Source organism: Muntiacus reevesi, chromosome 2 (genome assembly GCF_963930625.1).
Source record: "Muntiacus reevesi chromosome 2, mMunRee1.1, whole genome shotgun sequence".
Lineage (NCBI taxonomy): Eukaryota > Metazoa > Chordata > Mammalia > Artiodactyla > Cervidae > Muntiacus > Muntiacus reevesi.
The window spans coordinates 121,349,826-121,569,424 of NC_089250.1; the positions used below are offsets into that span (position 1 = coordinate 121,349,826).

General features: G+C 42.0%; 2 protein-coding genes across 2 annotated transcripts; both read right to left on the minus strand.

Annotated features, from left to right (window-relative positions):
- Nucleotides 1-27,071: 27,071 nt before the first annotated feature.
- Nucleotides 27,072-88,080, minus strand: PTPN20 (protein tyrosine phosphatase non-receptor type 20). Its single transcript, XM_065919210.1, has 12 exons — nucleotides 88,042-88,080; nucleotides 72,040-72,140; nucleotides 68,694-68,806; nucleotides 64,741-64,889; nucleotides 62,004-62,094; nucleotides 56,604-56,938; nucleotides 52,094-52,309; nucleotides 44,028-44,090; nucleotides 43,109-43,170; nucleotides 42,497-42,563; nucleotides 34,014-34,169; nucleotides 27,072-27,377 (listed from the first exon to the last, which is right to left on the minus strand). The coding sequence occupies exons 1-12, from the start codon at nucleotides 88,078-88,080 to the stop codon at nucleotides 27,072-27,074; spliced, it is 1,698 nt and encodes a 565-aa protein (XP_065775282.1).
- A 22,711-nt stretch (nucleotides 88,081-110,791) lies between these two features.
- FRMPD2 (FERM and PDZ domain containing 2) lies at nucleotides 110,792-175,150 on the minus strand. Its single transcript, XM_065919939.1, has 28 exons — nucleotides 175,009-175,150; nucleotides 173,269-173,426; nucleotides 169,640-169,831; nucleotides 167,836-167,968; nucleotides 167,021-167,108; nucleotides 166,453-166,579; nucleotides 164,297-164,368; nucleotides 162,053-162,227; nucleotides 161,184-161,334; nucleotides 160,373-160,511; nucleotides 154,516-154,668; nucleotides 149,560-149,745; nucleotides 142,079-142,223; nucleotides 141,489-141,500; nucleotides 137,850-138,060; nucleotides 134,046-134,146; nucleotides 132,416-132,508; nucleotides 131,639-131,746; nucleotides 131,430-131,546; nucleotides 128,393-128,598; nucleotides 126,059-126,163; nucleotides 124,872-124,965; nucleotides 123,952-124,037; nucleotides 121,975-122,122; nucleotides 120,143-120,357; nucleotides 117,479-117,577; nucleotides 113,840-114,183; nucleotides 110,792-110,840 (listed from the first exon to the last, which is right to left on the minus strand). The coding sequence occupies exons 1-28, from the start codon at nucleotides 175,148-175,150 to the stop codon at nucleotides 110,792-110,794; spliced, it is 3,849 nt and encodes a 1,282-aa protein (XP_065776011.1).
- Nucleotides 175,151-219,599: the final 44,449 nt, after the last annotated feature.

Below are 219,599 nucleotides of genomic sequence, written 5' to 3' on the forward strand. Positions count from 1 at the left end.
GGCCATCCCAGTGGGTCCTTGGGCTCCCTGAGTCCATGATTACATGAAGGCCTGGCTGCTGTGGTCCCCGGAGGCTCAGGATCCAGGTGCCGAGAGCTCAGGGCCACCTGCTGAAGTTCCCTCTGAAACGGTTCCTCCCATCAGGTCTGCCACATGGGTGGCTATTCACAAAAGCATAGCCAGGCTATTCCTGCCTGGCTGGTCCCAGGACCTCTGAGCCCACCCCACCTAGCCAGAATCCGGAGGCCCTGGGAGAAGCTAGAAAACTGTGCTTCTCCAGAGTCACCTGTCACCGTGGGAAGTGCCACCTATGAGTGCTTGACACACAGTGATGCTCATTAAATGATGGGAAGTGTCCACTGACTTGAGGTCAAGTGGAGGAGTGCAACCTCCCTTGCTGGCTCGAGTCCCATCTGTGCCACGCCCATACATGCGCCTGTCTCATCTAAGCCGAGGAGGGAATTGTGTCCGGACAACTGGAAAGTTTCTCCCCTGTCCACGGCCAAGTGGACCAATGCCAGAGCTGCGATCCAGGGCATACTTGCCAAGTTTCCAGGCTCTTGTCATGTTCCCCTCCTACCCAGGAGGAAAACCCCTGCACTTTCTCAGTTCTTTTGTGACAGATCAATTTAAAGAGAGTTGGCTCGCATCTAAGATAAGGCCTATTTTCTCCACACGCAGTAGAGAAACAAAGAAAGAAGGAACAAATTATTTTACTTATTTTTTATGGGTTGCTTAGGATGGGCTCTGGGGCACACATTCCAAGGCACCTGGCACTAAATCCCAGGGCTGGGAGGAATTAGTGCAAACTGCCAACTGCCGTGGGCTTTGGGATTAAAGAGAGAAGGAACCACTCAGGTTCTCTGAAGTCCAGCAGCAGCATCTTTCAGGAGATATGGCAAGGTTAATGGTGCCCTGAAGGTGCATGTGGCAATGATGAGGCTGAAGGGCAGGTCTCTACTCAGCCAGGAGATCCTCTCTAGGGCCCATTAGAAATGTGCCATAGGTCAAACCCACAGTGGGTAGAAGCAGAAGTGGGATTTGAACCTAAGATTGTCTGATTTCAAAAATGCACTTATGAGCCACTTTGGTGCACAACCATACCATGCTCCCCCTGGGCATCCGTCTGGCAGGCATGGGTGCGGAGCCTGCTCTGGGCCGGCATGTTCTCATCCTTCCCACCTACCATGGACTGTTGATGTTCATGTCACAGCTTTAAAATATTATCACTCGCGGCCATGAGATTTCAGAAAGAACTTCCTTTCCAGAGCCACGTTGCTGTCTATAATTAGTGCAAGTTTCCATAAGCATCAAGAAGAGGCGGGAACAGCTGCCCCACAAGCTAGGTTTGTTAATGCAAGGCATTCCTGGGGCTTCTGTGCAGCCCAGTCTATGCTCTTCCATCCCTCCCTGCTTCCCTGGCCCCTGCCCTCGGCAGCCACTAGGTCCTCATTAAGGGATTAGCAACATCGACTGTGCAATGCCTTGGCCGTGGACGCGAGAAATGCTGGGCTTTCTGCTCTGGCCCCTCTGCCCCTTATCAGTAGTCTCTGAACCATGTTTGTGCTGGAGAAATCATAGCAGGGCTTGGGCGGAAATTATGGACAATTGGTGTTACACACTAATTAAGGACTCCAGGGTCAAGCATCACAGAGGGGATCAGACTTCAACTTCAGTCCCTCTGCTAATGGGATGTTGAAAAGCACAGCAGGGCTGCAGACTAAGAAAGCCCACTTTGCCAAGTGAGAGACAGAAGAAGGTGATGCAGTCTGCTGTACCTCAGGAAAGATGACAGGTCTTCCTTAACCAAGTACAAAAGAGGGGTTCCCCTACCTGGGCCCCGTGCCTGGGTCACAAAGGGTGCCACTTCCAGAGCCTAGCCATGTGATGTGAACACCACCACCATCAGTGGCCCTCTGCTTTCAGTGTAAGGAGGCTGGAGGGGCCCTGAGAGATATTCTCATGTTGATCACAACACATTAGGTTATCACAATAACCTAATAGGATACTTGGGATAATTCTGAGGGTCTATATCGTAGTCATTAAAAACAAAACAGATTAAAAATCAAGGACAATTCTGAATAATGGGAACTAGCCAAATGTACAGGGGGAAAATAAAAATGTAATCCTAAATGGCTTCTCTTGTTGTTTATTTCCCAGACTCTCAGCCCCCTAGACCTTGAGCAACTCCATCAATATGATCTTTCTCTGTTCCTATACCCAAGAAGGGCAGGTGAATGGTGAAAGCCTGGGGCCAAGTCAGTTGCTGAGCACATATCCTTGCATGAGGGGTGAACAATATACCCAGGTATCAGTCATATCTCCCTGTGCCTCCGAAATTCACTCAGTCCTTCTTGTGACCGGGGGCCCTTGCTCGAGTCTCCTCCCAGCTCCCAGCCCTTGCTCTCATCTTGCTCTTATCTTGCTCCAGATGCCAGCCAAGGACAAATGGACAGAAGACTCCTTTGCTGATTCCAAAACCAAGGCTATAAATATGAGACTACTAAAGTTAAGACCTGGCAATATCAGCCTAGATGAGCGAGTTGGCATGAGCTCCTGCACGGAAAGTAATCATATGTTCAGGAACTAGCTCTAAAGCATCCCATGGACCCGGAAAATGTCCACATGAGCATAACCCCACCTGAGCAAGGATGCTCACTTCCAGGACAAGGTAGTACTGTGAGGGTCCAGCTCAGAGCCCCTGCCCCACTCACTGTTCTCTGGTCAGGACTCCCAGTGGTGGCACTTCCATTTTGGAGTGACGGTCAGCCCTGGCCCAAGACCATCGCTGCTCAATGCAGCCATGTGGCCAGCCCGCAGCTACTGGCCCAGGATATTCTCCAGCCTTTCTAGACCCCTGTAGGAGAGAGGGTGTTCAAGTTAGGCCTGCCTGTGGCTGATGTTGCTTGTGTGTCAGGGCAGATGCTCTATGGTACAATCCAATCTTTCTTGAGGAAACCTTCTGAGCCCCTTTCTCTTCCTCCTGCTTGTTCTCAAGCCCCACTTTTGTTGAACATGTTATTCGAGTTCTTTATCATCCAATTCAACTTCCTCCGATAGAAGGGACCTCACTTTTATTGAACACCTACTATTTTCAGCCAACTAAGGCCTGCAGGTTGAATTCAGCCCACTGTCTGTTTGTCAGTAAAGTTGTATTGGAATGCAACCAGGTCCATGTTTTGTCTTTGGGTGCTTTCAGCCTACAACGTCAGAATTAAGTATTTGCAACAAAGACCGTATGGCCCACAAAGCCTAAAATATTTACTATCTGACTCTGTGCAGAGAAATTTTGCCAACTTTAGTTCCAGGAAGTTTACATCAATGTTTTGTTGTATCTTCATAGTCACCCTGAACACTAGATCCTGATTTCTATTTGAAGAGAAGCCTCTAAAGCCTGGCAAAGTCAAGTAAAACCCACAGTTAGTAAGGAGGGGACACAGACCTCAATCCACCACACTCTCGGCACTTGGCTTTTATTTTGTGACTGGTAGAACAAGCTGAGGGTGAACAGTTGCCTTGGTCTTGTTTGGGCAGCTAGAACTATGGCTCTCAAACCAGCAAGATGCCTGGTAGCAGACTCCAGCTTTTCTCTGTGGAAATCCTATTTAAAAGAAGAAGATAAATGACCTAGTTATCTCCCAAGATGCCCAAACTAATCACCCAGATGACTAAGCCCCTCCTCTTACCCTTGGGTTTGTGACATAAAAGTCAAAGAATCAATTAGCCCCTTTCCTTTTCCCTCTGATCCAGGTATTAGGCATTTGGACCCCAAACCAATTGGCTAAGGCTAGGCCGCATGCCCCTCAAAATCTTCTCTGGGAAAATCAGAGGATTCACCATGGGCCATGAGACTCAGCCTGAGGAAGTTGATGGAGAAAGGGCTTTAAGGGCTTCCAGAACCTTTCAGACCTTATCTTTAATCACTAGGGTTCCCCAAAAAACACGTGAATTGGCACTAGGCTGCTTCTCATTCGCTCTGCTGGCTGCCAAGACTCTGAATGTCCTTTCATGCTTGGAGAGCTGGCCTTGGCCTGAGTCTCAGGGGACACAGGGCACAACCACTGCTACAGAAAGTGAGCAGTGTATGCAAAGTTCTTCAGTCTTTCTTCTCCCTGTGCCCGCCAGGCCATGTCGCCACACTCCTCCAGCCAGCAGTGAGAAGGGTGGAGGTGGCAACTTAGGGCAGTGGGGTCAGCATGGCAGCAGCAGTGGCCTGGGCCCACACCCTCCCAACCGACCTTGGCTTTGGCAGCTGCACCTGCCTTGATTCCTGCCTGTTCTCCGAGCCCATGCACCAGGCTTCTCTGTCCCTGGCCTGATCTTTTCCAATAAATTCAACTTCTGATGAAGTTGACTCAGGTCTGCAAAGAAATAGCTTGAAGAGATAAGATGTCCCTCCAAAGTGACACTCATAGTAACAGGTGGATCTGGGACTCAATCCCCCAGCTTCTCTGGACTGAATAGACCCTGCCTCTCCTCTAGTCCACACTGCCTCACAAGGAGTGACACCACTTATTATAGAACCTTAGGGACCGGCCACCACCCAGATAAGGCTGAAACTGTCTTATGTCCCTCCTCACTCAGCTCCCAGCCAAGGTCTCCCCAACAACTATTTTCAGGTCCAAGGCAGCCTCTTGACCTAAACTCCTGACTGCTTAGGAAACACGATCAAATTTCTGGACTACCAGGTAGGTTCCAGAAATGAAAATGGAATGTTCAATCATGCTTGGAATGATGAAAGGAGGGATGGGCTTGGAAAGTACCAGTTAGCTTCAAAATGGGCAGCCTCACCCACGGGCAACAGCCACGGGAGGAGATGAGTTGGGGGTTGGATTCCTGGAGGCCTGAGATCAAGACAAAGAATGGAGAAAACGAGCCCGTGGTGGCTTGTTGTTGACCTAGAGCAGCAGGGACAGGGCTTGGCCTTTGGGTGGGGTTGTGCAGGCTGGGAGCTGAGAGTGACCTGGGCAGAGGTCACAGTGGCTACATGAGACAACGCCTCTTGCTTGCACCCCAGCAGGGCCCCTGTACCCCAGGAATCTCAGGACTTCAGACATTGTTTTTTAACCCTCTGAGCCTAAGTTGTGTGGACAGGACAGGTCTGGACCTTATATCATTCCTCTTGCTCTTGTCCAGACATTGTGGTGGGGGGGAAGGGTGGCATTCTGGCTTCTAAGTTTGGGAACCCATGGGCACAGATTTTGCTGTCCAAGGCCAGGCATCTGGGTCTATCGGCTTTTGACTATGTTCACTTGGGGTGCTCCCTCAAAAGGAAGCATGACAGCCCCATGCTGAGTACTTCACATAGTTTACGTGATGGATTAGACAAATATATTTGCTGATCTTCTAACCATCTCATTTTTATATCACAAAAGTGAAAATAAATAGGCTTTTAAAAAAAGAATTCCTTTACCTTATCTTTGCAGAGAAACTTAAGACATGGTCACACTTCCTCAGCCCTTCAAATTTCTGTTGAAAACTTGAAAGGGGACTTGTAACATCCTTGTCAGACTGACCTGATTAACTCAACATTTTATTTAAATTGCAGTTAGCACCTGCCTCCAATTACTTGGCTCTGGGCAGACAGCAGAGTTCTGAATAAATGCTCGGCCCCATTTTTGCACACCATTACCCCAGGCGAAGGCCCGGCAGAGGAGGTGTCATCTGTCTTCATCAAGCCTGTGCTCCCCGCCCTGACAGCAGCTGCTCAGGAGGTAATGAGGACGATTAGCGCTGGGAGGCCGAGATGCTAACGACAGCCTCCGAGGTGGCCGGGGAGCAATTTGTATTCATTACTGTTCCCCCCAATCACTGTCCCCAGGTTTACATAGAGAACAGACTGCAAAGGCAAGGAGGTGGGGAGGTTAATGACAGCAGTGATGCTGATGACAGTGATGATGAGAGAAGGGGGCGGCCACCAATGCCAATGCCAGTGAGCCCTGTCGCTTCGGGGCACCTGCCATGACCAGCTACCATGGCCATTGTGTGGTCCAGTTCTTCCCAGGTCACACCCACACCAACTCTGTGGGATTAGGTTCTTGGGTTCTCCTTCCATTTTATAGCCAAGGAAATGAAGATGGGTGCATGATCACTTACCCGGACAAATTCAGCCATGTGCCTTGGCTTGGCTTGGAAGCCCAACTGAAACTGCTTCAAAGCCTTGAGCGCTTGACCCTGCCCCTCATCTTTTCCGGCCAGAAAGTGATCCCTGGGCCAGTGGGGCTGGCTTTCTGTGGTCACAGAGAAGCAGGTGTGCTTGAGGGGACATCTGAGGGGACCAGATGTCCCCTCAACCAACCTTTTATTTCTTGATTCAAACAAAGCTAATTGTTTAGTGTATTCAGTGTAGTTAGTGTGTGTCAGGGGTGGAGGATGCATTTAGAGCTTGAACACTGGGCAGACTGTGGAATGAGTGAAAAATGTCATGATTCATGGGAACAGCACAGGTTGGAGGCAGAGCTTTCAACACTGTGATCTTGGGCAACTCACCCACTAACTAACACCTGCCTCAGAGCCATGCCCAGGAATGAAGCCCCAGGGCTCAACTCTACCACCAAGGGAGTGAAGATCTTTCTCTAATCTTCCAGGCCAGATTATTCAAGTGAGGAGCTAAGCTTCCCTTCAGCTTCAGAGTACTGCTGGCCCCACTTCCTAACCCTGTCCATCCTCTCCTCTCCTAACCCATTTCCTCTGACCTAATTGTATCTTCGTTACACATTATCCAGACCACTGCTACTGAAGCAGTCTTGCTAAAATGCACATGGTGCCACTTCCCTGAAGAAAGTCATTTAAGAGCTCTTGTCTCCAACCAAGTAGAGCGAAGCCCCTCAGGGCATGGGCAAGTCACCCTACCTCTGCCCTTACTTAGCCCCTGGCCTCCCCTTTGCCACTTCAGTCACAATGAACCAGTGGAAACTCCACAGACCTGCCTGAGGGCTCCACCAACTGCCCATCTCAACACCAACTACTCCCTGGATTGGAACGACCTTACTGCTTTTATTTATCCATCAATTATCGGACGATATCTAGGAGCTCTGTGCCCACCTCAACCCACCCACCACACCAACCCTAATACCATGCTTTCTGCCTGCTGCTTCCCATGTCCATGTGTCTCTCATCACCACCAGTCTGGAGGGGCCAAATATAGGAACTGTGACACATGCGCGTCTGCATGTCTGCTCAGCACGTGCCTTCTCAGGGCTCCCGGCTCCTGACTTACCCTGGGCCATCCTTGTATCATATGCTGCCACTTGTTAGCACGTTCACTTCACAGCTTATAGAATGGCTTTGGAATTACCTGTGCCCCCTTCTTCATCCTCAAAATAGTCATGGGATGCTTACTTTCCCAGCTTCTGATTTCCTTTTGATAAAAAGACCCCCCTCCCTCTGGAAAACCAGAACCATAACAAAGAAGCAAAGGAATGAAAAGAAAATAGAATCAAGTCTGAAACCCTTACCACCCTTCATTCCGGGAAAGATGTCCCAAGGTGTCCTCTCAGCCAAGTGACACCCAGTAACCTGGCCATGACCACCACGACCAAGGCCATAAGCTTGGTCACCTTGCCAACTAATACTTGGTACACAGTTGCCTGGAGAATGAGTCACAGAACCACCCACTCCTCAGTGCTGCGGTAATTTCCAAGATCCATCAGAACCAGTTCCTGTAAGAAGGGCCACTTCTGTATTATTCCCTAAATGGAGTCCAGCTTCTCAAGACATCCCTGGGGGGCAGGGTCCTGGGAGGGACTACAACTCCAAAGTCAGAAAGCTCCTTCAGAGTCTTGGCAGCCCCCTCCTCTGGCTGCCTCACTCCAGGAGGTACAGAGCCACCCAGATGAAGTGCCACCAGGAAACAGATGCATCGGCTCCCTCCCTTTACCCCTCATGTGTGAGCAGAACCATCCACTCAACCACCACCACGGGATGGGTTCCGGGCCCTTCTGTTTTTCTCTCAGGCTCTTCTACAGACACCACCTCTGTGGGGCCTGAGCAGCCCCGAAGAGGCCCCATGCCCTCATTTGAGCGGTTCCACCTCTATGGATACAGCGAGCATGGGGAGTGGGCTTCTGGCAGCCTGATTCACACTGAACCTCGTCTTCATGCCCCAGCCCCACCTGATCGGAGTAGCAGAGCCTTTCTCCCCAGCCTCCACACGTGATGTCCCTGACCCTCTCACATCCTTGAACTCAAGCCAGAGTAGATTTGGTGACACGCAATGGTCTCAGGGGCTGTGCTTACAGAAGGCCTAACCCAGGCCCCCCTCAGCTCATCCCTGACACTCCCCAGGGGGCCTTCCCACCTCCCTCTACATCTCCAGCCCCATCTCCTCTGGCGCCAGACCTGCATTTCAATCCAAAAGTTCCAAGGGCAGTTCACACTCACCATGTCCCAAACTGAACTCATTACTGGTTCTTCCAAACTCACTTCTGTTCCTTGCTCCAAAGAATGACATCACCACCACCCAGTCCCCTCGCCAGAAACCTGGGACTCATTTGAGATGTCTACCCCAGCAGTGAGTTCACATTTACCTAATTTTTCTCAGATCCAGCCACCCGCTGCCCTTCCCACTGCGCTTCCCCTAACTCAGACTCTCATCATCTTTGGTCTGGATTATTCATGCACCAGCCTTCTAAGTGGTTGAATTCTAATCTGGATCCCTTCCAATTCACCCTCAATGCAGTACTCAAGAAGCTGTTCCTAAATGTCCAACATGGACATCAGTGGTTTCCCATACATTTCAAGGAAAGGAAACTTGCTAACCTGGCTTTATGCCTGCTTCCCTAACTTGATGCTTTTCTTTGCTTTCCTGCGCTCTCAACTCTCTTTTTATTTCCCAATGACCCACTTTGTCCTCCACCCCCAGCACTGAGCATGCTGTAGGGAAGTAACTGTCAAACTTAAGGGTGCATCGAAAGCAACTGTAAAGACCCGTTAAAACACAATGCTGGGGTCGCTCCCGTTCACGGTTTTTGATGAGTGAATCTGGATAGTGTCTGAAAATTTGCAATCCCAACTTCAAATCTTCTTAGTGATGATGCTGGTGGCCACATGTATAGAAGCGCTGCCCCAGAGCTTCAGTGAACACTCAGAAAGGACTCAGTAAATGTCAATTGAGTGAATGAGTTGCATACATGCTGACAAACTAAAGTTTTTCAGCTTGTCATGAGGACTCTGTTGATCAGACCTTACATGTATAAGTACTCTCAGGTGGAATTTCTGAATAAGTTAAAAGACACAAACTACAACATACCCTGTCCACACTCTGGAGGACCCATCTGAGTTTCTATGATTGGAGCCTTGATGTGTGCCTGGAGGAGTCAATATATTTCCCAGGCACAGGAATGGGAACTAGAGGGTCTAGGGCTGGGATCTGTGAGTGCACTCCCCTTACACCATTTGGAATTCTTTATAGACTGGAGAGTTTACAACAGCATCATCAAAACACATTTTTGTGATTTTCCAATAGCCCTGATTCCTGCTACCATGTCCTGTCCCCATTTCCAGTCCACTGCCAAGCTTGGAGGACAAAAGCCAGCCAGCCTCAGAGCTCTCAAATGCTCACAGCAGTCCCTTCTCATGGAGGGAGTTTGGAGAATGGAAAACAGGATGTGAAAGACCCAGAAAATGCTAGAGAAGTTTCTTTAGTGAGCCAACCTGTAACTAGTCAAGCAGTAATTGTGGAGACACCATGCCTGCCAGCGTCATGATCAGTTTAAAGAAGACCTCAGTGTCCAGAACAGCCATGCCAGCCACCAAGGTTGCCCTGCTTCACTCATCATATGCCCCGAGCCCCAAGCTGGTCCATTTGGAAACAGTAAACCTAACTGGAGGAACATCTGTTATCTCATTCCTCAGTTTACCTTAACTCCAGGTGCTGCCAACCACCCTGGGACTTCACAGAGGACGTGCCGGGGGTGGTCACTGTATCTGCAGCTGCATGTCCCCTGGGTGCTAACACATCAGTCACTGTGGGAACCCTTTCCCTGGCCTGAGATTTAGTGTTGAACCTTGGGCAGAGGGTGCTTCCCAGGTGGTGCAGTGGTAAAAAAATCTGCCTGCCAATGCAGAAGAAACAAGAGACGCAAGTTCAGTCCTTGTGTCGGGAAGATCCCCTGGAGCAGGAAAGGGCAATCCCCTCCAGTATTCTTGCTTGGAGCACCCCCAGGGACAGAGGAGCCTGGGGGGCTAAAAGAGGGGGTTGCAAAGAGTCAGACATGACTGAGTGTGTAAGGTACAGTTTCGGCGAGGCAGAAAAGGAAAGACGACCTCAACAGAAGTAGGTTACCTTTATTCAGGCAAGGAGGGGCGACAGTCGGCCTAATGACCTGGCTGAGCGCCGAAAGGGATCAGGGAGGCTTCATATTTATAGGGAGGTTTGTGGAAGCGATAAGGGAAACGTCAATCAAGTGGGATATTTTGAGTATTCTTTTGTTTAGATGACACTCTATAGTTGGGCAGGGGGTGATAAGTCTTCTGGGCGGGTGTAGGGGATGGTAGGTTTCCGGACAGAGGGTAATAAGTCCCAAATAGATGTAACTGGCCTGGAGCATCAGGATGGAACTAAAGTTATGCTTTGTTTTCTCCGAAGTTAGATGATTCAGCAAGAGGCCTTTGAGACTGTAGTTCTCTTTTCTAGGCCCAAAAGACTCCTTCAGAGTGACCGAGAACATGCAACTGAACACGCGGGCAATGGAAGCTCTCCCCAGGGGACTGTCTCAGTTCACTCTCCCTCCTCCAGGTAACTCCAGATGACTCTACCACAGAACGATGTACTGCCCTTGTACTCCCGGCTTCTTCTTCCATAATGCCTGGGAGTTCACCTTGCCTCCAGATGGCACCTGGATCACACACCAGTGTGTCTGGAACATCGTCATGGAGGGGACGAATGTAGGAGGTGAGGGTGGTGAAGAAGGCTGCAGGCTTACACCGTTCCCACACCAGTTCTCCACATTGATGGGGTGTCTACAATTCAAGTTATTTCTGATGCTAACTGCCTGATGTCAGAGCAGAACCCACAGGATAAGGACTTAGTCCCACAGGACTTCCTCCACTGCTGATGCTGGCCCCAAGTTGGCAGGTGTCCTCAGGCTATCTGCACTTCTGCTCAGCAGACCACACACTGGGGATTCTCATGAACCACCCCCCAGCTTTGATACTTTGCTAGAACAACACAGAGAACTTGGGAAAATCCTATGCTGACTAATACAGTTTATAGAGGACACAAATGAACAACTAGAAGAAGAGCATAGGACAAGATCGGGGTGGGGGGATGCAGGGGTTCCAGGGGTCCCTCCCAACACATCCACATGTTCACCAGCCCACAAATTCTTCAGGCTGCCTTTGTTCAGGATCTTTTCTTGGGGTTTCATCACATAGGCAGATTGAGCAAATCACTGCTCAAGTGACTGGGCACAATCTCCAGCCCCCCATGCCCACCCTCCAGGGTTCAGAACTGGTAGGACTGAAAGCTCTCAACCTCTAATTTCTTGCTCGGTCTTTCTGATGGCCATTCCATACCCCCACCCACCCCCCCACCCCCCGCCCCCCCGCATCCTGAAACTCTCCTGAGGGCCCACCAGGGTACCCATGTGTCTCTGAGACATAATGTCAGGTACAGTCAAGGTGCTCTTTACGAATAACTAGAGACACTCCTATGCTGAGGAAATTCCAAAGATTTTAGAGCTGTGTGCCAGGAACTGGGGGCAAAGTCCAAATGTATGTCCAAATTTATTTTACCTCAAGGCCCCAAAGACAAAGGTAGGGGGGTTCCTTCCCTTGCAGGGAGACCTCCCAGGTCCTACCCACAGCCTGCACATTCCCACTCCTTGACCCCCTGGCAAGGCCCATCCAAAGCAGAGGCAGGAACCCTACTGTGGCTCACAGCAGCTGGGATGCTGGGGCGGGGCGCAGGCTGCAGAGGCAGGCAGGGGCCAAAGAACTGGGCCTTCGGGGCCTGGAGAGGCGTGCTAAGGCACCCCCACTTTAGATTCTAAGTGACAAGGAGCCCTGGGAGCAGAGGTGGTGCAAGTGGAGAAGGGCCTCTTTTCTGTTGCATGGGAACCATTCCTTGTGGGAACACAAAGCGTGGCTTCAGGGCAGGTTCTCACTAAAGTGTTCTCGAGTGGAACTGGGCAGTTGAAGCCTGAGGCAGGTGATCCTGGAGGTGGGAGACTGACTAGGAAAACGTACCCCCCGTTCAGGCAGAGTGGTGGGGAACAGAGGGAAGTGATCGCAGTGTTTCAGTCAGAAAGCCAGGCATAGCTGGACAAACACTGTCAGGGGTGGGCAGGCAGAGGGCACTCCAGGTATCCAGTTTGGGGCTTTGTGACAGGCCCTGGGGACACAGAAGTGTGAAAGGAAGGGTAACAGCGGCAGCTTCCTTGCAGACAGGCTGAGGATGAGCAAAAGGGATACTGAGCTTGGGTGCACAGGGCCAGGGGAATAGAGACCCTCACACAGAGACCCGAACCAGGCCCTCACCCTTCTCCAGGGCAGTACGTGATCTTCTGTTGGCTGAGTGAGCCTGGGTGGCACCCTCCCCACCTTTCTTATGCTGTCCCCTCTTGGGGTAAGGTGGCTCCATCATCAGGTTTCTCACAGGAGTTAGCCAGGCAACCTGCCCTGCACAGGCAGGCTCAGAGGTGGGTGCAGATCAGGAGTTCCATCCCCTTCCTCCAGCAGTGCTTGCTCAGGCTGGGACTGGGTCCTGGTCACCCCACCCCATCCAGCCACCTTTGCTCATCTCAGGCAACTCAGGGGAAACCTGGATTCCCTGACTGAGGGACTGCAGAGTCTTCAGAAACGCAGAGGGATCAGCCTGACTCTTCCCCTTCTCCAGCCCCCACCCTCAAACTCCCCAAGAGTTTCCTTCCCAGCTCCATTGCCTCTGAGCCCAGTCTGCCCATATGTGTCCCACCGGAAAGGCTCCTGCCTTGCTAGATTTAGGACTTCAGAACTGTGTGTCAGGTGCTCGAAGGGCAGCCTATATGGCAGGAACTAGGCGCTCTGGAAACAAGCTGGGCAACCCTAGGGCATGCCCATGGCTTCGTCCCCTTAAAGAAAGAGGCCATTAACGTCCACTCACACTGCTCTGGGCTCACAAGCCCTAGTCACTCCCATCCCAGCAGACAGAGGAAGAGAAAAGCCCTGACTACAGAAGCCCCTCCCCATCTGGCCTCAGTCTTCTCTTGGTCCACGACTCTTGATGCACCCACAAGTTCCCTGCCCTGCGCCCAGCACAGCCCCCTCCACTGAGCCTGGGGCAGGACCAAGGTGGGGCCATAGGAAGCAACTGAAGGCAGTCCAGGTTTCCTTCGCCTCCAGGCTGTGTGACCCTGGGCAGTCGCTGAACTTCTAAACCTGGGTTTCCTCACTGGACAGGTTATTTGCGAAGATCCAAATCAGTATTGCATGCAAAGTGCTTTCATGGTGCAAATGAAGGCTTCCTTCCTCCCTGAAATTAACAAGTGCTGCACTGGGGAGTGGAATATTAAGCCCATCCTCAAATAGAATTCGGGTGGGTCTGATGGCAGCAATTTCCAGATGAGGCTCATTTGTTGGCCACAGACTTCTGACTCGGAACACAGCTGGGAGCACAGATCTGATAAGCAGCAGTCGGGCCTCAGCCGGCTCTGGCCCTGACCTGCGGCTGCACAGGCAAGCAGCGCCACCTAGTGGATATAGTTGACCCCATGAATCAGAACGCAGTTTTATGGGGTGGGTGTCCTATCGTACCCTCCTATCTCACCTCTCTCACACGTGACAGGCACACATACACCATCGCGAACACTTACCACAGCCCTTACCCACACCTGCACCCACACACAGATGTTTCCCAGCCTCCCCCCTGCTGGGTCTCGCCTTGGGGCTGGCCATCAGCAGCTGTAAAACAATGCTTCCTTTTTCTATCCAAAAACTGATTCTGGGACTTGTGAGGACAGCCAAACTGTCTGAAAAGGAAATGGGGTGAGGTCACATTTGCTAAGGGCCTAGTACTGCCAGGCTTCAAGCCGTGACGTAGGTGTCACCATCACACAGAAAGGACGACTTATCCAAGCCCACCCAGCCAGGGAGGGACTCCAAACACCAAGCTCTGTAGCTGATGCCTCCGCTCCTCTGAGCTCCACAAATTATTGCATTTTCTAAAATGTTGCTATGGATCCTGTAACTTTTTTCTTGAACTAATATTTTTATTAGTACTTGGCCCAGCATTCTATTTTTGGTCCCAAGATGATTTTCTAAGTGACAACAGAACCCCAATTCTCAATGCTCATTGCTATACCTACCTTGTCCTCAGCCTTCTCCTGACAATGGGGTGTGAGTGTGAATGTGTACATGTGCATGTGTGTGGTTTGGTAAGTGTGCGTGTGTGCATGTGTGTGGTTTGTGTGAGTATCTCTGAATGTGTGCATGAATGTGTACATGCAGTATTGTGATAAGTGTGTGGTATGAGTGTGTGGTGGGTGGGGTGGGGTTTGTGGCACAAAGGCTGCAGTCAGAGACAGGTGGGATCAAATATAGTTCTGGCTCTGGGTATCCTGGGTATCCCATCTCCTTTGTGTAATTCCTCTCCTTGAACAGAGGGTGCCCCTAGTGACTTGCTTCTAATGAAGGGAATATGGGAAACTGATGTGATGTCACTTCCAAAACTGTTACAAGAAAGACCCTGGGTTCCATCCTGAGTGCCCACTCTTGCTTTCTCACTTACTTGTTCTGAAGGAAGCCAGCTGCCAGGCCCTGAGCTACCCTATGGAGAGGCCCACGTTACAAAGAACCTCACAAGAGGGGCTTTGGTCAAACAAACAGCATGTAAATGAATGGTGCCGGCATCACTGGGCAAGCTTGGAGGCAGGCCTGCCCCAGTCGAGCCTTGAGATGATACCACAGCCCCCGGCAACACCTGAACGAAGCCTGTGAGAGACCTCAGCCAGAGGCCAGCCAAGCCACACCTGGATCCCTGCCCCACACTACTGTGAAGTGATAAATGTTGTTTAAGTCACCAAATTTGGAGTAATTTGCTGTGCAGCCATAGATAACTAACACCTGGACCTTTCCTTTGCCTTTCTGAGTCCCAGTTTCCCTGCTATAAAATAGGCATTGGATCAGAGGATGTGTTTAGCACAGTGCCTGGCACAGAACAGAGACTCAACAAATTTGGTTTTTCCTTTCCACACCGAAGCCTGGCTTGGTGTATCGCTCTCCCAAACAGCTTGAAGTGACGGAAAACCCTAAGTCAGACCCTGTTTGGAGGCTGGAGGCTGACAGAGAGCCCACCCCTTCCCAGCTGGTGACCGGAGTGCAGATTGCCGTCTCTGGAGAATCCGGACCTGGCAGCCCAGCCATCTGGAGAGCAGGTCTGATGGTGTGAGCATGGGCCTCCCTCTGCTGAGTGGGGGCTGTGGTATCACCTCCAGCCACAGACACTCTTGACCTCTGCCCTTACTGGAGGGAGCAGGACCCTCTCCAGGATGAGGACAGGGCCAGGGTTCCAGCACTCTGATGGCCTGCTGGGAGTCCTCTGGACCAGGTGCTAACAGCCCCAATAGCAGGCTGACTCTGCCTTTCTCCCAGGGAGCCCAGGGATGCACTCGGTCACCACCCACAGCTGTGGGAGGTGCACCTGTCCCACTTCTGCTGCCCCAGGGGCACTCAGGCACCTTAAGTCCCTCTGTCTGTCCTCCTGGCTAAAGAGTGGGAGAGTGGGAGGAAGCCTCCCAGCTTCCTCTGCTGCTTCTTTCTGCTGCTGCTCTAAAGCAGCCCACTGGCATGCTGACCTGCTGCCTCTCTGCGGGCATCCCAGGACCTGGCTCTCCGAAATAGGCCCTGGGAGCCATGTTCAAGGTGAGCTATTGGGTCTCCCCTTGTGTGAGCCTAGCCAAGCCCCTTTTCTCCTGTGGCTCCTTGGGTCAGGTGCCCTAGCACCACAACTCTGCAAAGGGCAGAGATCTCACCTCTGACTCCCAGGCTCCCAGACTGGGCTTGTATCTGCTTCATCCTTCCTCCTAACAAGAGGAGAAAGTGTTTGTCCTACTTTCTAGATGAGGTTCAGAGTCTTTGGCAAGGTCATACAGCATGGGTGGCCCTGCATAAACACTCTTTGTTCCCCCAATTCTATGACATTCCTAGCACCGAGAGGCTGGGAATCTGCCCTCTCCTTGAATCTGGTCCGGAATGGCTCGACCAGGAGAACAGGGCAGGAGCAATCCTGTGCCAGTTCTTCGGGTGGGCTGCAAGGAGCTGGTAGCCTCCCCTCCTTGGAATGTCACTCTTGGAACTCAGTCACCATGCTGTGAGGAAGCCTGAGTGGAAGGGCTGCACAAGGAGGAACCAAGACCCCGGCCCTCAGCTGCAGCCCAGCCCCTGCCGCCAGCCAGCGCCTGCTCATCCGCCACCAAGTGGGACCCTTAGTCCCGAGTCAGGCTGCCCCTGCTGACACCTCCATGCGGAGTCCTGTTCCAGCCCGCCTTGCAGTGTCCGAGCTAAATAAACACTGGTCTTCAAGCCAGTAGGTTCAGGGTGACAGACACAGCAAGAAGTGGTGAGCACATCTCAGCTGACAGCAAGGTCCAGGCTTCCGTAGATTCCCAGAGTGACAGGACTATCCCCAAAATCAAACTTGCCAGCTCACCGGGGGCCAGGAAATTCCTTTCTGGCCCAACCTGACTGCATTTCACCTCCAAGCCCTGTGGGAAGGGTAGTAGGCCGAGGTGAGCCTGAAGCCCTTTGCCCTGTACTGCCGGGAGCTGGCACACGAGATCCCACCCATGACAAGGTCATGAGGGAGAAAACCTGATGGGCAAGGCGGATCAGGTTTTCAGGGGTTTCGAAAAGGCCAGCTCGCGACATCCCACCCATGACAAGGTCATGAGGAGAAAACCTGACAGGCAAGGCAGATCAGGTTTTCAGGGATTCCGAAAAGCTGCCCCTGGTGCTCACCTTAAAGATATCTGTCTTTCTGATGCTTGCTTCAATAGACTACTCCCTAATTTCTGTGACACAGACAGAAGGCCTTCCCCGATCTCTTTCCAAATAAGAATCAATTTAGAACTTTAATCAATAAGTTTTCCAGGTGGTGGTATTTTATGAGATTATCCAGGGTGAAAGGAGTATTTTAATTTAAACTCCTTTGCTGGTATTTTAGTTTGTTTGGCAAATGCATTTATGCCCTTAGTACTAATATGCATGATTGCTTACAATACCCTAATCATAAAATAACATAAAGAACCTGATCATATAAAGGCCCTAATAGACATAGAACTTTTTTGAGGGGTGAAGGAGTCCTAGTAGAAAACATAAGAAAAATAATTCTAAAGGTGATTATTGGGTTGATGTTTGCTTGCTGTGTTTTTGCTCTTAATATTCTAAGGTTGTGTTATGGAAACCATTGTTAATATAGTTAAAGATCTAGAGAAATAAGAGCTTAGCCCTAGTGTGGTAACAATGAAATGGTTGTTAATTGTCAGCCAGGAGTGCTAGGCAGAGGCTGCCTCACCAAAGTCGCAGAGTCAGTCTGGGGTAAACTTCTTAGATAAACGCAACTGACAACTTCTGCAGAAGGATTAATTTTTGTGTTAACAAGATTGTATTTCTACTCTGTACTGTTGCCCTATGAGACTGCCACCTTTCAGTTAAGGTCACCATAGAAACAGAAAATAGGTTTACATTCACCTGACTTGCATAAAATGTTAATAGGCCCCAAGGCCAGAAGATAATGTACAAGACCCTCATAAACAAAGAAGTACGCAGAAAACACCCTGGTTTCATGAAGGACAAGCTGACGTAACGTTAAACTATCTTCCCCTTAGAAATGTACTAACCTGGGGTATAAAAGCCATGGTAAAAAATAAAGGATTGCCAGACTATGCCAGACTCTGCTGCACCCCCCGTCTGGTCTCTCTCTCTCTCTCTCTCTCTCTCTCTCTCTCTCTCTTTCTCTCTCTCTCCCTCGCAGACTTGGCCCCATCAAGGCTGGTCTCACATGTTTTCTCTTGCCGACGCCGTTCATCCTGAGGGTACCCCCTGGATCCTGCCGAGGCTGGACCCCGGCACTGTACAACCTCCATCCCTTGAGTGTGGGTAAGACTTGTGACTCTGATGAAATATCCCTCCCTCGATGAAGTTACTTATGTGGCAGAGGGACTTTACAGATGGCATTGAGGCCGCTAATCGGGTGACCTTAAGACAAGGAGACTTGGAGGGATCTCGTCAAACCTAGTATAATCCCCTGGGATCTCTAAATACGGTTTTCTCTGGTTGGTGGGAGACAAGGCATTCGGATAGGTCTGACATGTAAGGAGGCTTAGGCTTGAAGTAGGGGGTCCCTTGCTGAGAGGGAGGAGCAGGGGGCCAGGACCTGAGAATGGTTACTGGGAGCTTAAAGCAGAACCCAGATCACGGCCAGCAAGAACATAGGGACCTCAGATCAAAATTCAAAAAGACCTATATCCTGCCATCAACCTGGCAGCAACCTGCCAGCAGAGTCCACCAAGAGCCTCCAGATAAGATCCTGGCCTCTATGGGATGGTGATTTCAGTCTCATGGGACCCTAGGTAGGTGACCCAGCAGAGCCCACCTACACTTCTGACCTACAAAAACTAAGATATGATAACTGGGTGTTAAGTTGCTAAATTTGTAGCTTGTTACACAGCATAGATAATTAATATGACCCCATTCCTTTAGCTTCCAGACTCTTCCTTCCCTGGAAGTATCCTTTCTTCACTGAAAACGGAGTGTCATGTAGGCCTTCAAGCATTGGCTGGGGTGGGGATCTATAGCCTGAACCAGGGCCCCTGAACTAGCTCTCAGGAGTAAGTGGTTCCACGCATCGGTGGGTTCAGTTTGGGCTCAGGAGGGAACCCCTTAATGTCCCAGGGCCAAGCCTCTGTGGCCTGGCAGAACCCCAGGGGATGGTAGCATCCACTGGCCTCCAGCTATCAGGCTCCCAGACTTCCTGTTAGGGTGACTAAGCCCAGCCTTAATTAGCTGGGCTCTGATGAACTGGACACTCCCAATTCCCTCATTTCCAGGATAATAATAGCTCCCTGTTCAAACCAGACTTTCCTCCCAAAGGACCAATTTCAAACTCTTCGTATGGCTGATTTATTCTGCTCCCTGTCTAACTAATCCAGCCACGATTTGTCTCTTACCGTCTGTGAACCCAGTAGCATTCTGGTCTGAATCCACAAGGACATCTCACAGCATAAGGACGCTGGCATATAGATGGAACTTAATGGGTTCAAAGCCTGTTCCTTTCCTCCCCTCCCCTTGCCACTCTGTCCTCCCAGTTAGCAGACCACACCACGGTTCCCATGCCCATTTTCCAGATTGGAATCCTGAGACTCAGAGCACTAATGCAGAACATGGCAGGGGTTTCTAGTTACTTCATGTCATTGCCATTACTTCGTAGGTTTGGAAGGACAGGGATTTTTGTCTTCTATTACCAAGAAAGCCATCTCCATCAGAAAGAAGTGCCAGCCTAGATGTCCACCAGATTTTTAAGAGAACTGCCCCAACAATGATTCCAAGGTGGTATATTTATTTATCAGATTATGCAGGGGGATAGTGTTTGGATTCTCCATCTACTAACTAATTTTCTCATCTGTTTATATAGAAGTGAATTAAAATCTTCCATTATGGTTATAGCTTTGCAATTTTTTATCATTCTGTTGGGTTTTGCCTTATGCATATTGATACAATATTGGTTTTGATACTTCAGGGCTACCTTATTCAAGAATATACAGCTCATAATTGCATATCATTCTTTTGAGGATAGTGAATTCCCATTACCCCCAAATGCCATTTGCCTTAAATTCTATTGTATCTGTGATTAATATTGCTTCACCATCATTATTTAGGTTTGCACATGCCTGGTGTATGTATTTTTTCTATCCCTTAATTTTCTGGATAATTTTATTTTAGTTCTGTCACTTATAACAGCATATGGATGGATTTAAAAATTTTTTAACCTGATGGTATCTATCCTTTAATAAGTAAGTTAATCTGTTTGCTTTTTTGTGATTACCAATATAACTTGGACTTACTTCAGCTATCTTATTTTATAGCTTCTTTTTTCCATACCTTTCCATTGCTTCTCTTTTTATTTGTATTTTTCCTGCACAGGCAATTTTTGCTTTCTTTATGGTTTTGAAATGATTACATTTTTCTGTTCTTGCAGTTGTTACCCTGATCTTTCCAATTTATATCCCTAACTTACCTTCTCCTTTGAGCTGAGAATAATCTGCATTTTTATTCATCATCTCTATCCTTCCTCTCAAGTATGATAAGGATCTTGCCAGGCACAACCACCCAGCCATGGAGGCCTTGGCCTCAATTTGTTATTTTTGTCCGAAGTCAGTTTTACCTCTTATCCTGAGATATAAAATATGACTTTTAATTTTTATAATCAAAAGTGCACTATAGATTCTGACATGCTTTATAGATTCGATGCTGTATGAGTGATGTGTTGTTTAAATTATTACCAGTTTCCTGGCCCAACAGATATTCTTTGTACTAACTACATGTTCACATTTTCCTAACCATTAACTCTTGAGCCTTTTGAGATTCAGGGGAGGCCTGAAGCAAAGGCTTTTACTTCAAGAGAGGGGGGACGAGGTTGGAGGGAAGAGTTCTTATACCCAAGAGTGTCACAAAGTGTCCTGTTCAATTTCAATGCTAACATATCTGAAAACTAAAACAAGGAAAATCTTGAAAGCAGGGTAACAGACATTCACGCATATGAGACCAATGCAAAATGAGGGCTACATGCACTTTCATAGAGCAAAATTGGCCTGAAAGGGACTCTTGGGGTAGAGGAAACTAAGGTGAGCATGGAATCTTAAATATTAAGAACCACTCCATTGCTAGTCCCTCTGATGTAACCCTCATTGACCACAATCTACCCACACTTCTATCTCTCCCCAGTCCTCGTTCATCTACTCTTTATCTCCCATTTCATCCATTTTCTCATCCTGCAAGTTCCTTTCGAAATCATTTTCAACGCTAAGCTCACATATGGTTCAAAATCCCTGGTTCTCCTGGCATTTTGCCATTCCCACCTTGCCAGGCTCCAATGCCAGAGGAGCCAACACCTGGCTTCCCCTCTGCCCCTTGGTCCGTGCAGCGCAGAGAGGGAGGCTGTGGAACTGCACGCCTCAGCTCCTCAACAAGCCAGTCCTTGCAAACCTCCCCTGGCCCCTTGAGGCTGCTGCATAACCCAGTTTTCCATCCCTTGCTGGCCTCCAGCATGTTCCTCCAGCAGCTGTTCCCAATCTTTCTCCTCTCTCCAAGCCCACACACCCACCCCCACTTCCTGATGAATGAGCTTCATAATTTATTGAAATTTCATCTGATAATGACGTTCTTACTTTCTCTCCCCTTTCCCTCAGAATGTCTCTATCTTCCCCCAGTGGGTCTTTATTGAGAAATAGTCTTCCTCTTTTCAAGACAAACTTTTCCTCCTGGACTCTGGATCCCTCACCTTCCTGATTCCTTCTTGACCTCTTTCCACGTGTCTGTCTTATAACTTCTTTTTTTTTTTTTTTTTTTTTTTTTAGCTTTACTGAGATATAATTCATATACAAAAGCATGCATATATTTAATTTTACATCTTGATGAATTTGGACATATGCATACTCCTATGATACCATCCCACAACCACAACACCAAGGCACTAAAAATATACATCACTTTCAAGAAAATTTCCTTGTCTTCTTTTTTTTTTTTCAGTAAGAATATAGCATGAGATCAATCTTCTTTACATATTTTAAAGAGACAATACTATGGGACTTCCCTGCTGGCTTAGTGGCAAAGAACTTGCTTGCAGTGCAGGTGATGCGGAAGACCCAAGTTAGATCCCTGGGCGGGAAGATCCCTTGGAGGAGAAAATGGCAATCCACTCCAGTATTCTTGCCCGGAGAATCCCATGGACAGAGGAGCTTGGCAGGCTACATTCCATACGGTTGCAAAGACTCAAACACGACTGAATCGACTTAGCACACACGCACACACACACAATACTATATTGTTAACTAACAGGTAAGATGTTGTATAACAGAATCTCTAGAACTTATTCATCTTGTATAATAAATTCCATTCCCATTGAAAACAACTGCTCATTCCCTCCTACACCCCAGCCTCTGACAACAACCATTTTATTCTCTGCTTCTCTGAGGCTGGCTATTCTAGATGGTTCATATAAGTGGGATCATGCGGTCTGTGTCCTGTGACTGGCTTACTTCACTTGACATAATGTTCTCTAGGTTCATCCATGCAGTCACAAATGGCAAAATTTCCTTTTTTAGAGATTAAATATACACATGTGTATATATATATATATATATATGATACATATCATTTCTTTGTCCATTCATCTGTTGATAAACATTTGATTTGTTTCCATATCATGACTATTTTATATAATGCTATAGTGGACGTGGGGATACAGATATCATTTAGACTTCTTGATTTCAACTTTTTTGGATATACACCCAGAAGTGAAATTGCCAGAACATATAGTAGTTCTGTTTTTAATTTTTTTGAGGAACCTCTGTACTGTTTTCCATAGTGGCTGTACCATTCTACATTCCCACCAACATTGTATAAGCATTCCAATTTCTCCACATTCTTGCCAATATTTATCTTTTGCTTTTGCCAATTATCATCCTAACGGACATGAGGTAATATCCCACTATGGTTTTGATCTTCATTTCCTTGATGATTAAGGATATTGAACACCTTTCCATACACCTGGTGGCCATCTGTATGCCTTCTTTGGAGAAATGTATATACAAGCCCTTTGACAATTTTCTAATTGGACTATTTGCGGGGAGGGGTTGCTATTGAGTTGAAGGAGATATTTATGTTTGGGATAGCATCCCCTTATTAGATGGATGGTTTGCATATATTTTCTCTCATTCCATAGGATGCCTTTTCACTGTTGTTTGCTATTTCCTTTCCATTTTAGTTTGATATAGTCCCACTTGTCTATTTTGGGTTTTATTTCCTGGACTTTTGGTATCAAATCCAAGAAATCTTTGCCAAGACCAATGTCAAGAAGTTTCCCCCCACCAATGGTTTCTCTGAGGAATTTTATAGTTTTAGGTCTTACGTATTTAATCCATTTTGCTTTGGTTTTTATTTATGATGTCAAATAGAAGCTTAATTTCATTCTTTTGCATGTGGATATGGAGTTTTCCCAGAACCATTTTTTTTAAAGAGATGATCCCTTCTCACTGTATTTTCTGTCTTGTGACTTCTCTTCCTCTACAAAACTCAGGGAAACTGAGTTTATCCCCTTAAAATAAACTATGTCCTTAGGCTTGTTGTCTTTCTGATTCCTGCCCATCTGCATCCCAACTTCCCGTCGTGACTGTAAAGCTGAGTAGTGAGCCAGGCAGTCACCACTTCTCACGTTGCCGTCCACCCACCCTTGGGCCACAGGCGTTGTGCCCCGCCCACAAACACACCCGTGGAAGAGCGGGTGCAGAGGCTCCTTTGTGCTTCTCACTTCCTTTGGCTTCTTCACGATTTGTTACTCCTGTGACTTCCAAGTCTCAGTTTCTCTGATGTGACAAGTTCTCCCGCTTCACATTAACCCTCAATTTCCTTCCCACAAATCTCTAGGATTCTGCCCTTGACCCTCCTCTTTTGCTGCATATCACCTATGATTCTCAACGGGGAGACATGGCCCTTTAAAACTTATCATCCAAACTGGGACACTTTGGAGGATTAAAGAAATTATGTAGAGCAATAGGTGTCAGGCAGGACTGTCCTGGTCAGACTACCCATAGTGCTGTTGTAAAGGTACTGGGATTTGTTTTAATCAAGTATGATAAGACATGCAGACTTGGAAATTATTGTCTTGACTTTGTTACATCCACAGATCCCTAGAAACAGGAGACACATCCTGACATGTAGGGCCACCAGTGTCAATCAAGAGGCAGAGGAAGGGGGAAATTGTGGGCAAATGCCTTTACTGTGGTTTTCGTGGGAATGATTAGACAGGCCAGAATGATGTTGCTTAGGATTGGCTAGTTTGAATGATTTTAGTAGTTCTGGGGCACGTTTCAGGTATGTGGCCCTGGGTGATTAGGGCAGATGGCTACTGGCCCAAAGTGTGAGAACCACTAGAGGAGGTAGTCGGGGTATGGGCCCTGAATTGGTTGGTTTGCAGTTGAAAAGCATACTCTCAGGTGGGTTGTTTACTATCTTTAGGGACTGGCAGCAAGGTTGCAAGGTGTCCAAGCCTCAGAATACAGAAAATAAAAGACAGGATCAATAGCTTGACTCCGGGTTAAACAGTTACAGTTTTGCTGAACTACGGCACTTCTCACGGCTTTAGATATCAAGGAGACTTTAATAAAGACAGTCCTCCCAAGGATAGAAAAAGGGAGTTTGGAGGCTGTTTTTGGTTTTTGTTTGTGTGTAATTTACTTGGCCTTTTTTCTCAGACTCATGGGGTTGATGATTCTGAAAAGCACTCTAGTCTGAGAGCAATGCTCTCAGGAGTCTGTGGGGCCATGCATAAGCAGATGAGTCCTCCTGCATCCTGCAAGTCACATCAGCTGGACCAGTACCTATTTCACTGGCATGCAGTCGTCCCCAGCCTCCAATTAAGGTGACCTTTATCCTGAGAAGCTAATATGACCCATCTGTTCCTTCTCTTTAGTTACCCTCAGGGACATAAACTAAGCCAGCCCTTCCCCTTCGTCCTTGGCTCCAGTCAAGCTGATCAGCTTGCAGTTTCCAGAATGCAACACATTTCTCTCTTCTGCACCTTTTCTCATACTACTTGCTTCAACTAAAAAAATTATACATATATATGAAGAGCATAATCCTAATATATATAAAATCAAATATATATATAATCATATATGTTCATCTGTATAAAGAACCATATATGTGAAGTTTGAGGTGCACATATATATGAAGATGTTCAGAAAAGGAAGAGAAAGTGGACTCTGCTATGGACCCACATTTCAGTATCCCAAAGTCCTGTATATCACACCTACCATGTCTTTCTTGTCAACTTGCTCTCCTGCCCTCCAGAATGACCACTTCTAACCTCTCTCCTGCTAACTCTCCCACTGCGTACAATCCCCCTCACTCCAAGCAGATGACACTGCCCGTACTTCCAGGGGGAACCTTCTGGAAAGGTTCCAGGAGAAACTGTCTGGCACACAGTCCCCAGCTGAGCCCCTGAGCCCCTGAGCCCAGCTCTCACCCTCCACCCTTGCTTGACTAGCCGCACTGGTCTCTCAATTCCCTGAACACAGCCTGCTCCCCCTGCATAGGCCCACTGCAGGCAGCTCTGTCTCTGCCATTTGGTACGTCTGGTAGGCCCTCAGCAAACTAACTCTTATTTGCCCTGCAGATCTCAACTCAGACATCACTGCCCCCTTGTCACTAGCCCTGAACCCTAAGAACGGATTCCCTTCCTCTGTCATATGTTCTCCAGGCACCTGCTTCCTTTCATACCTTGCATCTCCTCAAATAATCATCATAAGATGATGTTTAAATTATAGGCATTGTAATCTTCCTGAAGTGTTTGAAAGCACCATGGGAACGAGGCGCCTATCTGCTTCTGCTGCTTGGGTTGCCCCTGACACTTAAGAAATACTCAGTAATATTTACAACATGAAAGAAAAGGAAAAGAGAGTAAGTCAATGAATTAATGAATGAAAGTTGTCTTTAATGCCCATGTTGAAGAATCTTGATCTGATAGGAAATAGAAGCTGTGGCTTGGCAGAGACTCCCTCCTTAACCAGACTATAGCCAGGTACCTCCAAGCTCTCCTCTGGACTAGGCCTTGTCTTTGGCTGGCAGAACCCAGGGTCATGTGCCAACAGAGTCTGAATGGGATGAGGAGACCTGGGACCAAACTTTGGGACAAATTTATACTCACTTACAGTAAACCCACCTGTCACGAACCCAAGATGGCCCTGGGGAGAGAGCCCTGGCCTCTTTCTGGCCTAGGTCTGGCTGGCCCTGGCCAAGCTGCCAGCCTGCCAGTTCAGAAGGTGCCTGGGGACGCGTGGAAATGACCGTTCTCATGCTCTCTGGTAAGGTTGCCTGGGAGTGGAGATGTATCAGACTCCAAACCTCACCTTTCAAGCTTTCCTAGAACAGAGCCTATGAGGCAAAAACACCTCCTGGTTGTTCTCATTCCCTAAACGGCTGTGTTTTATGATGTGTTAAGTTTGGGGGGAAAAACGAAAATTCCTCCAGCTGTGCAGTTATCCCAGCTGAAGGCCTTGCAGGACGGTGATTTATGATCTGCTGAGTGCCAGCAGCGTGCTCGGCTCCACGAGAGGGCCCGAGAGGGGAGGCCGGGCCAGGGCACCGCGCCGCACCCCACACAGCAGGCACGACCTCCATGGAGACCCTTCAGGTTGAGAGGCCGCTGTGGGCCCAGGGCTCTGCGCACACTGGGACTGTCTCCAAGCCTTGGAAACGATTGGCCTGCTATTCCAGTCACCTTGAGAGCCCAAGCCTGGCCTTGGTTCATGGCGCTTCTTTGGCTTGAGCGACGGCCTCCTGAGCTGAAGGCCCCGTGGGCAGCTGTTCCTGGCCTGGGGCCCTTGCAGCTTTGCCCCCATCTCAGTGCCTGGGCCCAGGGTAAGCAGGGTCTGTTTGTCCTGGCGGCTGACCTGGTGACCTCAGAGCAGACTTGGTTGGCCAGCACCCCACTTCCAGACCTAGATGTGAAGGCTGCTGTCCACGTTTCCTTCTCCAGGAAGCAGAAGGCTGTGCCAGTGGAGAAGACTTCACAGTTGGCCTGCCCAGCAGGTTTGGAGCTTTCTGGTTACATGGAGGGGAGCCAGGCCAGGCTTTGGGCAGAGTAATCTCATTAGAGGTAACAGGCTCTCCTAGAGGGGCACACACTCTGACTGCTGGCATGGGTGAGGGGGTGCCCTGTGGTGGGGGGCTGACAAAGGTGGGACCACTTTAGTGGCAGGAAACCATTTCAAGGTGGTTATAAAGGATCCAGGCAAACACTGATCCAACGGCCTCCCCCCTTCCTTCTTTGATAGAGCACATCCCACCCTCTCCAACCTAACTGTAGAAACTGCCTGTCATTCCAGGTCAGTCTTTACCAGGGAGCGGGCTGAGCAGCCTGGAGGGGTGAGAACTTGGGGCTTCCGGTCACACAGAAGCCTCCTGAGTTCAAACAACAGGTGCCCTGGGCTCTGTGGGCCCTGGGGGCCAGTGCTGCTGGCAAGTGGAAAATCAGCCCACACAGGAAGTGTCAGGGTGGCTGTGTTTCTGTCCACAAAGAGGCTCGTTGTCAGCTCCAAATCCAAGCAGAAAAGCAGGGAGACCCTGAGGCCCACTGAAGAGCTGAGGCAGAGCAGAGGTGTGGAGAATGGGGGCAGCTGGCTCTGGGTACAATTACATGTGACTTAGAGTCCGCCTCACCAACAAGGACCAATTAACCTCTCTTTCGGGGGTTCCTGTGAGCTCCAGATGGGGTAACAGACCCAAGCATCCACTGTGCTGTGATCTTGCTCGGCAAGGAGGCACTGCTCTCACACCCCAGGGTGGCTGGTGCTGCTCTTCCCAACAGGTCACGCAAAGAACAGGCATTCAACTACATTTAAAGCTAGAATAAACTCACCTTGCTGCCTCTTCTTCTGTCATTTATGTAACCACTCATTTAATTAATGCTTCGGGGCACAGAAAATATTTTAAGCATTAACAATACAGAGTGAATACGATGAAGTTGGAAATGTGTTAGACCAAGGTTAATCCAGAGGTGAGCAGTAAAATTATCACTGCAACAATAAACTTTTAATATCATGGTCTGTTTTTTTTTTTTTTTCTTTCCCCCTTTCCTCAGGTGGGATGGATTGTTTTGTAAGAGAAAAATCACATGGAAAACTAGAGCATAATAATTCTGAGAGGAGCTGTGCCTGTTCTAAGCCTGGCCCAGTGCTGACCTACCCTGTCTGAAGGGACCCTGAGTTAGAAAGAAGTTGGGATACAACCAAGAAAGAGACAAATGACAGCTGATCCCAGCAACTAGGGCCTGCCGATTCTGGTACCCACCCTTCCTTTTCAGCAGCCTGGAATATAATGACGGCTTGTTCTCAGTGTGGATCTTTCTTGCCAGGAAAAGTCATTACAAGGAACTGGCCTCAGGGTCTCACTACTGTCTGTGGAAAGATGAACAACCACTTCTACTTAAAAGATGGCCGTGATCCTACTCTCATAGCAGGAGGAACTCACATATAGACCACACCCACTCAAGAGGACGCCATGTACTGGGCCCGTGCAAGGCCAGATACACTCAAGCCGGGCCAATGTGGACAGTGTGCTACAGCCAGCAGCAGGATTCTGAAGGGGCCTGGTGAGCCCCTATTTTGCTTCAAGGACTGTCACTTTCTCTCCTTGTTATCCTTCTGATCATTCTCTGTGAGTGAGTCATGTCTTCTCAGTTTCCAGGGTGAACAGGGCTTTAAATCAGAAAGAAGCTCACCTTCTTACCACTGTCTCTGGAACACACAGGGTTAGGCACTTTCAACATATCCAAGCACTATGCGTGTGGAGAGAAGAATCTGGGGTTGACCAACACTCTGAATTATTTTTAGCCAACAACCTTTGGTTTACCTGTTATCTACAGAAAAAGCTAAGCAAAAGGGAATCCCCAAGTCCAGAAGGATTCATGTACCAGTGATTCCCAAAATGCCTTATACAAACAGCACCAGCAATCAAGATGGTGATTGTATATTCATTGTTACCAGACTGCCTCTCTTGAGAGGTGGTCCGGGAGAGAATGTCAAGTGCTGTCTACTTAACAACTCTAGTCTTTAGCACTGCAGCATGAGAATGCAAAATCTCTTCACTTCATGAAAAGGGAGAACTCCTGAGGGCCCTCTGTGACAACACTAAGCTGCTTATTCACTTAGTTTCTCTAATAGTAAACAAGCGTTCGTGGTGACCGGCTTCACCAAAACACTGAGAAAATGCACCCTGAAAATAAGGTATGGACATTCATTCACTCATTCAAATATATGAACTACTTGAAATTGAGGAGCAGGGACATATGCAGAAGTCTGCGCTGATAAGGACAAGTTCAGAGGCAGCAGAGAGAAGTCCAAGCTTCCAGCCCTGACAATACCAACACCATCCATGAGTGTTCACTGTAGACAGAAGGGTTTCCTGTCAGAGTGGAAAGGAGCAACCATGGGAACTATTCAAACACCAGAAGAGAAGAAACAGACAACCGGCAGCTGAAGAATACTCAATAGATGAGAATTATGGTTCCACAAAACAAGAACTAAAGGAGAGAGAAGCCCTCAAAAAGAAGGAGGAGGAGAAGAAAAAGGTCATGGGAGAACAAAAGAAGTTTAAACATGAGTAGATAGTGCTTGGGGAAAAATTTCTTATTTCCTAAACCCAGTCAGCCTTTTTGTCTTCGCTGGTCTGGCCATTAATAAGTTAAATGGAACAATGACATATATTATCTGCCTGTTTACATGAGAATTATGTTTTCAACACAACAGCTTCCTCCATAACAACATTCAATGCTATGAGGTTAAGTGAATGTCTACAAAATGTCTACAAATATCTACAATACCTACAAAACCCTCCAAATGAGAAAAGAACGACATGTGAATTTTATGCAGAGCCTAACAAACAGAATACTACATGAGAAAGACATTTTCAAACATTCCAGACATGAAATATAGAACTCATGAGCTCTTCTTGGAAAAGCTATTGGAGGATAAATGCTAATAAATGCAATAGAATTCCTATATAACCACTAAAGAGACGAAAGAAAGTTTTCTATTATAATCCAATATCTAATTCATTCATCCTTCTTCCTGTAATCATAATTTCATACCAAAGATCAAGAGAGATGGCATTTTCTGTGTGCAAGTCCTTCTCCTGGTCCATCTGATGCTAGTATACTAGTCTGTACCATGGAACTCCCACAGAATGAAGTTTGTCACTCAATCATGTTTGACTCTTTGTGACCGCATGGACTATAGCCCCCCAGACTTCTCTGCCCATGGAATTCTCCAGGCAAGAATATTGGTGTGGGTAGCCATTCCCTTCTCCAGGGGATCTTGCCAACCCAGGAATCAAATCCAGGTCTCCTGCACTGCACACATTCTTTACCATCTGAGCCACCAGGAAGCCTATGGAATGCAGTACGTCCCAAGAACTCTTCTCTTATTAACTCTCATGGGACTGGTTTCTGTGGAATATGCCTAAGCATTTCTGGATAGTATGCTCATGCCTATGATATGAACATTGCTCCAAAACACTGACATTACCTGATAGGTATGCAATGACAATTTTTCTGTTCATCCATTCTCTATTCATCTTTTACTGAGAACTTATTCTATTTAGGCATCGCACTTGGTAATAATGACTCAAAGCAGAGGAAAGCACAGCTGAACCTATGACAGCTCCTAAGAAAGTCACCCATTAATAATTATGATGTTGTGTTTGCTGTAGTTGTGATATAAACAATCGCTCTAATGGTCTAGGGGTGAGAGTGAAGAAAGTGTATAATGCTTCATAAGTCTGCACCTATTTAAAGGAGAGGGCTTTAAGAGGAATATGACCCTGTCCCTTCCTGCTCTGCTCAGAAGAAAGGTGGGTGGTGGGGAAGGCAGAGAAGTACCAGGAGATCACACCTGCATGACTATCCATGTATCTGGGTGTGGACGACTAGGGAACTTGTGAGTGACAGTAGACAGGGAGGGCACTAGCAGTGTACATTTGTGATTCTCCAGCAAACCAGCCTACTCAGCCCAGGGTGCCCCCTGCCCACAGGTCTATGGAGGCTCTCTCGCAGTCCCCCAGCTTTACCTCTCAGGTTCCTGCACTTCTCCAGCATCCCTTCCAGGTAGGACACCGTCCTGGCCACTGACACAGATCTAGTCCTGGCCTCATTATTACAGTGATGAGCAGAGGCCTCTTTTCTTCTCACTTAATGAATCCCAACAAAAGTGTATTCTCAGATTACTTGTTATTATTGCGCTGCTTTCTATGACTTGCTTTTATAGCTTATCTTTCCATCAACATACCTTCCCTGAAGGTCAAGAGTCAGAGGAGATGTGAGTGACCCTGCTCAACCCCAGGCCTCCCTTACAAATGCCTTACTCAGGCTCTTTGGCTCCGGCAGGAGCCTGGCAGTCTCTCTACCCCCTGGATGACTCTCCCCCACAGAACTTGACCAGAGGAGCTAGGGGGTGGCCATTGAGGCCAAATGCCATCACTCAGCTCTGAGGGTAGCAGTTAGTACCAGTGGGCAGAGACACTGTCACCCCTTAGAAGTCATTAGAACACTCGTAAAAACAAGCTGCTCACATAAGTATGCCAGCTCAGGCACCCTGAGCAGGCCACAACAGACCCCGATCCTCAATGGCAAGCCAGCTTGGACAGTCGCTAAGGGACGCACACACCATTTTGTTTTGTAGGGCCGGAACTGCTCAGACTCTGGAATGCTGTGTCTCTTTGATTTGGCCCTTTGTTGAAAATAGCTTTAATGTTCTGCTTTGTTTTCTGCTTTATACAGGCAGAATTCCCTGTGAACAAGCACTTTAACACCAGAGTACTGAGCTCTTCAGATGTATTTTTTGAGAGAATAAAAATACTAACAGGTATTTCTGGGAAGTAAGTTTTCTACGCTGGGTTTGTGAGAGGATTGGTTCTGGATTGCTGACATCCCAAGTGGCTGAACCTGAGCAGAAAGGATACTGTTTGAGAATATTGAAGGTGTTCTATGGTGTATACTTAACCAAAGCCTTCTATGTCTAGAAAGAACTTAAGAATCATCAGGAGTAAGAAAGGCATGATCTTTTACATGAAGGGGCACTTAGTCATTTCCTTGGAGCTACTATCCAAGCTTGACTGTGTAGTGGACTATTTCCCCAGTTCCACAGCTACCCAACATTTCAGAAGACAAGTCCGAAACAGCACTTGATTTGTCGGAAGGCTGCAATGTCTTACTATTAAATGAACATTTCCTGTAAGTATGCTGCATCTACTTGCTAGCAGATTAAAGCAATTCTCTTCAGTTCCTAGTTTGCTAAGAACTTTCTTTTTAAAAATAAAAAATGGATATAAAATTTCATCAAAACTTTTTTCTGCATTTATTGAGCTGTGTATAGGATTTTCTCTTTTAATCCATTAATGTGATGAATCACATTCACTGATTTTACATTGTCAAACCAATTTGGCATTTCTAGAATAAGCCAAATTTGATCATGATAGCTTATTCTTTTTACATTGCAGGAAAATTTGTGAAAGGCTTTGAAGTGGACCAAACGTGGATTACTTGGTGTTCTCAATGGAGGTTATAATCCATTTATATTAATAGTTATTGTAAAATATTGGCTACATTCCCTGTACTATATTCTTGTAGCTTATATTATACCTGTTTATGAATGCTTTTTAAAAATTTTTCCTGAGAACAAGGTTAGGGGTTCCCTCATTGATTGATAAGTTAAACACAAATTTTGACTTGTGTATATTTTGAGCTATTAAAATAATAATTATGCTGTCTTTAAAAATTGTCTTCTAACAGTTTTTTCCTAGGTTCAGTTTGCTACCACTTTGTTCAGATAAATGCATACATGTTCCTGAGTCAAATTGACCTCGTATGTTCTCATAGTTCCTTTCTGGGTTTTGCTATCAATGTTATGCTAATCTTTTTTTCTATCAAAGAACTGGATAAGATTGGAGAAATTTCTAATTATTTTTTTAGAACTTGCCAGTGAAGCTACCTACCTGAAGTTTTTATTGAGGAATGGTTCTAATTAGGAATCAGTTTCTTTGACATTTTAAACCTACTTATTATGAATTTCTATTTTGAGTATTAGTTTTAGTATTTTTCTAGGAATCTGTCCATTTCAAGTGTATTGGCATACACTTATTGATATGCTCTCATTTTCTTTTTTCAACATTTTTTATTGAGGGATAATTGACATATAACATTATCTAAGTTTCAGGTATACAACATAAGGGTTCTATATTTGTATACACTGCAAAATGATCACCAGAATAAGTCTAGTTAACATCCTATACCATACAAGTTTAAATTTTTTTTTCTTGTGATGAACACTTTTAAAATCTACTTTCTTAGTAGTTTTCAGATATTATATTGGTGACTATATTATTATCAATGGTCACCAAGCTGTATACTATATCCGCATGACTTATTTTATACCTGGAAATTTGTACCTTTGACCCCCTTCACTCATTTCGTCCACCCTCCAGCTATGGCTTCTAATAGATACCAATCTGTTTTCTATATCCATGAGCTTGGTCTTTGTTTTGTTTCATTTTTTAGATTTCACATACAAGTGAGGTCATGTAATATTTGTCTTCCTCTGATTTATTTCACTTAGCATAATGTCCTCAAGGTCCACTCATGTTGCTGCAAATAGCAAGATTTTCTTCTTTTCTGTTGCTGAATAGTGTTCATTGTGTGTCTGCGTATCTATGAGTGTGCGTGTGTGTGTATCTCACAACTATATCCATTCATCCATCTATGGATGGACACTTTGATGGTTGCCATATCTTGGCTATAGTAAATAATGCTGCTGAGAACACGAGGGTACATATATTTTTTCAAATTAGTGTTTTAATTTTCTTTGGATGAATACCCAGAAGTGGAATTGCTGGATCATAGAGTAGTTCTATTTCTAACTCCTTAAGGGCTTCCCTTGTGGTTCAGCTGGTAAAGAATCCACCTGTTATGCAGGAGATCTGGGGTCAATCCCTGGGTTGGGAAGACCCCCCGAGAAGGGAAAGGCTACCCACTCCAGTATTCTGGCCTGGAGAATTCTATGGACTGTATGGTCCGTGCAGCGGCACGCCGGCTGGAGCTGAGGCTGCATGGTGCTTGAGCGGCGGCTGTGCGGCGCTGAAGTGAGTTGAAGGAGACACCGGATGTCCAAGGGCAAAGGAGAAGCCCCAGCAAGATGGTAGGAGGGGCGGGATCACGTTTAGCATCAAACCCTGTACCCACCAGAGACGCTCAGGGGGCTCAAACAAACCTTGTGCAAACCAAGACCAGAGACCCCTCGGAGCCTGGGACAGAACCGTGTTCGGGTGTCTCCTGAGGAGGTTCGGGTCAGCAGTGGCCTGCTGCAGAGGCAGGGGATGGGCGCAGCAGACCTGGGTGTGGCATCAGCCCTCTCGGAGGAGGTCAGCTTAACCCCACAATAGAGCCCCCAGAGCTTACACAGGACTGGGGAAATGGGCTCTGGGAGGACACAGACAGAACTTTGTGTGCCCCAGGACCCAGGAGAAAGGAGCAGTGACCCCACAAGAGACTGACCCAGACCTGCCTGTGAGTGTCCAGGAGTCTCTGGCAGAGGCGTGGGTCAGTGGTGGCCTGCTGCAGGGTTGGGGGCACTGAGTGTAGCAGTGCCTGCAAGGGCCCTTTTGAAGGAGGTCGTCATTATCTTCATTACCTCCACCATAGTTTGGCCTCAGGTCAAATAACAGGGATGGAACACAGCCCTGCCCTTCAACAGAAAATTGTGTTAAAGATTTACTGAGCATGGCCCCGCCCAACAGAACAAGACCCAGTTTCCCCCTCAGTCAGTCTCTCCCATCAGGAAGCTTCCATAAGCCTCTTATCTTCCTTCAGAGGGCAGACAGACTGAAAACCACAATCACAGAAAACTAACCAATCAGATCACATGGACCACAGCCTTGTCTAGCTCAATGAAACTATGAGCCATGCTGTGTAGGGCCACCCAAGACGGACGGGTCATGGTGGAGAGTTCTGACAAAACATGGTCCACTGGAGAGGAGAATAGCAAACCACTTCAGTATTCTTGCCTTGAGAATCCCAAGAACAGTATGAAAAGGCAAAAATATAGGACACTGAAAGATGAACTCCCCAGGTCGGTAGGTGCCCAATATGCTACTAGAGATCAGTAGAGAAATAACTCCAAGAAAGAATGAAGAGATGGAGCCAAAGCAAAAACAACACCCAGTTGTGGATGTGACTGGTGATGGAAGTAAAGTCCGATGCTGTAAAGAGCAATATTGCATAGGAACCTGGAATGTTAGGTCCATGAATCAAGGCAAATTGGAAGTGGTCAAACAGGAGATGGCAAGGGTGAACACTGACATTTTAGGAATCAGAGAACTAATATGGACTGGAGAGGGTGAATTTAACTCAGATGGCCATTATATTCACTACTGTGGGCAGGAATCCCTTAGAAGAAATGGAGCAGCCATCATAGTCAACAAAAGAGTCCAAAATGCAGTACTTGGATGCAATGTCAAAAACAACAGAATGATCTCTGTTCATTTCCAAAGCAAACCATTCAATATCACAGTAATCCAAGTCTATGCCCCGACCAGTAATGCTGAAGTTGTATGGTTCTATGAAGACATACAAGATCTTCTAGAACTAACACCCCCAAAGATGTCCTTTTCACTATAGGGGACTGGAATGCAAAAGTAGGAAGTCAAGAGATACCTGGAGTAACAGGAAAATTTGGCCTTGGAATACAGAATGAAGCAGGGAAAAGGCTAATAGAGTTTTGCCAAGAGAACGCACTGGTCATAGCAAACACCCTCTTCCAACAACACAAGAGAAGACTCTACACATGGACATCACCAGATTGTCAACACTGAAATCAGATTGATTATATTCTTTGCAGCCAAAAATGGAGAAGCTCTATACAGTCAGCAGAAACAAGACCAGAAGCTGACTGTGACTCAGATCATGAACTCCTTAATGCCAAATTCAGACTTAAATTGAAGAAAGTAGGGAAAACCATTAGGCCATTCATGTATGACCTAAATAAAATCCCTTATGACTATACAGTGGAAGTGAGAAATAGATTTAAGGGACTAGATCTGATAGACAGAGTTCCTGAAGAACTATGGACAGAGGTTCGTGACATTGTACAGGAGGCAGTGATCAAGACCATCCCCAAGAAAAAGAAATACAAAAAGGCAAAATGGTTGTCTGAGGAGGGCTTACAAACTGTTGAGAAAAGAAGAGAAGTGAAAAGCAAAGGAGAAAAGGAAACATATACCCATTTGAATGCAGAATTCCAAAGAATAGCAAGGAGAGACAAGAAAGCCTTCTTCAGTGATCAGTGAAAAGAAATAGAGGAAAACAATGGAATGGGAAAGACTAAAGATCTCTTCAAGGAAATTAGAGATACAAAGGGAATATGTCATGCAAAGATGGGCACAATAAAGGACAGAAATGGTATGGACCTAACAGAAGCAGAAGATATTAAGAAGAGGTAGCAAGAATACACAGAAAACTATATAAAAAAGATCTTCATGGCCCAGATAATCACAATGGTGTGATCACTCACCTAGAGCCAGGTGTCCTGGAAGGTGAAGTCAAGTGGGCTGTCGGAAGCATCACCACGAACAAAGCTAGTGGAGGTGATGGAATTCCAGTTGAGCTATTTCAAATCCTAAAAGAGGATGCTGTGAAAGTGCTGCACTTAATATGCCAGCAAATTTGGAAAACTCAGCAGTGGCCACAGGACTGGAAAATGTCAGTTTTCATTCCAATACCAAAGAAAGGCAATGCCAAAGAATGCTCAAACTACCACACAGTTGCACTCATCTCACATGCTAGCAGAGTAATGCTCAAAATTCTCCAAGCCAGGCTTCAACAATATGTGAACCGTGAACTTCCAGATGCTCAAGCTGGTTTTAGAAAAGGCAGAGGAACCAGAGATCAAATTGCCAATATCTGCTGGATCATAGAAAAAGCAATAGAGTTCCAGAAAACCATCTACTTCTGCTTTATTGACTATGCCAAAGCCTTTGACTGTGTGGATCACAATAAACTGTGGAAAATTCTTCAAGAGATGGAATTACCCAACCACCTGACCGGCCTCCTGAGAAATCTGTATGCAGGTCAAGAAGCAACAGTTAGAAGTGGACATGGAACAACAGACTGGTTCCAAATAGGAAAAGGAGTATGTCAAGGCTGTATATTATCACACTGCTTATTTAACTTATATGCAGAGTACATCATGAGAAATGCTGGGTTGGAAGAAGCACAAGCTGGAATCAAGACTGCTGGGAGAAATATCAATAACCTCAGATATGCAGATGACACCACGCTTAAGCAGAAAATGAAGAACTAAAGAGCCCCTTGATGAAAGTGAAAGAGAAGAATGAAAAAGTTGGCTTAAAGCTCAACAATCAGAAAACTAAAATCATGGCACCAGGTCCCATCACTTCATGGCAAATAGATGGAGAAAGAGTAGAAACAGTGTCAGATTTTATTTTCTTGGGCTCCAAAATCACTGCAGATGGTAACTGCAGCCATGAAATTAAAAGACACTTGCTCCTTGGAAGAAAAGTTATAACCAACCTAGACAACTTATAAAAAGCAGAGACATTTGCCAACAAAGGTTCATCTAGTCAAGGCTATGGTTTTTCCAATAGTCATGTATGGATGTGAGAGTTGGACTATAAAGACAAGCACCAAAGAATTGATGCTTTTGAACTGTGGTGCTGGAGAAGACTCTTGAGAATCCCTTACACAGCAAGGAGATCCAACCAGTCCATCCTGAAGGAAATCAGCCCTGAATATTCATAGGAAGGACTCATGCTGAAGCTGAAACTCCAATACATTGGCCACTTGATGCAAAGAAGTGACTCATTTGAAAAGATCTGATGCTGGGAAAGATTGAAGGCAGGAGGAGAAAGGGACGACAGAGGATGAGATGGTTGGATGGCATCACTGACTCAATGGACATGAGTTTGAGTAAACTCCTGGAGTTGGTGATGGACAGGGAGGCCTCGCCTGCTGCAGTCCATGGGGTTGCAAAGAGTCAGACACGACTGAGGCACTGAACTGAACTGAATAGCCCATGGGGTTGCAAAGAGTCAGACATGACTGAGCGACTTTCACTTTCACTTTAAGGAACCTCCATGATCTTTTCTGTGATGGCTGCACCAATTTATAACCTCATCAATATTGTATGCAGTTCCCACTTTGTCTACATGCCAGAACTTACCTTTTTCATAATAGCATTCTATCAGGTATGAGGTGTTACTTCATTGTGGTTTTGATATGCGCTTCCCTGATGATTAGTGATGCTGAGCATCTTTTCTGTACCAGTAGGACATCTTCTTTGGAAAAAATGTCTATTCAGATCATCTGCTCATTTTTAAAAAATCAGTTTCCTTTTGTGTTTGTTGTTACTGTTGTAGTTTGCTATTGAGTTGTAAGAGCTCTTTATAAATTTTGGACATTGACTCATTTCCAGGTATGAGTTGGGATGTGTTCTCATCCTATAAGCTGCTTTTTTCATTTCGTTGAGTTTTCTTTGCTGTGCAGTAGCTTTCTAGTTTGACACATTCTCACTTTTATTTTTTATTTTGTTGCCTTTGCTTTTGGAGCCTGCATTTTCTTTTTATAAAGTCTCCAGATTCTATAATAATTTTTTTTTCTATTCATGCTCTTTATTATTTGTGCCTTCTCTCAGCTTTCTAGATGTCTTATTATTAATAGAATCAATGTTGATCAAGCTATATTGATTCCCCTTATTATATATTTGCTATGTCATTTGTTTCTAGTCTTAACTTCCTCCAAATTTACTTTGGCTAATTTTGCTGTCCTTTAACTTCTTGAGATTAATGCTTGTTTATCTTACTAATTTTGCCCTTTCTTTCCTAACATATGTATTTAAGGTTACAAATTCCCCTCTAAATATTGGTATAGCTCTCTCAAAAAAGTTTTTCAAGTTTCCCCCTAAACTTTGTCACTGCATCTTACAAGCTGATATTGTTTTGTTTTTATTCATTTCAAAATATTTTCTAATTTCTCTTTTTTGTTTGACTCATAAGTTATTTAGAAGTACCTTGTTAAATTTCCAAATACCTTGGAATTTTCAAAACACTTTTATAGCATTGATCTCCATTTAATTCCATAAACATATAGTTCTTTTCCTTTTAATTATACTGAGACTATTTTGAACCCCAAATATAATGTTTGTGAATATTCCAAATGCACTTTTAAAAGTGTATATTCTGCTATAGTTTGGTGCAGTTCTCTACAAATGTCAATTAGATCAAGCAGGTTGATATTGTTCTACAATTCTTTTACATCCTTACTGATTTTCCATCTATTTATTCTATCAACTATTAAGAGGCAAAACTTTTAACTATAGTTGAAGATTTTTCTATCTCTCCAGTTTTGTCAGTTCTATCAGTTTTCGGCTTCATATGTTTTGAAGCTCTGGATTTGAAATGCCATTTTTCACATACAATATGTATTAAATTAAATGGGTTTCTCAGGCGGTGCTAGTGGTAAAGCACCTGCTTACCAATGCTGGAGACTTAAGAGATGGACCTGGGTCAGGAAGATCCTCTGGAGAAGGACATAGCAACCCACTCCAGTATTCTTGCCAGGAGAATCCCATGGACAGAGGAGCCTGGCGGGGACTACAGTCAATAGGGTTGCAAAGAGTCAGACATGACTGAAGCAACTTAGCATGCACACACATGTATTAAATATTCACAAATATATATGAGTCTATGGAGTCTATTTTTTGACTATTTTGTTCCACCAAACCATTTATGTATCCCTATACCAGTATCACATTGCTTTAATTACTGTGACTTTGGACAATACTTTGATTATTGCTAAGGCAAACCCTCTCCCTTCCGCACAACTAATTTTTCATTACAAAATATCATGGCTCGTGCATTTACTATTCATTCAGAATATCAGTATCAGTTGGTCAAGTTCCTGGTAAGTTTAATCTTCAGTATTTTATACATTTTATAAAATATATATGTTACATATCCCTATTGCTCAGAGATGCTTTTCCCATTAGAGATATATATCAGAGGTTGGCCAACTTCTTCTTTAAAAGGTCATGATGATAAATATTTCAGACTTTATGGGCCATATGATCTCTACCACCTTGCCACTGCCACTGCAGCACAAAAGCAGCTAAGGACAACATACAAAGAAACAGTCATAGAACTCTATTTACAAAAATAGGCAATAGGTCAGATTTGGCCTGCAGGCTAGTTTGCTGACCCTTGATATAAAGAAAGATTAATTTTTGGTGCATAGATATATTTTTATCCATACTTCATAATGAGTTTTCTAATACTATACTTGAGTTCACTATTTCTAGGTGGGCAAAATATCCAAACAAAAGATTATATGTTCCAATTTTCTAACATTTATGCCAATTATACCATTTTGTAATCTTATTGCATTGGCTAGATAACTCTAGAGCTGCTGCTGCTGCTAAGTTGCTTCAGTCATGTCCAACTCTGTGCAATCCCAGAAACGGCAGCCCACCAGGCCCCCCCCATCTGGGATTCTCCAGGCAAGAACACTGGACTGGGTTGCCACTTCCTTCTCCAATGCATGAAAGTGAGAAGTGAAAGTGAAGTCGCTCAGTCGTGTCCGACTCTTCGCGATCCCATGGACTTCAGCCTACCAGGCTCCTCTGTCCATGGGATTTTCCAGGCAAGAGTACTGGAGTGGGGTGACATCGCCTTCTCCAAACTCTAGAGGAGTACTCACCTATAGTGCTAACAGGAGGTACTCTTTTGTTAATCACAAGACTCTATTTTTTCATCTCCAATTATGATGATGCTTGCTAGTAGTGTTTAAAAAATGTTGAAGTTTCAGATATGATGGTTGCATCAGATATCTTTTCAGATTCCTTCTAATTCAAATCGTTTCATTATGAGGTCATTAGTTATTAGTTTTTGATTGTGGCAGTGGACACAATGGAGTTCCCCACTGAACGATTCATCATCGCATTGCTGACTTATTTAATGAATACTTTCCAATCTTCTGGTTTAGTTACCTGAACTTCAAGACAACATTGAAGAAAATTAATTTTTCCTGGAGATTGAGAAAAAATAAGTAGAAAATGAAACTCATTTGTTTTAAAGTTATGTAAGGTATTTTCCTTGAAATTTTTCAGTATAAATAAATCACTGAAATGACCTTTGAGTAACAATTGTAAACTTAATTGAAAATTCAATAGTCCTTTAGATAAATTGGGGTGAAAGGTCCAAAAGAAAAATAAATTGGTAAGACTTACATAAGCATAAAATCTACATTTATTTCTGAAAAGTCTGCGTCCAATATATAAATTCACCAAGAACATATGATTTAAACTATGTATTTAAAGTTGAAAGCTAACGTGTACATATGTGCTTATATTTAAATGTTCTAAAATTTCCTCTAAATAAGCATTTACAAACTCATATAGTGTTAGTGGGAGTTTCATATTCATATCCTAGGCAAAAATTGATTTATTATTCATATAAAACTTAGTATTTCAATTAGTCAAAAATTTTCAATTCAGAATTCACTTCCCCAAAATGAAATAAAAACAAATGCAATTAGCATTTTCATATTTACTTATTTCTCTGAAAAACTAAAAATTAGTCCAGCTATAAAAATATGAGGCACACATTAAAGAAGAAACATGTTTACCATCAAGAATTGTGGAAATTTTCTTTATAAGAACATTTCAAGGTCCAAATAATAAAAATACTTCAGGCAATACATAGTAAATCTTTCAATTTAAATAATAGCATAGAATCCTTTTCAGAAATATTATTGTACATTATATTTATTATTTTACTATGAGAGAAAAGAAAATTAGTAATATAAATATTAAAAGTCAATCATCAAAATTAATATTTAGCACAGATTATTTACAAAAACAATGTAAACAGGTAAAATCATCAATTAATTTAATATAAATTACAGTTCCAGCATTTAATTATTTTTAAAATGAGAAGAATCAGTTTTAATTCAATCTCTTCAAGTGTTCACTCAGCTAAGGGAACAAAATAAGCTCTTAAAAATTCAAGACTTATGGATTAATATTAGAAACTTTCTCAGTACAATGCAAAGACTACTCTGATTTTAACTGAAATTACATCATACAAAGACATGTATCACTTGCTTTATAGTTTATAATCAAGTATAACTGGTCACTAAAATTCCTTGACAAAAATATCACTGTAATTGTATGAAGCAAAGTCCTATAATAAGATGAATTTAATAATGGCCACATCTTTTCAAAAACAGAATATGGAAGTTTTCATTTTCACAACTATGAATTTGGTTCTCCAAAATCTGGTTCCCAAAGCCAACTTCTAAATGTTATGGCAGAGGTGGAGCAGTAATGGAAGTAAATGATTTAATGGAATGCTGAAGAATAAAATAATAATCATAGATTTTAGTTTGAAAAATATATCTGGCGTAACAGATACCTAGAAGTACGTAATAAAGCTTATATCAAGTTTATTGCCCTCTAAAGCTAAAGGGCAGAGATCAAGAGGCAAGTAAAATGTAATGTTTGCTTTTAACAAAGCAGACTAATATGTTAAGTGTTAGGGTGGGATAGGAAAGAACTCAAGAACGGGCAAAAATTTCCTCTTGGACTTTCTACATAAACATCTATTTTAGTTTTGGACTGTTCGCCAGTGTGCTCAAGTGATGGAGAGGAGGAACTCTGCCCACCCATGAAAATGCTTCCCAGACCTTGTCCAGCTGCTCTAGAAAGGCAGCTTGTCCTCTGAGGTCCCCGGGGCTCCACAGGAGTAGAGAACTACAGGGAAAGGGAATCCAATTTGCATAGAAAGTTGACCCTTTCTAACTGGGTTCTTCAGTGATCTAAGCTATTCAAATACCACCTAAAAGTACAGACTCTAGCTAAAAAACACGGATATGTATCTGTCTTGAAAATGCTTGTAAGAAATCATGATAAAATCTTCGATCTTGTGATTCTGAAAATTCTCTGCTCCCTCCAGCTGTCTTTCCAAATAAAATCTTAAATAATACAGTTTAAATCCTTTACTGGGTTCTGTAATCTCTTCAACCAAATAGACGGAAGTTGTTTTATATAACTTTCATTTCATGGGGAAATGTGGGAAGGTATTTAATATTACCTAAGTAAGATCAGTGGGTAAATGCCATTTACCCCAAACCAAATGGTACTGTCTTCAGGGAATTGTCAGAAAGTCAAATGATATACCAAGAAAGCACATTTGTATAAGCAAAGCCCTTCAAGCACAGCTCGAACATGTTCTTTAAGAGGAGGCTCCAAGCCACTTGCTAATAGTTTCAAGTGTGAGGAATAGAAGTCTTTCTTACTTTACAGTCCAAAGCTTCTGAAGAACTTCAAGCACAATTTTATAACAAAACATATACTGCTCCTAAACACACACATATATAAAAAACAATGGAATGTTAATTGAATACCAATATCCACTTTCAGAAAAGATATTTGTATTTTTAACCACAAAGCACCTAAAAAGAAGTGCATAAAAAAGGTTAACATTTAACCAAGAACTTCTTTATATAAATACATTTTTTAAAGCATCAGGAAGATAAACAGTAATAATATAGTCTTTGGTCTAGAATTAGTTAACTGAAGAGGGGGGAATCTGACTCAATATCAGTCTCTTTATATCTTTATTGGATGAATCAAATTTAAACTTTTTAAAGATGTAGCCTCAGATCTCTTAGGCAACCCTAGTTCAAAGGAAATACTTCATATCATTGAACATTGCCTTAAAAAACCATAAAAAAGATTTAGGGGTACCTGTTTGTTTTCATTATCCATATTCTCTTGACCCTTCAATGATTAGTATAACTAATATCTGTTATATTTATGCTATCTTTTTTATAACATGCCAATGACTGATACTTTAGTTGCAAATAAATGTCCTAAAATTGCCATTCATAAATTTATGGAAAATAACTTTAGGTACATTACTTAAATAACATAGCATTATGGACTAAGCATATGTTTGGGCATTATGAGACTTCAATTTCAGATTTGGTTCCTACACTTGCTCTCTGACAAAACAAACTTCATTGCTCTGAACTTGAGGTACTTCATCAATAATGTCAGAGCATAACTTATGTTTACCTCAGACAGTGAGAATTCAATGAAATTGTGTAGGTAAAAGAGCTTTACAAATTGTAATGTGCTATACAATGTATGTTACAATGTAATGTTCATTCTTATATCATTATTGCTCTTGAGAGTTTATGTGGTGTGACTTACCTTTGTTTGGATCATTCCACAACGTTGTTCTCTCATTTGGCCCACTATATTCATGATGTTGAACTGTAACAGGATGACAGTAATTTTGTATTATCCAGAGAGGGAAAACACAAAACCCACAGATGCCTAAGGAGTACGCCACACTTCCTTCCAGTAAAAGATATCTCAAGATTTAACTAGCAAGTTCTCATTTTCAGTCATAGGAACATGTACTATGTTTAACCTAGTCTAGTGAATAAGAAAGACTTGTTCAAATGGGTTTCCAGGAAAAAGCAGGAAGCAATCATTTATAATAAGAAATGTTCTCCAAAAGAAATAACAACAAATTTGCCCCTGTGTATACTTTCTGTTCTCCAAAGGGAGAACTTAAAGCAGCATTGTGATTCTGCAAGAGTCTGAAGCATAGAAAACCTTTTCTGGCCACAACAGTAACACAGCTGTTTCTCATATAAAGAGCCCTCTCAACTCAAGTGGAGACCCTGAGCAACAGTTGGCCCAACACCAGATTCTGCACCTGTGCTCGGAGAACAGCACTACCCAGTGTGGTCGCTAAGCTGGTGCAGGTCTGCAAAAGGCTGTTGCTAGACCAAAGTGAGATAACTCCAGAAACTGGTAATAAGTGTTTAGAAAATCTTAATGGCAATCTGACAGTGGTGTAGCACCAAGCAGCCTCATCAGTGGAACAGGATATAGACCAGATCAGGTGTTGTTCAACTTGCTTAAAAAGTCACATGTGGTGCAAGCTGAGGACCAGTCGTGTGCAGTAAGGCCTTGTGAAATTTAAGGTTTGTCAACTGTCAACTATCATCCAAAAGTACATAAAAATCAGAGAAAATTTAAGTATTCATTTATTTTTATAACTTTTCATTACTATAACTTAAAATTTTAATTAATCCTTTAAATATTTTATATTGAAATAACTATAGATACATAGTAAGTTGCAAAAAATGTACAGGGATCATTTTCATCTTTTCACCTAGTATTATACCACCTTATACAACTAGAGTATAATATCAAAACCAGGAAACTGACATTGGTATAGTTTACAGCCTTTTCAGATTTCGCCAGTTTTACATGCAATCATTTGTCAGCATAGGCATACATGTGTTATTGTATACAAAGTTATCACATGTGAAGATTCATGTAACTGCAACCACAACCAAAATGCATAACTATACCACCTTCCTCCTGTTATCTATTAGAACTACCCACCCACTCCAATCCTCAACCCTTGGCGACCAGTAATCTGTTCTGAATCTCTACAGTTTTGTTGTTTCAAGTGGATTACATAATGGAATCATGTAATATACAACTTTTTGAGACTTCTTATCATTGCTAATTGTTTGAGATTCATGCAAATTGAGTATATCAATAGTTCATTCCTTTTTATTACTAAATAGTATTCCAAAGTATGGATGTGTTAAAGGACATTTAGGTTTTTTTCCAGTTTGGGGCAATGATAAATAGATCTGCTATGAACACATACATACAGGTTTTTATGTGAACAGAAGCTTTCATTTCCATGGATTAAACACCCAAGAGTGTTATTGCTAGGATTATATGGTAAGTTTAGTTTAGTTCTGCTTTTGTTTTGTTTTTTTTAAAGAAATTTAAAAACTATTTTCCAGACTGGATATTCCATTTTACATTCATCCCTATAAGCAATGTATGCTGCTGCGGCTCACTTGTGTCTGACTCTTTGAGACCCTATGGACTGTAGCCCACCAGGCTCCTCTGTCCATGGGATTCTCCAGGCAGGAATACTGGAGTGGGTTGCCATTGCTCCTCCAGGGGATCTTCCTGCCCCAAGGATCAAACCCATGTCTCCTGCATTGGAAGGCAGATTCTTTACCACTGAGCCACCTGGGAAGCATAAGCAATGTGTAACTAATCCAGTTTTTTTTCAAATCTTCATCAGCATTTGGTGTTGTCATTATTTTTTATATTAGCCTTTCTAGTCAATATCTCGTGATATTTCATCATGGTTTTAATTTCATTTTGTTGTTGTTGTTCAGTCGCCAAGTTGGGTCTGACTATTCTCAATCCCATGGACTGCAGCATGCCAGGCTTCCCGGTCCCTCAGCATTTCCTGGAGTTTGCTCAAACTCATATCCATTGAGTCAGTGATGCCATCCAACACTTCTCTTTCTGCCTACAATCTTTCCCAGCAACAGGGTCTTTTCTAATGAATCAGCTGTTTGCATCAGGTGGCCAAAGCTTTGAGCTTCAACATCAGTCCTTCCAGAGTATTAGGGGTATTTCCTTTAACATTGACTGGTTTGAAATCTCTTTGATTTCATTTACCTAAAGACTAATGAAGTTGAGCCCCTTATCATGTGATTGTCATTGATACATCCTTATCATTGAAATTTCATGTCTTTTACCTATTTTCTAACTGAATTGCTTGCTTACTTATAATTTTGAAGTCTTTACAAATTCTAGGTGTGAGACCTTTGTTGGAAATGTGGTTGCAAACAGTTTCTCCAAATCTGTAGCTTGTCTTTTCATCTACTTCATAGGGTCTTTCACAGAACAAATGATCTGAATTTGCTTTCTCCCTAATATTAGTGATGGCAAGAATGTCTGCTCTGACTACCTGTTTTCAATACAACACTTGAAGTTCCAGGTAGTGCAATAAGACCAGATAAAGAAATAAGAAACAAATGCATTGGGAAGGAAGAGGTGTGTGTCTCTACTTGCAGCTGGAATGACCATCTATGTAGAAAATCTCAAGGAATCTAAAAACAGAACAAAACAGGGCAAAAAAACCTCTTAGAACCAACAAGTGAGTTCAACAAGATCACAGGATACAAGATCAACATGAAGAAATCAACTGCATTGTACATACACGTACATACAATGAACATGATGGTAAAAACACAATACCATTTACAGCTTGAAAGAAAATGAAATAAGATACATCTAACAAAACACGTACAGAAGCTGTATGATGAAAAAAGCAAAATGCTGATGAACGAAATCAAAGAAGACCTAAATAAGACATACCACATTCATATTGGAAGATCCAACATAGTAAAATTCATCCTATCAAAATTCTTCAAGCTTTTTTTAATAAACATAGAAAAGCTAATTTTAAAATGTATATTGAAAGACACAGACTTATAATAGCTAAAACAACTTTGAAAGAGAAAGAATCACTCTCCCTGTGTTAAGATTTCCTATATAGCTACAGGAATCCAAAGTGTAGTAATGGCAAAAGGATACATACATAGATCAGTGAAACGGAATATGGAACTAGAAATAGGCCCCAAACAAATATTCAAAATCATTTCTGACAAATGTGCAAAAGCAATTCAGTGGAGGAAGAATAGCCTTTTCAACAAAGGAAACTTAATAGCTGGACATCGTTAGGCAAAAAAAAAAAAAAGAACCTTGACTTAAACCTCGCCCCTTATAAAAAATATTAACTCAAAATGGACTACAGACTTAAATATAAAACATAAAACTACAGAACTTTAAGAAATTACATAGCAAAAATTCTTTAGGATCTAGGTAAGGTGAAGAGTTCTTAAACTTGACACCAAAAGGACAATCCTTAAAAGGAAATGATAAAAATCCAACTTCATTGAATTTAGAAACCATTGTTTCTTGAAAGTCTGTTTTATAATTTATAAGTTAAGATTAGGCAAATTATGGAAATAAATTTGTATTATTCATTTTTAACCTTAATTTACTGACAGCAAAAGAAGTGTCACTGGATTGTCTTCTCAAGAAAAGCACAGCTTTTCTGAAGATAGCTTTAGTGGTTAACCAAATAATAATAATGGAAGTAACTTCAAAGATATGAAGACTAAAAGAGTTCATTTTAATTTTACCTAGAATTATGATTTGTCATATATTGAGTTTTAGAGCATTATTGATTGTGAATTGCTAAAACCACACTTGTATTAATTGCAAAGATATACTGGCTAACATAGCAAAGAAACCATTAAAATTTACTTGTCACTTGCAGAACAAAAGAAATAGGCTTCAAGACAAAAGAATTATTTTAAAGAATACTAAATTTAAAATCTCATGTTCAATATTTCACATGAAACATAAATACTTTGCAGACTTACAAAATAGTGCTTTGAACTGCTAAGATTAAAAACACATACACAACAACCAGACAATGGTAATAGAAGTCATACTGAAAGTGTTTTATTCAAAATTTGGAGTGAAGGTGTGGCAGAAAAAGATAAAGTCCCATTTTCTAATGAAATCACAGTGTGACAAATTCAGGGACTGGCTAGTGATGCAGAGTGGTACCAACTCACGAAACAGAAGTAGCAAAGTATTTACCATCGCAACTTATTGAATAAGAGCTACTGCTAGTATAATGACTCAGTATATGCGTGATTTGAACATGAAGTGATAAGAAGGAAGAATTTTTCCTTTTCTGTTTTATTACTGGCAATCACAACTAACTAATTTTAAACAGCACAAAGTTGCTCACAAATACGGTGTTTCCGGTAGTCATGTATGGATGTGAAAGTTGGACCATAAAGAAAGCCAAGCATCGAAGAACTGATGCTTTTGAACTGTCGTGTTGAAGAAGACCCTTGAGAGTCCCTTCGACTACAAGGAGATCAAACCAGTCAATCCTAAAGAAAGTCAGTCCTGAACGTTCATCGGAAGGACTGATGCTAAAGCTGAAATTCCAATACTTTGGCTACCTGATGCAAAGAACAGACTCATTGGAAAAGACCCTGATGCTGGGAAAGATTGAAGGCAGGAGAAGGGGACAGAGAATGAGATGCTTGAATGGCATCACTGATTCAATGGACATGAGTTTGAGCAAGCTCAGGGAGTTGGTGATGGACAGGGAAGCCTGGAGTGCTGCAGTCTATGGGGTTGTAAGGAGTCGGACATGACTGAGCGACTGAACTGAACTGAATTGAACTAATTTTAAACAGCATGAAATTGCAAAGTACTACATTGTCATCAAATGTAATTTGGAGCTTAAGTTTTGTGTAGGATTATATTCTGATAGTAGAACTGTGATGACAAGAAAACAGTCTGAGATAGTCACACAGATTAAAGAATTTACCCCGAATTTGAGTCAGTTCTAGTGAGGTGGATGAACCTAGAGACTGTTACACAGAGTGAAGTAAGTCGGAAAGAGGAAAACAAACATCATATGTTAACGCATATAAGTGGAATCTAGAAAAATGTTACTGATGAACCTATTTGCAAAGCAGGAATAAAGACACAGACATACAGAACAGACTTGTAGACACAGTGAAGGAAGGAGAGGTTGGGACAAACTGAGTCAGTAGCACTGAAACATATATATTACCACATGTAAACCATCTAGCTAAATGGGAAGTTGCTATATAACACAGGGAGCTCAACTTGGTACTCTGTGACAACCTAGAGTGGTAGGATGGGGCGGTGGGTGGGAGAGAGATTCAAGAAGGAGGGTACATATATATACTTACAACTGATTCACGTTGTTGTATGTCAGAAACCAATACAACATTGTAAAGCAATTATCCTCCAATTAAAAACAAATTTTTAAAAATAGTCTTGCTACCAAAAAAAAGCAAAACATAAACCAAAGAACCCCTTCCGGATGAACAAGACAGTGTGTTTAGTGATAAGGTAAGTATTTTTTTTATTTTGTGAAGGTTAATGTGTTAAATTTTGGACTATTCACTTCATTACATAATAATATGGTAACTGATATTTAACAACTGTTACTGTATACTGAAGATGGTTAGAGGGGAAAGTTCTACTGAGAATGTTTCAACTACAGAACAATCTCAGTTTTTTGTCAAGAGAAGAGCCAGCTTATTCCCAGTGCTTTAAGGATTTTTAAGCAAGCTTACTTAAAAATAAAACTGACTCTAAAATAACAGTAAAAAGAAATAAATCATTACATTTTCTCAAATCATCATATCCTTTGAGTTACAATTGATAAACTAATCTTAAACTGTCAGTCACACATGGCTGATAAGCAGCTTGCAGCATTTAAGACTCCCTGTGTGAGTTACACAACACACAAACTGGTCTGCATCCTGTTTACCAAGACCAACCCACTGTCATGCACTTGAATGTTTCTGAAATACATCAAACTGCTTTGAAAGTTTCTAAATGCTTACTCTAAATTTCAGAAAACTTATCTTTCTGCAAATAACAAACATTCACAGATTGGTGCTGGTCCAAGACCATACTTTGAGTACCTCTGGTGAACAAAATTTCTGAAAAGAGTAGAGATGGGCATCAGTAAGGATACCAGACATCTCAAGCCTCTGTGGAAAGCCAATAAGCCAACAATGGATGCATTTCCTATTTCTAAACCACTTTCCATCAAATCTAAGCATCCTTAATTGTAAAATACATCATTATTTCACATACTGCTAAGAAAAACACTGTCATTTAAGCTGACAGATGACTTATTATAAAGCACATTTTGAGTTTAAAAAAGGGGAAAACATGCTCCTTAGAAGCATAAAATACAATATTTATAGTTTTTATAGTTTCTATAAGTTATATAAAATAAAAAAAATATAAACAAATTAATTATGATGAATATATAAAATAAAAATTATGCTAATGTATTTTCTGTTAAAAGGATAAAACAACATTAATTACAGGAACAGGTAACATCAGATTCATAGTACTGAAATTTTCAGCATTTTTTTAGTATTTTTGTCTTTTTTTTTGACCACCCAGTTTATATTCATTGTAATAAAACTCTCAGTTTGCTTTGGGAAACCGTTACTTTTTTATTCTCAACCTCATAGCCTAGAGTAGTCCTGACTGACCTTAATGGACCAGCATCTCCCACAGTGGTTAGTTTAGGGAAAGGGCTATAACTGAATCAGGAATAGGGAAATACTAAGAGATATTGGCTCAAGCTTCTGAGAAGAAGAGACTTCCTCTATCCTTTAAAGAGTCCCTGGTAGAGGACATTTTTCTATCCCTGATATAATGAGATCTTAGGATGGAAACACGTAGAACTTTCACAACCAATTTGTTGTCATAGGGGAGACCTGGTCACTGTTAGGGTATAACTATATATAGCCTGATAGAGCAGTGATTTAACATTTATGCTGATAATAAGATAACCGCAGAATTTGCCTATCAGGGCAAATGCCTCCCAGCCCTTGTTGCCTTATGACTGAGCTGCGGACTTTTCTACTCCTTGGAGACATGGTGAGAGGCACCACCCTCCCCAACCCAAGTGCCTGCTAAGTAAACAAATGTCTTCCCCTCTTCACTTCTGCAGCACAGGAAAGCAGTTCAGTAAAAGCAGGCCTTCTGGGGCACAAATCTAAAGTCATGTTCCCTAATTAATCAATCATAAAGGTAACAGTAAAATCACCACATGTCTAATTCTTGTGTCTATCTCTTAGCTGGTTCCAAATTTAGGAAGAAAGTAAAGAATAGTTAATGGTTGACTCAAACGCAGCAATATTATTATCCTTATTTTATGTATAAGAAAACTAGATTTCAGAGAAAATGAGCAATTTGTACAAAGTCACCAAAATCTAAAGTGTGTGGCAAACTAGCAGTCAGACCCAGGGACCTCTCATTAATTCTGAGGTCTACTTTTTTCCCCAAGGTGCTCACATGCATGTATTTCTATTCATTAAAAACAGACACACTTTGGCCCGTCCGCAGTGACCCACCGGTTAAGAATCCATGTTTTCACTGCAAAGAGCATAGGTTTGACCCCTGGTCAGGGACACCACATGTTGTGCAGTGCAACCAAAAAATAAATAAATAGGCACACATCATTGACATTCTTTAACAAGACTAAAAACTGTTTATGTGGGTGGAAGGAAGAAAAGAAAAATGAATTCATATTTACTGTGCACTTATTGCACTCCAGATATTGTCTGAAGCCATTCATTTGCATTATGTATTTAGTTTAACCCTCAGAACCACCTCCAAGAACCTGCAGCAGTTAAGTGAGAAGCAGGTATCCAAAGCTGACATGCTTTCTATTGACTCAGTTGCTCTTGAAGGCCAAATATTAGTCTCCAGCTATGAGAAGGCTGTTAAAAGCACAGTGTTTACTAACAGCGTCAGTTTATCTGCTGAATTCATACACTTACTGAAAAGTTCTTTTCAATGGCACAGAATACAACATCCACACACAGGAACACCCCTGTCCGGCCCACGCCTGCACTGCAGTGAACAACGATGGGTCCGGTGAGGTGGCTCTTCCTCACGTAACGAACATACTTTATAAAACCTTCTGCTGAAGTAGGAGTGCCATGGTCTGGCCAGTTGGTGAACTGCAAGTGTTTTACAAAGTGACTAGCTCCTGTCTGTGGGGGCGGGGGTGGGGAGGGAGAGAGACAGGGAAGGGGAGAGAGAGAAGAGAGATTTATCAACTTCTCATATTAGAGATCTTCTTTTAATTTATAATATGCCATAAACAGTAATAATAATGGCTATATGGTAATACAATAATAAAAATAAGACTACTAACAGGTAACATGAATTTAGGACTTACTCTGTAGGAATGGTACTAAAAACTTCATATGCATTATTCTCATTTAATTCTCACATCACCCCTGGGGTGGCAGACACTGTGTTATCCTCATTTTACAGAAGAAAAACTAAGAATTTGAGTGATTTATAGATGTATGCTAGGTCAGGAGGCTCATATGTTTAGAGCTGGGACAATAAAGTAGTCTTTCCAAGTCTAACGCTACCAACTTTCTTCTGCACCATGAGAATGCAGAAGAAACCAAACAAACCAGGAATCCAAAACAGTGAAAAATGAGCTAACATGTTAGGAATAATATAGAAAAGCCAAGATATATCTTGGCTTAAATATTATGATGTGCTGTGCTTAGTCACTCAGTCGTGTCCAACTCTTTGTGACTCCATGGACTGTAGCCCGCCAGGTTCCTTGGTTCATGGGGATTCTCCAGACAGGAATACTAGAGTGGACTGCCATGCCCTTATCCAAGGGATCGTCCCAATCCAGGGATATAACCGAGGTCTCCCGCATTACAGGTGGATTCTTTATAGTCTGAGCCACCAGAGAAGCCCAAATATGATACTAAATTTAATTAAAACAGGTAGGTGCTGTCAAGTTGCTTAATCGGGGTTTGATGGGAGGCAGTCTCCGCTGGCAACCAGGACAGGGTGGTTAATGACCATGTGAGTAGACTTTGGTCCTTATTCTTTCGCTGAGCCCCCTGATAGTGGAGTTATGGAACTCTCCCTGGGGTTGACAGATAAAATGCTTTGAGTTTACCCATCATTATTCCAGAGGGTTCACCCCTTCCCCAATTTGGAACCCTCATTTTACTTCACTGGGCACTCTTGTGAAAAAATTCAAGAAGGATTTCTCACTCCTCTACTTCTCCTTAATGCACCACTTTTTTTCCTAAGTTCCAAAGAAAAATACCATTTTCTATGACGTTAGAAAATAGAAAGACTCAAGTTTGAATCATTGGTACATGAAATTGGATGAGGCAAACGATGCTTAAAAATCGTGTGAAGGAACCAAATTGAGGATAGATCTCAGTCCATCACATATTTCAGGAATTAAATCTTTCCTACACTGTTGACGCCTGAGAATCTGCACAAAGGTGGGTATCACTGCTTTCCTGACCCAGTACCATGAGGCAGATTCTTCAAACATCAGCCCCATGGTTTTGAGGTTTGGGAACATCAGCCCGAAGGCCACCATCTTAGATCCCTTTGCCAGCTCCACAGGTGGACCTGAACATTTGAACCTTTTCAGACAGATCATTCCTCTGGGCCTTCCACCTGACCTGTATTCTCCAAGCATGCTGTCCTTCTCCTGCCATAGCACGTTATCACATGTCATTTAGAACTGGTGTCTTCGTTTCCCACTAGACTGTGAGTACTCTAAGAGTTGAGACTGTGTCTGCTTTCTATCTCCAGCATGTGACACAGTACTTGATTTATATCAGGGAATCAAGTGTTAGGACAGTGAGGCATTAGGCAAATCCTTGGGTGTACAGAGCAAACACAGGGCCTAGCACACAGCTAGCAAGCCCGACATCAATGTCCAACATTATTATTATTCTTGGCCTCCCTGGTCACACCAGTGTGTGACCTCACGCTCCTCAATTCTATCTTTCTGTCTCTCTCCCAACTTTATCTCTTCAACATCTCCCTTCTCACTCAGACCCCAGTTCAGTTCAGTTGCTCAGTCGTGTCCGACTATTTGCCACCCCATGGACGGCAGCACGCCAGGCTTCCCTGCCCATCAACTCCGTGAACTTGCTCAAATTCATGTCCATCGAGTCAGTGATGCCATCCAACCATCTCATCCTCTGTCATCCCCTTCTCCTCCTGCCTTCAATCTTCCCCAGCATCAGGGTCTTTTGCAATGAGTCAGTTCTTTGCATCAGGTGGCCAAAGTATTGAAGTTTCAGCTTCAGCATCAGTCCTTCCAATGAATATTCACGACTGATTTCCTTTAGGATGGACTGGTTTGATCTCTTCAGGCCCCCATGCTACAGTAAACTCTTGGAAGGCATCATCACTTCCCTAAATGCTTCTTCTACTTCCTTGCCTAGCCTCCATGGGTACTGCACTCTGCGGTTCTCTCTAATCCAGGCCACCTATTCTCCTGTGTTCCAGGTACTACAAAATCTAGAGATTAGTTGCATACTCCTTGCTGCCCAACACAATTTCCAATTCATTATTTCTTCTTGTACAAAAACTCCACCTCTTTTCAAGTTTCATACCTCTTAACTTCGTCTTCTCATCACTATCACCTTACCACAGATTCTGACAGGACAAATTTGGGATCTCAACAGCCAAACAGACACTCTAGCCTCACATTTTTATTTCTCTCTTAAAGAGGAGACAATTCATGTTTTCTAGTCCTCACAATGTGTTTACTCCTTGGACTCACCATCACCTATAATGGCCAGTATAAAAAATCTTCCAGTTCTTAGATTCCACCATCATTTTCTGAGCAGAAACTCTTATGCTACCACTTTATCTCTCCTTCACCTCCAACAATGTGACTAGATGGAATTCTTCTGCCATTGATGTCCTCTATTTCCTCCTAGCTGCTGATTCCATTCATCTCCCTAAGTTTAGACTTATGACTGACTATCTAAATCATTCTCTTACCAAACTGTCAACTCCATTCATCCTTTGAATCTCGCCACATATCCTGAGCAACATCCCTCCCTGAATCAGTTCCATAATCTCTGCTCAGGAATCCCATGGTTAGAAAAAAAAAAAAATCACATAGTTGCATATTTTATTGTTATCGCAAATTATGGGTTCCAACCTCAGCACCTTCAGCAACCTTTTCCTGATCATTGCCTGTGCTCCAATCAACTTCTTTGGTGATGATTCCAAATCTCATCACTCTTCAAGTTTCCAATTTAACTCCCACCCCCTTCATTCTTATAGAACACATGTATCACCTACTTGCTAATCAAATGCACTTAGAGCAATGTAACATCACTTTCTCCTATAAATCATTCCTTTGCTATTTTCCGAGTCTGTTACAGCAAGAAATGAATTGTTCTATGGATTATTTTAGACCAATACTTCCCAATATTACTTTCTTCAAGGATGGGCTGCCCATATGGTAGTCACTAGTAATATGTGATTAAACACTAGAAGTGTGGCTATTGCAAGTGAGGAACTAAATTTGGTATTTTATGTAAGTTTAAATGATTTAAATCTAAAACAGTCAAATGTGGCTATCACATTGGACAGCATAATTTTTGAACACTCTTTATCAGTCACAAGTCGTAAGTCATATAAAGTCTGCCAATTTTATCAGAAAAGCATCAAAGTCCTTGCTTTCTACCTAATTGCTAGTTGCCCTAAGTTGATCACATACCCTTCTTACTAAATTTCTTCGATATCTTCTAATTATCTTCATAATAAAGTTTGTGCTCCTTAGCTGAAATCCAAAACATTTCATGTTCTGGCTTTCTCTACTTACTTTCTTGCTTCATCTCATCTCTCATTCCTCCCTGGTATTTGAACTTTTACATTCCAGAATCTCTTAACTACTTACATCTCTCTGTACGTATGTCCCATGCTATTTTATACCTTCATCATCTACTTACTGTTTTCATTTTCCTCACTTGGGTAAATTCTCAATACAGATGTCACCTCCTCTAGCAAATCGTCTGCCCAAACCCAAAGGAAACCTCCTTTCTGCACCCCATACAGATCTCAATATTACCATCCATTGAGCACAGTAACTACAAGTACCAGTGAGTGCACCGAACAATTTGCTACTCAGTAAGGAGCACCATGCCTAGCCCAGTGATTATCAGCATATGTTAAGGACTTCATCGTATCTGTCCCTCTCAGCAGAGGTAGCCAAAGTACACCCCAGGATTAGGTAATGTCCAATACTCTTTCTCAACTGCCCCAATTCCTCTTTTCAATTATTTCATCTCTCCAGTCAGAGTTTGGTTAGGCAGAAGAAGAAATGGTGTTGTCTTAGTTTCTGGTACCAGGGAGAAGTAAAAAAAAATTACTTTAAATAAGTGTCCCCAGCTATGGCCCACCTGACTTCTAACTTCCTATCCTGACATGTGTGCGTATATAAGGAAATATATATCTAATGCTGATTTTATTTTTTTAACTTACAGACTTCTTAACAACTTGAAACAATCGAATGATGAAATACTGAAGTATCTGGTAGTTCTCCAGGAAGATATGACAGCTTTTCAATTCCAAAGGTTTCTTCACAGAAATAGGCCAGTAATGGTGGCATTTGGTAACTCCACATTCTTCCTCTTTGGTTATCATGGCAATAACATTAGAGTTATTTTCCAAAATCATTTGCCAAAAGTCATTCGTGGTAGTTGGCAGTGGTCCTTGGGTAGCAATATAGTAATACTCTTCTCCAGAATTGACTATTTTAATATAACTGGCATTGATGTAGTCCTTGTTTTCTCCAAGAGGAACACGTGTTGAATCATCTATTACAAAAACAGAAGAAACATATAGTAGATAAAGGAAAAGCAGGATATGCAATACATGCAGATTTCACAAAACGATTTCACTAAAGTAAACCTATTTATCTCTTTGACCAATAGAAAAGATGGCATAGGAGTTTCTAGAAATATACAATTAGGGTAAGGGTTTTTTAAAAAAATCTGTTTCTCCTAAAAAGAGAAGAATGCCATCAGTATCCAGACACCTTGAGAGATTTCTGTTACATATGGCACAAGTAGGAATAGGCCGAGAGGTATCTCCTAGTGTATAACTAAACACACCAAAGGAGGAGCCCTCTGAAGGAGCAAGTGGATGAATGGCATTCTCCTACAAATTCAGAGAACCTGAAAGCTCAGAACAGCAGTAGCCAGAAAGGAACTAATGTTTTTGAAAAAAAAAAAAAAAAAGATTGCGATAGTTGAGTAGATGTAAATTCTAGGATTATTAGAATTCTATCAACTCCCTGCACACAAAGTAGCCATCTTTTATGTCCATTCTCAGATTTCACCTGGTGAAGTAGCATGCTCATCAAAGCAAAAGTATTGTGGCAAAAGGATGCTACAAAGGGGATTTGCTCAAGGTATGGATTATTATTAACAAATATGAGAGGGGAAAAGTCAATAACGTGGCTAATAAGCCCCACTGGCCCAGGAACCCTCTCTTCACTTTATGTAGACACCTGGAGCTCTGGTTCCATCACTGCTCCCACAGAGAGAATAAAAAGAGGGTCTTTCCCTGCCATGCCGTGGTCTCACCAGCAGTTCCTCCCTAGTACTCAAGTCAGGAGGCCCACTCATCTACCAAAAACACTATGACCAAGATCTCTCAACTGAGCTTACACCAGTTCTGACAGAACCTTTCTCAAATTCAAAAATAGCAAACATAAATCTCTCCTTGTAAATATGAAAAGACAAAACAATCACTAGATATATAAAGATACCTAGTACTCCACAAAAGGATACCATTCTGAGAAATCACAGCAAATGTCTTCCTTTCTATAAGAATACTTTAAAAATTCTTATTTGTATTTTAAATGAAATCTGAGCAAACATTATTTTATTATTTAAAAGGATGATATACATATATATGCATGTTTATTGACATAAATTTGCTACATTTTTAAATTACAAAGGAGGTAAAAGGGCATTAAACTGAGATCTTTCATCATATATATGTATATATGCATATATATCATATATAAGAGTTTCTCTGGTAGCTCAGAAGTAAAGAATCTGCCTGCCAATGCAGGAGATGTGGGCTCGATTCCTGGGTGGGGAAGATCCCCTGCAGAAGGAAATGACAACCCACTCCAGTATTCTTGCCTGAAAAATCCCATGGACACAGAAGACTGGCAGGCTACTGGCAGTTCATGGGGTCACAGAGTCTGACACGACTGACCACAACACAGCACAGTGTTTATCAAAATGCTAGTAGGGGCTGTTTTATTATCTAAATTTTTACAGTAAATATGTACCACTTTGTAGTAGGAAGTAACTTTATTTTCAAAGGGGGAATTTAAGAAGTAAAAATTAAACAATCTAAAACAATAAAAGCTTGCTTTCAAATAAAAACCACATTTTATCAATTAAAAATCCCTAAAGTGAGAAGCAAACAGAAAAACAAATTAGTAATTTGACTACAGCTTAAGGAATTTTCCCAGAATCAAAAAAAATAGATGAAAAAAAGGACAATAATTATTGAAATACTGAAGGATGCAGAACACACAAAGGGAATATATAAAAGGAAAGGATTTCAGAAACAAACTATAGAACACAGGCATACCTCGGAGACCACACAGGTTTGGTTCCGGACCACCACAATAAAGGGACTATCGCAATAAACAAGCCACATGAATTTTTTGTTCCCCAGAGCATATAAAGGTTATGTTTACACTATACTGTAGTCTGGCAAATGTGCAATAATATTATGTTTATATAAAACGAAGTATGTATTTTAATTATGAAATACCCTACTGCTAAAAAAATGCTAACCATCATCTGAGCCTGCAGCAAGTTGTAATCTTTTTGCAATAGTAACGTCACAGATCACTGACAGTAGATCACTGTAACAGATACAATAATTATGAAAAAGTTTGACATATTGCAGAAATTACCAAAACATGACACAGAGACATGAAGTGAGGAAATGCTGTTGGAAAACTGGTGTTCAACACAGAGTTGTCACAAACTTTCAGTCTATAAAACAACATACCATCTGCAAAGCACAATAAGGCGTAGCACCATAAAACCAGGTATGCTTGCATTCAGCAGGAGAGAAATCGCTCTGGTGGCCACAGGGGAAATGTGGGGGTGGTGGTGTAGTCTCAGTTCCCCTCAAACAGAGAATTCAGTGCAAACACGCAAGCCGTGCATCACCTCATCTGAACTTCAAAACAGTCCTTTGAAGAGTCGTATTATTATTCATGCCTTTCAGATAAGGAATCTTTATTCAAAGTACCTACGTCATTTGTTCCATATTATGCAGCAATTCTTCTAGACTCCATAATCTACAAATAATTCCATGATTTGCTGCCCTTCAAGGAATACTCAAGTTTTCAGGTGGAAAGTCCTTACCAAATACCAGCTACCATTAATGAAGAGAGCCACTAGGAGTGAGACCAGCAGAGCATAAGGTTACCGTGACAGGAAGCAAAAATTGTGTTAGTAGATCACTAGCAGTAACAGTGAGGCTTCCCTGGTGGCTCAGACGGTAAAGAATCTGCCTCCAATGCAGGAGACAGGGTTTCGATCCTTGAGATGAGAAGATTCCCTGAAGAAGGGAATGGCTACCCACGCTACAGTCCATGGAATCACAGAGAGTCAGACACAACTAAGCGACTTTCAGCTTTCACTTCAGAGGTGACAGTGCCTGGGGCCACTGTCATTTCCATCCCTTGACTCCTGACTCCTGGCTGTGGCAGAAATAGCATCATGTATTGGGCCCATATTTGGAACAAATATAACCTCTTGGCGAACACTGCTCCAACACTGTGAGGTACTGCCACCTAGCTGGTACCGTTACTGTGTCTACAAAAGGTCATTCCGCTGCTCTATCAAGCCAGCTGCCGCAGAATAATGAGGACTGTGTCAAGACCAGTGAATTACACAATCATGGGCCCACTGCCACAAGTAATTTGCCTCTAAGTGAGTTCCTTGATCAGAAGCAAGGCTGTGTGGACTACCATGATGGTGGTAAGGCATTCTTCAGGTCCATTTGGTAGATTAGGTAGAAGTTTGGATGCAGGGAAGGCAAATCCATATTGTGTCTGTTTTAGTAAGCAAAAAAGCATTGTTTCTTCCATGACAGAAGCAATTCAATGTAATCAACCTGTCATCAGGTAGCTAGGGGGCTGATCACACTTGGAAACGGTGTCATATTAGGGCCTCAGTGTGGGTCTCTGCTACTGGCAGATTGGGCACTCAGAAATGGCCATAGCAAGGTCAGCCTGGTGAGGAGAAGTCCATGTTGATGAGTCCATGCATAGCCTCTATTCCTGCCAGCAAGTCTATTTTATTCATTAATCCATTGGGTAAGGACAGGAGTATTTGGGAAAGAGTCTGACTAGTATCCACAGAATAGGTCATCCTATTCACTTGATTGTTAAAACCTCTTCTTAAATCACCCTTCAATGAACATTCACAAAAGACACAAATATATTCATGGTTTTGCCCTTTCAGAGAGATCTATACACACTTATCTCTCCCAGATTTCCTTGTGATCAACTTCCCAGTTATGTTTCTTCTAAGTCTCTGACCATCCAGCCAAACAGCGGACCACAGCCCATGAATTAATAAAGATTTGTACCTCTGGCCATTTCTGCTTCCAAGCAAAATGAACAACCAAGTACACTGTTAAAGTTCTACCAACTGAGAGAATTTCCCTTCACCACGGTCTTTCAGGCATGTCCCAAAAAAGGCACTGTAGTGCAGCTGCTATCTACTTTTAGGAGGTGCCTGCATATCATGCAGAACCATCTGGTACCTGGGCCCAGTCTTCCCGTCCTTGGTCAACTGATCATAGGGAACTTGTCATGAAGCCACAGGTGCAGGCTGGGAAAGAGAAGGTAATGCAGCAGAAGAGGGGGATTATGGCCACTTCATGGAACTTGTTAGTACCTTCAGAGCTTTTAGGGAAATTATTTCAGTAACCACTGTGAGTAGATGGGAGTAGAGGCAGTGAAGAAGACAGAAACTAGCTGAGAGAGAAAGCAGACTCAATCTAAGTTAGTAGCAGTGGGAATCAAGAGATACGCGAGGACTCTTGAGGTATTAAGAAGGTAGAATTGAAAGGACTTTGTGACCACTTTGGATACTGCAGGTGACTCGGGTTCTCTGGCTTGAACAAATGAGTGGTTAAACTAAATAAGATACAGAATAAAGAAGGTCATTTTGTAGGAAGAAAAATGGTAATTTAATTTGGAAAATTTTTTTGACTTTGAAAGGAATGTGAGGCATAAAAATGAGATTTCCATCCTAAGAGTAAAATTGTGTTGCTTTGTTTCTGCTCTTTGGAAGGCCTGAGACAGATGAATCTGTAACTGGGTGGGGAAGAAACTAGCCCTGGAAAGCAATGAGTAAGTCTTTGGCAACAATCAAAGGGAAGCCTCCTGTTGGAGGGTAGATTGGCAGCTTTATTGTTCAGGACAAAGGATATAAATAGTACCATTGTATTTGTGTGTCTAAACAAAATGATCAGGGAAGGTGGTAAGGGCTTAGGGTAGCAAAAGTGAAAGATGTCTCAGAGTATTAAATTTTCTGTTTTAGATGCAACAATGCATAAGATGTTTCAGAAGTAGTAATGCATAAGAACAGGGTTGAAGGACTTATGAAAAGAATCCTGTGACAGTGAGTAGATTTACCTGTGATAGAAGACTTGACCTTCTTCATGATCTAGGATAACCAAGAATATGCCCAGGTCACCCAGTGCTAGCTTCCAGAGTTCTTCATCATGGTCACAGGTCAAAATGGCTAATACTGAAAGCCATACAACTCACTTCTTACCTTTTATCAAGTGTAAATAGGAAAATAATTAAAACCATTGTTAGCTTACATGGAAGAATATCTTGATATCTATTTTTGTCTCTGTTGTGTAGTTCATTCCCAGAGTGGAAAACAGCAGGCAGCTTCTTAACTTCCAAAGCCTTTAAAAGGTAAGAAATAAAAGTAATATATTTACTATGACAGAAAAAAAAAGGAGGAAAGAAAAAATATCTGTCTTTGTGTAGTGTTCATGATTCTCAAGTCCCTTTATGACATGTCCTGATATTAAATGTGCTCTATGATAAGTAAAGAAGTCAGAGCTCCACTGGAAAAGTCCTAAATAAAATCTCGGATTTGAGATGTGAATCAACAAGTTGCTTGATAAGGAGATGCTCAACTCTCTGGAGATACTTTTTCCCTTGAACTTCAAGATTTTTCCTTTTTCATTAAAAAAAAAAAAAAGCCAATACAGAATATTAACTTCTTAGGACCTACCCCTTAATCTATCATTTTATAAATGAAAATAATAAAATAACAGAAACAAAAATATAAACTCTCACAATTTACTCCTTGCCCCATGAAGAAATTATAGTTAGAACGCTAAAGAATTCTTCTTTTCAAAAACTTGATTACCAACTGTGAATTTGACATTAAATGAGCATTTAGTATGCACTCATCACTGTTCCACATTCTGCAATACAAAGACGAATCTGAAAATGGCTTTATACTTAAGAAGTTAATAATAGCTAGAGAGGTGGCCATGTGATCAATGTAGAGACACACTAGCATAAATGACAGCACTAGATTGTACTTAAAGGTATGGAAAGGAAAGCTCCTGGAAAGAAAGCAGCACTTGAACTGAGCCTTCCTGAGGCTCAGAAGTTAGTAGCTTGGAAACCTGTGTGTGTGAAAGGAAAGAAGAGGTGAATGGGTATTACACCAGGTAGGAGAACAGTAATAAAGGCATGGACGTCTACAGGTCCTCTTTAGAAAACAATTAACAGTTTGGTAACAACAGCACAGAACACATGAACACAGAACACAAAGGAGAACTAAAACTAACTAGGGAGGCCCCGTTTCATACACAAAGGGAGCTGATATGTATCCAGCCCTACCCTATTTGAACAACTGCAGATAAAGCCTGAGAGTCCATACTTTTTAAAAACTCTTCAGTAACTCTTGGGTAGCTAACTTGGCACTACCATAAGTTAATGTTGGCCACTACTGCAATGGAGAATGAAAATCCAGGTATTAAGCCATAAGATAATATCAGGGTCACATATAGATCTTGGTTAAAACCAAAATATTTACCACAAATTCCTGGTGATTTCATATTCTGATATATTTTTTGTAAGTATTTTAAAATAATCCCTGATGGTTGATTGCTACTGAGTATTGAATATTAATGGTCGAACCAGAGCTAACAGCTAGCTTCTTTTCAGAAACAATTTCCACATCTATTTTTACATTTTAATCTTTCTGCAAACCAATTCTAAAAGTAGCCTAGAAAAAAGCAACTGTAAAAAGAAGCAGAACAATTCCATAAAAGAAGAGTAATGAGGGAAGACAAGTCTTAATCTATGGTAAAATATAATACAAAGTTATGTTAATTTTAAAAGTTTGGTACATGAATAAACAAATCAATTTTAAAAACCACAAAAATAAAATATACATGGTGTTTCAGTATATGAAAAAGTAGCATTTCACATTACTGAAGTTGGGACAAGAGGATCATTGAACAACTGATTAGCTATAGAGTGTTGGATCCCTACCAAATATCTTATAACAAATTACATGTTGGCTGGATGAAAGATTTATGCATTGAAAAAAATCATAAAATATTAGAAAAAAAAGCAAGAAATAATTGCTATGTTCCTAGAGTGAAAGGAGAATCCCTAAAGGATGCAGGAAACCCTGAAGGCCCCAAAAGAAAGAATGACATATTCAACCATTAAAAATTAGCTATTTCCTCACAGTCAATGTATATGCACACACGTAACACAAAAAACGAAGTGGGAAATTTTACCATATATACAAAACACATACAAAAAGGATAATTTCTTCATTATATAAAGAGTTAAAAACTGATAAGAAAAGGAATAAACAGAAAATTAGGCAAACAACTGGAATTAGTTCACCGAAAATAAATATGAAAGGCTTAAAAGCATATGGAAAGCTATCTGTTCTCAAATTAAGAAATGCCAATTAGAACATCAACAAGAAATTATCTGTCACTTGAAAGATGAGTAAAGACCCAAAAATCAAACATCTTAAAATACTGGTTGTCTTTCCAGGAATTTGTTCTAAAGACTATGCATAGGAACATGAATGAAGATGGGCAATGTTTTTCATAATAACAACATCTGTAATAATCTAAATGTTCATCATAGAGGACTATTTAAAGAAAAAAAGTCTTCATTCATATAACTACCATGCAATACTTAAAAAGAATGAGATAGGACTACATATGCTCATAATATATTTGGGGATTATTTCTTATTGGAATTCTTTATAAAAGGAGAGAAAGAGCAAAATAATAAAGTACATGCCAACAATTTTTCTGAAAGTTTAATGACAGATTTAATAGTAGTAAAGGGAATCAAGAAAGAAAAAGAGACTTTATCTGTTTTATAACCTTTCATGCTATTTCATTCTTTTATATGTACACCCATTACTTTAGAAACTAATTTAATATTTAAAAATAAAAACAACACATTCAACCTGAAAAAAAAAACCACAGATATTCTCTGATTGAAAAGTAGAAAAACAAATCACATATAGACCTTGGTTAAAACCAAAATATTTACCATAAATTCCTGGGTGATTTCATATTCTGATACTTTTTTTGTAAGTATTTTAAAATAATCCCTGATGGCTAATTGCTCCTGCATATTGAATACTAATGGTCGAACCAGAGCTAACTGAGCTAGCTCCTTTTCAGAAACAATTTCCACACCTAAGAAAGAGAAAAATTCACATCTGTAAGTTACTTATATATGTGTGAAGGGAGATTTTATTTTTATTGTTTTCTCTTAAATAAAGATCCAGCCATTTAAGAATTAATGGAATTTTATTTTTCCAGAGGTGAAAAGTATATTATTACTTTTAAAGGAAGGGTCCTTATTTTGGAAAAATCATGACTATACACCTTGAAATTACACAAAATCCACTATTCTTAGAAAAAACCATTGCATTATAAATATAACAGATATGATAGACTGAGAAGTGATCTGTTTTATAATGTGACTGAGTGTATATATTGACAAATATGCCAAGGCAAGCAAGGCAAAAGAACCAGAGATCAAATTACCAACATCTGTTGGATCATAGAAAAAGCAAGGGAATTCCAGAAAACCATCTATTTCTGTTTCATTGTCTATGCTAAATTCTTTGCGTGGATCACAACAAACTGTGGAAGATTCTTAAAGAGATAGGAATATCAGGCCATCTTACCTGCCTCCTGAGAAACCTGTAAGCAGATCAAGAAGCAACAATTAGAGCCAGACATGGAACAAAGGACTGACTGCAAATTGGAAAAGGAGTACATCAAGGCTGTATATTGTCACCTTGCTTATGTAACTTATATGCAGAGTACATTAGGCAAAATGCTGGACTGGATGAAGCACAAGTTGGAATCAAGATTGCTGGGAGAAATATCAATGACCTCAGATATGCAGATGACACCAACCTAATGGCAGAAAGCAAAGAGGAACTAAAGAACCGCTTGATGAAGGTGAAAGAGGAGAGTGAAAAGCTGGCTTAAAACTCAACATTCAAAAATGAAGATCATGGCATCTGGTCCCATCACTTCATGGCAAATAAATGGAAAATAATGGCAAACAATGGAAACAGTGACTGACTTTATTTTGGAGGGCTCCAAAAGCACTGCAGACAGTGATGGCAGCCATGAAATTAAAAGATGCTTGCTCCTTGAAAGAAAAGCTATGACAAACCTAGACAGCACATTATAAAGTAGAGACATTACTTTACTAACAAAGAGACAAAGTTATGGTTTTTACAGTAAGTCATGTATAGATGTGAGAGGTGGACCATAAAAAAGGCTGAGTGCCAAAGAATTGATGCTTTTGAACTGTGGTGTTGGAGAAGACTTGAGAGTCTCTTGGACAACAAGGAGATCAAATCAGTCAATCCTAAAGGAAATCAGTCCTGAATATTCATTGGAAGGACTTATGCTGAAGCTGAAACTCCAATACTTTGGTCACCTGGTGCGAAGAGCCGACTTATTGGAAAAGACGCTGATGCTGGGAAAGACTGAGGGCAGGAGGTAAAGCAGGCAACAGAGGATGAGATGGTTGGATGGCATCCCTGACTCGATGGACGTGAGTTTTAGCAAACTCTGGGAGATACAGAAGGACAGGGACGCCTGGCATGCTGCAGTCTATGGGCTCACAAAGCATCAGACACAACTGAGTGACTGGACAAAAACAAAATACATACAAGACATGGATGGGAAAAAGAAAGAACTTTTGTCCTCCCTGGGACCAAGTGTTTAGAAGTCCCTGGACCCTGGAATCTGAGATGAGAACATATGCAGAGTCTAATACACCTCTAACTCTAATTCTAAAACAGATCAAGCATGCACATGTGCATACACACATACACATCACAAGGATTAAGAGGATCTATATGATATAATTGATAGCACTAAAATAAATGTATAACATATATCTCTATATGTTATACACAACTGTAAGTAATTTGATGGTATCACCGACTCAATGGACATGAGTTTGAGCAAGCTCAGGGAGATGATGGGGGAGAGGGAAGTCTGGCACGCTGCAGTCTATGGGGTTGCAAAAAGTTGGACATGACTGAACGACTGAACAACAACAAAAACAATAATGATATATTATACTACAGATATGGATCTATATTATATAGCTATATACTTGTAACCAATCACAACAAAAGAGAATATATTCTATTTAATAGTACATATGGAAATTTTCTGAAAAACTAATGGTCTTTTAGGTCAGGTCAATAATCTAGATTCTAAATATTTAAAATTTTAAAGATCATGTACACTGGTCAAAATGCCATAAATCTAGAAAGTCAATATTAAAATAATTTTTTTAAAATATGAATTTTGAGGGATTTTCCTAGTGGTCTGGTGGTTGAGAATCTTATTTCCAATGCAGGGGAGTCAATTCCTGGTTGGGGAACCTGGTTCCCACATGCCTCAGAGTAACTAAATCCACACGCCTCAACTACTGAGCCCACGTGCCTCAAATAGAGAGACTGCATGTCACAAACTACAAAGTCCATGCCCTCTGGAGCCCAAGCATACAACTAGAGAGAAGTCTGATGCCACAACAAAGATTCCACATGCTGCAACTAAGACCGAACGCAGCCAGAAAAACAGAAATCCTGATACATAAAAGGACTCTCATTTTTTAAAAAAAAGAAGAATTCTGAGGTAAAATGCGTAAGTGAAATCTCTTTCCAAAGCCAAATCATATAACAAAAATCAAGTAAATACCAGCAAAAATACACAAGAAGCAATTAAACAAAAGAATGGGCATAAAGAAGAAGAAGAAGTTTCTAAGAATCTGCACTGCCCTGAGAAACTCATCTTGCCTTGGAACCCTATTATATCCAAAAACTCTTTCTAGAGGCAAAAATGAGGAACTGTTGGTAGGGAGAGGCAGTCACAGAAATCCTAAAATTTCCCACAAGTATCTCTACAAAACCTAGAAGTGAACTGAAGTCATTCAGTTGTGTCTGACTCTTTGTGACCCCTTGGACTGTAGCCTACCAGGCTCCTCCATCCATGGGATTTTCCAGGCAAGAGTACTGGAGTGGGTTGCCATTTCCTTCTCCTGGTGATCTTACCGACCCAGGGATCGAACTCAGGTCTCCTGCACTGCAGGCAGATGCTTTACCATCTGAACCACCAGGGAAGCCAAGTTAAATTTAAAGTTAAGTCGCTCAGTTGTGTTCGACTTTTTGCGACCCCGTGGACTGTAGCCCACCAGGCTCCTCTGTCCATGGGATTCTCCAGGCAAGAATACTGAAGTGGGTTGCCATTTCCTTCTCCAGGGGATCTTCCCGACCCAGGGATCAAACCCAGATCTCCTGCACTGCGGGCAGACGCTTTAACCTCTGAGCCACACGGGAAGCCCTTCCCTGGTAGCTCAGCTGGTAAAGAATCCGCCTACAGTGCAGGAAGCCAAAGGAGCAGACAAAATTCCCATTTGAACCCATTCTGATCATCTTCCATCCCAAACAGAAACACCCATTTGGCTTCTCACTGTGTTCTAGCCTTGCTGGGGAAAAAAAATGCTGAGAGAAGGAAGAGACAGTATTATCAGTATTATGGTTTACTTTATTATTCATACCTATATTTTCTTTTTTCCCACATATGACAATGTATAATCAAAAAAAAAAGTTATTATTTTACTTACAAAGTAACTACTGTGCAAAGTCAAATTAAGAAAATGAAGAAGTAGGTCATATTTAATCTATAAAAGTTGTTAAGAAATACACAGCTCATTTTATTAAACTGACATGTTTGCTGTACAAAAATACTTAAAGAAAGAATAGAAATGTACCCTTTATTAATGTGAGGTATGGAACAGTTTCTTCATTTTTAAAGGAAAATCCTAGAAAATCATCTTTTCCCCTTTTGAAAAAGTTTTTCCTAGCTCTTTTCCTGCATCTCTATTAGAAACTTCTCTGCGCATACCTCTGAAATATAGCCTCATCAAGAATCTGCTAATAAAATGGGATGAGGTCATACCCTGAAGTGTAGGAATCTCAGGATGGGAAGGCCCTGCAAGCTCTTCATCCTCACTGCTCAACTTCTGCTTTAGAAAGAAGCTACTGGTTTTCCGCAAGGTGTCGTCATTCTCACTAGAAAAGAAATTTATATTTGCCCGTGGCTTAGAGAATATATGTGTATTTAAGAGAGAATCTCTGATAATCTATATTAACTATTCAATTGACATTCACCTCCATTTCAGTTCAACCACCCGCTTCCGTTGTCAACGCCAGGAACTGGCCCACTTTCAAAGAGATAATTCCAAAGTCCCAACGTCTGATCACAAACTCCAACTTTAGCTTTCACTTCACTTGCAAACCAGCCACCTTAGATCAATCCCCCTATTCATCTTCTTTCGTCCTTTATCCAGGCTTTGGTAGGAAAAAAGTACTGGGGTCACTGGGCTTTCTAGTATCAGCAGAGAACCATTTGGAAAACACTGGTCTGTTTCTATTCCGTTTCCTCTACCATTCCTAATTTCTGAGCTACCATTCTCATGTACTACCTTTCTCAATCCTCTGCTTTAGTAACAATGCAGCCACTACTATGAAATGTAAGCCAGAAAGTAAAAACTTTTTCAACTTACTCTCTTTAATGCATGAGCATTCTTCATTATTCCTTGTTTTCTCCATGTTCAGAATTAATCCTTTCAGGTTTTCAACTCTATGCTGTCTCCTCTGAGACATTTTTCTAAAATTATGTTTTCTTCAGTTCAGTTCACCTTAATTCAGTCGCTCAGTCATGTTCGACTCTTTGCGACCATATGGACTGCAGCACGCCAGGATTCCCTGTCCATCAACAACTCCCCGAGCTTGCTCAAGCTCATGTCCATCGAGTTGGTGATGCTACCCAAACATCTCATCCTCTGTTGTCCCCTTCTCCTCCTCCTTCAATCTTCCCCAACATCAGGGTCTTTTCAGATGAGTCACTTCTTTGCATCAGATGGCCAAAGTATTGGAGTTTCAGCTTCAGCATAAATCCTTCCAATGAATATTCAGGACTCATTTCCTTTAGGATTGATTGGTTGGATCTCCTTGCAGTCCAAGGGACTTTCAAGAGTCTTCTCCAACACCACAGTTCAAAAGCATCAATTCTTCTGCACTCAAGCTTTCTTTATAGTCCAACTCTCACATCCATACATGACTACTGGAAAAACCATAGTTTTGACAAGATGGCCCTTTGTTGGCAAAGTAATGTCTCTGCTTTTTAAAATGCTGTCTAGGTTGGTCATAGCTTTTCTTCCAAGGAGCAAGCATCTTTTAATTTCATGGCTGCAGTCATCATCTGCAGTGCTTTTGGAGCCCTCCAAAATAAAGTCTGTCACTATTTTGTTTCCCCATCTATTTCCCAAGAAGTGATGGGACCAGATGCCATGGTCTTAGTTTCTCGAATGTTGAATATTTTCTTATATATAACTAATTTCTCCCTACCTACAAATTCTTCCAAATCATAAGAATAGATATGAATCAACTGATTCTCTCTTACCTTAAAAATAGGAAACCCTTTAATCTTTCTGTCTCCATCAAAATATTGTTCTATATACTCTAACAGGTTCTCAAATACCAGCCCGCATTTCCTTTCTGTTTCTTTTCCAACTTCTCACTACTCAATTTACTCACTTATGCTATCAGTTTGGCTCTTTTTGCACTTTCATTTGCAACCCCATTTAGCAAAAGTCTCCTAATTTGATTTCTGGGTCTGCTCTCTAATTCCTGAGAAAATTCTTACTAAATGAAAATTTAAGTGTTATACTTATCCACCAACTTCAGGATAAACTCAGGCTCCTCACTGAACTTGTAAATTCAGGAGGCTAATAGTCTCACCCTTGCCTACTTTTCTGTCCTAATCTCTATTAATTTCCTTTATGTACTTTATGCCTCAGCCTTAACAAAGTAAATGTCTTTTCCTTTTGTTTTTGCGGGTAATAACAGGTTTCTAACTCTTTATTCCTCCCCCTTTTCTTGAGTTACTATAAACATCTAATTCTCCATTTCCTACCAGTTATCTCACCATCAAGCCTCCTTCTTGATAGATGACAGATAGATGACTGACAGACAGATAGGAAGATGTAAAAAGACTCCATCTGTGCTTCATTTTCATTCTAACAGACTGAAAAAAATGTGTACTCCTTGGTTTCACATATATTCAGTTCATTCAAACTATGGACCACATTATATTTTCTATTCTACCTCTCATCTTCCCAAGCTTCCTGGCATTCCAATTAACGTATACCCTATAACTCTTGACACATAACATTTCTCACCAATAGTAAGATATTTTCATGGCTCCTTATTTTTGCTCAGACTTCTTCCCACAGCTTGAAATTTTCTTCCCTTGCTTTTCACCTGCTGAATCTCTGTTTATTTAAGATCCCAAATCCAACCAAAGTATCTTTTCCTCAAAGCAGCTGATAGAGAACTCTCCCCTTTGCAAAATTTTCTGTTTTCTGTACCCACAATCCTTGGACTCTGATTCTATAACAATATTTACTTCTGTATTTAATTTTGTCTTTTATGTGTCTGGGCTCCAACTATAAACTACAGAACAAGAACTATTAATATTTTGCATTTGTATACAGTGCTTAGTATGTAATTAGTATCTAACAATTAGTATATATTAGTAACATATATTATCTCAAAACACTTTCGAATTAATGTTATTTATTATTTATTTAATGCACTTCTGAAAGTTGTTTATACAACTGTATACTATACACATTATTATGCAGTGCTCGTCCAGTGACTGTAGCTAATATTACTTACAAACCTCTAAGAAAATATAACTCGATAAAACATTTTCTTATTTAATGTCTTTGTACATAACACTTAAATTTGAATATTTTATAAGCATTAAAGTTGCTGTTTCTTTCATTTCTAATAGAAATTTACTTTTTCTTCAAGTTTTTTAATTTTTTTCATATATAGTATTCACCATGCTAATAGTTCCATTTCTAGTATACATTATTTTCTTTCTGGAAACATGTAATGTCTTATAAAACTTAGTTGTGTACTAAGCTTTACCTTACTTCAAGTACATTGCCCCATCCAAGAACTCCAAACACACTTACAAAGGTTTCGGAACTGGGTAATTGTTGAGATGATAGAGAAACTGAATTCTTTAGGAATACCTTTTTCTTGTGTTAATATCATATTTATGAGGTCATAAATACATCCTATTTCTAGATAAGTCAGATTGTACTTACTACAAAGCGCTATATTTTTAAAATTAATCAAACATTTGAGGGCCATTATTCAGCCTACACTCAAAGGTCTAGCTATGAATATGAATAAGCAGAAAACTTACTAAATAATCATATGAGTTATACCTTTCAGCCTCATCTTTAAACTGATCTTCAAAATCATCACTATGTTGGAAATCTTGAAGAAAGACTTTTAGCTTCCTTGAGTTAACTTCATTTTGAAAAACCTACAGGTGTATGAAAAAAAAATTACAGCTATATTTTAGGAATCAATAGTTTAAAAGAAAATGATTTTTATAGCTTCTCAAGAAGAGCAATAAGGTCTTCAATAATAGAATTAAATCACAATCATGGTGTGATTTCTACTCTTAGAAAATCACTTGAAATGTATATCTCCCTTTAAATATTTTCCAATCCATCAAAACAGCATGTAGAGTATCATGCACATATAAATTATTTCTATTGAATCACCCAAGTTTTAATCTTCCAAGTTATTTTCCAGAAGTTCATAAAAAGAAAGCTTATTTTTCTTTAAAAAAAAAAAGATTATTATTGCAGCTCAGAGGAGATTCTTATAATGAGTGCTTATCTCATTTAGCTTATTGTTAATATAAGGTTACTACCACACTATTTATCTTTATTTCTATGCTTGTGTAATTTAATCCAGTAACTCTAGGTATGTCTCTGCCATGAAATTTTGTACTACTAAATGGACTTTAGTCCACATTGTTGACTTTGCACTGTCCTGTACAGTACCCAGACCACTGGTAAATAAATTGAATATAATTAAAGGAAAAAATAACCTTAAAATAAAGATTCAGTAATCAATATTTTTGCCCGCAATTCTGCTTCAATTAACCCACTCATCTGACAATTCTTTTCTGGGGTCCAAATACATGCAGATACTGTTCTAAGTGCTACAGATAAAACACTGAATAAAAGGCATGATGTGTTCTGCCCTTGTGAAATGTATGCATTCTCATGGGGAAAGAGAAAACACACAAGCAAACATATAAAAGCCACACCTGTGATAAACAATAATGCAGTAACAAACTATGGTGATACTTAATCACCATGTACCTAAAAGATAGAAGGAAAGTTAGACAAAGAGACAGGAAAGCATCCTGAGCAAAAGGAACAGCAGGTCCAAAGTCCAGAAGGCCTGCCACGGTCTGGACTCTGCCTAATTTCCACCCTCAGCTCCCACCTATTTCTTATGCAGCATCTCCAGCCATATACTGTGTTATGTCTTGTCATCTTTTTTGAAGTGTCTTTTGATGATTCTTATTTTGTGAAACATTAATCCTTTCCCCTCTTCTTAGTCCATATTCATGTGTATGTGTTTTGCCTAATTCCATGAAACTTCCTAGACTTGAAATACTTCTTGTGGGTATATATATGCTTGTGGGCATATGTGCAGCTGACATTCTAGAACATGGACCAAGCACAATCAATTTTAAATGCAAGATATTAATGGGATAACTACCTAGAACTCTTATCAAGCACGTTCGTTTTGCAGGATAAGTTAAAACATATAACTTATTATGTTTTAACTTCACATAAATAACCACTAGTGGAAGTGATGGAATCCCCGCTGAGCTATTTTAAATCTTAAAAGAGGATGCTGTTAAAGTGCTGCACTCAATATGTCAGCAAATTTGCAAAACTCAGCACTGGTCACAGGACTGGAAAAGGTCAGAAGGGCAAGGTCAAAGAATATTCAAACTACCCAAAATTGTATTCGGTTCACATACTAGTAAAGTTATACTCAAAACCCTTCAAGCTAGGCTTCAGCAGTTCATGAACTGAGAACTTCCAGAAGTACAAGCCGGGTTTAGAAAAGGCAGAGGAACCAGAGATCAAATTGGCAACATTTGTTGGATCATGGAGAAAATAAGGGAATTCCAGAAAAATACCTACTTTTGCTTCATTGACTACAGAAAGCCTTTCACTGTGAGGATCACAACAATTTGTGGAAAAATCTTAGAGGTGGGAATACCATATCACCTTACCTGTCTCCTAAGAAACCTGTATGCAGATCTAGAAGCAACAGTAAGAACTGGAATGGAAGAACAGACTAGTTCAAAATTGGGAAAGGAGTACAAGTCTGTTTATCATCACCCTGCTTATTTAACTTATATGCAGAGTACATCATGGGAAAATGCCAGACTGGATAAATCACAGGCTGGTCTGGTTGGCGATGGACAGGGAAGTCTGGCGTTCTGCAGTCCATGGGGTCACAGAGAATCAGACATGACTGAGTGACTGAACTGAACTGAACTACATCACTAGCCAGTCCCTGAATTCGTCACGCTGTGATTTCACTAGTAAATGGGATTTTATCTTTTTCTGCCACACCTTCACCCCAAATTTTCCAAAAAAAACCCCTTTCAGTACAACCTATCACCACTGTCTGGCTATTGTGTGTGAGTCTTTAGTCTTAGCAGTTCAAAGCACTATATTTCCTCTTGGAATAACCAATTGCACCCGCACCATAAATTGCACGGACAATTCTATCCACAATACCACCTGTCATAGAAAAAGTTCCCATATATGCATAGGTCATCTTCTGTAATCTCTAAGCAGTTTCATCTGTCTTATTTGCCACTTCCTAAATTACTACCACATTTCTTCAACTCAAGGTTTATAATGAGTCTTGATAATCTGCAGTTATCTCAGTTCTCATTCCACCACATATACACTATGCCTTCCTTTCCTAATACTGCATATTTTTGGCCTTCTGTTTCCCCAAGTAAGTTTGATTCAGCTGATTAAATCTCTCTCTCCCTCAGCTACAAACACATAAAATTTGAAATCTGTATTAAAACTAGGTTAAATTAACCTTGTAATTTAAATTAAGAAAAACTGTTATCTTCATTATATTAAGTGTTATTATCCATTAATATGATATCAGTTCAGTTCAGTTCAGTTGCTCAGTCATGTCTGCCTCTTTGCGACCCCATGGACTGCAGCATGCCAGGATTCCCTGTCCATCAACAACTCCCAGAGTTTTCTCAAACTCATGTCCATCAAGTCGCTGATGCCATCCAACCATCTCATCCTCTGTCATCCCCTTCTCCTCTCGCCTTCAATATTTCTCAGCATCAGGGTCTTTTCAAATGAGTCAGCTCTTCGCATCAGGTGGCCAAAGTATTGGAGTTTCAGCTTCACTGTCAGTCCTTCCAATGAACATTCAGGACTGATTTCCTTCAGGATGGACTGGTTGGATCTCCTTGCAGTCCAAAGGATTCTCAAGAGTCTTCTCCAACACCACAGTTCAAAAGCATCAATTCTTCTGCACTCAGCTTTCTTTATAGTCCAACTCTCACATCCATACATACTACTGGAAAAACCATAGCTTTGACTAGATGGATTTTTGTTGGCAAAGTAATGTCTCTGCTTTTTAATATGCTGTCTATGTTGGTCATAACTTTTCTGCCAAGGGGCAAGCGTCTTTTTATTTCATGGCTGCAGTCACCATCTGCAGTGATTTTGGAGCCCAGAAAAATAAAGTCAGCCACTGTTTCCACTGTTTCCCCATCTATTTGCTATGAAGTGGTGGGACCGGATTCCATGATCTTAGTTTCCTGAATGTTGAGCTTTAAGCCAACTTTTTCACTCTCCTCTTTCACTTAAATTTTTTTAAAAGACCTCTAGTCTTTCCCATTCCATTGTTTTCCGCTATTTCTTTGCAATGATCACTGAGAATGGCTTTCTTATCTCTCCTTGCTATTCTTTGTGCTAACAGCATTTTGCTGAGAGAACTCACTGGTCATAGCAAACACCCTCTTCCTACAACACAAGAGAAGACCCTACACGTGGACATCACCAGATGGTCAATACCGAAATCAGATTGATTATATTCTTTGCAGCCAAAGATGGAAAAGCTCTATACAGTCAGCAAAAACAAGACTGGGAGCTGACTGTGGCTCAGATCATGAACTCCCTATTGCCAAATTCAGACGTAAATTGAAGAAAGTAGGGAAAACCACTAGACCATTCATGTATGACCTAAATCAAATCCCTAACGATTATACAGCAGAAGTGAGAAATAGATTTAAGGGACTAGATCTGATAGACGGAGTGCCTGATGAATTATGAACAGAGGTTTGTGACATTGTACACAAGACAGGGATCAAGACCAATTCCAAGAAAAAGAAATGCAAAAAAGAAATGGGGCCATGCTTACACATTGACAAGATCCCTCCCATCTCCAACAAGACATGCTAAAAAACCATTTGTATTAAACTCATTTGCTAAGAAAAAATGACATAACCTGAGTGAGAAGTCCCAGCATAATATAAACCTGAGATATACTTCAAGCCATGCTTCAAAATAAACTAGATTTTATTTATCAAAGAAGCAAACTGTTCTAGATAGCTGTAATTCAAATAAGGCTCACTCAGGACTCTAACATGTCTTTGATGGAATGAAATGTGATTTGCTTAACAATGCCAAGAAGGCACAAAGAGAAATACTTTAAATTATCAAGATGCCAGGTTTTTTTTGGAGAGTGCTCTTTTTGTCAAATTAATATCAAAGAAAAGACTGAATAAATTTTTCCAAGGAGCCTAAGTTAACTGTTGTGCACTACATATGCCAAAGATTTATAAGTGAAACTTGAAAATAGTCATGCTAAGAGATTGAAGCCTGGCTTCTAGTCTTTTTTCTGTGACTTGAAGAGCTGTATGATCACAGACAAATCATTTCAGCTCCCTGGGACTTAGTTTTTCACCTTTAAAATCAGCATTGGAACAAAAATTTACTTATCTATCTACTAAATCTAGTCATCAACACACAAGTCTATGAAGTCTAAACTATTCCTAGGAACAGTATCATAACTGAAAGGTTATCAAGTCACTATAACACCAAATTAATTCATGAAGTGTAAGCAAGGCAAATTCTAATAAAACTAGCTGATTTTCACAACAAATTCTAAAAACACCCAGAAGTATTCTAAGATATTCTTTTCTAAAAGGAAACTTTAAAGAGTATCATAACTCATCCTAGAAAAGTCAAGTCATAAAATACAGAGGAAAAATCCAAACCATAAAATATACTCAGTTCCTCAAAAAAATCATAAACATTTTTCTTAAATAGATAATTTTTTAAAAATTTGAAAAATAAGATATACTCAGTTCTAGAAGACAGTCAAGTATAGTTATGTAAAGGATCTACTCAAGACATTCTATGAAGTTTCTCACTTCCAAATATTTCTCCAAGTAGAAAATCATTTAGATCAGAGAAGAGTGTCAACAGCGGAACTGAGAACCCTGGATTACACTAAGAAAGACTGCCAGCCACAAATGTCATGGTTGCTTTGATGTGGCCATCGTACATGTCACAGAGGAATGGATAGACTTCTACATAAGAGAACAATCAAACTACAATGATTTTTTTCAAAGCAGGAGCACAACTGCCAGCCCTGAGTGGCAGTGGCAATCAGATTGGGAAAGTAGGGGAGACAGTTCCTGCTCTTGGTACTGATTTTTATCTCTATTAATTCTGGAACCTACTGGAAGTGAATATTAGGACAGTAACATGATGGAAGTCCCAAAGCTCCAATAGATTAGATAAGAAAAAAATGCAAGGCACCTACAAGATGAAAATGTATTTCCCTTTTCATAAAGGACAGAAACGGTATGGACCTAACAGAAGCAAAGATATTAAGAAAAGGTGGCAAGAATACACAGAAGAACTATACAAAAAAGATCTTAATGACCCAGATAACCATGATGGTGTGATCACTCACCTACAGCCAGACATCCTGGAGTCCAAAGTCAAGTGGGCCTTAGGGAACATCACTGCGAACAAAGCTAGCAGAGGTGACAGAATTCCAGCTGAGGTGTTTAAAATCCCAAGAGATGATGCTGTGAAAGTGCTGCACTCAATATGCCAGCAAATTTGGAGAACTCAGCAGTGGCCACAGGACTTGAAAAGGTCAGTTTTCATTCCAATCCCTAAGAAAGGCAATGCCAAAGAATGTTCAAACTACCGCACAATTGCAATCATCTCACATGCTAGCAGAGTAATGCTCAAAATTCTCCAAGGCGGGTTTCAACAGTACGTGAACTGAGAATTTCCAAATGTTCAAGCTGGATTTTAAAAAGTCAGAGGAACCAGAGATCAAATTGCCAACATCCACTGGATCACAGAAAAGCAAGAGAGTTCCAGAAAACTATCTACTTCTGCCTTATTGACTATGCCAAATCCTTTGACTGTGTGGATCACAACAAACTGGAAAATTCTTAAAAATTTGGGAATACTAGGCCACCTTACTTGCTTCCTGAGAAACCTGTATGCAGGTCAAGAAGCAACAGCTAGAACCAGACATGGAACAATGGACTGGTTCCAAACTGGGAAAGGAGTACATCAAGGCTGTATACTGTCACCCTTCTTATTTAACTTATATGCAGAGTACATCATGAGAAATGCTGGGCTGAATAAAGCACAAGCTGGAAGCAGGATTGCCAGGAGAAATATCAATAACCTCAGATATGCAGACGACTCTACCCTTATGGCAGAAAGCAAAGAGGAATTAAAGAGCCTCTTGATGAAAGTGAAAGAGGAGAGTAAAAAAACTGACTTAAAACTCAACATTCAAAAAACTAAGATCATAGCATCTGGTCCCATCACTTCATGGCAAATAGATGGGGAAACAATGGAAACAGTGACTGACTTTATTTTCTTGGGCTCCAAAACCACTGCAGATGATGACTGCAGCCATGAAATTAAAAGACACTTGCTCCTTGGAAGAAAAGCTATGACCAACCCAGACAGCATATTAAAAAGCAGAGACATTACTTTGCCAACAAAGCTATGTTTTTCCAATAGTCACATATGGTTGTGAGAGCTGCACTGGAAATAAGGCAGAGCACTGAAGAACTGATGCCTTCAAACTGTGGTGCTAGAGAAGACTCCTGAGAGTCCCCTGAACAGCAAGGAGATCAAATCAACCCTGAATACTTGTTGGAAGGACTGATGCTAAAGCTGAAACTTCAGTATTTTGGTCATCTCATGGGAACGGCTGACTCATTGGAAAAGTCCCTGATGCTGGACTACACAGGAGATCTACACAGGAGAAGAGGTTGTCAAAGGATGAGATGGCTGGATGGCATCACTGATGCAATGACATGAACTTGGGCAAACTTCAGGAGATGGTGAGGGAGAGGAAGGCCTGGTGTGCTGCAGTCCATGGGATCGCAAAGAGTCAGACATGATTGGGTAACTGAACAACAACAACAACATAGCCAATTAGCAAAGATCCCTCTTCTTCTGGGTTTACCTTATAATTCACTAGTCTAGGTGTTGTTTCCTGACTTGATGAATGCAGGTCCTCATGACCTGATGAATAATGTAGGTCTTCATAACTTGATGAATGCAGGTCATCATGACTTGATGAGGGAAGGTCATCATGAGATGATACAGGCAAAGATATACTCAGGTTTTTAATATCAGAGTCCTTTCCTTTCTGATCTTCTCCTGAACAAACAAAAGGAAAGAACTGATTAAATGTAAAGGGTTACAGAGGACAGGTTGAAACTTAGTGAGAAAGGTCAAGTTACATGAGGGGAATTTTCATCTACTTTTCCTATTTTAGAGTCACCTCATCTTAATCTCCTATATTAATCACTTTTCTCCTTGCTTTGAAAAAATAACATAGCAAACATGATCCTACCTCTAGGATTTTCCTCAGAAAGTGGATTTTTGAGCAGTCCCTTTGTTCCTGCTTCCATACTACTCAGTAAAGTACTCTTCAGGAAAATTCTAAATGTATACCACCTACAGAACCTATGCATTGGGATCTATAGAATTCAATTCTTCTATGTTTCAGAGTCTATTTCTTGGATAAAGAATAGTGTGTTATACAAGTCTCATTTTTACATTTCATATTGTTAATAATAAATCAGAAATATGTTAGTATACATAGAAAGTTGTTTTAGACTTTATTGAAGAATGTCATATGAATCATCCCTAGGATACTCACTGTTGGCATTATTTTAAGATTTTTGGTAATTACTCTGTTAATTTCACTCCACAGAATCTTTCACAGAAACCAAGGAAGTTATTGTTCTCTGATCTTAGAGACTGGTTCCAAATAGGAAAAGGAGTACATCAAGGCTGTATATTGTCACACTGCTTATTTAACTTATATGTGGAGTACATCATGAGAAATCCTGGGCTGGAGGAAGCACAAGCTGGAATCAAGATTGCCGGGAGAAATATCAATAACCTCAGATATGCAGATGACACCACCCTTATACCAGAAAGTTAGGAAGAACTAAAGAGCCTCTTGATGAAAGTGAAAGAGGAGAGTGGAAAAGTTGGCTTAAAGCTCAACATTCAGAAAACTACGATCGTGGCACCCGGTCCCATCACTTCATAGCAAATAGATGGGGAAAGAGTGGAAACAGTGGCTGACTTTATTTTGGGGGGCTCCCAAATCACTACAGATAGTGACTGCAGCCATGAAATTAAAAGACGCTTACACCTTGGAAGGAAAGTTATGACCAACCTAGACAGCATATTAAAAAGCAGAGACATTACTTTGCCAACAAAGGTCCGTCTAGTCAAGGCTATGGTTTTTCCAGTGGTCATGTATGGATGTGAAAGTTGGACTATAAAGAAAGCTGAGCGCAGAAGAATTGATGCTTTTGAACTGTGGTGTTGGAGAAGACTCTTGAGAGTCCCTTGGACTGCAAGGAGATCCAACCAGTCCATCAGTCCTGGGTGTTCATTGGAAGGACTGATGCTGAAGCTGAAACTCCAATACTTCGGCCACCTGATGCAAAGAGTTGACTCATTTGAAAGGACCCTGATGCTGGGAAAGATTGAGGGCAGGAGGAGAAAAGGACGACAGAGGATGGGATGGTTGGATGGCATCACCCACTCGATGGACATGGGTTTGGGTGGACTCCGGGAGTTGGTGATGGACAGGGAGGCCTGGCATGCTGTGGTTCATGGGGTCGCAAAGAGTCAGACACGACTGAGCAACTGAACTGAATTGAAGAACTGAGCACTCAGAGTACTATTTCTTATATGGTAACCTTAAACATTATCATTTAGAAATTTGTAACATAGTATATCAACAAATCAACAATAAAAAGTAAAGCATAGTAAACAAGTACTGTAGAAATGGAAAAATGCATTTCTGAATGTGCCATAAAAGGAAATCAAATAGAAATTATGAACTATAACATGAATTAATTTTCTAAGTATATATTAAGAAATATCAATGAAAGACAACATAATAAAACTAATGTGAAGTAGCTAAGGAAGTGTTTAAAGGGGAAATGTATAGTTCAAAAAACAGTTTTTAAAAGAAGAAATGACAAAAATGTGCTTTGTATTCACAAAGCCTTTGTAGTCACAAAGGCCAAGAATAACTGAGGAAATCCCGCAAAACAGAAAGATATCATAAAGAAAAATAACAAATAGAAAATAAGCTAACATAACAGAATAATCAACAAAATCAAAGGTTGTTTCTCTGAAATCAAAGACTTAAAAATATACAAACTTGTTCACTACACTTTATAATAGCAAAAATGAAAAAAAAAGGCACAACCACAAATCCAACTATCATTTTAAGAACTAAGAAGAAAATTCAATTAGACAAACTTGATCAAATGGTAACTTTTATAAAATTATAAATTACCAAAATCTACTCAAGAATATACAGAAAGTCTGAATAGTATAACTATTTAGAAAGTTAAACCAATAATAAAAAGTCTCACACCCTGGAGAAAAAAGGAATCTGAACCCAAACAGATCTCCAGATGATATTTTATCAAATTTCCAATGAACAAAAATCTTTTTCTTATGCAAACGTTTTAACAAAAATTTTAAGTACTGGTGTTTCATTTATATTAAAAGGTTAGCAAATCTTGATATGAAAACAATGCATGTAAAATACATGTAAGAAAAATTATAAGCCAAATTAAAAAATGAACATAGGTGCAAAAGTCCTAAATAAAATATTACTAAATGATGCAGTGGAAAAAATGCATAGATGAAGATTTATCTCAAGAATTCAAAGTATGCTCAGTTTCACAAAAATCTATCAATGCAAATTGGCATATTAACAAATGTTAACAAAAGAAAGGACAGAAATCCTATTATCATCTTAACATAAAAAGATCATGTGAAAAATTCAATAGTCTTCCAAGGTAGAAACAGAAGAAAACTTCTTTAATTTATAGACAAGTTTATCTAATCAAAATACGGAACTAACATTATCCTTAATGGCAAAACTTTAGACACATTCTCATTATTTTAAAGAAAATATAAGAAAGCCTACTACTTATTTAACATTAAAGACATAATGACTGGGGGAAAAGCAAGTAAATTATTATCTGCAAATATTGTAATTGTCTACATAGAAAATTAAAGAGATTCCAAGATCAAATACTAGTAATAATAAGAAAGTCTGACCGAAGAGCTGACATGAAATCAATAAATTAGGACCATTCATAGGCCAACAACCAGATATTGCAACAAAGGAAAATATGTCATTCACAACAGCAATAAAAATACAAGGTAACTAGAAAGAGACCAAACCAAAAATATATAGTGAAAATTGTAAAATTTTGTTAAAATTTACAAAAATAGAATAAATAACCTATATTTCATACAAACGAAAACTCCTATTATAATAATGGTAAGTATTCTCTAAATTAAACCACAGATTCAATGCAAATCCGATAAATATTCAAGCAGGATGTGTGGGGGTATTTGCATGTGTGTGTGTGTGTGTGTAAACAAACTAGGAAACAGAAATCTAAGAGCAGGAAAAACAATTCTGGAAAAGGAGAACAGACTGGGTGTATTTGCCCTATAAGATAGCAATAATTATTATAAGCTAAAGTCATCAAAACAGTGTGAATTGGTGTAAGGATGGAAAAGCAGGTCAAGGAAAAGCAGGAACTGAGACTCAAAAACAGTCTTAAAGCATGTAAGAGCATCTGCCATTTGATAACAATGGCAGTGCAGATTAGACTGGGGAAAATACTAAAATAAATGGGGACAACACAGTAATACAAAGGGACATAAGAGACTACTACCAGCAGCTCTATGCCAATAAAATGGACAACTTGGAAGAAATGGACAAATTCTTAGAAAAGTATAACTTTCCAAAACTGAACCAGGAAGAAATAGAAAATCTTAACAGATCCATCACAAGCACAGAAATCAAAACCGTAATCAAAAATCTTCCAACAAACAAAAGCCCAGGACCAGATGGCTTCACAACTGAATTCTACCAAAAATTTAGAGAAGAGCTAACATCTATCCTACTCAAACTCTTTCAGAAAATTGCAGAGGAAGGTAAACTTCCAAACTCATTCTATGAGGCCACCATCACCCCAATACCAAAACCAAACAAAGATGCCACAAAAAAAGAAAACTACAGGCTAATATCACTGATGAACATAGGTGCAAAAAACCTTAACAAAATTCTAGCAAATAGAATCCAACAACATATTAAAAAGATCATACATCATGACCAAGTGGGCTTTATCTCAGGGATGCAAGGACTCTTCAGTATTTGCAAATCAATCAATATGATACACCACATTAACAAATTAAAAGATAAAAACCGTATGATTATCTCAATAGATCCAGAGAAAGCCTTTGACAAAACTCAACATTCATTTATGATAAAACCCCCCCAGAAAGCAGGCATAGAAGGAACATACCTCAACATAAAAAAAGCCACATTTGATAAACCCACATCAAAATTATCCTCAATGGTGAAAAATTGAAAGCATTTCCCCTAAAGTCAGGAACAAGACAAGGATGCCCACTCTCACCACTACTATTCAACATAGTTTTGGAAGTTTTGGCCACAGCAATCAGAAATAAAAGGAATCCAGACTGGAAAAGAAGTAAAACTCTGACTGTTTGCAGATGACATGATCCTCTACATAGAAAACTCTAAAGACTCCACCAGAAAATTACTAGAGCTAATTAATGAATACAGTAAAGTTGCAGGATATAAAATTAACACACAGAAATCCATACATGAGGCAGGGTGCTCAGGGCTGGTGCACTGGGATGATCCTGAGAGATGGGATGGGGAAGGAGGTGGGAGGGAGGGTCAGGATGGGGAACACATGTACACCCGTGGCTGATTCATGTGAATGTATGGCAAAACCACCACAATATTGTAAAGCAATTAGCCTCCAATTAAAATTTTTAAAAAATTAAAAAAAAATAAAGTATAGGCTGCATAATACATATCAATACACAAACCAGAAAAATAAAATAAAATAAATGGGACTGGGACAATTGGTTTACCTACCACGAAAGAAAAATCATATCCCTTCCTCACTGCATAAGATCAAAAATCAAAATATACAAAAGGAAAGAGACTCTTTGTATTATTTCAGAGTAGAGACAGATTTTGGAATCATGAAAGCACAGTTTACATAAGAAAAAAAACTGATATTTGAATATTCATTTAAAAGTATAAAAAAATAAGCATTTACTAGGGGAAAATGATATAACTGATGAAAAAATTTATCTAGGATATATAAAGAATTCTTAAAATTCAATAAGAAGAGCAACCAACTATTACTGATTTGAGAATAGAGAAAATTTACCTCATGTCCTCTGGGAAACTCCTTTAACCACTAAAAAAAAAAAACAAAAAAACCTGAGCAATAAGATATGGTCCTCTGAATGATGTAGGATACAAGTCTAACACTCCTGATAATGAATGTTAAAATTGCACCATAGCTTCCTAAAGCCTTTGACATTGGATATCACTGCCACTATTGCCTCATATCAAGATTTAAGTAACAGTGAGCTCTTCAAACCTAAGGAGCTTCAAATGCTAAGGAAGTCAGTTACACGGAAAAAAATGTCTAGAAGAATTATTAATAAGCAATTCATAGAAGAAGAATACTTAAAGACCAATAAATGTATGAAAAACTGTCCACCATCAGTTAAAAAAGAAATGAAAATTAGAATAACCTACCACTGACTTTCACTTCTGCCCATGAGGGATTTAGTGCTACAAAACTTATTCACAACCAGAAAATAGGACAAAATACATGTGACAACAACTTTCAGATATTGTAAGATAAGTCTGGAATATCGTATCATGCAATTAAGTGATTAAATGCTCAGAAAACAAAAGGATGGGTTATGTCAAAGAGACACAGGAGTCAACCTGAAAGAGCTCCCAAGGGCCCAGACTGGAACAATTTGAACGAAGTAAATAGCATAACTAGATTATAATATAGATTATAAAATATATATGTATGAGTCCATACTGATATAAGCAAATGAATAAATAAATAAGTAGGGGAGTAGAAACAAATCTTCTTTATAAGGTAATCCCAAATAATATACATATACTAATATTACTCCCTCCTCTAGGAGGTAGAGCTTCTAGCTCCCTTCCCACCTATGGGAGCAGCCTTATTTTTTGACCTCTTGAATAGTTCTCTCCTCTTCTGATGCCACTAACCATTGTCCAAGTTGTCACCATTTGTCTTAATTACTGCCACTGCCTCTTAACAAGCCTGCTATTTTCACACTTACTATCCATCCAATACATCCTCAACACTGAAATGAGAGAAAAAACAGATAACAGAAACAGACATATAGGAGTTCTAGATGTTGGCATTAAGAAAGACTTTTAAAGTAATATGTTTAAAGCATAATCAAAACAAATGAAAATCTAGGAAAGGAGCTTAATGAAAGATTTCTGTGGTTTAAAAGGAACACAACAGAAGCAACCTACAGTAAATGTCCATCAAAAGAGGAATGGATAAAGAAGATGTGGCACATGTATAAGATGGAGTATTACCATCTTTATTACCACTTATTACATCTTATTATATTTATTACATCTTATTACCATTTATTACCAGCCATAAAAAAAGGACAAAATAATGCCACTTGTAGCAACATGGAGAGACCTAGAGACCGTCATACTGAGTGAAGTTAGACAGGGAAAGACAAATATCATATGATATTGTTTATATGTGGGAATCTAAAAAAAGGGTACAAATGAACTTATCTACAAAACGGAAATAGAGCATGTAGAAAACAAACATATGGTTACCTGGAGGTGAGAGGGGGAAGAGGTAAATGGGAAGACTGAGACTGACGATACAGACGACTCTAAGTGAGACAGATAGCTAATAGAGACCTACCTCAGAGCACAGCGACCTCCACTCAGAACCGTGCCACGGCCTATACGGGAAAGAATCCAAAAAAGAGTGGGTGTATGTATAACCGATTCACTCTGCTGCACCTGAAACTACACAATACTGCAAATCGACTACACCCCAATACAAATTTTAAAATAGTAAAGTAGTTTGGCTCTTGCTTTGTCTCTCTCTTATTTGGGATTTTAATTCATCCATATGTCTAACTTTTCAATTTTACAAAGCATTCTCTTTCCTTGAAAAAAGAGATAATCCACTAAGTGGCAATAAAGAATAAAACTATAAATTACTATAACATGATGTAGTTCTTTTTGAATAGAGAAAAAAACATTCAGAATCTGAACAGTTCTACCAATAAAATATGAGAATTGCTAAGTTCACTTTAATTTCTTTCAAGAAAACACACCCAGTTGGGCCACCTGCATATTAATTTGCAAGTGTCTTAAGAAAATTAATGACAAGTATTCTTTGTATGCTGTTTTTTGTCTTTTGCCCAGATTCTAAAACAAAGTCATGGAGTGCGTAGGATGTAATAGGAAAGAGGCTGAGTCAAATTATATTTTAAAAGATTCCTTTAAAATTTAAATTTCATCAGGTTCTCGAATAGAAGGTCAGAAGATAATTGATAGAATGGTTAGTACACAGTTAGCTTAAAATGGGAAGAGTATCAAGCAGATTTTTTAAAAAATCAGGTTACACAAAAAGAAATAAATAATCCTGGACAGTAAACACAGCAATGTGAATTAAAGAAAGCTCAAGGCATCATTTCAAAACAAGTAAATTAACCACACTTCTTTTTGCTATAACACCAAATGTGGTGAGATTACAGTATAACCAATATGTTGCTGGTAATGTGATTTAAACTCTTCTAATAATAAAAATTAATACAAAATTCAGATCCATTAGTTCAAGGATCCCCATCTGGAGAATTTATCCGAAAGAATAAACTGGGCTTCCAGGTGGCACTAGTGGTAAAGAACCCGCCTGCCAATGCAGGAGACATAAGAGATGCGGGTTCGACCCCTGGGTCAGGAAGATCCCCTTGAGGAGGGCATGGCGACCCACTCCAGTATTTTTGCCTGAAGAATCCCATGCACAAAAGAGCCTAACAGGCTACAGTCCGTGGGACTGCAAAGAGTTGGACAAGACTGAAGCTACTTGGCACACATCCTAAAGAAAGAATTCAACAAAAGAACAAAATCTATAAATATTATTAATAAATCAATAATAGTATTTATAGTCAAACGGAACAAAAACTGTAAACAACATACATGTTATGAATAAGTAATATCACAATGAGAAAGAAAGCGGCCTCCAGGCCTTTCAGATTGTAAACAGGACCAGAATACTTCTGGAGTCAGACTTGCAAGGCTAGAACAGCAGCCTATGTAGAGCTCTGGCTTAAACCTCTAGCGGGAGGGAGCAACACCCACACTGATTACAGGGAGGCAGCGTAGAAGAGCAACCAGGGGCTAAGCTGAACAAGGAAAGAATGAAAAAAGGTACAAAAGAAATGTCGAAAACTGATGGGAAGCTACTAATGTGTGAGGCACGCACAACAATGACAACATGGGTCAGCTGGAGACAGTTAGCATCTAATTAAAACACTGTATTAGTATTATATACGAAATCCTTCTTCATGTTTTTGTGGTTTTATATACTTCCTAAAGTACATAGGTATTTCTGCAATACATATATATTATACCTACAATCAGAAATAAACATTCTTTAATCAGAGTAAAATAAAACATAAGAGTCTAATCCTTGCTATTCTCAGCACGGTGGCTTGTTAAGAGATGCAGAACCTTGGGCCCCACCACAGACCCAGTGAATCAGAATGCGCAGGTTAACAAATTCACAGATGGTTCATACATATTTGCAGTCTGAGAAGCACTGCTCTAACTCTCCTGCTCCCCACACCCACCACAGTGCACAGTACATAAGAACCTACCAGACTCTGCTGCAGCATTTTCTGGTGAAGACATGTCATCATTCCCAAAAGAGATGGGTAAAAGGTTTCTCCAGGTACTGAGCCTTGTGTTCTGAGAGTTAGACAGACGGTCTAATTAATATCCTGGGGCTGGCACACAATTGCTTTTCACCTAGTCAAACATACAGTGTAAAGGAATTTTAGACAACTCAGGTTCTCAGTTTTGACATATTATTACTCATTTATTTAGTCACTGTTATTCAGCAAATTGAAGGCCGGGAGGAGAAGGGGACAACAGAGGATGAAATGGTTGGATGGCATCACTGATGCAATCGATGGACATGAGTTTGAGTAAGCTCTGGGAGCTGGTGATGGACAGGGAAGCCTGGCATGCTGCAGTCCGTGGGGTCACAAAGAGTTGGACACAACTGAATGACTGAACTGAACTGATTCAGCGAATTAATTCTTTTATGCCAAACTTATTCTGAATTAGATGCTGGGGACTCATTATTGAAGGATAAAAATTAAGTTCAGAGCCTATCTTCAAGGAGTTCATTTACAACCTATAAAAAGTCCTCACATAGGATAAACATTTTTTTCTCTTCTAATCTTTGCCACAGTAGGCCTGTAAGATGATGTTATATTGTTCCTACTGGTTAAAATCTAGAGGGTTTTTTGTTGTTGTTGTTGTTTTTGGTCTGGAGACTTTTATCATTAGTTTACTTGCAAATGAAATAAAGTGAAAGTGTTAGTGCTTAGTGTTAACACTAAAATAAAGTGTTAGTTGCTAAGTCATGTCTGACTTTTTGCCAGCCCATGAACCAAAACCTGCCAGGCTCCTCTCTGGAATACTTAGAGTGAGTTACCATTTCCTACACCAGGGGATCTCCCCAACCCAGGGATCGAACACTTATCTTCTGCACTGCAGGCAGATTCTTTACCATCCACCACAGAAATAAGGTTACCATAACTGAACCTAAAAGTTATTATTTTGAAACATATATCTTAAAACTTTGTGATACAGTATGTTAAGAATGATTATTTAAAACATGGGAGTAAGACAAAATCATAGGTGGCATATTATTTCAACATTATATGAGGATGGTGTTTAAAAGGCCCTCCCAAGGATTATTTAATTATATAAAGAGATTGTACTTTGTACAACTCATTATTTACTGTTGATTCAAAGTCCTAGACTTAGTAAGAATACATGTTAACCTATAAATTTTCATCCTGTAGGGATACAAATAATTTCCGTCTGGATGAAAAAAGATAATACCAAAGATTATAATTTGTTGTCCTGTTGGGCATAAACCAGGCATTTAAAATCTGACCCAGCAATCTTACTCTAATACTTGTTCAAAATACATATAAAGACCTGGACCCTCAAAATGTTCTCAGAACCACCGTTGTCACCTTCCCGGTTGCTTCACTAATAAATAAATGGAATAAAATCCTTAACACGGTTTCATTTCAAATTTTAATGAGTTGCATTTTAAATTTTTTGAAAATTCTACTTTTATGAAGGGGTTAAGGTAGATTTCTTCTTTTTAAAAGGACAGCAGGACTTCCCTAGAAGTTCAGTGGTTCAGACTCTACACTTCTAAAGCAGCGGACGTGGGTTTGATTCCTGGTCAGGGAACTAAGATCTCACATGCCATAAGGCCAAAAAATAATAAAAGGACAGTTGTGGCCCTGTAACCGATACTAAGGTGATGGACATAAGTGGTATGCCTCCTCTGGAAATAACACTGAAAAGTCAAATATCTTATTGTTAAATAAAACCCACGAAGAAGGACGCCCAAGCTTCTGCCTCCCAGATATATGACTGAAAATATTTTAAATGATACAATCTTTTAAAATTTGTTTGAAGTATAGTTGATTTACAACATTGTGTTACTTTCTGGTATACACCAAAGTGATTCAATTATATATAAATACACACACACACACAATTTTTCATTTCAACTTCTTACAGGATTTGAGTATAGTTTTCTGTGCCATACCATAGAAGCTTGTTGCTTATCTATTTTATAAATGCTACACTGTGCTTAGTCGCTCAGTCGTGTCAAACTCTTTGCAACCCCATGTAGCCCACCAGGCTCCTCTGTCCATGGGATTCTCCAGGCAAGAATACTGGAGCGGGTTGCCATGCCCTCATCCAGGAGATCTTCCCAACCCAGGAAATGAACCAAGGTCTCCCACACTACAGGCAGATTCTTTACCATCTGAGCCACCAAGGAAGTCCATTTTATGTATAGTAGTTTGTATCTGATCATCTTAAACTCCTAATTTATCCCTGCCTCACCCCGTTCCCCCTTTGGTAACCATAAATTTGTTGTCTATGCCTGTGAGTCTGTTTCTGTCTTATAAATAAGTTCATCTGTATATTTTCTTTTGTGTGTGTGTGTGTTAAGATATAGTTTTATTTTTTATTCTGTTGGAGTATAGCTGATTTACAATGCTGTGTTTCAGGTATACAGAAAGTTGACTCAGTTATGCATACCTATATAACCTATTTTTTCAGATTCTTTTTCCTTATAGGTTATTCCAAGATATTGAGACTAGTTCCTTGTGCTATATGGTAAATCCTTGTTTAAGACATATTTTTGATTCCACAAACAAGTGACATTATATATTTGTCTTTGACTTAATGTGATAATCTTTAGGTCCATCCATGTTGCTGCAAATGGCATTATTTCATTCTTTCTTATGGCTGAACAGCATTCCATTGTTTACATATAACTCATCTTCTTTATCCATTCATCTGTCAATGGACACCTAGGTGCTTCCATGTCTTGGCTATTGTAAATAATGCTGCTATGAACACTGATATGCATGTATCTTTTCAAATTAAAAGTTTTTTCCAGATATATGCCCAGGAGTGGGATAAATAAATAAGCATTTTTGTAAAAATCAATAAGAAAACAAACCAATTTAAAAATAGGAAAAAAAGCAAAACTGACACTTCACCCAAGAATATGTACAGATGGCAGGGAATTCCCTGGCAGTCCAGTGGTTAAGACTCCATGCTTCCACTTCAGGGAGCACAGGTTTGATCCTTGGTCAGGAAACTAAGACCCCATATGACCCTCGGTATGGCCAAAAAAAAAAAAAAGGTACAAATGGCAAACAAGCATAAGAAAAGATGCTCAACAGCATATGTCACTAGAGAATTGCAAAATAAAACTACAATACGATGTTAAGCGCTAACTATCAGAATGGTTAAAATTCAAAAACATGACAATACTAAATGCTGGCAAGAATGTGGATTCACTGCTGAGAATACAAAATGGTACAGTCACTCTAGAAAACTATTTAGCAGATCCTTACAAAGCTTTTCCAGTGGTCATGTATGGATGTGAGAGTTGGACTGTGAAGAAAGCTGAGCACTGAAAAATTGATGCTTTTGAACCGTGGTGTTGGAGAAGACTCTTGAGAGTCCCTGCGACTGCAAGGAGATCCCACCGGTCCATCCTAAAGGAGATCAGTCCTGGGTATTCATTGGAAGGACTGATGCTGAAGCTGAAACTCCAGCACTTTGGCCACCTCATGCGAAGAGTTGACTCATTGGAAAAGACCCTGATGCTGGGAGGGATTGGGGGTAGGAGGAGAAGGGGACGACAGAAGATGAGATGGCTGGATAGCATCACCAACTCGATGGACATGAGTCTGAGTAGGCTCTGGGAGTTGGTGATGGACAGGGAGGCCTGGTGTGCTGTAATTCATGGGGTCGCAAAGAGTCGGACATGACTGAGTGACTGAACTGAACTGAACAAAGTTTAAAATAGTATTGCCATATGATCCAGCAATTGTTCCCCTAGTTATTTACCCAACTGATCTGCAACTATGTCCACACAAAAACATGCATTCAAATGACTATAGTTGGTTTATTCATAATCAGCAAAAACTGGAAGTAATCAAGATGTAATTCAACAGTGGAATGGATAAACTATGGTATATCCACAATGAAATATTATTCAGTGATAAAAAGAAATAAGTTATCTAGCCAGAAATAGATATGGAGGAATCTTAAGTGAATGGTGCTCTGGGAAAAAAGCCAGTCTGAAAAGGTATGATTCCAGATTGGCAGTATGATTCCAACTCTATGATAAGGCCTTTATCAGATATGCGTTTTGCAAACATTTTCTCCTAGTGTACAACTTGTCTATTTTTTTAACAATATCTTTCACAGAAGTTTTTAATTTTAATAAAGTCCAGTTTGTAAGTTTTTTCTTCTTTCTTTTGGTGTTGTGTCTAAAAATTCATTGCCAAAACCAAGATCATCTAGATTTCTCCTTTGTGACTGTGCCCTTTAAAGAGCTATTTTAAAGTCCTAACCTCCAGTATCCATGAATGTGAACTTATAGGGCATTTCCAGGTATAACCAAGTGAGGATGAGTTTCTAACTCAATGACTGATATCCTTAAAAGACAAGTGAAATTTGAACACAGATACAGAGGAAGAAATCCATGCGATAACAGAGGTAAAAATTGGAGTCATATGTCTACAAACCAAGAAACTCAAAGATCAATGGCAATCATGAAAAGAGGGAGGCAAGGAAAGATTCTCTCAGAGACTTTAAAGCCAGCAAGGCTTACTCACAACTTAATTTCAGAATTTTGCCTCCAAATGTGAAAGAATGCATTTTTTCTTTTTTTTAATCATCCAGTTTGTAGTATTCTGTTATGGAAAACCTAGGAAACTAATATATTTTCTGGCACCAGAATGTTGTGCTGATGTAATAATTACCTAAAAATGTGGAATTTAGGTAATGGGTAGAAGATGGAAGAGTTCTGAGGTAGAGAAAGAACTTAGATTGCCTTAAAAACACTATTGATGCAAATACAAATGTTAGGGATTTCCCTGGTGGTCTAGTGCCTAAGACTCCACGCTCCCAATGCAGGGTACCTGGGTTCAATTCCTTGTGAGGGAACCAGGTCATACATGTTGTGTGGCATGGTCAAAAAAAAAATTTAATTTTTAAAAATTAAATATATAAATACAGAAGTTAAAGGCAATTTTAGTAAAGGAGTTGGAAAGAAAAGAGGGGAATTTTAGAAAAAGAGCATATCCCAAACATATAAAAAGTTTTACAACTCAAAAAGAAAATCAACCCAATGTTTTTTCAAATGGGCAAAAAATTTCAAGAAAATTTTTTTTTACAAAGGAAAAATACAAGTGGTACACAAACAGATGAAAAGATGCTCATCACCACTGGCCAAAGGAAAAATGCAAAAGAAAACAATACTAAGATATTACCACATACCTATTAGAATGGCTGAAATTAAACATACACACAAAAAACAATACAAAGTAGTTTTGGCAACAATGTGAAGCTACTGGGATGCTCATTATTGCTGTCTGGATCACTTATTACCCTGTTTATTTTTCTTAGAAGCACTTGTCATTACCTTAAAATTTGTTTACGTATGTATGGAATAAGTCAAAATTTATCTGCTTATATGTTTACTGTGTATCTCAATCAATATAAGGACCATGAGACTGGTGACTTGGTCAGTCTTGTTACCATTTTTGTCATCTCAGCACCAAGAAAAATGGCACAAACTGAGCACTCAAAACATATTTATCAAGAGGCAGGAAAGAAAAGAAAGGACACTAAGATAAGTCAATGTGTGGGGGCAAGGAACCCAGTCACAATACACCACAGAGGGACAACATACTGTTGTAAAAGAAAATGAATTTAGATCACCAGAAGGCTACATGCAGAGACCGTTAATTTCAGCTGCACATCAGAATTATCTGGAGAGCTTTGCAAAATGCCGATCCTTACACCAAATCAAGTTGAGAACCATTGAGGAAATGGAACCTAAACTACAGAGCTGCTTAATGGAACCTAAGCTACAGAGTCACTTAATTTCCCTTTGCCCCAAAATTCTCACCTACAAAATGGAAACAATACACACTTCCCAGAGTTATTGTCTAAAATTAAGACTACAGATAAAGTTCTCAGTAAATGTTAATTCTCCTCCCCAGAGAAAACTTGATGAAATCTTCACTGCCCAGTGATAAATGCTAATTCAATCATTAACTTATTTCAGACAGTGACTGCAGCCATGAAGTTAAAGACACTTGCTCCTTGGAAGAAAAACTATGAAAAACCTAAGCAGCATATTAAAAAGCAGTTAACATCACTTTGCCAACAAAGGTCCATATAGTCAAAGCTATGGTTTTTCCAGTAGTCATATATGGATGTGAAAGTTAGATCATAAAGAAGGTTGAGCTCTGAAGAATTGTTGCTTTCAAACTGTGGTGCTGAAGAAGACTCTTGAGAGTTCCTTGGACTGCAAGGGGATCAAACCAGTCAATCCTAAAGGAAATCAACCCTGAATAATTATTAGAAAGATTGATGCTGAAGCTGAAGCTCCAACACTTTGACTACCTGATGTGAAGAGTCAACTCATTAGAAAAGACCCTAATGCTGGGAAAGATTGAGGGCAGGAGGCAAAGGGGCGACACAGGATGTGGTGGTGGGATGGTATCACCAACTCAATGGATATGAGTTTTAGCAAACTCCGGGAGATAGTGAAGGACAGGGAAACCTAGTGGGCTGCAGTCCATTGGGTAGCAAAGTCAGACACGACGTAAGCAACTGAACAACAATCACCAATTCATACTTTTCTTTCTTACTTGATTATTAAATTGAACATCTGCATTGGGTAAATTTAGAAATACAAACTTTTTTACTCTCCTGATAAGATGATGCCTGAAGCTCTGTGATTCTTCTCAAACCTGGCTGTAGGTTAATTACCTAAGAAGACTTTTTTTTTTTTAGTACCAATACCAAATGTCCAGACTTGGCCCAAGTCAACTGATTTGGAATCTCTGGGGGGAGTCTAGAACATCAGCATTTTTTAAAAAGTTTAATTCAACAGTAATTTTAAAACATAGGACTGAAAAGCTCTTATTTGCATTAATGATATCCCATGCTAATTGCACATATGACTCATTCAGGGAGCTCTTAAAAAACAGATTGAGTCCAGAACCCCAGCATGACTTACTGATTCAGAATCTGTGGATGTAAAGCCTATCATTTTGCAAAGCTTCATAAAACTCCCCCAGTTATTCTGGTGCACGCCCACTGGGAACCATAACTTTGTGCCATGCATTCAGTCTCCCTGTTGTCCACCAGAAAACATCATTTAGAACTTTCACTTGCCTCCTGTGCCAAGCCTGCTCAGTGGCTTTTAGTCAGCAGATGAAGTGACACGTCACAGTGGGTCTTGATTTTACAGATCTTTTAAGAACATGTTCGTGTGATGCCCCTTGACCCAATCGTTTACCATACGCGGTGCCCAGCACTAGCTATATAGTCCATTGTCCTTTCCAATCAAATCCCTGTAAGAGGTTGCTGATCAGGTAAGGACAAAATGGAATCACGTTACTCCCCAAGCTTTATTTCCCTCTAAATGGTATTGCAGTGCCAGGACAAATTAAATGAATATCACTGGTCAGGTGAATCTGAATGAAATCTGAGTTGTTTTCTGCACTGAGAAGAAAACTGCTTCCCTCAGAGAGGTAATAAAAGTAGGGAAAACAAAGATGATCCCTGAGTTAAGCGCATTTCCAAACTCAACCTAAATCCAGCAGCAGAAACCTTAGAAAATGATTCCAGGGGTGTCAATCAGTCAGTACACACACTGCCATGGCTGCACTACCAGGGAGATAGTAGTGCAGTATTTACATAACCAGGCATTAATTTAGGTTTATTAAGTATATTAATTCATATGACCCTCACAAGAACCCTATATGTAGGTATTATTATTCTTCTTATTTCATGAATAAAAAGAAAAAAGGAACAGAGGTTAAATATTTTGCCCAAAGTCACACAGCTAGTAGGTGGCAGTTTCTGAATCCAGTCAACCTGCTTCAGTCCATTATCTTGTCTACTCCACTACTACGGTATAGATGAGTGATGGGTAAGTTTTTTTAAAAAAAGTTGAAGTCTGCAACAGAAACTGGATATCAGACCCTGTGTACCTAGGGCAAGTTACTTAACCCCTCTGAGCCTACTTTTGCATCTGAAAAATAGAGATAATAATAGTACCTGCCTCACTGAGTTGAGGTGACAATTCAACAAGGTTATGCATATAATGTGCTTCTAAACAGTGCCTGGCACTTTTAAGAGCTGTCAGTGTCAGCCATTAATATTATCTGTATCATAATACAGCCCAAGCAGTTAGGGAGAAATTACAACCTATGATGCTGAAAATTTTCCCTGCTGATCTTAGATCTGTAGATTCCCATTACAGCAGAGCCAATAAAACAAGTAATAATAGATATTCACAAAATCTTAAACTGTCACTCAGGAAAACCCCCAGCTCCTCCAGTCCAAGACTATGAATTAGTCTGGAAATGGAAAGCTCTATTTGCTATAGTTTGGCTCTTTTTAGAAAAACATACTCAAGTATCAAGTTGTATAAATGCAACCGCACCAGGAGCTAGACTTTCAAGTAGCTGCAGACTGTGGCGGACTTTTGTTAGAGAATATGTCACAGGAGAAGATTCCCCTCAGGTGGTAAATGTCGCCTTCCTCAGTCACATTTGTATAAACAAAAGAAAAACAAAGTAAGGATTCAAACAGGTAACAGTCACCATATGGTTGCCATTGTATTAAACGTTTTCCATGTATTACCTCACCTAATCTTCACAACACATTTCCCACCCACAGGAAGCCAACAACCCCACTGGGTTAATCTCACTTTTAAGTTTACGACTACACACCTCAAACAGGCACTCAGCGCTGCCTAGCAATCCAATTCCATTTCCCCACTTAGTTCACTGTCCCACTTTCCAGAAGGGCTATGTCACATGTATCTCCTAACACCTCTTCTCCTCTCCCTTGCTGCCCTTACTCTCAGCCACTGGCTGCCTTCATAGACAGATGGTGCCTCTACTACCTGTCTGCATCTGTACTTTCCTCAGCTTCCCCTCTAGATACAATGGACTATATGTTCCTATTCATTTCAAAGCCAACTACTCACCAGCACTGGGGTCTCCTCTGTGAGGTACTCAAGTACTTCCCCTGAAATGTTCCCCTTTCTCATATGCATCATTTTCCCCTTTCTATGAATTCAATCCCACTACCACATAAACATATTCTAGTTTCCCCTATCTTAAAAGAAAATTCCACTTGACTTTAAGACCCCTCTAGTCTACCAAAGTTTTTCTTGTTAAAATGATGAAAATCCTCTTAATTGCCAAACTATTCTAGCATATTCACCGTGGATGGCCATCATCTCCCTCTGGTTTTCCTTCCTCTTCTCTATGTACACTCTCAACCTAGGTGGTTTCCCCTAGTCCTTCAATTTAAATACCACCTATGTGGTAATGATTCCAAAGACCAATTCTAGCCCTAAAATCCTCTACGACTTTAGACTCAAATTTCCAATGGCATATTTGACATACCAACTTAAAAACTGACTAGCTGATTTATATTACATATGTTTTACCATAATTAAAAAAAAATCTACCCGGTGGTTGACAGAGTGATGGAGAGATGAAAAACAAGCATAGCTAAATATTAATAGTAGGGTCTAGGTGGTAAGCATATTCACTGTAAAATTCTTTCCAAGTATATTGTTCGTATGTTGTATGTTGGGGAAAAACCTATTAGGAGTCTCAACATAATATATTCAAAACAATTTTTGATTCCATCCATTCCAGATGGGAAATCTACCTCTCACCTACAGTGTTCTCCCATCTCATTAAATAGCAAGGCAAAAATCCAAAACTCAGCCTTGAGTGGCTCTCTCCCACCTGGAATATAATTCCATGAAGGCAAGGACGCTGCTCATCTAGAAAAGTCCTAGCACACAGGAGGTGTTCAAAAATAACCTGTGGAATTAATCATGAGTTAATGCTCTGTTTCTCTCTAAGTCCTACAATCCTCACTGGTCCTTGAGTGAGAACAGAGCTCTTGGCCTCCAAACCTCCCCAGCCCAGGGAGCAGAAACTGTCCTAAGACCCGATTATGGCTTCTTACCCATCATAGCAGTTCCATGCTCCTCAGCGAGAGTTCAACGCCTTTCTTTACCACAGAACCGAAGTGACTCCTGTCCCAAACCTGTGACACACAGAACCCCTGACACATGTCACAGCACAGCTGGGCGTCACACTGCCCAGGCTATCTTCCCCCAAGGATTCAGCGGACTCGGATCTCACTTTGCCCAGGGCCTGCCCGAATCCAGCCCAAAAGACCTCCTTGTGGTGACTGGGGACAGTCCACTCCTTCAGTGGGCACCAGTGGCGTCTTCCTCCCAAGACCATTGGCTGGACCCAAGTCTGCCCTCTCCCGCTCCTGGGCAGCAGCCCCCTCTACCCTCCCCCGTGTCCCACCTGGCCCCCACCACCTTTCCTCACCTGGATCTGCCCCGCCCAGCCTGGCCCCAACCGCCCCGCCCGCCTCCAGCCCGCTCCCTTGCCAGTTGGGTTCACGCGGGAGCTCTCAGGCCGGGCGAGATCGGTGCCATCCAATCCTGGAGGCTCCCGTGGGCCTGCGCACGGAGCCTCACCCCCTGCTCCAGAACCCTCGGTAGCAGTGCTTCCCTCTGCTGGCCTTCCGAAGCGCTGCCGCGGTCACCGCGGACCCGGTGGTGGATTTCCTGTGGTCCCTGGTCCACTCCCGTGTGTATGCTCGTTCCCAATGCCGGCAACTCTCTGAGCTATGCCCACATCCATTGACCCACTGAGGACTGTGTTCTCTGGGGGTGGTCGCCTGGTTCACACCTGCCCCTAAGCTTCCTGCTGAATTGGAGAGGAACCAGGATAGGCTGCTGGTTTGCAGTGTCAGGATAAGGCAGGTAGTGTTTAGGCACTTCGGATAGGATAGACTATTGCGAAAGGAGTCACTAGCCTGTGCCAGAATGGCCTGTGCCAGAATGGCCTGTGCCAGAATGTGAGGTCATTTAGCTGCTAAGTCGAGTGAGACAGTTTCAGCTAGGGTGGTCAGTGTAGGGGAAATTCAGCATATAGACACTGTCTCAGTACTCCAAGCCAGAATCGTTTTATCCTAACAAGAGCACCTCTCTTCATTTGGTCCTGACCAGAGCCACTCTGGTGAACCTAGTTCCCTTAAGGCATGATGAGACCCTGCCTCACTTAGCGCACAGCCTGGTCCAGGGGAACCATATCATTGAACTGAACTGGGACTGAGCAAAAACAGTTACGTCACCCTCTGTCCAGGCATAGGGGTCAATTTCCTGCGTGGTGAGTCACAATAGCTGCCTACTCTCCACCAGAGGCCTGGCTATCCCTCAGCAGCCAAGTCTTCCTCCAATCTCAGGATAGGATTCCTCCTTAAAAGATGGGCTCCTGTTTGATGTTTCTGTTGTTTCTCATCGTGTCTAATGTCAAAAGTCTGCGCACCATCACTATTTCACAAATCTGAGCAGCACAAATGAATCAGAATGTTCTATTGATGTGTTCCTACATATTATATGGCTGTCATGGGGAAACACAGAGAGAAGTGTCACCCATGGCATAGGGAAATCACTGAATGGAGACTGAATGAACACTTGGTGGAAGTGGTCCCTGAGGTCTCATCCTGTCCCTCAACTTTCTGTTAAACCATATCCTGTTCCCAGTGGTTACATACCCAAGAGGCTGCTTATGTTTTCACCAGAGAAAAATTTTAAGAATTATAAAGTTAGTTTTTCATCAAAATTTCTGCCATTCTTTGGCAGTCTTGCTATCACCAGTAGTACAAGGAGTCTTGCAGGCCAAGGTTTAAGTCCCTCCTTTGCTACTGAAAGGTCCCCTTTCTAGCCTGACTGAGGAGTAGCTTGGTTGTCCCCTCCCTGCTGCCCCCAGATACCAACTTTTTGTATCCTGCTCAGTTCCAGGTCCACTGTGGATCCCTGGGGAAGCTCAACTAGTGTAGCAGCAGTGACCAGCACAGAGGTGATGCAGATTCTGGAAGCTCGGTCTGTTTTCCTGACCCTGATCTGAGCACCCAGACTCCCTCAGGATGGACCCGGAAAGCCAGGCATACTTCTGCTCTCCATTGAGCTGAGACCCATCTGCTTTCAACTGCAAGAATTTGCTGCCCAAATGGCCACTCATCTCAAGCTGTGAGTCTCCAGACACAATCAGAGAGGACCCTTGAGGGCCTCCCAGATCCCAGTAAACAGCTTGAACCCAGAACTTCAGGACCCAAAGTCATGTCTTCACAGCCCCCAAGGCCCATGTTCACGTTCAGGGTTTTCTAAACCTTTCTTGGGGCCAGGTGAGAGCAGATAATTAAGAACAAGCAAAGCTGACAACAACAAAAAATCATTTCAGCCACACTACCCTTCCACAGGCTCCATCATGGTACAGACCTCCGCTTTACAGCCTGGTTTATTTTTGGATGGTGCCCTTCACACCCAGCACCACCAAGTGTGAGTCAGTGGGGACTGTGAGCTTGGAAGAAGCTGTGGGGCCATTTCTGTGTGTTTCTTTCTCTCTGTTCAGCTTTGAGATACTTCACATAAAAGACTCTATAAAAATAAATTGTGGAAAGTACAAGGCCAATAAAAACCCCAGTGGAAGCTGAAAACTAGTTTATTTAAAAAACCGAAGGACATGCACTTACCTCGTTCTGGATTCCCAGCTGCCTAGTTCCTGGGCCTGGCACATGGTCAATGCCCCATAAATATTAATTGATCGATCCATTAGTTGGTTGCTCCCCCATTTGCAGAGCAACAAACAGTCTACCGCTCTGCCTGCACACACACACAAGCCTAAGGAGAGAGTCCTTAGGCTTTGATGGGAGAGTTGCTAAGTTGGCAAGGGAGTCTGCCACAATGCCCTACCTTCTACTTCCAGCGCTGCTTATTAAGAGTCAAATAAAGATGTGGCAGAAACTGAATTGCAAACACTGCCAAATTCTGAGAGAGGAGCTGGATGCATGCCTTTCAGGCCTCATGTATTTGGTCCTCTTGGTCAGTGCCAAGTCCTGGGCTTTACAGCAAAAATTCAGATGTTGCCATCTTACTGCATCTTATTAACTGGACAGAATAGGGTACGTGCAGAAGGCAACTTCTTTGTTCCTTTCTAATGTCTTTCAAACTCAATGCTTAGATGCATTTTTCCCCCTGGGGTCTTGCATATAAAACCTTGGGAAGGTCTAAAACTTTGAGCACCCAGAACAGTCCTTTTCAGTGTAAGACTCCCTTTGACTTCTTATCTAATTCTCGGGCTCTCTCTATCTTGAGGCCAGGACTGCTTTGGGCTAGAAATAGGCATGGGAAGTGGGCATTTCAGTTTCTCCTTTCTTACCCAAATTCACACCCACATTCTACCCTCCAGACCCAGCATCTGACACCTCCGCAGCTGGAATCCAACACAGGACCCTCTGCTGACTGTTTGTCCTGAGAAAATCCTGGGCTTTCCTTAAGAATTTCCCTAAGAATTCCTTTTAGAGATACCTTCAAGGGCAGCTCCATGACTGGGGTCATGTTGCCATTCACCAGTTGTTTATAATGCCCTCCCTCTTTTCAAATGACCTCCCACCTTCAGGTCATTCTGAAACTTCCTATAGAACCCGCCTTGCCAATACATGAGTAGTCACCGCATGGTTGAAGCAGAGTAAAGAAGACCACTTTTCAAAATTAAACTTTTTTATTTTGAGATTATTGTAGATTCACATGCAGTTATATAAAACAATACAGATGATCTCCGGTACTCTTCACTCAGTCTGCCCCTGGTAACATGATAACATCTTACAAAACTAGCAGAGCATCACAACCAGGATACTGACATTGATGGGATCCATCCCTCTTGTTCACATTTCTTTTGTTTTACTTGTACTCATTTTTATGTGTGTATTTTAAGTTCTATACAACCTGAAATTTACATACATAATACTGTACATCAGCTGTGTTTCAATTTTTTGAAAAAGTTCTACATAATTTTATCATAGGAGTAGGTTCCTGTATCCACCACCGCAGTCAAGATCTGAAATAGTCTATCACCATCAGAATGGTGCCCCTTTATAGCCACACCCACTTGCCTCCTACCTGCCCCTCCTCCCCTGCTTCCTCCTAAATCTAGAGTAACCACAAATCTGTTCCCCATTTCTATAACTTTGTCATTTTAAGAATGCTATATAAATGGAATCATGCTGTGAAAACTTTTGCGATTGACTTTTTTTTTTCAGCATAATTCTCTAGAGATGCATCCAAGCATGAATCAATAGTTTACTCCTCTTGGTGTGAATGTACCAAAGTTTGTTTAACCATTCACCTGCTTGAAGGGCATCCAGATTATTTGCAGTTTTTGGCTATTACAAATAAAGTTGCTATAAACATTCATGTACAAGTTTTTGTGTGAATATGTTTCCATTTCTCTGAAATAAATGTCTAATATGCAGTTGCCGAGTCTTATGGTAATCGTATATTTACTTTTTTATAAGGAATTAACAAACAGTCTTCCAGAGTGACTGTACAATTTTATATTCCCACCAGCAATGTATGAATGACCAGTTTATCCATATCTTCACCAGCATTTGATATTGTCATTATTTTTTACTTAACCATTCTGATAGATGTATAAAGATATCTGTGGTTTGACTTTGCATTTCTCTGATCACTAATGAGATTTAACATCTTTTCATATGCTTACTTGTCATTTATATATAATCCTCAGTGACATATCTGTTCATTTGCTATTTTCTAATTGGATTTTTTGATATTTTACTGTTAAATTTTGAGAGTTACATTCCAGATACTAGTCTTTTGTTGGATACATAGCTTGCAAATAATCTCTCCCAGTTTACAGTTTGTCTTTTCATCCTCTTAATAGAAACTTTCACAGAGAAAAGGATAGATTTTTCATTTTTCCTTTTATAGATTGTGATTTTGATGTCAAGTGTAAGAACTCATTGCCTAGCCCTAGAACCCAATTCAGGGTTTCCCAAGTGGCACAGTGGTAAAGAATCTGCCTGCCAATGCAGGAGACACAAGAGATCCAGGTTTGATACCTGGGTCAGGAAGATTCCCTGGAGGAGAAAATGGCAACCCACTCCAGTACTTTTGCCTGGAGAATCCTATGGATGGAGGAACTTGGAGGTTTGCAGTCCATGAACTCGCAGAGTTGGACGTGACTGAGTATGCATGCAACGCAGCAATACAAGAACCCAATCCTTTCCTTTTATTCCTCTAAAATTCTCATGGTTTTACATTTATATTTGAGTCTGTGATCAATTTTGAGTTTGTTTTTGTTTAAGGTGTAAAATAAATAGGGTTAATGGGGGATTTCTATTGTTTTTTTGTTGGCTTTTTTTTTTTTTTTTTGGTCTATATATGTTCATTTATTGAAAGGCATTTTTTTTCCCATTAAATTTCTTTTGTACCTTTGTCAAACATTAGTTAGGAATACTTGTGCCGGGTTATTTCTGGGTTCTTTGTTCCATCCCATTGATCTATATGTTTATCCCTCCAATAGATTATACTGACAAAGTATAGATTATACTTTGATTATGGTAGCTATATAGTAAGCCTTATTATTTAGTACAGTGGTTTCTCTCACTTCAGTCTACTTTTTCAAGATTATTTTAGTTGCTCTAGGGTTTGCACATTTTCAGAACATTTTTTAAAATTTATAAAATGGATTTTAGAATAAGCTTACCTATGTCTACAAAATGTTTTCCTGGGAATCTGATAGGAATGACATTAGACCTGTAAACTAATTTGGGGAGAATTGACATCTTTACTATGTTGAGTTGGGAAGGCCATTTTTGCTCTGCAGTTTAGTGATGAATGTGTGTATGTTTGAGCAACCTAATACAAATAGTGTGCTGGCAGATAATAGAAACTTAATAAATATTTTTGGCAGAAAGGAAGGATGGAAGAACCTGGGAAAATCTTGAAAAGCTTGCATCAGTGGTTCCCAAATTTGGACACACATACAATCCTCTGCTGACATTAGTAAAAGTACAGATTTCTGGGTTTCACCTCAGCCAAGCCTGCTGGTTCAGATTCTCCAAGGTTGAGGCCAGCAGACCTCTATTTTTAACACTCTTTATAACTGATTCTCAGGTACAGTCAGGTTTGAGAACATGCAATACAGAAACTAGACATGGAAGCAGTTTGCAGGCAATGAGCTGAGTCCCTTAGGACCACAGTGTTCTTTCTAATATTTGCCCTGAAACAAAGGAAGGGGCAGCTGAAATCAAGTTCACTTAAGGCAAATGAACAAGTCCTTCAAGAAATAAGGCTCAAAATGAATAAGCAGCCCTGGAGGGAGGGGGAAGGACCTTTCCTATAAGGAGAAATTTTGAAACTGCAGATTCATTTTGAAACTGCAGCCACCCAATTCTTTTCCAAAGAGAAAATAAGAAACCAGAGTTCAGAGGACTGCAAGCAGTTGCAAAGTTGTAAATACTGTTATTTATTCACTGCACTGCTTACTTGATTAATCCCCTAACCTTGAGGTCCATGAAACTGTGCAATAGGGCCCCGAGGGAGCTGACTCCAGCCCCAAGAGCTTTGGAAACGAAACTGTTCAGATGCCTGCAAACTTCTTTCCAAATAACCTATCAGGCTTTTCTATTGTAAAAGAAAGTGAAAGCGAAGTCACTCAGTCGTGTCTGACACTTTGTGACCCATGAACTGTAGTCAGCCAGGCTCCTCCATCCATGGTATTCTCCAGGCAAGAATACTGGAGTGGGTTGCTATTTCCTTCTCCAGGGGATATTCCTGATTGAACCCAGGTCTCCTGCATTACAGGCAGACTCTTTACCTTCTGAGCCACCAGGGAATCCCTTCTATTAAAAAGAAAACAGGAAATTAGAAATAAAAGTACTTAGAGAAGAGCTCATAAATTAAATTTTCAAGCACAGGCTTCTTTAAACCTTTGTCCTTGTTTTTGTTTGTTCTTTCCCTCTGCTGTTGCAAATTTTTTAATTTTCAATGTAAAATTCATTATTTAAGTAATAAATATATAAAAGTAAAGGAATTTTTAATAAAATATTCCCCTAAGTCCATCACCCAAACACTGAGCAATTTCTACTAATATTCTATTGGTTCACCTTCCCTGCTCTTCATTGTATTCCTGTGTGCATACATGCTTTTCTGTTGCTTTTTATTCAACTAGCATACAATTTGGAGTTATTATGTCAAACATTTTCTTAAGTTGTGACTTTTCAGTATTTATTTTACTTGTTTTCTTGACTGCATAATATTCAATAGTGCTAATATACTAGAACTGCTCTTTTTCACCATGTTGTCTTTAGCATTACCATATTTTATTCTATTACCATTTCTGTTCTATTCTTTTTTTTTACCAAAAATAATTGTTTTTTATATTATTACTGATATATTCTAAGGCATTCCAGCCATTTTTAGTTTGCTGTTTTAATCAAGAATAATGAGACAAACATCTTAAACAGATATTTTCTTATTCTGAATTATTTCTTTGGGATAAATTCTCAGGAATATCATTGTTAGGTCATTGGACATAAGTATCTTTATGCCTTTTGATATTTATGAGAATACCAAATTCACCAAAATTTTGCAAAAATTGGATAGTATTTTTTGAATTTTGCAAATGTGGTGGATGCAAATGTATATGTTGGCATTCATTATTTTTTATTAGAATGTGTCTACCATTTGTATTTTTATCATATACATTGTCTATTTAAATACTTTATTATTCTATTATAAATTATAATGACCTTTCTAAATATTATAGATATTAATCTGTATTCACAATTATGTAAATGTTTTCCCTATCCACTGCTCCTATTTTTACATTAATTTTGTCATTGTTACTAAACAGAAATTTTAACCTTTCCAATATTGTCAACTTTGCAGTTCTTGTTTGTTGTACGCTTTGTCTATTGCAGGCTACCAGAGAAAGTTACCATGCCTCTGTAGATCTGATAAAACCAGAGTCTATTTTCTACCAGTTTTCCTATGCTTTTTTTTTAATCAAACTGTATGTAATTTTAGCAGATGAAATGAATTTGGAATCTAAGTCATCTTTTCCAGTCCTACCTATGAAGTTGGCCTAGTCCTCCACACCTATATATTTCAGTTCTACCCATGAAGTTGGCCTCTTCCCCCACACTGAGGCACTGACTGCCATAAGTCCCCTGTTACATAGCACTCAGGGTTCCTGGGCTCACACTGTGGTCCCCCAAGTCTGTTCTTTTGTACATTTGAGAGCTCCAAGTTTTAGGATTTTAGTTTTTGCTATGGTGGTGGCTATCTGGTAATAGTGGATCTGCCATTTCACACTTCCTTTTTTCTTAGAGGGTCCCATCTTATTTTTCTTTCCTATAATTTTTAGAATCAGAGCCCCAAAAGGAAAATGTTCTTAAAAGAATGTATAACCATTTGGAATTGCATGGGAAAAACACAGACAGATAACAAAACATATTACTCCCATGGCTTTGAGCTAAGTCTATAATCAGATTCCTTCAAGGGATCTGGGGGCACTTTGAATACCATGGAAATTCCTTCAACCAATGGAGAACCCAAAAGTACCAGCTGCAACAAAGCATGTGTCCCAGAAAGTGTGACCACTGCACACTTACGGTACCGTAAGACGTACCCTTTACAGGTTTATCTTGATGTGAGAGGGTGATTCTCAAATTCTTTCACCAGGGGAAGTCCCACTTTGAGCTCGCAGGGGCACGTGCATGTGCCTGCACACACACACAGACACACACACACACACACACGTACACACAGAGTTCTATTCAACATAAACGCCAGAACTAAAGAGGGTCACAATCACTATTCTTTAAAAAATGAGTTTCAGAAGTGACAGGCATGCTTTTTTTTTTTTTTTTGAAGTTACTTCTTAAGTGGGCCAGACCTTTCATCCCAGGTCACCGTCTCAGAGCCCTGCTGGCCTCCTTCCTGATTGTAGAGTATGTGGGTACATTCTTTAGACCAACATCTGAGGCTCTTCCACGTGATCAGGGTCAGAAGGATGTCCAGGCAGAAACCCTCGGGTTCTGCCTCTGGAGAATGTCCCACTTTTTCTGCTCACCTAAAACAATAGCAGCTTTTACTGGGTTGTTTTGCCTTTTGGCCAGCAGCCTTCCCTAAACAGAACAGTTCGATTGTCTTTTTAATCTTACTGGACAGCAGTGGTTGTTTTAGCCTCAAAAGAGAGAAGCAGGAGGACGCATGACATGGGATGGAAAGATGTGTGTGTTATATAAGCCCACGTGGACAGGCACATTCTAGGGGAAATGTAAAAATGCACCAAAAGGGTAATCAGAGAGCAGCAGTGTGAATCGGCCCCTCATAGCTGCATGATCTCAGACAAATTAAATAAACCTTCTAAGCTCCGTTTAAAAAAGAGGAATAAGAATACCACTCAAAGTTGAAATGAAGATTCAATTAAGTCATTTATAGAAAGTAACTATATACTATTACTGTCTTAATATCTAAAAAAACCAAATAAAATAATTTGTTACACAATTTTAAAGGATGCATGACTCCATCCATAAGCAAAGTCCCATTATACCCTCCAAAACATCTCCATACTTCCGAGATGAAAGAGAAAAATGTATACAACAGAGGCCTTTAACCTTTGGGAGATTTATTCTCCTGAAGAACTTGGAGAATGTTAAAAGTTACTTTTTCCAAAAGATGCAGCAAGTCAACATTCTAACTATAGAGCTCCCCACCTGCCTCAAAGCACATCTGTGGGCAGCTCCACGGAGCCCAGGCTGGGAACTCACGGCCTGAGCACTCCCCACCCACAGGCCCACCTTCTGTCAGCAGGGAGAACAAGTGACCATGACAGGACTCAGCTTAACTACATCCCAAGCCATCGTCCATCTGCGGGCTATTCAGGCCACCCTGAATCTTGACATCTCTGCCATAAACCAATGCTTCTTCTCACTTGCATCATCTCACTGCTGTAATTTCCTCCTTTATGATTTATGATTAAAAGTAGCTAACACTTTTTGAGTTCTTACTACATGCCACACAGTGTGCTAAACACGTGACTCAAATTGTCATCTAACTCTCCCAGGGACAGCACGAGGTGGATTTCATTATCTCCACGTGGCAGTAAGTTAGCTGCATCTTAGATGGTTTAAAGGGGTTTCTCTTGTGGCTCAGCTGGTTAAGGATCTGCCTGCAATGCAGAAGACCTGGATTTGATCCCTGGGTTGGGAAGATCCCCTGGAGAAGGGAAACACTCCCCACTCCAGTATTCTGGCCTAGAGAATTCCATGGACTATACAGTCCATGGGATTGCAGAGTTGGACGTGACTGAGCAACTTTCACTTCACTTAACTAGATGGTTTAAAAGTCACTTGCTGCAGGTCATTTAGTCAGGAGCCTAGCTGGGAGCCGTGCCCTCATCTCTGATCTCTGCCTCCTCCCTTCAGGGCACTGCAGATCTCCTAGGACATTTCATAAATACTGACACTTTCAGTCCTTAACTGTTTCCCCATGGATCCCCAAAGCATTGCTCACCCCATTTTCGTTTAGCTCCCCAGCCCTGAGGAGTCCCCTCTGGGAAGATTGCCCTCCGCATATAAGCTGCTCTCTGCTTGCTATACACTTTTGTGAACCCATAATGCATCACTCTTAAAGTTGTCAGAGTGTCCAACTTTCCCATAAATGGCATGCAGGGTCTTCAAAGCCTCCATGTCACCCTCTCTATTAACGCATTGCTTCCTATTTCAGATAAGAACCAGCCCATTTGTCATATTTGAATTTCAAATATCCACCCACCTTATCAGCTTGCCTGCCACTGTCCTTTGAGAGTCCAGTTCAATCATTTGTGATGAAAATGTGGCTGGGACACAATGAAATGAAAGTGAAAGAGTGTGTTTCAATTATACCTAAATCTTCACAGCCAATGCCTTGGTAAGTTTCAGTAGGTCATGAAAATGTGTTGATGCAAAAGCTTCTTGAGCATTCAGCATTTTTCAAATACTGGAACTACCTGTGTTGTAGGCACATGAACAGAATTCAAGAGTTTAACCCTCTCTACTTGCAGTCTGACAGTTTTTGTGACACTTACTCCTCCGACATCTTCATCAATCTGATCTGACTCCAGCCTGGTCATCCCAGCTTCTGGTAGCACCTTGTGTGAACAGTTTGGCTTTTGTGATTAAGAAAGAGCTCACGGTGTTAAAACCACAGGGGCTATTGAGAAGGGCCACATTACATGTCACAAGACTCTTCTCTGAAATACATCGAGCCCACGGGAAGGCAGAAGCACACAAAGTAACCCACTGAGAGAGAGAGCTGAGGAGAGAGAGTGGGCCTGGCCACATGCTGGAGGCAGCAGAGGAGAGCACTGAGCCGGGGGTCCATGAAGTGGGAGACCTGGGGTTGAATTCTGACTCCGTCACTTACTTACTATTGACCCTGGGAAAGTTCTGAATGCGTCATCAGTATAAGGTGATGTGTCAGGGTATAGGGTTGTCGCCTGGGAACATGGAATATGATAAGTACCAAGAAGAGGTGTGACCCCAGAGAGGATGCAAGGAGAATGCTATAATGCCCATGGACCGTCACCCAGCCAAAGTAGAGACACTGACTCCCTCTAGAAGAATGTAGCCCAGCCTCATCCCACCCAGAGTGCTACCCACCTGAGGGTGCTGTCATCTGGGTCCTTGGCCTCCTCAAGGTCTTCCCACTCGCTCTCTCTCTCATGGGACACTTCTGGAGGCCAAGTCTGTGAGAAAGCACCCCAGGAAGACAACTGTGGTAAGGGAATGGTCCCTGAATCTGCCTCCAAACATTCTCCACAGGGTAGCTGGTCTCCCAATGAAGGGTTGATAGTCAGATATGCTTCATCCTCCGAGGTAGGAGAAGGGGTTCCAGGTGGACGGTACATGTCCTGTTCCTCGTTATCACTGTACAGTTCAGGACTAGAAGACAGAAATCCACGTGTCTTCCAGGGTTGATCACAAATCCCGCTCCCCACTTTCCCTTGCCTTCAGGATGCTGGTCATGACATGTCACAGGCAAGCCAGCCAGGCTTCAAACAGTTCCTGCCAGAGACTCCTCTGGGGCCAGGAGGTGAAGAGGGAACAGGGCACTGCCCTTCACCTTGAGGGGTCCATGATTCAATGGGAAGAGTAAGCAGTGAACAGATGTTACAATCAGGTAGTTAGCGCTACAGTACAGAATGTTATGAGAGTGGGCGTGCTCCTTACTGAGTCCAGGAGATGGTGGGGGGACTCGCCAGAGGACATAGATTAAAAGCAGAACTCTGACCCATGCTTCATATGGGAAGACAATCAGACCTCCAGCAAGTTTATTAACTTCTTTAGAGCCTCAGTTTTTCCATCTGAAAAAATGGGAAGGTCAAGAAACTTATAGGAGTGTTGGAATGCTTAAGTTAAATAATTTTGATACAGCCATCCATGACTCCTGGTACAGGATAAGTTCTCAGTAAATGGAGGAGGCCGTGATTACTACTATGATTATAGTTCTTTCAACAGAGGAATTAGATGGAAAGGGCCAAAGCAAGAGGCTCAGAACAACTCAAGCATCCAATCTTCAAAGCACTTTGTGCAAATATCAGGTCCTTTTCTGAGCATTGCAAAAGTGCTTATTTGGAGAGGCAGCTAGCTGGAGTAACATTTACTCCCTGTGTGACATAGGAAGCAGATGAACGGTGAGACTCATTGTCTGGCAACGAAGATGCAGAAGCAATGGTGAAAGAATAAGGCTTCCAGGGGCTTCCAAAGGTCACCACACACTCCTTTTTGATTAGAAAGAGCAGTTCATAAAGATGACAGAGCATTTTGCATAGGGCTTCCAACATGCAAAGAAGGTACTCAGAAAATATCTGTAGAGAGTCTGGTTAGAGACGATGAGTAGGAAAACCTAAAAGAAATGCAAACAGTTTGATCTTTGTACCAAATACACAAGTCCTTGTGTATCAGCCTCTTCACCCACCCCCATATCAACAGGTTGGTTTTGTCAGTATCCTCTGCCCTCCCATTCCCTTTCCTGCAATACGTCTCTCCCTGAAAATCAGCGCTGGCAACTCCCTATAGCCAAGAGCTCCCAAACACCCATGCAGGTGGCCCTCCTTCCAGTAGAGCCAGAGTAGCTGTCTCAACCTGAGTTTCGCTGTCAAAGAGACGTCCTTTCTGCTCATGAGAGATACAGGGTTCAAGTAAATGTGCATTTCATATAAATATACACACGCTCATGTGCTTAATAAGGGACTATATTCTGTAAGGACATTCACTTTAAGAAAATATTTTAAAATCTCTAAGCACTTTAAGGAAAAAATTGGTTTAAAACCTTAAACTACTTGACCAAATTGTGTAGAAAAATGTGTTTCTTTGTAAATACAAGGAGGGAACGTCATGGACGCTTTACCAAAGGACAGGAAATCCAGCCTGGTGCCCAGACCCACTCTCTTCCCCTCCCCCAACCCCTCAGCTGCCAACATGTCCCACCTTCCCTGCCTGCCAAGAAGCAGGGACAACAGGGCAGTGCCTGGCTGTCCACACTTCACCTCCCACGACTGTGCTCCTCCAATCTTTCTAATAATCTCCGTGCTCTCCAGATTGGATTTGGGGCTCTAGCTACTGGCCCTACCAGGAGAGAGATCCAGGGAGGCCATCAGCCTAAGAGGCAAGAGGCAAAACTGCTGGGTGTCTGGAGAAGGGTTGGTGATCTCCAAGGTGACATGCTGGCTATTCTGATGACATTCTTACCTCAGGGAGAATCACTGCCTTTCCATCCACCCTTCCACCCAGGCTCCCGACTACTCTTGGAGCTCTGACTTGGGATTTGTTTGTGGAAAAGAGAAGTGAGGCAAGAAGAGGCAAGAAGAGGAATAGGAAGTCAAATACTGTATTGTTTTCTTACATGTTTTACAGAGATCTGCTACCATATGGCAGTAGTATGTGTACAGTGTGGTAAAAAAAGAGAATAGGGCAAGAAAAGTAGAATTTCATCTTCTCCATGAACACTCTGGGTTTGCAGGGGTGCTGGCAGCCACTTGACTGTAGGAAGTAACCACCTGGTAGATGGTAAGATCTGGCAGTTTGCTGGGAATTTCAATTGACTGGGATCTGTCTTTAGCTGGAAATGGCTCAGGAAAGAGAAGGATAACTAACTTGTGTTGAGTTTTTGCTGTGTACTAGGCTCTGGGCTAGCGCTCTGCATGCATTATTTCTTTTGTACGGCACACTTTGGAGTTACTGAAGTCTTCATTAACATTTGAGAATCCTCAAACTCAGAGAAATCAATTCTCCAGACACGCTAGTAAGTAGTAGAGCTGAAACCAAGGCTATGTGATCAAGAATGTGATCTTTTTAATCTAAATCACTGAAAGAAAACTTCACTCATGGATGCCAGAAACAAAGAGGCAGTTACCTGGGGCAGTCACTTCAGAACTAAACTGTGGACATTCAAGGGAGATCCACAAAGAACCACAACCCCACCTTGGAATCCTAATTCTGACCCTACCCAGGAGCTGGGGGACCTGTGTCCAGATATTGCTGGTCATGTGCCATGCTTTTCCTCCTGTAGGGGGAAGTCACGAACTATATGTGCTTTAAGTGCAAGCTAAGGTTCTATTGGAGGAGAAGCTAACATAGCTGAATTTTGTTTGGCTGGAACAATACAGTATACTTTTAAAAAATTCTATCTGGATGCCTCTAGGAAACATGCCTAGCTTCTGTCTGTCACAGATCGAACCCTGTCTAATTGCATTACCCCAACTGCTTTATAGTTCGTGTCATCCACTAATCCCTATAGATTTGCCCTTATCAGCCTTCTAAGAGGCCAAAAACTAAGAGCCATTTAATGTCAGTGGGTTTATACAATGTCAAACATGAAACATTTTTCCCCATTGTTTGGCTGCTTTGTACCCATGTATCTAACTAACAACATGCCTAGGAGCAATATTGAACCCTCTCTCCGTAACCGTACCCCTCTCTTTGCTCCTAACAGGTTTCCAAGCACCTTGGATATGTGTAGTAAATACTCATCAAACTGAATGAAAGAGTTTGTTTTCCATCAGAACAGGACTGAGAAGTGGGAATACTCGGGGTGGATGAGCACAAAAATGCAGACTGTTAAAAACAAATGGCTCTTCAAATGAACGTTACAGGGCTTCCCTCGTGGTCCAGTGGTTAAGAATCTGTCTTGCAGTGCAAGGGACACCGGTTTGATCCCTGACACAGGAAGATCCCACATGCCTCAGAGTAATAAACCCAGGCACCACAACTACACGCCAGCACTCTAGAGCCTGTGAGCTGCAACTACTGAAACCCAAGTGTCCAGAGAAGCCACTGCAATGAGAAGCTCTGCACACCACATGAAAGAGTAGCCCCTGCCTCACTGCAAATAGAGAAAGCCTGCGAACAGCAACAAAGATCCACCACAGCCAAAAAATACTATTAAATAAATTAATCTTTTTAAAAAATGAAGGTTTCAGTCTGGTTTTAAAGATGTAGTTTTGGGGTTTTTTTTTTTTAACTTCTGTTGATTATAAAGCATCATATTAGCTACAGAAGTGATGATGCACACAAGGAAAACTCTTTCTTACCACAAAGCTCAAGAGGCCATGAGGGATGCAGAACAAAGGTTTGTATGCGAGGAAGAAATCCCAAGGTCTGCCATCTGTAATCTCCAAGGATACTGGAGGACCTCTGGGTGGGGTTTGCTTTCCCAAAATCTCACAAATTGTGATTACCGCAGCTCCAGATTTCAGGTTTCTCTTGCTTCATCCTCCCCTCCAAATGCCCAGAACCCTTCTGGCCCAGCAAGCATCTGAGCCATGTTATTAATTGTTTGCTTGTAATTTCTAGCAATGACATGCATACAATTTACAATATGTCTGCAAATGGACTGAGCCTTACCTTCCAAGTCTCCTGATATCACAAACTGAATCGCAGTTTTGCCTCAAATCCTTCTCCAAAGAGGTAGCCAATGTTGATGCCTCCATTTCTTGGTGAAGTCTGCATAAATGAGGGAAGGAATCCCGAGGACCAGTCAAGGAAGTGGCCCAGGGTCTCTCTATGTCTTGGTCCCATTGTGGCTCTTGGCTGGCTTGTTGGAAAGACTCTGGCCGGAGACCCAGGCCTTCCCCTGTGTCTGGGGAGGCACTGTCCCTCCGGCTGTCCTCTTGATCCAGGCTGGGGCTCTGCTCCAAGTCAGTGCATATTGCTCTGGTGAATTCTTTGTCTGCTGTGAGCACAGGTGTCTATTGAACAAAATACTATGGATTATTGGCTCCATGGTGCACATTGAGCAAAATCTAAATATTGCTTTTGTACCAGTTGGTACCACAGTTGGTACCAATCCACCCTTTTTCTGTCCTTTTCAAATGAGTGCCTAGACTTGCTATTTCCATGTCCACCTCTTCTTCTTTGCACCCACCCGAACCAGGCTTCTGTCCCCATCACTCAACTGAAAGATATCTAATTAGGATCTCTAGTTACCTACATGTTTCTAAAGCCAAAAGATAATTCTCTGTCTTCATCTCTAACTCTCAGCAATGTTCAACATAATTGGACCCTCCTCCTTCTTGAGAATGTCCTTTACTCATTTACTCTACTTAAACACTGAGTTTACCCTAAGCTCCACCCTTATCCAAATCACCTCCAAGGATCCTTCTCAGCCTCATGCGTTATCTCATTTCTTTGGACCAGACTACCCAATGTTGGGGTGTCGCATCACTCACTTCTCAGCCCTCTTATTGACATTTTTGTATTCCTCCCCAAGATGATCTCATCAAATTTACAGCTTTCAATGGCGTTATTTGCTGGTAATTTTGAATTCACATTTTCCAGCCCTAGCAGATATCTCCATTGAATGCTCCATAAACATTTGTTTACATGCTATCAAAAAGTACTGCTTCTTCCCACATACCTTAAACTGCTCCCTCCAAGCACATCCTATCTTGGTAAGTGGTACCACCGTTCATGCAGTTACTTGAGCCAACCCTACTCCCAGTCTTCACACCGATGTCTAATCCAAAAATCATCCCATGGGCTCTACCTCCCAGAGTATCCTAAATCTGTCTCCTTCTTACAGCTATTTGCCTCAGCCCGAGTCTAAGACACAATATGTTACCTGAATCACTGCCAGATTACCTGCTCCACTCCATCTCTCCCAGGAACCTAAGTGACCTCTCCAAAGTGTGGACCAGATGAGGCCACATTTCTGCTTCACCTTTCATCCTCCCACCTCCCCAGTCCAGTGGCTTCCCATGGCAGCCAGGATGGAATCAGCACATTACCAAAAACTACAAGCCCTACATGATGTGGTTCCCAACCCCCTCTACAACTCCTCCCCTTCCACAGTTCCCTTCGTTAACTACTGCCCAGGAACAATCCTTATCTCTGTGTCCTTCAAAAATCTAGGTCATTCCTGTCTCAGAGCATTTGCACTTGCTATTCCTTCTGCATGAAGTGACCTAACTCCAGATGTTTGCATAGCTGCCTTCTTCTCATAACTATTGTAGTTCTAAACTAAAGTCTCCCGTCCTTGGTCTTCAATCGGATCTCTGGAGCCAAGTGAATGAATGAAAATTCTTCTTCCACGTGGTCCTCAGGTATGAGGAGAGGAGAAGCATGCCCACCATTCCTCGCCTCAAACCGTCTCCATTGGACACTTCTGAGTTCTCTGGTAGAAGCCCTTCTCCAGGACAGGACAACTGTTTCCTTGGGATTTACCAGATATCTGAACAAAAACACAGGGTGCCAGCCCCTTGGCCTGATGACCTCTGAGTGTGTGAAATCTGACCCTCTCCCACCCTGTTCACTTGCTTAACACAACTGTTATCATCTACCTTCTTTTCCGAACTAGCAGGTCTCTGGTTTCCTTCCTATAGCTCTTGTCTCAGCAAAGTTGGTATAAAATGCCCTCTTAGAGTCCAAGCATCAAGAATACATGGGTCACCAAGTTCCTGTGCTGTCTCTACCAACCATCACCCTCAGTGATAAGTGATTCATTTTATACACGGCTTATCCACGTCTCAGATGAGGAATCATGAGACCTAGAGAAGTTAGGCAAGTGTCCAAGGTCCTTGCAGCAAACAGAGCAGGTACAGATGATTCCAGGGTGTCCACACAGACCCTTCTCCATGAGGGAGGTCTGCTGGTTGCTGGTGGCTCACAGCAAGTCCCTCCCCAGGAATTGTGTTCAGCTTGAGGGAACTGCTCAGTCAAAGTTAGGCCCCTCCCTTGGGCAGCTCATACTCCAGTGCTGTTTGGTGCAGATAGCAAAGGTACAGGCTCTGTTGTTCCAGTTAAGGACAGCTCTGAGGGGCCATCTCAGCTTCAGAGTTCCCTTTGGGGTCAGCTGAAGCCCCTATTGCAGCTGAAGGTCATTTACTTCTCCTTCCGCCCAGCCCTGCTTCTCTCACCTTCACAAGGGTGTTCCCAAGAGCTGTCCTCATACACCTCCTGCACTCCAGTCTCTATCATAGACTCTGTGTCCTGGAGACTCAACAGGTGGCAATGTGATGGGTAACATTAAGTATCAACCTGGCTAGGCCATAGTACCCAGATAATTGTTCAAATACAAATCTGTGACTCTAAAGGCATTTTTTAAATGAGAGTTGTCTATAAATCAGTAGACTTTGAGTGATGCAAATAACCTTCTATAATGTGAGAGAGCCTCATTCTGTCAGTTGAAGGCCTTAGGAGAAAAATGACTGAGATCCCCAAGAAAAGATGAGTCCTGCCTCCAGACTGCCTTAAGATTCACACTGTGACATCAGCTCTCTGCTAGATTTCCCATCGGCCAGCCTATTCCACAGAATTTAGACTGGCCAAGCCCCACGACAAGGAAGCCTGGTGTGCTGCAGTCCATGGGGTCACAAAGAGTCGGATACAACTGAGAGACTGAACTGAACTGAAGCCCCATGATTACCTGAGTCAACTCCTTAATATCTCTCTCTCTCTTTCTCTCTCTCTCTACACACATGCACACACATATTCTATTTGTTATATTTCTCCCAAGATCCTAATACAGGCGTCAACATAGCAATCTGAATTTTCCAGATTCCAATGCCTCTCTTCTCTGCACCAGACCATACACGCCTAATTCATGTTTTAGAAGGGTGGACTTAGATCCTTCTTATTTTTCCCCTCCATTTCATTCTTCAGAATGGGAATTCTTACCTCCCCTTTGTCTGGTTTTATATGTACTCCCCTTGCCCCTGGTTTCCCCTCTCTGATGCCTGGCTGCCTCTGATGCCAGAGAACCCAGCTCTAGAAGTTTCACAGTCAAGATTTAAATATGTAACCAACTATGGGAAGACCCAAATATTGGGAAAGGTAGAAGCAGAGAGAAGAAGAGAAAGATAGAGCGTTATGAGCTTGTCACAGACTAACTGAGGTTAGGGTGGTGAGCTATGTTCCTGCCCCAGTGAAATAAGATAGCACTGAACCCTATTGAAGGCAAAAGTTAGGCTTCTCAGGACCCACCAGACAAGAAAGGGGTGCCTGAACATGATACATGTGAAGAGAGCAGAGGGCAGCTCCCCTTACCTGCCAGCCCTGGTCCATCTCAGGCAGCGCACCTGGAGGGGGTCGGCAAAGCAGGAGCGTGACTTCCTGTGAGGCTCCTCGAAGTAAATGGAGCACCTCCTACCAGAAACCAAAATCTGTGGTTAGTTATGGGGCTGGCCTGGCTGCAGGGGTATCCTCTTCTGTGTTCCCCACTCTCTCTCTGGCCCCTCCTCTGCCTACCTCGTTCTGTTTCTTGGCTGCAAAGAACTTTGGAGAGCACTGCTGTGGGCCTGACTTCCCCAAATGCATGGATCCCAGGCCACAAAATGATGAGCCAATGCTGAGCTTTAAATGACCAAGGTCTGCTCAGGGCCTTTTCACAGCAGCATCTGCCAATACTGATGCCTCTTCTTCAGAGAGAAAGAGTGATTCTAGCAAATGACTCTTCCCATCTCAGTGTTCATTACTTCTCTACCCCACTCATATCAGGAGCCATCAGTGACATAAACACCACCACTCTAATCTCTAAAGCTTGACCCTCAGCCCCGAACTTCTGCCCAGGCTCAGCTCAGGCCCTCGGAACTTCTCACCGGTGACACTGCAGTGATCTCCTCTCTGCTCCCTGGCTCCTCCACCCTCACCCACCTCCCTTCCTCCACATTGCTAATGTGCAATCGTTCCAAAATGCAGATATCATCAGGTTCTTCTTCTGCTGAACCCCGTCTCTGACTCACCTCACCCTCAACATAAGCATAGCACCCAGAACCTGGTCTTACCTGCTGTCTCTCTGCCACTTTCTCCTCTCTGCACCCACATCTGTAGCTCCCACCATGGTGAACGTCTTGCTCCAAGCCATCCTCTCAAAGCCCCAGGCGTGAGGTTGCCTGAGGAGCTCTTATTACCTAACTAGACCAGGACTTCTCAACATCTCACACTACTGGCGTTTTAGGCTAAATAACTTTGTTATCAGAGCTGTCCTATGCATTGCAGGATGTTGAGCAACATCTCTGGTCTCTACCCATTAGATACCATTGACTGTGACAACCACAAATGTCTCTGGGCTTCACCAAATGTCCCAAGAGGCAATTTCACCCCTACCTGGGAATCACTGATCTGGATCCTACTCAACACCCCCAGCTACAATGGACTACCACAGAAGAGGCTCCTTCCGAGCTCCCTTGAGCAAGCAGTGGAGTAGGGGCTTTTCTCTCTCATAACACTTATTTCCTGCAGTGAGTGTTGTTCTCTTGTCTATCCCACCAGCCCCATGAGTTCTGAGACCTTACAAACTGTCCGTCTGTGTGTCTTCAGTTCCTCATACAGTTGCTGGCCCAGCAGCGGTTCTCAGAGGACAGTTCCTGGATCAGATGAAGGATGCAGGATGGATGGAGACATCCTCCCTCTAATCTTGTTCTGAGGATTCTCCACCTTTCCCCATCCCTCCTTCATGCACCTTGCTCTGCGCCCTGGAGGTGGACCTGCATCGTGGGCTACAGAGAAGCTTTCTGCTGGGTTCAGCCAATGAGTGGGTGAGCAGAGGTCAGATTTGAGGAAGAGGGGGAGGTCCAGGTTTGCTTTCCTTCCCATAGGGTTATCATGGAATAATGATATCTCAGCTAATTTCATAGCTCATGTCAGCGAGTCTACTTCACCCTGCTCACTCAGTTTCTGTGCTTTGGTAACTGCTTCTACCCACTCCCTCTGGATTTGGGGGAGAGGGTAAATAACTGCAATCCACTGTTCTCAGCCCCAGGGCTCTACACTTTCCCTTGAGTTTCCCAACAACCTCCACACCTTTATTAAGCTTTCTCAGATGGTCCAATTTCTGCCAGGACCTTGACTGATATGTACAATATTTCATTGAGATGTTATGTCATAAACATCATGTTGCTATTCAGTCACCAAGTCATGTCCAACTGTTTGTGACCCTATGGACTGCAGCACATAAGCCTTCTCTGCCCTTCACTCTGTCCTGGAGTTTGCTCAGATTCATGTCCATTGAGTCGATGATGCCATATGACTATCTCATCCTCTGCTGCCCTCTTCTCCTCTAGTGTCCACTTTTTCTTTCTTTTTTATTATGTTTTTTATCATAAACACAACAACCTACACAACTACATGTCAAAGCTGCAAGTTTAATAGAGAAATGGGAAAGAGAGTAGAAAAGGACCTATAGTGGCCCATTGAAACTTCATGCCCACCTCTGAGAGTGAGTGTTAGGAGACCTTGGTGGCTCAGACAGTAAAGCATCTGCCTGCAATGAGGGAGACATGGGTTCAATCCCTGGGTCAAGAAGATATCCTGGAGAAGGAAATAGCAACCCACTCCAGTACTCTTGCCTGGAAAATCCCATGGATGGAGGAGCCTGGTAGGCTACAGTCCATGGGGTTGCAAAGAGTTGTACACGACTGAGTGACTTCACTTCACTCACTAGCACAGAAGTCAGAGTTTTATCTTGAGTTTCATTACAAACCTAAGTTGAAACAAGGCTTACTCAAGGTCAGATACTTAAGAATTGAGGTGAAAATTTAATATGAGGATGTTCTGCCAATTTTTCTCTTTATGTGATTCAAGCTCAGACTCCAGGTGTGATTTCCAGGAGCCCACAATATTCCTCACTGATGGTGGGTGGCCCTAAAAGGAACGTCCTCAGCCCACAAACCTTAGTCCACATACAGGACTGCATCCCTCATGTCCTCCCACCTGGAAGTCCAGGCCTTCCGTGGACCTTCCATTCACAGCCAGGATAATGTCACCAACTGCGATGGCCCCGTTCTCCTCCGCCGGCTGCCCAGGGAAGAGCCTCTTAATCATCACAAGATCATTCTTGAGGTGGCTGCAGTGCTCGCTCTCCATCTGCACAAAACTGAATCCCAAACCACTGGCATTCTTTTTTAGCTTGACTTCAAACTTGGGGCCTGTATATGGGATGTGAATGAGATCCATCCTTCAGTAAACTACAGATGAAATTTGCCAGCCTCAAAGTGCAAATTGTCAAATAGATGAATTATTTTTGTTTTATGTTAAAAGGTTTCATTTTGCTCACTTTTATACAGAGTCTATTACACATTTTATAGGTCAATGCCATCCAATAGAAATATGTGAGCTGCATATGCAAACTACACATGTAATTTCAAAGTTTAACCCAACATATCTAAAATATTACCTTTTCAACATGCAATCAATGTGAAAAAAAATTATTAATAAGATATTTTACATTCTTCTTATGAACTAAATCTTTAAAACTCGAGTATGTATTTTATCAATTTGGATTGGCCACACCTCAAGTATTCAATAGCCACATGGGCAAGTGGCTACCATATTGGACAGAGTAATTATAGATAGCCAACAAAGTTACATGTAAAGATACAATGTATATCCATCTACAATAGACCCATATCACTTAATAAAACTTGTATCTCATATATTCCTGTTACCCTTTTAGAACCCTAGTCAAGTTTTAGCGTACTTGAAAAAAACTTTTGGAATAATTAGACTGTGACAATAATCATGGCCAACTCTATGAAAATGCTTTTGCTGCCATTTTGTTTAGCCCTATGAACTAACCATAGGCAAAACAACTGCTTCTGGGCACCCAAGGTGGACACAGACTCAGGAACTTTTATAGTCCGGCAGCTAAAGAGGTCTCTAGGCCTCCCCTAGGCTGCTTGTACCACCCCAATAGAGGGACAGAGCACTAATTTATAAACTCAGATTTGGGGCAAGAATGAAAGTGTCTGAAGCAATTAGGTTCACGTATGTCACATGACCATTTCACTATCATCATCATCTGACCACTGTAGCTCATTCTGTAGTCAATTTCTCAAAGGTCCTCGGTGGAGTGAGATGAGGAACAATGAAAGAGGAAACAGGCTTATTTTATGCACACACCTTTCCCCCTCCACCATGTGTATTCAACATGACTTATGCCTTCAGAAAAATCTCTATAAAGAGGTTGAAAAGCAGTTAAGCTCCAAATCATGATGTTTTAAGGGAATAATTGTCTTCCTAGCAGGAAACAAAACCATAGGGAAGTACAGAAAGGCAACCCATCAGAAGATGTGCTATAGTGTCCCTGTAAACTGATCATGGTTTTGCTTTTTTAAATGCTAATAACTAGGCTAGGTTTCTGAGCACCTTCCTCTCCTCACCCACCTCAGCATTCCTCAGATTTTGCCACAAAAATCCTGGCTGAAATATGGACATTTGGTCAGAAAAGGCATGACCCTTTCATTTCAATTTCAATCCCAAACACTTATACACAAGCATTCCAGCAGCTGATAAGAAAACCTCAGAAAGCTTCGGGACAGAATTATACCTGGTCATCATATTTTGGACAATGCATTTTTTTCCCCAGAAATATTTCATTAGATTGCCTTCCATCACATCAGAAAGTCGGCCCCATTATAACCACCACTGCTCATTATCTTCTGAGAACCCAGATGAAGCCTTCCTGCTTTCCCTTTGGAGATGACAATTCAAAAGCAGCACAGGATGACATGATGATAGTAACACTCAATTCTCTCTCCTCTCACCATCTGTCGCCGAGACACTGCTCGCGGGCCTTCCAGGCAAGACTGTTGCCAAGGAAACAGCCGTGCACTCATCTCCCATCCTGTCATTAGCAGAAGGACACTGCTGTGCAATCCTGGGGCTTCTTCTTTCTAAGACCAGTCTTGCAACCTAGAAGTGTGGGTGGACGAACTCAATTTACACCTCATATGGCAACCAGGAGGCTCTCCCTCCACACTGAAAATGCTTCATAATTTTTTGATACTTCCGGTAGCTGCCTCATTTGAATCTCAAATCAAAATCTCCAATCTAGCCTATTTGTTGGGGTCCAGAGCCACATTTCCAACTGTCTATTGGACAAATGATCCTGGAAGTAATGCATGTACTTCCATTTAAGTATATTCAAGGCCAAATCATCTTCTTTGTCTCACTCAACCTCCCTGCCCCCTCCTGACTCTGCCTAAAACATTCCTATTCTTGCCTTTGCTCTCTCAGAATCCAGACCTGTCCCTCAGCTAACCTCCCAGGGGCCACACTTGCAGTAGCCCAACTCTCTTCCTTCCACCCTCCAAATACACATCTGGCTTCCAAGCCTTGTATGTTCTCCACCAGAAACATCCCCCACAATGTTCCCTTCTCCATTCCCTCTCCTGTTGCCAATGGCCAGCTGAACTGGAGCAAGTGCCCTGTCACTTGACGTCCTGGACCCTATCTCCTCTTCCTTCAGTCCATTCCCCTCAAGGTTATTGGTGGATTAAAATAAGATATGAGTTGAACATGCAACACTCTTGATTAAAAGTCTTCAGTGTTTTCCATCACCTAAAATTCATCCCCTCAGGACAGGATCCCAGGCTTATATCAATCTGGTCTCCCCCTTTATTTCTGGTTCAATTTCCCATCCTTCTCCCCCACACTGTATGCTCCCATTACCCAGAGCATGATCCCATGACCAGACATCACCTGGAAGCTTTTGATTCTAAGCTGCCATTCAGGGAACCCGACCCTTGCCAACATCCTCCTGCAGCAGTGGCCATTCAGCACCAAGCCTGTGACCCCAGAGTGACAGTTACTACCTGTCACACTGCTAGTAGGTTGGCTATTCTCTAAGCATGCCAATTAGTCAAGTTCTAAAGAATAGAGAATACTAATAAATGATGACTGTTTTCAAGATATGTCAACCATGGTCACCAAGACAAGTAAATCTCACCACAAATTAGAAGAATGGTTTGGGCAAGGAAGCAAAAGGAGGCCTTTCCTTGCCTCTATTTGCCAGAGTGGGTCCCAGGGGTCTTCTGCATTTCTGCCAATTGCTCAGTTGCCAAGAGGGAGACCCCAGCTGTCTGGCTTAGGACACTGTGGCAAGCAGAGGCTCCCACCCTCAGATGGAGGATGGGACAGAGGACAATAATATCCAGATGCTGCCTGGATACTGTACAGAAAGAGAACTTAGAAGTTAACGCTTTGGGCATCTTGATTTCTACCTCATTGTCATTAAAGGACCCCTAGGACAGTGTGTCCTATAATTACACAAGATGATGGAACTGGCATGAACTTGGGGTACAGTGGGGTGTCAGTGTGTGCTGAGGCAAGTGCTGAGAGGCCCTGAGAGCAGATGGAGGCATTGGTCAGCTACGGCTGGAGCTGAGGGTATGAGGGGATGGCCAGAGCCAGGCAGGAGAAGTCCCTTCGCTTCATCAGCTCAGTCCAACTGTCTGATTCCAGACTCCCGCCAAGCAACAGTAAGATTTTCAGGGCTCTCTATGGGAGGTGAGCTTCCCTGCCTGGGAACATCTGCTTGCTTCCTCCTGACTTTGACACCTCCAGGGAAAAGTGCTGCTAAAAGGTAGATGTCAAAGGAAAAAAAAAGCAGATGGAAAAGAAAGTCTTGTTTGTTTCCTGCCTACCCCTCTCGCACCCAGAGGCAACTGCAGCTTCCGATGTTGCCAGGAGATCTCTGGAGGGATGGGAAGCTCCCGAGTAAGCAGTAATGTTGCACTCACCTGTCCAGAGCCCTTGAGGCACTGCACGGCCTGCTTGTGGGTGAGGCCGCACAGACTCATTCCATCCACCTGCAACAGCCGGTCACCTGGGAGGGGGAAGATGTCATGTCCCCGAGTTGCTCAAGCTGCAGGAAGGGCTCTTTGGGGAGACCCTGCCCAGCACCTCTCCCTGCAGCCTCAAGAAGGAACGGGGAGCTAAGCTGGGAGGAGCCCCGACTGGGCCTGAGTACTGGCCCCTTGTAAACACCTCCACTCCCAGTGGTCTAGAAACTTCTGTCATTGGCTCACAGAGTAATTAAGCCAGCTAACAAGCAGAGCCTTATCTTTTCTCTCAACTTCCCATGAGACTATTTTTGAAAGTTTTTACAAGTCTCTTATGGGTAACATTCATATCTCCAGGATATTTTTTATTTCAAAAAAAGGTCAGGGAGACCCGGTTGATGCCAGGGATGCTGAAATTCTAGGGGAAGTGTATGTAGGTAAGATCTCAGTGCATTTTTTTTAGCTCCATTCTGGCCATTTTGGAGAGCAGTGAAAACTCTCCCCCTTCCTTCAGAGCAGTGGACTTGAGGAAGGGCAGATAGGAGGCTTGCTGTTGTTCTCCTTAGATACTAAAGTGGGGGTCACCGATGCCTACTCCATCCTCCATGGGGAGCACTACTCCCATGAAAGCGAAATGGCCACAAGTTTATTTAAAAATCTCATATTTTTAAATCACTTGTGTTTCCCACGTATTTTGAGCCCCATATTACATGTCAGGTAGGTAGGCCAGGCTAAATCATCTTTTCCAGGTGAAGAGACTGAGAGCTAGAAAGACAATCATTTGTACAGGGGATAGAGTAACAGTCGGGCAAGGCTTGCAGGCTGCAACCCCCAGGCCAGGGCTCCTCACACCCCAGAATGCAGAGCCCATCCCTCACCCTGCAGGATCCGCCCTTCCTTGGCAGCTGGCCCTCCAGGAACGATGGATTTCACGTAGATACCTCCACAGAGCACACTTGTGTTAATTCCTCCCTGGAGAATACAATAAAAAAAAAAACTCACCAGCCATTTGCTCCCTTCCTGAAGGGTCTTTCCCAACCTCCCTGACTCAGAGCCCCCATCTGCCTGGGACTCTATCCTATCACCTCCTCTCCATGTGACACCATCTCATATATTCACCTGTTCATTTAGGCTATATTATCCACTGAGCAGGAAGGTTAGACGCTCATAAGAAGTATAACAATATAAGCTGGATGAGAGTGTTGTGCTGTATCCAGCCCAGCACTGGCCCATGGCAGGTGCTCAGAAATGAATCATATCAATGTGCCATTTTGTGTCTCCATAAGCAGAGATCAGCAAAGGTGGATACAGCTATGATCCAAGAGGCTGGTGCTTGGCCTGTCCCATATGCTTGTGTGTCGATCTGTGTATGCAAAGGTAGAATTCAACTACACAGTTTTCTGCAATTTACTATTTTTTTAACTTAACAATAGATCACTAAGGTCCATATCATCACTAGACAAAGATCTAACCATTTTTCTTCTAATTTTCCCATGCATGTATGTACATACATATAAAGATTCAGTGGGATTGTACCAAAAATTTTTGATTGTATCAAAAATCTTTGATAAATTGTACCATTTATGTACAATTTTTATCCTCACTCCTCCAGGGTCTGCCAGATGGAGCTCAGGAATCAAATGCAGTGTCCATCCTGAATAGAAGTCTTGCCAACCTGACTTTGTCCTGGCCTTGGACATGGAAGCATGAGGCCCCACTGTGTCCCTGCTGTGGATGACTGGAGACAACCTCACTCATCTTTGGCTTGTGTCCCTGAATCCCCACCCTGCTAACCTCTCTTTATTGTTCAGTGTAACCTTAATTCCAGCCGTGCTTGGAGTGTCTGCTCATCCCAAGTTTGTCATCAGTCCCCCAATTTCACCTTCAACTCCTATTCCTCACTGAGGCTCCCACAGATTTTTTTGGTTCATCACTTCCAGTGTGCTGCTTATACCCAATGGGCACTGGGTTAGTAGAGATTGGCATATGAGTGCAATGCCCACCAAGGCTCCAGATGAGCATCTTTTCAACTATTTACTTTTCAAACTCTCTTAGAAATTCTTACAGTCACGCTGAATCCAAGTGTCCCATCTTCTTTAACCAGCTCCACGAAGTAAATTTCACTGGCATTGGTTTCTGAAGGTGATAGAGGACAGGAAGAACCAGCACCCTGCCACAAGCAAACAGAAAAAGAGAAGGTGTGAAGGCACTGGCGCTGCCTAAGCAGATGGCATCTCTTACCTCTCCCTCGCTCTCAGGAGATAAAGAAAAAAATTGCACGCTAAAAAAAATCGTAAGTTTGAGGGTTGGGCCAACAGAGGATTCCTTGTATGAAACTTGGACTTGTCTCCTGGTCTCTCCAGCCTTGTTTCCCAATCCACAGAACTGGAATGAGAGATCTCCTTCTAACAGTGAGTATGAATGATGCCCAACACCTAACATGGCCTCAATAGATTCCCTTCTGTTTCTACTTGAGATGCAAATATTGTTATGAGAACTGAAGTCATTCAGACACTTCCTACACACATGACACCATTCAAGTGAGGGCATGCTGGATACCAGACACATAGCAGCTTCCCCAGCAGAAGAAAACCTCAGGAGGATCTTCAGCCATCTCTAACCAGAGTAGCTGCATGGGTCTCTACTCTACAGTGAGTGATTGCATGAGGGAAGGACAGAAGAGAAAATTATCTACCTCATCCCAGACATTCTGCTCAGTGCTGTGACATGCATGATATGTTGAGTCATTCTTCCAATCACACAATGCTAATTGAGCACCTGCTATATGCCAGGTACTGTAAAAGTTGGGGAGATGGCAGTGATAAGACACACCTGCCCATATTGAACTACTTCTAATGGGGAAGGATCTTTCAATGAACTGTGCCAAGAAGATGGGGCCACAGATACTCCCAGCCTTTTGTCCTATCTGCCTCCTTGACTTAGCTACTTCCTGGTCTACCTTGTCAGAAAATACAATTAGCACATAGAAAATAAACAGGCTGAAGTAAGCTTTAAAAAAATCTTTGATACTAATATTTGGTCTTTGACTTTAGTTCCTAACACAGAGCTCTCAAATCCCTGGGAATTTTCTGGGTAAGGAAAATGTCTTTGGTTCTAAAGAGTGGACTCTGGCTTCCTGTACAGTTTCAGGATGGGGACGGGTGACCATAAAATCAAACCATGATTATAAGCTTGGAACTTTCGACTCCACCCAACTCCCTATCCTCTGGGGAGGCAAAAGGAGCTGGAGATTGAGCTAATGATCCATCATATCTATGTGCTGAAGCCTCCATAAACAGTTTAAAAGTATGGGATTCATAGTTGCTATGTTGATAAACCCATGTATGCAGGAAGTATGGTACACCCGCACTCCAGAGGGACAGAAGATCGTGCTCTCAGGACCCTTCTAGACTCCACCCTGTGCATCTCTTCATTTGCCTGTTTCCATTAAAAACATCCTTTACAATAAATCAGCAATGGTTGATTTCTGTTTGAAATGGAACCGTTTCTGAATGAAACTGTTTTCCTGGGTTCTGTGAGTTGTTCTAGGAAATTAACAAACCCAAGGAGGTGGTTATAGAGAACTCCAGTTTGCAACCAAGCTGGACAGGAGTGTGGGTAACCTGGAGACCGACAACTTGATTGTGGTCTGAAGTGGAGCCATTTCGAGGAACTAGTCCTTCACCTGTGAGATCTGGTGCTAATTCCAGCCCGTTAGCATCAGAATTGCTTGATATGGAAAACCCACACAACTGGGGTGTGTGAGATAAAGGAGAACAGCGTTTCGTTCTAGACACAGGGCTTTAAGGTGGAGTGAACCAGAAGACATATAACTGACACAGCTCCATGGGGCCCACAGCAAAAGGGAAAGAGGTTTGGTGGGGCAAGGAGACCTTTCCATCTAGTGTCAGTGAAACACAGCTGGAGTGTGGTGGCCTGGGAGCTAAAGTAGACAGTTCTCTACACACCAAAGCCAGCCTTTGTCTTCTTCCTCCTTGGTGTGTTGTCAAGAGCAAAGCCAATGAGGTGCAGCTTGAGGGCCAACTGAAGGCCAACAATGAGAGATGTCTGACTGTCCCTGCACTGGCCTTGGCAGCAGCCAGTCATTACCAGCCACAGTTATAATTGGTGACCAGGGTCACTGAAACCTCGAACACTGAGCCCTGGCACTGTACTAGAAGTTTTACCTTTTCCCTTTTATATTTTTTCTCAACAACCATGCACTGTGAGCATTTATTTCCATTTTGAAGATGAGAAAACTGAGGGTCAGAGGGGTTAAGTAACCTCTATCCGCCTGACATGGGAAATAGAGAACAAAGAATTTTTGAGCCAAAGTTGTTGGGTTCCACAGCCTGTTCTCTTTACTCCAGGTTCTAGAGTGAAGCAAGAGGATGATTACCTTTAACGGCAGAGCAGACAGCTGAGGCCTCAACCTGGGCATTGAACTCTGAGTCTGAGCCATTTCCAGTTCTTCGATATTTCTCTCCCGGTCTTGTGTGTGTGATGAAAAACTTCCCCGGTGCCCATTGCTCAGGCTGTCTGTAGAGAATACCCCTGAATTGGCTGTGCTATTCTTCTCCTCGCTTGAGGTATTGCCACAAACACCTAGAAAAACAACCCAAGAGGAAATTGACAGCTTGGAAAAAGGCTGGTGTCTCGGCGGCATTTCTATGTGGGGCACTGTGTTTTCCTCCAATGATGCAGAGATCTTTCATAGCAGCTGGGAGCCATGTGAGTTCAGCACCTCATGAAAGATGATGCATTTAGAGTAGAGGAAGGGAGGATTCTGGATGTGTTCTAGAAGCTTAAATAGAGCTTATGTGACCCAATTGTGAAAACACAGGAGCAACGGACAGTTATAATGGCAGTTCCCCCTTACTAAGCTCTTGTCATGTGATGGGCACCGAACACACACATACATATGTGTCTTTCCATCTCTTTTACATACCCACCAGGAAGGTGTGACCCCAGTTCAAACATAAGAAAGCAAAGTGAAAAGGATTAAATCTTGCCCAAGACTCCATAACCGGCATGTAGCGGCACTCTTAGAGCTGGCCTCTTCCAGGGTCCCTGCTGATCACACCTGTAATCACTCTATGATCCAAAGACCAAAGTGTCCAGTCACTGGGAGCAACTTTGTACTAACTGATTGTGGATTCCTTTTGGGTGAAGACTGGGCCACTGATTCCCTTTTACCCCATGTCTTATCCTTGAGTTGACATAAAGCAGAGGAAAGAAACGGAAGAATCAATAGGCAAAACCCCGGACAAGGTAATTCACATTTCTGGACCTCAATTTCCTTATATCTAAAATAGAAATAATATCAACTACTTCACAGGGTTGGTGAGACTTAGAGATTATATACAGAGAAAGATGTTTATATATGGAGAGAGAGAGAGGGGGAGAGAGAGATTACATCTTAGTACTTGGTACTAAGAGCCTGGATACATGTATTTACTACTCATATGTTAGTATCAGTGATTCAACTAGATCCCAGTATATAGGAGGAAGGAACACAGTTAGATTTTCTTTAAATCTGGATATATAGACACACAAGTAAGTTTACAACTTTTGATAGACTCATCTCCACCCAAGAAAGTGCCCAAATCCAATGAATGAACTTAATTTAATGAATTAGATTAAAAGTTGTTCAATCCTAAAGGTATTCAGTAGAGAGTGGTGGAACCACTGTTCACTAATGCCTCATTTCTGACCATTTTATTCCGATTCTACTGTCATTGTCCTCTGGCAATGTTGGAAGCATCTGTTCATTTTCTTCCGTACCCTCAACAAGAGATGAGGACAGGACTTATGATTGGATTAAAATGTCAAGCTGTGCAACGTATGTCCTGCCTAATGGAAATACAAGCTAGGAGACTTTCTATGGGTAATTAAAACTCATTTTATTGTAGATGGTGATGACTGCTCCTGAGGGAATGATATCTGCCTTGTTCTTGACCTCAAATCTAGAGCACCTCCCCCAATAGCACCCCAACCAGATAGAAACTCCTGGCGATCAAGCCTCTGCCCACAGTGACCAGCTGGAGTCTCTGTGAAAACATCTTGCTCCAACAAAGGTAGCAGCTGTGTCGAGGAACCCCAGCTGTGACTGGGCAGAGTTACTAACAGGTGACAGGTTCCCAGGATGAAAGTACATGCAATTCAGAGGCACTGTGGGTACTCTATCATCTAAAATTCTAATATGAGACTGTGATTTTGAGCCTCACAGATTTGGGGTGCCACTTTTGGTCACCCCCCAATCCTAGCAGACACCCTTGACACAAATGACTCCAGCTCAACTGTATTATGTTTCTTGATTTAAGAAAAGGCTGGTTTGACTTCTCCTTTCTGTCCTTCCTGTGGAAAGTGTAGAGGGAAACCAAGGACAGCTAAAATAATGTGGGAAGAACAGTGACAATGTACAAAAGACAATAAAGCAGTGAGCTGCGGCTGGTATTTTGGAAGGGCTGGGCAGGCTCCTGGGTCAGCTCTAAACACAGGATGAAAGGCACATGTCTGAGGCCCCAGCGTGGCCACCTCTCCCACTCCCCACAGCTTCTGGACCAGGGGGAGCTGCAGCACCTGGGAAAGCCATCTGGTGATGGTGTACACGCATGCAAGAATGAGAGAGATTTTTCAGTGGGCAAGGCAAGGACGGCAACTACATTTAGGATCCAGAATTGCTGGCTGGTGTGGCTTGAAGCACTGCTGTACATAAGAAGGAATTATACAAAGCTCCTGAAGTGTGAGCCTTGCTTTGTAGGCAGTCTGCTGGCAAATTGCAGGATCATCCAACCAAAAAGCAGAGGAGGACCTAGGTAACTGGGAGGGAAAGAGATGTAAATATCTCCCCATTACTTCCACCAAGCCCCCACTAAATCTGCCCCAGATAAACATAGTAATATTGTTTTTTGATAGTAGATAATTGTCATATAGTTATCTAAAGGATGAATAAAAACATCTTTAAAAAAAAAAAAAACCTTTACTCACTTGATTGATCTGTAACATGCTGAGCCTTGACGAAGTAAGAACAGAATGCTTGTTATGTGAGTAACCCCCCGGCCCCATCTCCTTCCCTTTTGATTGCCACACCTATGCCCCAACTATGCAGAAATCCCACAGTAGCCACTTTTAATAAGGACTTGGGTGACAGGATGCAGATCCTCCCTGTCATGTAAGAAGAGTGGCAGCAAAACACACAATGGCTGCATCTGAAAAAGAACTAAGGTAGGCTTCTCCCATTCAGCAGGACAAGCAATGGTAGAGCCTGTGCTGGCCCTGAAATTGTGGAGTTTATTGATTTGTGCCAAAGCCATTACCACGGGGAAAGTAATAAACAAGACCTCCATGACTTAGAATCCCAGTCCCAGAAGGTAAAGATGCACTCCTGAGAATAAAGAAGACTCTTCAGCTTCTGAAAGCAAATGAAGACATACCTTTTGACTGAGAAATGATTAATTCTATGTTGTCAGGAGAATTCTGAATCATTCTAACAGCCATATCGAATGTGAAGCCCTCCAGACTGATGTGATTCAGGGCTAGTATCTGCCCTCCTGGAAGAATAAGACATCTCAGTCATCCCATCAAGAAAATGAAAAAGAGCAATTCCTTAAAGCAGCATCTCTGGCAATTTAAAAAGACATACCTGGTTTGATCTTTTTGGCTTTTTCAGCTGGTCCCCCGGGTATAATAGAAGATATAAAGATGCCAGGATCGACTTTGCCTACATCTTCCCCCTCATTAATCACAAAACCTATAGTCCAATTATATTAAAGAAGATGATAATGATTTTGCAACTCAGAGATGTTAGGTTATTTATTTGAGATTATGCAACTGATATTTGTACCTAGGCCCTCTGATATTCAAACAGCTCTTTCTACTCTGCCATGACACATGGAGAAAAGTAGATTGTCTCCCTTTCAGAAGCACAGCTAAAGCCCATCAATGTGCATGGATTTTGCTCCAATACATAATCAGAGATAAGAAAAAGATGATTTTTAATCAAGTAATTTCTCTCAGTGCCTTATTTCTTATCAAGTTATAATAAGATTTTTAGGGGTCTTCAAATGTGGTAAATTGTAAGAGGTGAAAAATACTGTCTATTCTTCTCCATCACTAAGAATTTCAATATACTAAGAAATGGTGTTAGGTGAAAAATTGTTTTTCTACCTTGTTCTTAGATTTTCAAGATATGCACTCCAAAATCTTATAGGATCTAAAAAGAAACTTTTGTCCCCAAAGTCCCATTACTCATTAGGGATATTTAAAGGGAAGAAAATGAAGTGATCACTGAAAAAAGGCAAATTGGAAGAGGACAGGCAGGAAAAGGGAGTAGGAAAGTCTAAAGGGAAAAATGGTACACACCTCCTTTCTTCCCAGAGAGAGAGAGAGACTGGGACTTCTCTACCGGGGGCCCTCTTACCAAAACCACGGTGTGGGTCCCGGCTCAGAGTCACACGCACAATTTCTCCATCTGGTTCAGCTACAAAGCTTCTTCTCCTGTTATTTCGTGATCCTAGATATGGAAACAAAGCCACACATTGTGCTTTTTCCCAAAATTATCTGAGATGTAACGCAAAAGGTATGAACAGCATTTCACACACACATGCATGTGCACATGCATGATACTGGACATGGATTACTAAACACATACCAGATGAGCTCACTGGGTCAGTGGTGGCTCATCAAAAGCAGAGGCAAGGCAGGGTGGGCCATGTGTTTGTTCTGCATGACTTATTACAGCTATTCTTTTTCTATACTGGTCTTAGGATAAGACAGAATTTGAGCAGAGATGACTTTGCTGACAGGGCTTCCCAAGGAGTACAATGGTCAAGAATCTGCCTACCTACCGATGAAGGAGATGGAAGAGACATAGGTTTGATCCCTGGGTCGAGAAGATCCCCTGCAGGAGAAAATGGCAACCCACTCCAGTATTTTTGTCTGGATAATCCCATGAAGAGTGGAGTTTAGAGGACTACAGTCCATGGGGTCACAAAGAGTCGGAAACAGCTGAGCAACTGAGCATATACAACCTTGCTGACAATGAAAGCTAAAACTAAATTTGGAGCACAGAGATGAGACAGCAAAGTCTTCCTCTTGTTGGCCCATCACCACCAGGGGTGACGTGGCCTCAAAGTCAGCGGAGGCACCCTGCAAGTTTTCCCCCAGCTTGGGTCTTACAGGCGACTCAAGACAGAGCCTTAAGGGGCATTCCAGTGCTGACCACAGAGCACATGGAAAAATCCCCAAATGGTAACCCACCCCCCAAGGATTTCCACATCACTCCTTCCCACAAGGCACCATAATGGGACTGGCACACAGGTCATGTAAAGAGCCACCTGGTGGTATTCCAGATCCAGCCCCCAGGCTTAATGCTCATCCAATATAAATATCTTCTCTAATTCAGGAATCTTTATGTCCCACTGGGGACCTTCCTAGAGGATATATGACAAAGGGGGAGGCTGCCTGCCCTGTATATGTTTTCTGGTAAGAGAAAGTGAAAGTATTATTTGCTCAGTCATGTTTGACTCTTTGCAACCCCATGGATTGTAGCCCGCCAGATTCCCCTGTCCATGGACTTTTCCAGCCAAGAATACTGGAGTGAGTTGCCATTTCCTTCTCCAGGGAATTTTCCAGGGATTGAACCCAGGTCCCCCGCACTGTGGGCAAATTCTTTACCATCTGAGTCACCAGGGAATCCCCTTTCTGGTAAGTAGTGGGACATGATATTCTGGGACTGCATGAAGAGTTGTAACAAAAATGAATGAAGCATTTTTCTAACCATGCCTCTCCATGGCAGGTATGCCTCTCACGGGACCAGAGTGCTCAGAATCTTGGCCAGTGCTCACACATTTCAGATCGATGTGACCAGCCCAAGCCAAAGGTGGACCACAAGGGCTCTTCTCAACCATAAGTAGTTTTGAGATTAATGGAAAAGCAAAAAGACTGTGAACATTATTGGAGAAGCAAAATGAAGTGATGGCAAAAGACTGAAACCAAGCATGATGTGTAATGTTTTCTTTACCCCTACTTGGCCAATGGTTGGCCTGTACCTGTGAGCATGCTCTGAGCAGGCTGCCTAGAGAGAGGGTCACAAGCTGTTGGCTTCTGAATCAAACAGAGACGCTCCAGCTGCTCTCGGCCAAGGCAGGGGCTGTGGGGAAAGACAATAAGTTTGATAAGAGGCCCCTGGGAGGCAGCTTCCCACCATTCAGAGTATGTGTGGTGGTCCCATGCTCTTATCGGTCAGCAGATCCATAGACGCCATCAAAGGCTGATCTGGTTATTCGAAGTACACTGGAAGGAATGGCTTTGGGAGCTTTCTCTCATAGAGGAGACCCTAGAGTCACCCAGGTCCCCTTTGAACCTCCCATTATCTCTTCTTTGGGTTTGATAAGCAGCCTTTCAAAACCTCCACTTTCTTAACTATAACAAAAGAATAATATTCCTATTTCCCAAGACTGTGATGGCTGCAAACTAAGGTAGTATGCATACAGCACTGCTGCTTTTAGTGGGTCCTGATTTTTTGTTGTTTGCTTTCATTTTTTAGCTGGCCAGCCATGCTCCAGCATCCCCACTGTGATGGCCCCTGAGGTCTTCACACAATAACTTACCTGCTGATCCTTGCAGCTGAAAACAGGAACCTCTCATGCTGGCATTCAATTGAATTTGCTGAGACAGCATTCTAGCAAACAAAGGATGTTCTAGGCCCTAGGAGAATAATGAATGAAGTGGGGAGCCTGCCCTACCCACAGGGCCACTTCTGCTCAAGATAGCTACATTCAGGGAGAACAAAGTAGAGAATGAGCAGGAAGAACAGAGGCAAAGCCACAGGACTTAGAGGCTAGGAAAAAGCCAGCACTGGGCCTCATCTGAAGAAGGCAGGCCAGGAGATCAACCATCTGAACAGATCCAGTAACACTTTATCACCCAGGGTGGCCCCAACTTCAGGGACTCCACACCTGCCCCCACTGTTTTAGGCAGCTAGACCAAGGTGGAGAAGGATGCTGGCAGGCAGCTTGCCACCAAGCCTCTCACTGTACCCTTGGATCAGTGTTTTTATGTTACATATATTTGACCACAGTTAAAATAAGAGACCCTAAATTTCCCTTTTCATGGAAAGTCATCAGTAACCTCTGATGAAAGAGATGGGAATGCCAGACCACCTGACCTGCCTCTTAAGAAACCTGTATGCAGGTCAGGAAGCAACAGTTAGAACTGGACATGGAACAACAGGCTGGTTCCAAATAGGAAAAGCAGTACGTCAAGGCTGTATATTGTCACCCTGCTTATTTAACTTATATGCAGAGAACATCATGAGAAATGCTGGGCTGGAAGAAGCACACACTGGAATCAAGATTGCCAGGAGAAATATCAATAACCTCAGATATGCAGATGACACCACCCTTATGTGAGAAAGTGAAGAACCAAAGAGCCTCTTGATGAAAGTGAAAGAGGAGAGTGAAAAAGTAGGCTTAAAGCTCAACATTCAGAAAACTAAGATCATGGCATCTGATCCCATCACTTCACAGCAAATAGATGGGGAAACAGTGGCAGACTTTATTTTGGGGGGCTCCAAAATCACTGTAAATGATGACTGCAGCCATGAAATTAAAAGATGCTTACTCCTTGGAAGGAAAGTTATGACCAACCTAGATAGCATATTAAAAAGCAGAGACATTACTTTGTCAACAAAGGTCCATCTAGTCAAGGCTATGGTTTTTCCAGTAGTCATGTATGGATGTGAGAGTTGGACTATAAAGAAAGCTGAGCATCAAAGAATTGATGCTTTTGGACTATGGTGTTGGAGAAGACTCTTGAGAGTCCCTTGGGCTGCAAGGAGATCCAACCAATCCATCCTAAAGGAGATCAGTCCTGAGTGTTTGTTGGAAGGACTGATGTTGAAGCTGAAACTCCAATACTTTGGCCACCTGATGTGAAGAGCTGATTCATTTGAAAAGACCCTGATGCTGGGAAAGATTGAAGGCAGGTGGAGAAGGGGACAACAGAGGATGAGATGGTTGAATGGCGTCACCAACTCAATGGGCATAAGTTTGGGTAAACTCCGGGAGTTGGTGATGGACAGGGAGGCTTGGTATGCTGCGTTTCATGGGGCTGCAAAGAATTGGACACGACTGAGCAACTGAACTGACTGACTGATGCAAGTCATTAAGGGTTGTGAAAAACTGGCATTCATAAACTAAAAGTAGAGGAGTACCAGATATTACTGAGGACTCTGATTCAGCTTTCAATTGAGAAGGCTGACTGCCATGCAATGTTGCCAGTCCCCTCATGGTCATGTCCACTAGCAGGTCACTGGAAGGGTATTTTGCAGTCTGACTCATTTGAAAAGACCCTGATGCTGGGAGGGATTAGGGGCAGGAGGAGAAGGGGACGACAGAAGATGAGATGGTTGAATGGCGTCACCGACTCAATGGACATAAGTTTGGGTAAACTCCGGGAGTTGGTGATGGACAGGGAGGCCTGGTGTGCTGCGTTTCATAGGGTTGCAAAGAGTTGAACACGACTGAGCAACTGAACTGACTGACTGATGCGAGTCATTAAGGGTTGTGAAAAACTGGCATTCATAAACTAAAAGTAGAGGAGTACCAGAGATTACTGAGGACTCTGATTCAGCTTTCGATTGAGAAGGCTGGCTACCATGCAATGTTGCCAGTCCCCTCATGGTCATGTCCACTAGCAGGTCACTGGAAGGGTATTTTGCAGTCAAAACATTCTCAAGATGGCCTCGAGTCAGTCATGGCTTCTTTGAGCTTTTAATCTATCAAGTGAGCTGAGCACACCATCCCAGTCATCCCCACCAGGGGGCTGGGCATATAAATAAACACAGTCTTGGAGCCTTCAGACCAGTCCAGATGAGTACCATCAAGAGGAGAAGAATCAGCCAGCCAAGCCCTGCCCTAAATTTGTAACCCAGAAAATTGTGAAACAGAATAACAAAATACCTGTTATTTTAAGCCACTGTGCTTTGGAGTTGTTTGTTACACAGTAATAGATAGTTTTGCTTCATCATTATTGATTGGGTTTGCAGTATATGGTGATATATATTTGCATCAACAGAATTGGGAGCCATAATTTTCTATGAATTGCTTTAAGATATAATATATGCATCACAATCCAAATCAACCACCATTTCCTCTTGCTGAAACAGATGTATAACTCATTCCAAAGAACAGCTCCTATAATATCTTCATTGGTCACATGCTGCCTGTGAATCTGTGCTATTTATAGAACTTACCATGGTAGTGCAATCCAACTTACAGGCTATTTTAAAATTTATGGATCATTGTGTTATAATGTAGAGTTATGTTGATAAGCTCATTATTTTCCCTTGCAAATTAAATTACAAGTGATTCATCAACAAAGAAAGCAGCAGTAGGGTAGCAGTTAGGAGTGCAGATTCCAGGGCCAGTTGTGTGTGTTCAAGTCTCAAAATGGGAGAAAATAGAAACTACTTTGTAGGGTTGTGAAGGTTAAAGTCTTTGATGGGTACAGTGTTTAGAATAGTACCTGGTTCATGACAAACCCGAAAAGGCTACTACAACTTGTTTATTTTGTCCTCATCAATTTCATATCATCACCTAGCTCTTTCTCCACCAAAAGATAGAGCAACATAGTAGTAGGGGGACATGGGATATGCCTTAGAGGGCATAGCATAGATTTGGCCCACAGAGAGTCTTCGGGAAATCTCCGTGGAATTAATTGATCATTACCCAATGAATGCATACTTCCCTGAGACATTGGACCTCCTTTAAACAATGTCTTCACATCGGGATTGCTCCAGAGCACCAAGTAGATGTTGGTTCAGACCCAGAGAACAGATGAGTCAAACCCACCTGCCTCTGAGTCCTTGTGCCCTCGTCCCCTTGCTGGCGTCCATGGTGAAGTTATCCAGGGACCTGTGCAGCAGGCCTCCCGTGGCATCCTCCAATCCGGGTACGAACAGCGCGTTTTCTGAGCATGACAGTCTCTGAATCCAAGTGAGTTGGTTGGACTGGGCCAGGTGTGCTAGACTCAGACTGGCCATTTGCACACACTTATCAGAGTCTGAAATATGGCAGAAACAGACAAACATAAAAACCCACAGGAATGATGCTGGGTCCATCACTCTTATGGCAGCAACACATCACAGGCCCCAGGTGCTGTCCTGGCTTTTCTTTGTCTGCATGGAGGGGCCTATTTTTCCTCATGCTGGCTCATGGAGCTGCTGTGATGAGCCCTGAGAATGCCAAGTCTGCCTAGTTAGCACTCACTAAGGAAAGAAAACTCAGACACACAGGTAGAAAGAGAAGGGATACCCTCCATCCCCCGGCAGCTGACAGGGCTTTGAGCCACAGTTAACCACAGTGTCACAGCGCCAGCAGAGCCTTGTGTAAAATTAACTGCCGCCACCCGTTCTGCTCGCTGCCTTTACAAACCATCCTCCGAATGTTAACAAATAGGTCTGAAGATTACCTGAGCTCCCAAGATTGCTCTCTGCCCTGTGGAACATAATCTTTCATCCCTACACAGCTTAGTTTCCTTACTAATAAGATTTAAGATCCGATTTTCTGAAATATGAATAGATCAGATGTGTTGTCTTCCAGTTTTAGCAATGCCCTCCCTCCCTTCTTGCAGAAAGAGGTAACAAATGATTTTGATGAAATCCCTAATGTGAGCCCAGGAACGTGAGTGACTCTCACCACTTCACTGTTTATGTCATTCGTAAGAAACTGGATTCGATAGATAGATTCCTTAAATTAACTAGGATTTATACAAAGCCCAGTTTGTAATTTGAAAAAAGAAAATGATGACTTTGTTTTGACTATCAACAGATGGTACAACCCTGCTACGACCAAGAAGCAAAGAATGCTCAGCACATGGCATTTGTGTGGCTCCAGTTGTATGTATGAGTGTGTGTGTCTGCGCTCATATCTAAAGCACAGTGAGGTGTCTTCAGTGAGAGCTTGTCCATGAGCATTATTTCCTCTAGTAGACAATCCGCATTACCTACAACGGTGCCTGGTTTGTTGTCAGACTGTACCCACTGAAAAAGGTAGCTCTTTTTCTTTTTTTTTGCCTCACAACATAGCATGTGGGATCTTAATTCCCTGACCAGGGATCAAACTTGCACCGCCTGCAGGAATCATAATCACTGGACTGCCAGAGAAGTCCCAAGGTAGCCTTTAAAAAATACTTTGAGGGAACATTCTGTGTCTAGGAGGCATTCAGTATCATTATTCACATACAGTAGGCAAGGGAGATGGAGAAGGAAATGGCAACCCACTCCAGAATTCTTGCCTGGGAAGTCCCATGGACAGATGGAGTTACAAAAGAGTCAGACACAACTTAGCAACTGAACAACAACAGGCAAGGAAGGAAAGAAGACTAAACGCAATTTGAATATGATATAGCAACAATGACAGTAATATCCACACTAGCAGCCTACCCATCCTGTGTGCTTATCACATGCCAGGCACAGTGGTAAGCATGTTATCTGTATTGTCTCATTTAATCCTCACGAGAACCCTGTGGGTTAGATATTGTTATACCCACTTTATAGATGAGGAAAAGTGAGGCTGAGTGAGAGTTAACAATTTGCTCAAGGTCCCCAGGTTTTGTAGGTGGTAGAGCAAAACTCACTCAGCTGACTTTACAGCCCATACCAGAAAATGGATGTACAGAGGACATGGAGATAAAAACAGCACAGGAGATAGATCTGAAGCATGTCCAGCCCCCTCTGATTGCCAAGGTCTAAAGGGACAGTGACCTTAGCCTTAATTATGGTGGATATTTAATACTCACAGGGAGACACTGTAGGGAAAGAAAGTGGTGACAGGGACTCAGCTCAAAAAGGTTTTGTGGGTTTCAAAGAAGCCTATGCATAGAGGTTGGTGGTACAGGAAGAAGAGGATGTGCCCTAAGAGAGGAAGCTCCAGAAGGTAGCAGAGGAGTAAGATCACCAAGGGCCTGAATTCCCAGCAGAGTTCTGTCCCCAGCAGAAGATGGAGAGCATTTGGGCACCAGAGAGGAAGCCACAAGGAAACGGAACAGGGAATTGGGGCAGGATGGTGGCTGGTCACAGCAGATCTGTGGAGTCTTACAGCCACAAGCTTGTGGAAGGGCCACAAGTACCCCTGAAGCTTCCGGCCATCTGTCTGAAAGGACGAGAAAAGGCCTGTGGTCCCCCTCTGCAATGCTGACAGATTCTCTCTGATTTAATCCTGAATTTATGCACTTGTAGAAGCTCGGTGATTTTTCTCTCTCCCCAGGGAATCAAATATAACTATAAAGTAATATGCTTGTTGAGACAATTCACAGAAGAATGGCTAAGAAACACTTGGAAAATGTCCAACTTCCCAACAGTCAAAGAAATGTCAAGTGAAACAATACTAAGAAATCATTTCTCCCTATAAATGAACAAAGATAAACATGATAATATCTGTTCCAGCAAAGATGCAATAAAACAGGCACAATGATACTGGGCATGGGAATGGCACTCAGAAAAACAGCAAAAGCCCTAAAAATGCCCCTGCCTTTGTATCCCCAATTTAAATGAAATCTAGCTTAAAGAAATAATACAAGATACAAAAAAATTTTTCTTCCACTGATGTTTGCTGCAATATTATTTATGATATTAGAAACTGAAAAGTAAACATAAAATCAAAATAGAGAAACAATTAATTAAATGATTGTATTTCCATACCAATTATCCATCCATTCATTCAAAAAACATGTGTTAGTATTAACCATCTCCCACTTGATACACCTCTCTTTCATGCTGGAACAGTAAAGGCAGGGACCTTCTCCCTACCCTCTGGGAACTCCCAGCTCACTGAAAACTGGAGGTAGACACATCCACAAATAAAAGGGGCAGAACACCACATGTGAGAAGATGGAGCCTGCACAAAAGAAGGAGTAGTCAGTTCCATCTGGGAAGGCAGTACAGAGGCAGTTAACTAGCAAGGACTTCAAGGAGCAGATTGTCCCTGAACTTATTCTTGGAGAATCACTTATCTTGGTTGTCTGAGCCTGGAAAAGCATGGCAAGTAGAGGCCATGCAAATATTAGATTCCCCAAAATTCCTATTATGGTAGATTTTGTAGTTTGGGAAAACAGTGTATTATGAGCAAAACAGGTTTTAAAAGACTAATTTTGCTAGTAAGCTCACGGTGTCTTTATAAATATTTTATGTTCATTGATATCAGGCAATAAAATAGATACTGATGATGTCTAACACTTTATCTCAGCAATAGCAGGTAAGACGCAGTTTATATTCATTATTTTTAGCTTCCTGGAAACATCATAGAAATGCTACTCTGTGACTTCAAAGACGTATTTATATATTTATTTGGTTTTGCTGAAAATAAGAGGCCACTTTTATTTTCTGTATTTGGTTCTGCATCTGAACGCTCAACAATTTTGTTTCCTAGTTGATCCCCAACCCCAGGAGGCCAGGACCCAGTGCTGCAGCTCCCCTGTGAATTGACTGGTGCCAAACAAAACCCCTTGGCACACTGCAGTCTATGGGGTCGCAAAGAGTCGGACACGACTGAACGACTGGACAACAATAAGAAACAAAACCCTCACAAGCAGGAGCTGCCATTACTAGTCACAGGGAGCCATGACCATCACACATTCACTCTAGATGAGCAAGAAACAGCACGGCCCATCCTTGGAGAACAGCACAACCTGTCGGATGAACAGTTGCTCAACTGAGGACACCAAGGCCCAGAAAGGGCAAGTGAGTGTTCAGTCACGCAGCTAGTAAATGGCCTAGCTCTGGGTCTGTTGGACTCCAAGGTCCACATTCCAAGCCCGGGCTTCATCTGCATCCAGATCACCTGGGTTCTTTTACAAGTGCAGATTCTGATTTAGGGGCCTGAGATTCTGCATTCCTAGCTGGCTCCCAGGTGATGTACCCACAGAGACCACTCTGGAAATATGAATGGTGAAACCACTATATTATATTGCTCCCTGTTTTAAATGAATAGGAAATAATGGTGAGAGCTCAACAATAAATGTGATATTCCCAGGCTTCAAACCCAAATAGCTTTAGGTTGAGAACGTAGGGTCTACTCACCACTTGTAACTCCAGGAGAGCTCATCTGAGCGTTAAACCCATGCTGGGCGCAGCACAGGCCCAGCAAATATTTACAGGTCTTGACTGAATCAGTGACAAATGTGTGCTTTTTCCCAGTGATGCTGCTTGTGATGATGAACTTCTTTCGCTGTGGGGAACAAATGCTGACTTTAAAATATTGATCATTCTCACCCATCCATCGGAGCACAACTATCCAGAAAATAACCAAATGCAGGAGCTGTCAGTTGGATACCAGTGTGGTAGGCATCCAGAAGGGTATGGTAGATGTTATCTGACTATGGCCCAACGTTTTTTCTTAGATTAAATACACCTTTTTTCCCCCTTCATTCATAAATCAAATGTTTCTTTACTGAGCAATTGCTATCTGCAAAGGACTGTGCTAGGTGAAAAGAATACGAAATGAGTTCAGTACAGGCATTGCCCTCAGCAAGGAGTGAATATAATTTCCATGTGCATTGGGAAAGGTCATTAAATACAGTTTGCATTGTCCAAACTCTCAGACATGGAAGGCAAAATCTCAGCTAGCAGGTTTATAGAAAAGATAAAATCACATCAGTAACCTCATATTTCATGCTGTTATGTGCCAGGTTCTGTTCTAAATCCTCTCTGTGTTTTAATTCATTTCATCCTAGAAGCTACAGAATGAGAGCAGTCCCATCATTATCCTTATTCTACAGATGAGGAAGCAGATGGAGACTCCTCAGAATGCAGCAGGAACTGAGGTCATATCACCAGGAAACACTTCCTCAGTATTTATACCTTCAAGGCCCATGCACAAAGGGATAATTTGTGTACAGCTCATTGAGATAGACTGGAGAGGACTATCTATATGGGCCTATTTAAATGGAGCTTCCCAGAAAAGATCCTTAAATGTTTGCAATATATAACTCTAATAAGAACAATGAAATATACAGTAATAGAAATTATTTTAAATATCAATTTATATAAAACTTCCAAATAAAATCTCTATTCTAGATATTTCATAAGAACCTTGAGCTTGCTCCTGTAAAGATAATTTTATAAATACAGGTTTTATGCTTGAAAGGGCACTCTGAAACCCCTGAACTTCTTTAAGGCTAATCCCTTTAAATTTGTGATAGTTACCATTCCCAAGAAACTCCATTCACACAATCAAATATTAACAAAGGGTGACAACTGTTCATTGCTTTCCCTCTAAGAAACTCTTTTTTACCATTAACCTAATTTCAGATAATTTAAGCATCCTCTAAATATCCTTTACTTTTATTAACAAATTAATGTTGAACCTGTACTAATGTGAACGGATTTTGAATTCAACTGAATTATATCTAGTATTTTTTATTTAGTGCGTTTTCTCAAACATTCATAGATGCTATCCAACTATCCTTATAAATTTTTCCTCAGTATTCAAATTATAATGTCTAAACTCCACTGGTTGATCATTTTATCCATACTTTTCCAAAGTTGACTATTTGTTTAGAATCCATATACTTTTTCAGTATGCATTGATATGCTTATACACAGTCATGACAATTTTATATTAAGTTCACTCAGGTATTAAAAATCTTGGATAAGTCATTTTTTAAATTGAATAACTCTTCTTTAACAAATCTATAAAAAGAGAGAATTATTCACACATGCACACACATGCACACATATACACCACATCTTTCTTTCAGACCATAAACTCTTGCCAAACTCTTATACTTTTGAACCCCAGTGCCCTAAGGTATTAAAAACCCCAGAGAGTAGAATTTCTATCTCATTTCTTGACATGAAGCTGAAAGAAGTCTTGACTGTAGTGGTTTAGATTTTTTTTTTTCCACTTTGATAACATCATTTAATGGGAAAATCATATCTTCAAGCCAACTTTCACACAAGCAAACTGCTCTGTGAATAAGATGATGTGTAACTTGAATCTCAGGGTTTTCAGCACAAACACAAAAAATGTATTTACATCTGTGTTATTACAGACAAAAATACTTGGTGTTTCTGTAACATCATGTTTGTTTCAAAGCATGTTTTATCATTTCAAATATTTCTTCCCTAGTAATTTTGTTGTTGCTTCTGTTCCTTTGCAGGCTTATTTATTTGTTTGGCTTGACACATCTTTGCAGGCTAAGATTCTCTGAGACAGAGGCAGATGTGCCCAGCTAAGGAAGTTGAAACTCCAGACCCCTACTTGGGAAGGCCATTTCCTGGAAGGGAACCAGCAACAGCTTCATATGTTTTTATAAAATGTAAAAAGAAAGATGCTTTCACCACAATCAGTTAAAATCACTGACTCTTCTTTCGACTGCAACTCAGTTTTATTTTTCTCACCAGAAGTAACACTGCATGATGGAGAAGCAGACCCCACTAAGGAGAAACTGAAATGAATGGGGCTGCTTTCAACGTACAGTTAATGGGATTTATTTATGAGATTTGCAGTCTCTCCTGCAACAGTTTATTGCCAGCCATCCCAGAATACTCCTTGCATTGGACCAACTCACCTAAAGTCTCAGCATAAAGACAAAGGGCCAGTAGTCATGTAAAACTGACTATGCCCTACAATACCCAGCCTCAGAAGTATGTGGCGTCAGTGCCAGAGGGGAATAAGATTTGAAATGCAGAGCCAGAGGCCAGTCTGCAAGGAACATTTTCAATCATCAGAAATGAAAACCTGTAATTTAATTCTCAAAAACATCTAATTAAGTGGAATTTTTATCATATCAGGAATGTACTTTGTAATTGTGTATATAGTGCCTTATCAATACAGTGCACATTTTTCTCTTTTTCTTTCTTTTTTTTTTTTTTTGATGGGAATCACACAATATGGAATTTATTTGATTTTCTTATTCCTGTGCTGGTAGCCTAGAAACCTGCAGTGGCGCTTCAAAGAGCAAGAATGTCTCTGTTGCAAAGCTGCATGTTTTATGGATCTCATCAATAAAAACAACTTTCAATCAGATGTGCTAGATTTCTCTTCTCTCTAGAAAAAAAGATATTACAAAAGTATCATCCTATAGGAAAGTACAGAGTATATGCCACCAAAACTTTGAAAGAGAAAAAAAAGAATTATAGAGTTTATCAGGAAGTTCATTCATAAGAATATTAATTCTTTCTACTTTTGTGATTTTGCAGTAGTTGATCTTTTAAAATTCAAGAGTTGTAGTGATTTATTTTCTCATTCTACATGAGCAGTCACTTTAAAACCTTGTTTGTTTTTGGAAATTTGTGTCCTTGTTTTTAAAGAGAGCCCTACAAATGCTGTATCTTCCCAGGCTTCATGCATTTCTCTCCAGACATTTTTAACTACTATTAATATCCAAGAACAGTTATTAGCATGGGTAAGTTCATCATTTCACAATGAATGCTTTCGTGATTGAATAATCTTCTGAATCAATGTCTCTGTCACAGGCGGGCTGCCAATGTACCTACAAATCATATTCATTGTAAAAATGGCATTTTTTTTCTATTTCCTTGGCTACCTCTCTTCAGGTTGACAAAACAAATGTTAGCAACTGTCTGAAGTGTTCTGGCTTCCGCTAGTAATTTAAAAAATTTGAAACTAGCTTCCTAAGTTATAGCATGAAGAGTTCAAGTCATTTTCTGTGTAAGATGCTGGGTTTGTGGCAAGAAGCTGGTGACGTTACTTCCTATGATGACTTTTCCATAAAAAAGGATATTTATGTTGAGAAAGAGACTGGTCATCAGAACATGGAAATCCTAATTAGTGACTGACTGTTTTTAAGCTAATAAGATTGTTTTGTAAACCAGATGACTTTCCAGCTTTAAACAAGAAATTGTTTGTGGTTATGGGGAAAATAAATATCTGTAAAAGTTAAACCAACTTAAATATAAAATACTTAAGGGGGCTGTTAAATTTATGGCTTCAAAAATTCTACTTTTCAAAATTACTTGATAGGTAGTCTGCATTTCTACAAATGTTTTAAAAGAAATTACACTGAGAATTGAGAATTTTGAACAATCAACTATGAGATAGAGAAAATAGGAAGTAATAACAGCATTGAATATTCAATAATCACACTCCCACTGTGGCCCGCCAGTCTCCTCTGTCTGTGAAATTCTCCAGGAAAGAATACTGGAATGGGTAGCCATTCCCTTCTTCAGAGGATCTTCCCCACCTAGAGATCAAAGCCTGGTCTCCTGCATTGCAGGCAGATTCTTTACCATCTGAGCCACCAAGGAAGCCCTCATTCAATAATTAAATTTCACCAAATAATCTTTCAATCGAAATCAAGTCATTTGAGTCATTAAATTGCTGAGAAGTCCACAAATAAAAATATCAATTACTTTTTTTTAGGTAAGGTCAAAAATATTTGGGAAAAAGTCAGTTTTCTGATATCATAAAGGCCACTTGAATAAAATTATGCTCAATTCTTATTTATTTTTTAGGTGTAAGCTTTTTTCCCTAAGTAAAAATAATACTATATTATGAAATTATATTGAGAATCACACTTTAACAAGGTCAACTTCAACAGCCAAGATGGGAGAAAAACAAAAAACACTGAGAAAATGAATAAAACCAACTGTGTTCTGCTTAGGAAACTCTAACATTAGATAGTAATAATGAAAATAAGAACCAAAGAATCAGAAAATTTTAAAAAAAATCTTGTTAGTAGGAAAAAATTGAAAACCACAGGAGAAAATTCAGTAGAAAAAAAACAGAAATGTTTACTGAACCACATTCAAAGAACTTCATGTTTTATGATGAAATCATTGCTGAAGGTATGGGACATGGACTCAGAGGACAAGAGAGTTGATTAGCTAGTGGACCATTCTCTGCTATGGGGACACATAAAACGCTTTTGATTCCAAATTTATTGTTCAATTCAGTTTAGTTCAGTCACTCAGTCGTGTCTGACTCTTTACGACCTCATGGACTGTAGCACGTCAGGCTTCCCTGTCCATCACCAACTCCCAGAGCCTACTCAAACTCATGTCCATCAAGTCACTGATGCCATCCAACCATCTCATCCTCTGTCGTCCCCTTCTCCTCCTGCTTTCAATCTTTCCCAGCACCAGGGTCTTTTCAAATGAGTCAGTTCTTCACATCAGGTAGCCAAAGTATTGGAGTTTCAGCTTTAGCATCAATCCTTCCAGTGAATATTCAGGACTGGTTTCCTTTAGGATGGACTGGTTGGATCTCCTTGCAGTCCAAGAGACTCTCAAGAGTCTTCTCCAACACCACAGTCCAAAAGCATCAGTTCTTTGTTGCTCAGCTTTGTTACTATCCAGCTCTCACATCCATACATGACCACTGGAAAAACCATAGCTTTGACTAGGTAGACCTTTGTTGGCAAAGTAATGTCTCTGCTTTTTAATATGCTTTCTAGGTTGGTCATAGCTTTTCTTCCAAGGAGTAAGCATCTTTTAATTTCAAGGCTGCAGTCACCATCTGCAGTGATTTTGGAGCCCCCCAAAATAAAGTCAGCCACTGTTTCCACTGTTTCTCCACCTATTTCCCATGAAGTGATGGGACCAGAATGCCATGATCTTTGTTTTATGAATGTTGAGTTTTAAGCCAACTTTTTCACTCTCTTTCATCAAGAGGCTCTTTAGTTTTTTGCTTTCTGCCATAAGGGTGGTGTCATCTGTATTATCTGAGTTTACTGATATTTCTCCCAGGAATCTTGATTCCAGCTTGTGCTTCCTCCAGCCCAGCTTTTCTCATGATGTATTGTGCATATAAGTTAAATAAGCAGGGTGACAATATACAGCGTTGATGTACCCCTTTACCTATTTGGAACCAGTCTGTTATTCCATGTCCAGTTCTAACTGTTGCTTCCTGACCTGCATACAGATTTATCAAGAGGCAGGTCAGGTGGTCTGGTATTCCCATCTCTTTAAGAATTTTCCATAGTTTGTTGGGATCCACACAGTCAAAGGCTTTGGAATAGTCAATAGAGCAAAAGTAGATGTTTTTCTGGAACTCTCTTGCTTTTTTGATGATCCAACAGAGGTTGGCAATTTGATCTCTGGTTCCTCTGCCTTTTCTAAATTCACCTTGAACATCTGTAAGTTCATGGTTCATGTACTGTTGAAGCCTGACTTGGAGAACTTTGAGCACTACTTTGCTAGCGTATGAGATGAGTAAAATTGTGCGGTAGTTTGAACATTATTTGGCATTGCCTTTCTTTTGAATTGGAATGAAAACTGACCTGTGGAGGTATGGGTCAGCAGTGGCCTGCTGCAAGGGCTCTGGGTGCAACATAAGCCTTCTTGGAGGAGGTCACCATTAACCCCACCATAGAAGAACCACCAGAACTTACACAGGACTGGGAAAACAGATTCTTGGAGGGCACAAACAAAATCTTGTGTACATCAGGACCCAGGAGAAAGGAGCAGTGACCCCACAAAGAAACTGACCCAGACATGCCCATGAGTGTCCAGGAGTCTCCAGCGGAGGGGTGGGTCAGCGGTGGCCTGCTGCAGGGTTGGAGGCACTGAGCGCAGCGATGCATTCGTGGGACCTTTAGAAGGAGGTCGCCACCATCTTCATTACCTTCACCATAGTTTGGCCTCAGGTCAAGCAACAGGGAGGGAACATAGCCCCACCCATCAACAGAAAATTGGATTAAAGATTTACTGAGCATGGCCCTGCCCATCAGAATAAGATCCAGTTTCCCCCTCAGTCAGTCTCTCCCATCAGGAAGCTTCCATAAGCCTCTTATCCTTCTCCATCAGAGGGCAGACAGAATGAAAACCACAATCACAGAAAACTAGCCAAACTTATCACGTGGACCACAGCCTTGTCTAGCTCAATGAAACTATGAGCCATGCTTTGTAGGGCCACCCAAGACAGACAGGTCCTGGTGTAGAATTCTGACAAAGCATGGTCCACTGGAGAAGAGAAGGGCAAATCACTTCAGTATTCTTGCCTTGAGAACCCCATGAACAGTATGAAAATTAATTGTAACTAAATTCAAATAAATGATGTTCAAATGTTATTTCAAAAACTGTACATTTAATAGGTGTGTTGTTATTGTAATTTTTTTTAATGACTGATAAATGTTTTCACATCTGTAGTCCATGGGAGACAGGTCAGATACCTCCACGCTATGTGTGCAAAGGGAAAATTAAAATACAAGGAAAATGTTTCAAAAGCATGCAGACTCCATTGTGCCTACTTCAAACTCTTCTTCCCCATCTGCCACTCCCAACCTTGCCCTCATAATCAATAGATTCCCCAAACTAAAAGAACTTCACCCAGAGGGAAAGTGTAGTCCTTTAGGCTAATGGCTGCCCATGGAGGTGAAAGGGGGCTGTGTGAGGGATGGCCAGGAGAAATGGCCTCCAGGGGACTCTCAAATCCCCTGACAGACTTCTTCCAAATATGCCATAGTCAACAGAGTACAGGTTAGCTGACAGGCTGTGAGCTTATTTTCTTAGGAGAAGATCACCTGACCTATTGTTCCTTTAAAGGGGTAACAGATCAAAGGAAAACAAAGCCTGGGTCATTTCAACTGAGTGACACTCACATAAGCCAAAATCTTTTCAATTTCTCTCCACTGAAACCGTAAAGTTGCAATTCTGCTGTTGTTTCTCACTTCGTATACTATGACACCCTTGGCACAGATCCCCAAGGCCATTTCCCCTTCTGGCCTTGTCTTCTCTGGGAGAACTTGGTACACCAGCACACCATATTCTGGGAGCTGCTGAGTGACCTAGAATGAGAGCAAGACCAATTAAGAAGAGACAGGCACATTGGTCTAAAATAATGAATTTCAAACCATTCCATGAGAAAAAAAAAAAAAAAAAACCTTAACAGATGTTCTGAAAAAAAGAGTAAGATTGCAAATAAGTCTAGGTAACACTGAGCCAAACATATCTCCTTACTACAGCATTTCTCTGCGTCTCTAATATGGTACTGTTGTTATATTTTATTAATAGAATGAAGGAATCCTTCCCTAATGAAGTACCTTGAGACACTTGGAACACTGATATTAATTATGAAAGTGATACCAAAAAATAATAATATTCTGAACAAGGTTGTAGAATTCAGACTTTTCTGAATCATCAAACAGGGATTTCTTTTCCTAAAGTCTACTGCAGTACTATCTGATACAACCCCTTCCTTTTACAGATGGAAAAACTGAGGCCCAGGCACAGAAAACAGCCTTCCAAATGATCAGCAGCACCATTAAAGCAAGATAACATCCTGCAGAAAAAATGAGCAGTCACTGGCATATCTCACCATGTGGCAGTGATTTAGTGGGGTCCCCGCAGCCCAAGATCTGTCTTCAGTTTACCAGTTTAGGAGACAGAATTTCGTCAGGGACCTGAGAGTCAGTCAGAGCTGGGAACTGCATCAGGCTAACCAAAATCTTCACAGACTGGTGTGTAAACCTAATACAAATATTTTTTTTTAATGTCTGAATGGTAATCATGTCTCTATTCTGGTCTCTGCCATCTTCATCTTCACCTGGTAGACTCCAGTTCTTACTAGAAGATTGATGCACCCAGGCTCAAAGCAGGTGGACTCAAAATGTGTGGATGTGTCCTCCACACACTTGAAATTCTCTCAGAAGGGTTTCAGTGGTGAGATCTGGTGCTCATCTCTACCCCAGAGCAGAGGGGACAAAATCTTGCCCAATCGCTCTCATACTCAGGTCAGGTCACAAAAATGAGGACAAATTATGGCTTTGGAGAGCTCCTTTCTCAGGCTTCTTTCTGTCTTTTCTCCCTGTACTGATAAGTAATCTGTGCAGATAAGTCACATTGCCTACAAAACCTACAGCTATTTGCATGATCTTGATTACATTTCTGGACCCTGAATTTCACTGTTTCTCTTAACTTGGTAAAGACCCTGTCATTGTCACTATCATCATCATTGTCATCACCATCATCTAAAACAGTATTTATTGGACATTAATACTGAAATATCCAATGGCCAGACTACACATGTACTTAAAGTATTACAAAGCAAGGCCAATCCAAAACAAATGGGTAAATTCTTTTAAAGAATTTGATGTGTTATTTCTAAAAAAAAAAAAAAAATTAAAGCACTAAAACAGTCATCATTAGAACAGATGATGAATCAATAGAGTAGAATAGAATATTCAATAGAATAGACTATTCAATAGAATAGAATTCTATTGAATATTCATCATCAGTAGAAGATTCTATTCATCAATAGAATAGCCTCTATTAGATTTTCTTTTTTTAAATTGTTTAGTATTTATTTTAATTTTTAATTTTTTAATTATATAGAAAGGGATATGATATTGAAGTACTTGAAGCCACAAAATTCTTAAAATGGTTCGGTGCCATTCTGTAACAGAGCAGGACCCTACAGGGCTTTCCTGGGACAGACTTCCCTATCCAATCTCTTTTGCCTGCCTCTTATTTATAGAAAACCTTTAACTTCCTTAGGCCTTCCCTCCTTTGACCCTATCATTGCACTTCTGGGAATCTGTCCTAAGAAAATATACCAAATGATCAAGGTCAAAACCCTTTGATCAGAGTGATGTTTGGTGCAGACTTCCAGAGTTGGGTTGAGAAAACTAGTTCCTTGGAATAAATGTTCCTAAGGGCACTGCCTTATAGAGTACTTGGAGAAGGAAATGGCAACCCTCTCCAGTATTCTTGCCTGGAGAATCCCACGGGCAGAGGAGCCTGGCTAGCTAGCTACAGTCCGTGGGGTCTCAAGAGTCAGACACGACTTAGTGACTAAACCACCACATATAGGGTTCTATCTAAAAAGGTATCACCTAAAGGTAAGGGAAGCTGGCGGCTCAGAGGTAAAGAATCTACCTGCAGAGCAGGACGTGTAAGAGATGTCGGTTTGATCCCTGGGTCTGGAAGGTCCCCTGGATAAGGAAATGGCAACCCACTCCAGCATTCTTGCTCGGAAAATCCCTTGGATGGAGGAACCTGGTGGGCTACAGTCCAGAGAGTCGCAAAGAGTCGTACATGACTGAGTGACTAAACACAAAGGTACTACCTTAAAAGGGATTATTGGGCAAGCTTTACAAAGGATATTTACAAACATTTGTATTTGTCTGGGGAATGCATAGATTATAATGCTAAGTGGGAAAAAATACAAGATACAATCAGTATGACTTCAACAACAAAAAGAAAATATTTTAACAGGATATGGCAATCCCTAGTTATGTGGGAAAATGGCTCCATGGTTGAAGAAGTTTGGAAAACACCGAGTTAATCTTGAACAAGTTGTTCTGAGATTAATATGTTAATATAGGTGTGAATCTTGCCTTCAGCAGTACCCAAACTGGACTTCCGCCAAATCTGATGAACTAGCAGAATTAGTCATCAGTGAAGCATAGGCCAATAGGTGTCATCTGATAATGGAAAAGGGAGTCACAAGGAGCTATAATTAAATAATCCAGTAAATGTTTATTGGAGTAACTGGTCTCTGTGTTGAGTTCTGGGGATCCAAGGCCCTCTGGACATTTACAACCTAGAAGAGGGGAAAAGAAATGAACAGAAATGTCTGTGATATAGACTGTCAGCAATATATGCCAACAATGTTTAAAATGTTTCTAACCTTTGACCCTATGATTCTACTCATGAGCGTCCATCTTAAGAAATTAAGCAGAAATGCAGCTAAAGACGTATGCAGAAAAAAATATGAATCTCAGTGTTGCTTAAAATAGTCCCATATTTAAAATAATTTATGTGCCAAACAACAGGATACTGAGAAAAAATTTGGGGTACCTCATGTGCTGATTCAAAAGAAAGTTTCAAAATTTTAGTGAGATGAGATTTAAAAACAGCCCACAAAACTGACTATATAATATAAATCCAATTTTAAACATAAATGCATGTACACATGTGAATGCAAAGATGACAGAGGGAAGGATGAATGTATACAAATTGATTGTACTGTCTCAATGGGGAAGAAAGAAGTGAAAAGTGAATGTGTTATTCACTCAATTGTGTCTGACTCTGCAACCCCATGGACTGTAGCCCTACAGGCTTCTCTGTCCATGAAATTCTCCAGGCTAGTACACAGGGGTGTATACCCATCCCCTTCTCCAGAGGATCTTTGCGATCCCAGGGTCCAACCCAGGTCTCCTGCATTGCAGACAGATTCTTTACTGACTGAGGCACCAGGGAAGCCTATTTGTGTGTGTGTGTGTGTATATATATATATATATATATATATATAATAATATATATATATATATAATAACTTATATATATATATATATATATATATAACTTTGCTGTATATACCTGAAACTAATGGAGCATTGTAAATCAACTACTTTAATTTGAAAAAGATATCCCCCCAAAAAAGTTCCCACATTTTTCCTTGAGTTGGTGGCTTCCTTTACAACTACTGGTCATCCTTCAATGAGAGGAAGAAGGGACGCAATGAGCCAGGCACAGTAAGCCAGGGCCTGTGCAGAGGCCTGCAGACCCAAATCCTTGGCCTCTCTGCTGGCTCTGTGGTCCTGCAGCCTCTCTCCACTAGAGGTGTGCTCATGGCTTTGAAACCCTCACTTGTTTATTGTCCTGGGAATGCTGCATCCACTTGGCAAAGAACCGGAACTAAGGCTGGATTAGGGGACACATTGAGCACCTTTCTGCCAGAGCTGCTCAGATGAAACACTCAAGTGTTTATACTGTACTAGGTGCTGCAGAAAGTTCCAAGTGACTGACCAAATAAAAGGATAGCCCTCACCTCAGCAGTTCTGCTTTCAAAAGACTATCTCTATCAAAGGCTACAAAACACAGAATACTTTTGTCTCAGGAGACATTGTAAAAAGAAATATAAAAACCCTGGAGTTCCCTTTTGAAACTGTTCCCCAGCTCTAGAAGCCCCACCAGGTACATCACCCTGGGGATGCTATGGGGCCTCCTCCCACGTGTCTCTCCCCCACCCCCAGCTCTATCTGCACAAGCAGAGTGGCCAGCCCCTCCCATCCTGAAGTAGAGTAACTGGTACTGTCACCGTTCTCATTGGGCAGCTATCAGCTATCACAGTGCTGCAAGCCTCTGGGTCCCCTTCGGTCCTCTCTACAAAATTTGAACTCCCCAGAGGCAGAAAGCACGTCCTTCCTGCCTCTGTTTCCTGTACTGCTTGGTCCACTGCAGGTGTTAAGTTGTGAACTGAGCAAAAGCTATTCATTGGAGGCTCTGTGCACCCACAAACATAAGAGACTTTGCTTTGGCTCACACTCAAGTTTGTACTTCAGATGTCAAAAATGTCTTTATGAGAAATGTGGCCTACCCCCATTCACAGAACATTGACTGTGTGAGATCCAAGGTTGAAGAAAGGGCCTGCCATACCCACCCTGGCCCAATAAATCCTACTCATCTGGGGGATCATTTCCAATGCCATCTACTTCCAAAAGTCTCAAGTCCTGTGCTTGTATCTCCCTGTGGGTCTGAGCACATCTAGCCCCAGAGAAATCTCTGGAAGATATTGTTGACTATGTGCACTCTCAAGGGTCCAAAGGCCTCACCCTCAAGAACTCCAACTCAGCATCCTCTCCCCAAAGCACAGGACTCAGACGGTGCATCTCTGAGACTTCCACTTGGACCCGGAGAGCCGTCATCCTCTCAATGAGGCTTGCAGGGATATAATCTTCAACTCGAAAATAGGCTTTGTTCTCTACCTGCTGGAAAGATGCAGAAGAAAAGGGATACAGCCAAGACACCTTCTATAAGACTCTGAGTAGAACAGAAGCTTGTCTGCAGTCACAATTCAGTTAGAGCCCCAGGGAAAAGATGCTCTTTTGAAGTGCCAACTGGGATATCATATTTTATCATATTAGAGGTTGAGCCAAACCATATAACAGAAACGGAAGGGAAAGAGGAAAGAAGCCACTTGTTTTTGACCCGCTTTTGTATGCCAGGAGATCCCCAGAACATATTAGCTCTTTCTATCCTCAAGGCAATCGTAAGAGGACAGTATTATTATTATCATTGCCAAGATGAGCCAAATGAACAAGAAAGAAAGTCATTTAACATGGCTAAGTTCACACCATTTGGACATGACAGAAACAAAGCCCTCACCCCTTCCACAATGTCACGCCACTTCCTAAATGGCACAGTGAAATCTTGGCTCTAAAGCTTTGTTTTTATATATTTATTTAGTATTTTTATTTGTATGTGCTACCAGTGTACTGTCCCCTCTCACAAGGGAAGCCTCGTCTATGGCACTATCTCTTCAAAGCAAGGTGTTCAAGAAGTTGTCCCCCAAACAAGAGAAGATCTGACACCAACAGTCTGCCCCAGGCCTGAGCCTTCATCATCTATTCTTTTGGAAACCTGAGGCTTCAGCCCCACTAACTGCTGCAGGAAGATCATTATGGTTCATCATCACTCACTGCCCAACACTGAGTTCCCTGGTATGGACTCTGGGGCACAGAGAGGTACACAGACATTTTGGAGGAGTGGTCTCAGGGTTCACAGTAAGGAATGAGGAAGGTAGAGCTTGGCAGATAGAGAAGCTGACCCTTCCCTGGTATTCCTGAATCAGCCCATCTAGTCTCAGGAAGCCAATACCAGCCTAATCTTGGGCAAGAAGCAAGCCGAGGGCAACTGTCCATGAGGGAGGCAACTGGAAACAGGGAACATCTGGCCACTGGGAGCATCTGGCCTTCTCGGGGCTGGGAATGGACATGTTGGTCTGATGAGAGGGTCTGACAGGAACAGCACAGCATCCACTACATCCCCATGATCCTGGTCTGGCACAGGAGTCCCCATGTGGCTGGAGACAGAATCCTCCAGCCTAGGGCTGGCCCATGCCAGTTCTGAGCTCAGCTCAGAGACACTAAGCAGAAGAAATTGCTTGGTAATCCAGTACACAAAAAAGCATTCAGAATGCTATTAGAATGGCCCCAATCCAGAAACTGACACCAAATGCTGGCAAAAATGTGGAAGAGCAGGAACTCATTCAATTACTGGTGGGAGTGCCAGATGGTTAAGCCTCTTTGGGAAGACAGTTCTTCAATATTTTATGGAACTAAACATATTTGTACATATAATCCAGCTATCATCTCTTTGGTATTTACCCCAAGGAGGTGGAAATGTATGTCCACACAGAAACCTGCACATGGGTGTTTACAACAGCTTCATTCATTGTTGCCAAAATTTTGAAGCAAAAGAGGTTCTTCAGTTGGTGAATGAATAAATAAACTCTGGTACATCCAGACAATGGAATATTATTCAGCACTAAAAAGAAATAAGTTATCAAGCTGAAAAGACTTGGAGGAAACTTACATGCATATTACTAAGTGAAAGAAGCCAGTATGAAAAGGCTACGTACTATATGATTCCAACTATATGACATTTTGGAAATGGCAGAACTATAGAGACAGTAAAAAGATTAGCAGTTGCCAGGGGTAGGGGAGGAGGAGGGTGGAGCACAGAGGAGTTTCAAGGCAATGAAACTACTCTAGGGAATTCCCTGGTGGTCCAGTGGTTAGGCCACTGACAGGGCCCAGGTTTAGTCCCTGGTAGGGGATCTAAGATACTGAAAGCCACGTGGTGTGGCCAAAAAAAAAAAAAAGCCACTACTCTGTATGATTCTGTAACAGTAGACATCTGTCATTATAAATTTGCTCAAACATATAGAATGTACAACACTAAGAGCGAACTCTAATATTAACTGTGAACTCTGGAAGATAAGGATACATCAATGTGTAGGCTTATCAATTGCAATAAATTGCAATTGACAGTAGGAGACAGTGATAGTGGAAGACAATGATAATGGGGGAAGCATATGTGGAGGCAAAAGGGCATATAGGAAATCTCTGCATTTTCAACCCAATTTTGCTATGAGCCTCAAACTGTTCTAAAACAAAAGTCTATTAAACATTTTTTTTAAACTGTTTAGGACATTAAATTTTTTTTTTTAATTTAGGACCATTGACCCAGCATCCCTTTGCTAGAACTAGAGAAGTCAGATCAACAGAAGTCAGCATGAAACTAAAAAAGCTCCAGCACAAGTATTTCTTTCTTTGTCATTTATTTTGAAAAGAAAAATTAGAAGCAACTGGAACAATAATAGCAGTAGTTATGAGCACTTCCATGGTGCCTCTAGGTAATGCCCACGAGTGAGAAAACAAATAAGAAAGCCAAGTTCTGGCCCTAGTGAGGCATACCACGTGGTTATCCCAAAAGCTCATTAGGAAGGCCAGGGGAAGACACACTATTGAGTGAGAAAGCAGAATGCAAATCAAATGTGGCAACGTTTACAACTGCATAAAATCCCCGTGTGTGATCAAAGGCTGGAAGAGAATGCACCCAGAGGAAATTTGTTTTGCTGCAATGATGTGATTAAGGAGATTTATTTTTGTACCAAACTGTCTTTGTCTCCCTTTTTAGAATGCAAATGTAATCATGTTACTTACTTCCCAGCTTAGAATTCATCAGTGCCTCCAGTCTTTCACTGCAGTGGTTTTCAAATCATGTTTTTTTCCCCGGCACCACAACCATTTATCAGACAAAATATCCACCCCTTAGAAGGGCACACAAAGTTCCTTCCTGGATCTGACTGGCAGCACTGCCCAGCCTCAAGGCCCATCAACTTAAGGCTGCCGTGAAATCCCTGCAGCTCTGGATGGGCCAGCCTCCTCCTCCTGCCCACTCAGTGACCCAGATATAGGGAGAGGCCTGCACTCTGAGACCTCCTTATGCCGTTTAACGTGCCCACCGTGGTGCCTGGCACATAGTATAGCAAGTCCCTAGAAATGAGTCCCAACAGTGCTCTCACTAGCTTGCCTAACCTCACAGAGGCACAATTCTTCAATCTGCCTGCCAATGCCGAAGACACGGTTTCGATCCCTGATCCAGGAAGATCACACATGTCTCAGAGCAACTAAGCTCGTGCACTACAACTATTGAGCCTGTGCTCTAGACCCCTGGAGCCGCAACTACTGAGACCACGTGCCAAAATTACTGGAGCCCTTGCACCCTAGAGCCCATGATTTACATCAAGAAAAGCCACCATGATGAGAAACTTGTGCACTTCAACTAGAGAGTAACCCCTACTCACCACAACTAGAGAAAAGCCTCCACAGCATCTAAGACTCAGGAGAGCCAAAAACAGAGAAATAAATAAATAAAATTATTTTTAAAATTTTTAAAATAAAATGCAATGGAAATAACACCAACTTTGCAGGGTTGACTCAGGCTTAGATGATGCAAGCAAGGAGCAAGCCCTCCATAAATTAGAGTTGAGCGAGTAGATGCACAAATGAATGGGTATGTGTAATCTGTTGTTTTCTCTCTCTCTCTCTCTCTCTCTCTCTCTCTCTCACACACACACGCACACACATGTGCAAGAAAGGGAAGAGGCCTGCCTCTAGGGGCCACATGGGGGCAGCAGAGAATATCTGGGAACCACACTGGTGGCCAGAGCTGATGCAGAGGTGGAGGTGAGACAGGATCTGAGGTAGCAGCTGAAGGTGAAGGATGAGATCCAGGCTGAGGCAAAAACTAGGTGAGGCCAGTCAGAAACTGGGCACATGGTGGGCATAAGGGGTCACCAGAATGGGGTGCCTAGAGTCAGGTCTGGGCCTGGATTGCAGAAAGTGTAGAAGGGTCTGAGCCTGTGTGCTCCCAACTGCCTTCAGTGGACCTGGCCTGCTGTTTCTGTCAACTCTCAGGGTTAAGTTAGGGCATCAGGTTAAAAATTGTATGTTTGAATCCATAGACTGAAAGTTAGTCTTTGTTTTCCAGCAGAGCACTCCTGAGTCTGGAGTGGGGGCAGGAAAACTTGCAAACAGCAGTTGCGATGTGCGGGACTTCAGACACACGTCACCACCTTCCACCCTGACAGTGGTTCTGACCTACTCTTATCTCTTATTTCCATTTTGCAGATAAAGAGCTGAGACAGAGAAATAATGGCTAATGCCACGTGGCGACTTAACAAAAGAGGCAGGGTTTGGACCTCATTCCGTCGGATTCAAAAACTCCTTCGATCTATAGAGTCTGCTAAGGTCAGCCTAACACTGCCCTGGGCGGCCACACTTCCCTGTCTGTAGGAGCCATCACAGGGCTGGACTAGAGGCTGCAACAAGGATGGTGACTGATTCTCCAGAGCACCCCTGGTTTACAGCACCCTCCACATGCCTGGGCCGTTCTCCTCCCAAGATCCCCTCAAAGTCGCAGCACAAGGGCAGGAGTGAGCACCCCAGGCATGGTTAGGGCTTCAGCTCTGGAGGCGAGGAGACACAAAGGAGCTCCAAGCAGTGATAGGCCCGGAGTTTTGTCAAAGGGGCAGGAAGGGGTTATGTGGGCTAGGCTGGCCCTGGGAGACTTCCTACCCAGGCAGGGGTTAGGGTGGGGACATGCCGAGAGAAGAAAGTGAAGTCTCAGTCCCTGTAGATGAAGTGGGAGCAGGGAAGTGAGGGTCAGAGAAGGGTAGGGTGTTGGGAACTGAACTACATTTCCCTGACGTTAAGTTGCTGACTTTCCTGATGGATGACTTTTATCCACAGTGTTATCCAGCCAACAGCCTGTACTCAGTTCATCCACCCACTCCTTAGATAAGTTGCTCTTGAGCAAACTCCCCATATTTGAGGCTCTGCTTTGGCGTGAGGGAAATGGCAGAACAAAACAGACAAAATCTTTACCGTCTGGTGGATTCCATTCTAATGGAGAGACTGATAGCAAGACTGATAAGGAAATGGATAATCCATACCAGACGGTGAAAAATGCAAGGGGATAAAGAGGGACTTAGAAGGCTCCAGACTTAGAGGCAACTTCTGAAGATGTGCTGGGAAGAGAGCAAGATATTGGTGAAGCCTGAAAAATGTTTTTCAAACTGCTGCCTATAATCCATTGGTGACCTGTGAGTGGTTCATAACCAGCATTTATAAATTAACTAGAATAGAACAGGAAATACCAATATGTATCACATAAGTTCATCTTATTTGCTAAACTTTTGCCTCACTTCTGTTACATGGCACATGTAAACAGGTTGAGTTATAATGTTTGTCTTTTTTTTTTAATCGGGGTCTGGAACAAAACAGCTGAAAGCTAGTGATGATGAGCTCAAAAATTATTACATTACTGGTTGTAGGCAAGACTTTAGATTAGAACTACCTTACAATGTATAAACTTGACCTGTTCATTTTTGTATCCCCCAGAGCTTAGCAAAGAACACTTGATGGATATTTGTTGGATGGATAGGTGAATGGATGGATGGATGAATGAATGGATTGATGGATGAATGGATGCAGTTTACCCCAATCTCAGTGGTAGGTACTAAGAACACAGGCTCAGTCTTCACATTTACAACAGTTACCCACTGTCCCATAACTGCTTCTCCAGTGACCCCACCCAAGGACCCCTGATCTCCACCCCTACCTCCTCTGGATAACTGCCAAATTCAGCCTGCAGGGCAAGGACCCCCAGCTGCAACAGCGTCTCGTCATTGCAATACAGCTTCTCCTCCAGGATGTCTTTCCGAAGTTGCAGGTAAAATTGATGCCTTGTCCAGCTGTGCCTGCCAAAGAGATGCAGGAATAAAGGTTACTGGAAGGCTGAAGGCAAAGGAGAGCACTAAAGTCAGAGGGTTTCCTCAGTCTGTGGAGCAGAAAAAGGAGAGAAGATGGGTTACAAGTCAGTAGGAACCCAGAGGGCAGTACCAGTCACACAAGGGTGATCTTGTCTATCCGCACCATGCCTCCTGTCACTCGTTGAGGGCTATTCTGTGCCCATGACACAGGGTTACTCACTTCCCACAATACCCTGGAGATGTTTGTTCTTGTGGCTCAAGTAAGAGAACCAATGCTTAGCCAGATGGTATGTCTAATAAGCAAAGGAATAGAGAAAGTGATCCAGTCCCAAAGCAGTGACCCTCTCCTCCCATCCTCACCACTGAGCTGCCGGGAGGCGGGGCTTGTCAGGGTGAGGGGAGAGAGAACTTGACCTTGACTGGCATATGTTTGAAACAAAAGGGTAAAGTTTTCATTTTGACCAGGGCTTGTCCCCAAACACTTACTTTTCCCCCTTTTCTGTCATATTGGAATCCAGTAAAAAGAAGACCAGACACAATAACTGTTGTAATGTGTACACACATTAATTTGCCAAACACTTGCCTACCCATTATCCCTAATGTCAGCCTGGACAGACATAAACGCCCTAAGGAATAAACCAAGAAGTTTGCAGCACTCACTGGAGCAGCCCATAGTGACTCACGAAGAACTTTATCCTTAGAAAGAGCACAAAGTTATTTGGGGAGCTCTTCTTCTGGGGCTGCTCACTCCAGCCTTCAGGGGCTATTTTGCACAACCTGGTTTCAGCATCCAAGAAAAAGAACTCTTTCCCTGAAATGGAAGTAGAGAGTGTTTAGAGGGAAAAGCAGTCGGGCAGGCACCACGCATCAGACTCACAGCCCTGAGCTCTGCCCAAAGAGTGAGACAAGAGCTGACTGAGTGTAGGAGAGAGCAGGAAGCAAGTTGTCTGGATTCCTAGTGCCCCAGGACCTTTGTCAGGTCCATGAGGGGCCAAGAAGAGGGAACAAAGATGAGAGTGTCAGAAGCACCCAGAAGAGAAAATATGAATATTTATCTTAGAGGAGATATCACTTATCATCTGCCTCCCAGTGACCACTTTATAAAAATAAAATTAAAAAACACAGAACTGAGTATTTATTCCACTTCTGTCATGGGCCAGGTGCTCTGTATCTAGGTGTACAAGGTGCAGCGTCCTAGTCTCAAGCAGTTTTGTTAGAAGGACTAGAACTCGGGGATCTAGACACTGGACTTCCCAGGTGGCACAGTGGTAAAGAATCTACCTGCCGATACAGGAGACTAGGGTTCAATCCCTGGGTCAGGAAGACCCTCTGGAGTAGGAAACGGCAACCTGCTCCAGTACTCTTGCCTGGAAAATTCCATGGACGGAGGAACCTGGTGGGCTATGATCCATGAAGTCACAAAGAGTCGGACACAAATGTGTGACTGAGCACACATATCACACACACACCTAGACACCAGGGTTACCTGAGGCATCAGGCCAGCTGTGGGCTACCTGGGAGCCACTTACCTTTCATGTAAGCCAAGCCAAAGTAGGTGAGCTCCCCAAGGTTGGCAAAGGATACAATGGCACTGAAGACGGCTCCCACTGTCGATGTGATGTCACATTTCACCTCCAGGCACTGCCCGCTCAGCAGCACCACACGGAGGCCCCTGAGAGCCAAGTAGGACTTGGCTTTTTTGGTCTGAAAACAAGAACAGTATAAACCGTAACAATAACAAAGACATGGAGTCTTTACCATGGGCTAGTTACTGTGCTAACCACTTTATGTGTATTTTCTCATTCAACTGACAAACCTAAGAGATGAGTATGTTTATGATTCCTGTTCAGCAGATGAGAAGCAAGGTTCAGAGACTGTAAGGGATCAGCCCAGAGCTGTACAGTTAGTAAAAGGCGGGACTGGACTCAAATCCCTGCTCTTTGTCAGGCTCTGCAGGGGCCAGGAAGGCTGGCAGGGGTGGAGGGGGGCCTCATAGAGCAGATGTCTCTCCCTTGCAAAAATCCCTGGGGCTCCGCTTCCCAAGAGGACTGCCCAGGGCCACAACGGTGAACCATATACCCCCAGAGTAGTGAACAGTGCAATTCTGACCCCAAGTCATCACAGAGCACAACAGAGAGAACTTGGGTGGGCACCTGTCCAAGGAGGAGAGGGGGCTAGAGCTTAGCGGATTACTGTGAACCAAGAAATTGATCAGCAGAGGCACATCCAAAGATGTGGAGCAGCGTCTGCCTTCTGTCCCTGTCCCTGCTCAGATTAATTCCAGATGCATCTGCCCCTGTAGCCCCACCCCGACCACTGCCACCTCCGCTGAGCCACCCAGAACAGCCCATTGGTCCGCTCCACAAAAGCTGGTCTGCCACATCTCTGCACACACTGCCCACTGCCCCCAGCGCCCTCCCCCTCCATCCTCTCATGCAAGTTCTTACCAGGTCTCCAGGCCAGGCTCAGGACCTCTCGTCTGCAACCTGGAGGACTGAGCCACCCACTCCCTTCTCTGCTGCCCTGGTTCTTTGTGCTCAGGGGCCCTGCTTTCTAAGGATGAGGGCTGAGCATTCCCTGTGCCCCAAAGCCTAGCCTGAGGCCTGACCCAGACCTCCTCAGAATGTCTTCATTAAAAGATAGTCACGGATGGACACTGCAGATGGCTTTAGTTCCCTCGAGACCAAGCCTGCCACTGCACTATGATCCTCCCACACCCAGCGGCAGCTCCACTCCCCAGCACTGGACTGGGATCCTGTGAGAGTGGGATTCCCCATGGTCCCAGGCAGGGGTGACCACATGGCACACCCTAAGCCACTCTGGTCCCTGCTCATCCGCACCTGTGTCACCTGATCGTTGTGTAACACACATGCCCATGCCAGGGGCGGGGGAGGGGATGGAAGGTGCCTTGAAGTGCTCTGTGCTTGAGTTTAATGCTCTGCAGTTGCCCTCTTGAAATTTGTAATGATTGCATGTTTAAATGTATGTTTTCTAAATGACATCGCATTAGAAGATGCACAAAGAGCTTGGGTTCACAGTGGTCCTGCCTGCCCACCTCTGGTAATGGGTTTTGGCTGCCAGCTTCTCTGTTCCCTAGTGCCCCAGGCCGCTTCCAGTTTCCTCCTCCCCCTCCCTACTCTGTAACCTCTGCCAACCTTCACTCAGGGCAGCTACCCACTTATATAATCCAACATCTCTCCCCTCCTCCCCAGAGGGCTGGTTCAGGAAGGGTCCCTGTCAAACATCTCAGAGCAAGACAGCCAATGGCTGTACCTACAATGGACTAACACCACCAAAGCTCTTTCCTTGAGCCTCAGGGACAGCCTGTCATTCACCCCCAATCCGGGTCTGCCTGGGTTGAGCCAGCAGACCAAGGGAAGGGAGATTGACTTTTCCTTTCCAGAAAATAAATGCATAATGCTGGAACACAACTCCATGTGAAAAGGAGTATCTGCTCTTCTCATATCAAGAGATCTGGGGTGTGGAGCATTACCTGGCACCTCCTAGATGCTTCAACAATATTTCCTGACTAAATAGGGAGATGAAGACAGAGCTTGTCTGGAAGGACAAGCAGGACTTGGTAAGTCACAGAGGTTTCTTCCAAAAGGGGAAGAGGATGCTGAAGGATGGATGTGAAGTAGCAGTGTGACTTGGCAAGGGCTGGCAGGCTCCTGAAGGAGATGGTAAGCCCCTCAGAGCTCGATCAGCCTCCGGTACTGCTCAGCTGGCCGCTCACCACCCTTCAGCCTGGCCCAGTCTAACCCAGCAGTTACCACAATTGATCCAGGCAGATACAAGGTCACCGGGGCCTCTCCAGCCATCAGGGCGAACTCTGGCCTGGAGAACTGAGGAAACAGGCAGAATTACTCACGGTAAAGAAGAGAAATCAAAGTCAAGTTCCACAGGGCTGGACCCCCAGCTTCAGAACTGAGCTTCTCCCATAGTTTCACTTCCTCCTTCCCACTGTCAGCGTTCCCTTCCCCCAAACCAGCAGGAAGCAGGTTTCAATGAGATGGGGTCAACTGGGCGGAGGCCCTAGCTAGGCTAGGCATCTCAGAGCAGATGTCTTAAACAAGTAAGTGTGGGTTTGGTGATGTTCTAGCTCTTCATTTGAGTGTCCACTTCATTTTAAGTGTCATAATTCATGCATCATCATATAAGCTTTTATATGTCTCAAAATTATATAACACATTATATGTATAAATATATTATACGCAACAAGAGTTTTGGAAAACAAAAATACTTTGAGATTAGATTCAAATTAAACATTTTACCTTGTTCTGGATATTGAATCGGTAGTGTGCCTGAGTATTTATTCTCAGTGTCACAGTGCTTCATGTTCATGGCACACTTGTGGCCCAGGAAATGCCCTGATGCCATTATTATTTATACCCAGCCATCATCCTGTGGTGTGCACATTCTCAGTCCCTTTTGCAGGAAATGGAGGTTCTAAAAGGTTAAGAAATTCACCCAAACTAACCCCAATGATCACAGGATTGGGTGGGCCTTTTTTTTTTTTAAGATTTTTTTTTAATGTGGATCATGTTTAAAGTCTTTATTGAATTTGTTACAATGTTGTTTCTGTTTTATGTTTTACTTTTTTGGCCACAAGGCATGTGGGATCTTAACTCCCCAACCAGGGATCAAACCCTCATCTTCTTCATTGGAAGGTGAAGTCTTAACCACTGGACCTCCAGGGAAGTCCCTAGGTGGGCCTTCTAATGTGTCCCCCATGGGTACCCAACAGGACTTCTGTCTCAAGAGGCCAAAAGTGCAGCCAGGGGGTAATGCATGTCCTGAGAGAGTTGCTAGTATTATAGAAGCATTCGATCCCCATCCCTCCAAGCCCATGAGGATTTGATCCCCATCCCTCCAAGCCCATGAGGACCCAAGAGAGGTCTTGGAGGGCAGCAGGGGCTGGAGCGGAATATGGTGCTCATTGCCACACAGGAGAGGATGTCTGAGGCTATGCCAGACTCCACTCATCCCTAATTAGTTGAGCACATTAAGCAAATCTCTCTGTAACAGACAGACAGGCAGACAAGGCCTGCTGGGAGCTTCTGGGCCTGACATTCCCAAAGGGCTCCTGATGCTCACACAGAAAGCCAGGCAGAGACAGCCTCATTCATGAACAGCCTGCTCTGGAGGGGCTTGTCACAGATCCAGGGGTGCCCATCCCCATGGCCACTGTGGCCTTGTGTGGTTAGTTTTTCAGCTAATGTCAGTATCACACATGGAAGAATGGGTGCTTTTTATCTAAACACTGGAAGTGGCTCTGACTGCTGGCACCAGGGCTGTTTTGGGCAGAAGGTGCAACCTGGGACCACGCCCAATCTCACCCTCCAGCACAGGTGTAGCAAGCTGGCCCCTCAGCTGAGACCAGACTGCCTGCTGGGAGTCTCGGGTCCCTGGAGCCATGAGCAGGGGCCACCCGACATGGTCTCGCCTGTCAGCCTGGACTTCCCAGCGGGGCAAGCCGGCTTGCCACTCTTGAGCCCCAACTCCCCACACTCATGCAAACTCTCCTGCTCTTGTGCCAGCCAACCTGGAGAATCTCTCCCCCGAACTAGCCCACCCATTCCTTTGCTTCCACACGTCACCTGTTCAGAAGGCCCCTTCCAAGTACGTTTGGCCTTGTCAGCTCTCTCACCACCTCCCTTGTTCTGTCCCCACCTCACATCAACAGCTGTGAACTTCCTGAACGGTGGGACCCGGCACCTTCAACCTCCTATCCTACAGAGTTTATAGCAAGGCCACTCCATAACACCTACTGCCCTGAATCACAAGGTTGAAGATTATTTCAGTCTGTAAGTCTCAGCCCAGGGAGGCTGGCCCTCAGCAGGATCCTGCCCATTTTCATTTGCTGTGTCAGCGTCATGTCTCCTCTCTCACACCGCCTTGGAAGAGCCCTTCGATCCTTGTTGCTCACCTTTCCCTTTCTTTGCAAAAAACTCCTTTGGGAAGGAGTTGCCGGCCGTGAGTTTTCTGGGAGAGCAGAACCGGAGCTGAGCCGTCGGCCTTCCTGAAGATCTGGGGGAACCTGAACTGGAAGTGCGCTGGCCAGCAGTCAGAGAAGAAGCAACAATTAACAGTGGAAACCGCTTCCCTCTAGGCTGAACACAGCCTAAATTCCTAACACAGAATCAAAAGCTAAATGAGTCATTGTTTTTAACACTGTGTTTTGTGGTTGCTTGTTGTGCAGCTCATGTAACATAGACAGTCTCTACATAACAGCACGCTGTTTCCAAACTGAGCCTAACGTGGTTCCTAGAGGAGAGAGAACGCCCTGACAGCACAAGTGCCATCAGGCCCCTCATCACCTTGAGCTCATATCTGCTTAAATGTGACTTCTTCACCTGCCAGTGGAATAGGATCAGGTTTTTCTTGAAAAGCAAGAGACTTCTTATTAATAATCAAAAAGAGAAGAAGCAGGGTACAGCCGCTCCCACACCAATACCCCACACCAAGTTCACAGCACTCTACACCTTGCTGCCTACCTGTTCGCAGAGATGCTACAGCGACCGTGTGCTGAGGTGTTCAGTCCGGGCTCCAGGGAGCTCTGGGTCTCTGTGCTTCTCTCTGAAACTAACCAAACATCATAGTGAAAGGCACGGGCAGAAGCAAATGACACAGTTTTCTTGCATTAAGCAACTTAGGGTACGGATATCAGCATCACGACTTGATAGCTGTGTGATGCTGACAAAGTTACTTGAACGTTCTGTTTCCTCATGCAAAAAACATAAACAGAAATAGCAGTCACAGATGGTTGGGGGAGTTTGGGAGAGATAAAGCCTAACAAGAAAGAGTACTTTGTTTTAGGGTCAACAGACAGCAACATTATTTTCTTTCTCACATCTCACATTCATTTGAAAAGTAGAGAATAGTAGAAGATTTGAAGATTATTCTAAAAGGCATTCTTCTGACACACTTAGAGCAACAATAAAAACAATCTTTACAAATTGCTTCTCCTTTCATTCCGCCTAGAAATCAATTAAAGGAAAAAATTTTCTCTCGTGATGTTTGCTTCAATTTGTTTTTATCAACTCAGACAGTTAAAACTCAATATAAAAAGAGTCTACGTTGGCTATAAATAACTCAGTTAAATTATATCTCCAAATGAAGCTTTCCTCAGGACACAGGCAGAGTCATAAGCTCAGTCCCTTCTCTTCAGCGGCACCCTGGAAGAATGGGGCTTGCCCGGGCTTTCTCTGAGCCCACAGCGTGGACATCAGGCCATGAAACAATGAAAGGAGCAGGAAACAATACAGTGGATATCATCAGCCCACCCAGGGAATGCTCAGGGTGCACCCACCTCTGCAGCGATGCGGACACCCCAGAGCCCACGCCGCCTGGCTCTCATAGCTCACTTGATGCAGCCTGTTCCTGAGCAGGTGGCTTCTGTCTCGCTGCCCAGAGCAGCTCTCCTCCACGGCCCTCCTCTCCACCTGATGGCCAAGTGCATCACACACCCACATCCCAAGGTCAAGAGGGAACACTTATATAAAGACATACAGCCTGGCCATCAGTTTGAGTCAATGTGGAGGGTCTGTCCTTCACAATGGAAGTCCAACAAGAAGCACAGTAGCCACCAGAGTGAGCTCACCCATACACTCGCCCACCAACCACACAGCCTAGAAATGGGTCAATTGCCCCCAACCCCCAAAACCTGCCTACCCACGCACACCTGTGCCTTGGCTCACGCCAAGACCCTTGGCAGGCCAGGGTCTCCCTGATGATCGCCCCTGTGCTGCCAAAACTCAGAGCTACATCGTCTCCACTTCTAATCCTCTCCACCTCTGCCCTCTCCATTACTGCTGACACGAATGTCTTCTCATCACCTCGCCTCAGCACTTTACTCACATCTGTCTCTATTACACCATGTTGCAACAAATTCACCTGCTTGTCTGCCTCCTGCAACCTCATTGCGTGCTTTACACACCCTTGTAGCTCACCTAGCTCAGTGCCCCCATTAGAGTTGAATAAGTGATCAAAATCACTTTATAATTTTCTGATGACAATGCTGAGCATCATCACAGTGTTGATCAGGGGACAATGCACGCTGATGGATGGCAGGCTCTAGTGTTTTTCAAATAAAAGAGCCCCTCAGTCGCCACTGGATCCTGTGTCTCAGTGGATAGGAGTACCATGTTTACATGCCAAGAGAGAAGTTCCAAACAGGAGGACAGGTTAGGAGAGGCACTTTCTGACTGTGGGCAGCTTCCCCAGCTGCTCCCTCCCCTCCACCCACATGGCTCCATGCTAGTCTTGGTCTCAATTCTCCAACACGCCCCCTGCTAAAGGGCAGCGCCGCATAGCTGGCACCTCACTTGCCCCACCTGAGTCCCAGCTCTGTCCTGGCCTCAAGGGGAACCAAGGCTGGTCTGATTTCTGCTCTGGAGCTACCCATGACACCAGGCTGAGGCCGTCTCCACCCGAGACCACCACCTTACTCTGCTCGTCCCACCCACACATCCTTCCATCACTCCCTCTCCTAGGAGCACCTCCCTAATTACTAACTTGCACAAAAATGCTCTGACTTTGCTTCGAGGTAACTCAACCTAAGCCAAATGCTTAGTATGTGCCAGACCACTTGTTAGGCGCTGGAGAACACACAATGGGTGCCAGCACACAACATGGCAAGCGGCACAATGAGACAACACAGCAAGAGGACCCTCTGCAGGAATAAGATGGCAGAGGAGAGGGAGGGGCCGGGGACCATGTAGGCACAGTCAGGGAAGGTTTCTCATATCAGGCCTAGAGTTGAATTTTGATAAGACAGCTAACTCGTGGGTCATAAACATAACCATTTTAATGCAAAGAGGCTCTTTTAAAGATCCCAAAGGTCTTGGCCACATTAGAAATCTAAGCTCCCCCAAAGATCTTCACCAGAGCTGCCCAATAGAACTGCAATAACAGGAAAGTTCTAGATCTTCCCTCTCCAGCATGGCCCTCGCAAGCTGCAAGTGGCTAATGAGCACTTAAGTGTGGTAGATGTGGCTGAGGAATTGAATGTTTTATTTCCTTTTAATGAACTATAACTTAGCTCATTTGAATTTCAACAGCCGCACATGGCCAGGGAAAGGCCCCAAGGTTGAAAAGCACAGATCCACACTGACCTCCGAGATGGTGCCCAGGACCAAGCCGACCAGCTGTCTGACGTGGAGACTGGCAGAAGTCGGATGGACAGCCGCTTCTTCCCAATGAATCTGACAGGCTTCCAGGACAGACTGCAGAGGCAGCCGCCTGCCAGGCTGGTCTTCGCACATGGTCAGCAAGATGCAGTGCAGGGGTTGGCAAAGCTGCAGGGGCTGGAAAGTGGGGCAACCCTGTGAGAGGCTGACAGAGCTGCAGCCACTGAGGGCAGTGTCCTGTCAGGCGTGCCCGGGGACCAGCAAGAACGGATGTTCTCATTAACTAGACAGATGCCCACTCCTTCTGCGTGGCTTAGGGAGGGACACAGGCTACTTCACCGAGGCCACAAAATGCAGAGCAATTATCTCTGCACCAGCTGTGTGCGGTTTTCCGCTCTCTAATCTGGAACGACCTTTGGTGCCTGGGGAGCCCAAACACATGCTTGAAATCGCTACGAAAAACAGGTGCTTGACAAAATGGATTTCTGCCTATGCCAAGGACCCAGATCAAACCAGGATCAGCCTGTAACTCACATTCACCTGGGCAGGCTGTCATTTTCTCAAATTATTTAGGTGGTTCTCACTGGGTCTTTCCCCTAGAATGTGAGCTCCAAGACATAAGCACTGTGGCTTTTTCACTTTGGAATCACCAGTGGTCAGCATAAGGTCAATAATCGTTAGTTGAACTTCATGTCACACGAACTCTTCAGGCAAAAGGAAAAATGGATATTTTATTAAACCCTTTCCTCATGCGTTTAAGTGGCCACCATTTATATGGAAAGGGTGTCAAATTCAGACTCACAATCAGATGTTTTTCTAACGCTCATCCACACTGCAAGTCATTTTTCAGATGAAGGCTGTTCTACCATTTCCTGCCATGGAGCATCAGCTGTGAATTTCTATCTTCACATGTATGCAGACTACTGAGTCCCACACTCACACAGCACACCAGAGGGCCTCTAATGTGCCTAGACTGCATAGCTACTTGCGATATAAGGTGGGAGACAGTCCCTGTCTTCAAGAGGTTCAAAGTCTAATGGAGAAGATGGTCATTCAAAGACACAAGCACAGTACAGGGTGATAAGGGCTTTGGTCTTGGGAAGTACAAGACAAGGTCATAACACAGAGGAAGGCACTTGGCCCATCCTGGGGAGGGAGGAGGGAGATGGGGAAGGAACTTGAGCTAAACATCAAAAAGCACACTTGGGTTGATTGGGAGAGAGGTGGGAGGTAAACCACAGATGGAGGAAGCAGTGGGTGCAAAGGCTGGCACGTGTCTGGAAGGAAGGGAACCACGGGTAGAACCAGGCCCAGGGCAAAAGAACAATGCCCTTGTTCAAACGGTTAAGAACTTTAGTGCAGAGCATTAAATCAAGTGTGGGGCCCTTGCAAGCGCAGTGTGCTATTGCATAGGCCACATGCTCTGTGCTGAGGAGTGAAATGCAACCCGCTGGGGAGTGGAGAGCTGTGAACAATTCCACAGAAGAGGAAGGTGGCCAGGTCTCTTTTCAGAAGGAGCACCGGCAGCACTAGGATATTGAATTGGAGAAGACGAGGGTGAGATGGAAAAAGGGAAGGGAGGAAGGAGGGTCGGGAGGAAAGAGAAAAGCCAAACAGACTGGATAGAGTTCTCCAACATGTATTCTCATTACACTAGTTTCCACAAAATTGTTATAGTATCAGATGAATATTTACACATACAAGCAGACACGTATGCATTCTGTAGTCAAAATTTTTATAAAATGCTATGATAAAGCTTAAAAGTTTCTGCACTTTAAGCCTTCTCAGAGTCTTTAATAAACTACTTTGATAAATCTTCAAGAATAAGACAGGGTAGGGAACATTTTCCCTGATGGATTAAGCACAGAACCGTTTTTCATGGAAGCATCTCACTTCAGTAAGGGCTGCTTTAAGATCTTTTCTATAAATTGGTATCTTCAGCATCTATAACATTCTCTAGCTTCCTACTTCCTCTGGACTAGAGTGGCATATAAGTCTTATCTTGCTTGCCAATCCCAAATTGTGGCTGCCTGGAGCGCCATGTTGAGTAGGATTCTGAGGTTCTTTCTGGACTCAGCAGAAGCAGTTCTTTAAAATCAATTGGCAATCCTTCCTAGAACCCAGGAGGACAGAGTGGTGGTGCATAGCTCAACAGATGTGGTTCCTGCCCTGGAAAAAACAGACTAAATAAATCCAAAGACATCACCTAGCAAGACGTTGAGAATCCCGTTCACAGACCTGATTTGGTGGAACGTGAAACCCTGCCGACCAGTAGAGAGTCATTCCCAAAGAATAGATATGCATCTATCCAAGAGAAAAAGCACATCATTAGATTTGTCATTTCTGTTATTCCATGGTCCTGTAAATGAAATACAATTTATTTTCATGTGTGGCAGACACTGTTGGCTGCCTAGTCCAACAACCATCTGCAACTCCTTTAAACACTGCTGCATCCTACTCTAGAGGCTAAAAGTCTCCATGACCATGACACTCATTTTTTGTGAAAGACATGAAGTAGGGGGATTCTGAAAAAGCTTGTTCTTTACCGTCAACAGGAACACATGCATCTGGTCCCATTCTTTCCCCTCTTGTTGCTGTCTTGAACACTGATATGATATATGGAATCATGGCAGCCATCATGTGACCATGAGGGAACAAGCATAAAGCCAAAAAGACAATAGCTAAGGAGGATAGAATGAAAATATACAGCTTTAGTAAATGATGACATTTACTAAAGCTGATGACCAATCTCTTGACTTCTTGTTACATAAATAACTCGTCTGTGGTTCCAGTCACTATATTTTAGGCTTTTTGTTTCTTGTAGCCAAAACTGTCTCTACATGACATACTGTGACTCAGTCTGATTAAAAAGTATCATATGTTGTCAGAAAGCAGCATGGTATAACATCTCCATGGAAAAACAAAAACCATCACTGATTTGACATCCAGAAATAATTGATGCAGACATTTATTTTTAGAACCTTGGGCGTGTGTTTGTGTGTGTGTATATACACAACTAAGACCACATACATGTAAACATATATACATATAATATAAGTTATATTACATATATTTAATTACTTTTCATGTCATTAAGTTTCTACAGTTTCATTGTAATGCTGTCTTGTTTCATGTCCACTCTCACTGGACATTTAGCCTGTTTCCAGTTTGTCACTAATGTCAACAATACAGATAAACATTGGTACAGCTACATCAGTCTTTACTTAAGCCTTGGGATACATTCCACCTGAGGATTTGTTGGGTCCTTTTAGGGTTTTTGCTACCTGCTGCAAGACCACTTACCTATAGTTCTTCCAGCACTTCTTTTTGAGTATTTATAATAAGCTGACTGATTAGGTCATATTACCCCCACTTTACAGATATAGAACCTGAGGCTCAGAAAAGTTGACTTGCTCTCACCTAAGAGCTAATAAATTACTGGCAAGACAGCCTGGGAATTTTTTAAAAATCATTTAAAATTCATTTAAAAAATTCATTAAATTCATTCTGCCTCAGTATTCTTTGGGGCTGAGCTGGGAGCTGTGGATGACCTAGGACCAGGCCTTTCCCAGAGGACAGGCCCACAGATGCTGCAGAGACACCATGTGCCTTACCTGAGATGCATCATGCTGCTCATCATCGCTCTGTCCCTGTAGCAGTTCAGGGGCCTTGAAAGGAGCTGCCTCTATATGGGAAACATGGTCTTGGAAGGAAAGACTTCCGGTCGCAGAAAGCAAGACTGACCAGGGGCAGACCACATAGTTCGAGGAATCTGAAACCAAGGCAGTGATGGGGGTGTAGAGATAGGGGCCACCATCTGGAGCACCATCTGTGGGAGTGTGCTCAGCAGGTGTCTTCCAAAATCCTCTCTGAGATGAACTGTAAGCAAGACCCAGGGAGTGGGAGGAATTCAACCCTGACACACGCAGGCACAGGAGCATGTGTCACAAAGGGTGGCTGCAGCAATGGCTGGGAAACTAGGAAGCGCATCCAAGTTCACAGGTGGCCCGAGAGTCTCAAGGCAAAAGGTAAAGAACGATCAAATCGACTTAGAAATTAGCACAAGTCTGATTTCTCTGGAGTCAGTTTAGAAACCAAGGCAACTGGTCTTCTGAACATACTCTAGCTGTTCATTAAAGCCTCCAGGGAAGGGGAGAGGAGTGAAGACTAGGAGGAAGATGTAGCCGAAAGTACAGATGCATAGCCCCCCTTCACACCCATGCCAGGGTCCTCACCCTGATTGCATGTGTGTGATTTCCCACATGGGGAAACTCCACCGCGGGCTGGCAGGACATCTGAGTGTTTGGTCCAATTATCAATTCAGTGCTTGGAAATTGCAAATCCATGTTTCAATACCTGCTCCCTCCTTTCACTGCAAGAGTTCTCTTTCACTGCGAGAGTAATGCACAGCTTTCTCAGTAGAGGGCGCTGGAGAGACATGGCGGGAGGCGGGCTCGCCTGCTGTTTCTTTGGGGTTAGCGGTGTGTGCGTGAGAGTGACGCTCTGCTCCTGCACACGCCCTGGACCTTCGGTCCCTAGGCCACCCCTCAGCCTGACCTTGTGAAGTGATAGCTTCGCAACCCTATCTACAGAGACACAGCAGGTTCCCGGCCTCCTGCAGGCATCAGCTCCCGGGGCTGTGGCTCATCTCTGCCTGCCCACATCCAGGGGATCATCCTGCCCCTGTAGGCGATGCCTGTACTGTGTGTGTCCCGTGGCTGCAGACACCCATGGCCAGGTAAAGCAGAGAACTTCGCCATCATCATGGTCTGCAAGCACAGCTCCTCCAGCAGATCTGAACCCCAACTTGGAGAGGGGACTTCCCTCCAAAGTTTGTCCCTCACTGGGTGTGTTCTCAGTCCTAGGAGACCATGTCAAGTTTTCTCATACCTGATGGTTACTTCTCTATCTTAGTTAAACAATTCTTCATATTAACCTCCCCTGTTTAGACAACTGAGTGTGTGGGTTCTATCTACCAACAGTTGCAGCATCTGGCAGGGGACGATGTGGGAATGCCAGCCATCCCCGTGACTGCCCCCTGCCTCCTGTCTCTGGTTCTGCCCAGGCTCCCCAGGTATTGGGAGAGCCCCACAGAGCTCCCAGCCTCTCTCTCCCTAAACACCATGCCTGGAAAGGCTGCCATACCAAGGCTAAAAGACTTTCTTCCAACTCTGTGGCATGCCATGGGTCCAAGAGACAGAGCTGCCCTCCCAGAGCAGCTCCACGGGGGTGGGGTGGGGATGTCCCTTGCCTGCTCAGGCTAACACCTCGGACTGATGACAGATCAGTAAGCTGTTTGGGAAGCTTCACATTCAACTCCCTGTGACTCAACTGCCCTAGACACACTCTCTTACCATCACGAAGGTCCTCCAGGAGCCGCTCAGCCGCCAGGGACAAGAGGGACCAGATTTCCTCCTCAGATAGAGCTTCACCCCGGACCTGTATGGCACTGGCCAGAGTCACAGAGGCCCGGCTCATACCTGCAAAGACACACATGTGGCAGAGCCCTTGCCTAGTCCAGGAGCATATGTGGGCCAGCACTGGCCATGCCAGCCTGGGCACAGTCCAGCCCCTCTGCAGCACAGCCCCATGTTCTACCACGTGGACCCACGGCTGGGCGCAGGGCCAGGCACACGGGAGAAGCTAAAGAAATGTTCACTGGGAGACTGGCTGGGTTTGGCTGCTTCTCAGTGAATGAGCACATCAGTAAATAAATACACTCCCAATTAAGGGTTAAGTCAATAAATGAATGAATGAACGAACCATGAGAATGGCTCCCTCTGAGCTGGGCATGCGCTGTCACAGAGAGCTTCCTGCTGGGGAATGTCTCTCGCCTGCTCCCCTCTCTGTCTGGGAAAGTGGGTTAACAACCTTTTATGCCTCCAGTACGTGATTCATGTCTGTTCCTCACTGGCTGCCACATGCAGAGTTGGATTTGGTTCCAGCCCTGTCTCTAACGATCACTAGCACCTGCCCGAAGGGTGAGAATCACTAGAAAGAATACTAAGCCCTGTGTTTTGAAAAGGTGCAGACTCACAGGGAAGCATGGGACTGATTTGCTGGAGGAGGAGGTAAGGAAGGAGGGTCTCCTCTTCCCTCTCTTCTTAAATATAGTCCTTTAAAGCTGACATTTAAATGTCTGTCCCCCTGACAAAGCTGCCACCCACTAATCTCCAACGTGGACAGCCCCAGGTGCAGTGGCAGCAGGAAGAGGCCAGGCAGGCTTTCCCTAATCCATTTACGTCACTGATCTCTTCCGCAGCTGAGCTCGGAGGGCGGCTGTGCAGAGTTGGGGGTGGGGTGGGAGGCACATTATGGCCAGCCATCCCTCTATCCAACATGATAATCCAGGCTCTCCACTCGCCAGCTGCTCAGTTCTCTACATATGCCTCTAAGACCAGCCTCCCGCAGCCTCAGGAAGAGAGCTGGTTTCCCAGAAGAAAGAGTCTGGCTCTCCATCTATCTATCCACTGGGGCGAGAAGGGCACTGCAGCGGAACCTAGACGCTTTCTGTACGTGATGTTATTTATCACAAGGAATCTGTAAAGAGGGACTGTTGATCCCATTTACAGGCAGGAAAACAATCCAAGGTTACCCAAGGAAAAAATGATGGAATCAAAGCTGAAATCAAGGCCCTCTCTTGTCTTTCTTTTCATCTTCCTCCGACTTCTTTCACACTTTTCTTAGGACTCATGGACTAGGCATTCTCACTGTGGCATGTTTTTCTAAATCTTTATAAGCACAATGAAAGGCTGCTTAGTAAAGGAAAACCAATGGGACAAGATATTGATTCTCAAATAGGTAAACGAGACCTCTGAATATCAAAATCAAATATCTCACACAAATATCAAATATGGTTTTTTCAAGTTACTTTATGACTAGAAGAGAACTGCATTAAATGTATAGAAAGGCTGCAGTAATTAGTTAATACCATCTTTTCAATACAGTAATTGAATGAAGGAAGGGCAGACTTTTCAACAAATAGTACTGGATCCGTCATGAAAAAAACTCACACATTATACAAAAATGAACTCTAAGTGGATTATAGATTAATGTAGAACATCAAACTGTATGTTTTTAGAAAAAATACAGATAATATTTGGATCTAGGACTAGGCAATGGCTTCTTAGACTCGTTACCAAAAGCACAAGCCATAAAAGAAAAAATTGATAAATTAGACCTCATCAAAATTCAAAACTTTTGCTCTCAGAACGGTGCTGTTAAGAGAATGAAAAGACAAGCTAAAGACTGGGTGGAAATATTTGAAATATGTGTGAGGTGGTTAATGTTGCCATGTCTGCTTCTTCAGTAGATATATCCTGTGGTAAAACTCTAATATCACCTTTTGAATAGCTACAATTGAGCAGAAGAACAATATTTTGCCCATTGCAGGTTTTTGTTCAGGGTTCTAAAATAAGGAGACTGAAAGTGGAGACTTAGTGATTATTGCACGTAATGTAGACAACACTTTCCAACACATGTGAATAGGAGGAGCTAAATATATATGCTGTGTATATCCACATTTTCAATTTACTACAAACCAAGCAGAGACAAATGAAAAACGCACACACAATGTAAAAGAGGGTAGGATAGGGACGTTCCTGGTTGTCCAGTGGTTGAGAATCTGCCTTCCAATATAGAAGATGTGGGTTCAATCCCTGGCCAGGGAACGATGATCCCATATGCCACAGAGCAACTAAACTCATCCTGCAACTACAGAGGCCTGTGTGCCATAACAAAGACCCAGTGCTGTCAAAATAAAAATAAATACATTTAAAAAAAATTAAACAGGGGTAGGATAGTGCCTAGCACAAATAGACACTATATACACAAGTATTAACTTTTAGGATTATTACTGGGCAGCACCAACCCAATATTCATAGGGAATTAATACACTGTATGGAAATATTATGAAAGGTATAATAGATGTTCTTAGATCCTAAAAATTCTATATTAAACAAACCAACACATTGAAGTTTTCTTATCCCAATAGCCAGCTAAGAGGGTTTAGGCATGGTTGAATGAGATTTCTGCTCCTATTTTAATTTTGGAGCTTCCCTGATAGCTCAATTGGTAAGGAATCCACTTGGAATGCAGGAGACCCCAGTTCGATTCCTGGGTCAGGAAGATCCACTGGAGAAAAGACAGGCTACCCACTCCGGTATTCTTGGACTTCCCTGGTGGCTCAGCTGGTAAAGAATCTACCTGCAATGCAGGAGACCTGGGTCAGATCCCTGGGTTGGGAAGATCCCCTGGAGAAGGGAAAGGCTACCCACTCCAGTATTCTGGCCTGGAGAATTCCATGGATGGAAATGTATTTACCATCCTATCTGAAAGTAAATTTGTTCACATTGTAGATTTGCCCTAAAAAGTCATATGTTGTGCCTCCCATAGAAGGAACACAGCACCAGCTATAGTCTTACAAAGGGATTAAACCTGAGTCAGATCAGGTCTCTGTATCTGACTGCCATCTTATGACCTTTAGAGGGTAAAGAATATATTGAGCAACATGGAGAGTATGCCATCACAAAATCCGTACTTGGGAAACTCTGTCAGTCAAACTATCTAGGTTTTTCAGTAAACAAATTATGTAAAAAAGAAGGGAGAGAGGAAGGGAGGAAAAGAAAGAAGAAAATGAGGTAATGGGAATGGCAAAGTTAAAAACCTCCACAATCCTCCATAAAAGCAGTGAAGAAACAAGCAGCCTTGTAGACACCATGAAGGTCAAAACATAGTTGTAAGCTCTTTCAAAACCCCATAATCAGAGAATTATCATTATCTGACCTGTCTGGCAATTCTTTGCCTCTCGCACGATGTTTGCTTTTACTTGACCCAATTCAGAGTTTGCCCCATGCAAGCAGACTTTTCCCAGGGGACATTTCTCAAAAACAATCAACAACAATTGTTTAACGTTGCAGCTGCTAGAGGTAGCAATAACAGTTAGGCAAACAGCAAGTTAATTTAAAAAAAAAAATCTTGAAGAAATTGGGAAGACTTCTCTGACATTTCAATGGCTAAGAATCCGTGCTTTTACCATATGGGGTATGGGTTCCATCCCTGGTCAGGGAACTAAGATCCTGCATACCAGGCAGTGACTCCGGAAAAAAAAAAAAAAAAAAAAAAAAAAATTCTAAAACTGGGAAATGCGGTGCCCTTATTTATCTTTGAAAAGCTGCAAAATAGCCTTAGAGGCTAAAGGTCACATGTGTAAATAGGGCTGTGTATATGGCCAAGGTTGTAAGACATGAAAAGGTTCTAAACACTCATCTCTGGCTGACCATGAGACTCTGAGCAAGTCTAAAGTGACAGCTAAGGCAGAGTGTCTACTGCCTGACTGAGTGTTAAAGGCATGTTCTCACATCAAACAAAGCCCTCCAGTGAAGACTGGGAGAATTATTGGTTACGAGCCCTTAGAGAATCCTTGTCCAGTCATTAGGTACCCTCTAAATTAATTGAGTGGAGACTTCAGCGGCCACACAGAACAAAGAGTAGAGACTTACAAAATTAATTCAGGAAAGTAACTAAACTAAACAGCAAATGGGCTATGAAACAGTCATCGTCAGCCTTTTGCCAGCATGCTGTGATGCCTCTGGGCTTCTCTCCAAGTTTTTCTAAATGGTCTGGTGGGCGAGTCCATGCTACTGCTATATCATGGACTAAAAAGGGGACTGTTAACTGTAAAAAGGATGGAGGGATCCACCCATACAGATAAGCCTACAGATAAGCCATCCCCCTGTCAGTGAGGATGCTTGGAGAAAGTATCCAGCCAGTGGGCATGCCCTTATGGGGGAGTTCCATGGCTGCACCCTCATCTCTCAAGCTCACCACCACTGCCTGAGTCCTCTGTATCGACGCCATTCTCTGAATACTTTTGTGGTCATATAATAACCTAAAAGTCTCTTTTTCCACCTGAAACCCTGTTGGCCGTTCAGAAGTTTCCTAGGGCTCCCTTCACAAGTTCTCATGCTGTAGTGCATCCCTTCTGCCACCTTCCCGCAGCCTCACACTGGGTCTAGCTTGGCACAGAAGCTCCATCCATGACTTTGCTCTTTAGTGCTTCTTCTGCCCTCTCACATGGGCCATGGGTGGCGGCAGCCCTGAGCTTCATCTGTGATGTTGTTCCCACACCCTTGCTTCAGCCATCCCTTTACTTAACAAATATTTGTATATTCTAAGCCCTGGTGACAAATAGAATAGTAGGTTCAATAGAACATCCTACCCTCATGAGGCTTATATCCTAGGGAGGATGGGGTGAGGGGGAGCAGACAATGAATAGGTAAACAGATAAAATTATTCCACAGAGAGAAGACTAGACAGAACAAATAGACAAGGGGATGCTCTACAGCATGCCTTTGGTGTGGGGACACCTGTTGTTCAGCCGCTAAGTCGTGTCCAATTCTTTGTGACCCCATAGGCTGCAGCACTCCAGGCTTCCCTGTCCTTCACTATCTCTCTGAACTTGCTCAAACTCGTGTCCATCGAATCAGTGATGCCATCGAACCATCTCATCCTCTGTTGTCCACTTCTCTTCCTGCCTTCAATCTTTCCCAGCATCAGGGTCTTTTCCAATGAGTCAACTCAGCTTCAGGCGGCCAGAGTATTGGAGCTTCAGCTTTAGCATCAGTCCTTCCAATGAATATTCAGGACTGATTTCCTTTAGGATGGCCTGGTTGGATCTCCTTGCTGTCCAAGGGACTCTCAAGAGTCTTTTCCAATACCACAGTTAAAAATTATCAATATTTATTTAATAGCTTGCAGCAGAAATGCAACCCAAGCTGCTGAGTGTGGACCAGAGCCGAGGGAGTGACAGTGCCTGGGGGCTAGAGTCTAACACCTTATCTTCTTGAAGCCCTCACCAGTTCTGTACGCAGAGATGGCTTTTCTCAAGGGCAAGGCTCACATCTGCCTCCCACCCCCTCAGGAAGAATCATGTCCAAGTCATCTAGACAGCTGGGGAGTGCCAGCTGGCAGATCAAGGCACCTACCTGAGGGTGTGCCTTGTTAATTTGTTGCCATGATATTTTACAGTGTTTATAAAGTGCTGGTTTCTGAAGAACTAAGGATCTCTACTAATCTTAATCATCTATTGACTGGCCGTGTAATGGCTTTTGAGCTATGGGATTTTAATCACGTTCCAATATCCTGCCCTCATTTCCCTCCTCTCCCCCACCCTCTGCCAAGGCACCAATGATGATCTCTGGCTTTGAACCATGTGTAGCTAGTATCATTCATAACCCTCTGTGATGCCCTAGAAGACACCCCTGTATTGGGACAGAACTTGGACCAAGGTCTCTGGAGTTTCAAAAACTACAGCCTAGGAATAGAGGGCGTAAATGTGGAAGTGAGGGTTGCAGAGGAGACCTGTCCAGTGGGGATGAAGCACAGCCTCTGGTCTCATGGGGACAAGCCAGTGGGAGAATACGCTCTCCAGGAAACTCTCCTTGTTACTTCAGATTCCTGGCTCCCCCTAACTTTCTCAGCATTCTTTCTCCTTCTCACTGTTCCTGAAATGCTGTCCCTTATGATTCCATCCAAGATCCTCTGATAGTTTCCTGTGGCCGTAACGGTAAGTTACTGCAAACTTGGTGGTCTGTAGAAATTATTATCTCAGAGAAACCAGTTTCATGGCGCTAACACCAGTGTGTGCAGGGCCACACTCCCACTAGAGGCTCTACGGGAGAATCTGTTCCTTGTCTCTTCCAGTGTCTGTGGCTGCCAGCACTCTTTGGCTTGTGGCCACATCACCCCAGTCTCTATCTCTGTAGTCACCTCACCACCTCCTTTTCTGTCTGTTTTGAATTTCCCTTTGTTTGACTCTTAAAAGGACATGTGGGATTAGGGTCCACCTGGATAATCCAGAAAAATCTCCCCATCTCAACACCCTTTAACTTCATCACATTTGCAGAGTCTTTTTGCTTTGTAATGTAATATTCACAGGTTCCACAGACCAGGATGTGGATATCTTTGGGGGACTGTGGGTGGAGGGAGGCATTATTCAGCCTTCTATAGGTTTTTTCATGCACCACTTTCTATCTGTTGGCTAAAAACAGACTTGAGTTTGGGGAGGTTGAATCCCCAGCCAGGATATTGTGCTATGTGAGCTTGGGCACAGAGCATACATGTAACTTCTCTGAGCCTCAGTTTTGTCATCTGGGTAACAGGGCTAATCAGGGCAGCTCCCTCATGGAACTGCTGGGGAGACTATACCAAAGTGCTCTATATGCAAAAAGTGCTGAACCCATCTTATTTCCCTTCTCTTTTCATCTCTGCTCCAACCACCCAGAGAGGAATTTTAAGCATCAGGGCTGCTGAGCAGCTTCCAACTATGAGATTTTTAAGCTATGGTGTTAATTGTTTCCATCTGTCTGCCAGGATTGAGGCACTATAAACTTCCCATTTTCAACCTTCGCAAAAAGCCCAAAATATCTCAATGTCCCCAAAATGACACCCCAGGGAGGGACCAGAGAAGGATGTGGGGCTCCCAAAGAATCAAGGCTTTCAGAATGATCCTTGCTTCTCTCGTCCTTTTGTTCCATGTGTCTCCCTTCATTCCTCTTCCTTTGAATGCTCATTAAAAACTATCTACCTGAGCTTGGGCCGAAATCTGAGCAAAGCTTTGCAGAAGGCAAATGCCATCTTCCCCTCCAGGAGGAGAAGACAGATTCTGCTTCATCTGGGCTCTGTTCAAAGAGGTAAAGGTCAGGGTTCTTACCTTCCAGAAGTCTCCCACAGTGTGCTAACCTGACCTCAAGCAACATTTTATACACAGACCCTGGCCTCCTCCCTGATCTAAATACTGGCTGCAGCACCCATGCAGTATGACCATGAATAAGCTGAGTCTCAAAATCTTATTCCCCTTATCCATGAAAGGAAGATGATGCTTCCTACCTTACAGGATGGCTGTCAGAAACAGAACAAGCTAATGGAAAAAGCCAACTAGCAGATGGGCTACTTTTTCAGTACTCCAAGGTAGAGTCTTGCATTTCTAGACAAGATAATGAATATCAGTGGCCAGAAAAACTTTCAGAGTATTTTAAAGTAGTATTACAACCATCTTCCACTTTTACATACCATTTCCCCAGTATTTGCCACCTTCCCATGTTATCTGTCCTAATGAGGCAAGTGTTTTGTTTTTGTTTTTTTTAACTTCATAACATTTTTTTTTTTTTGTACTCCCTTCCCTGATGGCTCAGACGGTAAAGAATCTGCCTGCAATGCAGGAGACCCAGGTTCGATCCCTGGGTCAGGAGGATCCCCTGGAGAAGGGCATGGCAACCCACTCTGGTATTCCTGCCTGGAGAATTCCATGGATAGAGGAGCCCGGTGGGCTACAGCCCATTGGGTCACAAAGAGTTGGACATGACTGAACGACTAGCACTTTTTGTTTTCCAGGGAATCTTTCCAACCCAGGAATTGAATCCTATTTCCTGCATTGCAGGCAGATTCTTGTACTGTCTGAGCCATCATGGAAGCCCCATTTTAGAAAGAACATGTATAATATACTTATAAGAAGTAAAAAAATTAGTATTATTGGACATAGAAGGTTAAGTATAACTAATTTCTTAAATCATTGAATGCTTGCTAGATAATATTGCCTTCCAAATTCTCTGAGCCCAAGGCTTGATCTTTCACTGTAAAAAGAGCAGTTTGTTCAAGAAATGTGAAAGGCCTTTCATCCTGAACAGACTTCTTGACAGAATCTGAAGAATCAAAGTGAAATGTCAAAAACATAATTCAACATTATTAATGCAGCTTGTGTTCCACCTCTGCTCTTTGGTCCTGTGTGTCCTTTGGAAAGCACTGTGTTACCCTTTTATACGGCCGCAGGACCAGTTATAATGCAATCTGTACTCAGAGGATACCAATTTTAAATACTTACTGTAAAGTAACGCCTTAAATCTTCTCAGTGTTAGTATTCTGCGAGTTGCTGAGTATACCTATTCCAATTACATATTTCAAAACTGGGCAAACAAGCACAGGATGGATTGGGGTACCACATCCACAAAACACTTTCACAGCAACACCCAGATTAGTATCAGATTGAGTAACTGGGTAATATAACCTAGCCAAGTTGACACATCATAAAGCAAGCATATACCTATGATTAGCATTTTATATGCTGTGCTTAGTCCTTCAGTCATGTCCGAATCTTTGTGACCCCATGGACTGTAGCCTGCCAGGCTCCTCTGCCCATGGGGATTCTTCAAGCAAGAATGCTGGAGTGGGTTGCCATGCCCTCCTCCAGGGGATCTTCCCAACTCAGGGATCATACCCAAGTCTCCTGCATTGTAGGTGGATTCTTTAGCATCAGAGCCCCCAGGGAAGCCCAAGAATACTGGAGTGGGTAGTCCATCCCTTCTCCAGGGGATCTTCCCGACCCAGGAATGGAACTGGGTCTCCTGTATTGCAGGAGGATTCTTAACCAACTGAGCTACCAGGAAAGGCAGATTAACATATTAAATACTCCTAAAAAATTAACTCTGTTTTCAAAATGAGTTAATTAAATTCCTTTGAATATTTGAACTGCATTTTAAACTTTAATACTTTTAATTAGGCCAAAGTAAATTTATAAACCTATCAGTCCAAGTCTTTGTATACATATATTTATTTATATATATATATCCTATAAATGTAATGAATATAGGTAGAATATCAAATAAAACAAGTTTTCTTAAACATTTCATAATTTTTTGGGGCTGATGCAATTGATGTTATGTTTATAATTTCAAATTCTAATCATCAAAGAACAGTCGACTATTTTTGAATTGTGTATCCCTTAAATTTCCACACATAAACACCATATATAAACTTAACTAGTTACATTCGTATAATTTCATATTAAATCAAGTTTGTTGAGTGTTCTCATATATAGCATATTTTCTTAGATATTTCAAATATCTTAAATATATATTTCTTCATGATTACAAGGCTTATTCCTAACAGAACATTACAAATATTAATGCTCTGTCTTTGTCATTCCAAACATTTTTTTACTTCCCCATTGAAGGCTACTAAGTCTAAATATTTAATTTATGTATGAATTATAGACAGACAGAACATGTGTCGAAGGTTTCACAGAATAACTGGCTGAACTTGTAGCTTTGGGGCTTTTCTATTCTACAACACAACCTTTTAAAACTGGAAGTGAACACTTTTTCATGATGTTTGTTTGCCTAAGTTGCACCAGTTGGATTCCTCACTGGCTCATTCTGACTCTAATTAAGTGCTTTATCATCCAAGTTACACCATTAAAACACTGTACTATCTTTATAGAGCTTTCTTAGTTATCTCCTATATCTATTTTATCAACCACTTCGCCACAGTTTCTTAATTTCCTACAGGTGGCTGAGAATACTCAAACAGCCCACCCTTGTCTTAACAGGCCTATGCTTCTCAAGGCACACTCATGGCCATGCAAGGTGAAAGCAAAGAGAATAAGAAGGCTCCATGTGACCATAGTCAGGCCTTGTTTAAACTCAGCCCTTATGGCACTTTGGCACTGTTTTTGGAAAGTGCCTTCTTCTATTTATTTGGAAATTGTTTACATTCTATGACAATTTCACAGCATATGAAAGAAAATTTTGTAGAGTCTCTCTCATAATCAGCTTACTGAATAGAAGGAGGAAGCTCAAGACCAGAATTTCTGTCCACAGAAATGCAGTGCCTTTAATATTCGTGGTTACATATTCCAGAGAAAGGAGGACAAATCATGCTATGATAAGTAAATAGTTGTATTAACACCATTCCTCTGCCCTCAGCAGCTCCCTGTGAGCCTTACCCTCCTGGTTGAGAGTTCGATTTAGGTGAGCAGGAAAGAGGGTGAGTGACGATAACTTACTGTTGTCCTCCAGGCCACAGATTAACAATAACAATAATAATGGCTACACATGTCAAACCTGTAGCAAGAATTGTAAATAGGCATGCACACATAAACATTTATCAATAAGTAACTACATACATGTATGTGGGTGTGTGGTCAGTTGTGTCTAACTCTGCAACCCCATGGACTGTAGCCAGCCAGGCTCTACTGTCTATGTGATTTTCCAGGCAAAATACTGGAGTGGGTTGCCATTTCCTTCTCCGGGGGATCTTCCCGACCCAGGGATCAAACCCACGTCTCCTGAATCTCTTGTATTGGCAGGCAGGTTCTTTGCCACTGAACCACCTGGGACGCCATATACATATATGTTCCTGCATTTATAATTTCATTTAACCCACCTAGCAACCCCCTATAAGGTAGTTATCAGCTTTTTTTCCTATCGGGAATCCAAAGCTCAGAGAACTGAAGTAACATGCTTAAATGCACACAGTTGGTACATTAAAAAAAAAAAGAGATTAAATTTAAATCAGGTCATTGAAGTCTAGTTAATGATATGCATGTTGAAGTGTTTAGATATAATGTCTGTAACTTTCTTCAAAATGCATAAAAAAATAAGAAGAATTGATGGATTAAAGAAGGAAAATGAAAGGACTGTCCAATATCAAACCAACCCCCCACCAAAATAACTGAAAATACTGGGTAACAGTTTTAAAATATATTTGAAGACATCAAAGAGCTAATGGTACAATAAGGACTCGAGAATGGCAAAAATTAAAAAGACTGATAATTCCCAGAATTGGTGAGAATATTGATTTACTGGAGACTGGTACAATCACATTAGAATATTTATTTTAATGATATACTAAATAAATACATTTGCCATGACCATCTGATACTTATCTGAAGTATATATGTGTGTACCAAATGGTGTGTACAGGCATGTCCATGGCAGCACTATTTATAACCCCCAAATGGAAACAATACAGTTAGCCATCAACTATACAGTGGATCAAATGTCACCTCTAACAATAAAATACTAGGCAGTAAAGAAAATAAACTATTTCTATAGCATACAACAAGGAGAAGGAAATGGCAGCCCACTCCAGCGATCCTGCCTGGATAATCCCACGGACAGAGGAGCCTGGTGGGCTACAGTCCATAGGGTCGCAAAGAGTCGGACACAATTGAAGCAACTTAGCATCATAGTATACAACAACATGGATGAGTATCATAGATATATTTAAAGGAAATAATCTGAGTGAAAAATAATACAAGATTCTATTTACATAAAGTTCACAAAGTAATCTAAGTGTTAGAAGTCAAAATTATGGTTGTTTTTAGGGAGAGTAGCATATTGACTTGAAGGAAAAACAAAGGAAGGGGTAATCCTGAGGTACTGTTAATGTCCTCTGCTGATCAGGATGGTGGTTACATGGGTGTGCTTACAGTATGTTATGTTTCAATTAAAAGTTATTAAAATATCAAGAGAATTTTAAATCTAGCATTACTTTTTCATTCATTCAGTCCATGAACATTGATTACATGCCAGTTATAGGAAAGGCACTGGGGATATAGCAAATTCCTTTCTTCATGAAGTTTATGTTCTAGTGAGGAAGAAAAATAAATGTCTAAAGAAACAACAAACTATAAAAATAGAGGTTGGTAAGTGTTCTGCAAAGATAAAAACATGAAAGAGAGTAAACAGCTAGTTTTTTTAGAGAGAGATTTCTCCAAGGAAGTAATATCCAAACTGAGGTCTGAACAACAATAAAGAAGTTAGCCTTGCAAAGATGGCAGAGGAGAGTTGCTGACGTAAAACCTTATGGCAGTAATGAATTGAAACTGTTGAGGAGGGGGTTATAATATATTAATACAACCTTACTAAAAATTTCTGTCGAAATCATGATAATGTTAATGGTGCTTAATGAAAGACTTCAAATAAAGAAATTGTTGACCCAGTGTTTGAAATCTTGAGGTTAGAAAGATAAGGGAGGAGATTAATTATTTACCTATGAGGTATTGCAAAATTTAAGTTAAATTTATATTTATGCTATAGCTTATTAAAAGGGAGGTTCTGACAAAGTAATTGTTTATTTGCTTTTATAGTTAGTCTATAATCTCTGTGACTTCTAACCTTGAAACTATGTATGCTTGGAAATTAAATCACAGTTGTTTGAAGGTTTGCCATAGGGAAGCATGTTTGTTTCACCCAAAAATGACAACAGTGTTTGCAATAGGAAGTTAGGTACGTCCAGTCCTATAATAACTAATTTACTATAACTGTAAGACTGCTTTACACTGTCTGTGTATCTATTAAAAATACATAGCCAAAGACGTTCTTAAGGGTAAAAATGTATATTAAAGCATTTGTCTTTGTGAAATTTAGGAATTTATTTGCTTTTATAGTTAGTCTATAATCTCTATGACTTCTAACCTTAAAACTAAGTGTGCTTGGAAATGTCTTTGTGAAATTTTGGAAATAATACAAGAGATTTTTTAAATGGACTTTAAAATACTATGCAATATCTTATTCCTTCACAGATCTCTAAGATGTGTGTGGGTGGTGTTTCCAAGACCACCCCTAGGTTCCATGATTTAGTAGGAGGATTCAAAAGACTCTGTATATAGTCCTCGTCATGTATTATTTAATGCAGAGAAAGAATACAAAGCAAAATCAGTGAAAACAAAAGGTACATAGGGCAAATCCTGGGGGAAAAAAGGCACAAAATTTCCAGAGTCCTTTTCCAGTTGTTAGAAAGGATGTGCTCACCAACAATGAGTTGTAATGACATAAGTGAAATATTGTCAACCGCGGAAGCTCATTACCCAAGGTTTTTACCAGGGAATGATCCCATATGCATCCTCTGCCTAGTAAGTACCAAAATTCCAGAGTCCCGGAAGGAAGGCATGTACTTAGCACAAATCATATTGTTTGCACCATCTAAGCACAGATAACCACTCTGATCAGTTAGGGTGGTGGAGACTTTCCTAAAAACTAAATTCCCAGACATCAGTCAAGAGCTAAACTTATAAGCAGGCTTTTCAAAGAATAGCAATCAGTCGTGCTTGTTGTCTCTTGTGTACATGAGGCTAGTCTGGCTACAATAAAGGAGAGGTATGATGACACAAGATGAGATTGAGGAGGTAAACAGAGGTCACGTCATAGAGGAGTATTCAGGCCATGGTAAGGCATTTGGAATTTTTCCAAATAAAATGGTAAATTAATGAGGAGTACATCTGTCAGAGATCATCCAGGATAAAAAAAAATTAGGTTTTTCAAAAAGAAAAAACTTAACACAAAATATTGACTGTATAAGTAATTGAAGAGCTGGAAAGTCCAGAGGGTGGTTAGGAAAATGTCCAGCACAGAGAGTTGCAAATATGATCAACATAATAGAATTCATACTTTTGGAAGATCACAGTAGCTGCAGGGTATGTGGTACAATTGGAAGGCTCCAACATTTTTCTAGTGTAAGTTCCAGAAGAGAATGGAAGGACAAGAGAGGAGGACTAATTGAAGAAACAAATGAATTGCTGACAGTTGTCCAGAGTTTAAGAAATATGAGCCCTTAGACACAAAAGGATAAATCAAAATAAAATCACACCTAGACACATTGTAGCAACACTATAGAACATCAAAAACAAAGTCTCTATGTTATCAGATATAAAGATAGATCATTTATAAGGCCATTATACTCGCCCTAGAAATTATCTTAACAGTAGCATATAAAGCTAAAAAAAAATCTTTAGGATACTCATCTCAAAAATAGAAATCCAATCAATAGTTTCCAAATTGCAGAGAATTATAAAAAAAAATACAAAAAATTTATCAATGCAACAGAAAGCAGAAAAAGGAAAAACAGGATAAATAATGATAAATAAATAAAACACAAAATAGGACCAAATACATCAATAATATATCAGAAATCAGTATATGTAAAAAGATTAAATGTACCTACTAAAAGGTTGGTACCTTTACTCCGTTTAGCAAAAAACATCATTAAAGAGTAAAATGATATTCAGAGGGGGAGATGATATCTAGAGTACATATATCAAAAAAGGGAATTTTATCCAGAATGTATTTTTAAAACTACCACAACTCAATTTTTAAAAAACAGACCAAGTAGAAATAAAAATGGACAAAACTTGAGCAAGCATATCACAGAAGAGGATACACAAAAATGGCCAATAAGCATATTAAAAAATGCTCAACTTTATCAATCATCTGAGAATTACAATTAGAATCACAATGAGATACCACTATACAAGTGTCAGAAAAACTAAATGAAAAAGACAAAGTACCAAGAGTTGATGAAGATATAGAAGAATTAGGACTCTCACATCTCTTTAGCAGAGACATAAATTAGTGCTGAGTGCTCAGTTGCTAAGTTGTGTCTGACTCCTTACAACCCCATGGACTGTAACCCTCTGGCTAGGCTCCGCTGTCCATGGGGTTTCCCAGGCAAGAATACTGGAGTGGGTTGCCATTCCTTTCTCCAGGAGATCTTCCCAATTCAGGGACTTAACCCACATCTCCTGTATTGGCAAGCAGGTTTTTTACCACTGAGCCACCAGGGAAGTCCCATAAATTAGTACAACAATTTAAAAAAACTATCTGGCAGTGTCCACAAAAGCTAAACATATCCATGAAGTCAAATTTCTACTCTTCATATATACATGTCCAAAAGGCCTGCAGTGAATGGACATAGCAACACTATTCATAGTACCACCAAATTGGAAACTACTCAAATGCCTATAAGCAATAGCATAGGTAAATCTTAGTGTACACACATAATAAAATACTCAGCAGCGAAGAGACTAACAAACTACAACTAAATGTACCTGATAAATAGAATGGTGAGCAAAATAAGCCATGCACAAGAGTACATTATCTGAGTCAATCTATAGTTATTTAAAAAGAGGGGTAAGGGGAGGTCAGTTATCAGTTAGAGTGGTGGAGACTTTCCTGAAAACTAAATTCCCAGAAACCAGCTGAGGGCTAAACTTGTAAGCAGGCTTTTCAAAGAATAGCAATCAGTCATGCTTGTGGTCTTTTGTGTACAGAAGGCTAGTTTGGCTAATGTATAATGAAGGAGAGGTAGAATGGAACAAGAAGAGGTTGAGGAGATAAACAGAGGTCATGTCCTAGAGGAATGCTCAGGCCATGTAAGGCATTTGGAGTTTTTCCAAATAAAATGTTAAATTAATGAAGAATACATCTGTCAGAGTTCATTCAGGATAACAAAAAACCATGAGAAGTCAGGATAGAGGTTACTTGGGATAGGGATAATGTTGGAAGAGGTACAAGTAAGGGTTCTGGTAACACTCCATTTATTGATCTGGGTGTTGGTTATGCAAGTATGCTCAGTTTGTGAAAATTCATCAAGATGAGCACTTATGACTTTTGTACTTTATATATCTTTAATATCAAAAAGAAGCTTTTCTAAAAACTGAGTTTATCAGATTAGTGGAAAAAGAAAACTGCTAAAATTGTTTAAATGAAGCTATCTAAAATAGAAAAGTGGAAAAGATAGAATTAAGTATAGTAGTTCTATGGAAGCATCAACTGAAATAAAGCTATTAATAGCATAGCAATATTAATAAAGGACAGAAGTCAAATTTTTGTCAAAATTATGACCAAGAAAATCCTTAAAAAAAATACCAATCATGAACTTAAATGTACCAAAAATACAACCAGAAAATCTAAAAAGAAAAAAATTGACAGAATTATGCACAGAAATTTAGAAATTGACAGTCATAGGAAGAGATAATAACATTTTTCTTAGAAATTTGTTAAGATAAAATAATAAAAATATTGAAGATGAACAATAGCATGAACATATTTCTTCTAATAAACTCCAATCAACAAACACATCTCTATTATAAAAATAACATGATTGGTAAGTTGGGAAAATAAAGTCAATATAATATGGAAATAAGATTGAAAAACACTTCATTAGTCCTTTTCCTAGAGATATTTCACACCACCAAGTAATAACAAACAACATTAAGTAAAAGAACTGAATTCAGCAAGCTGATAGGCTGCTGAACTCCTATCCCCACTCATTTCTTGTGCTTCATCTTCACTCACTTGTGCTCTTTTACTCTACTTCGGAAGTATTCTGTCTCAAAGTTTTCTCTGATCTTTGTGCAACATTAGCCAAATGTTGAATGCCAAACATTAAGCATGCAAAGTGGCTTGAAAGTGTCACAGAACCATACTGTGACATATTTATTTTTGCATGTGTAAGAGAAGACAAGTTTTAACAATAAAAAAGCATGAAATTCTAAAGCATTTTTAAAAATTAAAGAACATAAGACATCCCTTGAGCTACTGAGTCAAGGGCATTAGCATTGTTGCACACAATTAGAGACAGTGTAGAAATAAAAGAAAGTTATCTAGCTGGAACAATTGATTGTTTTTTGTTTAAACAAAAATCTAAATGAAGATGAGAAGAATAATAAAGGCAATGGAAAGACCAAAGATCAAACACAGATGTCATCAGGGGAAAACGTCTTCACAGTTAAAGAAAAATCCTTGGCAACATATAAAGACTATTTCATTAAAGCTAAAATATTGCAGGTATATTATCCTTTAAGTTCACAGTGGCTGATTTAATGGCTTCAAACTTGGTGTGTTTTCCACAACGCTAGGCTCCCTGGTGAAGCTGAAAGTGCAAAAGAAGGAGCTGCAGACTTTTCACTCAGTGTTAAATCAAAGAAGAGTTGTCTTATAAAACCCCTTTGAATAAAACAGTGTGGTATTCACATATGAACAGACTAACAAAATATAAAATAAAAATAAGCCAAGTTGAATAAGAAAATTTACTCATTTGAATCAGTGAGGAAAGATGCACTGACTAATGAACTGACTCAGTTCAGTCACTCAGTCGTGTCCAACTCTTTGCGACCCCGTGAAACGCAGCACGCGAGGCCTCCCTGTCCATCACCAACTCCCAGAGTCCACCCAAACCCTTGTCCATTGAGTTAGTGATGCCATCCAACTACCTCATCCTCTGTCGTCCCCTTCTCCTCCTGCCTTCAATCTTTCCCAACATCAGGGTCTTTTCAAATGTGTCAGCTCTTCGCATGAGGTGGCCAAAGTATTGGAGTTTCAGCTTTAGTCTCAGTCCTTCCAATGAACACCCAGGACTGATCTCCTTTAGGATGGACTGGTTGGATCTCCTTGCAGCCCAAGGGACTCTCAAGAGTCTTCTCCAACACCACAGTTCAAAAGCATCAATTCTTCTGCGCTCAGCTTTCTTTATAGTCCAATGAACTGACTATTCAGTGACTAATTAATAATATTAGGACAACAGTTCTTCATTTGGCAAAAATAAATTCAGATTCCTACTTCATATCACACACAATATTTAAAATTAATTAAAGTACTAAATATTATATATCTATATAGGAAAGAGAAAGAAAAGAGGGGAAGAAAGGGACATATTTAGGATATAATAATACTGAATATATAAATGAAGTGGTGAAAATATTCTTCCTTAAACAAGATAAAAAATTCAAAATCCATGAAAGATGAGTGATATATTGGACTACATTTTTTTAAAAATGAAGGTTTGGTACAGCATTTACATGAATTAAGTCTTAAAATATGCAACAGGCAGTCTTCCAGTTTCTGCTCCAGCATGTGACGAGCTTGGAAGTCATCACTCCCAATCTCACAATAAGAAAAAAAAGTGGCTAGAATCAGTACCAAGAAGGAAAAGGGACTATAATTGACAAGCTGCATAGGCTTAGGGTAGACTAGCTAACTTGACAAAAATTCTGCAGAGCCCCATCTTAAAGGAACCCCACATTTTGTGAGTTTTATCTCCAGGAGTCCCACCAGATTCTCATGGGGAATATGAGAAAATCCTCTTATGCTTTCCAGCAGGAGAAGAAAAAACATAACCATTTAAAAAGAAGCCAAAAGCACTATGATCTCCTCCTTAAGGAAAACTACTTTACCAGAATCTAACCAAGATAAGGGAAGGGAAATACCCAAATTCAGTGCCTCCAGCCTGCCTGTCTCACCACAGGGGAGAAGGAAGCTAAGAAGAATGTGTGAAGGTCACAGCCCAATGGAGCAACAAAGTTACTAAGAGACAGAGACCTAATCATAGGATTATAGAACATAACTTGTCTTCTGCATTTCACCACCAGGGCTTCCCAGCTGGAACGTGTGGTAAGAAATCTGCCTGCCAATGCAGGAGGCACAGGAGACGTGGGTTCGATCCCTGGGTCAAGAAGATACCCTGGAGTAGGAAGTGGCAACCCATTCCAGTATTCTTGCTGGGAAAATTCCATGAACAGAGGAGCCTGGCAGGCTACTGTCTATGGGGTCACAAAGAGTCAGACATGACTGAGCGACTGGGTACATTACTACTGCTAACACTTCACCACCACATCAACAGGACTCCTGTACAAGAACCGAAGATGACAGCAAAAGGCTTCTATTTAAGAAGGCATTTTTAGAGAAACCCAAAAACAACTGGGTAAACAAAAGCAAAGGTGCTAGAAGTTGAAGCCTTAGACACTTATGGCTACACCAAATAGCAGAAACAATGTAAATCCTGGCCAGATTAATGTAAGTGCTCACAATAATGGCCTATGTATCTCAGTTCCTATTACTCAATGCATCATGTCTGGTTTCAACAAAAAATCGCAAGTCATATATAAAAGCAAGAAAAAAATCAGTCTAAAGAAATAAAGCAAGTGATAGAACCAGGCCCAGATAAGACAGAGTTCTTGAGATTGCCATACCAAGAATTATATAGTATTATAATAAAGGAGTCAATATTCCAAGAAGACATGACCATCCTTAACATGTATGTACTTCACAAGGGAGCATTCAGAATGATGTTAGAATGGCCAATATCCAGAAGACTAGCAGCACCAGAGGCTGACAAAGATGTGGAGGAACAGAAATTCTCATCCATTGCTGATGGGAATGCAAAATGGTACAGCCACTTTGAAAGACAGTTTGGGGATTTCTTACAAAACTAAACATACTCTTACTATATGACCCAGCAAGTATTTACCCAAAGGAGTTGAAAACTTACGTCAATATAAAAACCAGCACACGAATGTTTATAATAGCTTGATTTATTATTGCTAAAACCTGGAAGCAACCAAGATGTCCTTCAGTAGGTGAGTGGATAAATAAACCATGGTACTTCCAGACACTGGAGTATTATTCAGGGCTAAGGAGAAGTGAGCTATCAAACCATTAAAAGACATGGATGAAACAAATGCATATTGCTCAACTAAGTGGAGAAAAATTTGAAGAGGTTACATACAGTTTCATTCCAATTATATGACATTCTGGAAAAGGCAAAACTATGGAGACGGTAAAACTATCAGTGGTTGCCAAGGATTAGGGAGGAGGGTGGGATGAATAGGTGGAACAAAGATGATGTTTAGGGTAGTGAAACTATTCTGTATGATATTGTAATGGTGGATACATGTCATCTTACATCTATTCAAGTCTATGGAACGTGTAACACCAAGTGACTCCTAATGTGTACTATGGACTTCAGGTGATGATAAGTCAATGAATATATTCATTGGTTGTTAGAAATCTACCACTCTGGTGGGGAACATTGATAATGGGGAAGCCTATGCATGAGTGGCTTCCCTGGTGGCTCAGCTGGTAAAGAATCCACCTGCAATGCAGGAGACCTGGGTTTGATCCCTGAGTTGGGAAGATCCCCTGGAGAAGGGAAAGGCTACCCTCTCTAGTATTCTGGCCTGGAGAATTCCATTGACTGTATAGTCCATGGAGTCTCAAACAGTTGGACATGACTGAGCAGCTTTCACTTCTTGCATGAGTCAGGGCAGAATGTGTATGGAAAATCTCTGTATCTTCTGTTCAGTTTTATGTGAACCTAAAATTTCTCTAGAAAATAAAATCTATTTTTTAAAAAGTTTAATGGGCAAAAGACAAGAAGAGACACTTTACAAAGTAGATATATACACAGTGAATAAACACATGAAAAAATCACTAGTTCAATATCATTAGCCACAAGAGGAAGGAAAATTAAGACTATAACAAGATATCACTATCTACCTGCTAATAGAGAAAAAAGTGATAATACTAAATGTTAGTGAAGATACAGAAAAAAAAATGAAAACTATTAGCAACCATAATGTTCTTCATCTGGTGAATGGTTAAACAAATTGTAGTATGGCTATGCTACATAATACTGTTCAGCGATGAAAAGCAATCTGTTGAAATCTGCAACAACTTGGATGGACCTCAAGGACATTATGCTGAGTGCTCCAAAAGGAAAGTCTATTAATTAAAATAATAAAATAGTAAAATAAAACTCAGTTAAATTTAAAATATAAAATAAAGTAAACATTGCAACCAAGTTCTTGGAATGGGCATTAACAAGTCAGGTTTCTGGTCCTAGTTCTCCAGATGTTCACTTTGGTCTGTAAAAAGGAATGAGGCTTTACATTTAAACTCAACCATTTCTGCCTGACAACCAAAGACAAAGAGTGATTCCTTTTGCTGATTGCATTACTCCATGGGAGAGGAAAAATATGAAACAGAGAGAGGTTAAGTGTGTTGGGGGCAATGATCTGCGAATACCAGCTAGCTAGCTAGAGTCTTCTGCCTCCAGAGAGGTCCAGGAGCCAGACAAGTCTAGAAGGGTCCCTCTTCACAGAGACCTTAGTCCCCTCTTGTCTCAAAGTGACAACTAAATCAACCTCTGATGGAGGGAACTCAGGCAGAACAGGGACTTTAGTGGGCTCCCAACTTAAGCTGAGAGGAGGCTCACTCTGTCACAAACTGCAAAATGAATACTTTGTTTTAAATATTCATTTGGGGGTCAAGATACATCCTTCAGACAAATTTATCCATCCAGAACATACCATTAAAGATAACAGCCGGAGGGACTTCCCTGATGGTCCAGTGGTTAAGAATTTGTGCTGTCAGTGCAGGGGCATGGGTTCAATCCCTGGTTTGGGAACTAAGATCCTACACGCCATGCAGCATGGCCCAAAGATTTCTAAAAAATAACAGTTGGAAAAGAAACAGTCCTTAACTCTTGAGAGTCCCTTGGACTGCAAGGAGATCAAACCAGTCAATCCTAAAGGAAATCAATCCTGAATATTCATTGGAAGGACTGATGCTGAAGCTGAAGCTCCAATACTTTGACCACCTGATGTGAAGAGGCAACTCACTGGAATAGATCTTGATGTTAAGAAAGATTGAGGACAGGAAGAGAAGGGGTCGACAGAGTATGAGATGGTTGGATATCATCACTGACTCAATGGACATGAATTTGAGCAAATTCAGGGAAATAGTGAAGGACAGGGAAGCCTGGGGTGCTTCAATCTATGGAGTCACAAAGAATCGGACACAACTTAGTGACTGAACAACAATTTATGGAAGAGTAGGTTCTGATGGCTTGGTCTCAAAATCTTCCCCTTGAATGACAACAACCCACCATGAACTGGTACTTTTCCAACATTCTATAAATCTCCTTTCTGCTTCCTTTCACTACCTATTCACTTTTCTTCACTACCTACTCTATTTCCAATAATGTTAGGCTAGTACAACCATTTAAACTCAAGGAAATATAAGCAGAAGGTCTACAACCAAGGCAAGAAAAATAAGGGCAATTAACTATACAGCTGCCTGTGATCAAGAATAAAATGAAAACCAAGTCTGGGGAAGGAGAGTTAGCCAGTCTCAGGAAGAAGAGTTCTGGGAGGAGAGCAACTAAAAACACTAACTTCAGGGCCAAAAAACTCAGAAGGAAAACAGGAATGGCAAATCATAGTAGCTGAAAAGGCAGATTCAAAAGTCAGAGTAGAGTTGACCGTTGTCTACCTTAGGCAGTTAATTTTCTCTGTGCGTGCATGCATGCTAAGTTGCTTCAGTCATGTCTGGCTCTTTGTGACCCTATGGACTGAAACCTCCAGGCTCCTCTCTCCATGGGATTCTCTAGGCAATAATATTGGAGTAGGTTGCCATGCTCTCCTCCAGGGGATTTTCCTGGCCCAAGGACTGAACCCACATCTCTTACGCTTCCTTCATTGGCAGGTGGGTTCTTCACCACTGATGCCACCTGGGAAGCTGTGTGATATTGGTTATTGGGTCTGACACACAGTATCGTCTCAAGAAATGGTAGCTATTTGTATTATTAACGGTGAGTAAACACTGATGGCAAGGGATAAAGTAGGGACAAACCCACAAAACTAACACTTGAGAAGAGATGTAACTCTATCAATGGGGCTACAGGTGCCATTGGCCTAAGCTGTACACCCCATTCCTTGCAGCTCAAAGCATGGTCATGGTCTCTCAGATTAACAATATTGGCATCAACGGGGAGCTTGTTATAAATAGACTCAGGCCCTCCTCTAGTCTCCTGAGTCAGAATCTGCATTTTAACAAAATCACCAAAGATCTTTGGGTGGTTCACAGCACATTACAAGCTATAGAGCCCTGCTTGTTCCATTAGCTTGTTTGGAAGAACCAGTGACAAGCAGGCAATGACTGCAGTCAGCTAAAATGTGGAGGTATAATTGCTGTGTTAAGTAACCAAGGAGACCCCCAGCTAGGGCTTGTCAATGTTCTGGGTGACTTGGGTAACTATTGTCTCAAATCAAAGAGAAGGAATTTGGTGAAGGTCTTATCAGAGGATAAGCCGAGGCCATAAACCAGGACCAGATGCTCAATGTCAATTAGGCTTCTGTGAACACAAAAGGTAGGCTTCTGAACACAAAAGCTGGGTAAAAGAGACTTGCAAAAAAGGATAATGGGGGGCGGGGTGAGTGACCACGAGGGCCAGAGACTAGGGGTGTTGAGAAGGGGAAAAATGGTCAACAGGACTGTTTTCATTCACATTCCCATACATGCTCTGTGCCCTGCCCACACTTCCCTGGCCCACCAAGAGCACTTTCTCGAGTCTGCAGGTCCTTCTAAGCCAGCCCTCTACTTCCTCCCTAAGCTCAACTTCAATGAGCAAGACTGACAGAGAGGCAGCATGAGTGATGGACAGTCCAAGAGTCTTTCTAGGGAGGTTTACATTGCTTTCCAGGTATTTTTAGACTAAAAACAAGAGTAGCATTACATTCATTTTATAGCAGGGCAAATTAAACATTCCATTAAAAAATAAAAGGATCAATGTACAACAACTTGGCCAAATAAACTACTGAATGATGATGAGCCAGACCTGGGGGTTTAGAGGCAGGGAATTCAAAGAATAGGATCCCACCAGGGGAGTGACCACCAGGTCTCTAGGCATCTGAAGAAGTCCAGTGACATTTCTTGAAGGCTGTAAACATTCCCCATCCTTCTCTGTCCTATATTTAAATCATAGTCCTCTTTCCATATTTGTCTTTCCAAAGAGTTCAGCCTTGACTTGCACCCCTGAATCCATTCCTGTATTTCCTATTTTGATGAGTGATGTATTTGCCCATAGAGAGAAGCAGGTATTCTTCTTAATTCCTGTCTTTGTCTCTCCTTCTTCTATCCCTACTAATCATATTTCCCTCCCATGGATTGTACCTCTTTAAAACTTTCTTTAAAAAAAATTAAAAATTCTCTTTTAAGATTTTTTTGGATGTAGATCCTTTTAAAAGTCTTCATTGAATTTGTTAAACTATTGCTTCTGTTTTATGTTTTGTTTTTTTGGTCAGGAGGCATGTGGGATCTTAGCTTCCAGTTCAGTTCAGTCACTCAGTCATGTCTGACTCTTTGCAATCCCATGGACTGCAGCACACCAGGCTTCCCTGTCCATCACCAGCTCTCAGTGCCTACTCAAACTCATGTCCATCACATCAGTGATACTGTCCAACCATCTCATCCTGTTGTCCCCATTACCTCCCGCCTTCATTCTTTCCTAGCATCAGGGTCTTTTCCAGTGAGTCAGTTCTTCACATCAGGTGGCCAAAGTACTGGAGTTTCAGCTTTAGCATCAGTCCTTCCAATGAATATTCAGGACTGATTTCCTTTAGCTTCCAGACCAGGAAGCAAACCTGCACCCCGTACATTGAAAGGCAAACTCTCAACCACTGGACCACCAGGCAAGTTCCTCTTTAAAACTTTCTTGGATCCTGTGATGTGCCGAAGAATGTTTCTACTGACTAGTGAGAGGCAGCTATTAAATCTCCAGAAATTTTGCAAACTGGTTGTAAAACATAGCTATCACAAAAAATTAAGTTATAGGAACTTCCAACTAAATAAATTATATTAATAATATACTCAAACCCACCATTTCCTAATTATTTTGCTATATACTATATTGCAGTCTCTGCTCTTGAGCTTATTTAAATCACCTCCACGTATATGATGGAAATTACATATGATGGTGTACTAGTACATATCTCTTCCAACTTTCTGTCCAGAGATAGAACATTGGAAACTTAGGACTGTCACCTAGGAAGGTAGCCTCTTTGGAATAGTCCCATAGAGCTATCTGAGAGGCTATCTTCCTAGGTGACAGTCCTAAATAATGCCCTCAGATAAAATACAAGTCTCAACTTTTAGGTTGTGCATTTTCTTTTCAGTCAATAAGACTTAAGAAAGTGATAAAAAAAAAAAATTAACAATGTATAATAAAGCTAAAAGTATGTCATATCTGTAGCTATTATATTGAAAATAGAACAAAATTTGGGGAAATAGTCTTTCAGAATTCAAAACTGTTGTCCAATTCAGCACAAAAGTCATTCATGTCATTGACAATGAGTAGAACCAACACATTCACCTTCATTGCTTAACTTTCTTTTTACTTGTCAATGTAAACAAAAATATCAGTTAATGTTGAAACTACACACATTGGTCAATTGCAAACATAGGCTGACAAAGAATACAAGAGTTTAGCAAAAATCAGTGAATACTTTCCTTGTGAATTCCTTGGCTATACTGAATTAGCAGTAAAGAGTATTGTATATTTTATCACTTGTAAATTGTGCAATACCCATCCTTCACATCAATGATGTTTATAATGAATTTATATATATATATGTATATATGCATGATTGGCTTTTTCACAGTGTTAGCAGCACCTGCTTGGAGGTTCTCGACATCCCCTTTCTTGTTTCCTTAGGTTAGGCTGAAAGTGAAAGTGAAAGTGAAAGTCGCTCAGTCGTGTCTGACTCTTTACGACCCCACGGACTATACAGTCCCTGGAATTCTCCAGGCTAGAATACTGCAGTGGGTAACCTTCCCTTTCTCCAGGGGATCTTACTAACCCAGGGATCAAACCCAGGTCTCCAACATTGCAGGTGAATTCTTTACCAACTGAGCCACAAGGGAAGTCATCATTATTCCAGGGCCACTTTTCCCATACCCATATCACTACCAGAATAATCTTTCTAATATTTGTATGCAGTAATGACACCCCCCTCGTTAAAATCACTAATGATTCTGCAGGATCTTCTGAATGAAAGACAAGCTACAGAAGGGCTTCCTTGATCTGCCCTGTTCACCTCTGCAGCCTTCTCTCTTATCAGATGCCCACACTCACACTTTACTCAAGTTATTCCAAACTGCTTGCTGTTCCCAGAATGTGCTTAACTTATTCATGCCACTGGACTTTTACATCAACTTCGGGCTTTCCAGGTGGCGTGAGTGAAAAAGAACTTGCCTGCCAATGCAGGAGATGTAAGAGACGATGGTTTGATCCCTGGGTAGAAAGGATCCCGTGGAAGAGGGAATGGCAACACTCCAGTATTCTTGCCTGGAGAATCCTGTGGACAGAGGAGCCTGGAGGATATAGTCCATGGGGTCACACAGAATTGGACACAACTGAAGCGACTTAGCATGCAAGCACAGACCTTTACATGAGCTTTACTTTGCCTAAGATGCCTTTCCCCAACTCCTGCCCTCCCATCTCTTGCTAGTTCTCACCTAGAATTCAAACAGTGCTCAGTCAGCACCTCTTCCAGGAGCCCTCGCCTCTTCAGCACTTGCTACCACCACAAGCTGTTGTGCAGGTAACCTTGCTGGCTCCTCCACTCACCCGGAAGATCTTCTGAGCAGAGGGAGGTATTCCCGACACCTAGAACCTAGCATGGCACCCAGGAGACACCTAGTAAGTGCTTCTTAAGTTGATAAGGTCATAGCTTAGTTTCAGCTAATAGCCTATAACAAATTGTGAGATTTAGCCAGGAGATACTCATCTCTGATTTCAGTTGTTGCTTTAACAACAAAGGTTGTTTAAAGTGTCAAAAAAACTCAAAACTGAGTGTTTTTCTTTCCTTTAAGCATGCATATTATATTAGATGAATAATTGACATTTCTTTTCTTTTGTTCATTGTTTCCTGGATGTTACATAGACATGACTTGAGACGACCTTAAACCACTGACCTCCTATAAGGAATAATTGCAACACTCATTCCTAGAAGATAGGGACAGTTATCATATATTGGGTTACTCTTATCCTCCAAGCACCTGCCTTCTATATATCTCCTCAGGTATCTTCAACATTGCAACAAAGTGTGTACTATTATCACCAGTTAACAGGTGAGGAAACTGAGTCTCAGCGAAGTTAAAGCATTTGTTTCAGTTTGAACGGATGTTGAATAGCAAAGTGGCGATTCAAACAAGGGTTGGTCTGACTCTAAACTAAATTCTCCCTTGAGCCCACTCTTTATTTGTTAGAAACAAATGTACCTTCACTTGTTTTCGAATGAGTCCATACCAGCAACCTGAAACAAATAATACTTCAAACAATACTGCAAAGAGCCTTTAACACAAGGCCTAGCCCCGCTGAGCTCTCCTTATTCCCCATGGCTTTACCCTTCCCTTGATGCAGACTGATAGGAGAAAAGTACCTGTCAAGAAGTACCTGTGTCCTGTGTCAAAGGCTGCATCCAAAAAGTCTCCGTGACCTGGTCTAGGCCTTCATCATGGACCACTCTCCAACAAGGAGCAGGGATGTTGTCTCTCCCCTGAGCTGCTTCTGTCGCCTGTGCTGCTGGCTTTGTTTACTGTTTGTTACTAAGCACTCGGTGGCCCAGCAAGGGAGTCAACAAGGGCCCTTCCCTTCCCGGCGGATTGGTCTCTGCCCCGAGTCCCGTGCAGCCTCTGGCCTGTTAGCAGGCAGAGCCACCCCAGCAATCTGTGTCCTCAAAGCCAGTGATCCGAGAGAGCCTCTAAGAGCTCAACTGGATTAGGTGCCACTGAAGGCAATGGGATTGCAGCTCAGCCGGAGCTTTGACCATGACGTCACCTTATCTCCTGGTCCAATCAAAAAATGGAGCCCTGCCAAGAACCAGGACCCGGCCAGGAATGGAGTCTTAGTTTCACTAACTCCACCATTCTCCATGCCCTTTGGACCTGCACCAAAAGAACGAAAAAACATGCAAGAACAATGAGAAATAACCTGGAGCTGCCAGTTAGAAGGCCAGAGAAATGTGACTGTGATCATCAGATACACACACATAATAATAATAACAACGGGACAGGAGGAACTCTGGAGATGATGGGTATGGTTATGGCATGGATTGTGGTGATGTTTTCATGGGTGTACAAGGATCTTTTAATGCTTCCAATTGTATATGTTAAATATAGACCGCTCTTTGTATGTCAATCAGCCCTCAATAAAATGTTTTTGTTTTTTTTTTTAAAGGAGGGCTACAGTTGGAGAAAAGGAATTCTCATACTCTCTGGTACTTAGGATCAAAAAGGAGCCAGTAGACAGAGGGGAACAGCAAGAATTAGTGTGACATTAGCTCTGTAAAGGTAAAGGAGAAAGAGTAGATCGTCGGAGCCCTTCAAATAAAAGGCAGTTTCAAAATGGAGAGACTAAAAAAAACAGGAAACCAAGCATTTCACTTGGTATAAAGACCAAAGCATATAAAAATGACATTAGATGGAACCCAGAGCTAGGTGAGGGCATGCCTGGTGAGCAGTCCCATGTGCCAGGAATGAGAATGTAGGTTAGTGCGACCTCTCAGTGGGGGCATTTAGTGATATTTATTAAAACTGTAAATGTGCATGTCATTCATAAACACAGTTGCAAGGAACTAACCTCATGAATCATTCTGTAAAATTCACTCAAGCATATAAAAAAGGATGCTCATCACAATGTTTTTTGTAATAGTGAAAAACTAAAAGTCACCAAAGTGTCAATCAATAGTGGACAGCTAAATAAATTGCAGTTCATATACAGTGGAAAATCAACTCCAAAGCAATGTCAAGGAGGCAGGTATATCTGTATGCACTGGCATTCAACACTTGCCAAGATCTTTTAAAAAACAAAAGATGTGGAATAGGCCTGTATGATTTCTCTTATTGTAAATATGTACATAATATATATAAATATAAAATAATTATTTATATATAGTACTATTTATGTAACGAGGTGAGATGGATGGGTGGCATCACCAACTCAATGGACATGAGTTTGAGCAAGCTCCAGGAGTTGGTGATGGATGGGGAAGCCTGGCACGCTGCAGTTCACGGGGTCGCAAAGAGTCGGACACGACTGAGCGACTGAGCTGAACTGATGTATGTTATATATATTATGTATTCATATATATATATATATATATATATACACACACACTCTATAAGGAATCACTAGAAACTTAACAGTGGTTGCTTTGGGGTATTTTGAGTTGTTATCCTTTACTCATTAGTTATTGCTTATTCAGGGAAATTATTGTCCATTTCTGGGATTTTCCCCCTTGTACTCCCTTGTACTCTATTGCTCTAAAAAAACTAATAAATATTATATAATGTTTTACAAAATTTATCTTTTTTCTGCTCAAGACTACTTGTTTTCCACACTAGCTTGTAAAGCATGGTACAACCATCTTGTGCTGCTCCTCCCAAATTTGTTTGTTTCCCAAATTTGTTTCTCCCAAATTCATCATTTGCAACCATCTTGTGCAGTTTCTCCCAAATTTGTCAACTCATCAGATTTAAATTAGAACTTGATGAAATGTAGATCTCCCAACACCTCCCCAGAGCTGCTCAACCCTAATCTCTAGGGGAGAGCCAGGGGCATCTGTATTTTAGCTGCTGCTGATGCTGCTAAGTCACTTCAGTGGTGTCCGACTCTGTGCGACCCCATCCCTGGGATTCTCCAGGCAAGAACTCTGGAGAGGGTTGCCGTTTCCTTCTTCAATGCATAAAAGTGAAAAGTGAAAGTGAAATCACTCAGCCATGTCCGACTCTTTGCGACCCCATAGATGGCAGCCCACCAGGCTCCCCCATCCCTGGGATTCTCCAGGCAAGAACACTGGAGTGGATTGCCATTTCCTTCTCCAATGCATGAAAGTGAAAAGTGAAAGTGAAGTCACTCAGTCGTGTCCAACTCTTAGCAACCCCATAGACTGCAGCCTACCAGCCTCCTCCGTCCATAGGATTTTCCAGGCAAGAGTACTGGAGTGGGGTGCCCTTGCCTTCTCCATATTTTAGCTAGCCCTAGGTAATTTTTATTTGATAATTTATTCAGGTCAACCATGTACAGCTGAAGAAACTGAGGCTCAGAAAGAGAACATGAACTGCTTCAGTCATGTGGCTGGTTCACAATAGAGCAGACAGCAGCACGGAATCACGGATGCCCAGGTGTGGGCTGGTATGCCTCAAGTCCCCACTGCATTCACCTTTTTTTGTTACCAATGTTAGCACTCAGCAGTAATCCCCTTCTACAATTATCTCTGTTAAGATTTTACTCATTCACATTAGAGCAAGAAAAATTCCTAATTCAATATTAAAATTTTTGAAATGGCATCTTTAAAACTTCAATTGTTTCACTTTTAAGAACCATGTTAATCCATATTTATCTACTGTTCTTGAGAGCAAGGTATACAGTCAAGTAGAATTCAACAGTAAAACTGATTCCCGTTACGCTTTTTATGCTTTTTATCAAGGCTATGTCCAAAGTATAAATTAATTCAATATAAAATAATAAAGTTGTATTATTCTAAACAGAATCCAGGACCTCACATACATTGCTACTGGGAATATAAAAATGGCATGGCCACCCAGAAAAACAGTTTGGCAGTTTCTTTTTAAAAAAAAACACTAAACATATCTTTGCCAGTAACTAAACTGTTAGGCATTTATCCTAGAGAAATTAAAACTTCTATCCACACAGAAACTTGTAAATGATTGTTTGTCAGTTTTATTTACAACAGTCAGAAACTGTTAACAACTGAAATGTCCTACAGGACACGAATAGTTCAACAAACTGTGGTCCATGGAATCCTGTGTGCCTGCTCAGTCATGTCCGACTCTGCAACCCCATGGACTGTATGTAGCCTGCCAGGCTCCTATGTCTATGGACTTTTCCAGGCAAGAATACTGAAGTGGCTGAGCCATGGAATCTTACTCAGCAGTAAAAATGAATGAATCACTGATACAAGCAACACACAAATGAATCTCAACGGCATTATGTTGAGTGGGAAAAGCCAATTTCAAATAGTCACATACAGTATGATTCTGTATATATGACATTCTTGACAAAATTATAGAGATGGAAGTCAAGTTAGTGGTGACTAAAGGTTAGGGATAGGGTGAGTCATTATAAAGGGATGGGATGAGGGAGATCTTTGTAGTGATGGAATAGTTCTGCATATTGCTTAAGATGGTGGTTCTGCAAAGGATATGCGGCTCTACCCATCCCTGAACCCCTAGCTTGAATCTATCTCTGTAGCCTTGACTCACCTGACTGCCTCCAAAGGGTCCAGGAGGCATCTTGCTTGCTTCTCCAAACACTTATCTTAGCTCCTCCTTCCAAAACCTGAGTATCTTTGAGATACATGACAAGATGCCCTGCTACCCTTCCTGCCATCATGTATCCACTCCTAAGAAGTCCCCCATTCAGACTTAGACAAGAAGACCCACTCCACCTTTCTCTGAAGGCACCTCTCCCCAGTGAATGAGAAGTCCATGGGCCAAGGGTTCATATGGATCAGCTCCTGAGATGAAGGAAAAAAGGAGTATGTGTCTCTTGGGTGAAAACCCAAGAATTCCTGCCACAATGCTGCGCCTCCAGCACCCAGATCAAGACTGTGTCTCATAACAGATGCTCACTAAATACATACTGATTGGATGAATATTTGGAATATTTGTGCCCTTAAAGACTAAAGTGACAGACACAGACCCAGGTAGTACTCACGATGACACAGTAGAGATATGCTCTCCTTGGTTTAGTTTTATAAGTCTCTCTTAGTTTCACTAGCCCTGTGAAGTCAATGATTTTTTGCTGTTTTTCCAAAAGATGATTAAATCTCAGAGAGGCTAAATGAATTGGGTAAGGTCACCTAGCTGGGAAATGGATAAAGTGATCAAATGCATGGAGAATTCCTAAAGTGGCAGAAACTGCATTCAAGAGCATGGGAACGACTGATGACGAGAGGTTCTACAGAGGCTCAGGACCAGAAACCACTTGCTTTAACGAAAGTCAACTGTGTGTCAAGGCTTTTTATCACATACACATCATATATGATTCTATATGCACACACCCTAGGACATGAGGAGTGTTATCTCCATTTCACATATTAGGAAACTAAGGCTCTGAGAATTAAAATAATTTGCCCAAGGACACATAACTATAAACAATGAATTAGAATTTGAACCCAAAATAGACTTCAAAATCTGTGTACCTCCCACTGGAAGAACCAACACAAGGGAAAGCCTTGGAGAGGTGGAGAGGTCATTCTTTCTTTAAGGAAGAAGAGATGAGTAGATGAGATGAGTGGAGAGATGAGAGGAAGAAGAGATGAGATGAGAAAGGATGAGGGAAAGGGCATAGAAATGTTGAGGCCAATGGCGAGAATTTGAAACACCTCATGTCAGACGGCCTCAGTCCTTCCAGGAAAGCAGCTTCCATGTTCTTTCTTCTCATGGCAACGTATTCCAGTTGTTGACAAAGTGCCAGGAAGAGACAAATAACCCCTTGAGAGCCTAAGTGAAAAACGAAATACCAAATCAGAAAAGGGACCCATTCTTTAGTAGTTTCTCTGCACTCAGTAGGTGAGGAGCAGAAGTTCCTCTAGATTTGTTCATTAGGAAAGGGACCAGGCACACTCTTCCCACCATTTCTTGCTTGAATATTTTCCTTGATAGATCAGAGAGCTGTAATCCATAAATGGCCCACCCAAATATGGGGAGGAGGCCGTAATGAAAAAAAGAGTAGGGGACATTGTCTGAGGTGTTTTTCTTTGTTCCTATCAAGTTGCTAAAAAGAAAGGCTTTCCAAGAGTAGTGACATGTTCAACAAGACAGATCCAGCATGCAGTATCCCACCTGTGACCATGACACCTACTGGTCACCACTGGAACTACAACTGCCTCAGTCATGAAATGCCAGTTCTTTTCAGCTGACCTTAATGGCTGCTTGGCAGGCAACACGGCCTAATTAATGCAATTATATTTTAGAATTAAAGAACCTCCTTCCATCTGTCCAAGGACTGATAATGAATTTGACAGGGCCAAGGACTGGAAAGGTCACGGTGGCCAAAGAGATGGCAATGAGGTAGCAGATGTGAAGGTGCTGGAGAGGAAAGGAATCTGCTTTGTGAAAAGGAGGTGGTACTTTAAAGGTATTTAAGATGCTTTGTTTGAAAAGAGTGTTGGAGAGAGAGTAAGAGAAGAATGGAAGGATTCTTTCCAAGGCCAAGGCAAAATATAGGGCTCTAGTCCTATTTAAGAATTTGATAATGACTGCATTAAATCTTTAGGTATATCTAGGGAGAATTGGCAACTTTGCAACAGTCTTCCAATTCACAAACATAGTGTATCTCTCCACATATTTATAGGTCTTTTTTAATGCCTTTAGTTAAGTTTTATGATTTTTTTCATAGAGGTCTTGCATAATTTGTTAGATTTATATCTGTGTACTCCATATTTTTAAAACTAATTTGAAGTATCTTTTAACTCATTTAGTATTTATTATGTTTGTTGTTGGCATGTAGAGAAATATAATTAATTTTTAAATGTTGATTACTTTGCCAAACTTGTCTATTAATTATAATAATTAATCTGTAGAGTCTTTTGAATTATCTACATATATATGCTATAGTTCCTTAAAAATAACACTTTGAATTATTCATTTCCAATTCTTTTACCTTTTACTTCTTATCTTGCTTTATTATATTAGAACATACATTGCAAATAGGAAAAGGAGTACATCAAGGCTGTATATTGCACTCTGCTTATTTAACTTATATGCAGGGTACATCATGAGAAACGCTGGGCTGGAAAAGCACAAGCTGGAATCAAGATTGCCAGGAGAAATATCAATAACCTCAGATATGCAAATGACACCACTTTTATGGCAGAAAGTGAAGAAGAATTTAAGAGCCTCTTGATGAAAGTGAAAGAGGAGAGTGAAAAAGTTGGCTTAAAGCTCAACATTCAGAAAACTAAGATCATGGCATCCAGTCCCATCACTTCATGGGAAATAGATGGGGAAACAGTGGAAACAGTGGCTGAGTTTAATTTTCTGGGCTCCAAAATCACTGCAGATGGTGACTGCAACCATGAAATTAAAAGACGCTTATTCCTTGGAAGGAAAGTTATGACCAACCTAGACAGCATATTAAAAAGCAGAGACATTATTTTGCCAACAAAGGTCCAAGGCTGTGGTTCTAGTCAAGGCTGTGGTTTTTCCAGTGGTCATGTATGGATGTGAGAGTTGGACTATAAAGAAAGTTGAGCACAGAAGAATTGATGCTTTTGAACTGTGGTGTTGGAGAAGACTCTTAAGAGTCCCTTGGACTGAAAGGAGATCCAACCAGTCCATCCTAAAGGAGATCAGTCCCAGGTATTCATTGGAAGCACTGATGTTGAAGCTGAAACTCCAATACTTTGGCCACCTCATGTGAAGAGCTGACTCATTTGAAAAGACCCTGATGCTGGGAAAGATTGAGGGCAGGAGGAGAAGGGGTCAACAGAGGATGAGATGGTTGGATGGCATCACCAACTCAATGGACATGGGTTTGGGTGGACTCCGGGAGTTGGTGATGGACAGGGAGGCCTGATGTGCTGTGGTTCATGGGGTCACAAAGAGTTGGACACGACTGAGCAACTGAACTGAACTGAACAGTACATGTTGATTAAAAATGGAACAGGGCTTCATTATTTGATTTCTGAATTCAGAGGGAAAGTTTTCAGCGTTTTGCCATTAAGGGATGACATTTGTTGTTTTGAGTAAACACATAATAATGACTAAGGAAATTATTTTCTATTTAGTTTGCTTAAAATTTTTACTATGAATGGGTTTTGAAAAATCCAGCACTTTTTCAGAATCCATTAGGATGATCATAGAATATTTTCCCTTTCCTCTGCTACTGTAGTCAATTATTTTAATTGATTTTCTAAGGTTAAATCAGTATTCCTGAAATAAGCTGAACCTGGTCATGATAGTTATCCTTTTTATATATCACTGGATTCAGGTTGTTAATATTTTGCCTAGAAACTTTACATTTATATTTGTGTGATTTTAGCTTATAATTTTCTTTTCTTTATTGACCTTCTAAATTACAAAGGTTAATGCTAGCTTCATAAAATGAGTAATATAATAAGAGGATTATCTGTTCCTTGAATTTTAGATAGGACTTGCTGATAAAGCTTTTAAGGTCAAACAGAGCTGGGTGGGTAGCCCACTACACAAGCCTCCACTTCTTGGAGCTATGAAAACTAGAAAACAACTTGGCTTTGTATTATCTTTTTGTAAGCTATCTTGGTCATCCAGTGCAAGCATCAATGGGAAATTCTTCTCTAAGTGTGCCATGAGTTCCATTGTTTCACTTGTCCTGGGTTTCCCCTCCATTTTCCCCTCTACTGTTCCACTCAGTGTTCTATAAGGCCCTATTTTTGCAATTCTAAGTAGCCCACGTTCTCTAGAAGATAAGCAATAAATGATCATTACAATGAAGTTTTCACTACCAATGGAAAATTCCCAGAATGCAAGGATACTTGCACACAAGCACACTCATTTTGGAGGTCTTCAAAATTTGGGTTTCATTGGGAACTAGTTCTCCATGCCCCGTCAGGGTGGAGAAGAGACAGCAGCATGGCTTGCTGGAGGCCATTCCCAGTGTGATCTGGCCCATCTCTATACTTGTATGTGTATCACATTTGGGGCAGACACTGACAAAAACCCTTTGTAGAGCAATCCTGTGTCTCGTGGATTCTAGTGAGCATTAATTTGGATTGGATAGTTCCATTTTCTCACCCTTCTAACTCTAACGTAGAAGAACTAGTAAGTTCAACGAGGGTAAATTCTCTGTGATCTCCAAGGCCCTCCATCCTTGGCAAGCGTTGGGGAAATGATGGAGTACAGAGGTCAGCCAAAGCAGGTCAAAGAGATATTCTGGGATCCCCAGAGACTGGAGGAATTTGACCAAATACTAAAGTCTTGGGCCTCAGTATTTTCTTGATGTGAACTTTTTCCTGGTACATCCAATGAGTTTTAACAGAGGAAATCTGGGTTAGAAATATTGGAAATTTTCCTTTTAAAGATTCATCTCTTAAAACCAGAGTATCTTGGGGCAGGACCCAGAAATGACAAGTTCTGTTTGTTACTGACATCAGAACCCCCTTAGGAGTCTTCAGTTGGTTTGGGGGAGCAGAGAAAGGAAAGACGAGGTAGAAGATTTGAAGGGCACAGAGTGTGGAGGGAAGATGAGATTCCTGGCATTTTACATGTGGTGGGATAGAATCAGGTTGGAGAGAATGACTAGGAGCTGGAGAATGAATGGGTTCCTGACAAATCGAACCAAAGACATCAAGTCCCTGGGACAACAGAAATGTCCTATTTCAACCTCATGTTATGCAGTTTCTAGATGTGTTCTTTGCTGCTTTCTGCACTGCACCACCACCCTACTTTAGTACTTGAAGTGGACAGGTAGACTAGTCCACACCTTTTATACCTGGCTCTAGGCCAGTGAGGATCATGTTCAAATATGGATACATTTAAACAGAGCAAGAAGGAAGTTACGCTATCAGCCTCCACCCTAAACCCTGGTATGTGACCCAGGTCTCTGCCCTGTACCTCCACCCTAAACACACACACACACACACACACACAACCAGAAACTGCCTCCTCTTCTCCATGGGAACTCAGGTCCTTGGTTGCTCCTGCCTGCCCCAGGGGAAGTGTAGCCAAGAAAACTAGAAAGCACCCTTCTTTCTGGCTAGCTTTATATTCATAGAGTTTTGGAAGAATCAGAAATATGTGAGCAATTATTAGCAAGTGATAATTTTTTGTTATAATTTTTCTTTACTTCCCAAATTCTAATTTGGCTATGTTTCTTCTATAATATGTATGTATTGACATGTAATGAATTATAGATATATCTATATAATATATATTGGAGAAGGGCATGGCAACCCATTCCAGTATTCTTGCCTGGAGAATTCCATGGACAGAAGGGCCTGGCAGGCTACAGTCCATGGGGTTGTAAAGAGTCAGACACGACTGAGTGACTAACACATATTGTGTGTGTGTGTGTGTGTGTGTGTGTGTGTGTGTGTGTGTGTGTGTGTGTGTGTGTATATACATATATATATATATATATATATAGTTCCCTCTATCCTTGGTCAAGATTATAATATATAAAATATGATGTGATATTATATAGATGATAAATGTCATATATAATACATATGGAACATATTTAACAGATGGGCTTCCATGGTGGTTCAGTGGTAAAAAATCCACCTGCCAATGTAGGAGACGTGAGTTCAATACTTGGGTCAGGAAGATCCCCTGGAGCAGGAAATGGCAACCCACTCTAGTATTCTTGCCTGGGAGACCCCATGGACAGAGGAGCCTGGCAGACTCCATGGGGTTGCAAAAGAGTTGGTCATGACTTAGCAACTAAACAACAATGACAAATACATATACCATATACACATATCCAGTGCAGAATATCTTGTCCCTGCAGATCCACTCTCCACCCTCTCACCTGCTCTATGCTTTGAGTGGGGTGGGGGGACTCATCTGTAAAGACTGTATCAGTGGGCTCCCTGGCCTTCTGCTTGTGGTTCTGTTTGGCTGATGGGAGGCAACACGCAATGGCAGGAGACAGAAGATGAGAAGTCAGGGTATTCATTCCCTCTCTACTTATGTGTTGAGGTTGTCTGTATCCTTCTACCACAGACCACAGCTCCTGTCATGTGGCTCTTTCCTGTCACTGCCCTGGCTTGGTGCTGAAAACCACTCCTTCTTCTCGCCCCTCTAGACCAGGTGTGTTTAAGGCTCCCACGTAGCCCCAAGATACTGCATCACCACCTGGTGGTTCCCTTTAACCCTTCCCACACCTCTGGAGATAGCCCTTATTAAACTCTCCTTAATTACCCCATTTGAGTGAGGCTATTTCCTGTGGGGATATTGACTGGCACAAACAAATAATGCAAATACTTTGTGCAAATCTTAACAGAATTAAAAGCTAACCTCCTTGAAGAGTAAGGCAGCCCCCGCTTACAACCTCATCCTTGAGAATAATTCCTTGCCCCTGACTCTACCTTCTCTTGAACCTTGCTGAGGGGAAACAGACCGATCCACAACTCCCTCCCCAAGGGATTCCATAGCGACATTTCTGTAACCTCCTTACCTTGACTGCCCCTGACCTCCCTGAAGACACAGCTGCCTTTTCAGTTCTCATGGCAAGTGCAAGCTCCCATTCCTCATGGCCCAAGGCCTCCTGTTTTGAGAGGTCTACTATTTCTTTACCAAGCCTTCCTTCTGCCCTTTCCGTATTTCCTGACATTCACGAGGTATTTGGAAATGTTTCTATGCCATATCATACAATCAGTCTGGGTAAATTCAATGCCCAAGGCAGGACCAACTATCTAATTGCCAGTACAAAATGAGAACGGGAGGCCCCTTTTTCAAAAAGCAGGAAAAAATACATCATTAAAGGTTGTGGTGATAGTTTATTTGCTAAGTTGTGTTCAACTCTTGTGACCCCATGGACTGTAGCCCGCCAGGTCTCCTGCATTGCAGGCAGAATCTCTATCGACTGAGCCACCAGGGAAACCCATCATTAAAGGTACTAAAATACAAAGCTTTTCCCTTTAAAGTATTTTACTACTTACCGAATTGTGGTGCTGGAGAAGACTCTTGAGAGTCCCTTGAACTGCAAGGACAGCAAGCCAGTCAATCCTAAAGGAAACCAATCCTGAATATTCACTGGGAGGACTGTTGTTGAAGTTGAAGTTCCAATACTTTGGGCACCTGATGGGAAGAGCTGACTCATTGGAAAAGACCCTGGTGCTGGGAAAGACTGAAGGTGAAAGGAGAAGGGTATGGCAGAGGATGAGATGATTACATAGCATCACCAACTCAATGGACATGAATTTGAGCAAACTCCAAGGGTTAGTGGAGGATAGAGGAGCTTGGCGTGCTGCAGTCCATGGGGACTCAAAGAGTTGGATACCGATTAGTGACTGCACCACAACAACAATAATGATTCATGAGTAACAGCATAAACCTACAGATTACAAAAATGATCACATTTTTGCTGTTGTAATTTGATATTATTTCATATTAATTACCTTTGGTGTCATAATTTTTATAATGAATATAATACTTTGCTATTATGGTTCTTGATTGATCATAATAATTTTCTGACTCACTTTTATACAAATTCATTTGTCAGGTAATCAAAATTTATAATTTTAACAACTTTTAAAAAATCAACTTTCAATTGATATAACTGAAAATGACATCAGTTGCTCTTGGCAAGTGAAGATAACAAATAATTTTTTATAATTTTAAATTTAAGGAAAGTTCCTTGGTGCCTAGTAGTTAAAATTCTGAACTTTCACCTCTACAGTCCATGGTTCAATCCCTGGTTGGGGAACTAAGATCCTGCAAACCACATGACATAGCCAAAAATAAAAATAAATTTTTTGAGAAGGATCTTTCTGTGGATGCAACAGCTACTGGTGCTGTGGTGAGTATTTTATAGGCTGTGATAACATCTGGATAAATTTCTGACAAATTATTTTAAAATAAAAATGTTAGTACATTTGGAAATTATGATTAATAAAGAACATTTTTTCTAAAAGAAAAATTAACTCAGTTTTATGTCTTACAGTTTCAAATGTAACTTTATGCAATGTCATTTTAATATTTCCTCTGATACCTTCTGTAACTTGTGCAAAGTTGAACAAGAAATGAAAAGCTGCTTCATGATTTGTGGGTAATTTAAAACATCTATTTGTGCATTATTGTTTTATTGCTATATTATCAATTACAAGGAAAAATCAATTTTAAAATTGTCTTTCTCATTAATAACTGGTTCATCTGTAGCTTCATATGAAAATGGTATTCATTTTCATTGAATAAAACAATCCTTAACCTTAATTTCTAAGCCTGTAGATATTTGCTTTGCCATGTCACAGCAGTTTTCAAAACCAGGTATTCTAAGCTTTTTGAAGAACTCTAATAATACCCTGATATGATTTACAGCAATGTCTATGTGGCATCTGTATTTTCTAAAAAAGTACAGTTTTATAGCTAACAAAGTTATTTGAGTAGGAGCAGAGTCTGTCACTGTGCCTGTGCATGTGCACCTGTTTGGGTCCAACTGTTTGTGATGTATGGACTGTAGCCAGCCAGACTCCTCTGTCCATGGGGATTCTCCAGGCAAGAATGCTGGAGTGGGTTGCCATTCCCTTCTCCATGCTATTTCCTACTTCAGGGTGTTTTCCTGACCCAGGGATCGAACCCATATCTCTTGTGTCTCCTGTGTTGACAGGTGGATTTTTTTTTACTACTGAGTCACCAGGGAAGCCCTTCTGTCCTTGAGTTCAAGTCAAAGAATTCATATTTGTGCAGATTCCCCAGGGAGGTGCTCTGGAGACTGATGGGAAGGTGCCTCTCACTGAGGTCCCAGCCCTGCCCTCATGCAGATCCCCCTCCTCACTCCTGGGCCATGTTCACGGCTGCCACCACTGCTGCTGCTTCTACTACTGCCACTGCCGTTGAAACTAGTCATCATTCACTTAAAAGAATATATTTGAAAGTATGGGAAGTGCTGTTAATAAATACACTAGGTGTAAACTGGGCCCATTCTGGACAATCGGGGACATCTAGTTCTACCTGTCCAACACAAAGACTAGCAGTTCCTTGACAACTCACTTTATGAATGATTTTTAGTTCTGCTTCAGATCAACTATTCACAGTGGTGAACATGCTTAGGGGCTGCTCCACGTCAGAAACTTAAACTACATCGTCTCATCTAATTCCTCTCTGACCAGCTCTCTCAGGCACGCCCCTATGTACACTGACAACCATTCTCAGTCCTAAAGTACTGAAAACCCTTGCTCCTTGTGTGAATTTTGCCCCAGTCTATCTGTCCTCTACCGGCTTCACCATACTTCTTGCCTCACTGTACCTCTTGCCCAACCTGGACCCCACAGTCCTTATCCTGATCTTCCCAGGAATACTTTCAATTTCCTTGCCCTCCACCCTTTCATTCAACATGCTTAGGAAAACCCCAGCTCCTGGATACTCTTTGCAAGGGTTGTCTTTATTTCTCTGAGTTGAGAAAGATTCTACAGAAATATCTACCATTAAGCCATTTTGAGGGATTTCCCAGGTGACTCAGTGGTTTAAAAAAAAAAATCACCTGTCAATGCAGGGGACACAAGAGATGCAGGTTCAATCCTTGGGTCAGGAAGATTCCCTGGAGTAGGAAATGGCAACCCACCCCAGTATTCTTTCCTGGAAAATTCCATGGACACAGAGCCTGGTGGGCTCCAATTCACGGGATTGCAAACAGTTGGACACAACTGAGCACATGCACACACACCGCCCCCCTCTCTCTCTCTCACACATACACACACACAAACCATTTTGAAGCCTGACTTTCGATTGCAATTGAATACCACCCAAAAATCCTTGAACTTGCTATTTACTTGGCACTCTTGTACTTCTTCCCTCAGATCTATAAGCTTTATAGGACTGTTTGGGGAGAAGGGAAGTCTAGTGCCTTGGCTATTCTCTTCTGAGGGATTTTGTTTCTGTGTAGTTTGCTTTTCTTTTGTGGTTAAAATCTTTGCCCCACAAGCTAGCTCCTAATATTTGATTTGCTCTTTGGCTTGCTTCTTCCAGCCCCGTCCAGTCTCCCTCTCAAGGCTGCTGACCTCTGACACAATGGGGAATTCTACCTCCAAGATCCTGAAGCCCACCCTTCTGTGAAGGTAGAATGAGCCATGTATTTGAATCTATCAGTTTGGTCCCATCTTCTCTAAGAATGTGCACAAGAGGATCCAAACAGGTTGGTTCTCATCTCTTTGTGGGCACAGCCTTGCTTGATTGCTTGGTGATAGAACCTCATGCCGTGGTCCTGCCTTTGAGAAGTTTACCTGTGATATCCCTATTGTTCCTGCTGATTCCAAGGGAAGGGGAGTCCTGCTCTCTGCTCTGCATAGGCTGACATTTACCAACCACACTTTGGCTTTACAAGGAAATAGAACACTGTGAGGGGTAGGGAAAGTGGGCTGGGTTTGGGACCTTATCCAGTCTTCGTGTGGTTTAGCAGAAATAATTTCCTCCCCTATTAATGCAGGATTGTTTATCTGTCAAGCATCAGTTGGAGTATAAACTGCCTTAGATTCAGGAAGGAATGCTCACTTTCTTCCCCGTGTAGTTGTCTTTCATTTAAAAGGGCCATACCTTGAAGGGTTATGGCATTTCCCTCTGCCTTTCCCCCACACAGAAACTCTCCTCTCCTCTGCCCTCTTCTTAGATCCACAATAAGCCTCAAGCTGGAAGGCTGATGCAGCTGAGAATTAATCTTGCTAGTTTGGGCATGAGGGGCAATGAAACCTACCCCAGAGAAGCAGAAATGTTTTTGTATGGGAATCTGCTTAGGAACAGGATAAAGGAGCTGTAAGGACCACCCTTTACCAGATGGTCTCCTACCCTCTGCTTTCTAGAAATAAGAACATCGTTTCAGGACCACTGGAGACTCCAGATCACCCCTGGAGTCATGGACAGGAGACAAATCCCGGCAGGTCTCTTGTCCGGCCAGAGGCCTCTGGCAAGGCGGTCATAGTAAACACCTCTCTTAGCAACACTTCTGCTTTGCAGGGGGCTCAAAATCCTGCCACCTGAAGACAATGACTCTTAACTCTACAGGGATGCCAGAATCTCCTTCTTGCTAGTCAATAACACTACAAAAAGCCTTTCTAAATTTAGCTGGGAGTGGGTAGAACTTTTGGCAGAGGTTGGGAATTCATAGGGGACTCCCTATTAAAAGGTCATGTTCTGGATGCAAGCCAGTCTAACATGAATTCCGGTTTTACATCTGAGGGGCAAGGGAGGGAGCCATGGAGGTGGTGATGGAGTTGAAGGCAGAAATGGATGTAGAGACAGAGATGGGGATGGAGGTGGGGATGAAGACAGAAATAGAGATGGAGATGGAGATGCAAGGGCGATGTGTCCTCCCTAAAACTGTCAAGGGAGAGGGGCCAGTAGTGAATGGCTCTCTTCTCTCTACCACGGGACCCAGATGAATTTTCTGCAGTACAAACAGCAAAATTTCACTGGACTGAAGGAGATGTAGGTGAAAGGATTGTAAATGAGGCACAGAATCCTTGTTGAGACACCTGATGAAAAGTCTTCTTCCTAAACGTATATTTATTTAAAACAACAGCAAGGATTTTATTTATTGTTACAGGACTTCAATGACATATTCTTTCCTTTCCACTCAATTCCCTTTTTTCTTCTCCAGGGGATAAATACTGAATACCTTCAAAGCTGGATGTGGATAGCAAGAGGGCAATTTAGCACAGATATATCTAAGCTGTGGCAGGCAGGTGTAGAACTTTATTAAAGAACCAGGAATGAAACAACTCCTCAGCTCTTCTTTTACTGAGTCAGCCCTCAATAGGTTCACAAAGAACTACAACAAGTTAACAAGGAAGAATGCCAAGAGAAGGAAGAAGGAGACCAGAGCCATGTCTCGGTTACAGAAAGGATTTTGAAATTGCAGAATATCAAAGATGATAACATTCAATCACAAGTAGTGAAATGCCTTCTGAAATCACATACATGCACATATACGTATATAAACATGCAGGATGTCTTTTTCTAGATGTAGATAAGTGGAAGCTGACAGTGGAAGGCTGAGGCTTAAACAGAAGCTCTTCCTGTGGAAAGAGAGGCTGTTAATAGCATTATAGAAATAGGTATGAAAATTGGGAGCTCTGTGCTGCAGTACTCACTTCACCACTGCTCTGATTATTTTGTCTTTTGCTACCTCCAGGTGCTCAATATTATCTGGTGGGGAGTAGGAGGTACCTGTCAATACTTCCACCTGCCTGTCCAATCTTATATCCTCCACCCTTTCCTTCACCCTGCTCTCCCAGGAAACTTACACTCATACTTTTTCCTTCTGTTCCACCTTTCCCTCCTAACAGTCTCCCCACCAGATGTAAATATGCTTGCTTCTTCCTTCACTTCCTGACTCATCATTACCTACCATCTCCATTTTCAATCTCCCATTCATTCCTTAGCTCACTTCAAACTACTTCTGGATCTAAGTACTCCAGGATTTTAAGCTTCCTCTTATACTTGATATTATTGATCACTCCTTCTTGAATCCTTCTCCCCTGGTTTTCCTTCTTCCTCTTGGCAGCTCTTTCTCAGGCTCGTCTTTTTTGTATGAATTCAGTGCTGAAGTTCCTCAAGCCTGGCTCCCAGCCATATTTTCTTCTTGTTCAGGACCTTTTCTCACTCAGGCCTAGGCTAACTGATCCACACCCAAGGCTTCAAGTCATCACTGTCAGTGATTCTTCTCTTACCCACCTGGTCCCAGCTCTGAATACCACCTTCCAACTTGGCATCTCTTTGGGGCAGATCGAAACCTTCAAACTGTTTGCTCTCACAATCTTTCCATGCAACCCCTGTTCTCTTCCAAGATTCCCATCTCAGTGAACCAGCACACACATCCCATCTTTGGCCACATGCAAAAAACTTACAACTTTTCCATAATAACTCCGTTTCTTTCACTGCCCACCCAAATCCATCACCGAGTTCTGTGTATTGGATCTCCCAAAGAGTCCTTTTACTGTTTCCATGACCACCACCCTAGAGCAAGCCTCCACCATCTGCCATCTATCTAGACTACTCCTGTGTCTACCTGGCCTCTTTTCAACAAGTAATCTTTTCAAGATACCATTCTGACC

Excerpts from the sequence above, each read along its gene's own strand:
- PTPN20 (XM_065919210.1), bottom strand. The coding sequence starts at position 88,080 with ATGACATGTCTTCACCAGAAAATGCTGCAGCAGAGTCTG. Across the intron at positions 64,890-68,693 it reads TGAGATTCCTACACTTCAGG|GTGTGGAAATTGTTTCTGAA; the intron begins GTATGACCTCAT and ends TCTCTTTCTTAG. Across the intron at positions 43,171-44,027 it reads GTGGAATGATCCAAACAAAG|GAGCAGTATATGTTTTGTTA; the intron begins GTAAGTCACACC and ends GTGTGTGTTTAG.
- FRMPD2 (XM_065919939.1), bottom strand. The coding sequence starts at position 175,150 with ATGTGTGTCTTTGCAGGTATGAGCCGGGCCTCTGTGACTCTGGCCAGT. Across the intron at positions 128,599-131,429 it reads AATCATTTCTCAGTCAAAAG|GTGTTTGTGGCAATACCTCA; the intron begins GTATGTCTTCAT and ends TTGTTTTTCTAG. Across the intron at positions 124,038-124,871 it reads GGAAGGGCGGATCCTGCAGG|GTGACCGGCTGTTGCAGGTG; the intron begins GTGAGGGATGGG and ends TCCCCCTCCCAG.